At 32.2% G+C, this 258,921-nt stretch overlaps 8 protein-coding genes and 1 long non-coding RNA gene across 20 annotated transcripts; 5 read left to right on the top strand and 4 right to left on the bottom strand.

Annotated features, from left to right (window-relative positions):
- The first annotated feature begins 4,841 nt into the window (after nt 1-4,841).
- Nucleotides 4,842-13,239, top strand: LOC134705951 (uncharacterized). The gene is made up of 6 exons (XM_063564663.1): nt 4,842-5,202; nt 7,751-7,950; nt 9,376-9,708; nt 10,059-10,111; nt 10,787-11,045; nt 12,724-13,239. The coding sequence occupies exons 2-6, from the start codon at nt 7,782-7,784 to the stop codon at nt 13,197-13,199; spliced, it is 1,290 nt and encodes a 429-aa protein (XP_063420733.1). The 5' UTR covers nt 4,842-5,202; nt 7,751-7,781; the 3' UTR covers nt 13,200-13,239.
- A 5,924-nt stretch (nt 13,240-19,163) lies between these two features.
- Nucleotides 19,164-25,578, bottom strand: LOC134707839 (26S proteasome non-ATPase regulatory subunit 9-like). The gene is made up of 6 exons (XM_063567917.1): nt 25,438-25,578; nt 23,937-24,039; nt 22,437-22,639; nt 21,351-21,452; nt 20,589-20,677; nt 19,164-19,273 (listed from the first exon to the last, which is right to left on the bottom strand). Exons 1-6 carry the CDS (start codon nt 25,528-25,530, stop codon nt 19,243-19,245), a joined length of 621 nt encoding a protein of 206 aa, XP_063423987.1. The 5' UTR covers nt 25,531-25,578; the 3' UTR covers nt 19,164-19,242.
- Nucleotides 25,579-53,272: 27,694 nt separating this feature from the next.
- LOC134705341 (uncharacterized) lies at nt 53,273-57,419 on the top strand. The gene is made up of 3 exons (XR_010105536.1): nt 53,273-53,481; nt 54,660-54,763; nt 57,148-57,419. It is a non-coding gene; the product is annotated as an uncharacterized LOC134705341 (long non-coding RNA).
- A 14,110-nt stretch (nt 57,420-71,529) lies between these two features.
- On the bottom strand, nt 71,530-79,910 carry LOC134707841 (transmembrane protein 169-like). Its single transcript, XM_063567928.1, has 2 exons — nt 79,870-79,910; nt 71,530-75,467 (listed from the first exon to the last, which is right to left on the bottom strand). The coding sequence occupies exon 2, from the start codon at nt 75,401-75,403 to the stop codon at nt 74,762-74,764; it is 642 nt and encodes a 213-aa protein (XP_063423998.1). The 5' UTR covers nt 75,404-75,467; nt 79,870-79,910; the 3' UTR covers nt 71,530-74,761.
- Nucleotides 75,461-117,582, top strand: LOC134707840 (TBC1 domain family member 5-like). Of its 9 annotated transcripts, none has more exons than XM_063567923.1 (21): nt 75,461-75,586; nt 85,011-85,153; nt 85,747-85,882; nt 87,292-87,400; nt 87,960-88,049; nt 89,164-89,238; nt 89,897-89,964; nt 93,430-93,532; nt 94,679-94,767; nt 96,319-96,339; nt 97,940-97,990; nt 98,508-98,577; nt 99,704-99,873; nt 100,343-100,485; nt 101,034-101,140; nt 101,830-101,902; nt 102,634-102,825; nt 105,246-105,508; nt 111,556-111,655; nt 112,692-112,771; nt 113,629-117,582. In XM_063567923.1, the coding sequence occupies exons 2-21, from the start codon at nt 85,027-85,029 to the stop codon at nt 114,193-114,195; spliced, it is 2,634 nt and encodes an 877-aa protein (XP_063423993.1). In that variant the 5' UTR covers nt 75,461-75,586; nt 85,011-85,026; the 3' UTR covers nt 114,196-117,582. The 9 variants fall into 9 exon arrangements, with proteins under 9 accessions (XP_063423993.1, XP_063423992.1, XP_063423991.1 ...); XM_063567922.1 differs by lacking the exon at nt 75,461-75,586 and adding an exon at nt 79,980-80,035; XM_063567921.1 differs by lacking the exon at nt 75,461-75,586 and adding an exon at nt 79,998-80,083.
- A 15,350-nt stretch (nt 117,583-132,932) lies between these two features.
- On the top strand, nt 132,933-169,901 carry LOC134707837 (fibril-forming collagen alpha chain-like). Of its 2 annotated transcripts, none has more exons than XM_063567915.1 (48): nt 132,933-133,286; nt 137,536-137,763; nt 138,478-138,524; nt 139,131-139,211; nt 139,521-139,565; nt 140,097-140,150; nt 140,466-140,519; nt 140,977-141,030; nt 141,651-141,704; nt 142,494-142,547; nt 143,514-143,612; nt 143,856-143,954; nt 144,230-144,373; nt 144,953-145,051; nt 145,827-145,934; nt 146,253-146,306; nt 146,644-146,751; nt 147,589-147,633; nt 147,874-147,927; nt 148,374-148,472; nt 150,166-150,273; nt 150,651-150,704; nt 151,084-151,182; nt 151,806-151,904; nt 152,489-152,542; nt 152,966-153,019; nt 153,381-153,599; nt 153,821-153,874; nt 154,644-154,697; nt 155,120-155,281; nt 155,709-155,816; nt 156,107-156,214; nt 156,838-156,945; nt 157,401-157,508; nt 158,136-158,189; nt 158,521-158,574; nt 159,409-159,462; nt 159,905-159,958; nt 160,216-160,269; nt 162,913-162,984; nt 163,474-163,509; nt 164,025-164,069; nt 164,909-164,977; nt 165,762-165,915; nt 166,949-167,055; nt 167,465-167,536; nt 167,977-168,180; nt 168,895-169,901. In XM_063567915.1, the coding sequence occupies exons 1-48, from the start codon at nt 133,211-133,213 to the stop codon at nt 169,039-169,041; spliced, it is 4,221 nt and encodes a 1,406-aa protein (XP_063423985.1). In that variant the 5' UTR covers nt 132,933-133,210; the 3' UTR covers nt 169,042-169,901. The 2 variants fall into 2 exon arrangements, with proteins under 2 accessions (XP_063423985.1, XP_063423986.1); XM_063567916.1 differs by lacking the exon at nt 132,933-133,286 and adding an exon at nt 135,856-135,875.
- Nucleotides 169,902-172,358: 2,457 nt separating this feature from the next.
- LOC134707836 (cysteine sulfinic acid decarboxylase-like) lies at nt 172,359-186,524 on the bottom strand. 3 transcript variants are annotated; one of them, XM_063567912.1, is made up of 15 exons: nt 186,462-186,524; nt 182,635-182,774; nt 181,892-182,025; nt 180,429-180,522; nt 179,927-180,017; nt 179,503-179,609; nt 178,790-179,040; nt 178,181-178,297; nt 177,604-177,668; nt 176,631-176,709; nt 176,189-176,270; nt 175,581-175,698; nt 174,870-174,924; nt 174,044-174,133; nt 172,359-173,112 (listed from the first exon to the last, which is right to left on the bottom strand). In XM_063567912.1, exons 2-15 carry the CDS (start codon nt 182,744-182,746, stop codon nt 172,933-172,935), a joined length of 1,575 nt encoding a protein of 524 aa, XP_063423982.1. In that variant the 5' UTR covers nt 182,747-182,774; nt 186,462-186,524; the 3' UTR covers nt 172,359-172,932. The 3 variants fall into 3 exon arrangements, with proteins under 3 accessions (XP_063423982.1, XP_063423983.1, XP_063423984.1); XM_063567913.1 differs by lacking the exon at nt 186,462-186,524 and adding an exon at nt 183,402-183,455; XM_063567914.1 differs by lacking the exons at nt 182,635-182,774; nt 186,462-186,524 and adding an exon at nt 182,475-182,497.
- A 37-nt stretch (nt 186,525-186,561) lies between these two features.
- LOC134707835 (protein adenylyltransferase SelO, mitochondrial-like) lies at nt 186,562-214,847 on the top strand. The gene is made up of 13 exons (XM_063567911.1): nt 186,562-187,139; nt 191,151-191,289; nt 196,408-196,553; nt 197,070-197,193; nt 203,477-203,592; nt 204,217-204,320; nt 205,381-205,550; nt 206,144-206,178; nt 207,102-207,302; nt 208,038-208,158; nt 210,659-210,816; nt 211,805-211,983; nt 214,317-214,847. The coding sequence occupies exons 1-13, from the start codon at nt 186,655-186,657 to the stop codon at nt 214,433-214,435; spliced, it is 2,097 nt and encodes a 698-aa protein (XP_063423981.1). The 5' UTR covers nt 186,562-186,654; the 3' UTR covers nt 214,436-214,847.
- Nucleotides 214,848-219,117: 4,270 nt separating this feature from the next.
- Nucleotides 219,118-253,451, bottom strand: LOC134707834 (fibril-forming collagen alpha chain-like). Its single transcript, XM_063567910.1, has 49 exons — nt 253,097-253,451; nt 246,487-246,621; nt 246,043-246,062; nt 245,563-245,622; nt 245,008-245,061; nt 244,619-244,687; nt 244,165-244,266; nt 243,772-243,816; nt 243,221-243,274; nt 242,867-242,920; nt 242,103-242,156; nt 241,787-241,840; nt 241,324-241,377; nt 240,905-241,003; nt 240,465-240,563; nt 240,045-240,188; nt 239,704-239,802; nt 239,101-239,262; nt 238,638-238,745; nt 237,867-237,911; nt 237,402-237,455; nt 236,739-236,837; nt 236,394-236,501; nt 235,970-236,023; nt 235,718-235,816; nt 234,677-234,775; nt 234,152-234,205; nt 233,232-233,285; nt 232,821-233,036; nt 232,311-232,418; nt 231,810-231,971; nt 231,421-231,528; nt 228,888-228,995; nt 228,009-228,116; nt 227,629-227,736; nt 227,107-227,160; nt 226,805-226,858; nt 225,958-226,011; nt 225,562-225,615; nt 224,975-225,028; nt 224,551-224,622; nt 224,087-224,122; nt 223,600-223,635; nt 223,093-223,200; nt 222,693-222,828; nt 221,995-222,104; nt 221,608-221,673; nt 220,797-221,015; nt 219,118-219,905 (listed from the first exon to the last, which is right to left on the bottom strand). The coding sequence occupies exons 1-49, from the start codon at nt 253,173-253,175 to the stop codon at nt 219,756-219,758; spliced, it is 4,332 nt and encodes a 1,443-aa protein (XP_063423980.1). The 5' UTR covers nt 253,176-253,451; the 3' UTR covers nt 219,118-219,755.
- Between the last annotated feature and the right edge of the window lie 5,470 nt (nt 253,452-258,921).

Genomic DNA, 258,921 nt, shown 5'->3' with positions numbered 1-258,921 from the left:
AATGTTGTCCGTGCATTTACGCATGAACCGTTCAACCAAAGCTTTTCAAATTTTAATATGTTGTTACAGACAACAAAATGAAGGTCAAGTTCAATAATGACTATTTGTACTTTTACTGTTCAGGAGTTATGGTTCTTGAAATATTGAAAAATGGCATTTCCAGTCGTGTCCATGCATTTACGCATGAACTGTTCAATCAAAGCTTCCAAAATTTTAATATGTTGTTACTGATGACAAAATGGAGGTCAAGTTCAATAATGATGATTTTGACTTTTACCGTTCAGGAGTTATGGTTCTTGAAAGATTGAAAAATGGCTTTTCCAGTCGTGTCCGTGCATTTACTCATGAACCATTCAACCTAAGCTTTTCAAATTTTAATATGTTGATACTGCTGACAAAAAGGAGTTCAAATTTGATATTGACGATTTTCACTTTCCCTGTTCATCAGTTATGGTTCTTGTGATATTGACAGGATACAAATAAATGTTTATAAATGATTAAATCTGGTTTGCTGTCGTTGTGACAGCCTCTTGTTCTAATATGATGTGCTTCTTTCACTTTATGAATAAACCCATGCTCTAAATCCAATAATATTTTTTTGCACATGTGTATATTCGTTGACTACTGCGGAATAATGAATTTTATCAAATTGGCAAGAATTTAATATATTTCATTAACTTAAAACACTTCCAAACTCTTAAATAATGCACATGTTGTTACTTATTCCTTTATTCTGACTGCAGTAATGTGTTGCATTCCGTAATTGACATATTTGACCTAGATACGACAACCTTTCATGCTGGCTGTTCAAAAACTCCTCCATCTGAAAAATCACAGTGCCAGCTGTTTGCTTCTTTACAAACAAAAAAGGGATGCTCATGGAATAGCCCAAACAATCGCTTTACCCTTATACTCATTGGACATAGAAATGACCTTAATTGTCATAATGGGAATAGTAATAATTGATGCAAGCTATACTTTATTGTAGTTTTTACATGGTTAGGCATTATATTCGTGTTAGTTTAGCCCTAACTATTGCTCGGGGAAAAATAATCATGAATATAATGCCTACCCATGTAAAAACTACAATAAAGTATAGCTTGAATCAATTATTTCTTAAACATTCACACATGATAAAATTAAGAATGGAAAAGGGGAATATGTCAAGAAGACAACAACCTCACCAAGGAGCAGTCAACATCCAAAGGTAACCAATGGGTCTTCAACACAGCAAAAAAGTCCTGCACCGAAGGTGGGCATCAGCTGGCCCCTAAATAAAGATTGTTACCAACAGTTGTATGAATTATTTTTTCTATGAAGGCACTACTAAGAGATGACAGACATGAACAAATCAGACAGATTCATTTCGGTGTCTTTTATAGCTGACTATGCGGTATGGCCTTTGCTCATTGTGAAAGGCTGTACGGTGACCCATAGATATTAATTTCTGTGTCATTTGGTCTCTTGTGAAAAGTCGTCACATTTGCAATCATACAACATCGTCTTTTTATACGACCGCAAAATTTTTGTCATATATTGGTATGAGGTTGGCATAGTCATCGTCGTCGTCCAAAGACATTTGGTTTTCGCACTATAACTTTAGTATAAGTTAATAGAAATCTATGAAATTTAAACACAAGGTTAATGACAACACAAGGAAGGTTGGGAATGATTGGGAAGTTTTGGTCCCAACAGTTTAAGAATAAGGGGCCAAAAAAGGGGCCAATAAGCGTTTTTCTTGGTTTTCGCACAATCACTCTAGTATAAGTAAATAGAAAACTATGAAATTTTAACACAAGGTTTATGTTTAAAAAAGGAAGGTTGGGATGATTTTGGGAGTAATAGTTTAGGAATTAGGGACTAAAAAAGGGCCCAAATAAGCATTTTTTTTTATTTCGCACAATTACTAGTATAAGTATAAGTAAATAGAAATCTATGAAATTTAAGCACAAGGTTTATTTATGACCACAAAGGGAAGGTGGGATTGATTTTGGGAGTTTTGGTTCCAATAGTTAAGAATAAGGGGCCAAAAAGGGCCCAAGTAAGCAACAAACAAATCAAATAAAGTGGGAGGCCCTTTGGGTCAGCACCACCCCTCATGTTTGAGAACTTGGAAATGGTCGAGATCCCCACCCCTTAACCATATATATTCTTGTACTGGACAATAAAACAAATCAAATGCAAAAGAAGGCGAGTACCCAGGGGTCACTCCCACCCCTTGTTCTTTGAGAACTTGTAAACGGTTGAGATCCCCACCCACAAACTATATATATTTTTGTATGGGACCATCAAATAAATCAAACGAAATATAGAAAAAGTCCATGGGTGACCCCACCCCCTTCTTTTTTGAAAACTTGTAAACGGTTGAGATCCCCACCCCTAAACCATATATGTATATTCTTTTATGGGGCAACAAAACAAAACAAACGAAATATAGTGGGAGTCCCTATGGGTCATCTACAACCCAATGTTTGAGAACTTATAAACGGTTGAGATCCCCAACCCTTAACCATAAATATTCTTGTATTGGACAATAAAACCAATAAAATTAGAGTCCCTCGGTGTAACCTTGTAAACAGTCAAGATCCACCCCCTTCTTTTCGAAAACTTGAAAACTGTTGAAATCCCCGCACTGAAACAACATATATTCTTGTACGGAATAATAAAACAAATCAGATGAAATAAAAGGCTAGTCCCCTAGGGTCACTCTTACCCTACCTGATACCTGTTTGAGAACTTGTAAAATGTCCAGATCCCCACCCCTAAATCATGAATATTACTGTACATGATTTCAATAAGATTTGAATGACATACAGGTGTAATACCTAGACGTCACTTGGTGTATATCACTTTACTAGACCAGACCAATTTGTTTTGGACTTTGCTTGATGTCAGGCAACCGTGAGAATGACGAATTTTGAGAGGTTTGTTTGAAGCATCCTGTAACAATTATTTCTTGATAAAGCTTTTTTTTTAAGTAGGAAAAAGCAGAGACATACATGTGTATATATGTCTCTGGAAAAAGGTTAACCATGCAATCTACACATTTACACTCTATTTGAAATATTACAATCTACCGTTGCAAGATCTTGCAAACTTTCCCCAGGTGCTATCCAGCACTTTGATTTTCTTTTTACTTTTATACTCAGGATCAGGTCCTTTTTAGGTAGAAAAAGTTGTAAAGTTTGTGATGTAAAAAAATTTAAACTCAGTTAAAGTTTTCAATCATTTTTTTACGAATAATAATTGTCTTTTATAAAAGATAAATGTACATATTATTTCGTGAATCCGAGTGTAACTTGTATTTAAAAAAAAAATCAAGATAAATGCAGCCGTTCATGTTCTGCAGCTGTGTATTTGAGGGGGAAATTTTGAGACAATATTCCAATATTTCTTTTTAGCTTTCCCGGCCAAAATAATATTGGTGAGACCATGTTCCAATATTTCTTTTAAGCTCGCCGGACCCAATGGCGCGTCACTTTGCGTCTAGTGTCCGATATCGTCTGTCAACTTTTACAAAAATCTTCTCTGAAATTTTTGGGCCAAATTTATCAAACCTTTGCCACAATCATCATTTGAGTATCTAGTTTAAAAATGTGTTCAATTACCTCGCCTAACCACCAAGATGGCCAAAGAAGGCTTAACAGAGAACACAGGTGACTGAAACACAATTTGTATATGACCGCAAACAAATTTTGGGATCGTATTATGCTATGATGCCTGTGTTCATGTTGGCAGCATCCGAAGATGCATACAACGTGAAACTGGTTTCTAGACATTAACTTTAGTATAAGTGAATGGATCCTTATCAAATTTTACCAGAAGGTTCAATACACCAAAAGGTATGTTGTAATTGATGTACGGGGTTATAGTACCAACAGTTAAGGAAGAAAGGGCCAACAACAGAATTTTTTGTAGTTTCTGGACAAAACTTTTGTGTAATAGTATGTATCTCCACAAAATTTGATATCAGAAAAGGATGGCTGGGATTGATGTTGGAGGATATTGCCGAATAGGTTAAGTAATGCGATACCAAACTTGAAGTGCTAAAACCGCAAATGGAAGGCTGAAATTGAGTTTAGGGGAGAACTCCATGGGTGTTCAAAAAGTGCGTGTGTGGGAGGGGGGTGAAATTTCATTTTTTTGAAAAGTTTCAAGAAGAAATCTTCAATTGCACAGTATCGTGCAACAACACAGTATTGTAAAATAACACAGTATTGGGGGTAAAAGTAAGAAATCTCCAATTGCACAGTAATGCGCAACAACACAGTATGGTAAAATAGTACAGAAAGGTAAAAATAAGAAATCTTCTGTTGCACAGTATTGCCCAATCACAAGAAATCTTCAATTGCACAGGATTGTACGATAGCTCAGTTTTGGGCAAAAGCAAGAAATCTTCTATTGCACAGTATTGGGCTATAGCACAGTATTGTCCAATCACAAGAAATCTCCAATTGCAAAGTATTACACAATAGCACAGGATTGTACAATAGCACAGTTTTGAGCCAAAACAAGAAATCTTCTATTGCACACATATGTATTGCGCTATAGCACATGAGTAGGCAAAAGTAATAAATCTTCTATTGCATAGTATTGCACTATAGCACACCAAAGGTCCATTGGCTTATCACAAGAAATCTTCAATTGCAAAGTATTACACAATAGCACAGGATTGTACAATAGCACAGTTTTTGGCCAAAATAAGAAATCTGCAATTGCACTGTATTTGACATAGCACATGCTTAGGCAAAAGTAATAAATCTTCTATTGCACTATAGCATAGTATTGCCAATCACAAGAAATTTTCCGTTGCACAGTATTGGGCAAAAAGCAAGAAATCTCCATTTTCACAGTTTTGCACAATAGCAAAAAAAAACTTCAATTGCACAATATTGCGCTATAAAAAAATACCTGAATCTAGATTTTCCCTATACTTTATAGTGTTAAATTTTTGAGCAAATAAATTGATTGATAGCGTTAAAAAAATAAATGAAATTTTCTAACTCAAACAAAAAGCAATACCCCCACCCCTTTTAAAGTATATTGGTTGCTCCCTATACCATTCATCGACGTCATAAACATCTCTTTTGGCAACGTTATCTTCGATGTATCGTCGATAAATTGCACAAGGATATTTTTTAGACGTATAAAGAATTGATTGTGCAGCTTTCTGAAGAAAGTAGAAATCGTGAGCGAAGTGTGGTAAGTTACTTTAAGGTATTTTTCTCAAGTTCTTTTTCTTTATGTTCTGTTTCCCATTTTTAACCTACTGATACAATGAAAATTATACCACATTTAAGGTACGTTCAACATCTACAAGTTATTGTAAGTCTTGTGTTTCATTGTCTTGAACTGAGGTTGTTGCATGATTTCCTATCATAAGGTAGCAATAAACAGTTAGGAAAAAATACTAAAATTTGCCCTTATGAATTTTACCATTCCCTTTTCATTGCTTTCTTGCAATTTGAAGCTTACTGTTTGTGTCATATATGGGCATATGTATGTAATCAGAATCTTCCATAGATTTTATTTCCAGTATATAAAATGGTAAAATATAATTTCTTTTTGGTGTATCCATGGCAACAATCTGCATTTATTTGTTATAAAAAAATGCAAAAAGGGGGGGAAAGATGTCACATATTTCCCCAAAATTGGACTAAAAGTAGAATTTCAATTGCTAGAAGTGTTATATTTTTAGATTTAAAGAAAGCTTTTGATCTGGTTAATCATATAATTTTATTGAAAAAACTTGAATATTATAATGTTTCAAATAGTACACTAGACTGGTTTAAGTCATACTTGTCTGACCGAAGCCAACAAGTTAAGGTCAATAACGTCATGTCTAATACTAAATGCATAAAAACTGGTGTACCACAAGGTTCTATCCTGGGCCCTCTGTTATTTATTTTATATATCAATGATTTACCACTTAATATAGAACATTCATTAATAGATTTATATGCAGATGATTCTACATTACATTGTAGAGGTAATGATGTAATTCAGATAGCTTCTAACCTTCAAAATGATATTCATGTTATTGAAAACTGGTGTTTGCAAAATTGTATGAAATTAAATGCCAAAAAGTGTAAATCAATGATTATTGGTTCAAAACAAAGGCTTTGTTTAACTGGAAACAGTTTAGATATAAATATTTCAAATGAACAAATAGAAAATGTAGATTGTGAAAAACTACTTGGTTTATATATTGACAAAAACTTAAATTGGAATCAGCAAATAGATAAAATGTCAATTACTATATCAAATAGAATCAACTTATTACAAAAGATAAGAAAATATTTACCTATGCATATACGTATTATCTATTTTAATGCTTATATTCTGCCATTATTTGATTATTGTTGCAATATATGGGGAAGTTGTTGTGAAAGTAAAATAAATAAACTTAATAAATTATTAAAGAAATCTGCTAGGGTTATAGTAGAAGCTGACATAATGACATCATCCAGTTTATTGTTTAAAAGTTTACACTAGTTAAATGTGGAAAAACGAATTCAATACCAAAAGGCAATACTTGTATTTAAATCAGTTAATGGCATGGTTCCTAACTATTTAGAAGAAAATTTTCATTTTACCAATAATCAAAACTATAACTTACGTTCAGCTGATGAAAAACTATTAAATCTTCCAAAACCAAAAACAAATTTTTTAAAGAAAACATTTACATATTCAGGTTCTCAAATATGGAACAGTTTACCAAATGAAATCAAAATGAGTGATACACTTGTATCTTTTAAAACAAAATGTTACAAATTTTTCATCAATTGTGCAAATTAATATGCATTTTCATTATTATTTCAATACAATTGTATATTGTGTATAATATAACTTTATTATACTGTTTGTATTTATAACTATGTTATTATTATTTTGAGGACTCTCAGGAAGATTAGTTTTAACTAATGGGATCATCCTCTTAAAATAAAGATTATTTATTTATTTTATTTATTTATTTATACCTTTTCTGAAACTGTGTACATATATCATTCAGCAAATCCAATGAAAATCATATGTCTTTCATCTCATTTTTTTGTAAAATTGCGTCAAAAACTTCGTGTAGAAAAAGAGTGTTTGTAAACAGTACATTAATTTCTGGACCGATGGCCGGTCTAGCTATGAAAATACGGACTGTCAAACAGAAAACAGCCCATAAAACATGTAAAAAATAATCTTGATGCTCTTATAAACCACCTTTGAAGGCTAAATTAGCACTCATCTGTCTAAAAATGAATTTTATTTCACAATAACTTTCCTATTTGAAAAATCCACAGGGGCCATAATGCGAAACTAAACTCCTAACTGTGTATTGCTACCTAATACATAGGCGGATCCGGCAGGGTCCCGGACTCCCCCCCCCCTTTTTCGTGGGAAAAATTTGGTTGATTATATAGGGAATCATTGAAGTGTGACTGGAGCGGGCCCCCTCTTAGGTCAGTCAGAGCCCCCCCTCCCCCTTAGGAAAAGTTCTGGATCCGCCACTGCTTAGTAATTAAATGTATCTTAAACTAGATAATCCTCTAGACTTCCATAGATTTTGTATAATTTTAGTTTGCCTAATCAGGTATTAATAACATTTGTATTTTGACCGAAGTACTTTTGATAAAATTTTATATAAATATGAAAAAATATATAAAAAGGTATAATATATTGTTGTTCAAATTTTTTAAGGGGTACTTCTAGTATAGGGAAGGGGTTTAAACGGATTTCATAAAGTTTTTTTAATTTGCAGTTGACTCAACAATCAACAGGACAACTCCAGTATGGAGTGGACAGCAGAAAAAGAAGAAAAAGTACATAAAGTAGCAGCTGGGTTGAGCGAAGCAATCATTTGTGTGGCGACATTTGAATTCACTTACGAACAGTGGGCAAATGTAGAAGGAGACATAAGAGCAGCTGAGGATAGGGAATCTGACCTGATAAAGGAGTTAGGTATGTCAGTAATCTCCCCCCCCCTTGAGGATAGAGAATCTGCCCTGATAAAGGAGTTAGGTATGTCAGTAATCTCCCTCCCCTGTCATTGCTGAGGATAGGGAATCTGCCCTGATAAAGGAGTTCGGTATGTCAGTAATTCCCCCCCTCCCCTGTCATAGCTGAGTATAGGGAATCTGCCCTGATAAAGGAGTTAGGTATGTCAGTAATCTCCCCCCCCCCCCCTTGTCATAGCTGAGGATAGGGAATCTGCCCTGATAAAGAAGTTAGGTATGTCAGTAATCTCCCTCCCCTGTCATAACTGAGGATAGGGAATCTGCCCTGATAAAGGAGTTAGGCATGTCAGTAATCTCCCTCCCCTGTCATAGCTTATGATAGGGAATCTGCCCTGATAAAGGAGTTAGGTATGTCAGTAATCTCCCTCTCCTGTCATAGCTGAAGATAGGGAATCTGCCCTGATAAAGGAGTTAGGCATGTCAGTAATCTCCCTCCCCTGTCATAGCTTATGATAGAGAATCTGCCCTGATAAAGGAGTTAGGCATGTCAGTAATCTCCCTCCCCTGTCATAGCTGAGGATAGGGAATCTGCCCTGATAAAGGAGTTAGGCATGTCAGTAATCTCCCTCCCCTGTCATAGCTTATGATAGGGAATCTGCCCTGATAAAGGAGTTAGGCATGTCAGTAATCTCCCTCCCCTGTCATAGCTTATGATAGGGAATCTGCCCTGATAAAGGAGTTAGGCATGTCAGTAATCTCCCTCCCCTGTCATAGCTTATGATAGGGAATCTGCCCTGATAAAGGAATTAGGCATGTCAGTAATCTCCCTCCCCTGTCATAGCTGAAGATAGGGAATCTGCCCTGATAAAGGAGTTAGGCATGTCAGTAATCTCCCTCCCCTGTCATAGCTGAGGATAGGGAATCTGCCCTGATAAAGGAGTTAGGTATGTCAGTAATCTCCCTCCCCTGTCATAGCTGGGGATAGGGAATCTGCCCTGATAAAGGAGTTAGGCATGTCAGTAATCTCCCTCCCCTGTCATAGCTGAGGATAGGGAATCTGCCCTGATAAAGGAGTTAGGTATGTCAGTAATCTCCCTCCCCTGTCATAGCTGGGGATAGGAAATCTGCCCTGATAAAGGAGTTAGGCATGTCAGTAATCTCCCTCTCCTGTCATTGCTTACACTCCTGAGCGTAATACAAAATCAAGATTGTCAATTTTAATCATTTCGAACTACTTACATTTCTCGTAACCGTAGACCAAATCCTGTCAAAATCGTATTTATACGAGTTGTTAATTTTCCAGAAACTTTTCTCGAGTTGTTAGTTTGTTGTCTAATTGAAATGTACCTGATATCGCCTTAATATATGTCTCTGGCAGCACTAAATGTGCAAGAAAATTAAAATTATACTCTCGTGTTGCTCTATTTAGATAAATTAAAAGAACATGGCACAACAGAAAAAGAAGATTTAGAAAGGGAAGAATATGGGTTTAATGTTCAAGACGACACCGGTAATATATCTGACGAATTGAAAGACTTGGACGAAGCATTAGACGTGGCAGAACAGCAGATGGCATCTATAAGATCAAAACGCCAAGGTGCACCTATGAGTGAAGCAGAGCAACAAGAGGCATTAGTTAGAGCAGAACATCAAGAGGAATCTGTGAGTGCGCCAGAACAACAAGAGGCATCTGCGAGTGCAACAGAACAAGAGGAATCTATGAGTGTAGAAGAACAAAAAGAGGCATACATGAAATTAGCAGGTAATGACATAATTTCTTAATTCCCTTGCCACTTGTTTTATTTTAATAGTTTTAATTTTGATTTGTTTTATGTACTCTTTTTAAACTTCATAAACAGTTCTACCTTAATATGTCCGTGTTTTTAGGATTTTTTACTCTTTATACCTGAAAAGTAGCATTTTTTCTGTTAGTATATTTAAAAAAATTGTTAAGCCGTCTTGTTATAGAGTGAAAATCCTTATCATCATTGGCTGGATCTGTAAATCTTATGTTATCTTGTCCGGTTTTTTTTTTTGTAGTTTTTTTTTATATGAAAATGACAATTCTGATCACTTCATATTGTTAACTTTATGAGGGTATTTTATTTTAAGATGGTTTAGGACCAACAGAAAAATCGCCAAAGAATGTCGGAAATCTTTTCCAGGTACAATATAATATTTAAGAAATTAGTCATGGGGGTTTGAAGTTCAGAACTATTCTGATCTGTCCACGGGTTTTCACTTTATGGTTAACATTTTACCACGAGCGAGTGATGTTCTCTATTGGTTGTATTGATTTGTGTCTTTCCCTTCTTCGGGCCACAAGGTTTACTGGGGAATAGAAATATGGCCGCTTATTGTTCTCAATCCGACCAGCAGTAAAAACGCTTGCCAAAGTGCGGCTTCTGTTTGGCTGTGCGTGATGTATCAAGTACATAGCCACATCCGATCAGAATGGGGACGCTTAATCCAAATACCCTCTATTCCAGAGGCAATCCAAATTTCCACGACCATCATTCCGGATGGTCTCTTTTACAAGACCTACCTAGTATTGTACTTATTGTCAACTCGTTCTCGTCCAGAACATGCATGACATATTTGTCACTGGACGTTAAACTACCATCAATCAATCATTTTTTTTTCTTCGGCGTAGTCAGAATGCATAGTTGGTGGGATCTTGTTTACTGTCCAATATGTTTGGTATAATTCATGTTTTGCTTTTAATGTTTGATGAGGTATGGTTAATAGATTTTTCTCCAAATCACAACGCATGTGCAAGTGTAATGTGTTGTACAACTATATTATAACAACTATATATACATGTTGTGATATTTTCATAGAATATTGTCCAGAATGGAGCTGTTAGCAAACAATCAAAAAAGGAAAAAAAGAGGATAAAAAGAAATATTAAGAAAGACGAGAAATTAAGAGAAAAAATTGCTAAAAAAGAGGAAAGAGTTGTACAGTTGCACTTCAAGTTGGTAGATCAAATTATGAAACGGTACAACAAGGACGTCAAAGTACAACGAAAAATAGAAGAACAGAGGAAAAAGAAGATTGACAAGATTGGGATAAAAGCTCAAAAGAAACTGGATAAAGGTATTCATTTTATTGAAATGTACACTTCCATGTTATTTTTCCTTAAACGATTCTATATGGACGACTTTGACAAGACGAGTAGTATTTTCTAATGTCAGGACATGTTTAGTTTTCTACATTGGCTAGAGGTATAGGGGGAGGGTTGAGATCTCACAAACATGTTTAACCCCGCCGCATTTTTGCGCCTATCCCAAGTCAGGAGACTCTGGCCTTTGTTAGTCTTGTATCATTTTAATTTTAGTTTCTTGTGTACAATTTGGAAATAAGTATGGCGTTCATTATCACTGAACAGGTATATATTTGTTTAGGGGGCCAACTGAAGGACGCCTCCTGGTGCGGGAATTTCTCGCTACATTGAAGACCTGTTGGTGACCTTCTGCTGTTGTTTTTTTCTATGGTCGAGTTGTTGTCTCTTTGACACATTCCCCATTTCCATTCTCAATTTTAATGATATTTGAAGAAAAAAAACATAATACAAGCTAGAATTTTTTCTTATTATTTTTAATTCACCCAACATGTTTTACGTGTGAAAATACGAAATATATCATATATAATCACATCTTTGCTAGTTTCAATCTTATTAAAATAAGTTCACATTGCTTGCTCCTCGATTTTTTATCAGTCTCCGTGTGTATAAAAAAAACCAAGGAGCAAGTGAGGAGAAATTATTTAAATAAGCGTGTGCAAGTTTTTAAAGTGGCTATTGAATTAAAAATTGCTATGCTGTATTTTTTTTTTCTATTGCACACTAATAGATTTTGAAAAGTACAACAAAAGCTAATTAAATTATTAAAAGTGCAGTTCTTTGTCCAGTTCCATTTTTAGTGCAATATACATTGTACTGTTTCATGTTCTTTGAATAACAGCTTTTTTCGTTATCAAACATGCCTTTTATATAGTAAAACAGGATTAAATAGATGATACCAAGTTAATACTGAACTAAATTTTGAATGCCAAAATAAAAAAACAACATTTTTGTTTATTGGTTTTTAATTAATAAGTTGTCTCATTTAAGGTAGATCACAAGTATATATTTTTTGAGACAGAATTTTTTTATAATTTGCCAAAATGAAGATTTTACTATGCTCTTTTCAAAAATTTAATAACAAATGTGGGTCACCGTGCTATTTTTCAAGCTATGAGTCGTTGAAAATTGCCAAAAATTGGTTAGTTTGTTCATGAAAATACACATTAGTGTGCATAAAAAAAATTCTATGAGATAGAATTTTGAAATAAATTGTAAGAAGAAAGGTTTCATAATATGTTTTAAGAAAATAAAAAGTAAACATGGTGTCACCGAACCTGTTTTCTTGCTAAAAGTGAAAATAAAAAATTTCTCTATTAGCCCAGTATAAATTTTGTACTAAAAGAGTTATCTCCCCTTAAATGGCTCATTTGATAAAAATGATTGTAAAACCCCAAAAAAATGATATTTTGATAAAATATTTGGTATAATACGATTAATTAACAATTTTTCTTTAAATGGAAAAAATCTGACCATTGAATTGCAAATCTGTTTCCAAATATGCAGGCTTAGGCAAATAACTAGACCGATTTTGTACTGGGATTGTACAATCCAAGATGGCGGTATACCATGAATCTACCTTAATACTTTCCCTAGTTAAATATTATGATTTTATAAATGCATGGTATTATATACTAACACTTGTGTTTACAGAAATGAAGAGAATAAAAAAAGTAGATGCAAAAGATGAAAAGAAGAAAAAGACCCCAATAAAGGTTGAAAAAGACAAAAAGAAGGTGAAAGAGGCACGCAAAAAAGATGGTGCAAAGGCTATGAAGAAAAACAAAACAAGGAAAGAGGCAGAGAAAAACAAAGAGGAAAAGAAGATAGAGGCACCAACTAAAGATGGTGTACGGGCTATGAAGAAAAACAAACAAAAGAAAGAGGCAGAGAAAAACAAAGAGGAAACGAAGATAGAGGCACAAACTAAAGATGGTGTACAGGCTATGAAGAAAAACAAAACGAAAATAGAGACAAAGAAAAACCAAGATGAAAAGAAGAAAGGGTCCAAAACCATGGAAAACATTGATAATGGCGGAAAGAAAAAATCAATTTCAGCAAATATTCAGGCATTTTTTTCGAATCTTTTCTTGAGAAAACGTCAGGAAAAGGATAAAGCTGCAGTTTGATACATTGTGTTTTTTTGTATTATACCAAAATTTTTATATTTTTCACTTGTCTTTTTTTTGTATTATATTAAATTTTCTATATTGTTTTTCATATGTTACTTTCTGATTGAGACGTCAAAATAGAATTATACAATAGGGTCGACACGAACGGACCTTCCTGAAGAAAGATGTAATGACATATACGTTTTATCTCTTAGTCCCAAACGGTGAAAGTGCGCTCGATTCCCCTCTTTTATAACTAGTATTTCCAGTTTACTACTGAAGGTCGACGGTTCTCTGGCTTCCTCCGCCATTTCCCGCCTTTAAATAACACAATAGTACTAAAAGTGGCGTTAAACACAAATCATCAATCAATCAATCTTAGTTTCGGTGTTGACATGAATATCAATTATATGGTCGATTTATTTCCTGTTACAAGACATTGAATTTTTTTTAAAAACTAAGGATTTTCTTATCCCAGGAATAGAAATCCTTAGCCGTATTTGGCACAACTTTTTGGAATGTTGGGTCCTCAATGTTGTTCAACTTCATGAACTTTGTACAAGTTTGTTTGGCTTAAGAAAGATTTTTGATCTGAGCGTCACTAGTGAGTCTTATGTAAATGAAACGCGCGTCTGTCGGATTAATCCCGGTACCTTTGATAACAATTTACTACAAATGTATAGAAAAAAGTCATGTTACTAGCAAACCGAAAAGAGGGCCCTAACAAGTACTATTTTCATGTAATTTTTATAAACTCGAAACCGAAAAGAGGGCCCTAACAAGTACTATTTTCATGTAATTTTTATAAACTCGAGAGTTGTAATTTGGTGAAAAGTATAGGACCCGAAACACGAACTTGACTAGTCCCTCAACTTCTCGCACATTCCCCAAAAATATAGAAATAAGAAGTTGTGGTATATTTTCTAATAAAACATGGATGTATGCAACAGGGGCTATACGAGCTTCAACAATAATCAAACCTAAACTGTATTGTAGATCTAGAGGTTCTGACATGACATATTAAATCGTGGAAAACCATAGGTCTAATGTATGCTAAAATGGGAGAAACAATATTAGTAGGACATGCAGCATCCGACGACTACCACTTAATCATAGGCTCCGGCTCCTGAATTTAGAAAGGCACGCAAACATATGATATTTGAGAGTGTGTGGCTATTTGGAAGGGAGGGTTGCGGGGTTTTACATTGTTTGCGAATTCTTAAAACACTTCACGCATACCTTTATCGACCGATGCATCAAAAAGGGATCTGTGGGGTATTTTAGACAAATACTGATTAGCAACTTTCCAGCATACTTGAAATAATTGGGTCGTAAGGAAGTATAGCCACCGTAAGGCCTTCAACAATAAGCTAAAAAACCACACTGTATAGACAGTTATAAAAGACTCTAACAAAATGTGAATCAATTGAAATGAAAAAACAATACCCGATTTATGACAAAATATAAGCGCAAAAAAATGTTACATTCTGATTTTCTAAAAGATGATGCCAGAAAGAATGAATTAACTTAAAGTCTTTAAATATATAGCAATAAATAATGCAAAACGATGAAGGTTTTAAAAATATAAAGTTAGATAACATCAAATAATCTTGTTTTCAGATTTTTTTCCAATCTAAAATGTCATGCGTTTTGTGTACTATTGTTTGTCTGTTTGTCTTTTCTTTTTAGCCATGGTGTTGTCAGTATATTTTCGACTTCTCGTGAATTTGAATGTCCCTTTGGTATCATTCGCCTCTCTTTTATGGTAAGAGACAACAAGAATGTGTCCTAAGTACACGGATGCCCCACCCCCATTAGCATTTTCCATGTTCAATGGACCGTGAAATTGGGGTCAAAGGTCTAATTTGCCTTAAAAATTAGAAAGATCATATCATAAGCAACAAGTGTACTAAGTTTCAAGTTGGTTGGACTTCAGCTCCATCTAAAACTACCTTGACCAAAAACTTTCACCTGAAGTGGGGCGATCAGACACACGACACGAACGGACGGACGCACAGACCAGAAAACATCCTGCCCATAAATAGGGCATATTTAGATTGTCTAAGTTTAAAGTAACGAAACATAAAATTGAGAATGGAAATGGGGTTCAATGTAGCGAGAAATTCCCACACCCGAAGGCGTCCTTCAGCTGGTCCTTAAACAAATAAATATTAATACAGTGATAATAAACGCCATCCTAATTTCCAAATTGTACACAAGAAACTGAAATTAAAATAATACAAGACTAACAAATGCCAGAGGCTCCTGACTTGGGACAGGTGCAAAAATGTGGCGGTGTTAAACATGTTTATGAGATCTCAACCCTCCCCCTTTGCCTCTAGCCAATGTAGAAAAGTAAACGCATAACAATATGCACATTAAAATTCAGTTCAAGAGAAGCTGGAGTCTGATGTCAGAAGATGAAATGCCAGCTTCAGTCTTCAATTAAACTGATTGAAAGTTTCATCATATGAATATCAGGCACAGTCCTTCCCGTTAGGGATTTAGTATCATACCATCATTACATATATGAGAAGAACATAACCCCTGACATGCCAACAACCGTTTTTTTTTAATAAATGTGTTAAGTTCCGATGCAGAGACCTGAATTTTTGGCCAAATAAAGATAACGGTTCAAGAAGGGATCGGTTCTCAACACACATTTACAGGTACAGATAATTTCTATTGCAAGAATTACCTTTATCAAAATCCCTATTATACCAAGCAAACTTGCAAAAGTACAAAGCCCTGCGTTTTTATACGACCGCAAAAGTATATTGGTATCACGTTGCAGTCGTCGTCAGCGTCGTCCGAAGATGGATGGTTTCTGGATAATAACTTTGGTATAAGTAAATAGAAATCAATAAAATTTTATTAAAATGTTTATAACCACAAAAAATAGCTTGGGATTGATTTTTGGGGAAATGGTCCCTAAGATTTAGGAATTAGACATTAAACAAGCATTAATCTAGTGTCAGGACAATAAGTTGTGTATAAGTATTTCAATTGTTCTGAAATTGTACCACAATGTTTAATACTAGAAGTAGAAGGTTGTGATATATTGTTAGGGTTATGGGACAAACAGTCTAGGAATAAAGAACAAAAGGGGACCAAAAACAAGCATTTTTTTTAGTTTCAAGACAATAAAATGGAGTTATCTTTCTTTGTCCAGAATGGTTGTTGAATCACCTAAAACCAATACTTTATGATATCTTCTTTGAAAATTTGAGTTATCTTTCTTTGTCCAGAATAGTAGTTGAATCAGCTTACGTCAATGCTATATACAATATACAATGCGATATTCACCTTACTACCAACTGAAAAATTAAAGCAATCTTTACCACTAAGTGAATACAAGCACTTTGATTACCATTTTAGAGTTATGTCCCTTTACAAATGGAAAAATTTAAACTTAAATTTGTCTGAACTAAATTTAATGAAATGTGTCTATAATGCTTATTACCTATAAACTAAGTTCAATTTTTGGCAGCTTTAATTTTAATTTACAGTTCTAAAGTTAAGTCCCTTTATAACATTGTATGCTAGCAGGGGCATCATCTGTGTGCCTTTGGACACATTCCCCATTCATTCTTTTAGAAGTTACTATTAATTAATATTAATTTCAACCATGACTGTATGAAATTTTATATTCTAATATTGTATGATGTTTTTAAATGAGTATATTCACATTTTCTTTGAATTTTGAAATGAAAGTCCAAACTATGTATTGGCTTCCGAGGCTACACAAAACACCTTACAAATAAAGATCTATTTCATCTTCAAGTCATTGTTCCACTACTAAATTGTCTATTCTTCTTACCAGCACACTTGGTACAATCAAAAACCTGATCATAAATTGTTCAAATAAGGCCTTCAAAAATAGTGGAATTAATTACTTTTGGAGTGACAATAACTCGTTGGAAGTACTTGATAAATTGCATGCTTATATTGGTGATTTTGAATCTGTTCAAAGTTTTGATTTTTCTACCCTGTATACCACATTGCCATTAAGAAAAAAATCACACCTAATTAAATGGGCATTTAAAAAGTCAGAATGTGAATATATATGTTCACTCTCTTAGGTCATTTTTTAGAAGCAATACACAAAAAAACTGTCAATTGGACATGCTTTGATACTATATATGCACTTGAATTTTTACTAGATAACATTTTTGTTCACTTTGGGGATTCCGTATATCGTCAGATTATCCGACTCCAATGCGGACTAACCGTGCACCACTTATTGCGGACCTGTTTTTGGTATTGCTATGAGTTACAATTTATGACAAAAATAAGCCAAGACCCATCGAAACAACATTTGATAAACAAATTTAACAATACTTTTAGATATTTGGATGATATTTTGGCTTTCAATAATGACGACTTCAGTATATATGTAAATTTATCCTATTGAACTTACCTTAAATAAAGCTAATACTAACAATGACCACTGCCCTTTCCTTGATTTTGATATCAATATCACTAACAGAAAGCTGAATACTAAAATTTATGATAAAAGGGATGATTTTTTAATTTCCTATCATTAATTATCCATTTTTAGATAGTGATGTTCCCTTGTCACCATCTTTCGGTGTTTATATATCTCAACTTGTCAATTCGCTCGTGTATGTAACAATGTTTTAGATTTTAACAATAGAAATTTATGTATTACTGAAAAATTACTTCACCAGAGTTATCTATTTAACAAACTAGTCAAAACAATTACTAAATTTTATCATCGGTATAAGGACATCATTCGTAAATATAGCTCAACATGCAGACTTCTTATACGTTCAGATATTTCATATCCAATTTTTTATGGAAATATTCTTTATAAAGCACAAAGGTGTCATTATTCACCTCAGAAAATAACAAAACCTTTGAATAGACTTATTAAGAAGGGATATAGTTACAATACTGTTGTCAGGTCATTAAAGATTGCATATTTTGGCGTTAATATTGATTCACTTATAGGGTCTTTGCATCGGCACTAAACACATTTATTAAAAAACCAATTGTTGGCATGACACAGGTTATGTTCTTCTCATATATGTTATGATGGTATGATACTAACCCCCCAACTGAAAGGATTGTGCCTGATGTTCATATGATGAAATCATAATCTTTCAGTCAGTTTAATTGAAGTCTGGAGCTGGCATGTCAGTTAACTGCAAGTAGTCTGTTGTTATTTATGTATTATTGTCATTTTGTTTATTTTCTTTGGTTACTTTTTCTGACTTCAGACTCCAACTTCTTTTGAATTGAATTTAATGTGCGTATTGTTATGCGTTTACTTTTCTACATTGGCTAGAGGTATAGGGGAGGGTTGAGATCTGACAAACATGTTTAACCCCTCCGCATTTTTGCGCCTGTCCCAAGTCAGGAGCCTCTGGCCTTTGTTAGTCTAGTATTATTTTAATTTCAGTTTCTTGTGTACAATTTGGAAATTAGTATGGCGTTCATTATCACTGAACTAGTATATATTTGTTTAGGCGCCAGCTGAAGGACTCCTCCGGGTGTGGGAATTTCTCGCTACATTGAAAACCTGTTAGTGACCTTCTGCTGTTGTTTTTTCTATGGTTGGGTTTGTTGTCTCTTTGACACAGTCCCCATTTCCATTCTCAATTCTAATTATTGTTGCAAACTCCATTAGTAATTGAAATCATTTTTGGAATAAGGGAAACAGAGAGGTGAAAAAAAATTTATTAGACCACATTCATTCTGTGTCAGAAACCTGTGTCAACTGTTTAATCACAATAAAAATTTAGAGCTGTATCCAACTTGAATGTTGTGGCCATACTTGCCCCAACCGATCAGGGTTCGACCTCTGCAGTTGTATAAAGCTGCGCCCGGCGGACCATCTGGTTTATAATTCAAGACAAATTCTTTTTCTCTCATAACCTTTTAACAGTTGGTTATGAGAAGATAAGGAGGATATGTGTTCTGATGACCTCCTTAACATTTTTTACTACAAAATGTTGGTGACTTGAAATACATTTATTATAATCAAAATCGTTTACATAACAAATAATAAATAAATCCAATTTTCTTTCTAATAATGTCATGACTTCTTTAGTGGAACAATATTGCATCTGAAAGTAAAAAATAAAATTCAATTATTATAATACAAATTGAAATTAAAAAAAAAGTCTTTGAACAATTTTCATGATCATGATTTCTTTGATAGAGGGTTGCTGCTCACTAGGAAGCTATTAAACCAAGAGTTCCAAATGGTGAAGTTAAAACCTCCCTTTGTAAATTTTACAAACACCATCACAAGTTCGTTGACCATTATGGATTAACCGTTTAATAGATGATATTGGATATGTTCCTTATATCGTAACTACAATCCCATTCCCTTTTCACTACCGAGTTAGACTATTTATTAGGTTTGTCATAAAATGAGCAGCATGACTGGTGCCACATGTGGAGCAGGATCTGCTTACATTTTCAGAGCACCTGACATCACCTCAAGTTTTTATGGGGTTTGTGTTGCATAGTCTTTAGTTTTCTATGTTGTGTCTAATGTACGATTATTTGTCTGTTTGTTTTTTTACTTTTTTAGCCATGGTGTTATCAGTTTATTTTCGATTTATGACTTTAACTGTTCCTTTGGTCTCTTTTGACCCTCTTTCAGGAACATTTTATCAAAGTTCATAAAGTGTTGTTAAATCAAACCATGCAAATGAACATTCACACCCTTTCACTGATGTTATACATGTGATATTAAACTTTAAATATCTAAATAATCATGCAAAATATAAATTCTGTAAGCATGAAAAAATAATTATTTGTTTTTTCATATTCAGTAAAATGATTTAAATTGTGTTAACCCTCAACATCACCATAGCACTGCACTTTTCATTTGGATATGAAATGTAATACATGTAATGAAATTCAGAAGTCTATAATTTGTTATCTCCTCTTCACATAAAACTCTGAATTCTTCTTTCTCTTTTAATTGTATTTGAAAATTGATCAAGAAAGAAGCAAAGGCTTGATAGTGCAATATATTTTTTTACTTAATTACCTATGATCAAGTACTGTAAATTCATAAATTATTGTGTGCATTTATTATTGCGATTTGTCATTTTACACTTGAATGCAATTTTAATTTTTACGATTATGAGAAGTCATGCCTAATTCAGTTAAAATATTACGAAATGGGAGTTTTAATTATTGTGTTTACAACTCAGTCGCATCATTCGCAATAATAAAAACCTAGCAATAATTTCTGAATTTACAGTATATTTATAACTTCTGTGAAAGACTTGAGACTGACTGACTATAAATGTCAACTGATTGTTACCAAATACATAGTTACAGTTCTTATACAGGAATATAAAGTGACATTAGTTTTAGTGAAGACATAAAGTTGCTGCACAATTTTGTAGACATGTATGTTACCCTAATAAGCCTTTTCCACTCCATGTGTTAGGTGTTAAAGACAATCGAAGATCAGTGTTGCTCCTAGATACTGTTAATGTTAATGGTTTCTGAAATAAATATAAAAAAAAAATATTTACATTTTGTAAAAAATAAATAGTTTCATACTGTATGTATGTGTCTCTACCAAGTCATGACCTGTAATTCGGTGGCTGTCGTTTGTTTATGTGTTACATATTTAATTTTCATTCATTATAGTTTCATTCTGTATGTATGTGCCTGTCCCAAGTCAGGAGCCTGTAATTCAGTGGTTGTCGTTTGTTTATGTGTTACATATTTGTTTTTCTTTCATTTTTTGTACATAAATGAGGCTGTTAGTTTTCTCATTTCGTTCGAACCCCCTGGCTACGGGTATGCTATTGGCATGTTTCCATTTTCTTCATAAGAACTTAAATTAGTTACCCTGCTTGCCATAATGAATATATCACATAAGTATATTGGCTACTGATATAACCATATGTTGATGTCAGGAGTTTTATGTCAATGTGTTGCATTAGACTTTTTATTTAACATTTAAGATTATTTCTTTGTTGTTTTTTCTATCTATTGTTATATAAAAAGGAAAACATTGTTTAAATATGATCGTAAAAGCTCTTTTCATTCCTTACTAACTTTTCTTATTTTTACATTAAATTAATATTCATATTCCAATTTGGTTTTTATAAAATGTATAATAAAACTCATTTCCCCCTTGCAACCACTCTTAGACAACATCATTCTTACCCCTTTACTGTGCTGTACAACTGATGCTATGTCTTGTAAACTCTTAAAATTCTCTGCAGTAATAGATCCAAATTGTAGAATTTTATCTCCTTCTTGTAATTGCTAAAAAAGAAATACCAACTTTCAATACAAAAATAAGATCATTTGAATGTTAAAACAGCAGTTACAGTGACTATCAGTACGATGTGCCTATGAAATGGTTGAACTATTTCTCAAGCACTGTCTGTACATGTTTAATTCATCGAAACCTAACTTGGCAGAAATATTCCTTTCAAGATTTGTAATAATTGTTCTTTTTAGGTGTTGATCAGATATTCATATTGCTTCTAGGCAATATAGGAAAGCTGTTAATTATGTGTATTGGTATATACTATATTTTTATTCATATTGCTTCTAGTTGAGGTCAAATTTGACAATAACAATGCAACTAATTCAGGAAATTGGTTTATAAACTGAAAATCTAGTCAATTGTTTCATATTTTAACCATCCAAGTATTGAAAGACTGGCAATTCAAACCAGCAAAAGGAAAAGGAAGTCATGTGTGTTGACTTTTGAAAATAAAATATCAATATATGGTAAGGATCTTGACATCAATTTTTCTGTCAAATTTTGTTTCATTTTGTTCAGATCTCAAGAACAATATAGGGTTATTGCATGAATATTGGGGAATATTGTCCCGTGTGGAATTTTATATTCTATGAGGCACAATATTCCCCAATATTCATGCAATAACCCTTTTATTGTATAGCAATATAATATTTGAAAGTAAAAATTGGTTTACACTAAGATTTTGTCGTTGATGACGTCATAAATTTTGAAGATTTATTGCATTAGTGCAATATTAGAATTGATTGCAGGATAACTTTTGGTTACTTTCTGTGGGAAATATTATATTGCTATACACAATAATATGAAATATTAACAGAAAGGAAGAACAAAAAGCCAAGTGACAATTAAACATTTCACTAAGCTTATGAATAAAACCTTTATGCAGATAGTTTAAAATTTAGGTTGCAAAAACATTGAAAAATGAAAAAAAATTTAGGTTGCAAGAAACATTGAAAAATGAAAAAAGTATCAATTACTGCAGTAGAGGCTGGTGATCCATCATCCACTTTATTGACTTCCAGGAAGGGAGATAACCTCTCCTTCATTTCAACTGACATTTGTGAAGTATCAGATGTATCCATGGTTTCCCTTTGAGGGTTGTTTGCTCTTGCTACTTCATGGATTTTATACAGTTCCTCTTCAATTTCAGTCATTATTGCTAGATGGTCATTCTGTAAACCTATAAATATCAAAAGCTGAGTATTAGTTTTGCTCATTGTTTAAGGCATAAAGGTGTAATAACACTATTGATTTTCCCTTATTGTCTTTGTTTAATTTGCACTTTTCAAAAAAATGTGCAGAATTTATCTTTGTTTCAAATAAAGAAATACTTGGCATGAGTAAAATTTTACCCTGTCCAGTACTATAGAAAAAAATTCACATAACATTTCATTGCATATATTAGAAAATAACCATCACTGGAAGTTAAGCAATCAAATGTCTGCCCTTATTTAACCTGTGTACAAGATTTAGTAACCAGGTCATGTAATCTCAAGTTTACAAAATATTCTATAGAAACCCCAAATAACAAAATAATGGTGCTTTGAAAAACACAATACATATGTTTATGACACAGAAATGTTCTACTGCAATAAAATGTAAGCTTAATTACCTACAACTGTCAAATTCAAGGGAATATTTTTTCCCCCCGACTTATTTTTGTATACAACATGATGTGACGTACCATAATTTTGACCATTTTGGTGGTATTACATATACAGTTTCATGTTGTTGTTTATTGCCTAGTCCTAAAGTCTTTTGTTGGATAGATGTCTGATTGGTAGTCATAAAAAATGTGAAAACTTTTATGATAATTAGTCAATTCGCATTAGAAATACGTATTTGTTAATACGAATTAAATGCTAACATCGTTTGGACAGTAAAGCCAATTTGATGCGCATTGCAATTCAAATTAGAATTGACGTTAGGACGTAAAACGTTTCGAATGCCAATTAAACTAATTGGAATTAGTTAACGTGTATTGAATGCGAATTACGTGTGAACTCAGCATTAAATTAACAGTCATGACAGTCTAAATCTGCAGATTCCTTTTGCATTTTAAAAAGTTAGCTGCTCAATTTTCAGGAACTATCGTTTTTACACTTAATAACAATAGGTTAGCTTGAAAAATAAAAGCACAAGATTAATAATGACCCTAAAATAAACTGGTTCAGTTGGTGGTTTATTTGTTTTAAATATAAACTTCCTAAACTATAAAACATCTTTGTAAAGTTTTCAGACTTTAAATCTATCATCAACTTTTAGTTGAACATGACTATGATGCCAAGGGTATTACTATTAGAGCAGTTCACCTCAAATTTACTGAACAAAAATAATTATGCAAAAGAGAATTTAGTTCACCTGATTTTAAATCATAAAAATATAATATATTGTATATGTAATACAAAATTGTTTTTCTTCTGTGCTAATTTACATTTTTATGGTAACTTAGTTATACTCAGATTGTAAATACCTACAATTAATATCATGTCTGGCAGTTCTTACTGTATGAATATCAATGTCATTACGAGGAAATCCATCTTTATCCACCAGTGGTTCTTTCATACCAACTCCTTTTTGCTATATAAAAAACCATGAAAATTAATTATTTGCCATCTTAACCATCATTTAGATAAATAATTATATATATATGTAAATGTATATCTCTTACTTTATTAAACTGTTTCATAAAGAATCATTTAAACTTCAGGTATGTGTAATAATGATAATACACAAAAACATGTACTGTGGATTATTTATTTTCATTGAACCAATTTTCATGGATTTAATAAGGAAAACTTAAGATTATTTTAGACATTTAATTTTGTGGTTTTTCCAAAGTCTGCATAAAAGCCTACAGAAAATTTGTCTTTCGTTGAACATCTACTTTCAGCTCACCTGTACCCATGAAAGTAGGTAAATGTATCCAACAAATGATAATGAATCCACAGTATCTTTAAATGGAAAAGAAGAATTACAATGTATTAAATGATAGCACAAAGTCCCTACACACCCCTTACAACTGTTTATAAACCCTGTGCATAGTAAGTGCCTTATTGCTATTCTTCATCTTAATCATGTTTCAAAGTAACAGCAAGGTTTTCAACAATTCTATTCTTCATAATTAGCCAATCAAGTTGTTTTTAAAAGAGATAAAACATCATGCTTTGCATACGAAACAATTCTGGGGCAGATCCAGACATTTTCTTAAGGGGGCCACTGACTGAATAAGAAAGGGTCAGCTCCAGTCTTGCTTTATTGATTCCCTATGTATAATCAACCAAATTTTCACACTTAAATCTGCATCTGCAATATATAGTGAACTTCTTTTTTTAAAGAATGTATAACTTTTCAAACTGGATATTCATTCTCATTTTTGGCAATTCACATGTACAGTGAAGAGTCAGCTTCTTGGGTGGATGGTATCATGGTATGGTAGACCGAATAATCTGTCTCTTGTGTGGGTACATTTGTCATTTCATATTTTTCTCTTCATCATTTGATTTGGCTTGTCAGGCTTGTGTGGACACAAAACAATAATTTTTAAATAGCCAAATGATGAAAAGAAAATATGAAATGACAAATGTAACCACACAGGAGACAGATTATTTGGTCTAGTATGAGTGCTACAAGTCCAGAATATTTAGTTCTGAAATCCTCTTTTCATCCCTACCCTGACCCCCCCCCCCCCCCCCCTTTTTTTTGGTCGGACATATTACATGGTCGTCCTCTGACAGTATAATTTAACCGTCGTGCATTTAAGATTTAGAGCAGTCTTCTGATTATAAATAAGAACAGTATCATATATAATAACCACCAATTCAGACTTGAGAAGTGAGATAGCAAGAACTACACAATCGAATGATTCTGCAAAAAATATTTTTAGATCATAACCCTTGTTTTACATTTAAACAAAGATCAATATTCAATTCATTTCAATACTATACAGTGGAAATTGATTTCGTAAAAAATATTTACTGATTTTAGAACTTCAAATAACGCTTGTATGTCTGCTTCAATCTCTTCTTTCTTTTTGACCAGACGATTCATGTTTTCCATGGGGGCTGCCATATTTGTTTTTCTACCACTTTGTCTAAACACCGTACAACGCAATTCAGATCACATCGCACAAGAACGTTCAAAAATAAACCTTTTGTTGGTTATTATTCGTTTGCTACTCTGTCCTTAGCACCTATATTTTATTCTAGTATAAAAAGTACCTGACTTTCTCCCATTTATTTGTATTGTAGTCCTGTCATGTATAAATGTTGTCATTTTAATGTTATAATAGACAATAAACCATATTGTTATTGGCACAAACATTTACAATCAACCGCACAACATTAAAATGCAACACACACAGAAAATATCTATAATAGCCGAAAACAGACAATCCTAGTCAATGAAGATTGGAGTCGAGTACACCCGCAAGAGATGGGTTCAAACTCACCGGGAAACATCAGTGTTTATAATATACCGGGTCTTACTCTAGTGATTACACTGCGCATAGTAACTAAACCACTCGGCCACGAGGTCCCTCCAATACTTTTAATTATAACCAGAACCTTCTCCAAATGTTGTTTCCATTATGTAGCACATGGACTAAATTTGAGATAAGTCTAATTTGGTGGTATCACAACATATGAAAGTGGATGGAAAATTCAAATGTGACTAACAGCAGACCTAGATGGTAACTTTTGCAGGTGCATAGGTTTGTCTGTACTCAAAGAAAAATTTGTGATGTAAACACGGCCATATTTTTCAATTCCTTATGATGAACTGGGTTGGGTGTGGTTAAATTGCATCAAATTTTGTTGACATCGATTTTACGTGAGTTAGATTTTTTTTATCCTACATTGAACTTTTGTCGTAACTTAGAGATATCCAATACATTGTACCGACCAACCAAATCATCATGGCGTTCATTCAATTTTCAAAGTATGATGATTTCTTTTTCACCACTAAATGAACCATTGATCCAATAGCCTTCTAAAATAAGGTCACAAAAGGAAAGCTTTTTGTAGCAATTTTTAGTTCTTAACCGGTCAATTATACTAGACTCAAGATATAACACAGACTAAAAACTGATCTAACTGTATCTATGTTACATAATCTATTCCAACACTCGGTGAAATTATGATATCAGGCCAACTGAGACCAAGGCTCTTTTATAAACAAAAAAGGTTTTCTGAAAGAGAGGCAATGAAGATAAACCCGAAGATAACTGAGTTCTTATGCAGAGTGTTACAGGGAGTGTTTACCGCACAGGTGTATCTAATGTGTGTTTAGCATTCAGTGACAACATTTACATGTCTTAGCTAGGATGATGTGATTTAGAAAGTTCACATTGTGGGACTACAAGGATAAGGATTTCAGAGAATATTATTTTATATAAAAATTGAGAATGGAAATGGGGAATGTGTCAAAGAGACAGAAACCCGACCATAGAACAGACAATCGCAGAAGATCACCAACCGAGGTCTTCAATGCAGCGAAAAATTCCCGCACCCGGGGGCGTCCTTCAGCTAAAAAAGTATATACTAGTTCAGTGATAATGAACGCCATACTAAACTTCAAATTGTACACAAGAAACTAAAATTAAAAACAAGAATGTGTCACAAGTACACGGATGCCCCACTCGCACTATCAATTTCTATGTTCAGTGGACCGTAAATTGGAGTAAAAACTCTAAATTGACATTATAATTAGAAAGATCTTATCATAGGAATGTGTACTAAGTTTCAAGTTGATTGAACTTTAAACTTCATCAAAAATTATCTCGACTAAGAAGTTTAACCGGAAGCGGGACGAACGAACGGACGGACGAACGGACGGACGAACGGACCCACATACCAGAAAATATAATGCCCCTGTACTATCGTAGGTGGGGCATAATAATACAAGACTAACAAAGGCCAGAGGCTTCCTGACTTGAGAAAGGCGCAAGAATGCGGCGGGGTTAAACATGTTTATGATCCTGTATTTCAGTGGTTGTCGTTTGTTTTTGTGTTACATATTTGTTTTTCGTTCATTTTATTAAATTTGTAACATAAATTGGATTTTTTCCTTTGATGTTTTTATGAAATAATTTTCTTTAAAAGGGTGGTGAGGGAAAACCATGGTATATTATATGCAAATTAATATTGTACCATACTTTGCTAATTAAATATGCAACTCAACTAGAATTCAAAGGGGAAAAGGCGGAGCTTCAGCCACGGTATAACATATTCATTTTCATGTTATTCCATGGCTGAAGCTCCGCCTTTTTTTTTTTTAAATGTATCCGCCTCTTAAATATTTAGGAAACTGTTCCACGTACTAAAAGGTCAAGATCTTCATTTTTTTTCATTTTATAACAAAAAGCAATAAATTATGTGTACCCACATCGAAACCTTTTCAAACTATAAAGGATTGTTACGAATTCCCTTAATTTTAGAAACAATTACTAAATGTTTCTTCTTTAATTGTGAAAAAAATGAAATGTGAAACTATCATTTCCTTTGCGAAAATCCAATTTGATATCGATTTAAAAAAGAAAAAAGGGGGTACCTATAGAAAAAGGAATAAATATCGGCTACAAATATCTGTGAAAAAAACATATTCTTATTTTGGCGATCAATTAGGGTAACGTACACTATCTACTCTCCCTTGATCCGCTACTGTTTAAATACAGTGTTTTATCATTAAACTTGTGTTTTATCATTAAACATGTGGTCCGAGACCACAATTGTCGTCCCTTGATTTTCGTTGTTCACGAATATAGTCCCTAGTGTTAACAGTGGGTTACTTTCCAATAATTTTTATACCCCTTCCAAATTTATTTCTCCATGTTTAATGCCTCAAATTGTAAGTAGGGGGGTGAAATTACACAGTAAAAAAATTTGGGTCCAGAATTTTACAGGAAAGTAGTGATTCGGTCCAGCTGAAAAAGGTTAACAATTAGCACTTCGGAAGCTGTCAAAAGATTTCAAAACACCCTAAACACAAAATTGTCCATATTTTGAGTTTGAGGCGATGAAGTTTTCTATAATTTTGATATAATTTGTCCTAGAAGTAGTACAACACACTGTAAAAATTTCATTGAGAAAGCGCAGGTGGGATTTTTTTAATTTTCATTTATGTTCTAAAAGAAATGCACTACGAATTAATTGTGTTCTCGGACCATGTGTTTTATCATTAAAATTGTGTTTTAATAAATAATCTAATAATCGAATTAATAAAATAACGGAAGAAAAGCAGTTTGTACGAAAAGGCTAGAAATGTATAAATATGTATTTTTCAATGAGATAAAAATTCTGTATAATATGATTAATTTGTATGATACCTTGAAAAAAAACCACAAAAAAAACACTTCTTACCGTCATTAGAATAATTATTTAATCCTTGTCGCTAGAATCTACTACGGTACAAAACTACATAAAAATCGGGGAAATCCGACATTTTCTTTCCTTTTTGCAAATTCAGGGCTTCTATTTCATGAAATACACAGAAAACACATTCTGTTTCAACTTGTCAATATTCTGATTTGTCAAATATGGAGAGTATGCAAGAATCTGCTTAATAACACCTCCTTAAAATTTAGATAACTGATCATTCTCCCCACATCTTAGAAGAATTTGACACCTGTTGATGCAAATCGTGTCTTTACGTATTTTAAGCTATTTTGATAGAAGTACACGAATCTGAAGCTGAATATACTATTTTTTTCAAATAGGACCAGTAACATATGCAAGAAGCCAGAGTAAACAGTTCAACAATATTTTAGCATGTTCAAAAACAAAATTAATGAGAATTTACGTTTTATTCAAACTGTTAAATAGTGACTAATTTTTGATGAAAATCTGTTTGTCCTAGTTATCTGTATGAATAAAAACTGCACATGTGACACCAAAGTCATGACTGAATTCAGTCATCTTGCACTACAACTTTCATCTTAATTTATTAATTGAATATTCAATTGATAATACATTAAACATTAGAGATTGGTAGCAGTTGGGTGTGTGCAATATCCTACACAACAAGTAAATGCTCTGAGGGGTATATACAGTTTTTACAGAAGTGCATTAGAAAACTGTTGACTGAATTCAGTCAATTTACAAACATCAAGAATCATCTTCCTTTTTCAAAACTAGATTATAGTATTATAGAAAAATTATTCAAGTTGATTCTAAATATTAATGTTAACAATAACGAAAATCTTGACTGAATTCAGTCACTGGCACCATTATTCATTGACATTATAAAGTACATCGGTTAGTACAGTAGAAATATCTATACAATATAAACAAAGAAATTTAAATCTAAGTCTATGACTGAATTCAGTCACATACTATTATCGTTCTGTCTTATATATTATGGTGTTTTCCCTGTTTTTATCCACATCATAGATGTTTAAAAAGTGATCTTGTAGTTTTCAGACATCAAAACAGATGGTCTATAGAGAATAATACATGGCAAAATCCGTATCATATGCCGTATCATCCCCAGACATCAATATCAGCCCGAGGGCTTTAGGCCCGAGGGATGATATTGGTCGAGGGTGATACGGCATGTGATACGGATTTTGCCATGTATTATACGCTTTATCATATATTTCAACAGAAGAGTATTATAGTATATGAACTGTTTTCTGATCCATAGCACTGGGTTACCTTCAGTTCTGCGTTTGTCTTGTTTCAAAGCTTTAAAATAACTGATCAATTATTTATACGAAGCACCTAGGTTACCTTACAATCTGTTGTTTTGAAAATATTTTGTTTATTATTGTATATATCTAAGTGTTTTGTATTTTTTATAGTTGCATTGAGTGTGCCAAAAAATATGTTGTAAAAACTTGATGTTCGTGACGTCACATACAATATGAAAACTTGATGTACGTGACGATACATACCAAACAATGACGTCATTCCAAAAAAATACCTATTTTTAGAAAAAAAATTCTTAAGCAAAAAAAACCCTAAAAAACTGACTTTAGTTAAAAAAAAAAAAAAAAAAAAAAAAAAGGTATGCGATACGGGTTTTACCATGCGATACGGGGTATGCGATACGGGTTTAGCCATGCGATACGGGGTATGCGATACAGGGTAGGTGATACAGACTGGAAAAAAGAACCTATATTAGATATACAAAATAGCTGTATTTTGTACTAAATATATGATAAATATTTCTATTGACTGTATTATTTATTCCTTGAAACTTCTGTAAGCGTAGTAAGGTAATCATCTGCTGTTACTACTAATCGGAGGCGTACTTCTATCAGCAAAATATTCATTTTAGAAACAGTGTCGTATAGACAATCCCAATATCAGTAGCGTTGATAGCAAAACAGATATATGTAGCCATGACTGGGTCACAATCGGTTGGTAGCAATGCTTGTGATAAACTGTCTTTTCCATTATGAATAGTGAGGCTGCTTTTTACATATAATAAAAAAGCAAACTGTAACTATGAAAAAATAGTTTCCTCTCTTATTTATATCTTGATCTCTATATCATTTTTATTCTCAATTGCCAATCTTAACTTCTATGTTGCCTTGGCCGTATTTAGCACAACTTTTTGGAATTTCGGATCCTCAATGTTCATCAACTTTGTGCTTGTTTTGGCTTTATGCATGTTTTCGTATGAGATTGACTGATGAGTCTTATGTAGACGAAACGAGCGTCTGGCGTACTAAATTATAATCCTGATACCTTTGATGACTCTAAGTTGTCTATTGCTGATAAAGCTTCTTCTACCTACAAATGAATTTTATCTTTAAAATTGATGTTATATGTGAATATATTTTACAATCAACAACTATAAAGACACTAGTTATCTTTACATATGATTATCTAGACCTTTATCATGATCATTTATTGAATTAAAGTAAAATAAAACTTTAAAAATAAATATTATAATTTGGATAGGTTGTCTTAAGGTAACACGCCATGTTTACATCAAATACAATTGACATCTGGCTTAGAGTAAAGAGATGAACCACAATATTCTGCTTTTATATTCACTGAAGAAGGGACACATACTAACATAAAAATTTGCACCTGAATATGACAAATCAAAGAACTCCATATGTTTAGTTTTTTTTTAATTTGAGAAATTCCAGTGAAATAATTGATAACTTTTCGGAAAATAACCTTCCATTACACACGTATATAAATCTCCAATACAATTGGAGATGACAGACATAAAAATCTTCCATGAGATACGAAATGGTTTTATTATGTTTCAAGGTTTCTAGATGAACATGTACTCTTGTCTATCTTCCCTTTGATTAGATGAAAATTAATTATATTATAATTATGCTGCTACATAAAGTACATCATGATGAAAATGTTGTGTACAAAATAAGTAAATATATGTTTGTGGAACTGAATAAGGCATGTAACGATCATTGTCTTCTTGTATAAATGGTACCAATATATTTTGACGGGACGTATTATGGTATACAAATGTCCGGCGTACGTCCGTCCGTCCGTCTTGAGAACACTTTATCCAAATTTCATGAAACTGTATATAGTTGTTTCTTATGATGGTCAAACGATCTGTATACTTTTTGGTAAAAATTAATAGATTAACAATTTTTGAGTTATGGGACTAAGTAACTAAAACAAGAGTGTTTTTTCCTGTGTCGCGCTGCATCTCAAAAACGATTTATGATAATTGATTAAAACTTTATACACTCCTCAGTTATATTTATCTTAAGATTTGTATACATTGTAATGATGATTAAAAATTTTGTATTTGAATTATTAAGTATTTTGTAAAAAAAAAAAGGTGAAGGTTTTTTTACATGTGTGTCGCGCCGTATCTCAAAAACAATTTACGATTATTGCCCAAAACTTAACACACTTCTAAGTTATATTAATCTAAAGATCTGTATACTTTTTGGATTTGATTCAGAATTTCAATTAAGAGTTATTGAGTTTTTTGTTAAAAAAAAAAGGGGGGGATCACATGTAGCGCCGTATCTCATAAACACTTTATTATTATTATTGCTTAAAACTTTACACACTTCTTAGTTATATTAATCTTAAGTTCTGTATTCTTTTTGGTGATGCTTCAAAAACTTAATTAAGAGTTATTGAGTGTTTTGTTAAAAAAAAAAAAGGTGTGTTTTCACATGTCACGCTGTATCTTAGAAACTATTTATGAGTATTGCATAAAACGACGGGCGTATCATGAGCTCATGGCGCAGCTGTTTATCTAGTAATGCATAAAGTACCAAGCAAACTTTAAGATCGGTGACTTGGAAGGAAGAAAAAATACACAGATCATTCAGGCATATTTTAGATAAATAAAAGAAAGAGATTTGGTATGATTAAATAAGTTTTTATTGATTCGATGTACTGCATATTTTTAAAATTAGAAACAGGTAAAATTATAAATTATCCCCCCCACCCAAAAAAAAGAAAAACATAAAAAAAGTACCCCCTCCCCTTTATGCTTTAATGGACTCGAGATGTAGACCGTAGAAGTAGACTCCTTGTTTACAAATTATCAAAACATGTATCACAAGTTCACAACTGGTTCATGTTTAGACAGTAGGGTGCATGTACCAGATTTTTTTGTTAACATCAATCAAAGGCATTTGGTTAAAGTCCGGTTAACATAAAACATAAGGACATCTTTCGATATATTTATAATATTTCATATAAAGGAATCGAAAATTCCGGAAATTATATATTTGTATAAAAATCTGAAATCACGAACTTTTAGTGATGGGGAATATTCAGACTACTTTCCATGTGATGTAGGTGCATGTAAGACAGAGAGAACATTTATCTCCCATACTTTTTTCTATTTATTTAAATGATTTAGAAAGCTTTTTTTCAGAACAAAAATATAAATGGTTTGAAATCTTTATCAGATCAAATAGAGAACGAGCTTAGTATGTATTTAAAACTGTTTGTTGTATTGTACGCAGACGACACTGTACTTTTGTCAGAAACACAAGCGGATCCACAAAAACAATTAGACGCTTTAAAGGAATTTTGTGAAACATGGAAATTAAAAGTAAATGTCCCTTAAAGCAAAATAGTATTTTTTTCTAAAGGTAGACCACTACAAAATTTTAGTTTTAAATATGCTGATATTGAGTTAGATATCTTTGAAGAATTTACATATCTTGGTGTTTCATTTTCTAGAACAGGAAGTTTCACAAAAGCCAAAAAAAGGCACAGGCTGATAAAGCAACAAGGGCTATGTACGATATTCTAAAAAAAGGGGAGAATACATAATTTGAATATTAAATGTCAACTAGAATTATTTGACAAAGTAGTTAAGCCTATATTATTATACGGTTGTGAAGTCTGGGGAATGTGTAACACCTCTGTTATATAACGTGTTCTTCTAAAATTTTGTAAATTACTGCTTAATCTTAAAAAATCCACGACTGATTATATGATATACGGGGAACTTGGCCGATTCCCACTGGATATCTTTATTAAATTACGTACTATTAATAATTGAAAATAAGACATTTCCTGTTATTCTAAACAATCTTGCTACTGGTAGTTATAATGGAAATATAGATTGGTGTAAGAATGTAAAATCTGTGCTTGATAATTGTGGACTATCAAATATATGGAACTCTAAATATTTTATAAGTAAAAACTGGCTGTATGATACTGTTTAATTAAGATTAACTGACCAGTCCAGACAAAAATGGTATGCTACTGTACAGAATTCTCTAAAAGCTCTAAATTATAAATCATTCAAAAATAATATAAATTTCGAAACCTACTTATCAAAGTAGATGACAAAAATATTGCTTCTTTTTGTAGATTTAGAACGTTGAACACAAAAATTCCTATCGAAATGGGTAGATGGCAAAACATTCAGACAGAAAATCGTATTTGTACTTTGTGCAATTCCGGTGACATTGGCGACGAGTTCCATTATATTTTAAAATGCTCGGCAATAACCGATAGTAGACAACTGCTAGTAAAGCATCATTTTATAAACATTTCAAGGTCTAATGAATAGTAGCAACCCGTCTGAACTAAACAATCTGTGCAAGTTAATAAGAATTGTTATTAAATGCCTAGAATCTCCTGGGTAATCACTTTATGTCTCTATTTTACATTTGTATTTAAAATTTATACTAGAATCATATTCAAAACAGTGTGGTCCTGGCCATTGATTGACGACCTAAATTATCCCATTGACTGGGACAGATTAGGTGAACGTTTGTATGTAACGACCATTGCTCACTTCTTACTTATTATAGAATTCAAACTGTGGGGTCACCAAAGGTTCTTAACGCCTTTAATAATAAAATTATTCGAAAAATTATTCAGGAATAACCTTTATGTTTTGATTTATATTATTAATATAAATCAACACATCGTATTATTCCGGATTCGTTTTTCGAATTGCTTTGTTAAGGTGTTGAGAACCTTTGGTGACCCCACAGATTCAGTGTCTTTAACAAGTACATAGTGAGCAGTGATTGTTACCGACAAACGTTCACTCTATGTTGATTTATTTGTAAATGTCTCTGTACCATTGTACTTTGGTTTATGAGAATAAAGATATATATAGAAGGTGCGGAAATTTAAACCTCGACAAGCGGTAAACCTCGGCAGAACTCTCTACCCTAAGGCTATTAGATTGTACGAATTGTCGTAGTCTCGGGTCCTGGCTCACTGTGATCCTGGACCACTGTTTAATCATCGATCGAGTATAAGCTAACGCTTACAAAATAGAAGGCTGGATAAGAATGTCAGTGTTGCCGGAAGAAATCTCGGTACGACATAATATAATTGATTAATGATTTTTACCTAAGGAAAAGGGTCAATATAGGGCAAAATACTTTATATCGATCGAAAAAAACAAGGAGATCGAGCATTGATAAACATTCCTTAATTTTTATTTGATAATTTGAATAACAGTTAACAGCACACATATTTTCAAAATACCCGTTAACTAAAGTATGAAAGTACATATAAATCAACCTTAGCAAAAAAGACCACCCCCCCCCCCTTTTTTTAATAAAGAATTATCCATATTTTTACATATGATAGCTTGACAAGTCCTTTCTGTAATTTTGATATTTGGGTCCAGCCATATTTAAAAGGGGTTCAAACCAAGGATAAAGGGTGGGTTCCAACCTTATATTGACATAACTAACTAATTGTATTCAGTATATAAAATCCAGTCACCTATTCAGACGCATTCATCGTCAAAAAGGGGGTTCCACCACCGTGCGCTGTAAAAACTTTTTTTGAGCCAGAAAAGGACTAGTGTGATTTTTTAATTAGAATTTATTGTCTGAAACTCAAAGAAATGCAGAGACAAAATGTTACCCAGAATTTATAATATATTAATAAGTTCACTGACTTGGACTTTCCCGTACTATTTATATAATAGGATATCTTATGAGAAGTTGTTTTTATTATTAATCACATATTCTTGCTGATTTGGGACTGTGAAAAAGAAAAGAATTAATTTTCTTCGGTCCGATAAAGGTCTTTCTCAATTTTGGGAAAGCGTCCTAGATTTTATCCTTTCTTCGTCAAAGTTATCTTTGATTATATCATCAAAAATCTGTCTGCGCATATCATTACAGTAGAACCACAATATCCGTGAAAGGCTTATAATTTACTGTATGCGATACATACGTACAAATCATTTTCAAAAGTTCAGATTTCATTCCCTAAATTTGGCCGTCGAGTATTGATTTGATATTCAAAATTCCTTTTCAGGTTTTGAGAGAGTTCTTTAATTTTCTTGCCTTGTATTTTGAAAGCTTAATACTGGTTGGAGTGTATCATCTGGTTTATAAATAAAGCGCGCTTTTCAAACAGCGTAAACACATGGCAACACTGAGATTTTTAGAACTGAAATATCCTAAACTTTTTTTTGGGTACATATAAACAGTTCAATTACATTTTGTAACCTGAAGAAATACAGGGGCCCTGAAATATAATATGTAACCAATGGTCTTTATAGGTTATTTAAAGAACCTCTTTGATCTCCAACACGTCGGTTGTCTCGTAATTCTTTTCGTGTTCGTGCTACATCACGCCTTGTAAAGTCTACATGTGTTTTATAAATCTAACGTCTCAGAAATTAAAGAAACTCAGTGTCCTTAAAAAAAGTTTTATGATATAAAAGAAGGTTTGTTGAATTCTTACCTATTTCAGAGAACTAGCGCAAGGACAGGTGTGGTATGTCCCCAACGACGAATACACATCTAACTTTGCTAATTTTATGAAGAGAAGGAAACTGCCAAATGAAGATCAATGTTTAATTTTTAACTGAACGCTTCCAGTCAAAATTTTAAGCGCGGAATCTTGTTTACAAATAGGTTACATTAACCTTAACCTATGATTTATTACAGTTGCGAACATTGGGATGGGTGTTACGGAATTTCAATGAATGACTAAACCTTAATGAGGTCAAGAGCAACTCTACATGATCCAAGTAAAGATAATAACAAGGTCACTTAAAAATTTCTGATTCAGCTTTAAACTTGCTGATATTGTAAAATAAAAATGAACGGAGATTCAGACAGAGTAGTCCGAGATTACTCTGACGTCCGACGGCTGTTTTGCCAGACAAGCTGGGGCCGTGGGACGTCAGAGCTTGTCCCATATCAAAAAGTGGAAGACTGATGCCCGATTTATAAAATTCCAAGGCCCCCAGTCGGCTCCAGAAGCGACAAAGTAGCGCATCTATTTTGGGTGGGCAAATATCCACTTTTTGATATGGGACAAGCTCTGACGTCCCACGGCCCCAGCTTGTCTGGCAAAACAGCCGTCGGACGTCAGAGTAATCTCGGACTACAGACAGAGTTATTACTAAACTAAGTTATTTATGATGTTAATTTATCTTTAGCAATATTAACAAAACTATGTCTTATGATTAGTTATATCAAATAATTATGTGATAAATATCATTGGTTTTAATGTTAACTAAGGCAACAACCATTTTCTTATGGGGGGTTGGGGGGGGGGGGGAGGGGGTGTTGCTGGGATTTTTATTGTGTTCGTAATCCGATAGAATTTTTTTTCCTGTAATGTTGAACAGAAACACATTTTTTTTCTTCACCAAACCATAAAATTAACATAAAATTCATTTTTATTTTCTTGTTGATGTAAAATGTAAAGTGCATGGCTCTGTCTATATTCTGGCGTTGGCTGTTGTCTATGTTTGCTTTTTTTTAACCCAGTCACTCCCTACATTTATATGATATTCTCAGAGTCCATCATAAAGGTACCACAGTCCTTGAATTTTAATATTGGAATTGAAGTGGCCACCATTGTCATATGTAATGGCAAAGAGTTAGTAGCTCCTAGTTATAAACATCCACTGTTTCCAACTATGATAATTGACATTCAATTGAAAAGAGGTATACAGAATGATACAAACAAAAAATCCTACCGGTATACAAGTCTGTGTCATACACAGGGCTACTTTATACGACTGCTTTAAAAGATACCATATATATTCCTGTTATTAAATGACCCTTTCATGTTTATAATAGTTGCAGTTTTGAGTATATATGGTCTTAATGTAGTAACATATATGCGGGATATATTTTTCCGGATCAAACACTATTTCAGGAACACACAAAAAGTGATAAGGTGTTAATAGAAATCTTAGCTTAATCTGTACAGTAATCTGGAAAGATGTTTATAATTTGCTGTTTCACTGTCTGAAATTCAGCAGCGCAAAACTTTTTTTCAAGCAGGTGACAGCATAATTTGTTTTTCATTTACAGTGCAAAATATATATTTTTTTCGATGAGCTAGGTCATCAAAATATATTTTTCACCCCCCCCCCCTCCCCGATAAGAAAATGGTTGTTGTCTAAATACAAGTTTTCCCATTTATACTTTTTGAAACTCTTGAGATTTGTAGACCGAACGTTAACTCATAATTTATATAGCCGCCCGGCGATTTTGAAGAGGATTCCAGTTTCTAAGCTGGCTTATTCTGCAGTTTGTGAAGTAAAAATTCACAGCATTTCAATACCACCCATCTATCTCCCCCCCCCCCCAAAAAAAAATCAATAAAAAAATCAAAGCATCACAGGTCGTTTTCTTGGATAGAGCAAACACATAAATGTCGCTTCAGAAATTGTTCAGAAAATGTCAAATTTAGGACATTTACATATATAACGAAATTGATCTATCATCTGCGAAAAAACTGCATGAATGACAGATACAATAAAAATATTCACAACTTTCTTTTCACTTTTAGTGAATTAAACTCGCGCTTGTGTATTGTCATTATTGGGACTCTGTTCCTTGTGTTGTTTGTTGGAAAATCGTATCCATATCAACATCGCTTACGATGACTTTTTGGTTTTGTACTGTTGGGTTTCTGGCTGAATTACTTTCACTCTCATATACTTTGATTCACAACAACAATTCTTCTGAAGATCTGCGTTAACCTCAAAATTTACGTTGGACCCGTGTTTGTGTTACTCTTTTTTGTCTTTTCCTGAATATTTCAATTGACGGTTGGACTATATTTTGTCTACATGACCTAAACATTTATCTTCTACATTAAGAAAAACTGTTTAAATTTCTATGTAAACCGATACAAATTTACAACTTAAAATGTTGCGTACAAAATAAGTAAATACATGTTTGTGGAACTGAATCAGGGAAAACAGTTCATTGTCTTCTTGTATACAAAATGATTAAAGTTTATTTAGATCAAATTGTACCCATGATTTTTTAAAGTAATGCATGAAGTACCAAGCAAACTTTAAGATCGGTGACTTGAAAGGAAGAAAAAATACTCAGATCAATTAGGCAAATTTTAGATAAAAAAAAAAAAGAGATGTGGTATGATTTGATAATTTTTTTATTGATTCGATGTACTGCATATAAATTATAAATACCCCCTTTTACGACTTTTTAAGGCGTGATATAGCACGCATACGAAAAGAATTACGAGACAACCGACGTGTTGGAGATCAAAGAGGTTCCTTAAAAAAATATTATTTGTTTTAAAGTAGAGTCTATACATAAATACCTACCTTTTGTCTTTTCATCTTCTAGGTTTTACAGCTGTCTGACTTTGTAGTCTGTATACAAACATTCTTCTTGAAATCATGCAAATCTTTCAGTTTTCGGACGAGCTCCCGTGAATCCAGAAAATTACGATCAGCTATCTATTCGTTTTTTAAATATATTGAAAATTTATGTATTTAAAGATCAAGAATAAAGACTTTATGTTGATTTTAACTGTAATCATGAATTGTTTTATTGATAAAGGGGCAATATTGATAGAAACAAGTGCGTACTATACTCACTTCAACGAGAGTATATTTTAGCTATGTGTACAACCGAATGTAGGTTATACCCTAACACGGTACAATAGCCGGGTATATATTGGTTGAATTATTTTACATTTGTGATTTCTAGCTGACTATGTGGTATGGGCGTTGTTCATTGTTGAATGAAGGCCGTGCGGTGACCTATACTTGTTTTATTTTCTGTGTCATTGGGTCTCTCGTGAAGAGTTGTCTCAATAACTATTGCACTACATCTTCTTTTTTTATATGTATACACATTACTTAAACGGCATCTAAACAAAAGTCATCCGACCTCAACACAGATTTTATGGCCAGATCCACGAGACAATTCATGGTGACCATATTTCTATAAGCAAGTTGGGTTCGGTCTTTATAGGGATTATTTTACATAGGATGAAAAAAATCATGATATTCATGATCATGATAGAATAATACATTTTTTGCAGTCGTATAGAGAGGTAAGTTAACAAAAATGAAGATTTCAGTCATTTATATAAATTGCAACTATTGATCTATAATAATTTCCCCTTCGTTCTATATTTAATCTCTTGTCAAATTAAACGTGTTAATGGTATTTATCCATAATAATGGAATTAGATCCACACATTTTGATTTAACAAAGCTCGTAGCCAGGTATTTCCATGGGGGTTACATCTAGTCGTTGAAGTCGTTGTTCAAAAAAAAATTCAAAGTTAACAGTCACAGTTCAAACAGAACGTCGACTTGAAATGAGCTTATTCGTTTTCAAAGCCTGGGATTTGTACGAATCCCTGGACCCCTCTTTTTTGGCTACTGGTCTGTTAAATATATACTATAGCATATATGTATCTGTCGGTTCAAGATTTAACCGTCTTAGATTTTGAGTTAAGACAGGTTCTTAATATCAAAATACATTATGAAATTATGATCACTTAAAGAAGTTATTTTATTCGGATTATGTGACATTCAAGTTATAAATTAGCTAAATAAGTTATTTTGCTTTAAGCGTTTGGGGAGGGGAGAGTTTATTTTACGGTACTTTGGCATACTTAAGAATACAAGAATATGTGAGTTCGATGTCGATGACAAATAAACCGAGAAGAAAAAAAATAGCAATACATGTAACAACCAGAGGATAACCGAATAAAGTAATACTGTGGTATCTGATATAAATTAAGAAGACAAGGAGCACAGTGAATACAATACAGACAGTAATACCTGTCCTTTTCTAGATTTGAATAACCGACATTTTTTCATAACAAATTGTCATGTCTCCCTTTGGTTTTCCTTAATCCCCTTTCTCCTATGTACATGCATATTTCACAACTTGATAGCCATGATCGTTACTGTAGTCCCGTTAAAGTTTCGATGAATTGTTATTTATGCATTACTGTCCGATAAATTTTTAAGTCCGTTGGGTGTGTATTTTTTTTCTATCTCGCACATCCGTAATGTGCATTTCCTATAAATCAGGTTTATGTCTGTCATATTTTGTTACAAATGAGGCCGTTAATGTTTTCTTTTGAATTGTTTTACATCTTTCATGTTGGGGACTAATATAACCGACCATATGGTATAATACACGTGACTGTCCTTTTGGCTTTACCTTGATACAGAAATAATTAGCCTTAGGTAGTGATATGCGCAGCTGTTTCACTTGAATATATTTATTTATTTCGAGAATCCTGATGTCGGGGTAAACGGGTTTTGATGCGACCTTAGTGGAAAAAGGGGGATACTGTAAAGCTATACAGCAATGACGCATTTTAATATTAATGCAAATTGAACAAGTTTGTTTGGAATTGAAACAACTGAACGTGAAAATGTATGGACAGCAAAGCTTCAATTGTCTGCCTGTTTATAAAGCTTTATTAATGTACAACAGTTCATATGATGAAATCATAATCTTTTCTTTCAGTCAGTTTAATTGAAGTCTGGAGCTGGCATGTCAGTTAACTGCTAGTAGTCTGTTGTTATTTATGTATTATTGTCATTTTGTTTATTTTCTTTGGTTACATCTTCTGACATCGGACTCGCACTTCTCTTGAACTGAATTTTAATGTGCGTATTGTTATGCGTTTACTTTTCTACATTGGTTAGATGTATAGGGGGAGGGTTGATATCTCACAAACATGTTTAACCCCGTCGCATTTTTGCGCCTGTTCCATAGTCAGCAGCCTCTGGCCTTTGTTAGTCTTGTATTATTTTAATTTTAGTTTCTTGTGTACAATTTGGAAATTAGTATGGCGTTCATCATCACTGAACTAATATATATTTGTTTAGGGGCCAGCTGAAGGACGCCTCCGGGTGCGGGAATTTCTCGCTACATTGAATACCTGTTGTCGACTTTCTGCTGGTTTTTTTTTATTTGGTCGGGTTGTTGTCTCTTTGACACATTTCCCATTTCCATTCTCAATTTTACAAATACACCATAAGTTTTAACAACAATAAACCAATCCAATCGGTGAATTGACCAGTGGATTCATCATTTAAACGACGATATAAAATCATGAAGTATGAATGCCGATATGACACCCCTCCTCAAATGGCGTATAGCAGTAAGCAACTTTCATGATATCAACGGCCTTCAAAAAAGAGCAAAGCTATACTGCACACCTAGCTACATTAAAGGCCTGATATGACAAATATAAAACAATGCAAACAAATGAAACTTCTAATCTAATTATTTGTTCTCTCGCAGTTTTCGAGATATAGGAATTGGTATTCGGCGGTGGTGGTGGGAGTGGGTTAAATTATTTTTATGAAACATATATGATTTACAAGGAAGAAGACATGGATGCTTTATACCTAGTAAACAGATACATTATGTTACGAAGTCATCTGTCATGTGTCCATACATTGTCCTAGACATACCTTTTCATGGTTCAGCGACTACTTAAAAAAGTTGTCATGTAAATTTTTCATTTACGGTATCATGAGAAAAAGAAGAATTATAATTGGTGTATGGTTTCCTAACCATGTCTATATGTCCGGCGGTCGGGTGTGGGCGCAGGACATTTTAGCGAGAAAAAAAATGAAATACAAGGAAAACGATCTTGTCTATATAAAAAAAACGAGAAAAGAGAAACACTTATGAACCACATAAATAGACGACAACAATTTTATTCTTTACAGTACGGTTTCGGTTTTCTTCGTTGTTGAAGGTTCTTTACATAATGAACTTCAATAGCTGACTTTCTTATAGACAATCACATCACATATTTATTTTTTATATTAATGTTGAAAAAAAATATTATTTTAAAATCTACAAAACATGACAAATACATATAGTATGGTGCACTGTACTCAGAATATTCATCATACAGATATAGTAAAAGTATCTTTTCGGAAATGTTTCTATTTTAAAACAGTTAAAATGAGGAATCTCTGTAAGATTTGGTTATCGATACATCTGATCTCTGGTATTGTTGTAATTTGTGTGGTCGTAAACTAGTTCAGATTAAAATTGCAGTGACTTGATTCATCGAAAGTTCAGCCTTGAGTAATTAACCCAGCCTGTTCCACTTGATAAAAATCATAAATAATGAAAACAAATGTGTTTTATCTTAAGCGGTGCTTTACTTTTGCGCCAATTCGCATTTTATTTGCCCCAAAATAATCTTTCATTTGCGACACAATCGAAATTTCATTTGCGCCAAATAAAATGCTTTTATTCAAGAGAGACTTTAAATAGTAACTTTAAAACAAAGTTTTTGATTGTATATCAAAATCAAATAATTTAATTGTCATAATAAATCAAAAACATGGTCTGTGACAAACGCCAAAACACATTCCTCCGAAATCTGACATCTTAACCATATTCACCCCGTATTTTAAAATAATCCCGAAACACATAAATTCGGACGTTAACGCGTTCGAATCAAACACTGCGTACCAATGAGTTCAAATAGTGAAGAGTGCATATTATAACTTTAAAAAAAAATCTAATATCTATTTTTCGAATATTTTGCTCCGCAATACATTCTTTGTCATAATACTCAATTCTTACTACAACTAGTACTAACAACGGTTTTCAAATATGTGACATTTTATAGGCATTTTATATGTGACTTTTTGGGGTTGTCGTTTGTTTATGTGTTACATATTTGTTTTTCGTTAATTTTTTTACATAAATAAGGCCTTTAGTTTTCTCGTTTGAATTGTTTACATTGTCTTATTGGGGTCTTTTATCGCTGACTATGCGGTATGAGTTTTGCTCATTGTTGAAGGCCGTACGGTGACCTATAGTTGTTAATTTTTGTGTCATTTTGGTCTTTTGTGGATAGTTGTCACATTGCCAATCATACCACATCTTCTTTTTTATATAAACATTAAAAAAACAATGCCACTGATTAAATGATTAAAGCAGGCTGGGTATTTTTATGATAATTAAAAACCTACTGTTTATCGTGTCTCATAGTTTTTAAAACACACATTTTTGAAAATTTCATTGTTCAAAAGTACCATACTTATAAAGATCGTGGGTTAAAATGGTTTATAAAAACCAAAGAAAATACACGTTTTAAGGTGTCTTTATTTTCATGCTGTGTACGGTTCTTTAGTTTTCAATGAATTTTGCATGTGTTAAAGTATTCTTTGAACGTTGGTTTCCCCGTTTGAATTGTTTTACACTAGTAATTTTTGGGCCTTTCATAGCTTGTTGTTCGGTGTGAACCAAGGCTCCGTTTTGAAGGTCGTACATTGACCTATAATGGTTTACTTTTCTTAGATTTTTATTTGGATGGAGAGTTGTCTCATTGGCACTCACAGCACATTTTCCTATGTCTTTTTGATATGATTTTAACTAATATTCAGGTTTAAAAAAAAATTAACAACCATTACATGCATACAGCAACCTATAATATCCGTTGTATTGTTGAAACACTCTTGGGGGTATTTTGTATTTAGTTTTTTTTTTTAAAACGTCCACTTTATGACAAATAGTCACACTCAATGTACTGTTGCACCACTGTCACAGGTTAGGGGAGGGTTGGATGCTCGTTAACATGTTCAACATTGCCAAATTCTGTATGAGCCTGCATGTGTCCGAAGTCAGGAGCGTGTAATTCAGTGGTTATACATATTTGTTTTTTGTTCGTTTTTTTTTTGCATTACTTAGGACGTTAGCTTTCTGTTTTGAATTGACTTACAGTTGTCATTTCGGGGACTTGAATAGCTGACTTTGTGGACTGAGTTTTTCTCATTGTTGAAGGCAGTACGATGACCTATAGTTGTTCATTTCATTGTTCGTTTTTTTTTATCTTCAAGGTATAAAGGTTATGTTTAATTTCCTTGAACATTACAGTTTTTTTACTGTGTGCCGAAATCCAACGGATTTGTCGTTCTGTATATTATAAGCATCTTTTAAAAAGTCTATACCCATCGATATGAATTTCATTGGTTTAACACGGTCTTATCTTCATGAAAAAAACACACATAACAATAATCTGAAGAACCAACGATCTGGAATTGTTCTCTAGGAGATGGAATTCGAAAATCCCGACAAACTCAGTGTTCTTGATTTTTCTATCCCCGGAATGGTTTAGTCCGATTGAACTATCATTCGAAAAAAAGTGTGGAACATGTAGTATTTCTGGTGAAATCCAAAATTCTATGTTATACCAATATCAGTATCTATCAGCATTTAGAAACACAAAAACTTTGTAATTTTCTTAACATTTGCCATTTTAAAATTGTCAGCATAAATATAAAAATATAATAGCATTAAAATATGAAGCCCATGCATGTTCCTACATATTTAGGGGGATTGACTGGTCCTTCAAAATGCCACTTATTGGCTCCACAAAGAGTTATTGTAGTGGTTCGAATTCTTTTAACGTGCAAATGACAGGGCACTCTCAATGCGGATCATCGGAGTGAATGTCACAAATCTAAACGAACGTGTTTGCTAATTTAGACATTCATCATAGCCAAACGAACTCCGAATTTAATTACAGGTTGTACTGTCGGTCGGAAGAAGATCAAGGGGACCAAATTTTTATACCCCAGTTACCCTTGGCGTCGTCGGTATACATGATACAGTTGTGCAAAGCATCAATCACTTACATAACCTTATATATTTGCTGTGTTGCGTCTTTCATGCATGCCTTTATAGTTATCAATTTAAACAATTAAACGTTTCAAAGTTGGTAATGGTGAAACTGCCCTGAAAAATTTCTGGAGCCCCATGTGTTTATGACACTCGTATTGATAAAACATGATTGTTGTTTGCTTAACGTTCACTTGCAAATAGTTCATGAATGTCCAGGATGAACCGGAGTACCATTAATACAGGTTGGTTTAGGAAGGGTGCCGTCCGGAGTAATGTCGCGGAAGTTTGGACTGGCACTGGATAAAATAAAGTATATTGGATAAGGAAAAAAATGTTGCCTTGCAACAGGCGATTTACGGACCCCTCGTAGAGTTTTTGCAAGGGTTCGTAAAGTGTAGGGAGAGTGCATGGTGCTCTCTGTACATGAGACATTTCATCTTATATTCCCATTCTAACTGGACGTGGTAGCGTTTACATCCAACACAGCTCAACACACTTCGGAGAGGGTTTTACCTCCGGTCAGAAAAATACCAAAGTGACCTTAACTCTTCCCCAGTCAGCCTTTGGGGTCACAAGTACATACTAGTAATGCGCTTGGATAAATCATGTTTGCAAGTCTGTCATCTACTTAAACTATGACAATGGTGCCAAACACCAGATGAACCTCGTCATGAAAACCTGAAAATGCATGAAATACTTGTCACTGGATGAAATACATATAACAATCAAGCAATCTGTACTACATCCGCTCAATCTGTACATACGGGTTTTTTGTTTAGGGGGTTTCTCTATGCACGTATCTATTTACTTTGACAGTTTTAAAGCGGTTTTAATAGAGTGTTCCGCGTATACCCGAATCACAAACGATAATCACAAGTTATAATTTTTTGCATAATATTCTTTCTGCTCTTGGTCTACATGTATAGCTCTAAGTTTATGACGCCTATAAGGGTAACGAGAGGAAAACGACTTGCGGTATCTTTTTTTCTTAAAATAAACAAAAATCCTGGGTGAAATCTAATTCAACACTTCGCTAACTGAAGGCAATAAATTAGGATGGCGTGCATCATCCCGGTGTCGTCCTATAAAAACTACTGCGGGTGAGTTTAACGATTTCTATTGTACACAAAAACCTGCGTATAGAATACCGGTGTGTGGAGTAAAATTATGCCCAAGGCTCCGAGTATGGTATGCAAATGACATGAAGATTGCTGTCGATTGCCGCTATCGCTGTAAGCATTTTATGCCACCCCCCTCGTAGTTGTCACCAATATTCTATTGTCAAATAAAAAGTATTTAGTGCATAGATTTCACAAAGAATCGATAGGATAAGCATATATTTGTGCACTCGCAGCATGTGCAGAAAGTGCAAATACAAATGTGCAGGAATATGTATTTCGAATATAAAACCGGAGAAAAAAGAGTCACATGTTACATATATACCCGTACATTAGAGGGAGTACTTTTCTGACTATTTGAAAGGCTAAACGGTCAAGGGAGTAAGACAATTTCATACCCCAGGAATTGCAATGCGATTTTTTTTTTTTGTAACTTTACATGACTATGTATAGCTTGACCTACACGTTTGTGTACCTTCTATTATTCAGTTATACGTAGATTTCTCGGAAACGACATAGTAATGCCACTATAATCTACCAGGACTCATGGGCGTGGTAGTAGGGGTAGAAGTAGAGGCAGATGATGACCTCTGGTCAATTCCTGCATGATCCAGTAGACAGGCCGACTGACAAATCCAAGCTGAATCAACCTATATTAATTGCTGGTCCGTTAGAATTAAATGACGATGTTTTAGTAGACGACAGTGGGTCGTAATATGAATGTAGTCAGTTCGTAATAAGAGCGTGATGAGGATGGCATGAGCGTACTTTAATCGTACTATAAGCTCGAGACTATAAGCTTGAACAGCGTGGTATAAACGTGGAACAGTCGAAGTAGAAGCGTGGTTGGGTCGCAATGAGAACATGATGATCGTAGTAAGGTCGTAACATAGTCGCAGTGAAATCGTAGCGCAGTCTCTTCGACAATAATCGTGCTTTTGCTACGCTCTTGCTACGTTAGTACAGTTATTTTATGGTCTTACCACGACCTAACTGCACGCTCTCTATCATTTCTACCGCGACCTGGTTTCGCCACGACCGCATCACGATTGTTTGGAACATGTTCAAAGTTTGTCCTCGCTCAGCACGATCAAAAAGACTTCTTTGATCATTCATGATCACCAAAAACATATACCACGACTTTACTTTGATCTACACGATTGCACTACGATCGTCAAAATTTGCATTTGAGATCATAGTGCGACCGTGAACAAGTGTGACAGGGGTATATACCACACACCCTCCTCTCATGCATTATACATTTAACAATTCTATACGTACAAATGTATATGTAAAACTTTTATGCGGTTTTGTCACGATTTCAGTTCAAACTATCACAGGCACTTGTCTCAGAGTGAATATATAGAAGATATATTAATTGATTTTTTTCCAGACACCAATGAAAACCACCAAATCCCACTTTACTTTCATTCTTCGGAAAAGGGGGGGGGTCACTTACTATGTAATGAGTGGTAGGGATGATCCCCTGGAATAGGTCACTTTTTCATGCTCAACATGATCAGCAGGATATATGAAAATTAAAGGGTGAGAAATTAAATTCAGATTAAATTTATCAATAGGTATGGAACGCCGTGACTGCCTTATGGTACTTCATTCTTTATCATGATGAGGTTTTTCTCTATTATGATGAGCTTTTTCTCTATTATGATGAGCTTTTTCTTTATTATGATGAGCTTTTTCTTTATTATGATGAGCTTTTTCATTATTATGATGAGCTTTTTCATTATTATGATGAGCTTTTTCTTTATTATGATGAGCTTTTTCTTTATTATGATGAGCTTTTTCTTTATTATGATGAGCTTTTTCTTTATAATGATGAGCTTTTTCTCTATTATGATGAGCTTTTTCTTTATTATTATGAGCTTTTTCTTTATTATGATGAGCTTTTTCTCTATTATGATGAAGTTTTTCATTATGATAGTTTTTCTCTATTATGATAAGCTATTATAAGGGAATCATGGGAAATTAAGAGAATCATGGGAAATTTAGAGATTTAAGATCAAACTCCCCAAAAAATGGCAGAAACAAAAATGTTGAAAGTTCTTCGGAATGTTGGCTTGCTCTGTGTGCGGGAAATGTGTGATAAAGAAAAAATTAACACCAAATTTTGTCAGTATGCTTTCAATACATGAACTTTAATATCTATGAGTTACCATTCTAGCGCATATGATGACACTGCCATGGTTACATCAAGTATTTAAACATGAAACCTGTGAAAACTGATAGTTTGGATGGCCATTAAAATACCATGTCGACAAAAATTCAAAAGAATCGTTGTTGGATTGTGACTTAAAGATATCGGACATTGGAAATCTCTTACAACTCTCAGGGAGAACAATATATTGACGGATGGCTCATTTTGAACTACAGAAAAGAGATTTTTCTCATAGGCGGATCCAGGGGGGCCTGGGGAACCGCCCCCCCCCCCCCCACCCCCCAATTCGTTTGAAAAATTTGGTTGATCATATAGGGAATAAGTAACTGGAGCATGACTGGAGAGGGCCCCCCCTTTAGGTCAGTCAGCGCCCCCCTTAGGAAAAGTTCTGGATCCGCCACTGTACCCAAGCGATAAAGACCGTTCGACTGCACAGACGTGTATACAACGTTACGGCACCGAATCACTTATCACACATAGACACTAACCATAAATTAATAAGATGGAGATTCATTATACTGGGTGGAGTTGATGGGTTCAGTAGGCTTATTATATTTCTACATTGTTGTGACAACACGTACTGAGTAGCTTCCTCTCTGTAGTAGATTCAGATTCAGATTCAATAATTTATTAAAGTCTCACTACTTGCACTACATAAATATACAGTACATACAGAGTATATACACAATATAAAACAGACAATACACAAATATAAAATACAAGTACCATTCTTTGAAGAATTATGAGAGTCTGTAAAACAATAGAGTTTTTGTATAGGTCCTGTCAGCAGTGGTGAATCCAGAAATCTTCATATTAAAGTGGGTCCCACTGACTGCCTAAGAGGGGTCCAGCTCCGGTCATGCCTCAGTGATTATCTATATAATCAACCAAATGTTTCTAAGAAAAAGGGGGCGGGTCCCCCTCTAAATCCGCCTCTTGTCAGATAAGGGACTACAAAATGTATCTGTACCGGATTTTATATTGACGAAACATGGTGACGGCAGTATGATTTCAGACCCAAGCACGCACAATCAGAGAATAGAGAGATTGTAGAGGGACGTTAACGAAGGTGTTTTCTGCTATTTCTACAACTTATTCTATCCTTAAGGAGACCAGGGAATTCCCGATCCACTTAATGAACTGCATCTGATAGCCCTGCACTACATTTTCAGGGACGAAATTAACAGAAGACTTGATATTTGAACTCAAGCCTGGGCAAGCCATAGACTGAGAACAACAAAGCATCTCCTGTCAATATTTGGATCGCCGGTCAAATACAGAATCCTGTTGGTACACAACTCAGTGAACGATATTTAGTTTATTATGGATTAGAGTGAAACATTGATGCGGCTAACCTTAAGGACGATGACAGGCCAATTGATGAGCCCATGAACATTTCAATTAATGACAAACGAATAATGAAAGCAGATTTCAATAGGACAGGTACCAACTTCGGCATTGATGACTTTGTGAATGGTGACGAAAAATCTTTTCTGCACAAGCCCTATTTCAGTATTTTTTGGCGCACAATAATAATGTTATAAATGATCATTATCTATTTCTTGGCCTATTCCCCCCCCCCCCCCCCCCAAGTTTTAGTCTTGTCTTTGTTATATTCATCATCATGTTGTATGATTACCAATTGGACAACTCTCCACAAGAGACCAAATGATACATAAAATTAACAAGTATAGGTCACCTTACGGTCTTCAACAATAAGCAAATATAATACCGCATAGTCCGCTATAAAAGGCCCCGAAATGACAATGTAAAACAACTCAGACGAGAAAACTAACGGCCTAATTTATGTACAAAAAATGAAAAGAAAAAAAAATATGTAACACTTAAACAAAGTTAACGACAACTGAATTACTGGCTCCTGATTTGGGACAGACACATACATACAGAATGTGGCGCTGTTAAACATTTTAGCGGGATCCCAAACCTCCCCTAACATGGAACACTCACGGGTACAACATAAGAACGAACTATAAAAAAGCAGATGAAAAGGCTGAACTCATCAGATGGTTAAAAATACAAATAGTACAAATATACAAGCGGACATGGTCGGATACTTGTACATCCTAACAACAAAAAGAAGAAAAAACGAATAAATAAAGTCATGCATTTAAGACTAAATAATCAATCAGTACACATCAAACATCCAATGGATTTAGTGCAAAGACGTCAATAAAAAGTCGGAGAAAAACCTGACCTTCTGCTTTGCTAGGATACAGGATTCGACATATTGCAGATCGATGAATGTGTATATGTATGTAAAAGAAAATAACCCTTTACCACCCTCATAAAACTAGTATTTAGTTTGCTTTAAATTTGACTGATAACAAAATCAATATCAGTATCAATAAAACAATATTCAAAGATCTAATTACAGTGCTGAATTGGTAACCTTTTAGTATGAGTTTATCTAAATGATTAATAAGTTTACCAGGATCGTTTGAAAATTTCCTTGCGATAAACAACATTTCTGTAAAAAAAAAGTATGTGCTACATGTATCCCATTTGAAATAAGTTTTAAGGTACAATCTAACTTTAAAACCTAATCTTTATATCTATATATGGAAGAATTAGGCAAAGGTTTTAAGTATTTGTGGTAACGAAATCCATAACTAATGCATACTAGTCGTAAGAAGCATAGCTGGTGGCAGACGTGAGGAGCAGTGTCATCATATGCGCTAGAATGGTAACTCCTAGATATTCCAGTTCATGTTTGAAAGCGTGCTGACAATATTTGGTGTTATTTTTTTCTTTATCAACCATTTCCCGCACACAGAGCAAGCCAACATTCCCAAGAACTTACAACGTTTCTGATTCTGTCAATTTTCTCTTAGTTTGATCTCTTAATTTCCCATGATTCCCTTATAACAGCTCATCATAATAGAGAAAAACTATCATAATGAAAAACCTCATCATAATAGAGAAAAAGCTCATCATAATAAAGAAAAAGCTCATAATAATAAAGAAAAAGCTCATCATAATAGAGAAAAAGCTCATCATAATAAAGAAAAAGCTCATCATAATAGAGAAAAAGCTCATCATAATAATGAAAAAGCTCATCATAATAATGAAAAAGCTCATACTAATAAAGAAAAAGCTCATCATAATAGAGAAAAACCTCATCATAATAAAGAAAAAGCTCACCTTGATAAAGAATGAAGTACCATAAGGCAGTTACGGCGTTCCATAAATAGGTTTATAATTTTACTTGCTTGATTATATCATAAGTATCTGAAACTTATCAGATGTCCTTTTTTTGTGATGCGGTAAAACCACAGTCGTAAATGCATCAACTATTTGTCAAACTATTTAAACTCTATTTAGACCTATGTAGTATTTCCGCTAATGCTAGATACAGATGCTATAAATCTCATCATTTTGACATTTGCACCTAATTAACATTCAAAGGTTGTTTACTTGAAACATGATAACAATTATTTAAAGAAATTCCATAGTGTCAGCTATGAGATTGAACGGCAATGTAACTTTTGATCAGTTTTTCATTAATATCAAACTTAGTGAAAAATTTCTCTCTGCAGTGTTACTATACTTATCTGACCAAACATCTTTTATTGTCTTTTGAAATTAAAATTTCTTTTTTAATGAAAGATATATAACGGGCAAATAGAGGAAAGTGTTTTTAAAGATGACATTGTGACGAATTTGTTAAATTAATTGTGATTATTGCAACTGCGTTGCTTCTAAACAAGAACGTGAGGATAAGCGGGACCCAAAACAAATTATAAAAAACTAATGTACATGATGAAAAATATCCAAATATCTTAATAGGTTTTTTTTTGTTCGTTGATATATGACAAGGTATATATTTTAAATAAACAAAATATATGAAAAGGGTGGGGTACTTGCTGTATCAGCTGCTCACCCCTACCCAAAAAAAGAAGCTTGAACCCCCACCCCCTCCTGAGCTTTCAATAAAGACTGTTTTTAAGTAAAAAAAAATCCCATTCTGTTGATGTTATTAAACCACTCCCAAAGTTGAGGTTACGTTACATAATACACATGCTGGTTCTTTTCTTTTTCTTATCATATTTTATTGCTAGAGATGCTAAATTGTTGTTATATCCTTCTAATGTTACCTCTCTGATTGACCCTAGACTCGGAAGGAAGTATTATATTGAATACACAGTATGGTTATCATGTTTATTCAGTGTAGTAGAACTTTCGCGGTACAATAATAATTTGGGAATCATTGTGTTGCCAGTGATGGATTATGTCGCGTGTTTTGTAATACACGCAGTACTGTAAAGTGAAACGAGGTCATTCTGTTGTGTACTTTGGACAAAGGAAGAGAAAGATGAAGTCCCTTAGAAAAGGAAAATGAGACTGATGGGATTTCGTTTTAAAGGAAGAAGAGTCTGAAGCTAACGTGTATACCTACGAGAGTTCTGGTAAGATATACTTTTTAAATCCATAGAAAATATGAGGAGAAAGAGAAAAACAAATTGTGTTGATATTTAAACTATGATTTAATATGATAATGAAAAACCGAGGTTTGCCCAAGTTCAATTAGAATATGAAAATGTTTTATGACATTTTGCTATACAGCCGTATATAGACATAATTTTAAGAAGATAGAAATTAACATGCATAATGAATTACGTACTTCTTACGGGTAGTAATATGCAACTGATAGGACCATTTAAAAATTAAACACATATACAAAAACAGTACTTGAGAACTTGACCACGAATAAAGTGTCTGAAGCCTATTTGACATTCAAAAAGGATATGTCTTTAATATTAAACTTTACATTTACTTAGCATGATAACTTAGTATAATAAGTGCCATTTTTTTTTTATTAATTTCTAGCAGTTATTAAAACAGTTTGGGATGTTATATATAAGTGTATCTATCTGCGGAAACATGTTATTTGCATTTGTATTAAGAATTCAGTCAAAACTATAAGAAAATATGTGTTAACATGATTAAGGAATTTATGTACCAAAAAAAGGCTAAAGCTAACTGCCATTTATGTGCCAGTTTTTTTGTGCATTTTATATCTCTCTGGTGCTCAATGAGAAGTGGTCAATATGATGAGTACAGATATAATAAGCATAATTGTGGGTGAATAAATACTTATAACTTTATATATATCCACTGCCTATCCTTATTGGTTATGTGTACTTCAAAGCAACTTAAAGTACATAATTTTTCCATGTTACGATATTTTGCTAGCTCTTTATATTTTGAATTGTATATGTGTTGTTATGAAATTCTTTCTCCTATAGAGTCGATTCGTTTTTGGAAAGCTTATTGAAAAATGCTTCATATTAATATACTCTCATTTGTTACGAAGTAATCATGTGATGAAGTCTTACGAATTTTTTTTCTTTAATTTTCATTTAAAAACATATAAACGGTAAAAATAGACAATAACTGCTTTATATGCTTAGTTATGGTCAAAATATACAATTAGAAGATGTGGTATGATTGCATATAGGCAAAGACAGTCCTGTTTTTTTCATTACATTTTTAAAGAAAAAAATATATACAATTACTTGTTGTATGCTCTGTTCTAACTTATTTAGAAACACTGTTTAAAACTGTGTTATTTGTATTAAAACAGACGAATCACCAAAGAAAAAAATTAACTCAAAGTTCTGGTGGCCTGGGTGCAGTGAATTCGAAATATCAACAGCGATCCTCAAATACAGAATTTGAAAGAAAAAGGTGAGGTTACAAAATTTTATTTGCAAACTTTACTTTATAACATCTAGGTTTCACTGCTAACAGTCAGGGGAATTACTTAAATGATCAAATTTTATTGTAGCTTAAAATATATCATACCAGGCGGAAACCCAGTTGAAATCGAAGCTAAAAAAACCAAACCTTGCGCGTTAGGTTTAGTATTTTAAAAGTTTGATCAAATTCCTAAACTATCAAATTTATAAACGATATTTGGAATTTTAATATTTTAATAATTTGGTTAAAATTTCAAAATTTCAAAACTTTAACACAATTTGAAATTTTGATATTTTAAAACTTTGATCAAAATTCTAAAAATCTAAAATTTCAAAACTTTTTAAAACTTTGAATTGATAAGTGTTACACGGACCTTTGTAACGTAAAAATAAAATCACAGTACGAAAAGATGAAATATATGGGTCAAGTGAAATACCTATCTAATGAATCGCAAAAACAGAGTAGGTGTTTTCGAATAGCTATTTTTTTTACTAAAAGTACTTGACAGCAGTCTTTTAAGTTGGAAAAAGAAAATGCATATCTTTGATGAAAAAAAAATTGTGTGTGTGATAACTAGGGTTTAAATTCTACAATCACTGAACATTTTTAGTCTGCCCTTCCACGAAATATTTAATTAGATATTTTTAAAGTTTCAGAATTTTTGAAAATTCCACCTGACAACCGATCAGACAATAGTTTAAAGTTGAATCAATGCCGAAAAGATCACTAACTTATGCTCATTAGCTAATAGATATATTTGTCTTTTAAAATACAACTGACATAAAGATCGTAATGGTGCTATGTGGATAAATTTATCGGTTTTCAAGAGCAAAATTTGTCAGCGCGTCATCCCTACAATAGCTTCCTTTTCTACGATTGTGAAAATGAAATGCCGTAATAGGGCGATAATTTTGACGAAGTCGAATCCTGACTGATACTAATGATCGAAGGAATATTATATAACGTTGCCAAGAACGAACACATGTGTTTAAAAGATGACCGGTCATGTCGGGTGATAAAATTAACCTTGTACTAAATCTGGGATAATGACATGAAAATCACTTGTTTAAGTATCATAAATCTATTTCATTGTAAATAATCATTTCAGAGAATCAAATTAAAGGTTTCTTTTTTTTAATTTTACTCAAAATTAGGATTAAAAAAACTGTATGATGAACAACTGAGTAAAACTACAAAATACAAATTTTATTAAGGCTCAAGCTTAATACTGCAAATATGTTGTTATTTTACTTTTTTCTCATTAAACTCATCAAATTGTGACTTGGATGGAGAGGTGTCTGAGTGGCACTTATACCACATCAGAGACATATAATACAATATATGTCTCTGACCACATCATCTAATATCTATGCCAGTAACTGCTAGTAGTCATTTTTAAATTAATGTATCATTGTCATTTTGTTTAGTTTCTTCTGTTACCTTTTCTAATATCAAACTTGGAGATCTTTTTAACACTTATTTTTAAAATGCGTATTTCTGAACTTCATTATCAATTATGTATCAAGGGTTTCCAGCATTTAAAATTAAATTTTAAAATGCAATGGCGTAGCTTTAGATAAAGCGATAATTAAAGATATATCTATAGCTAGCCGTCTTGATATTTATTTATATTTTTAGATATCTCATATATATAATTTATTTTTATATTATATGAGTGATCATACAATTACTGTCTTTTGGTGAGGTAAATATGCGGTTTTATTGACTTTTGAAAAAATGATATTCACTGAGGCCGACGGCCGAAGTGAATATCTGTTTTTCAAAAGTCAATTAAACCCCATATTTACCGAAACAAAAGACAGTAATTGTTTTATTCCATATTCCGAGAAAAGAACATGTATTTAATAAATAACATATACCAAAACAAATTTTAAATGAAACATTTAACCATAACTTTGCATGTACTAAAAGCATGTGACGTTTAGCGCGGTGAATAACACTTTATCGGGTGAATATGCTTCTTTTATTCAAAATCCAATTCCTATAGAGAAACCTACTAATATAACACCAATATGGAATAAATTATATTATTGCATAGCAAGCTCGTGCAATATAAAAATCTACTCGGAACAGTATCCCCCAATATTCATGCAATAACCCTATATTATATGAGATATCTCATATAGAGATCTCATAAAGTATACGAGATATCTTATAAATGTTTTTTAATATAAGAATATCTGTGGACGGCGACGACTGAATGTATGATCGCTATGATAATGTCTCGCTTTTTCGACAAAAGTCGAAGGCTCGACAAACATGCATTTACAAAGAACGGTATTATGCTCACTAATTAAATGATCTTTTCTTTTCTGAAATAGGTCTTTAGCATAATTTATTTTCTTTTTTAGACTTTATTATCTATGAGTACCCAAATAATCTTTAAGCAATCCATGGATATTGAATGCAGACCAGACAGTCAGGAGAATTTACCGTAAATAGAAAATTAGCAAAAGTGAAAGCAACAAACGTTTGTTTCGATTGGTGTGATATATTTTGGACAGGAGTAGCAGACTGTGGTGCGTTGATTCCAAAATGACACATATTAGTACAAAGATTCATTGCAATTAAGAAAATTTCTGATTTTGTGTATTTTCAACTTTTTATTTCTTTATAAACTTTAAATAATTTGACGACCTTCAAGTATTATTTAAATATGAACACGTAAGTCGTTAGTGTAGTTCATACAGTTTTTAACCGCTTTTCGTTTAAAACATTGTAAAAAGGGGTTTCCCTCTAAAGATAATTTAATCAAGACATCAAAATAAAATATTGAACTTGATTTTAAATTCATTTTATTTTCCTGTTTTTGCCATGTTTTTATCAAATGTCAGCATATTTATAAGTCAGAAAAGAAGACTTCTTGATGTTTCTAGTGTTCCACACTCAATTTTAAACATTGTTACATTTCATATGTTATATTCTGACTTTCAATGTTTTTTTGTGCTTTTAGTTTGTTGGTGAACGTGCAAATTGTGTTCTGACCAATGAAAGTTATTAAGCAGTTTATTGAGCTTGATTTTGTTGTTCGTTAAACAATGAAAAAACATTTTTATTAATTTAAAAACTAGGAAAAAATCATCATCTGTTCATCTCTAAGGTTGCTTCTACTCAATGAGATATTACCATTTTTACAGATCAATAATACTAGATATATCAGTATGTCACGTGCAGGTGAAGTCATTTCTTCGAAATGAAACATCATTACTTTCCTCATTTTCCTCAATTTATAAGTACTTTAAAAAAAAAAAAAGTTTTTGGAAAGTTTGGATTTATTTAGTATGATAACCAATGAGACAGTTATCCACGAAAGTTCAGATGAGGTGAATGCGGGCAATTAAAGGCAACCATACGACCTTCAACATTATAAGAAACAGCCATTACGTATATTCATCTATAAAAAGGCCCCGACATAAAACAAATATGAAACAACTCAATTGAAAAAGATAACGGTCTAATGTATTACAATTTACGAAGAACAATATGGCAGAAATGAACCAACAACAACCACTGAACGACAGGCTCCTAACTTTGGACAGGCACATTGAGAATGTGGAGGTGACAAGTTTGTGAGCGCTCAATCCTCTCCTAGCCTGGGACAGTGGTGTAATAGCACACCATACGAATAAGCATTAGATAGTCCCGTATCATTTAAATACAATAGCTTTCAAAATTTTACTAAATCTTGAAATCAAGAATTAGTATGGAAAATTTTATACAGATTGAATCCCCTGGGTGCAATGTTGATAGATATGTATAAAACAAATGTTGAAATTTGAATTACAATACTTTAATAAATAACTAATTACCCATTTTTATCAGTGTTCTGATATATACATTATATATAAGTATAGAAATCGACCCTTTGCAAAGGTTTTAAAGTCAATGAATCATGAATGGGGGAGGAAAAATAATCATCATGCAAAAGGTAGTACATCATCGTTAGTGTTAAGCCTTAAACTGACCAAATCACAAACATCGACCTGTAAACTAAATATGTGCATTTATTGCTCTATTGAATATATCTGTGTTAACCTAATTTTGTGACTGAAATCAGTCATTCTATTTTTTACTTTTGAAGAATTGGTCTTTTCAACAAATATTTACTGAACTTGTGTTGACTGAATTCAGTCATCTGTTTTATAGATGTAAATACTATGTAATCTCACTTGGTGTAATTTAAGTCTTATGAAACACTCTTATTTAGTTCAATTTCTTGTAGCTTCTTTAAAATATTGTGTGACTGAATTCAGTCAACATTTTGTGAAAATAATGAACAGGATACAGAGTTAATTTCATTTAGCTGTTATTCTGTTATATGATGTTTTTATTTAATCTGTAATCCGAATTCTGTTTTATCTGAATGTACAGTTTGTGTTTTATTTAAGAAGCAACAGGTACAAATAAGAGTTATGTTACTTTCTAATATACTGATTGAATTCTCTGATATAAAGATGAAATCGAGTGACTGAATTCAGTCACTCAAATAATAATAACTATACAATGGGTTTTTAATATTTTGTAAGTTGATAATACTAATAAAGTATTTATGAAAATATTTCTTTGCCACGGTTGACGTTTTAATCCGTTTTTAAAATAAAATGGAAATGAAATGATGCACATTGCATACAATGTTGAATGTTAAATGGTATAATATAATGAATAATATATCTACTCAGTTCAACCCTTGAGATTTGACAAATCAGAAAATTGACAAGTTGAAACAGACAGTGTTAGAAGATCATACATGATGCGCAAAAGTGACTTGCGCGAGCTTCCATTTCATTGGATAAAACTGTAACGTGATAAATTTCCAATACAAGTTGAAGGTCTTGAAGCTGTTTAAAAAATCATTTCATTTATATTACAAATTTTATATAGCCTGAACCACTTTTATTAATTAATCTTAGATTATCTCAGATAAACTTAGATTATCTCAGCTTAATTCAAATTCAAAAAAATCCTAGTTTATCTCAGATAATACAGAAAATTCATTATCTGGAGAAAATCCCGGTTTATTTGAAAATATTAAGAAAAGCTAGGTTTATCTGAACGATTTTCAGATAATCCTAATTTATCTCCAGATAATTGATTATTTGAATTTCAGATAATTCATTATCTGAATTCCAGATAATTCATTATCTCATTTTCCAGATAATTTAGTTTTAAATATACCAAAGAACAATGTAACGAGTGTTCTGATTGGACGACAATCGTTTGCCAGATTTATTATATTTAAAAAAAATACCGTCAGATAATTCATTATCTCATTTTCCAGATAATTAAGGTTTATTACGGATTCTAAATATACCAAAGAACAATGTAACGAGTGTTATAATTGGACTACAATTGTTTGCAAGATTTTATATGAAAAATAGTTTTTATACCGTCTTTTTTTAAAAGAGGGGCGACGTTCTGCACACGACACGCAATTAACAAACTACTTATGGTGTGGACATCATCGTTATTGACACCTGGACAAGCGAAATTTGTTGAATAAATTAAAAAAAAAAACCAGTGAAATACAGAAGGGCTGATTAGATACAATATATACATCATATACTTTAAACATACTTAATAAACACATTTGTTAGCTGTTTTGACGCTAACTGACTGTTTATTACTGACGGCCTGAGACTACTGTTATAGTAGTCTCAGCTGACGGCTAATTTCGACATCGCCGATAATAATTGAACTCTCATATTCATTTAATCAGTCGATTTTAATCTTTTGATAATGACAACGGTTTTGTAAAATATTTAAATTTAACTATTTCGTCATGTGTCAGTAAACAAATAGAGATGAAAATCAAGTAATCCAATACACAAATAATGCACGATTCAATAATGGAAAAACAATTATTTCAATTTAAGACATACTTTTCATTTTGCTTTCAAAATAATTAAATACATAAGTCAGAGTTTAAACCTTAAAGCCAGATTTAAATTGTAGGATATAAACAATACATGTACATTGTCGGAAATACTAAATGTTTGCTTACTCGCTAAGAAACAGGAGAAACCCTCTTCATCCTGTTTTTAAATCTGGATCCAAATAGGGAAATGTTTACATGTAAATGTAATTACGGGTGACATGCATGATTGTCAAACCTCTGTCTGTTATATGGGTAATAAATATACAACCTCCCCCAATAAATGTTGACATAACAGGAAAAAAGTAATAAAAGTTTCTTTTAAGACTGCTCAAAACAAAACAAAAAATAACTCATGCACGAAAAAGATATTTTGAAAGATTAACATTCCTAAGGTTTCTGTTTTATATTTTTCTCTTATCTTTTATTCTAAATTAAATTATCACTTCTGACTGAAACTAGAAAAGAGTTATAAACGAGTAATGGATAAGAGCATTCGTAAACATAGAAAGAAAATTAGACACAAGATAGAAAACTTAAAATCGATTAACCCGAAAGAATACTGGAAGATTTTGAACGGTGGTAAAAGGGTAAACAATCCATGTGTACATATTTATATTTTGTTTGATTATTTTAAGAATTTAAATTTAGGATACTGAAGATGAAGAGATTGTTTTAGAAAATCAGAACAATGTAAAAGATTTAAATGTTATATTAAATTCACCTATTACAGAAGAGGAAATTGAAAAATCTTTGAGAAAGTAAAAAAACCAATAAATCCTCTGGTGATGATATGATTGTAAATGAATATTTAAAACACTCTTTTAGTGTTATGTCACAGGTGTTTGTGAAACTTTTTAATATTATATTTGACAGTGGAACTATCCCTGAAAATTGGCTTTCTGGAAATATAATACCTTTATTTAAGAATAAAGGTAACAAACATGATCCTAGCAATTTTAGACCTATAACAGTTATGATCAGTTATTAGCTGCTTTGGTAAAAACCATGGTATACATAGTACTTAGAATAAAGCCGTTTGTTTTCTCGTTTGAATTGCTTTTATATCTGACTATGCGGTATGGGCTGTGCTCATTGATGAAGGCCGTACGGTGACCTATAGTTGTTATTGTCTGTGTCATTTTGGTCTCTTGTGAACAGTTTTCTCATTGGCAATCATACCACATTTTCTTTTTTATATTATGAGATCTCAACCCTTCCCTTATACATCTAGCCAATGTAAGAAAGTAAACGCATTACAATACGCACATTAAAATTCAGTTCAAGAGAAGTCCGAGTCTGATATAACCAAAGAAAATAAACAAACTGATGACAATAATTACATAAATAACAACAAACTACTAGCAGTAACTGACAAGACCGCTCCATACTTCAATTAAACTGATTGAAAGATTATTTTATCATCATATGAATATCAGGAAAAATCCTTCCTGTTAAGGGTTTAGTATCATACCATCATAACATATATGAAAAGAACATAACACGTGTCATGCCAACGACTGGTTTTTAAATAAATGTTCCAATGGAAAGACTTTTTAAGTGAGTCAATATTTACGCCAAATCTGCAATCTTTAACGACCTGACAATAGTATTGTAACTATATCCCTTCTAATTAAGTGTATTTAAAGGTTTTGTTAGCTTCTGAGGTGAATACTGACATTTTTGTGCTTTATACAGAATATTTCCATAAAAAAATGGATGTGAATTACCTGAACGTATAAGAAGTCTGCATGGTGAGCTATATTTACGATTAATGACCTTATACCGATGATAAGATTTAGTAAATATTTGACGATAGTATGCATGAATTTTAGTTTTATAGGATGTTATTTCATATGCCTCTGCACCATTTCATATTCATTTTTTCAGCATTAAGAGGATCGACATGCTTGGGTTTCTCTTCCGTGAAAACACTTTCACACTTTTAAAAACAAACACTCTTTAATATGACAAATTAAACATACTTATCTAAACGTCAATGGAAATCTAAAGATATATTGTAACCGAAGTTCCCAAATTATGCCAAATGTAACTTAAATAATAAGACTTATTTATAAAAGTTGTCCATGAGATTATTTTATTTGGCATATGTGAAAAAAACACCTTAAAGTCCTATTGACCAGCCGTTGGTTAGCAATATTTTTGTGAAAGTCTGAGTTAAGCAGAGTAAGTATAAGTCATTCCTGTCCTGTCAGTACATAACCTCTGCATTATCAAGACTTCAGCAGTAGCCTATCCGCGGTAGCACACAGAAACTGATTGCTCTAATTGTAACACAACACATGGTTATTTGGAATAGTAGTTTATTCAGCCCGTCTGGACCAGTGTTCATAACGGACGGTCTTCCTTTTACAGTAAAATACACAAGTATATATACAGAATATAAACAGTGTCAATGTTTCTATTAATTTGACCATTATATTTTAAATCAAAAGATGCAGGGATGAATATCTATTAAGTTGTCTCTAATTGACATGTTTTGACCAACCTGGAAATTGATGGTCAAAGAATACACGTATGTTCAGTGTTTTAACTAATTGTTACTGCCGCATGTCTCCACATGGTCTGCAATATACGTATGTCCAGTGTTATAATTAATTGTAATGGCTATATATCAACACCTGGTTTGCATGTAAACATGTTATATGCAACCCAGAGGTCAATTGAACAACCTTTTTTAAGGTCATGATTTTCTCAATAGATATTCCCCTGTATTTATTTTATTCAATTTGATAAACATTTTAAGAATATAATTCATAAATCCAAATATAAATATATTTTGTATATATTTATATAAACTTTTTTTAAGCCTATCATATTGTCACATAATGAGATGAATCTGTTGGAGACATCAAGAAAAACTGGTCAGAAGGTACCTTCATAAGGCTGGTTAAGAAAGGCGACCTCACAAACTGCAATAAATGTAGAAGAATCGCCTAATTACCCATCCAAAGTAAATTCAGCAAAACAACTAATAGACAAAATTGACACAGCAATTGACAACAAACTCAGATAAAGTTTAAGAAAAGGAAAGAAGTGTAGCGACCACAAAGGAGTAGGTCCGGTAAGGACCGATTTTGGCCTCACATTTCAGGTTCATCTGACGAAAATTTTTGACCAGTTTTTAAACACTTATTAATAAGTATTGTAATAGAAAAATGTAGTTTATTTTATTTCATATGGTTTATTAGTTAATGTATGCGGGTTCTACTTTGTAAACTATTTTACATAGAATTATTGTTTAAATGTTCTATACATTTTTCAAGCGTTGAATATTTCAAATATGTCAAACAAGCATTTTTATAAACTATTCAATTTGTCTGGACAATGAGACTGCAGCAGTTACCAAATTATATAAATGTCTAGTAAAGTTATAAAGAGCATCTTAAAAGTTCGGACAACGGTCAAGCGACGTCTGCAACTTTATTTGTGTATTATACATGTTATCGATAACTCATAAATCATACATTCTTTTGTTTGTTACTTGCTAGGACATTCAGAACTTAGTATATAAACGTATCAAGCCGCTATGAAATCAATAGCGAGTTTCTTGATATTCTAGTTTGGTTTTCTTTCTCGTTGCTGATTCCGGCCTCCTACCGTGAGCCTCCCCCTAGATTGTGCCATAGCGCTTTACAATTGTTGGGACACCAAAACACCACAAAACATCAACACAATATAAGTGTCTATTTTATTTTATTCCATTAGCTTATGTGAAAGATTTTAACTGATTGTGTCATTAAAAACGATCCGATTCAAGCTCAAATATGAAAAATTTGTAAGGGTTCCGCGGAACCCAGTGTCTCGCCTACTTTTACTGTAAATCGAAGGCTCAACAAAAATGAGGAAAAAAATGAATAAAAATATTCCTCTTGATACTATCTTCTGATTGTAAGAAGCTTCTGTCCAAGTTTGGTAAAAATCTAGGATAGTTAATAAATCTAGTAAATGTTTTGAAAACTTAACTGCAGACTGTATGTAATGTTAACTGGAAGAAAATCTAAGTCCATTTAAAAGTAAAATACAGAAAAAATGGAGTTATCTTTTTACAAAATTTACTTCTGGATACTATCTTATGATCATAAATAAGGTTCTGTCCAAGGTTGGTACAAACCCAGGATAGATTAAAAAAGTTTTTAAAATTTCAAAAACTTTAACCACAGAGTGAATGTAATGTTTCCCCGCAGAAAAAACTAAGTCCATTTATAAGTAAAATACGGTAAAAATGGAATTTTATTTTTACAAAATTTACTTCTGGATACTATCTTATGATCATAAACAAGCTTCTGTCCAAATTTGGTAGAAATCTAGTATAGTTTAAGAAAGTTATTAAACTTTCAAAAACATTAACCACAGAGTGAATATTTGTGGACACCGCCGACGACGACGACGACGGAATGTAGGATCGCTTAGTCTCGCTTTTTCGACTAAAGTCGAAGGCTCGACAAAAATCTACCAAATATGCCAAAAAATTTAACTTTTCAGATTGATTTTGTCAAAAATGAAACTGGCCGCATCCGTGTTCATCATCAACCTTTATATATGTTATGTATTATCATAAGATACAATTTACATTTTAATATTAAGGATGAACACGAATGCGGCCACTTTCATTTTACACCAAAACCGTCTGAAATTTAACTGAAATGCTAAGATTTCAGTGATTTAGCATGACTTAATGGTGCTAGTACCCGATATATGTGCTATGTATTGTCAAAACAGCCCATATTTATCTAAAAGAAGCATTCTACTGTTCAATCAATGAATAAAAGTTTTCATTTTAACAGTTTTATAAAAGTGCTATATTTTGGGGCCAAAAAGGGGTCTTACCGGACCTACTCCTTTGTGCTACGAAACATTATTGAGCAGTGCACAGCATGACAGAGACAACTGGTAATAAACTTTATAGACTTTGAAAAAGCCGTTGACAGCAAACACAGAGAAAGTTCATGAAGGTCTTACGAAGCTATGAAATGCCATTAAAAATAGTACAACTTATAAAATATTTTATACAGAATTCAGATGCACTGTAGATACTTCATCGGACATCAGTTTTCTACTTCCTTTCTATTCATAATATATAGTTGTCGATTGGGTAATGAAATCAACCATAAAGCGTTACAACACAGGCATCATGTACTCTCTTTCACTACCTTGAAGATCTAGATAATACTTATGATCTGGCGTTACTGTCACATCTAGAAACACACATGCAAGACAAAACCATTAAGAATGCAGGTATGATTGGATTGAATATCAATAACAAGAAATCAGAAGTCATGCCTCGTAAAATCTCAGAGCCTCCTGTAATAGATTTAAATGCGACACACTTTGATTTCACTTCATCGTTCACTTACTTGGGCAGCACAGTAACATCTGAAAGTGGACTGCAGACAAAGACATCAGAGCCAAAAAAGGAAAGTCAAGAACTGCATTTTAAAAATAAAGTCACATCTAGAAGTTAAGCAACATCAGTAAGAGCACCAAAACTATACTATATAACAGTTGTGTACTATTAGTGCAGATATATGGGGCAGAATGCTGAAGAATGGAATAAAAAGACATCAACAAGCTATCTAGTTTTAACAACGTTTTCCTTAGAAAGATCTTAAGAATATTCTAGCTGCGTAAGATCGCCAACATCATGTAGACTCCATTGAAGCAAAACAGATGGTGATGGATTTGTCATCTTCTAAGGAGACTAGCAGAGAACTCGACATCACCAGAGTCGCCCTTAGATGGACACCTAAGGGGAATAGAAAGAAGGGACGCCCAAAACCAACTTGGAGAATAACAGTGAGTTGAAGCTGAAATGAAAGAAAATGGAATCAGCTGGTGTGAAATAGAAAAGAAACCACAGCACAGAGATGAGTGGAAAGACCTAGTCCTTGCCATATGTGCATCCAGGCTTTATAATGACTAGGTAGGTAGGTATATAGGTAGGTATACATATAGGTAGTACGTTAAGCAATCAATCAATTGATTTAAACCTTATACAGGAAATCACATTTTCACCATTTTCTCCGAAACTATAGCTATTAATTATAGCTAGTTTTATTCATGCCAGAAAAGATGATGATTCTAAACAAAACACCCTTCAATTGATTAAAACAAAGACATATGATATATGTGTCTGGTTCTGATCAGTCCAAAATATGACTACCAGAGGGTTTTTTTTTGTCATGGCATTGTCGGTTTGTTTAGAATTATGAGTCTGAACATTCCTTTGGTATCTTGCGTCTCCCTTTCAGATTGGCCAATTAAAAACATCTATGAAAAAAGGACTAACTAATATGATCTAATAAACGTCACTTCAAGGTGAAATTATTATGAATTTTGACAGGAAATTTCCGAATGATAGGAAGAACATGTGCAAACGATCCTCATTGAAACTCTGTGAAAAATTGTATTTCAGCAGTAAAATGGGTAATAAAATTTCTGTGTCATTTTGGTCTCTTGTGGAGAGTTGTCTCATTGGCAATCATATCACATCTTTTTTTATAATGAGTAAGAATAATGAATAAAAGGACCTCAAAATATCCTTATTTGGTTCTGAATGGACAAAATCTTGGCAGCCAGAGGGATGCAATCCTTAATGTTTTCATTTTCAAAAATGTTTTCCTATAAAACTGGAAGGAGATTTTTTTTATAACTTGGCCAGAATGTTTGTAAGATTCTTTACTAACAGCCCTCAGTTTATATTGATCAGGTGAAAATGTTTCCATTAAACCCGTTCAAATTAAATGTAATAGTCATCTTTTTTACTTCCAGGTCAATTTCAACAATGCTGGCAGGAATGGTTTTGATGACCCTTTTTATAAAAAGATCCCCATTTTATAACAATCGAATGAACAACATGGTTGAAAAAGGCAATCTCTGAATATGATTGGCCAATTATCAATTAATCTCATATCTCTCTGAGTGTGGATAGTAAACCCCCTATTGACAGAAAGGAGTGCCTGTGATGAATATTCTCAGATTTTTGTTCTATATGAGGTACAAAAAAAAAATTGTTTCAAATGGGGAGCTCATATGTTTGGGTTTTTTTAAAGTTTAAGGTGGCTAGCGGGTATAAATCAATATTTTTCTTTAATATAGGATTACCCTATATTTTTCTATAAATGAACTTTATCATAAATACTTTTAAGATAGAAAATGAAATAAAAAATGGGGTCACAAGTTGCCTCACGAAAGAAGCATACATTTTCTGTTGACCTTTTATAAGAAATAGAGGTAATAAAGAAATAAAAAAAGAACTAATTTATAGAAATTGATTAATTTTACAATTATTTAGTTTAAGTACCGGTACACCTTATTTGAAAACCATAATAAAAAAATATAGGATACCGATGAGTTAAAAAAGATATTTTAATTTAAATGCCAAAAAATGGCATTTTTGCACCAAAGGGAGATAATTTGGAGCTTTTTCAATGATATAAACATTTTAAAAGTCATCTGGGGCCAAACTGAAATGATTTTTATTGTTAATTTTTGTACCATATCTAAAAGTAATAACTAATAATATAATAAAAAAAAAATTGTAATGAACAAATAAATGTTTAATTTTTGCTGAAATTTTTGTTCACGCAAGCCTCCTTAAGGTCAAGTTACAGTAAATGGGCTATGTCACAGATTTCTGTAAAATTTGGCATACATCTCTGGCTTATTTACTTCAACTGAAAATCGAAAAAATAATGTATTTATCTCAATTATCATTTGAAATATTACTGTTTGAATTCTTACAAAAGGGGTGAACATTTGTATAGAAAGCACATAAAATCGGCGAAAAACCTTCTTAAATTTGTCTTAAAATCGCCAAATCTCTAATTCTACTCCATAGATTTTTCTTAAAAAACTATATGTTGTTGATACATAAATTTCCCTTATAATGATGCAAAATAAAGATAGGGACACCGACTTCGTTTTTACGGTATACATCATTCAAAGTTGCGTTCTTTGTGATAAAATCCAACAAAACGTCGAAATAATCGTAACGTTATCGCATTGCAGGCCGTAAAACGTTGGTTTTTGACGTTTTTCACCACCAACAAGGTATCAAATTGATTATTAGACAAAAAACGGAGTCGGTGACCCTATGATTATTTTATATCATTAAAACAGAAATGTATGTGTCAACAATATATAGTTTTTTAAGAAAAATCTATGGAGTAGAATTAGAGATTTGGCGATTTTAAGACAAATTTTAGAAGGTTTTTCGCCGATTTTATGTGCTTTCTATACAAATGTTCACCCCTTTTGTAAGAATTCAAACAGTAATATTTCACCCATATTAAAAGAAATCAATCTGCAATTTTTCAGATAATAAAATAGATAAATGTATTATTTTTTCGATTTTCAGTTGTAGTTCAACGAGCCAAAGATGTATGCAAATTTTTAGCAAAATCTGCGACATAGCCCATTTACTGTTCCTTGACCGTAAGTTAATAAAACATATAAAAAGCTTGGTTACCTTCGATTTAAATGGAAATTCAAAGAGAGTGTTCTTCATATTTAAGCCACTTCCAGATGCAAGGCATCATGCACCTTTAAGCATTTTTTTCAAGATCATAAGTCAACTATTTGTTGATAAAATTTGAATTAAAACAGCTTCCTGATACCTGTAGTTTGTTTAACCTGCCTAGTCAATATAATATGAAAAAGACTTTTTCTGATTTTGTCTTCTGATGACCTCACTAAATACAATATAACGCATTTGGGTACTGTAAATTCTGAAATTATTGCTTTTGATAGAAAACAAAATAAGATGTATGACTTCTATTTATTTATATTGCAGTATATAATGAAAAGCAAACAGATGAATATTGCACATATGCATGAGTATGTAAAAAGCAAAGAATTTAGATCTAATAAAATGTACTAAAATATATTTGTAAACACTAAAAAATATAAAGAAATATAAAAAAAGAGTATAAAACTAAATCATTTGTGACTCTAAAAACATCATCCTTAACTACAGTTTTATTGATTAGCATAGCTAGAAGAAAGGTTGGACTAATATCTTGAACAAGATTGAACTCATATTCTAAGGGAGCTACCATTTGATTTTTATGGGGGGGGGGGGGCTAGGATGAAAAATTTTGTCGTGCATTTTTTTTAGCTGTAATCTCTGTCCTGCCTTTTTATTTTTCACTCTGTTCTGTCTTTTTTTTACCTAAATTGTCGTCCTGACTTTTTTTTTTGCAAGTGCCTAATCCTGCATTTTTTTTTACTCAAAACTCCTGTCCTGCCTTTAATTTTTAAATTTCATCCTACCCCCCCATAAAAATCAAATGGTAGCTCCCTAATAACATGCCAGAGGAAATATAAATTAGGCAGGCTTTAGTTCAATCTTCATACTTTACTTGCATCTATTCATGTTAAATTTAAAATAAGCATTTTTACTGAATACATGTATTCATTTAATTTTGTGAGTACCAATTTTTGTGGATTGAGGGAAACTTGCAGATTCATGGATATTCAACTTTATGGTTTGGCAAAGTCTACATACATTTCTTTAGAAAATTTGACATTTGTTGAACATTCTAATTCATGGATAACTAAATCCAATAACATTGGTATCCAATACATATAAATGAATCTTGTAAATAAAATACAGTTTTGACAACATGAATTTACTTGACCTGTTAAAGCTATACATTACAGAGAAAATTTCTTTGAAACATGACATGAATCTGATATTGATGCAAACGCCAATATCATATGGTCCATCAAACAAATAGCAAGTAATCAGATATATCAACACTGAAATGACAACATTAAATAAAACTCTTAGCTTTATAATGGATGCAGAAAAAGCTTTTTATTTAAGTACATGATAAAAGGTTCTTCCATCTTAGATCAAAGATATCTTTCACCAGAAAGTCAGAACAAAAACATGTTTTCCGTTTAGTTGACAATCAGAAGGTAATATAAAACTTGGATGTTTAACCATTAGTTTGTTTATCTTCAGTTATCTAAAAATGTTTAACTGTATTTTAATACTGAAATGCTGTACTAAAAAAAAGTGATGAGACTTTAGGAACATGTCAAAATTTTGTGAACGAAATGACAAATTTATATTCCTTCCTCTTGTATGACAAGTTATAAAAGCTCTAATCTTATTTAAACAACAGTGGTATAAATGAAATAATGTTCAATGAACCGATTTTTTTAGCACTTAAATATGGACTTATATAAGTATACAATCTATTGTCTATAATCTAACTATCTGGTTAAATCTGATAATGAAGTCATACTGTAAATTCAGTATAAATGAGTGCATTTATTATTGCGAATCCTCCTCAAAGATGTAAAATCTATTAAAGTAATTGGAATGAAAAATGTTTTAAGAAGGCAAATAGCCAATCATGTTATAAATGCTATAGTAGTTTTTTTATCATTGCAAATCCAACACTGTGTTATTAATTTTACATTTATAAAAACATCACAATAATTTTGAATTTATTGTACAAAAAATGTATAATGAAGGTTTTGTACAAATAGTGATTCTGTGTTACAATGTATATGATTTTAAAGACACATGGTTCTGGTATCTGAGTATTTATATATGTATAAGACTATAAGTGAAATAGGACTCACCTACTCTTGTAATCTTTGTACAGTTTAAAGGCAAATGCATGTATAAAAAGATTGATAGCCATGGACTAGATCCAAACGCTGAAAGTTGTGTATAACTTTGTATAACTGTCTGGAGGTTTATGACAAATTGAAAATTCTTTCTTAAAGAAATAGGCAAACGAAACAATAATTCAAACTCATTCTGATGGTATATTTAAATGTTCTTTGCTCCGAACATATATTTATAAAGTATGCAACAAACTCATTTGGGTCATTTTAAATCCATCATCTTAAATTTTAAACATTAATTCAGGCCTCTTTCTTTTTGAATTATTCTAAAACATAAGAATCTAGTGACACAAATACTAGTATGTCGGATAGATATGTAATGCTTAAAACAGTGGACAAAGTTGTAAAAATTCAGATCTAATTCAAAAGTCATAAAAAATAAATAAATAGAGAATGTGTCCATGAGACACAGATGATGCCCTGGCTTGCATATAATGTTAAAATGGCACAGACCGCAAGAACTGTTAAAGTGACACTACCCCAAGTTGTACTCAGTTGTGAATAGGATTCATAACTTTTAGTAGAGGCAAACTTAAGTGAGAGAAAGGAAATGAAAAATTCAGCATTTTTTCCATTTGTAAAGGGACATAACTCTTGCCAGTAAAAGTGATGCCACCAAAATTCACACTTTATCTGTGTTTTGTGGTAATAATCAAATACATTAAACTAATTTAAGAGTCCGCAGTAATTTTGGACTAACAAAAAATAAATTAAGACAAACTTTATAAATTTTGCTTAAAATGTACCTCGACAATGCATGTAAATATTTTAAATGCAAAAATTCAGTTGTAAAACTTAAAACTCATCTAGATCTATATAATTTAAAGCAGTCATTATATATGTTTCAGTATCATAGTGTATACCTTAACCAAGTTTATTATTACATGTACATGTACTATTATATCATATGAGGAAATGAATGCAAAACAAAAATTGTTAGGTTTCATCATGGATTTGTACCTTACTATACAAATCCTTAGTCTTATAATAAATAATTTAGACAGAATGATCCTGAATGCTACATTTACCCTGAGATATAATATCAGGCACTTAAATACATGTATTTACATATACACTGACTCTGTGTACTGTATGAATAGAGATCAATGAGAAAAAAAAACCACAACAGAAGTATACAAAATTGCAACGGTTTAGCTTACACAGCTACACTTGCTGACAATTAATAAACATTACAACTAAAAACATCAAATAGACATGCATACAACAGGAAGAGTATCTTGTCAATATTGATTCAATTGAAAAATTGTATTTACTCATTTTAGGGATCAATAAATACTCCATTACATATTTTGTTAATATAACCTTAGAGGGGCACTAGCTACGAGATATATAAAATATCCAACATATATTTTTTTTTGCTCAATCATTAATGAAATGGAAATAGTGAAATAATAATTCGCTTTTAGTAGCCAGAACGGTTCCATTTTGTCAAAATAAGCAAAATAACATTGATTAAGAATTATTCACTTGCAAGTGAATAATTCGACCTCATTTATATTCGTATTCATGTAAACTTCAATTTAACCCCTTAACTTTAGATTGATATCATAACACGTAAATTGTATGTGTATAGTTATTTAAAGGAAAAGAATGTCAATATTGAAAGTGAAACAAAGGTATATCATTTGATTGACTGATGATTTGATCCACAAAAAATCATTCTTATTCAGGTAAAAACGATTATAAACACTTATTTTTCATCTATAATATGAAATTAAATAGACCTAGAATAATCTAACAGCACGAGTTTGCTTAATCTTTTGATATCTATATTTATGTTTACATCGCTTTTATGGTCATCGGATGACTTTAGAGGTCAACTCGATAATTAATTAGATGGCATTTAGACTAAAATACACAAAACAAAACTATGTAGTTTCATGCCAGTGCCCTGTAAATTGTTTATTTTAGACTTTTAATAATTTGTATAAATGTTTTGCATTGTTATAAATCAAATATGTGAATTTGATTAAAATCGGTGAATATGAATTTGACAGCTAGTGCCCTTTTAAATTCAGCCTATTTTTTTGTTTTAAAACTTTCAAATCTTATTTATGAGACAACTTTGCAACTAGCAGAGCTAAAGGACTAATCCAAGTTAGTATGATTAATTGCATATGTCTCTATTGAATGATATGTATGTGTAGTTTTGATGTACCTTTGTTGTTTTGTTTTAAAAAAACCTACATTTTTCATACATTAAACAGACAACTCAACAAATGCACCAATGGAACAATAGTACAAATATACATGTATTCATCTTAAACAAATAACTGACATCAAATGAAGATTACTTAGACTGTCTAAATGGTCGATGGTTTTTAACATATCTTTCCAGAAATAAACAATACATTGCATAAATAAGGTCTTCATATAAGGGTCACTTGTACTATTGTATATTGAATTTGGATTAAAAAGGCACTCTTTTGAAAAATACTGATGATGTTTACTGGTAATGTATTTTGTTTTCTGTTGAAATTTTTTTTTATGATATTCCATAGAGGTAAAATTAAGTTGGCAAAAAAAAAACCAAGATAAAAAAAATAATAACAAACACAAAACACAAGTTTTGTGATTTGCTTGAAATTTCTAATTTTCAAGTTTTAGTGTGCATATAAAAATGAGAATGGAAATGGGGAATGTGTCAAAGAGACAACAACCCTACCATAGAGCAGACAACAGCTGAAGGCCACCAATGGGGGTTCAATGCAACGAGAATACATTTGTAGACTATGTTTTCAAAAATAAAACAAGCCCATTGCTACAGTACAGTATCAAATTCATTAACATGAATACACAAAATCATAATTTCAAAGAAATATCACAACACATTGAATCTTAAAAAAAAGAAGCTTAATTTAGGTTAGAGTCTGCATGGAAGACATTTGTCTGCAGATTTTATATTTAAATGGCACATACATGTAATGGTAGGAAAAATAGCAAAGTTTATGTTATCAATTTATGCAGTGTTATGCACGCAAACTTCAGTGATTGAACAGTTAAAAAAAACCAAGTTGCATACAAATTATCAATAAACAAAATTGATGTTGTAATAACATAAAAATGTATTTATCCTATTAAAGATACTATGACCCAAGTCTAAGCTAAGTCAAACTGGTTTCTTGAGAGTGGTTTCAAAATAAAGTCTTATTATAAAAATCTATACCCATTAAGAATCTGACATGTAAAAGCTACTTTACGTTTATAGATTCAATGCCTCAATGGCATCAAGAAATTTACGTTGCTAGCATGACTAATGCATTACACCTCATCCTATAAATAAAGATTATCATTATTTTAAATTGTATTTTCCAACTTTAAGTTATTTTTTTCAAATATTGTTGGATTAATCTGATCTGCAGTGGATTTACATTTATATGTATAACAACCATTAACAATAACAGCTAAGTTCTAATTGGAAGATTTTCTAATTCAGCATCATCGTTCAATGATATCATCTCATATGGCGAACACTGAGAGAGACCCATCTTGTCACAAAGCCAGCCATAAAATCCTTTATCAAAATCTACAATTTCAGTCCTCCAAGATCTATAGTACCATGAAATTTGTTTGAAGGCCGCAAAAATGGCAATAGCAAGTGATGTAAATCCAACGGTGAAAGGAAACGTCAATATAAGAAGTGGACAAATTGTCACTTTATGCCAAACTGTTTTTTCTTCACTGAAATATAGGTATAAATTGTACCATGTCCATGCACCATAATAGAAAGATACACAAAGTGATGAAATCAAGGCACAGGGCAAATACAATACTGACAAAAATATGATGTGTGGTCCCTTTCTTAATCCACAACACCCTTCTTTTTCATCTTCTCTCATGGTGTCATGAACTTCTGATTCTTCTATTTGTATTTCGTCCTCTTCAGAAATTTTCTCCTCAGTTCTTGTAAATTTAATGATGTGATCTTTTTTCCTCCTTGGTACTTTATCTGATTTATCTATTACAATTACAGTGTTTTCTGCATCTTCTACTTCTGAAATTTCAGGATCTGCAGGAGTTATCTGCTCCTCCTTTTTATCTTCCATACCAAAACTACCATTATATAATCTTTGGTTAGTCTGTACTGTACTCTTCCACTTTTTCAGTGATCTGAAATTAAAAAAACCAGGATTTGTTGTTATTGGAAGAAGCTGAAGTACTCGAGGGAAGTACCGGACTCCTTGGTGGCAACAGAAAATCCAGAGAGATATCTGCAGTTTGATCTCCAGGTGAATGATAACAATAATCAACATACAATGTACTGACAGATTGGACAATCTCTTTTAAATTGCCTTAATGATGTCTGATGTAACATTTCATGTTTAAATAGTAACTCATAAAAAGATGTTGCAATAAATATTCAACAATATCAGTTTATAAAATTTTTGAGGTGAAATACATTGTATCTCAGGGTGAACAGGTTTTTGAACAATGTGAATAATTACTACAGGGTGCAAACAAGATTCAGGGGTATCAGCTGGTTCATTCAATACCAAAACACATTTGCACCCTATAGGTTTGCCTCCTGGGTTGGTAGAATTATAGGAATTTCTTTTTTACATGTATATATAATATGTATAATATTAATTTTTTTATTTCATGAATTACATGTTAAAAATCAGAATTTTTTAAATAAAATATTTTTCTGAATACATGATTAGAAATAATTATTAATTTCTTTAAGATTACATTGTACTTTTAACTGGTGTTTGCAAAGTAATTTGGTATTATTGTTATTTTTTGATGTAAAGTAAAAAATGTAATAGGTAAGATTTAGAAGCTTGCTGGGTACCACAATGAAGATTTAAAAAAATTATAAAGATAATTATTTTACAGCATATGACATGCAGTGGCGGATCCAGAACTTGACCTAAGTTGGGGGGGGGGGGGGGGGGGGGGGGGGGGGGGGGGGGGGGGGGGGGTGCTCCAGTCATGCTTCAGTGATTCCCTATATAATCAACTTTTCTACGAAGGGGGGCCCAGCACCCCAGGGCCCCCCATCGATCCACCTATGACATGTACATGTATGACGAGTTTGAAAGCCATTTGGATTCTTCTGTCTCTCTTTTACAAGTCTTTGAGATGAATGACAGTTTTAGATCATCATGACATTATTCCTTTTTTTATATATAAGTTCACTTACATGTACTTAAGCATCATATTAACCAGCTGCTCCACAGGGCACAGCTTTATACGACTGCAGAGGTTGAACCCTGAACTGTTGGGGTAAGTATGGACACAACATTGATACAGCTCTAAATTTGGATTGTGATTAAAAAGTTGACACTGGTCTAATGAACTTAAAAAATGTTGTTTTTTTCCTTTTGAGCAATAGGTCTAAGGACACAGTTATCGTCCTTTGGTTTCCATTGTCTACCAATATAGTCCCTAGTGTAAACAGTGTATAACTTGCATGTTTTATTTGATAGTCACTTTCCCAATTTATTTCTTGATATTAAATGCATGAAATATTAAGAAGAGGGATGTATTTGTTAAAAAAAAATGGGTGCTGAATCTTTATGTTAAGTAGTGATTTGGTCCAGTTCAAAAAGGTCAAATTTTATCACGTCTGAAGCCGTCAAACTGAATTTTACACCCCCTTAACACAGAATTGTCAATATTTTGTGTTAGAGCTGGTAGAAGTTTCTATAATTTTAATATTATTTGTATCACTGGTAGTACACTACACTGTAAAAATCTTTTTGAGAAAGAACAGGTGCGATTTTTTAAATTTGAATTTATTGTCTAAAAGAAATGCACTTAAAAAAAACTGTGTTCTCGGGCCAATACACTATGCTGTTGAATATAAATCCATCAAAAAAATGTTTGAAGAAAAGTTCTTCTTCATTTCTAAAATTGGAAAATATTCATAGTTAGAATTAATATTAACTAACAGTAACTTGTAACAATATATTTACTACTGCAAGACAATCATTTCTTAATACATATAATTTTCAAGCAGTGTAAGGGAGGTAATCAAGTTATCAAACATACATGTGTATATATATAACACTGAGTGTTCTTTAAATTTCAATTGGAATACCTCCCTTTGACTGCCTTTAAATTGTCTGAATTGTCCCAAAAAAAATCTGGAAATGGGTTCATTCTTTTTTAAATAACCGTGAAGCAGTAATCAACATCAACAACACAAAAGGAGAACTATTTAAAACACATACAGGATTACCACAAGGTTCAGTCTTATCCCCTATTTTGTTCAACATCTTTATAGGAGATATTTTTCAAACCGTTCTGGCACAGAAATGTAAATTTGCAGATGATGCAACCATATGGCACACAGGTGAGGACATCAATATTCTACAACAAGATCTTCAAACAGATATTGACAAGGTGAATGAATGGAGCAACAAATGGAGGATGAAATTGAGTGTAGAAAAAACAGAATATTGTATTTTCAGTAAAAGTATACAAAATACTACATCCGTTCTACTTAAGCTTGGTAATGGAACTTTAAAACACAACAACAATCCTAAAATTCTTGGAGTTACACTTGACCAAAAACTGACTTTCAATACTCATATAGATAATGTACTGAAAACAGCAAAAAGATCATTAGGTATAATTAGAGAAATTAAGGGTATTGCTAATATTCCAACAAAAAGACTAATAGAAATTTACCAAAGTCTTGTTTGTTCAACCATCACATATGCAAGCTGTGTTTGGCAGATTGGAAATTCAACAAACCTACACAAGTTGGATGAGGTTCAAAGACATGGCCTTGCCTTATGCCTTAATATGCCTTCAACTTCCAGCCTTGAAGTTCTTCAGATAATTGGTGGAGTCTTACCTTCAGAACTGAGAAGAGAAGAAATAGCAATTAGAGAATTGGCAAAAATTACCTCATCTTTTACAACAGTCCCAATTAAGAAAAAGCTAGAAAACTGGAAAACAGAATCTAATCGGGAAACTTACATCTCTCCAATTGGAAAAATGATACTACAGGCAGATGATATGAAGAAGGAAACATCAATTGAAGTAAATAATATTGAACAGCAACATGAATGTTGTGGCATGTGTGCAATTAGAAGGGCACGGGAGTACTGGACCACATTGGGAAGTTCCAAAACAAGAACCAGTGAACCAACCATTGAAGGACAAAGACTTATAAAACAACAATTAGAAGAACTTCCTCCAAATACAACAGTGGCATTCACAGATGGCTCATGCATGGGAAATCCTGGGCCTTGTGGTGCAGGAGCCATTATATACAATAATGCAGAGGAGGAAACAATACAGTACCCTGTATCAAACAGAGGATCAATACTACTAGCAGAGCTAGTAGCCATTAAACTTGTGCTGGAAAAAATAGACAATTATAATTACCGCAATGTTAAACAACTTAACATATACTCTGATAGCCAATCCGCAATAGGCATTATAACCTTAAATTGGAAATCAGAAAACTATCACAAAACCATACAAGAAATCAAAAACAGGAAAATAAAATTGGAACAAAAGGGTTTTAGTATCAACATCATTTGGACACCGGGGCACTCTGATATAGAGGGAAATGAACAGGCTGACCGTCTGGCAAAAGCAGCGGCAAAAGAGGCAGATAATAGGGAGGAAATGTCTTCAATCACGACAAAACAAGACATCAAACAAGCGGCGAGAACATCAGTCATTAAAAAATGGAAGACACAATGGGAATCTAGTGAGGTTGGGAGAAGATTTTTTAATCATCACCCAGATGCATCAAAAAGAATCGAACTCGACTTCCCATCAAAAAAACACTTCAATATACTAAACAGTCTCAGATCAGGATACTCCAAACTAAAGGGGTATCAACATTTCATTAACAGACATGTAGAAGACAACAAATGTACTAGCGGAGAAATAGAATCTGTAGAACATTTTTTATTATCTTGTGACAATTTCAGTTTGGATAGAGAAAAACTCTGTCAGTCAATATATTTCAAAACAGGAACACTTAATCTAGATCTAGAAGAATTACTTAACACCGAAGCCAGTGCAGACATACAATATGCAGTTTCCGAGTTTATAGACGATACTCGAAGATTTGATCATTTGTTTTTATAAATCAGTATCAACAGCACCTACCTAAATTAAAGTGAAAGTACAAAGAGAAAATACAAACGTGATTAATGTATTCAAACGCGCAAGTGACCAAAGTACATATGAGAAAATCAGTGTCAAGATGACGCATACTAAAGACTAAAGACTGTCCCCAAAAAAACCTTGTTTTGTTTTTTCCCTTTTTTGCTCCTAATTGCTTAATGATTTCAGCTACCCCCCCCCCCCCCGACGGGTCTTCCGAAAATGACCCGATTGCACTAAATCATCGACATTTCTCCATTTGGACTTTTTCTTTGAAGGTATCTGAGAGTGGGATCTGCACGTCTGCAGAGACTGAGAGAGTTTTTCAGAAAATCGACCTATTTCTGGATTTTTGGGTATCAGGGCAACCCAAGAAGCTCGTGTGTAAAATTTTAAAAAACATAGCTATGTTTTACTTTCTACCATATAGTCATACTTCACAAAGGAGTGTAGTTTTTGATTTCGCTGCCGGTAAATCTAAAAATAAATCAATGTCAAATTTTATCTTACCTTAATCTGTCGAATCTGCTGCGTTTCAAGCGTTCAAGTGGCTTAGTGTGTGCACGTTGTAATTTCCGGTGTAAACATTGAGAAGAAAAAAAGTAATGTAATATTTTTTTTTGTAGAAAAAAATGCCTCTTGTAGTTCGTGTAAGATTCAACTTCTATTTTTATATGATTTAATTATATAAGAAGACACTTAAACGCTTACTGTTGTCAAAATATTTTCTTGCAGACGCCCCAATTTCGGAAAATGTCCACATGACAAATCATGTGATCTTCAAAATATCAATCTTTTCCATAATTTTATTTCAATAAATGTCACCGGCTGGATGAGTCAGTTATTATCATAAGAGGAAGATAAAATAAGTATTATCATTAAGTTCGGGGAGATCTGAAAACTGCATTTGAGGCGAAAATTCAGGTACGGTACATCTAAAAATTTAATGCTTATCATCAAAGTCAAAAATAATTAAAACATAGGTAAATGTATTCAAAATCAGTTTTAGGGCTCAGAATTGACACAAAATATGTTAAAGAATTACTGTCATACTGAATCAAAATAAGCTGTTCAATTTCCCCCAGATTTTTATATAAAACGTGCATGCCACCTAATCTTATGCATCTCATTTGCAATCTTTTTATCTATATATATTTGAAATTTATAAGCTACATATAAAAAGATAGATAACTTGCTTAATATCTATTTTTTTTTTTAAATATCTCATGTGAATGATCCAATCTAGGTGTTATGCAAATGTTATAGGGGGCATTTAAAACAAAAGCAATATTTATTATAAAATACATACAAAATCATAGTATAAACAACAATCATGATACTTTATAATATACAGTATAATATAATCTCAGTGACAGACATTGCAATAGATATAAATTAAAACAATAGAATTCATGAAGACCTTAAGGTGTTGTATAGCTGTTAATTTTCATGCCATTTGAAGGGTATCTTGCAGATAGTTGAATTCTCATTGGCAAGCATACCACATTTTCTTTATTGTACATGTATACCAATTTATGTGTAAGTACAGTCCAGCGATGCAGCTCTGGTTCACATCATCATTATCATTGAAGATTTATAAAAATTGAACTCATGATAAGATGTCCAACGTGACCCGTCGTCAAATGACAACTAGTATCACACAGAACAATGCATTAATAAAACCTGTATAATAATATATAAAATTTAGAATGGAAATGAGGAACTTGTCAAAGAGCTGCCAAAGATCGATCAAAGAGCAAAAAAAAGCCAAAGGCCATCAAATGATTTCCATGCAGCAAGAAAATCTCGCACCGGTTCACAGCATAAAGGTCACTTTATGTGTATTGTGCACATGTAATAAAAGTGATGCCAATTATTTACCCAAGATTGAATTCGCAAGTGATCAACAGATTTACTATCAGTGAAGGTTGAGACCTAAACATGTACAAAAATTGTAACTCCAAGAGAATAGTTACATAAAAAAATGCAAAAGAATTACTTAAAATTCAAAATTCAAGCCCATTATGATTTTATTTTTGGGATGAGAAATATGAGGACATAAAATGAACTCTTTGTTAACCCATATCATCACTAGAAGTCTTGGTTAATTGATTAAAACTAATTTAGAGAATTTTAAGGTAAAATTTGTACAGTTTAGGTTTTTAAAGATTAAGCACACAAAATCCTGTCTGCAGTTGTACATGTATATAGTGTGTTTGCTGATATTTGATGTATTTTCTAGATTAAATGTCCGTATCCATGTTGTCAAACCTACGTGTACATGTAAGTACAAAAAAATGAACATGGGGATCATTCTTTATTAGGATATTTATTAATTGTTTAGTTTTTTACGTTGTACACTGAATTCAATCCTCAAAAATCTAACTAATTGATACCCCACTATAGATAGTAAAAGTACTTTTACAACAAACATTGATATACCACATCTTCTGATTTCTTTATCACAAATTTGAAAATATTGCGCAGATGTAGAAATACATAAAACAAAATGATGCATAGAAGCAACATATTTGAATTTTTTAAGATCTTATTTAAATTGAATCAGAAAGTCTGAAACAAATTGTATAAGTACCAATTTAAATTGAATAATAAAAATCTTGTATCAAACAGACATTGATCATGTGAGACAGTTTCTGTGAAAATTGCATTAAAACCCAGCTGTTAACAATAGTTACATTACATGTATTTGTATTGTGATCATATCTGTGACAATGTTTCTTTGCAGAATTTATTAACACTTAGTGTTCCCTTAACTTTCAGTAAATTAAATATGTTCTGCTCAATTTGATTTTGCACAATTTTGTGATGTCATCCATACATTTTTAAAGACTGTCTTTTAAGGAAATTGCTTTTATGTCTGATGTGTCTGGATTTATGAATAATGCGATAATAGGAGGACCCTTTTAACTATATTTTTTAATTTATTTTAATGCAAATCAAAATCCAAGATGACACAGTCTGCCACTGTGTTAGCCTAGATAGACTAAATTAAAGCTAACAGACAGAAAATAGTGGGTTGAACATATTTTTACATATACATATACTAAGCTGGGAGTATATATAAGAAATGGACACACACAAATATTAACTTATTTATAATATTATGGTCCATTCTAAAACTTGGCACACCTGTAGCCAGGGGGGTTCATGTTCCAATGAACCCCCTTGAAAACAAATAAGCACTGTTAAAGTCAACGTTCTGTTCAAAATGTGACTGTTATAGTCGAGTTTGTGAGTCCAAATACCCCACCCCCCCCTTGGAAATTCCCGGCTACGGGCCTGCTTGTGATTAAGCATGTGTTTATATCTTTATAGAGTAGGGGACCATAGTGTAGCCCTTGGCTAGCAAAGATACATGTGTTTAGTGCTGACAAATTTTGTTGAATATCTTAAATTAACATCACTGCTACCACAAACTTCACAGAACACATCATCTTTAAAATAGCACCATTCATTTTGTGGGAAATTAAAATATTAGACAGTAATTCATATTTAAATTTGAAGAATGTTGTCATTATAAGTAATGTCACCAAAGAAAAATTGCCATAATAGGAATTTAAATACTTGTACACAAGAGCTTCTGTACAGCTTCTTTTAAAAAACATTGATATTTCTTCATCCATACATACATGGATTATTGTGCTCTTTTGAAAGGCTTTGCTGAATAAAAAATGAATAAAATGTGAATCTATGTCATGGCAATATGTAAATGCTGTCAACATACTTGCCAACTTTTCAAAATGCCCATGGGGGTTTTGCATGCAATATGGCTATCATAGTCCTAAAAAATCTTTAAGGGGGCCTGAAAATACATTTTAATGTTGTTTTTTTTGGCTTCTTTATACTTTACGAAGCCTAAAATCATTGTAAAGTAATTGTTTTGTTTAAATTGTGGACCAAATTGCTCTTTCAAAATTTCAATTTGGGAGCCTCCATGGGGGAAATCCCCTGCAAATAGTGACAGTTGGCAAGAATTTGTCAACTTGATCACAAGTGCCAGATGAACATGCCAGGCTTATTGGGACTATGTTTTCTATAATCTCATTGGAATCGGAATTTTAAATGTCAACTACATGTTCTGCATATTTAGAAAAAAATGTGTATTTTAACCTAATTCAATACCAGAAAGGGCCATAAACGTATCTAGTTGGTGGAGTTTTATTTTCGCTTTCTTTTTTACACCTTCTATCAGTTAAACAGAAAGATAAATAAAAAGGAACATTTAAGACCTTTATTTTTACAGATATAAAAGTACTTTCCAATGTAACTGAATGGTGCTGGATATCTCTAATCCATTAATTTCTATGGTAATTGACATATAATTTGATGAAAGAGATTATGATATGTTTCATTTTAATTCCCAGGTGTAGATTCATGGTCGACATGATGATAGAATTGATTTCACATATAAATTTAATCATTGCTACAAATCATTGCATTTGTGGTTGATTACCTGTTGTTTTCCCAGAGTATTAAATGTACCCAGTTTTTTTGTTCCTATGTCATTTTGTTCTTTTGTTTCTCTTCATGTTTAGTATGTCCAAATAAATCTTAGGGCTTGGGATTGAATTAATAAAGTATTAAATTAAATAAAAAAGACAGGTATGAATATTGATGATGATATTTTAATTCAACATTGTAATGACATATTTAAATTAACAAGTTTAGCAAAATACTGTAAGATTAACATTATTATTATAATAGTAATGTTTTTTAAGAGATTCAATGTAGGTATCAACCATAGTTTTATTGAGAAGTATTTTGCAATATATACATATAGCTGTGTTTTGAATGGTAGAATTTTCTACAACAGACATATTGAACTACTTAATTATAAGAAAAGAAGATGTGGTATGATTGCCAATGAGACAACTCTCCACAAGAGACCAAAATGACACAGAAATTAACAACTATAGGTCACCATAGGCATACGACCTTCTACAATAAGCAAAGCCCATATGGCACAGTCAACTATAAAAGGCCGGAAATGACAATGAAAAACAATTCAAACAAGAAAACTTAAATGGCCTATAATTTATGTACAAAAATGAAAAAAAGTTAATATTTATCTATTACTCCTTAGTTTATTTACCCAGATAGGATTTTTCATACAAAACTTCTTCAAACTTTTCATTTGAGGAGATTGAATATATTGTTCACAATTAAAATTTCATTAATGTTTATTTGAAAATCAATAAATTAGTATTGAGATCCTGACCATCAGCAATCATTAGCATCATTAGTATGGATACAGTCCCATTTATAGAAAGATAACAGTCGAATCAATATAGTTAAGTTCTTGTCATCAAGTTTATAGCAATCATGTGCAAGTTATAAAAATTGATTAGTCAAGGTGAGCTTTAACATATTAGTGTGAATTGGAAATAGAATGCAGTGGTTTTTTTAATTTGTTTTCTCCCTTTTCAAAAGTTAATGTTATTTTAATTAAAGTTTTCTGAACCTAGAAAAAGAACATAAGTCTATCATATTGGAGAGTGAATTTTTAACACTTTCATATTGTTACATGTATTATTATCTGTTGTATTTTTATTTTAGACAATGACTTACAACAATGATTAGCAGGATACGTTCAGCTAGTTTGAAATCCAAACTGGAGAATTCTACCTTGTCTAAACCAAGACCATCTAAGGAGGACATTATAAGTACCATTGATGGATTTAGTGGCAATGCTGAGAACGGTAATTATAAAAAAGAAGAAGTGATATGATTGCCAGTGAGACAACTCTCCACAAGAGACCAAATGACACAGAAATTCACATCTATAGGTTACCGTATGGCCTTCAACAATAACGCAAAACCCTCAATGGTAATTCATTTTTATGTCTTGCTGTGGATTCATGATTATTCATTAGATACCAATTTCGTTGGTAAATGTTAATTCTATACAGTTTAAACCATTATCACTACTGGAACCTAGATCAAGTCTTATGAAAATATTTTATTTTTTTTTAAATCTCTATGACATGAGTTTCATAATCAGTTGCTCTCAACTCCTATTATTCTTATAATATGTGGTTTAAATATTGACACTATTTTACATAAATAGTATAAATTTTAGATCCAAAAAATAACCTAAAACTTTCATACATACCATACTTGAAAACTGATTAAATATTATTAGAATACTAAAAGGTACCCAGTATATTAATAAAAGGGAGATAATCAATTAAACTTAATTAATTCATTGAACTAACTTACAATTCAATGAAAGCTTGTGAAGCAATTTCTACTGACTAAAATTACAGTTGCAAGTGTATGATTTTTTTTACAGGAGAATCATCAGCTCCTGAGATGACAGAGGACAATAACAACTTGACAAGACACAGCAGTAAAGACAGCGTCAACTCTGACTCATGGGAAATACCTGACATGAAACCAATTGGTGCTAGCTATACAAATGCTTACAGGTACTTATTTTTACCTGATATTTAACCTATTGGTGCTAGTATTAAAGTTATACAAATGCTTACAGGTTGTTATTAACTGATATGAAACCAATTGGTGCTAGTTATACAAATGCATTTAAGAAGTTATTATTCAAGAATTGAATGCTCTTTTTTGTAAATTTATTGGGGTGTAAAAGCGTTGATCGAAGTACATTTTGTATGAAGCGCTTCATACTTAAAATGTGTGCACAGTCAACACTTTTACCACCCTATAAAGTTACAAAACAAAGCATTCAATACTTATAATTACATTTTCACCTGTAGGATCATGAAAACACGCCTTTTATCAAGTTTTTATTTCATTTACCTGTGCACTTTATTGTGGGACCTCGTGTCATCATGAATAAAAAGTTGCATTGTGTAACACAATTGATTAAGGAATATCACGAGATTGCTAGTTAGCCAATCAGAATAACGTATTATAATGAAATATACATCTAATGTAATTATTACCTGATATTTAACAAATTGGTGCTAGTTATACAAATACATACAGGTAGTTAAAATTTTCTGATATTAAACTGATTGGTGCTAGTTTTATAAATGCATATAAGAAGTTATTATTACTTGATATTTAACAAATTGGTGCTAGATATACAAATACATACAGGTAATTATAATTATCTGATATTAAACCGATTGGTGCTTGTTGTACAAAGGCATACAGGTAATTAGTTAATCCTTATGATATTTTATTAAATTTTCAGTTTCATTGGTAATGAAAGATTTTGAATATTCATCAAGGATTGGCATTATTCTATTGCACTATGTTTTATTGCTAGGCAGAGCAAAATTATAGCAATATTTGAGATAAGCACTCATTTAGTGAATAGTTTCGATGTATGAGATACACTAATGAGGGGGTTAGACTGATTTGAGATTTCTAATTTACACCAAGATATTCTGATGTATGCAAAGGGAGAGGTTTGAATAATTTTGGAGTGGGGTCTTTCAGCAATTTGATTTTGGTTTTTAGTAAATCTTGATAATTAAAGATTATCATTGATTATCTCAACAAGATTGATTTTCTCACTTGAGCTTGTACAGCGAAAGTGAGAAAAGCAATCGAGTTGAGATGACCAATGATAATCTGTTTATTGCTATTTTACCTATGACGACGTTGTCAATTTCAATATCAATTTCGTTAGCATTGCCATGTGGCCTTCTTAGTTTCAAGTGATAATTTTTCCATCTCAAGCGCGAAGCATGATATGAAAATTATCACAAAAAAAGATCAAAGGAAAAATGCACAAAATAGCAATAAATGCAGGATAAACAACTACATTTTTGAATATATCTGTATGTAAATGAAGGAATATAATTTTCATGCATTAATTACACTGATAAATCAATATTATGTAATTTTTTAGCACAGAATGGGAGAAGTTATACGCAAAACCAAATTACAGAAGGTTGTTAAAACATTATGCAATGCATGGGTATTTGAGAAGCAGCAGATTTCGCAGTGTCAGCTGGAAGGTAGGTCATTTTGAAGACACAAAAACTGTTTGGTTGTCTATATTTTTATAATATATTATATTTTTGTTTCAGCTTTTATTTGTTAAACATTTTGATAAACACTTTAAAGTATTTTTTATATTTAAAAACAAAAAAGATTGTTTCTATTTTCTTTTTCACAAAGTTAATATATCAGCTCTTGGTAATGAAATGAAATGAAAAATATCCTGCTGTTTAGAATATTGGTTTCCTGATAAAACACTAACTTAATTCAATTGACCAAATAGGGTATGATGGACTTTATTTCTTTTTAAATTTAGGATTGAGTCATTTAATAAGCAGGAATTTGAAAATAGCCAGTTAAACTGACTAGAAATCAGGATTATTTTTTTTGGTGATTGGCGAGTGGACACATTAAAATTTATTGGAATTCTGGTTTTGCTATTAACTTTCTCTGGATGTAGGGATGAGACCATATATATATTTAACAAAACTCATGACAAAAAGATGAAAAAAGTATATAAAAATATCAAATACATGTATTTATATATTAAAAAAATAATTTGATATTTGCTTTCAGGTTTTCCTAGAAGTTTTGCCTGATGATGTTAACTTGTGGGTATCTAAGACTAGGGAATGGAGGAATAAGTTTGATGATCTCAAAAACAGTGTAAGGATCTTTAATTGTAATGTAGTTTTGGGATGCAAGTTTTTATTATTTGTTTGACAGGATTGCTTCACTTGAGGAACAGATTCTGATTCAGCTGTAAGCAGTTGAGCTAGGGAATTACTTCATAAGCTTAGTTAATTAGATCTCTGACTTGTAATGTAGAGGGACTAGAGAAAAACAGTGTGATTTATGAATTTAAAAACATGCTCTCCAGTCACAGTTTATGCAAAAGTCTTGATTGTTAGTTTTCTTAATTTCTGATTAATTTGATATAGTGCTCAAATACATGAAAAAAAAAATAGATAACTTACGAAAAATCATGTACAGAGGGGGAATAGGACCTATATTGGGACTCTTGGATCATGTGTTTTTAAGCTCAGGATTTCGAGATTGACCCTTCGGGATCTGGGAATTCTTGTTTTTGAATTTCGAGACCTTGGGATTTCGTGTTTTAAGCTGGAGATTTCAGGATTTCATGTTTTTAAGCCCAGGAATTCCGGATCAGGACCCCTCCTACCCTCCCTCTGTACATGTACAAATATGGTTAATTATTCTGATGGGTTGCATTTGATACAAAAATGTATTGACAGGAGAAGATCTAGGAGCAGATCTTAACATGAAAACAAATGTAAAAGTAATTTAAAATGAGAGTACACCTCAAGCATGGAGAAACTTTATACAATCATCACACAGATACAAACACAGTCATGTCACCTATTTAAACAAAAAGCTTACAGATAAATTATTCAAAAAGATGTCCTGTAACCATATAAAGTTAGGCTCTAATTTTCATTTTAGTCAGAAATGCAGAGTTTTTGTGTAATGAGCTCAAGCAGTGACAATATTCTGTGGTTTCCTTATTATTCATTTGATTTCAATTTTTCGTGGTTACAGGTACAGAATTCAAACTTTCAACAAATTACAAATTTTCATACAGTTGTATAAAGGCTTCCAAAACAACAAAAAAATATCCATAAAAAAAAACAATTCCACATTCCATGAAAACTGGTTCCCCCAAAAAAATGAATCCCCAAGTGATTATTTTAGAATAGTTGATTAGATAAGATGATTAATAGTACTTTTCATTTGATTTATTTTCCATAATATATTTTAGTTAATAGTGAATCCTAGGAAGGCTGTAGACCATATAGATCTATGTGTCAACAATCCACTATCACAGGCAGATGAGGTAAGACAGGTTCAAGCACTAAATAGATATTAGAAGATGTGGTATGAGTGCCAATGAGACAACTCTCCATCCAAGTCACAATTGTACAAGAAAAACCATTATAGGTCAAAGTAAAGTCTTTAACATGGAACATGAACAGCAAGCTATAGAGGGCCCCAAAAATGACTAGTGTAAAACCATTCCAACAGGAAAACAACGGTCTAATCTATATAATAAATGAGAAATGAGAAACACTTTTGAACCATATCACTAAAGTATCTTGTCATTTTTACCATATCAACATCAGATGGACAAAATCTAATGAGAATCTGCAACTTAATGAGGCGAGTTGTAGCCAAGAAAGGTCCTTGAGTTTAAAAGACCATTGATAATCTGTTAATTATTTTCTCAACACTCTACTTTCTCCTTCCTTATGGCATTAGCAGTCGAATATGAATGTTCATATTTTGAAAAGAACATGACGCATAATTGCTTAATATCCAGTAGAAAAAAATCGTTTCATAGGAGGTATACAGTGTTATTTTAAATGTTTCATAGATATCTTCCCCTGGTACATGTTTGTAGGTACATGTACATGTATTAACTTTTTCACCCTTACACACTGTGTATATTTTAATCCAATGTTAACAGAGATGATATTTTAATAAATGTTTTACAGAGTCCATGGAATAGATTTTTCCAGGATAATGAACTGAGGCTGACCATTAAACAGGATGTAATAAGGACGTAAGTAGTTAATAAAAGTGATATTTTCAATGAAATGAAAATTGTGCTGTTTCAGACATCGATGATAGTATTGATATCAGTTATGGTTGCAAAGGCTATATCAAACCACTTATCTGTATGATGTCATGTCATCAATGGTTGCAAAGTCTTTTCAAAACCCTTATCTGTTTTATATCTTCTCACAAAAACATCTACTTGAGGTACCCTGTTGTAGAAATTTGATGTATAAAATTATTTTTCAAAACATTTTTTAAAATTAGTATATTCAGATCATACATAAAGTATATGTTCCTTTCACTATGGGTAAAAAATTTAGACAACAATCTTTAGCAACGTTAGCATTATTTTTATCCATTTATGCTATATATATAACGAACAATTTTTTTTAAGAACTTTTTTTATATTTTAATGCATAACATTTCAGTTATCCTAGAATAGAATTTTTCCAGTCAAATGCACTGAGAAATTTGATGGTGGATGTATTGTTTATCTTTGCAAAGATAAACCCTGAAATTTCATACCGACAGGTTTGACCATTATTTTCAACAGTGATATTTTTAAGTCTCTCTTTTTTTTCAGAGTCATTTTCTTAATTGCTTTTCTTTCCTTTCTAAGATATGTTTAATAAGATAAAAACTTTTTCTTCAAATGTTTCTTTTTATGAATAATTTAAGTCTAAAAAGAATCAACTGAATCAGAAATTCTTAATCTTTTTACAAGGTTATAAATCACATTAATGTCTGAAACAATTCTACACTGATTGAGATACATTTGTGCAAATATCACTTTCAGTATTGTATATATTTACAGCAAAAAGTCTCACATATAACATACATCCCATCTTCGCTAGCCAAGGGTTACAATCCACTCCCGCTCTCTTCACCCTTGGCGGATTGAGATAAAATTTCGGAGACACAAGGTAAGGAGTTTTATTGGTTGCAGTCAAAACTCACTGCATCCAATCAAAAAGCGCCTATAACATGATCACGTGTAAATGTAAAAAGTGTTTGTAAACAATTGCCACGTGTTTATTGTGCAAGAAAAATGGGCATGACTTTAATTTTCTGATAGATGGCGCAACATTGTTATCACAAATGTTTGCTCAATCTGCCAAGGGTGAAGAGAGAGGGAGTGGATCGTAACCCTTGGCTAGCGAAAATGCATACATCCTGAAAGGAGGATAAAAGTATCTAGGTTAAATTATGTAACAAGTTTGCATATATAGTGAATATTCCTATAAACTGAGGCAAATCAATAACATATGCAAATGAAAGGAAAGCAATGTTTTGTTTCAATTATTTTTTCTTTTCTTACTATCAGTATGTCATATAGCTTGTTTTATTACATAACATAAAGGTTTATGTTGTTTTCCACTAGGTGATGATACACTAAAAATAGATTGTCTATAAAAGCTAATAGATTTCCATAAACAATTTTAAAATTCTTAAAAAGATAAGTTTCTAAAGAATTTTGTATTGTTTATTGCTTTCTGTAATATTTCTTTGTTATTTTGACATGAAACTATGGAAAACAATTTGGAATCATATGAATGTATTTAGTTATGTACATGTATTGCAACATGATATATTTTTTTTAAATGTTTTTCAGTGTTTTGTCTTTATCTTTCCTCAAATGAAGTGTATTCTGAATACTTTCACTTTCCTTTCTTTTTTACATTATATACAGGTCATTCTAACCATGAGATGGAATTTGAACTTTCAGCAAATGTAGCCAAACATCATATTGTTTTATTGTTCTTTTTAAGGGCATTAACATTTAACATTTTTATACACTGTTATATTAGTATTCATGGTTCTGTGAAGCTAGAAGAGTATAAGACTTAGCTCCCTTTTTATGCCCCACCTACGATAATAGAGGGGCATTATGTTTTCTGGTCTGTGCGTCCGTTCGTCCATCTGTCCTTATGCTTCAGGTTAAAGTTTTTGGTCAAGGTAGTTTTTGATGAAGTTGAAGTCCAATCAACTTGAAACTTAGTACACATGTTCCTTATGATATGATCTTTCTATTTTTTAAACCAAATTAAACTTTTGATCCCAATTTCACGGTCCACTGAACATAGAAAATGAAAGTGCATGTTTCAGGTTAAGGTTTTTGGTCAAGGTAGTTTTTGATGAAGTTGAAGTCCAATCAACTTGAAACTTAGTACACATGTTCCTTATGATATGATCTTTTTAATTTTTTAACCAAATTAAACTTTTGACCCCAGTTTCACGGTCCACTGAACATAGAAAATGAAAGTGCATGTTTCAGGTTAAAGTTTTTGGTCAAGGTAGTTTTTGATGAAGTTGAAGTCCAATCAACTTGAAACTTAGTACACATGTTCCTTATGATATTATCTTTCTAATTTTAATGCCTTATTATATTTTTTATCCAATTTCATGGTCCATTGAACATGGAAAATGATAGTGCGAGTGGGGCATTCGTGTACTTTGGACACATTCTTGTTCAATCCTCAGTCAATATATGAAACTTTCGCTCAGTAATTGTCTGTATATTGCTTTCAAATTATTTAAAGACTTACTTAGAGCAATAGTAACTTGCAAGGCCCTTCATATTTTGACATTATTTTTTAATCAATTTTTGAATAGCACAATAGAAGACCTATATGATCATTAAAAATATTTTTTACAGTTTCTAAATGTGGTGGAGGTCATATCTATAGTTTTGCCAAGACAGAAATTCTTAAACTTTTTTTTTTGTCATGTTTGTCTGAATCTTATACTGTAAATTCAGAAACTAGTGTGATTTTTTTTTATTGTTGAGAAAAATGTGACGGGTTTGTAAATGCATTTTTGATTTTTTTTTAGATGAATTAAAACAGATTTTTCTCAAAATTGTAAAAATTAAAATCTCATTGAAGTCTAAAATGACAAAATCACAATAATAAATGCACACAATCATCTCTGAATTTACAGTATGCAAACATTTTATATCTGTTGCCATTATAATTATAAAGACAGCTAAATAAAACTTGGCAAAACTTCTGCTATTTTAAATGTACTTTTCATTGAGCAAGTGATGAAAATATAAGTTAAGAGAAGTAACTACTATAAACCAACTTATTTTCTCGAGCGATTTATTTTCCCGAGCGATTTATTTTTCGCGAGGAGAAAAATAATGTGAATATAAAACGTCCCCAATAAATAAATATTTGTTAATCTACATCAAATAAATAAAAAAAATCGTGAATTTTAAAAGCCGTGAAATGGACTAGAATTGATATCTGCGAAAATAAGTTGGTTTACAGTATGTTCAGACTTTGGGATTTGATTATAAAATTTGAAATTTTCATATTTGTGAGAAGTGCAGTTATAATAATTCACTATCTATCTGCTTGATGTGATGTGTATTGTGTGTTTTTCTGTTAGATAACTATGGGTATTTTTTATTTGTTTATGTGTTCTGCATGTTGTCACTGTAATCTGTATATGTGTTTATTTCTAGTTTTCCTGAGGTGCAGTTTTTTCAGTCTGAAGAAATACAAGAACGAATGATAGACCTTCTTTTTATCCTCTGTAAAACTAGGTCAACTATTTCTTATAAACAGGTACTTTGTGTGGTGAAACAGTGTATGTATCTATAATAAAATCCCAGCTTGCTATAACATTGCATGTGGCAAAAAAATACTGTAAAAGTTTATGTAATACTTACTTAGTTTTTAACTACAGATATATGCAATAATAAATGCAAAATATAGAATTAATAATCATAACTAACATTAGGAGAATAATATTTAACTTAAATTTAAAAATGCCACTTTTAAACTGTTTTTAATACAGTGTACACATAGAAAAGTTATGTTAAGGTCATGATTCAAGATCAAGGAAAGAATATTTTTTTTTTTTTGGATGACATGTTCTAATAAGTTACAGGGACTTTTTGCGTGTCACTTCAAGTCTTCCAATGTTTGAAACTGTCACATTATCTAAGAGAAACTCAAGTAGTATGAAAGAAAACAAAGTAATGCAAAAATACTATTGGCACAGCATATCTTAAAATTCAAGCAAAAAATATCTTTGTTTTGGTCAAATAAGGGAATAATTGTAGGATGTACAGATTACAATTGAGAATGGAAATGGGGAATGTGTCAAAGAGACAACAACCTGTCCATAGAATAGACAACAGCAGAAGGTCACCAACAGGTCTACAATGCAGTGATGAAATTCCCGCACCCAGAGGCGTCCTTCAGCTGGCCCCTAAACAAATATATATACTAGATGTATTTATGAGATAAAGAAAGAATGATTCTATATATAATGTGCATACTAATATTACCTGTTTTATAGATAGATTTAGTATGCAAGCATCTTATGGTCATAATATTTCTAATAATTATTTTGAAACATTTTACTTATCCTTTTATTATGTTGATAATTGATGAAACATTATGCCTGGCTATGTCCTTTCTATAAAACAAAAATGCATTCATTAGGACTTAATAGAAGGAATTATTTTTCTAAGACTACTCCTCCTTTAGAAATGTTATAAAAACAAGGTCCTTTCTGTAGAAATTAACTAAAATTTTCCTTAGTTGATCTGCTTTAAGAAATAATTCAAACTGTAATTGGTAAAAGTGTCTCATTTCATTGGCATTCTAAATGGTTAAGCTTTTTTGATAAGCACATAATGTTTATTAAAAATAAAAATTTATAGACGTATAGATTTTGGTATCATAATTTTCAATGTATTGTAGGGCATGCATGAACTTCTTGCTCCTCTCGTGTTTGTTCTACACTGTGACCACCAAGCTTTCCTACATGCTTCAGAAGTAGAATCTTTGGGGTAGGTATATAGCTATACATAGTTTGTAAGCCTGCAGTGTTTGGTATCTGAAATAGAAGTGAAATTAATTTTATTTTAAATTTAAAATAAAAAGCTAGGATGTTGCTGTGGAATACAGTTTAATATAGGGCCATATGAGGTAAACATAGAAATAGATCAGAGAACATCTGGTGGGACTCCACCAAAACATAAACTTGGGAGAAAATACTCAAACATACCAACATTTAGAAAACAATTACTATCCACACTGATCCGTGTCCACACTTGTTTAAATGAAAAAAATATCAAAATCTTGAAAAAAAATTGATGTGAAAATTCAATTATGATAATACCAAAAAAGTCAAAAGAATTTCACAATGAAATCTTTTTCATACTTAAGAGATTATGTACTTCTACACTGAAACAATAAGAGATCTGTAATTATATCACAGTGGTGTCAAATCATGTTATAGTTTGACATAATTTTATTTTACAAAAGCAATTAAGATCAGTTTTCATTTACGGGAAAGGTTCTCAAGTGAAACTTCTTGAGGATCTTGTAGAGAGTTTTAAATTTTGTTGAATTTTAGATGTAACAGAAATTAGGTCACACAAACATATTTAAGTGAAACTAGTGTTCTGCATACTTAAAAATTTAATACTATACGATGCCTTGAAATGCATACAAAATAATAAAATGAATTGAAATTTCAAGTTATTTTTGTGTTGATTTTTTTTAAAATTATGATGAAGTAAATTTTTGATAATTTTTTTAAATATCTTACAGAAATGGAGAACTACCAGTTTTCTGGTATATTATTATTTTTTCTCAATTTTACCTTTATCTAGGACTTTTATTTATATATAGAATTACACCTTTCCAAATGATATATATCAATTCCTTTATAGCTGTTTGTCTTATTGCTTTTGTCCAAAAACATATATACCAAGCACTTATTTGAATACAGCTTTCTATATTATGGTCACCGAACAGTAACTTGGTAATGTCATATTGTTTTGGGTAAAATTTTAAATAAAGCTATTATATGTGGAACTTTAAGAATAAAGTTACCCAAAAAAAATTATTAAACAGTTAATAAATTTCTCTTATATTTATTTGAAATAATCATTGCATCATAAAATTATTTTTGAGATATTCATCATTATAGGTGTGAAAGTTTTGTAAATATCCTACAATTGCAAAATCACACTTAAGGCATAAAAGCTGTATTTGAAAATGTATTGTTTATACTTCTAACATAGAAGTAGATAATTTACTACATAGAAACTATGTCATCCCCTAACTTTTGAATACATAGACTTTGCCAATGAATGTGTTTTTTAATCTTGAAATTGTACTTGCCACTTGGAAAGCCAATATTTGTTTTGAAAATATTTGAAAACTTCAACTACAGTTATCTTATATTTGATATTATGAAAAATAAAAACAGCACTTTACAAATTTGTTGTATCTGAAACATAATGAGAAGTCAAGTATGACATGCAGTGGAATATAGATAAATCGCATAAATGTATTTGTTAGGAGAATTTTAACATAATTTACCTTTTCAGTTTGATACCTACCTACCACAGGTGATAGTTTATATTGCTTGTTTTAATCATGCCTCTGTTTCTTCTGGTGAAGGTTTTTCTTCTTCTAATTTAATTCAAATTTCTCTGCTTTCTGATCATTTGTGACCTATTATTAAAAATTAAACATAGGATAGATAGTTTTGTTTACAAGACCGAAATTTAAATAACTTTATGTAATCGCTATTTTTTGAAAATTTTATTTTGATCTTACTGGCTGATCATTTCCCTTCGCAGCCTAGTAGAGTATTATATACACAAAAAAATATCACTAGAAAATATGTCCATGAAATTAAAATGTCAAGATTTATATTTTCATACAGTGATGTTTTATTTAAAAAAAAATCTTAATAGAATTAAAGAATAACAAGAACATTCGCTACACACACATCTAATTAACTATATAAAACTCTAGGTATACATGAAACTGCATGCTAATATAATCATTTAATGATCAAACTCATTTAGCTTTTGAAAGAGAACTATTTAATTAAAAAAAATTGTTGCTTGTTCTAAATCTTTCCAAGAAGTACAAAATAGTCGAAAGGATTCCAATTTGGTGAAAAACCTGTCATCAAAAACACTTCATGTAGACTGTGTAATAGTTATTTTGTAGCAAAAAAAGTCAATGCAAAATAACAGCAAAGAGGTGTAGGAGATTGGGGGTAAAAAAGCAACATAACCTATTTAATTTTAGATCCCATAAACAGTAATATTTTAGAGATAGAAAAAAAAGTGTTGAAGACAAATTGAATAGTCCTATTATTATTCTGACAATCTAAATGTGGAAACTTAAAAAAAAAGAAAAAAATCAAAGAAATAGGAGCATCATGGTCCATTTTTGTTGTTGATGATAACCAAATTTTTAGAACTATAATTTCTAAACCCCTTTGATTTCTTCTGGCAATTTGAAGATCAGATATATATGGTTACTGTTAGATCTGTACAAATATTTGGACAAACTCAAAGCCTTAATTCCTAATCTCCTTTACTAATGATGTATTGAGGATAATTAAAGGATGTGGCTAAAAAGGACATGGCTACATGGAGAATTTGAGGCAATTTACAAGTTAAACTTGCTTAAAAAATATTGCTATGTTAACACTCTCTAGTATCTTGTTCTTCAATTGCCTGCCAAAATCAATTTGACAATATGATGACTTGTATATTCATATCTGTCTGAAAACTTAAACATAATGCATAAATAGTATTCATTGCATGAATAGATTAATATTCTAGTGACTCTTGCTATATAATTGAGTGTATGTTAACGAAAGATAAGCACTGCAAAAGTTCCCTGCTTAATTAAATACCAGTATTAAAAAAATATTTACATTTTGTGAAAGGGTTTCTTTTATTTTGACAGCTGTGTGTCTATCAGGATTGGATGTTTTTTCAACCAGACTGTCAGTTAAAATGACCAAATATAAGCTTACCAAAGAAATAAGTTATTTTCAAAATAGTATTTAAGATAGAACATATTGGATAAAACATTAATTCTAAACTTTTTATGACTTAACAAGAATTTTCCTATTTGAATAACATAAATATAAAAGTTTCAAAAGTATGAAACAATATTGATAATGCTTTATTTTGTTTTCAGGGATATCATAAAGGAAGTTATGAATCCATCCTATCTGGAACATGATGCATAGTAAGTGAAAAAGGGGAAAAAGTGCCAATGGGAAAGAAGGGAGGAATGCAAAAACTGTTATGATCTCGCTATGGTTAAAAAAATGACAAATAGACAAGTTACAGAAAAAAAAGCGAATGAATTTGTAACATGAATCCCATCATAAATTGAAGACAAACTCAGTTTCTGGTAAACATAAAACAACTGTTATGGCAGATGTGTTTAACTCCTATATTAATTGACTAGGATTGTAAATGTTCCTGCTAAGGTTGTTATTCACTGTTGGCACTCAGGATTCCACCATAAATAAAAACTGACCCCAGGATATAGCTTTAATATAGTGCTGGGAGTGGTGTTGAACACCAGCAATCAATCAATCAGAAAATTATTTGGCTCATTGATTTCAACCTTTTTCACTATCTAGAGTTGTAAAGATTTATTTTCTTTATTCTTCAATGAACTAATGTCGTTTTAAATTGTTTGGGAAACAATGTACATAAAATACATTATAAATTGATTTTGATGGATTTTTTTCCAGTGCTATGTTGTCACAAATAATGGAAACTGTTGAACCTTGGTATGTGTCTAAAGATCCACCACAGTGTAGGGTAAGTTAACAGAGTTATGTCTATTAAGTTCTTAAAGAGAAGCAAATGATACTTTATGGAACATCAAACTCAGAAGTCTAAACTGAACTGACAATGCCATGTAAAAAAAACAAACAAAAGACAAACAGCAGTATCCGAAACATGACATAGAAAAACTTAAGACTGAGCAACAACAAAAACCAGAAGTGATCTTTGGTGCTCTTGAAAGATAAGAAGATCCTGCTCCACATGTGGCACATGTCCTAAGTTATTGTTTGGTTAGTTGTAGGTTTGGTATGATTTCACAGCTTCTCCATACTAAATTTTTCAAAAAATGTTAGTGTCACAAGATCACTAATTATAGCTATGTGGATTAAAAAGAAATAATATTTATTTCAGCCAATATTTCCATTTTAGGTTACCTTAGCCTTAGATTTTGATCTGTTTAGAATAAATTCTCTGTATCACAGTACCTAATTGATACTCTATGTATCAGACATTTCAAATAGATGTAATAATGAGACATCACATAGATTTTGAAGTTACAGTAGAGAATGATGTCTTGTTAGAAGGTCTTGACACAGAGTTGACAGAAATGCTTTCTGTTGAACTTGCTGTAAAAATTTATGTCTTAACCTTTAAAACAAATTTATTATTCATACGTGTACATGCTGTAAGGAAAGGTTATAGATGTCATGTTCATTAGATGTGTCTACATTTTCACTATGTCTCAAGTTTAAAATTTGAATCCTTTAAAGATTCAATGTGTTTTGTAGATTTTTTTAATTGACTTTACTGAAAAATTACCATTTATTCTAGCACTATTGCTATTCTTTATCAAGCTATATATAGACAATGTATGGAATGTATTCACAGTCACTTTATTTCAATAATATCTCAGTCTTTGCTGTTAGTAATCTATACAATTTATTGAAGTTATTCAGAGTCACTTTATTTTGTCAATTTCCCATTCTGTATGATAATATTACAATATATATATGTACAAAATATAGTATTTATAGACTTGAAGTATACTTAATATTGATATTTATATATATAATAAAAACTATAACACAAATTCCAATACGTTTCGGCCATTACAGCCTTCTTCATTGGAATAAATTACAACATTTATATATTTATACAGGGTAAGGAGAGAATGACAACTACACCATTTGCCAGACCCCAGGATTTAAACCCATCTAATGCAATAGTTAGTAAACTAACCAGGATACAGGACTATATCCTGAAGAAGTTTGATGTAGAATTACACATGCATCTTGACAGACTAGAAATACCTCCACAGATATATGGCATGTTAGTAAACTTGTTCCAATTGTATTGATTTATAAACAAGAAGATGTGGTATGATTACTAATGAGGCAACTCTCTGCTAGAGTGACAAAGATGTTAACAACTATAGGTCACCATTCTCAATGATACTACCTTCAACAATGATCAAAACCTATACTGTATAGTAACCTTTAAAAGATCCCTAAATGACAAAATGTAAAACAATTCACAAAAGATTAAAAAAAAATGGCCTGATTTATGTTCAGGACAATACTAAAAGGAAAAACAAACATGATAATCACTAGATACCATACTACGACAACCCTCGAAATTACAGGCACCTGACTTGGGATAAAGACATAGAAAGTAGTGGGGTAAAATTTGAAAACTTATTTAAACACATATTTTTCAAGTATTTTCCCTACAATAATTTAAACAAGGCCTGATTATTCACTGTTATTCATTTTATGTTTTTGTTTTCCCTGTTTATTAGTCGCTGGATTCGGTTGTTATTTGGAAGAGAGTTCCCAATGCAGGACTTGTTGGTATTATGGGATGCCTTGTTTGCTGATGGTATTGGGTTTGATCTGGTTGACTTCATCTTTGTTGCCATGTTACTGTACATAAGAGATTTGTGTAAGATTATACAGATGTTATGAGTAGCAATGATATTAATTTATTAATGAGGGTCTGGATAGGGTTGACATACAGAACAGTATATAGAATAATTGACCAAAAACATAAAGAAAAGAGTTCTTCTAAAAAATAAAATTCAGTGCAAAAATTTTAATTTGAGAAATTTATTTTTAGTTTAACACATTGGAAACTAGAAAATTATATATGAATCATAGTCAAGATACACCATATGTGAACTTAGAAAGCGTATTATAAAAAAATAATAAGATGAAAATTAATTTTTGTGGCAAGAATCACTTTATTTATTGCCATCTGTGATTACCGAGAATGCTGATTTTCTTTACAACAATCTTCTTATGTTTCAGTGCTTGCCAGTGATTACCCACAATGCCTTATTTTCTTGACAACAATCTTCTTATGTTTCAGTGCTTACCAGTGATTACCCACAATGCCTAATTTTCTTGACAACAATCTTTCTATGTTTCAGTGCTTGCCAGTGATTACCCACAATGCCTTATTTTCTTGACAACAATCTTTCTATGTTTCAGTGCTTGCCAGTGATTACCCTCAATGCCTCAATTGTCTAATGAGGTATCCTCCTGTTGGTGATGTCCACTACTTGATAGAAAAAGCTAGATATCTGAGAGACCCAAATGTATGAAAGTACTGTAATATAGAAATAGTCAGTTTGCTAATTAACAATTTGATTCCCTAATTACACACTTTTAACACTGATTGTTTCCCTTTGCCCAACATAGACTGGTTCTCTACCTAACAAAATGGAGGGATGCCCATGCATAGCATTTATAAGTTTAAAGTGATATATAGGTGTTTTAACCAAATCCTAATTAAGATAGATATCGATATCAAAAGTTATTTGCTTATCAAAGAATTAAATGGAATGAAAATATTTGAAATTTTTTTATAGATTAAAAATTATACGAACAGATAAGTTTTATATTTCTGCTTCTCTCATTGTCAATGAAAATCTATTTCCATCCTTATTTTGCTTGCTGTAGATTGACTTTTCACCAATATATTTATTAACCGGTAAGAACACAACAACATATTTCTCATAAATAGGCAATGTTTTAACTCTCAACTAATGTCAATCTTGATTTCACAAATAAAGTATGGGGTAACTAACTGAAATCAAGTTTTAATTATATAACTTAAGCATACTGGAAATAAAATGATTATTAGCTTTGTTATTTTGGATTAATTTTGTTGAAGATAGGTGGGACTAGCATTTTTAAATGTTTATTAATCAGCTGCTTCAATAAATAGCTCAGAATATGTATTTACATTTCTTGTATAATAAGTAGGTACATATTTTATTTTTAGAGTCATCCAAGACCACCAAACTATACATACCAAAATGTGAATATAGTAAAGTCTCCATCAGTCAGGAACAAACGTATGTAACACTTGATTATATTGTATAGACCTTACCAATTTATATATCAGCTTATAGAAATACACCGCAGATATATCAGATATCACTTGCATATGGCTCTGTAAAAAACTGGGAACCAGATTGAATGAAAGAATCAGTAAATACAGGGGATTTTTTTAAGGAATGTGTGGGTGGAATTTTTTTTTATGTAATCAGCTCTTCACACATTTACTAACATAATTTTTAAAAAATCACAGAAAATTTGCAAATGTTTTTCATATATTTGTTTGTATTATTACTCTATTTGCCAAAAAAAGAAGAAAAGGTACTGTAAACCAACTTATTTTCATTAGCAATTTATTTTCGTGAATTTCGCAGATAGAAAAATAACGTGAATATAAATCGTTGCGAACTTGTAAAACTTGGATCTTATCTAATTAATAAAAACCAGGTAAATTGAAAAATACAAAATTAAACAGCCTTGAAGTGGTCTAAAGGGACAAAACGTGAAATAAAGTATCATAGAAAACAAGTTGGTTCACAGTTATTAATAGTTCTGATCAATGCTCACAGTGTAGAACCCCTCCACTTTTTATGGTGTCAGGATAACAGTACTAAGAAGTAGAAAGTAGATCAAATTGATTTTATTATATAAGTAAGAGAGGTTCAGCAACCATTTAGACTTTACTTTATATATATATAGAGCTAGTTGTAGATAATGCCACGCTATGCTAATGCTAATTATATTCTAGCTATACCTGCTTCTAATTCTTCCATTGTCACCACTAATACCACTAACAAACCTTCCATGACAACTAGCTGGTCCAGTTTCAGTAGAAGAATGTCTGGTTCCAGGCCAAAGACATTAATTGTATCATCTGACAAACAGAAAATGTACAAGTCCACTAGTGTTCCAATGAACCTTCAGACTGATATTTCTCCAGGTAAAAAAAGGGTTTTCTTTATTTCAGTTTTAAATTTTTGGGGTTTTTAGCTCATCACTTGGCGTCCATCGTTGTCTGTTGTCGTTCGTCTGGTGTAAACTATTTAAAACATCTTCTCCTCTGAAACTACTGAACCAATTCCAACCAAACTTTAGCCGAATGATCCTTAGGGTATCTGGAATAAAGTTTGTGTTTTATTTTCTGTTTCGTCAAAAAACATAGCCGCCATGGCTAAAAATAGAACATTGGGGTAAAATGCAGATTTTGGCTTATATCTCAAAAACCAAGCAGTTAGAGCAAATCTGACGGGGTTAAGGTGTCTATAAGGTAATTTTATATCGGCTCTGAAATTTTCAGATGAATCTAATACCTTATTGTTGGGTTGCTGCCACTAAATTGGTTATTTTAAGGAAATTTTGCAGTTTTTGGTTATTATCTTGAATGGTATTAATGCTAAAGGTAAACTGAAAACAGCAAATATGTTCAGCAAGATCTACAAATAAGTTTTTTTATGACCAAAATTGTCAATTGACCCCTTAAAGAGTTATTGCCCTTAAAGGAAAATTTGACACAATTTGTTTATCATGTTTTCTAACTTTAAAAAATCTTCTCCTCTGAAACCACTGAACCAATTCCAACCAAACTTAAGCTGAATGATCCTTAGGGTGTCTAGAATAAAGTTTAAATTTTATTTTTCGTCAAAAAACATGGCCGCCATGGTTAAAAATAGAACATAGGGGTAAAATGCAGTTTTTGGCTGATATTTCAAAAATCAAAGTAGTTAGAGCAAATCTGACATAGGTAAAAGTGTTCTTAAGTTAAAGTTCTATCAGCCCTGAAATTTCAGATGAACCTAATAACCCATTGTTGGGTTTTTGCCACTAAATTGATAATTTTAAGAATATTTTGCAGTTTTTGTTTATTATCTTGAAAAGTATTAATGATAAAGATAAGCTGTAAACTATAAATATGTTCAACAAAGTAAGATCTACAAATAAGTTTATATAACCAAAATTGTCAATTGACCCCTTAAAGAGTTATTGCCCTTTAAGGACAATTTTACACCATTTGTTTATTATGTTTTCTAACTTTAAAAATCTTCTCCTCTAAAACTACTGAACCAATTTCAACCAAATTTAAGCTGAATGATCCTTATGGTATCTAGAAAAAAATTGTATTTTATTTTAAGTTTCTTAAAAAACATGGCCGCCATGGCTAAAAATAGAACATAGGGTTAAAATGCAGTTTTTGGCTTATATATATCTCAAAAACCAAATCATTTAGAGCAAATCTGACATGGGATAAAAGTGTTCATTAGGTCAAGTTCTATCAGCCCTGAAATTTTTAGATCAATCTAACAACCCATTGTTGGGTAGCTGCCACTAAATCGGTAATTTTAAGGAAATTTTGCAGTACATGTATTTGGTAATCATCTTAAATATTATAAATGTTAAAGATAAGCTGTAAACACGATGAAATTGAACACTTAACTCTTAAACGAAAGATAAATGCCAAAAAATCAAAGTGAGCGATTCAGGCTCTTGAGAGCCTCTTGTTTTTTGTCCAAAGCACTAATATTTTAAATTGTATATATATTTATATTTGTTAACAGATAATTTATGATAAATTATAAAGAAAAAGATGTAGCAGAGGCTAAGTGTAGTAAGACAAAGATGCAATAACAAACATTAGCCAAAAAAACATATGTAGATTGTTTTACCATACAATGAACTATAAATGATACTCAGAAATTACACAGGTATAACATTTGTACCGGTATACTAACACAACTTACTGCATGTTTATAGAATAACCTTCTGCTGGAACAGTCTAGAACAAGTTAATTGTTTGATGTCTAACAGCAAGATGCATTGAGTGTGTAGGTAAAGGTAATATCTTTGACTAGCTTGCTTGCTAGCTGAACCGTGAAGTCATTATTAGGTAAGGTAAACTACCCTCTGTTTGGAGTAATTTAGTCTTACAGATGGATGGATTGGTTATCTGTCAGACTAGTCTACTCTTAAAGGAGGGTAGTATACCTAAAAAAAAATTGTGGTCCAATGCAGATTTGAATCGGAGAATAACAGATAAATTGAATATTTATCTGCATTTCAACCAGTTTGAGGACTGATACCTTTTTACAAGAAGCTCCTATAATTCCTTCTGTTTGAATGAGTTCAGATTATAAATGTAATTTTAAGAAATATCTTTAAGTTTTTTATATATTCACCATAGCATGATTTTCCACGGTTTAAATTATATCCAATAATGGAATCTGGAATGATATCAAACAAGGCCACAACCAGGAAAAGAATTTATGCAACTTTTCATATATATGCCCCATTTTAAATAATATTTTAATGAATATTAATTAAAGTTAAATTATCTGAGTAAATAAAAGATTTTGTGCATTTCTCCAGGAACTCCACAGTATCCAAAACAGAAGAGAGGATCTTCTGCAAGTTTGTCACAGGTGGAAGATGGTTATTTCAAATCTGGAAATTCAACACCGTCTGCAACTAGGATAGAAACATCTGGAAATGCAGCATCTTCTATGGCAAGAATTGAATCTTCTGGCAGACGATCATCTGGGCTCAGTCCAAATTCTGATGATGGGGCTGGCAGCATGTCAAAGTTTGCCACCTTGCCAAGTCCAAAAGGGAAAGGAAAGAAGGTTAATAAGGTATGGATAATTTACAAAACACTGCCAAAATATTCAAATTTTAAAGTAAATTTGGATTTTATTAGATAAATACTTACCATCATAAATTCTGAGTGTAACCCCAATTGCGTCATAGGTCAGATGGAAAATCCCAACTAAAAATAAACGTATTCTCACTGGTCCGGACATATACCCCTGTTTGCCCATATTCTTCCATTCAATTTCCTCAAGACAGAAAACATAAGGAAAGGGGATGAAGGGGTGGGACCTATAATTTATGATGGTAAGTATTTATCTAATAAAATCCAAATTTACTTTAAAATTTGAATATTTTATAGCTATAAATACGTTACCATCATAAATTCTGAGTAACAGAATCTAACGTAAAGCTGAATCCCCTGTAACAGAAGAAACAGGAGGAAAGTTCAATCTTTGTGCTGAAACTATAGGTCCAAGAGAGTATAAACTCTCGGCAAAAGTAGCCATAGATTGGAGGTAGTGAGATATAAAAGAGTTCTCATTTCTCCAGAAACCTGCAGACAGTACCTCTTCCAAAGATGCACTGTTAAACAGAGCCCAGGATGTAGAGATACCCCTAACATCATGAGCTTTAACATTAAAACTATTTAAAAGTTCTGCCTTAGAAGAACCATAAGCTAAAGATATGCATTTGCATATCCAAGTAGAAATAGTTTTAACAGAAAGATCTGAGATTCCTTTTTTAATAGGAATAAAGAGTCTTGAGTTAGAAACAGAACGTAAACTACACGTTCTTTCCAGATAAATAGAAAGGATTCTTACTGGACATAAAAGTACAGAAATAGAATCGCTAGGGAGTGCAGGAATCACAACTGGTTCTGCACCCTTATCTGGAATCTGATTCTTTGCCAAAAAAGCAGGATCCGTTAAAAGAGTAACAGAAGATTTATCCCTGTTAAATCGAAGGCAAGCATCAGAAATAGAGAAGGCATGGATTTCACTCCTTCTCCGTCCAGAAGCCAAAGCTAAAAGAAAACAGCATTTATAGGAAAGAAACCTTAAATCTATTGTTTCTGCTGGTTCAAAAGGAGGAAGTTTTAAAAAGGATAAAACTAGTCCAAGGTCCCACTTAGGAACTAAAGTTTTTTGTCTTGGTCTTTCAAGACTAAAACTACGAATCAAAAGAGAAATATGTTCATTGATTCCAAAATCTGGGCCACCAGAAATATGAATAGTTCTTGAGATAGCTGATCTATATCCCTTAATAGTAGAGGGACATAATCCTTTGGATTCAAAAAGAAAAACTAGAAAGTCTGCTAATTGTTGTACAGTGACTTGGAAAGGATCAATTTCCCGCTCACTACACCAATCTGAGAAGATTGACCATTTTGCATCATAGACAATGCTAGTGGAGTCTCTGACAGACTTTGTGAGATGCTTGGTTGCTCCTCCAGAAAAACCTCTCTTTCTGAGGCTAACCCTGAGAGAAGCCAGGCGTGTAGATGAAGTTTTTCTGGATTTTGATAAAGAACCTTGCCCTTGATTTGAGACAGAAGGTCTGGTCTCAGAGGTAGAACTAGAGGACAAGCACATGATAGGCGCAGAAGGTCTGGAAACCAAGACTGTTTTGGCCATGCTGGAGCAATAACTATGATCTTGCAATTTTCCCCTGCTATTTTCTGAAGTACTGGGGAGAGAAACCTGAAAGGAGGGAAGGCGTACCCGAACATTCCTTTCCAAGATAGGCTCATTGCGTCTACTGCAAAAGATTTTGGATCTGGAACCGGAGACACAAATGTTAGAAGTTTGTGATTGAGACTGGTCGCAAACAGATCTATCTGAGGTGACCCCCAATGAAGAGTCACAGCTTTGAAAACTACTTGAAGTAGTTCCCACTCCGTGTTTACTGGAGCAAGAGATCTGGATAGAGTGTCGGCTAGAATATTGAGGTGCCCCGCAATATGTCTCACCACTAGATGAACCTGGAGTTGAAAACACAGAAGGAGAATGTCTCTGGCTATCTGATAGAGAAAAGGTGAATGAGTTCCTCCCTGATTCTTGAGATAAGCTACAACTGTTGTGTTGTCCGTGGCCAGAATGACAGACTGATTCTTTAGAGACATTTGGAAATGATTCAGTGCAAACAGAACTGCTTTCATTTCCAATACATTGATATGCTCTTCCAAAAGATCTGGACTCCAGACTCCCGAGATTGTAAGCCCCTCCAGATATGCTCCCCAACCGAGGGTGGAGGCATCTGTGAATAATGTTAGACTGGGAACTTGAGGGGACAGACATAGGCCCCTCATTACATTTTCCCGTACTAACCACCATTGAAGGTGTGGAAATAAAGGCTGAGTGATTGGAATCAATGCTTCCCATTCTTGTGAAGCTGCAATCCATAACTTGTGTAGATAAAACTGAAGCGGACGAATGTGAAGTCGTCCCAATGGAATTACATCTGCCAGAGAGTTCAATAGACCCAGAAGTTGCAAGAATTGACGTGCTGTGACTGATTGAACCGTCAGGAATAAATGTATTTTCTGACATAGTTTTGTAAATTTCTCCTCTGGTGGGAGGACTAGGCCTACACTGGTTAGGAAATGTTCTCCCAGGAAAACAAAGTCTTGAGACGGAATTATCTCTGACTTTTTCCAAGAGATAAGGAAGCCTAGGGACAGAAAACAATTGATGACCAAATCTGTCTGAACCCTCAATTTGATTGGGCAAAATTCCTTGAGAAGGGAATCGTCCAGATAGGAATGAATCTGAATAGACAGGGAATGTAGGTGAGCTATAGCAGCCTGCATGATCTTTGTAAAAGCCAAAGGGGCTGTAGACAGGCCAAAAGGGAGAGCCTTGAACTGGAAAACTTTGTTGTTCCAAACGAAGCGAAGGTATTTCCTGTAAGTTTTGGAAATGGGAATGTGGAAATACGCGTCTGAAAGATCCAGAGAAGTAGTCCACATTCCCGGAAGGATTGAAGCCCTGATGGATCTGTTTGTTTCCATTTTGAAGTGGGGAACAATAAGAAATTTGTTCAGAATAGATAGGTCTATGACTGGCCTCATTCCTCCAGTCTTCTTTGGAACCAGAAAAAGACGGGAATAAAATCCCGGAGACAGAGTTAAGATCGACACCTCCTCTATTGCAGCTTTTTGAAACATAGTGTCCACTTCTACTGACAGAAGTTGACACTTGACTGGGTCTTGTGTATGAGACAAACTTATTGGAACTGCAGATAGAGGAGGTGGGTTCTTGAACTGAAGTGTTAATCCCCCTCGAATTATTGACAGCACATAACAGTCTGAGGTAATTTTCTTCCACTGATTTAGGAAAAAACTTAACCTCCCCCCTACTGGTATTGATTTTTGAGGAACTTGTTGTAAATTTTCCCCTGGGGAAGCTGTCAATAACGTACGAGGGGGCAAGAACCTAGGTACTAGACCCAGGTTTCTTTGAACCCTTAAAACCACCAGAAGGCTTACCTGAGCTTTTTCCTGAGTTATTGGGTTTGTTCTGCGGTTTGCCGTAGTTATTCTTCCTTTTCTTAGCAGAAGAAGGAGGACCACCTGAAGCAGAAGTACTATTAGAACTAGATGTTGCATTAACCGACCTCTTGCCATTAGTAACTTGTACACTAACTTTGACTGGAGGAGGATTTTTGCTGAGTTCCTCTTGAACCCGCTGTAAGGGTAAACCAAACATCTTGTCAGAGAGTGGAGATTTCAGTAAAGAATCTTTCAAAGGCTCAGCTATAGAAATGTTTTCAAGAAACTCTGCTCTTTTTGATAGGGTGCAATTAGCAATAGAACCCATTAAAAGCAACTGAGATGAACCTAAAGCTTTATCCAGTTGAAGTAAGAAGGATCGTACTTCTGCTGGAACAACCGAATCTTCGCTGTTAAGCAAATGTCCGGTTGCAGCTAGAAAATGTTCGGCTGTGCCAAGAACTTGAGAAGCACTACGAAGGAGATTCTCAGTCTTTGACCAAACAGGTTGAGTGAGACGAAGACCATCTACTGGCTTTTTTCCCAATAAAGATGACACAGATTTGTCACAACTGGGAACAAGTCTACCCAGTGAAGAATCAAAGATATCAAAATCCTTGTACTTAACCTGATCAGTAAAGGATGACATTCCAAATCCTGAGATATTGTTATTAGAAACCTTTTCACTAGCAGAATTAGCGATACCTTCATTAATAAATTGTAAAGCAAAAGCCATATGGCCAGATTCAGGAAAAGAATTGTGAGAAGTCACAGTATCCTGAGAAATACCACAGGAAGCCTCAAAAGTTGAAGAAGGTTTCTTCGGCTTGGAAGGAGAGAGAAAAGGGATATGTGCTTCATCCCTCATCAAGGTATACACCTTATCCCTAAGATCCTTCAAGGAAGGAGGATCCTCAGTCTCCTTGGTGGGAGGTTGTTGAGCTGACTTAGAAGAAGGCTCAGGGGCCGTTTTCGATACCTTGGGAGAAGAAGAACTTTCAACATCCTCATCAGTGAGGAAAGCCCTTTCATGACTCCCAGGGGAAACAGAAAGCTCGTCATCCTCCCTCTCATCACATTCTACAGACTTAGCTGGAGAAGGTTGATGAGAAGAAACTCTATTTTCCAGTAGAGTCATACGACTGGATAGAGTATGGAATTCTGCCTTGAAAGACTCACCAAAGTCTAAAAGTAACTTCTGTAAACCATCCAAAGGTGATGCATGATCAGAAACCTGAGTACCATGTGAAGAACTAGAAGCTTGAGAGTCAGGTACGGTGGTAGAAGGAGCTACTGCAGAAGTCAAAGATACTGCTACGGGTAGAGCAGGAGCTAAAGGTGGTGCAGTAGCTACCCCAGAAGGGGGACCATAGAAATTGTCCCTATAAGGCCAAAAACCAGGTTGGTTTGGCATAAACCCACCATAAGGGTAAGACTGTGGCCAAGGTGGCTGAGACCATGAGGGTAAAGGTTGTGTGCCCGTGTTGGGAAGCATATACCCACAATAGGATAATGGGGGTCTAGAACCTGGCAAGTTCAAGCCCATAGCTGTACCTGGGACAGAACTAATAGTACCCGCTGAATTAACAGACCTAGATAAAGTATGAGTCACCGAAGTTGACGTAGGTACCCCCCCAAAATGCATGGCCGAACCTTGTGAAAGGGTCGGATAGGTAGCATTACCAGACACCGTTGTCGAAACTCCGGTCAATGTACTGGTAGTTTGGGGGGGACTTAAAGGTAGTGACCCATCTAAGAGATAGTCCGAACCAGGAATACTTACATACGGACTATTCAAATTAAAGTCCATAATAAATTTTACTTTAGTCAAAAAAACACAAATAATTTGTTTAGAAATTTAAACAAAACAAGGGAATATATTTCCAAAAAAAAAATACACAATATATATGAAAAGCAATTAAGCTATTCAAAAAACTAAACACTTCTCTGTTGAATCTGTTTGATGTGCACGTGTGACCGATGTCGCAGATGGAAATTGAATGGAAGAATATGGGCAAACAGGGGTATATGTCCGGACCAGTGAGAATACGTTTATTTTTAGTTGGGATTTTCCATCTGACCTATGACGCAATTGGGGTTACACTCAGAATTTATGATGGTAACGTATTTATAGCTATAAAAATCATTCTATGTTCTGCAATTTAAAAGAATGTAAGCAGAAATGGAACTAAGGCTAAACATTATATTCTGGAATACTAAAATAAAACCTGCTCTCTGATATTGATCGATAGAATAGTTGAGATAACCATTTATTAGCATGAAAAAAATTGAGAGGGAAACAAATAATCTTGTATGTTGCGATTTCTGCTAATCAGCAAAGCTAAAAAAAAAAATAGTGTTCTCAGAATTTTTTTTCAGAAAAGACAAAATTGCTTAGTTTTCAAATATTAAAGTGCAATATGATAATACATTTTTTTAAAGAAATTAGTTGTATACCCCCTTTCTATAAATGGCAATAGCTTGAATAATAATTTTTGCTATGGCAACCTAGCCATTCTTTACTTTTTTTTTATTATATTAAAATTTATAATTTAAGTACACTTTTAAAATGAATAGAATATCTCTATTTACTTTTAGGAAAAAGAATATGAATTTCAAATTGGTATTCTGCAAAACCAGGTGTCAGAAAAAGAATCTTTGTGTGATTATGCATCACAAAAGTTAGATATCCATATAGGTAAAGAGTTTTTATCATCACGAAAATTAGATATCCATATAGGTAAAGAGTTGTTTTTATCATCACAAAAAAAATTAGATATCCATATAGGTAAAGAGTTGTTTTTATCATCAAAAAAAAAAATTAGATATCCATATAGGTAAAGACCATTAAATCATCAAAAAGGCCTAAAAGGGGCCAAAAAAACAAGCATTTTCCTAGTTTCAAGACAATTACTTGAGGTCAAGTTTATGGATCTCTCTAAAATTATACAGCAATGTCAATACTTCAAAGGGAAAGCTGGGAATGAGTTAGTGGGTAATTACTGAAAGAGGGGTTAAAAAATGGTAGTTTGGGGGGGGGGGGATTTTTTTTCATAAATTTTCCATTTTTGCATTGATTTATGTTTCTTATTTGTATATTAAATAAAAAAAATACTGATAAGGCAAAAGATACACCTTATTTGATGTGTAAATTATTATATAAAGTATTGTGTTATACCAGAAAATATTAAATTGCGTAGTATTGCGCTATAGCACAGTATCATTGGCGGATCCAGAGGGGGGAACCCCCGTTTTTTTTGGACGATCAATGCATTTGAATGGGGACATATAGTTGGAACCCCCCTTTATCATGGGTTGGGAACCACCCTCCCCCCTTTTTAAAATGGCTTGATCCGCCCCTGAATATTGTGCATTAGCAAGAAATCTTCAATTGCACACTCTTGTTATATAGCACAATATTGTACCAAAGCAAGAAATCTTCAATTGGACAATATTGCACAATAGCAAGAAATCTTCAATTGAAAATTAATATGAATATTTCAACCCATTTAAAATTTTTAAGATTTTTCACAACATTTATTTTGTGTCAGAAACCTATATTATGTCAATAATTTGATCACAATCCAAATTAAGACTATATCAAGACAAGCTTGAATATTGTGTCCAAACTTGCACCAACTGTTCAGGGTTCAACCTCTGCAGTTGCATCAGGCTGTGCACACTAAGCATTTTATTTTACATTTATTCAAGTTTTGTCTGACATATAATTACAGATCGTCTGCAGTCAGAACTATTACAGCAAAACTTGCAAAATGAGGATGAAATTCTTGTTGCTATAGCTGGTATTAAACAGGTACTTTTTTATGTTAAATATATTTTTTCATATACATTCTAAAAATGAACAATAATACTTATTGATGTAGTAAAAAAAGATTGACATTGTTTACTGTGGATTCATTATTATTCGTTGGATACTAATTTTTGTGGGTTTCGTGGGTTCAGGTGAACCACAAATTCTAATGTTCAACGAATAACATATTTTCAGTAGGCTTTGTTACATACAGAGATTTACAAAACCTCAAAATCAAATATCCTGAAAAATGCAAGTTTTCAGCAATCCACTAAAATTGACACCCACGAAAATAAATGAATCCAGTTTGTGACTTATGCAAATGTCGCATGTAAGATTTAAAATGAAGCTTTTAATGATGTGATAAGCTACATAAGCTAAGTTATCTATGAATTATACAGGAATGTTTCAACATAAGCTAGGCACTGCGGCTTCCTTAAACAATAAAAACTGACTGTCACGAAATAGCCCAAAAGTGGGGCTTAACAGAATTTCTGTAAGACCAATTGTCCAACCAATAAATTTTTGTTATACTGTTTTCAGGAATTACAAATCAAAAGTTCCTCAAATTTGGTATCACCTTCATGTTTACATGCTTTACAATGATGTGCTTTTTCAGATTTATCACTCAAAAATGAATGTTCTTTTTTCTTTTGAAAAATTTGTTAATTTTTCATGCAAGAGTTATAGAACTTTAACTGTATAAAGATTTAATTTTCCTCAATCCACACACAATTAATGAATACCAAGTATGTCTTTAAAATTTGAAATTTTTATAATTGTTATAACTTTCAAATCTATAAAGCTGTCTAAATAAATCAAAACACCAGGGTGGAATCGCAATTATCTATATTTTTCAGGTCAGAGATTTACTTAAAGGAACTCTTAAGTTTTCACAGAATCTAGTTGATGACGATATAGTTTTAAAAACTTCACAGAATTCTTCACAAGATTCATCTTCACCAGAAACTGATTCTCCAGTGGTGGATCAACCCATTAACCAAAAGGAAAGTGAAGAAAAAAGACCTAAAATAAAAAAAGGTGGCAAAATGTTTTACATGAGTAGTGAAGAAAATTCAGAAGCAGCAGATTCACCAACCACTGACAATCTAGCAAATTCTAGAATACCAGAAACAAATTATGAACTGAATGACTACACAGAGACACACAAGTATAGGGCTGAACCAAAAATAAACAAAGCTCTTCAATATGAAGGAACAAAAGGCAATAAAAATAACATTAACAGAGGGGAAAAGGTTCAAAATATGACACATCCACCTGTACAGTCTAGTAAAACAGAAAAAGATAGTCTTAATCCTTTTGACAGCTCAGATTCAGAGGAAGATGAAAATTTTTCTCATCCGCTTGTTGATACAAATGAACAAAATATGAACCCTTTTTATTCTGATTCAGGAGATAGTGCTTAGAATATAACAGTAATTTCTTTTTAACTATGTCAAAAAGTTCTTTATCTGTAACTGTTTGTACTGTACTAAATGTTTATGATTAATACCTGGATCGTTAAACAACCAACAATCAATCTTATATCAGGAAATTTATGAATAATTAAAAACTTATTATAGTAATCCTTATGTCATCAACCATCTGCGTATTTCCCCACTTACTAGCAGTTTTATTTTATGCCAGGAGTGTTTCTTCTTTTACATAAAAAAAAACCCACAACCTTAAAATACTGATATGGTGTAAATAAGCTAAATGACAAAAATATTAGATTGTGATAAAAAAAATCTTTGACATCCCATCTTACTTCAAATGGACATATTGCGTTCATTAAAAACATGTTTGCATTTATTTGGTTTATTTTATCAATATTAGAGACATTTCCTATGAATTATACAGACAAAATACATAATGAGTTATCTCCCATGTGGAGTTTCTCCAATGAGTTATCTCCCATGTGAAGTTTCTCCAATGAATTATCTCCCATGTGAAGTTTCTCCATAATGTCTAAGCATCTTTTAAAATTACAAATTTTCATAGATATGATTGAGTTATGAATTCACACTTGATTAATTGCTTGTCAACTTTACACTTTTTTAATGAAATTCCACTAGGATATTTTCAGTAAAGCAGGTTAGTTTTCTTGTAAAAAGGAATTGTTCTTTTTTTTTAGCAGAAAAAGATAATTGTCAAATTGATATAAAATCAGTCAAATAGAAAATAAAACATTAATAAATCATTATGCATAGGAATAGATTTAAGGAATAACAGTAATATATTTCAAGAGTTACCACTGTAAATTCACCAACTGACAATGGGAAAACAAATACAGTACAATTTTCTAATAATGTTCAAAATTAAACATTTCAAATATCCCATAAATGTCAACTGTAACTGTATCAGAATTACTTATTGAAAGGTGCAAGACTACGAATGTATGCGAGTGCTTAATATTCTAGATTCACATACATACTCAATTCCATCGTATAGCAAGTAAATCTCTCAACTCTATTCCATGGAAAGCAATTTAATTTAAAATTTATTAGAATAGGGCTTTTATTTTATTCAGAGGTACCCTACCGCATAATCACCACTCAGGTGTTGGTTAATTTAAACAATTACATTGTGTAGAGATAGTTCAATTTAAGAATTCATATGATATGTAAAAGGTTCCCTTTTGAATTTTGTTTCTGAGAAATTTTTTATGAAGGCATGGTTAATTCATGGTAATAAGAGTCGAATCAAATTGAAGGAATTCATTCCTGTAATTCAAATACCACTAGACAACAACACTTAAGTAATCTACAAATTTATTAAGTCTTTATTAATTCTTGTATTTTGTAAAAGTCGTTAACATTAAGCTCTTCTCTCAAACTCATCTTTGTAGTTGATTTATCCTAGAAATTTTAAATCAGCTAATTCTGTTCACCATGTGACATCAGTGCATAGTATATATGTATTTTGTGTGATTTATGGGTAAAAATCTTGTTTATGCTGTTATTTGTAGATAATTGTTAACCCAATAATAATGTATTGATTTGTTAGATATTTTATTAAATAGTCTATTTGCTGAATATTGTTTATATAGAATGTGTATAGTCATGTAAATTTTGTGAATTAATAATTTTGTGATATTGTTTCCGTGTCCATCAGATAATTGCTCATTTATAGTAAAAGGTAGAAAGTTTTTAAAATACTTGTCATTTTTCAATCCATTAATTTTTTTTTTTTAACATACAAAACACAGTATATTCATGTTGAACAGGATATTCATGATTAAAAAAGGTATCACCCTTGTGTATATTACATTTATTCAATGTTGGATATGGAATGATTTTAATAGTTATTTTTTTTTTTATTTCAAATTTATATCTTTCAAAATAATCATTAGAAAAGATTTTTAAATAGAGGGTGACCTTAGCCAAAGTTTTATTTTAGTTAAGATATTTTGAGAAATGTTTGTTGCATGTACTTCACTTTTTTTTCTTTAAACAATGACTGTTTTTTTATTTTTCTCTTTAATCACACTTTAAGGATGTACTTAGGTGAGGTTAGGTGAAGTTAAAATTGATACTATAAGCTGGTAGAGCATCAACTAAGGATAAAAATAAGTAAAAATATTGGTAGGTAATGGACCTCCTTTTCGAGATATTTGAGATTTATAAAATATGGCAGGACAAGGCTGACTCTGACTTTTACCTTATATTTGCATTGGTATTATTAGGTCTCAAAACAAAAGAAAGAAAATTAAGAATCTTTTAAAATTTTGGTAAATGACCTTTCATGAGCTATTAAGTCTTATATGAATAAATAAATGGGCGTTATGGGGCAAATTATTTTACATTGTATTGTATGGAAAAACAACAAGGAGTCCCAACATTTGACACAAATTCTTAAACCTCACCTAAGTACATCTTTAATATCTTTATGAGTAGACAATTCTTGCAGGAGTTATGCATTTTTGGCCATACTATGCTGTCTATTGTAAATCATGACACCTTGTGAATGCAACTCCTCTGCAGAGAGTTTTATACTTTGTAGAATTTTTGCCATCATGTAGTTAGCCATGTTTTAGAGGTATTTTGAGTTGACCATGCATTCTTGCAAAAAAGGGGTTTGAACCAAGGAAAAAACCCTCTCCTTTGCCTTTGGATCTGCCTCTGAACAGATCTACTCTGATATATTTTGCCTGAAAGCTTTCATACTTGGTAGGATTGTTTGTCATCATACTGTACACTCATTTTGATTTGATCATTTCTGCTTAAGATATCACTTTTACCATTTTTGGTCTATAACAACATGCTCAAGCTATGTGACTGTGTTTCACAATAACACAGCTGCATGTGACATTGACCCATATAGTCCAAACGTTGCTCCTTTTCTATCGTTCTCACATTTCATGTCGTTTCCTTTTTTATTTCTTTTTGAACTACTGTAAATTCAGAAATTAATGCGAGGTTTTTATTATTGCGAAAAATGCGACAGAGTTGTGAACCCAATAATCTAAAGTTGCATTTTGAAATACTTTATATGAATTTAACAGGATTTTTCTCAAAATCGGAAAAATTAGAATTGCATTTAAGTCTAAGATTACAAAATCACAACAATAAATGCATGCAATAATTTCTGAATTTACTGTAATAATCCCAAATTGCAGTGGTTTTGCACAAGGATAGTAATTTTGAAAGGAATACATTTTGCTCTATGTCCTTACATAAAATCTGTAAACCATAATATAAAAAAAACTGTGCAATACAAGAAAGGTGCTGTAAATTCCTGAATCTATGCTGATCTGTGTCACTTTATACTTTACTTATTATTAATTTGTGAAAAATAAACATTCATCAGTCATATTAATGTTTTCTGTTTTAAGAAGTGTATAGAAATCCAATGTGTACCACAATAATTGACAAAATTTTTATTTTTTAAACCAGCTATGTCAAAGGAGATATAGGAGTCAGAATGACAAGGATAATACACACAATAGATAAATCAAAAGCAAGCAACTGAATAAAAAGATCATAAAAAGCAGTGAGTGGTTATATGACACAATTTACTGATGCTGCAATAAATTGAAAAGTAAATACCTCATTATCATGATTCATTGATCGATGAAATTTTATGCCCCATTTATAGGCATTATGTTTTCTGGTCTGTGGGTCTGTCTGTTCATCTGTTAATCCATCTGATTATCCGTCTGTCCCACTTCAGGTTAGAATTTTTGGTTGAGGTAGTTTTTGATGAAGTTGGAGTCCAATCAACTTGAAACTTAGTACACATGTTCCTTATGATATGATTTTACTCCATTTTCACTGCCCTCTGAACATAGAAAATGTTAATGGGGATGGGGCATCCGTGTACTTAAGACACATTCTTGTTTATGATAACTTAAAGGCCTATATCCCAGATTCTATCAGCAGCAGGTTAACAATATTTGGAGTATGGAAGATTTAGAGGTGTTCAAGGTCCCATTAAATAGGTGCATGTGACCTTGATCTCATTTTCATGGTTTTTCTGTTCAAGCAAGTTTCTCAGATTCTATAATCAGTAATTAAGTTTATTCCGTATTTGGTATAATTGAAAGGCTTGCAAATCCACCTGGCAGGGTTTTCTTCTTTATATCCCTTTGGCTTTAATTTTTATGGAGCTTGATGAAGTTTTGGTATTTAATTTGTTCCTTTGGCAATACTTATTTGGGTTTTTATATGCATTTGATGTCCAAGTAAGACAGAGAAATGTAAAACAACAGATTGTGTAGATAATTTTAAACTTAAAACCTCTTGAAAACTAATTTCAAGTGATGGGGAAGTTGATGATTGGTGCTTTTATATGAGAAATACGTTTTGATGTAACAATAGCTGGAAAAGCATCACTGCTCTTTACTGCTGATGGACAATGTCCTGATGGTCTCATTGTTGCATGAATAATAGATGTAGGGTATACATCAATGGGGCTGCAATCCAATGACATTATTAACCAAGTGGCATCTGGCTGTCAACGTAAGTCTTCAACAACATCAATGGGGCTGCAATCCAATGAAATTATTAACCAAGTGGCATCTGGCTGTCAACGTAAGTCTTCAACAACATCAATGGGGCAGCAATCCAATGACATTATTAACCAAGTGGCATCTGGCTGTCAACGTAAGTCTTAACAACAGAAATGGGATATCAACCCAATGACATTATTAACCAAGTGGCATCTGGCTGTCAACGTAAGTCTTCAACAACATCAATGGGGCAGCAATCCAATGACATTATTAACCAAGTGGCATCTGGCTGTCAACGTAAGTCTTCAACAACATCAATGGGGCAGCAATCCAATGACATTATTAACCAAGTGGCATCTGGCTGTCAACGTAAGTCTTCAACAACAGCAATGGGGCAGAGACCCAATGACATTATTAACCAAGTGGCATCTGGCTGTCAACTTAAGTCTTCAACAACAGCAATGGGGCAGAGACCCAATGACATTATTAACCAAGTGGCATCTGGCTGTCAACGTAAGTCTTCAACAACAGCAATGGGGCAGCGACCCAATGACATTATTAACCAAGTGGCATCTGGCTGTCAACGTAAGTCTTCAACAACAGCAATCTGCAATAAAAACTCAATTGTCCATATAATATGAAATGGTTTTTTTGTGACAGGCACATGAGAATTGTGTCACACAACATCCTGGGGAAACAGTTAGGACTTCTGTTTAGCAAGAATAATACAGATGTTACCTTTTTAGCAAGTACATGAAATATTCCAACTAAACTTCTAAATCTAATTTAAAGCTGGGTCTTATATCAACAAAAAAAGAAGATGTAATATTATTGGTTCACTAAAAACCTATAAGTTGTGTATTTAGTCAAAATCATTGTATTAAAGGAGATTCTGAAATATTTCTGGAGCTCCATAGTTCTATTTCAAGTATCTTGAAATGGAATGGTAGAAATTGTGAAAGTATTAAGGTAGCAATACACAGTTAGGAAAAAAACTTAAAATTGACACCCATAATTTTTAAACACCCTCTTTCCCCTCCTTTCTAACAAATAAGGCTTAATATTTGTGTTATGCATGTATATATTTATAGAAAGAGAATACTCCATAGATTTTATTTCTAATGGTCATAATGGTGAAATATAATCCCTTTTGGGTGTAACCATGGCAACAATCTGCATTTCTTTGATACAAAATATAGCAAAAAAGGGGGATGAATATGTCACAAAAGTCTCCAAAATTTGGTCCAAAGGAAAATTTCAATCAATTACAGTAATACCTTTCCTGAAACCATAGGTGTATGTCTATCAAGTGGTCCTTAAAAAAATCATATGCATTTTGGCTCGTTTTTCCATAAAATTGAAAAGAAAAGAACGAGCGCAAAATCTTTGTTGATAAACACTACAATAATTTGTGGACCTATGGGCGGTACAGATAGGAAAATACAGACTGCCAAACAGATAAATGGCCTATCAAACATGCTAAAAACAATCTCAATGTTTATATAAACCCACTTAGAAGGCTATATTATTAGTCTATTATCTAAAAAAATATTTTATAGTACAAAAACTTTCATATTTAAAAAAATCACCATGGCCCTAATGCAAAACTAAACTTCTAACTGTGTATTGCTACTTAAAGATATCCTGAAATTGTGATTGTGAAATTTTTAAGGATATTCTGAATTTAAATTATGGAAGTCTTGAAATATTCCAGGATATCCTATCATTGTCCTAAAATGTATGAAGTCTTTGCCACTGGATTTTTTTTATGATCATTACTATATTCATTCTTTCGAGTTTTTCTGTCCTAAATTAATGTTTTTGAAGTTACTGGCCTTAAGGGGTGTGCGGTTGTCATACATGATGGATATTGTAACCCTGAATATGCATGAACTATTTGCCACTGGACACTAAACAATTTCTTCATGCAAGGTATGGCACTTAAATTCAAATAATTGAAGTAATAGCTATTTTTGGAGTCAACATTTAACTTCATCTTTAAGAATATTTGATCTTTTCGAAAGAAATCTCTGTATAAGTGAAAAACAATTACATTTAGTGTTTGCGATATCACAAACTATCAACACATTTACCAAATTGTATCATCGGGTACAAGAACATCATTCGTAAATATACGTCAACACACATACATCTCATACGTTCAGGTGTTTCACATCCATTCTTTCGTCGTTATATTCTATACAAAGCTCGAAAAATTCGTCATTCACTTCAAAGGTTAAACAGGTTATCCAGATGGGATGTAGTTACGATACTGTTGTCAGGCCTTAAAGATTGCATATTTTTGAAATAATATTGATTCACTCTAAGGGTCTGCGTCGGAAATATTATCGCACTGTTGAAGACCAACGTTAACTGGTGGTCTTCCGCTGTTTTCTGCTCTTTAGTCGGCTTGTTGTCTCTTTGACACATTCAAATTTCCATTCTTAATTTTAAATGCTATAAACAACGTTATTGTCGCGGGTTTTTTTCCCTTTTTCTTTTTTTTTGCATACAACCTGTTTCCACCTCAGATATCGAGGCAATGCATATTCACAATTTTCTAATGTTGTCGTTCCGTTCCTTTTCCCTTTCGGAACACCTGAGATCACCCCGGTTGCTGAAAGGGTTCGTGTTGCTTGGTTTTCTAGGTTGTGTTTTGTATACTATCGTTTGTTTGTTGATGTTTTTTTTTAGCCATGGCGTTGTCAGTTTATTTTCGACTGAAATATTTGAATGCCCCTTTTTGGTATCTCTCGCCTCTCCTTTCCCTTTAGAGAAGATATAAATTTCACACATTTGCGTCAATTTAACACCCTCAAGAATAAATACTTTGTTTACAGTAAATTTAAGATGTGTTAGCATTAAAGAACACACAACGAGAAGAAAGAAATATTAATGCGTTTCAATGATAATTTTCTTTAATAATTGTTTCATTCGGGATATAATAAACAGAAATTACACAGCACTTTAAAATAAGGATATGCTACTAAGACAACTATCCACCCGAAAGCAGAATGCCGTCGGCAATAAGCAAAGCCCATTTCGCTTGGCAAACTTTAAAGTCCTCGATGATAACCAGATTTAAAGCAATTTAAACGAAGTGGTAGTATAACGAAATCAGAGATCTATATTTTAATTAGATTGAAGAGGATCCCGAAACCAACGCATGGTTTATTTACAAAACAACAAACGAAAAACACATATGATATGCAATAACATACGACAACCCCTGCGTAACAGGTTCCTTATTTGGAACAGGCGCATAAACAATATGGCAGAATTAACAATTTTTGCAGACTCCCAGCCCTATCTTTAACAGTTTTAAAGTTTGGTACCCGTTACAACAAAGGAACAAACTATTAAAATTCGTTGAAAAGGACTTGACTTCTCATATCAATGGCTGGCTAATGGGTTTTTGTTGTCAGACGTTTCGCCACGATATATCACCAGCTCACTGTAATAAAAAAAAAAGCAGACCCGCGTGCCACGTCCGGTCTGTGATTTTTGTCGAGCCTGCAACTTTTGTTGCAGAAAGCTCGACATAGGGATAGTGATCCGGCGGCGGCGGCGGCGGCTTTAGCTAACTTCTTTAAAAGCTTTATATTTTAGAAGGTAGAAGACCTGGATGCTTCATACTTTGTATATAGATGCCTTATTTAACGAACTTTCCATCAGTCAGATGTCCAATGTCCTTGACCTCATTTTCATGGTTCAGTGACTACTTGAAAAAAAAGTTAAGATTTTTTGTAATGTTGAATTATCTCTTGTTATAAGTAATTAGATAACTATATTTAGTATGTGCGTACCCTGCAAGGTCCTCATGCCAGTCAGACAGTTTTCACTAGACCCCGACCTCATTCCATAAATCAGTGAACAAGGTTAAGTTTTGGTGGTCAAGTCCATTTTTCAGATACTACATGTGTATAAGCAATAGGGCTAGTATATTCGGTGTATGGAAGGACTGTGAGGTGTACATGTCCAACTGGCAGATGTCATCTGACCTTAACCACATTTTCATGGTTCAGTGGTTATAGTTAAGTTTTTGTGTTTTGGACTGTTTTTCTCATACTTTATGCAATAGATCTACTATGTTTGTTGTATGAAATGATTGTAAGGTGTACATGTCTAGCGGGCAGATGTCATCTGACCTTGACCTTATTTTCATGGTTGAATGGTCAAAGTTAAGTTTTTGAGTTTTGGTCTTTTTATCAATACTATATGCTATAGGTCAACTATATTTGGTGTATGGAAATATTTTATGATATTTATGTCAGTCGCTCAGGTTTTATTTGACCTCGACCTAATTTTCACAGTTCATTGCTCAGTGTTAAGTTTTTGTGTTTTGGTCTATTTTTCTTAAACTATAAGTGATAGGTCAACAATATTTGTTGTATGGAAGCATTGTTAGCTGTACATGTTTGCTTGGTATGGTTCATCTGACCTTGACCACATTTTCATGGTTCATTGGTCTTTGTTTAGTTATATTGGTTAATGTTAAGTTTATGTGACCGTTTTTAATAAAGCTTTATACTTAGGACTATATCAACATAATATCAATGATAAGTAAAGAAGGCGAGAGATTTCAGTGGTGTGCACTCTTGTGTTACATATTTTCTGCTATTTATCGATCTGATGAGTTAACCCTTTATAAAAGAGGGGCGAAATATACAGGAGGGACAGTTAAACTCATTAATTTGAAATAAACTGAGGGTATGGCTAAAAAAAGACAGATAAACAATTAATAGGTCACAAGACACAACAAAGAAAACTAAAGACTAAGCAACACGAACCCCAATAACAACTGCGGATGATCTCAGGTGCTCCATAAGGGTAAGCCGGTCCTGCTCCACATGTGACACCCGTCGTGTTGCCCTTATTATTACAAACCTGGTCAATAGTCTAATTTAGTAGGTCACATTCGTGAAAAGGGAACGGGATTGTAGTTACGACATAAGGAACATATCTGATATCATCTGTGAAACGGATAATCCATAACGGTCAACCAACTCGTAAAATTTACGAAGGGACGATTTCAACTTCACCATTTGGAACTCTTGGTTTAATAACTGCCTTATGACCCTTTTTCAAGGGAATCATGATAGGAGATGTAAGCCCGGGAATATAGTACTCCGTATTCAGGCGCTGCTGGAATGTTGCTTCATAGAAATGGGAGGTTCACAATTGGGGAGCTAAAATCATCTCTTTTGTCGTAGAGTTTTGTTTTCAACCGACCCCCATTTTGAGTGGATCTGTTGAATTCTTTATTTCTAGTTCGATGGGATAGATGCGTTCAACAAAGTCACCAAATTTGGAATTATTTAGTGAGAGAACATCATCTATATAGCGGAAAGTAAAGCTACAGGATCATATTGCTAACTTCTTAACCTCTATTCATACAAAGTTCCTGTAAAAAGTCAGCCTCATAATAATAATGGAACAAGTCGGTAAGAAGAGGGACACAGTTGGTTACCATGGGAATGTCGATAGTTTTTTTGTCGAGCCTGCAACTTTTGTTGCAGAAAGCTCGACATAGGGCTCGACATAGGAATAGTGATCCGGCGGCGGCGGCGTTAGCTAACTTCTTAAAAGCTTTATATTGTAGAAGGTAGAAGACCTGGATGCTTCATACTTTGTATATAGATGCCTCATTTAAAGAACTTTCCATCAGTCACATGTCAAATGTCCTTGACCTCATTTTCATGGTTCAGTGACTACTTGAAAAAAAAAGTTAAGATTTTTTGTAATGTTAAATTCTCTCTAATTATAAGTAATTAGATAACTATATTTGGTATGTGCGTATGTAAGCGATAAATTTGTCCTTGTAAAATATGTCCGGGTTTTAATATTGTTTTAGAAATGTGTATTGATATTATGAAGAAAAAAAAAATTCCCCAAACAAATATTTCAGGGAAATCATGTCCATGTTCATATTAATCCTAGGTAGAAACGTCAATGTTTGTTATTTTTAAGTGTTGTATTAATATTGTTATAGAGTTATGTATTTAGATTTAAAATAAAATATTTCCGAAGACTAATTTTCCTAGGAAATTTGGTCCACTTTCTTTATGTTAATTGGAAATTATTATCAAAACTTTCAATTCTTAACTAAGATGGGGTTGTTAATTCAATAGTTTTCATCATAATATAAAAAAGAAGATGTGGTAAAATTGTTTCTAGGAGAGATTTTTGTTTTTAAGTTGTATTTATTCATAGTCAATCTATTGCATTGTATTTATCCATTTTTCCGGTAAAAAGTGTTCATTTTCTTTTGCTTCCAGAATGTTATTTGGTAACAGACATTTTTTTCTAGGTAAACAAGTCCATGATCATAATTTTACTAGAAAAACATGTATTAGGACAAATTTTCCTAGGAAAATAAATGCCAGACTTATTTTACTAGCTATGGACTTATTTTCCTAGGAGAATTTGTCCTAGGACTTTTATTCCTAGTAAAATTATGGCCATGGACTTGATTACCTAGGGAAAAATGTCCGGCGGACAAATTTTCCTACCGGACCAAATTTACTGTTACATATACTCTGCAAGGTCCTCATACCAGTCAGACAGTTTTCACTTGACCTCGACCTCATTTCATGGATAAGTGAACAAGGTTAAGTTTTGGTGGTCAAGTCCATATCTCAGATACTATAAGCAATAGGTCTAGTATATTCGGTGTATTGAAGGACTGTAATGTGTACATGTCCAACTAGCAGGTGTCATCTGACCCTGACCTCATTTTCATGGTTCAGTGGTTATAGTTATGTCTATGTGTTATGGTCTGTTTTTCTTATACTATATGCAATAGGTATACTATATTTGGTGTATGGAATGATTGCAAAGTGTACATGTCTAGCTGACAGGTGTCATCTGACCTTGACCTCATTTTCATGGTTCAGTGGTCAAAGTTAAGTTTTTGAGTTTTGGTCTATTTTTCTAATACTTATGCATTAGTCAACTATATTTGGTGTGTGGAAATATTTAATGATCTATATGTATGTTACGCAGGTTTTATTTGACTTTGACCTTATTTCCAGTCTTAGATTGTATGTACTCTTAGAGATCTTTGGATTTTTTTAGTATCCACATCTGATTCACGCCACCTCTATAATAGGCAGTTTCACAATTACTTTAAAGCCCAGCTTTGATTGCTGATAAAATGGATGTTTATCATTTAGAAAAAGGTTTCGTGGAGCACTTGGAAGACCGAGCAATATACCGTTGTTTGTAACCACACTTATTTAGTTTATATATCCAATAGTGATGGAAGATCCAGTTCTTCATCTTTGGTTGAAATTACAAAGGAACATAGAACAGACATCATGATTTCCTCTTTGGTAAGTGTCGTGAGGGTTTATGTTTCGAAGTGAATTGCCATTTTCGCATTTTTCTTATCCTGCGCTAGTTCTTAAAAAACTACGATTCCATGGCAATGCTAACCTTTTGACGTACAAAGAGATTCGAACATCTTTTTGTTTTACTATTTGAAAAGAACTTGTCAATCGTTCTATGAAATGACCTAACCAAATCATGAACAACTGTAGCAAATCATGATAAAACCTGTGAACTAAACGCTCGTCGATGTGACGGTTACCACCGATGAGTTTTATCCATTAAGTTGGCATCTGACTCGGAAAATTAGTTGTCTTCCGTTGACTACTAATCAGTAAGTTGAGTTAGGCCGTTAGTAGTCAGTTATATATATATATGTTCGGCAATATTAATGTTTAACAGTTTTCACAGTTCAATGTTTCTTTGATTAGTTCGTGTCCATGAGAACCAGAACATTGACCCTTCATATATCATTGGTGTTTCTTGGTAACTGAGTGTCTTTGTTATGAAAATGAAATCTATAAAACAAATGTAGGTCAGTGCTCCATGTGAACTGCCAGAAAAAGTTCAATGACCAGCAGTAGACTCCCAACTGATTGATTTTTCTGATATATGTAATAAGTCATATAAAACTAAAATGACATTACTAAAAACAATGAAAGCCTAAAATGTCAAGAGTTTATTAAAAAAAAAAAATTTTAATTTTTGACAGTGTAACAGATTTCTAAGTCTATTCATTTCAATCGCTTAGAAATGTGTTTCAAAACTAGTAAATCGGTTGTATAATAAGTGGCAACAGCAGGTGTTGAAATGAAACATCTGCCACTTCTGATGCTCTTATTGTGCAAGATGCTGTAGATTATCAGAAGGAAAAATCTAATTTTCTCAAAAAGTTAGTCTAATTTTGAAAACTACATATACTATCGCTTCTAATAGTTTTCTGTCCACGTGAACAAATTCAGATTCATTTTGATTAAGTTTGGGATTTTGTTAGGAATAACGAAAATTAGCTGATATATCTCTCTAACCATCAGGAGTAACCATTGAATGTTTCTATATTTCTTTGAATTTAGTAAAAGGGTTGTATCCCATGCATTCTCTTATATATATAGGCAGATGCGGATCCAGGATTTTGAAAAAAAGGCCCACTGTTTAGAGTGACATTTGTAAAAAGGCCAACGTTTAGAGTGACATTTGTCAAAATCCTTATCACATATGAATGAAGTTCCATACGGGGGGATGGGAACCCTGCCATGTAACCGCAGGGGCGGATTTAGGCGGGGGCGTGGCGGGCGTGCGCCCCCCCTAAAATTTGCAAAGTATGGGTTGTCTTCAACGTGTTTAGTCAGTATCAGAAGAGACCATACCTTCTTAACATTCAAAATATATAAAACAGTCAGTTTAACCAGGGTTTTTCTATACTAAGTAACTTAGTAACATAATCAACGTGTTTACTTATCAACTGACCTACGATTTATTCAAGTTCTATAAATAGTATATATACTTCAAAGAAAACGTTTTAGCGTTAAAGTACAAAAAATTGTTACATTATATTTGCCGTTTTTATAATCAATTTCTTTGATATTCGAAGTGCCGAATTATGTATACCGTTTTACATGCATGGCCGATATCCCCACAAAATAAAAATAACTTCGTAAATCACGCGGCATCTCATTCTGAATGATTATAGTTATTTGTGGCGAACACAGTATATATAAAGTCTCGCACGACCTCCGAAAATCCAAAAAGTAAAAACATACATTGTATTATGAAAGGACAATTGAAAATCACGGCGAAAAGTGGAAATTTTCGTTTGCAAAATCTAGTTCTAGTATCTTATATTGGTCATGTGAATTTATGTTATCTGTCTTGTCTCACTTTGCCTCCGTCGATCTGCCCGTCTATCTGTCAACTCTTTACATTTCCATCGTCCTAACCAAGTTTGTCGAGGATGGTGTTATGTAGTGTTAAAGTAATTCTTAAGTGAACCGGTTTCATTTCACATGACTGAAACCATGTTGAATGGCTACGACACATTGACGATCTGAAATAAGGGCTTTTTATTTTTGTGATGTTTCTGTTTTTCTGTTTATCACAACTACCAGCACCAATGTCTTTCAAGGATTGGTTGACAGATATTTATGACCTGATATTGATATATAGATTATTTTAGAAGTGCTGGTGTCTTGAGTGTATATTGGTTTGCATAAAGGAACACAGACACAAAATAAAATGTTCGCATGATCTTCAGTTTCTGTTTTGGGCTGCAGCTTTATAAACTCTATCATAGATGCAGAATGAATTTCTTACATGTAGTGCGTAAGTTATTGGTGTCAGGAGATTTTTTCTAGTTTGTAGGAGACCTTGCCATCATAACTGAGAGGTTTTTCGCGGAAAAGGAACATATTGTTTTATATCTGTCCGTCCATGAAACTAGTGATTGTAGATTGTTGTCAGGTTGGATTTAGGTGGTTTCTACTTGAAACTATAATTTCTTGCTGACTGTACCTCACAATAGTCCGAAATACCTACATTGCGCCCCTGTAGAAGAATATTTCAAAAAAAAAATAACCTCAAATTTTTTTTTAGCCACGCTCCGCTCGGCGATCCAAAATTTGCGCCCCCCTAATCTGAAATCCTGGATCCGCCCCTGGTACCGAACAACTTTTATTCCGCCTCGATCTGAAAGTATAAGTAAGCTTGTGTATAAATTGTATATTTCCGAAAACCAATAGTGTTTTGTAATTATATTTTCAACATTAAACTTTATTAATCTTTATGAGGCAACAATATGCACCAAAGCATAATTGACATATGGATGTATGCAATTATGGGTCAGCGTACCGCCATGACCTTCAATAACGAACAAAACCCATGCCGTAGAATGGGTCTAGTCATGATGACAAAATGTGAAACAATTTAAACGAAAAAAACACGCAGCCCGATTTGTGACAAATAAGCGATACACAAATATACATACATCAATAAACCAAAACCACTGAATTACTGGCTCTAGACTTGGGATAGACACAACACAAGAACCGTCGGAAATAATTTGACTCATCAGACTGGCACTGACCACAAAAACAAATTAATTATATAACGACAGAAAACCACAATGTACTTAACTAAGAGTACTTGCAGTCACTGAAGCTAGTTCAAACCAATAATAACTAATAAATAAAGCATGTTTCCCCAAGACTGATTTTTGTTTCACTGCATCATGGACAATTAAGGAGATTTTTTGATATTTTTAAATCAACAATCCTAGAGCATCGTTTCTTGATGTCTTTGCAGATTATCAAACACATTTTAAAAAAAATATTTTAATATAAATAATTTTAAAAGAACACCCCCCCCCCCCCCCCACCTTTGCTATTTAAAAAAATAATTATGAGAACGTTTCATGGTGTTCGGTTGGAACCTCGGCCCCTATTGGAAATGGATGGATTCGCGATCGGGAAATATAATAAATGTACTTCTGGGACGGTCAAAATTAGTACAGAGCACCGTATATCTATTATGGTGTTACAGTGCTCTCGAGACAGTGATGACTTCTATTTCATTATGCATTCGTCAGAGCTGACTTTTCTGTTTTCTGCTGACATAGAAAACTTGGGCGTGACGCATATTAAGGCATCACGCTATATAACTTTTATGACATCGCTTTTTACTAGAACAGTCAGCATTAAAATATCACGTTTTTCTAATTTGATGCAGAATGCCTTGAATAACACCATAAATTTCATAATATGCAACCACAAAATATCATACATCATGACAACAAAAAGCTGTGTCATGCATGTCTTGAAATCAAACTCCCCGTTGTGCAGTGGCATAATCAATCATAAACTAGACGGTTGTTAAAAAAAGACAATTCTTTCAAAAAGTGCTGATGTGTGCATTTCTGAAATTAAGATTTACCTATAGTATGCATATTTTCTTTCGGTCATCAAAACTGACCGAATTAAAGTTGACAAATGACCAGTAATTAGCAGATACATTGTACTTATACTGCCTATATTCTGATGATAGAAAAGTAAACTAAAATAAAAGCAAATAAGTAGATAAGAATACAATTGAATGCATATTTATATATGTCAATTTGGCATGATTTTTAGTTTGGACACAATTTCTTATTCCTTTTCTGATTTTACACCTTATTGTACTTTAACGTGAAGGTACCCAAATTGCACCTTTTGTGAAATTTCCGTAGATTTTACTTTTCCCAGGGAAAGCTTCGTCTGCTGATATATACTGTGAACAATTTTGAGTACTCGGTGCAATTTGGGTACTGTACATGTGTCAAGTAGTTATCATTACAGTTGTCATGTAGTTGCCATTACAGGTGTAAAAAGCTGTCATTACAGGTGTTATGTAGTTGTCATTACAGGTGTTATGTAGTGTCATTACAGGTGTTTTGTAGTGTTTTTACATGTGTTATGTAGTGTTATTACATGTGTTATGTAGTGTCATTACAGGTGTTATGTAGTGTTATTACAGGTGTTATGTAACTTGTCATTACAGGTGTTATGTAGTTGCCATTACAGGTGTTATGTAGTTGCCATTACAGGTGTTATGTAGTGTCATTACAGGTGTTATGTAGTGTTATTACAAGTGTTATGTAGTTGTCATAACATGTGTTATGTAGTGTCATTACAGGTGTTATGTAGTGTCATTACAGGTGTTATGTAGTGTCATTATAGGTGTTATGTAGTTGTCATTACAGGTGTTATGTAATTGGATTTTCAGGTTTTATGTAGTAGTCATTATTGTTGTTATGAAGTTGTAAATAAGTTAGCATTTCCGGTATTTTGTTGTTGTCCTTACTGTTGTTTGTGTTGTGTTATGAAGTTGTAATTACAGTCGTTATGTAAATACCATAACAGGTGGCCGTGCTATGTAGTAGGCATTGTATGCAGGTATTATGTTGTTGTCATTATTGTTGTTATCTAGTTGTCATTTCATGTGCTATGTAGTTTTCATTACAGGTGTTATGATGTTGTCACACGTTTCATGTACTAGTTCTTAGTAGTTGTCGTTACGGATGCTATGTAGTTGTCATTAAATATGTTGATGGCATATCTACGATATACTCTGCCAACGTTTATTCACTTCTTTTATGACTGAATCGTTGTGTCTGAAAAGAGTTTGAACTTTTATAGTGAAACATAGAGGTAAAAATTCGAAGACAAGTGTCCCTTGTTGAAGACCAAATATATACTAACTAACCGATATGGTGATCTGTGTGTGTCAGTTTTTTTATGTTTTTTTTTTTTTTTTTTTTTTGGGGGGGGGTCAAGGTTTGGTGTTTAATGCGTTGAGACGGAGTTGAGTATGGTCGTTTCGATATTGTTTCTTTGATATATACCAATGTCTCCTTTATTCCAAACAATAAGCATTGGATCTGTCCCAATGATACTCTTTTTTTTCACGTGCTTACTCTTAGTGTCCTCCTTTTGTATTCATAAAATACACTTTTTCACATATGATATTTAGAAAGTCTCTATTAATAAATAAAAGGAGATGTGTCGAATATGTAAATCAGACAGCAACCCAAACGGACGTAAACAAAGCTATAAAACCAATCTACAAACATATAATTAATCTTTTGTTTGTGCATTTATATTAAAATCAAAATGCACCTATATCATTGCATATAAACACCTAATAATGAAATCACGTTTTTTAAGAACATTAATAGATCGCATACATATGTGAATTTAGTACCAAATCTCTTTTATTATCTTCTTAGAAAATTGGATTAACTTACTTTTTATGAGCATATGTTATACATGTTATTATGAAGAAACAGAAATCATAAAAAATATTTGCTTGGCCTTTTACATTCACGCTCGTGCAGCACACGCGATTACACACTGTAGTACAACATACACAAAGTCGCAAGTAAACGATAACATTTTCCCTTTGGATAAAAGGGGATCATATTTGCAGCTACAAATGACAATATTTTTAGTTATTGAACTAAAAAAAGGAACAGGAAGAAATGCGCGGTTAAAAAAATCACAATAATATACAAAATCACCTACAAAACATTTAATGAGCTATCAGCCCCTTTTCGCTTCGTGATATCACAATAATTTTGTTTTGTGTTTCAAATTAGACTAGTGATCCCCCCTCGCACAAACACAAAAGCAAAGGATTTTAAATTATATGGATTTTAGTATGCATTTACGATAACAGGTCCAAAGTATTTTTACAATCATTTAGGCTTAAAATGACCCGAGCTTATGTGCCATTATTGTGGCTCAGAAATTGTTCCTATATAAGGATCCAAACGTCCATACTGACTGTTGTCCATACTGACTGTTTTCCATACTGACTGTTGTTTATATCAACCCCTGAAAAAATCTGATTTTCTTTATATTTAAAAAAAAAAGGAGTTAAGAAACTAAAATATATACTCATTATCTGAAGAAGAAAAATCACTTAATTTGTTGATACTAAAATTCTCTCTGATTAATAAATACAATTACTTTGATTTAAAATTACTTGAAGTGTAATTTTCACCCTTCTGCTACCTCATGGCACAGAAAGTGGAAATATATTTTTTTAATTTACACACATAAGCAGTTTTTAAACAGACACTTGTGTAAGATTGCAATCTGGTAATTGATTTTTTGTAGACAAAGGTTATCTTGTAGGTCGCGTATAAAACTTTTTTTATTATGCTGGTGTATGTTTTATTCATGTCAGCAAGATAGAATTTCGCTCAGCTCATTTCGTAATAAATCATCTTGGTTCCCATCAGTTTGTTACTCTCCGGCGGTATCATGGGTTCCAGATGACGCTTAAATCTTGACTGACAGCCGTTTTACTTTCTCGGGCGTTTACCCCATCTCAGCAATCTAAAAAGTATTCATTTATGATTGGCTCTTGCAGCAACCGATGTTTGTGTACAAATTTTAGATTGCCCTGGATAGAACAGTTGGCGACTGGCCGCTGCCGTTAAGTTTTCAAAATTGAACCTAGGAATCCGCTGTTGCTTTTGCAAAAAGGCAGCACGGCCCTTCCTAGATAAACGGCTTGTCAACTCAGGCCCAATATTTAGTCTTTCCAACAGGACTCTGTTGAAATTTTATTCCATAAACTGTTTTGTTGTTTTTCAATGATCTGATAGACAATAGAACTAAATAACAAAAATGAAGCTTAGCCATGTGCGGTGGGGCCTTTTAGGCCTGTTAGTTGTGATATGGACTGTGGATGCTCAATCTGAAGGTAAGTTACATGGCATTCACTGCTTTTTTAAGCTTTAGTGTCTTCAGACATAATGCAACGTTAATTTTTTCTAAGTCAACTATCAATTTTGTGTTTTTTCATACATATTTTGAATGCACCTTGAATTCTCGCATGCACTTTATTGAAAAATATAAACGATAGAATAATTAAAACACTTATGGAAGTGGTGATGCAAAACATGTTTCTACCATTTTAATTGAAAAGTGTCTTTTGGCTGCCAAAAACGAAGGAGATAAAGACGCAACTGTGCAAACATTTAAATGCATATTGTATTTCAATTTGCGTATTTTGTTCTAAACAGTCAATTAGATTAAAAACGTAACGTAAATTCGTAACAAGTATGGCCTGCAAAAAATGCATGCACATTCAATATTGATTCTAATGGTTAAACACCTTGGTTTAAGGTACCATTATTATTATTACAGTTACTTATTTTCTGGCTCATGTTGAAAAAAACTTACTTTTAAACCTCATTAAAATCATGCAATAGAGATTATTCTTTTCAAGTGTTTTTTGTTGTTGCTTTAAGTATGTTGTCTTTATTCTAAGCATCTGTCCAACATATGAAATTCTGTTAGTATTTGGAAAACGCTTTCGACACTTTTTTTTGCAATTTTATTATACTCTAAGAGTCTCAATATCGAATTATTTTTATTGCGATTTCGGCGCAATACTGTTTTGTTTTCGGTCACTGAAACATAAGGCCTGGTAGGAAATGTCAAAGTAAAGGCTATCGAAGGCGAAATGTTATTAAATTAGTTCTTTGGTATTATAATTATGGATGCATTTCGTCATCAAATTGTCAAAGAAATATGCAAACACGCACAAGTAAAATAATGTTAAAAATTGTCATGAAATAAGTCTTTTGGAGTATCTTAACCGAGATTTTAACTGATGTTGGCAGCTTCATGGGGGGTTAACTTTCGGAAAACACATACCGCCTTTAACCGGATATTTGATTTGGCCGCCATATTACACATTTTTCGATATGCATTATACACCGGCATCATATTTAAAAATACAAGTACGAGTCGACAATAGTTTACTAATATGAAATTTTGTACGTACTCCGGCCATTTTGAAATGATTAAAAAACAACTAATATTTAAGTTGAAATAGTCCCATTGGTATTTAATTTTAAATCAGTTGATTCTTATATGGTCGTGTAATACAGTGACAGTACTCATGCAGATTGGTCAGGTGTAACTGGAGTAGTGCAAGCAGTCTATTAACTTCGGAGCTGCTAGACCACTTGCGTTTGCAGGACCACTTGCGTTTCCGCAAACGCTTCTGCAGAAGTCATGCATGATAAAAGATGATGAATAATTAGCGAAAAAAAAATCATCCATCATGCTGGTCAGATTACTGGCTGCCTAACATAAATTCTGTTCGCGTCGTTCACGCATTTGGTTGCGTATCCACTATTTTACTTTTGCAACGTTGTTTGCGTTTTAGCCGATGATTTCTTTTTGTCATATTCATACCGTGAAAACGTATAAATCAGAAACGTTTCAACTTTATCGTACACATCCGCCATGGTTTTATAGACCTGGATGGTTCCGTTTGTTGACCGTGGCAGAGTTTTATTCAATCATAGAATCTTATAAGATAAGATATATCATTTTACTGTAGTTCTGCCGGTTCAATTTGATGAAACAAAAAAGAGGACCGAAATGCATATGTTAACAGATTGTAAAATACTTATAAAAAAAAAGATAAAGTCTGCCCATGTGCATTTTTTGAAACTTGATATCGTTGTGTTTAAACTGTGCCAGTATCACTGAATTATACAGATACAGATAAAAAATGCCGGCGAGAATAATGGAACTAAATATCAGATGTTGTTTTAGGGAGCAAAAAAAGGGGGGGGGGGGGGCACTCAGGCACCTAATAGACTGCATGAAAAAAAGTCTCACTCCTGTTTTAATTGTTGCCTTTTCAATGGCAGATCCAAAAAGGAACTGATAATGATTGGCCAGACCCACAGGCACTTGCCTCAGAAAAAAATTCCTATATACCTTGATATAAAGGTATGTAGGGGGGGGGGATATTCTGAGACGAGTGCATGTGGCCAGACACCCTCTTGTTTGGATTATCAAATGCTTTTTGAATGGGAACATAAGGTTGAAACCCACTCCACCCCATCATTCTGATTTGGAAACACTTTTTTAGAATGTATCCACGCTCTGCTTTTTGATGGTCTCCGTTCCCGTGTTCTCAAAATCCGGCATCTGAACAGGGACAGTACAAAAACGTTACTTAAACTGAACACGATATGATATCACGATAGTAGATCATTTGTAATTTGTGTTTAAGTCATATAAAAATGATGGAAATGAATAAAATAAAGAGTTAATTTCCTTGCTTGGAGCATGACACTGTAAAAGCGGTATGATCGATAACCAATGGGATATGAAGTGAGAAAATGTAGTTTCTTTCCCCTTTCTATATATTAACTTAAGCGTTTGTTACATGTTTCTTTCCCCTTTCAACATGTTCCTCAGATAATCTAACCACAGACACAGACCCGTTCCCCTGTTTATTAGATCTGTAAATTATAGAATTGAGGTTCACTATTACGTTAAAATACACACCATCATCAACATCTACTCTTGATATGGTTTTCTCTTATAAATAATTAACAAATTCGCGAATTTAAATTACCTTTTGAAAAAAAAAAGTGTATTAAAAGATGGAAAGTCACAAGTCAAGCACAAAGACAAATTCTTGTTGAATTCTTTTACATACCTGCCAACTTTTCAAAATGCCCATGGGGTTTTGTGTGCAAGATGGCTGACATAGTCCTAAAAAAACTTTCAAGGGGGCCTGCAAATACATTTTAATGTTGTTTTTTGGCTTCTTCATACTTTTAGAAGCCTTTGTAAAATCAATTGTTTTGTTAAAATTGTGGGCAAAATTGCTCTTTCAAAATTTCAATTTGGGAGCCTCCATGGGGGAAATCCCCCGAAAATAGTGACAGTTGGCAAGTATGCTTTTATTTTAATACATTTGAGCTATAGACTCTATGACTAGGTGCAGATCAATTATTTTTGAAAGAGTTATGCCCCATGTAAATATTGATTAACAAGGAAATTTGCAGCGAGCTCCCTACTAAGTTCAATACTTGCCAGAAATTTATGAAACCTGTATTATACATTTATATCAGCAATGTCTGACACTTTCAATAATTAGTTCTGATAAAATATTTTTTACAAGTTATGCCTCTTTGAAATATTAATTACAATGGAAATCACAATGCATTTGGTCTGAGGCCTTCACGTCTTGAGAAATTAATAAAAAATCTTTAAAAAAGGGGATAAAAGGTGCCTTTTTTAGTTTATCATGTTTAATAATCCCTTTTACCTTGGATAGATAAAATATGTGCAATTTTTTTTTTTTGGGGGGGGACTTGGAACTCTATTTTATTATAAGAAAAGTGATTAAGCAATTACATTAAATGATGTCTAAATCCATCTGAAACATTCCTGAAACTGATAAAAAAAAAAATATATTCAATATCATTTACACGAAGAATACCTTCATTTTGTAAAAGGATTATTCATCCAAATTGGCCTGTAAGCAAGGTAAGGAAAATATTCCTTGTCTTAAAAAAAATCCATTTTTCTTTGTTTACATTTGCCAAGCACTCAATACATCAGGGTTTATGTGCCTGCATGTTCCAAGTGAGGAACCTGTAGTTCAGTTTTTGTCAGTAGTTTTTAGATAGGGTCTTATCCTATTTTAAGTTGTTTGGTTGTTTTTCACTTTAGGACCTTTTATAATGTATATAGCTGACTATTTGTATTTGTTTTTTTCCTTGTTAAAGGCCTCACAGTCATAAAACTTTCGAGCATGATTTTTGTACTCCGACTCGAAAATCAACCAATCAAATTGCTGGATTTCATGTTTCGAGCATGATTTTTGTGCTCGGAGCACTGAGCTAAGTTTTATAGTGGTAGACTTACTTTTATCCACTTCATTTGTAAATGTATTCTGGTGGATGGTTGTACCATTGGTAACTTTACCACATCTCTGATCTTTGAATAAGCCATATATATATGTACATTTTTACATGTAGCTCCACAAAGGGCCTGACCTTCAATCTGTCTCTGTCATATTCATATATGATGTATGTTTACTAATCAATGTTTTGGTTTATGGTTTTGAAATACTTTTCAAAAGTACTTTATATTGCAAATTACAGAAATTATTATGGTTTTTTTTACAGATAAACCAACAAAATGTAGGTATAGAGGTGAAGAATATGATGTTGGTAAACCATTCAAACCTGATCCTATAAATGTACCTTGTTATACCTGTGAATGTACACCAAATCTAAACTCAAATGGACAACTGGACGTATTCTGTCGCACAGAGACCTGTGTTGCCTTAAACTGTAAAGAAGACACAAAAGAGGTCCGTTTGGATGGAGACTGTTGTCCTACTTCATGTGAACGTAAGTTAAGATATATTGGTCAGACTCAGTAATTAAATACACAATTTTATGAATGAAAAGTTTAAAAGGGTAATAACAACCTCCATTGACATATTTAACCCTTTCCTCTATAATGATGCCTTTTGACACAACCCCCTTTACTCAAAAATGCCGCCTTATGATGCCTTTGTAGTGACTCAGTTGAGAAGTCTTGCAAACGAAAAAATTTTTTTTTTTCAGAGCCCTGTTTCAGATCTTATAAAAGTTGAATCTAATATAAAAAGGATATATAGGAGTTAATAGACATTTCAAAAGCTCCAAGACTTGGGAGTGAGGTGTGTTGTCTAATCTTGTGCCTATTTTAATATATTGTAGGCTGAGGGGGAAATTTTGAACTAGTGTAGCAATCTTGTCATATAATCTTCCTTTGACTCATAGTTGACCGTGAGCAGAGTCCTCAATCAAGATGGTACAAATTTATAACTTGATCTTATTTATGCAAAATATTTCCTTTTTCACAACATTCTACTTATTTGCACTCGATCTAAAAATAAGTAATTAGCCAGATTAGAGCAAGAGTATATAATATATATTTAGAGTTCCAAATATGAACCTAAGAAGGAAAACACATACTTGGAACTCCCTGAAAAAGGGAGATAATCATTATTATGTAAGTTAACTTAAATAAATGAAATGTCATACATGTAGATATGAATACTTTTTTTGTATTTATAGCCATCTTGAAACATCCCAAGTTTCCAGCTGCCATTGAATCTGGAAAGGTAAGTTATAGATATATGTATAGATATGATAAAAATGATCAATGATAAATATGATAAGTATGATAAATATGATAGCATGATACATGTGATAAATGTGAGTATACATCTTAATCATAATGTAGTATAAAAGATTAATTCAAATTTTATCATTTAATGATTTCAAGAGACAATGCATATGAAAGAAATATTGGTCAATGTTTTTGAAAGATTTTTTTATTTGCAAAACAAAAGCACATGGTATTTAAAAATGGTGGGAAAAGGGAAACTGAACACAAATGTTGATTGTGAATATCTTAATATGTCATCTTCTAAATTAACAGTTTCTTCTCCGCCTTCTTCTCTACCTTGTACTACTTCTAATTGGCCTCCTTAAAATAGTGACACCTGAAGACATATAACACAAAAGTTTAAAAAAATATATATATTTTAACTCTGTAAGAAGTTTTAACACCAAATTGATTTTAGTAAGAAGCCATATTACTTTTTTCATTTGACCTTTGTAACCATGAAATTCCTATCATTCCATGGATAATCTTTTGCCTTTCTTCTACTGATATTATAATTGTGTAAATATAATGTAATTTTGGTAATTTTTTTTTTTCAAAGGTTATAATGGGGGATGAAAAATCAGGAGGATACAATGGAGGAGGAAACATCTATCCCGGACCCGTTGGTGGTGCTGTAATGGTAAGTCAACTATATATTGAGGGTGTCATGATTTAAATTGCACATTCCTTTTAACAACACAAAATGAACAAGACTTTTTAAAGAACCAATAACCAAATTTTGAATAATTACACTAAATAATGAATATGAACATTATGGTAAGAGGATTATTTTTTTAAAGAGGCATAGGCAAAAAATATAAATAAAGAAACATTGTTCAATTAATAATGAAAGTGAATAATTTGGGTATGGGTTTTACAGCTAGTTAGGTTCAATTTTGTCAATTTATGCTTAAAGTGAAATACTATGTGTGAACTTTGTATTTTTCAGGGACCCCCTGGACCAAGAGGACCAGCCGGACCTGCAGGACCAGCTGTAAGTTTATACAAATGAGAAGAATTGAAATATAGCAAAACATGTTCAAACAAAACCTCTTCAGGGCTTTTTTTGTCCGTTTTGGCAGATCATATAGTATGATTGCCAATGAGACAACTCACCACAATAGACCAAATGACACAGAAATTAACAACTTAAGATCGCTGTAATTTAACTTTAGTTTGCCTCATACAAGTTTTATGAAACTTATACACAGTGATACGAACCATAACACACAGACAGAGTTACAAGTTTTGATTTTTAGTGATTTATCTTTCTAGAGTTATGCCCTTTTTTAACTTGGAAAATTGTAATGCTTGAGCAGAGTGCATTCATGTTCTCAGACACACTTCTCTTTAATCTCAGACACATTTTTCTTTCATTATGATTTATTTCAATTTTCAGGCATTTTTCAATTTATATATTTATTTGAAGAAGTATATGAAGTGTAAGCTTTTTTTAAAATAAACTGGAGTTGATAGAAGAAACAAAAATAATAGATAATTATATTAATGTTGTATTAATTTCTAGGGACCAGCAGGTTACCAAGGAGCAAGAGGGGAACCAGGAGACCCTGGACAACCTGTAAGTTTGTTTATTTTATTTTTTACATTTTTCAAAAATTTAATGCAAATCAAGCAAGGATAATGAAATATATACACACATACATAGGTCTACTATGTAAAATCCAAAGTTTTGAATGACAGAATTATTTTGAAACTTTAGCTTTACGTTAGCTTAATTTTAACATTTCAAACTTAAGCTTTACGCTTGCTTAATTTAACCATTTTAAACATAAGCTTTACGTTTGTTTGATTTAACCATTTCAAGTAATATGTCAACCTCAAATTTTGCATTGTAATTTGTATTTTGAATTGACAATGCTTTTGTATTATTCAGGGATCACCAGGAGAAAGGGGATTCCCAGGACCTGGAGGACTCCAAGGATCAAATGTAAGTGTTGTTCAAAAATTTTTGCTTATTTTAATCCAGGTTTAGGAAAGAAGTGCTATTTTTGTTTACTCTAACTTGAAAAATAAGAAGATCAGAAAGCTTGTCAAAAGACATTAAAATAAAATAACATTAATAGATTGTTGATTTTTTTCAAGTTATATTTATAATATTGTCCTTATAGTCAAGTTAAAGGTCCTAATGTTAAAAGTTTTACCGTCCTTTTTAAATTTTGACACTCACCATCAAGCATGTGAAAATGTTAAAATGTTAGGTGTATATTTTTTTTTTTAATTTAAGAGGTTTTGTTTCTAAGAGTTATGTTTAATGTCATGGCTTCTTGTTATAGAATTCAAGTATTACACATGTATAAGCAAATAGAATATTTGACATTCATGAATGTAAGTTGAATGCAATAATTGATCCTAAGTAATAAAAAATCCAATATATTTGTTTGCAGGGTGAAGAAGGTTTACCAGGAGAACAGGGACCTACTGGACCAGTTGGATCTTCAGTAAGATGGCATTTTATTATACTCTGAAAATAAAGATAATTTGTTTTGTGTTTTAATGATAGATTGTTTTAAAATCTAAATCCTGCTATAACAATTAATTGTATTAAATATTTGTAATTTCTTAATCAGTCAAATGGATTTCAGACACAGCACATATTTTTTTTTAAAGAATAAAATTGAGAGAATGAAAATGTATGTAAAAATAGTTTTAGTCATAATTATTATAGCATGGTCGACACAGAACATATTACTTTCAAGAAGTGAGAAAAAACATATGAACTTTAACATGATATCACTGCCTCAAAAATGCAAGACAACATATATGTACAAGAGTACATGGCTCATATGCTATACAATTATTTACAGTCCTATGTCTAGCTGTTGCAGTCTGCACCGTTAGCCACTAGTCCGATGCCCCAGACTAGTAAATATTGATTTGGACTAGCAAAAATTTTCAATATTTTATGTAGTCATATAGGGACAATTTTTGTTATTGAGTGTCCGGACTAGTAGATTAAAAAGTTTTTGGCGCAGACTGCTGTTGGCCTAATCCTCTTCCTGTAAGAGGCTGGATAATGAATTATATTACAGAATTTTCTAATGTTATTTATTTATTTTAGGGAAATGCAGGACAACCAGGAATGCCCGGCATGCCAGGACCCAAGGGACACAGGGTAAGTTAGCCCAGGCGTATAGTTAAATGCCTTTCAGTTTAACCCATTCGTAAAGTTAAATGCCTTTTAAGTTTAGCTTAATTGTACGGTTAAATGCCTTTAAGTTTAACCCAGTCGTAAAGTTAAATGCCTTTTAAGTTTAGCTTAGTTGTATAGTTAAATGCCTTTAAGTTTAACCCAGTCGTAAAGTTAAATGCCTTTTAAGTTTAGCTTAGTTGTATAGTTAAATGCCTTTAAGTTTAACCCAGTCGTAAAGTTAAGTTCCTTTAAGTTAAGCCCAGTCATATAGTTGAATGTGTTTAAGTTTAGCCCAGTTGTATGGTTAAATACCTATAAGTTTAGCCTAGTAGTATAGTTAAATGCCTTTAAGTTTAGCCCAGTGGTATACAGCCTTTGAATTACACCAGTCATAAAGTTAAATGAGTTAAAGATTCAAAAGGATATACCATGGATCAATATGTATGTGATCCTGAGTTTGCTATGTTGACTTAACACTGTTATTTTCGCATCAATGAATGTCAACTTACTTTTTAGTTAAAATTTTTTGGGTTTTTTCGTCCTTGTGTATTGGAACTTTTAACAGTCATATTTGAAACAATAGTTAAATGCCTAAGGGTATTCTCATGGTTATTTTTCCACAGAGCCATTACATATCTTTCTTGTTAAATGCCTTCTAAATTTCCCATATCAATTTTGCAACAATTTCCATACATGTGTAAAAAAAAGGGGGGTGGTGTAGTGTTGCACTCTTGACACAGCTGCCTATTATAATATTTATTAACATTTCAGGGAATGTTGGGAATGGCCGGAAAAACTGGTGAAGAAGGACGCTCAGGAGAAAAGGTTAGATTGCTTGTTATTTGAGATTGCATTGAAATCTCATTGAAGATGTAGAAGACTGAGCTATGCTACTTCCAAGATCTTCAAATCATAAAAGAATATATTGTCCATAAAATAGATCAGACTAGAAAAATTTAAAGTACAATTTCAGTTCATGTTAAGAATTTGATACTGCAATATGTCAATTAACTAAAAAGGTCAGAATACTGGTAAAATAAGATTTAATTCTTATCTACAGACATAGGTATTTTGATGGAATTGACCTATAGTATGGTTCAGACATACTTAGGGATCATTATAGTAAATTAACCGTGCAAAGTTAAAAGACATGCACATCTTAAGATTTCATTCCTTGATAAGAAAGATCATAAGATACTGTTTATAAGAGTCTGAAATGTTTTACTTCAATCTCAAGTTTCAAAAAAATATTTGTAAGAAAATTCTGTTAAAAAGTTATCATATTTTTCCTCTCCATATTTTATTTACATTTTTACATTTATCTGATGAACCCCATGTGAAACCTTTTTAAGTCATCTGAAAAAAATACCACACAATATGAATGTATACCAAGAAAGTCTTACAACAAAATTTTATATGGTACCAAGAAAGGCTTTTGAGTTGGAAATCCAAATTCTAGAAATTGCCATGGACTTCAGTGGCTTATAGATTACAAGAATTCTGCAGAAAGGAGATCCCAAGAATTTTGTAAAAAAGGGATCATAAGAAAAGGGAAAGATTTAGAATTCAGTTGAAAAAAAGAAAAGAAATAGAGCCCATAATTAATATGCTATAAAACTGTGGAAAGAAAATGGTTTCTGGTCCATAGTGATTTATTGTTGGTTGCTTAACGTCCAGTTGCAAGATTTACATCCAGTGGCAAATATTTTATGCATGTTCAGGAATATTGGTCTGGTCAATAGTGAAGATTTTTTTTTATCACTACTTAATTTGATCACTAAATTTGTTCAGGGACCACCAGGACCTAATGGACCTCCAGGAAACCCAGGACCATTGGGACCAAGAGGAGCACCAGGAGAAAGAGGAAGAGATGGATCCCCAGGAGCACAGGTAAACTCTTGGACTCTTTAAATTTTATACAACAGTACCAGTCTATCTGTTGTTTGATGATTTGTTTAAATTTGTAAGTTTTTAAAACAAAAAAATAAAAATTCAATATTTATTTATCTTCTAATAAGTTCAAATTTTAGTGACGCTTGAAGCAAAATAAGGCTTTGTCAAGATAATGTATTTAATTGCATTTTTACCAGTTTTGTAGAACTATTTGCATAAGTAATATATTGCTTTATTCAGGGAATGAGAGGACAAGATGGTAATTCTGGAGAATCTGGACCCCCTGGATCAATTGGATCCCCTGGAGCACCAGGTTTCCCTGGTAGTGGAGGACCAAAGGTAGGGTTGGAATTATAAAAAATATACATGAAATAATTGCTTTGATTAAAATAATTGGAGAGATTGAAAAAATTGATTACTATGATCAAATATAAAGCCTTACTAAGACCTAATTTTTAGAATTACTTATGCTTAAAGCATTCTACATCCTTGCCCTATGTTACTTATAAGTAAAGTTTCAATGAGTTCTTATTAAATAATAATTTATATATAGTAAATCACTAATTCCTTTCTCTGTAACTTCATATATATTGAGTGATTTATGTTTTTTAAAGGGAGATTCTGGACAAGCTGGACAAAGAGGAGACCAAGGATTACAAGGACCTCCAGGAGTAGGTGGTTTACCAGGACAACCAGGAGAGTCTGGACGACCAGGATCCCCAGGACGTGATGGAGAACCAGGAGGAAAGGGGGATGTCGTAAGTTTTACCACACCCCATATCACAATCTGAAATACTATTGGAATATATATCAGTAATTCAGAAAGCTGTCAGCTAATTAAAACTTGGTGTACATGGTTAGAAATATTACCCAGAATACATGAGATTCTGTAATGAAAAATTTCCAAATATCCTTTGATAGTTAAATGCTACAGGATATTCTATGAAATAAGAGTAAAACTAGCAAACTCGAAAAACCAAACAAAACAATGATATGTGGAGACATAAAACATAAATTGAATATGTTGCTTATCAAAATAGGATGCATTCAAAGAGATACAGCAGATTGATAAAGTCAGGCAGAGTACAAATAGAACCAATGTTAAAAGACACTAAGCCCATCTGACTTTTTTGCTGCAATTAATGTTAGTCAAACTTATTCTTTAGCATTTTGCATTGAATGAAATCTTAGGACCTGGGTTAAAATATGCAATGAGACATAAAAAAAAATCGATAATTTGGCATAAAACAAGATAAGGATTTATTTATTTTGTTAAACTCACTTCCATTTTATACACACAACAGGTAGTATAACTAGAGTCAAATTGATTTTTGTAGGGTCAAGCCGGAGCCCCTGGAAATTCTGGATTCCCTGGACCACAAGGACCCCCTGGCCAGGCCGGAGAACCAGGTATTCCTGGAGCCGCTGGAGAGCAAGTAAGATCAAAACTTTATTCTCTTCATAATATGATTAGATCATAAGATTAAAAAGGTTTATGAGTGATAAAATCAGAAGAACAGTGTAAGTTTAAGGTAGATCTGTGCACAGGTGTCAAATTTAATTATGCACCAGAAAGCTTTCAAGATGATGAAAAATATGATGTTAAATATTTTTTTTCATTAAATTTATCTTATGTTCATTTTAAGTATTTACTGGAAGCAATTAGGTGCAGAGATATTACTTAAACTCAATGATGCTTGACAAAAATACACAGATTTCAGATTCCCTCTCTCTGTTTTAAAACTTAATTGCTGCCAAGTCAACATCTGGTATTAGAAAACATGTGCTTGAAAAATAAAGCAATTTCTTTTGTGCATTTTAATGTTATGATGAAGAGTAAAAGCATTTTAAAATCCTCTTATGTTCTTCACCTCAAAGGATTCACTGTCAGTTAAAAGAGCTATCAATGTAAGAACTATAATGTCAGTTTGTGGAATTGGTTCAAAAGAAAAAATATAATCTTTTTTGTTCGCTTCACAAATGATTATGTTGATGGCCTAAAATTACAAAATCTTAAGTCAAAGATTGATAATTAGATAAAAAAAAAGAAGAAAGAAATGTGTGGCTCACCCAGGTTCATTTTATTTTGAGATGCGCTGGTTAAAAATAATATATATTTTTTCTTAAATATCTTTTTTCCTCCATATTCATATCATAAATAAAGTGTTGTATTCAATTTTCTGATATGTAAATGTTCAAATTACTTAATAGGGATTAGGCGGACAAGATGGACGTAATGGAGATCCAGGAGAAAGAGGATACCCTGGTGCCCCAGGTGAACCTGGTCTTGCAGGACTAGCTGGAGCAGAGGGAAAGAGGGTAGGTCAATTAATGATTGTTAGTAAAGATCATTTACAATCTTAGAAGAATATCCATTGAACAATTTGACAGAAAATTCATTAGAATCTGCGAAATTTGATTCTCTTTTAAAATTGTATGCAGACCAACTACTAAATCTGCCATACAGTTACAAATTTTGTTGTTTAAAATATATATCCATCTAATTTCCAGTTGTTCCAATTTTAATTGTCTACAAAAAAACTGTAAGAACAAACTACAGTTTTTGTTTTGTTTGAAACAATTTCATCTTTGTTTGAATTTAATCAAAAATTGAAATATATTATTTGATTTATTTAGGGTGCCCCAGGAATCCCCGGACCATCAGGACCTTCAGGTGTATCAGGAGAAAGAGTAAGTATGATACGATAGGCCTTTTAAAAAATACAAAAAAAAAACATTATAATGAACCAGAACTTTTAAAGGATTTTAAACTATTTTGCAATAAAAAAAGGCAGCTTTATTGTGTATTTTAGCATTCTTATTAGTATGTGTTGCAAGCTCATACTGTACTTAGATTCAGTACTACAATGTAGCTTCAATTAGTTTTTCCGAAATATATACATTAATTTGCAGGGACTTGTAACCCATAAAGGTTTGCCAAAAGTTCGGATTAGCAAATAAAACTTGGACCTAAAAATTCTCTGAAAGTTTTTGGAGTTTATACTTATATTTGTTTTTCATTTTGTAGGGATCACCTGGTCAAACTGGTGGCCCAGGACCACAGGGACCCCCAGGCGCCAAAGGACGTGATGGAGAACGTGGACAAGAGGGAGAGAAGGGATCACCAGGAGAAGCTGTAAGATTCTAATCCATTTAGGGATTTTTCAATAAGCTGGGATTTCTTTGGTTTCAACTTTAACAGACCCTCTGTCAATATATTGCTTATTTCATCTTCAATATTGAGCCCTACAAATTGTTAGAACTGCATTTATTGCACTTAAAAGTTCACATACATACCATCTTTAAATTTGAACTTGAGCTGTTGAAAGATCAACCCAAATATCCCATGAACTGTGTCCCAAACCATTTTCTGTGCACTTGCAGTCTGGATTAACAGACATACAAAAGTTATTAACAAGGAGGGAGGGGGTAGGAGAGGTCCTGATCCCAAAATCCCGGGCTTAAAAACAAAAAATTCTGAGGTTTGGATCCTGACATCACGAAATTCAAAGAAAGAATTCCTGGATCCCGAAAGGGTAAATCTAAAAATTAAAAAAACACCCTATCCTGGAGTCCTGATAAAGGTCCTATCGGCCTCAACAAGGAAATTCTAAAACTTTCAGATTTCAAAAATGACAAAACATAGAATAAAATTTAAAGTAACAAAATATGATCATAAATGTATCAAAAATTATTGAAAAAACTCTTTCTTAATCGACATTCACATTTGTCTAACCTGCTAAACATAGTAAATGTTCATTCAGGCATGGGTGTGGGCAACATTAAGTTATTTTCTGTAAAAGCCCATGGACTGAAAATTTGTATTGAGATAGACAAGGACTGTCATCAGTGTTTTACTGGCTAATTTATCTGTATGAGGACTAATTTAATAGAAGAATATCTATTATGTTGGACAACCACTGAAATGTGAAGACTAAATTGAGTTTAATATTTTCTGTGATATTATTTTTAGGGTACCGTTGGAACACCAGGATCACCTGGACCAGGAGGCCCAAGGGTAAGTCCTCTTATGTCTAATCTTTTCTTCAAACAAAAATTTTTCACTTTCATGCAGAAAGTTTTTAATGTTTTGCAAATGATCTCTGATTTAATGGATAAAGTGATATTTTTTTATTTCAACTTAAACAGCTAAATAACCAAAGCTAAATCAACTTTACTTTTAAAAAATAGATTTATTTATACAAATTATTCAATGTTTTTATATGAAATTTTACACCAGATTATATATTTTTTACAGGGACCAATGGGACAAACTGGTAACGAAGGAAAGCCCGGAGCTCAAGGACCAGCAGTAAGTTCAGCTAAAATCTATAATGGACATAAATAAGGCCTAATAAGGATTTTACTTGAAATTTAATATAAAAAAAACCTGTTTGATATCTAAATTTCAAGCACTTTTTGAAAAAATCAAGATTAAATGTTATCATATACTTAATATTTGATGACAACTTCATTCATTTTGGTTTAAGTTTCTAAATTGTTTGCTTTATATGTGAAGAAAGTGGATCTATTCTACACTTTAATGAAGCTTTGACAATTTGCCAAATTAGAGAACAACTTCTACATAAGAAAATGCTTGTACCAAGTCAGGAATATAACAGTTGGTGTCCATTCATTTGATGTGTTTTATCATTTGATTTTGCCATTGATTAGGGACTTTCCGTTTAGAATTTTCCTCCAAGTTCAATATTCTTGTTACTTTACTTTTTTCTTAGTGATATACTTTTGATATTCTAGGGTCTAAATGGAAAAGATGGACGACCAGGAGAGCAAGGAAACTCAGGACCCCCTGGACCTCCAGGCCTGAACGGACAAACTGGAGTCCCAGGAGAATCGGTAAGACCATTTGTTACAATATACATGTATAAGTGTAAACATTTTAATGTATTACTTTCGCTAAGTTCATGTTTACTTGTAAAACAAAACTATTGTTTCAAATCACATAGTATTCGCTACATAAATGTCATAGAAAAAATCAATAACTTTAATGAAAACTGTTCTCCAATGATCGGTGAAAATCATTAAAAGTGCAAATATATCATTCAATAAAACTATAACATCAGATATTGTTTCACTTAAAAAGTGGTAACATGTTCTTCAATGCTGCAAGCACTGTTGCCACATAAGGACATTTATTTCAATCCATTTTGTAACTTGTTAAATTTGTAACTGTAGACATTTACTGTGGATTCATTTATTTTCGTGGATTGATGAAAACTTTTATATTCTTGGATATTTGATTTCGTGGTTTTCCAATCTCTGTATACAAAGCCTATTGAAAATATGTTATTTGTTGAACAGCTGAATTTGTGGTTCACCTGTATCTGTAAGCCAAAAAAGTTCCCATGAAATTGTGTCCTCTAGAACATTAATTCACAGTTCAACTTTTTCATTTTTTTTCATAGGACAAAATATCACATTTGTAAACCATAAAATAGTGTCTCCCTTAGTGAAAAATTGTCCCTAGTACTTGCACATAATTTCATGGATGATTTATAAAATTGTGTCACAAAGGACAATATTTCATAGTGCAGCTATTTTTTTCTGTCCCTATACAAGGGAAATAATTTAGAAATCATTTAAATGTTTTAATCAATTAGTTAAATCATAATTGAAAATTAAATAAAGACGACACAGATGTGAACAAAAATGGAAAGTGATGAATATAAACAGCTGCTCAGTCCAAATGTAACTCCCCATTGAGCACATCATCATTTGATTTATTTGACGTTTCTCTTAGGGATATGTTTCTACCCGTTGAACAGGACAACAATAACACTATCCCAACTGATGATATAACTGTTATTGAACAGGACATTTTCGTGACGCCTCTAAGACCGAAACGTATGAGCAAGAAGAAACGGCAATCAAGCATTTATGAAAATTATTCCTGATATTATTGATCTTGTTAAAAAGGATAATTCAAAGATGTTAAAATAATTCATAGATTCCTATTAATTATTTAAATACAAATGTCAATTTAGTCTTATTATTTTTTGTTAAATAATTTTTTTGGTATTAGACAAGACTTTTATGCAACAATATGGACATGATTTCACTATGAAAAAATGTCCAACGAAGGTCACAATAGTATTTTTTATCTATGAAATTTGGTCCATGGGACATAATTTCATGGGGGACGCTATTTAATCCTACATATCCACGAAACCCACGAAAATTGGTATCCGACCATTCATAATAAATCCACAGTACTCCTGGAAGGATGACCACAGATGACTCATTGTGAATTGTTGACACTAACTGTTATAACTTTTCATCAGCTGTTACATTAAGAAAATAAAGATAAAATATTAGGTAGAATACTTGAACCAAATTAAATTGACAATTTTAAACATAAGAAATGCCTGTTCCAAGTCAGGAATATGACAGTTGTTATCCGATGTTATTTGATGTGTTAGAGCATTTGATTTTGCCAATTGATTAGGGAGCTTCGGTATTGAATTTTCCTCGGAGTTCAGTATTTTTGTGATTTTACTTTTTAAGCAATATGTCTGATATTCATTTGTAGGGACCCGGTGGTAGAGATGGTGAGACTGGACCCGGAGGTCCAGCTGGACCAAGAGGGGAACGGGGTTCACAAGGAGAAGGAGGACCAGCCGGACCACCTGGAAATTCTGTAAGGAAAAAAAAATGATCAATTCTGATTTTCCTCAAATATCCAAAACAGCATTCATTGCTTGTTTAGACATTCTATTTATTTCAAAGTGATTTGAAAATAGAAAATAACGTTTACTAGTGAATATAATAAAAATATTGTGTAATGATCCTATTTGCTAATATATCCTTAACTTTAAATTCCTACCATTAATTCAATAAAGTTGCTTTCTTAATTGTACAGTATGAAAGATGAAAAATATTTGTAATTTTGATATTATGGAAGAAAGACTCTGTACTAAGCAATTTAAAGAAAAATATATTGGGTTTGTTATTGAATCCATTTGAAGATGTTTATCATCCATAAGATATATTCTTACAGTAAGGTTTTAATTGTAGGGACCACAAGGAGAAAGGGGAGCTCCAGGAACTCAAGGAGAACCCGGTGTTGCCGTAAGTAGATTAATGCAATATTTTTGCAACTGACATTCGTGTCAAAATAAGGATGAAAACTGGATTTTTTTTTTATCTCACCTGGATTGTGTACCCTGTGGTCAATTTCCAATGGTCAGTTGAGAAGCAGAAAACAGATGTATTTTTTTTACTGACAATTTTTTTTATTATTGATTTAATTTATCAGATGCTGTTACCTGCTTTTATAGTATTTTACTTTATGTTACATTTTTATCCAGCTATGATGACCAATTCTATTATGACAGAATTTTCAAATAAAGTTATTACCAATTTTGATTTATAAATTTGCTTCAGAAGAGAAATCTATTATTATGAAAAACAGTGATTTACATTGATATTTATATCTTTTGTTCATTAGGGTTTGGCTGGAATATCTGGTGCCCCAGGAGAGTCTGGAAGAGCCGGAGATCCTGGTACCCCTGGACCCCAAGGAGAGTCTGGAACCCAAGGAGAAAGAGTAAGTTTTATTGAACCTGAACTCTTTGTTCAATATATTATTAAAATGTCTTCAATTTATCATGACTTTTTTTTTACTATTATTTGTAATGGATGCCAAGTTGATAGTTATTGGAACAGTTTCAATTTCACCATTCAATGTTATTGTATTGGATAAATTCGGAGTTAATGGGTACATTTAATATGGTGATACACTAAATACTTATAAAAATGTGGGATCTAATTAAGGTGGTACATAACACTGCAGGGAGATAACTCTTTGAAAATCAGCTGAAGGTTTTAATCACATTTTAATGTTAAGGAAATATATTAAGCTTCTCAATGATCAAATAAATATTTTTTCAATCAGCTATATATCCAATGAATATTGTAATTTTTCTGATAAAGTGTATGGTTTAAGTTTTTGGAAGGGTCCGAGTAAATATTTTGTCAAAATTTTATGAAAATTAAACAAGCCAAATTGATTTTAGTCAAGGTGTTTGGTACCACTTTAATGTAATTGCAAACATTTGGTGAAGGAAAATCACAACTGAAATTATGAATAAACTTTTTATTTCGAACCTATGCCACATTTCTGCATTAATAAAATAATTTCTAAATTTTGCATTTGACAATATATTATAGGGTGAACAAGGATTCCCAGGAAATGCTGGACCATTAGGAAAACGAGGACCATCTGGAGAGAGAGGACCTTCTGGACCCGCTGGAGAACCAGGATCACTTGTAAGTGCCTCCTTCATAACATGGTTGAATGTATTTTTAAAAACTATAGACTGTCCTTAAAAATTAAGTACTGTAGCCTTAATTTTACTTCAAATTGATCAATCTTACAAAGTTAGAACTCTGGCAGGACATAAGATTTCTTCAAAGCAAGCAGAATGAAAAAGATGGAATATGATACAACTCCCATTACAACATAAAAGTGGAATTAAATCTAGTTTCCGGGTTATTGAACAATTTTAATGTTGCTTATTGGGTATAAAATTGAGAAAGGAAATGGTGCTATTATTATTGGATGTTCCTTTGATTCTAATGGTCAACTATAAATTAGATTAATTATTGAGATTTCTGGAAATTTTACATACAGTAAATACTAGACAAATTTATATATAATGCAAATTTTCATTTGAGAAACCTATATTCTTATATGCATGAACAATTTTTTTTAAATTTGTTATTGATGTGGACAAAATGTGAAGTGCATCAATTCAAAGACGTATTGAAATTTTCAAAGATATTGTTGGCTTTTTTTGTTGAAATTTTTAATATATTAGTAATACTAATAACTGAGTTTTTACTACTTTTAGGGACCACCTGGACCAATCGGAGAGCGTGGTAATACTGGATCACCAGGTGTAGTAGTAAGTATTAATACATCTGTTACAATGTTCATATCTTTAAAGGCCAAAAATTGGGACAGTTTTCAAATTACTTTTGAAAGAAATTCACATTTTTTACCTGTCTCACGTTCTTGTTTAACCTGTCTCACGTAAAGGTTTTACATGTTTCAGGTAAGGGTTTTACCTGTTTCAAATAAAGGTTGTTACTTGTCTCACATGATGGTTTCACCTCACTCATTTTATACTTTTATACATGACTTATTTTTTGGATGATTGAACAAGATTAGCATGGATATTAGTGTTTTTAATGGAAATTAAGTGGTATTTTGCTCTCACAAGAGTTAAAATACCAAAAATACCAATTTTGATAGTACATCCCAAAATTAACACTGCACAAATATAAGACATTACGCTAGTGTACTCATATGTTATTCTATTTTGTAGGGTTTGAACGGTGATCGAGGACCAGCAGGACCCCCTGGATCAAGAGGAGGAAGAGTAAGTTCTTAAACATCTAGAATTATTTTAATTATCACACTAGATTTATCTTAATTATCAACAAGTCATTAATAAACTCAAATAGATTCACGGCTTCAAATTTTATATTTGTGCCAAACACAATTCCTCTACAAAAGACTTACCAGTGACGCTCGACACCAAAAACGTTTATATAAAGTCCATATAAAGTACAAAGTTGAAGAGCATTGAGGACAGTTCAGCTTTTATGTTGACCTCTGTTATGTCATTTTTGCAGACATTATGTTTCCATGGATTAATGTGTAATTCCTAATATATTACTTAATTTATATTAATTAGAAAGTATAAAATATTGAGTTTGTTATTATTTATATTTTTTAAGGGAGCACCCGGAGAAAGAGGAAATGATGGACCAGTAGGTCAACCTGGTGAGGTAGGAAACCCAGGAACAACAGGACCACCAGGACCATCTAATAATATGCAACCACCAAAAGGAGAGCCCGGACCACCAGGAGAAAGTGGAGCCGAAGGATTAAATGGTGAAGCAGGTCCTAGAGGATACCCAGGAACCCCAGGACCAGTCGGTCAACAAGGCTCACCGGTAATTTTTGTCATGACAGCAATCAATAGCACATTAATTATATTTCTTGTCTTTTTATGTCAAATATTTTTTGGTATTTGAACCCTTTTTTTTTAGTAAAGGTCAATTATTATTTCAATATTTTAACTCAGTTTTATACAAATTGTAATACCTCAATTTTCAGTCATTGATTAATGCCTTAGTATTTAGGTGTGTTAGATTAATACTTTTTTTTATTACAGGGCCCACCAGGACCAGCTGGAGAAATAGGATCTGAGGGAAGAGCTGGACCACAAGTAAGTATAGAAATGTTTACTCATGTTTTTATACTGTAAAGCAACTTATTTTAGTGGATACTTTATTTCACGTTTTACCCTTACTAATCAACTTCGCTGCTATTTAATTTGGCGATTTTTTTCATTTAAATGCCTTAGCTTAATATTGAAAGCTCCAAGTTTTACATATTTGCGACGATTTATTTTGGCGTTATTTTTCTATTAGTGAAAGTCACGAAAATAAATCGCTCGCGAAAATAAGTTGGTTTACAGTATAGCCTTGAGATTTGTTTCACAATACTTATATTTATGATAGTATATGAAGAGGATTTAAAAAATCAAAATGACAAATATTTCAGCTAAATTTAGATTTTGAATTGTTGTGCAAATCTTAAGACTAAAGCATACCAAAATTTTACAAAACCCAAGGTCCCCAGATGCTATAATCAGATCTACAGCAATCACTAGCTTGTTAACTTGTGAGTTTGAACCCCACACACCGCAGGTGTGTTCCACTTCAATTAGATTGACTAGAAATGCCAATTTTCCCACTGAAGGTCAGTAGTTCTTTCTGACTTCTTCTGCCAATAAAAACTGGACATCACAAAATAGCAAAGATTTCTTAAAGAGGCAGTGAGCAACAAACAATTAATAAATCAATCAAAAACCCTGAGTAAAGAATGATACATATATACAAACTTTATGACTAAATACAATTATCAAACATTTCATGGTTTAAAATAAATATATAATGGTAAGTAAATTAATAAATGTACTTTTATTATTTTAGGGAGATACCGGAGCCCGAGGATACCCAGGAGAGCCAGGAGGATTAGGTGAAGCGGTAAGTTTGAATAAAAATAGTAATGATTTGAAGAAAAAAAACATCTGATGGCAAAAAAATGCCATTTTATAACCTATACATATTCCCAGAATTAGAAAAAAACATCTGATGGCCAAAAAGTGCCATTTTATAACCGATACATATTCCGAGAATTAGAAAAAAACATCTGATGGCCATAAAGTGCCATTTTATAACCGATACTTTTTCCAAGAATTAAACACATAATTGAAACTTTGTGGAATATCATATCTATATTTAAAAAGTTAATGTTATTTCATTCTCTGGATTCATATACTTTTGTGGAAACAACTTTTCATAGATTAAGTGTTCAAATTGTTAATAGCTATTTAATAATAGCTATTAACAATTTGAAGAAAGAGTTTTGTTGTTGAGGAAAGAATGTTATTTATTACGTAATATAGGGACGTGATGGAAGTGATGGTGAGCAAGGAGGTAATGGAGAACCTGGACAGCAAGGACCTGCTGGTGCCCCAGGATCCCCTGGCAGACCTGGTCCACCAGGACCACAAGGCCCACAAGGAAACACTGGATTTATGGGAGCCGCTGGAAAGATGGGATCAAGGGTAAGTATCTGGTTTAGTATCATACATTTTATTAAAAAAAAACAAATATGGATATTTTCTATTCAAGAGAATATATGCTTTGTTTGGGAATTTGTCATACCAAATAACAAAATTTATGGTCAGATCATAAGTTTTCATACTTCATATTTATTCTTACTATGCATGCTCTACCAATGGAAATTGTGACGTAAAAATGCATTCTTAATACATATAGTAAGAAAACCCACGAGACAAGAATAATTTATTTTAGCTATGATCATGTCAAATGAATTATTGCAGTACAAATTTCAGAAATAGGATAGATTAAAATAAGCTATTTATATATCAATTTAAAATATTTTTATTACCTTATTTCAATAACAAATTAGAAAACATTATTTAAAATTAAGAATGGTTAAAATTAGACTGTGAAGTTTTATTGTTTTAGGGAGACCGTGGAGAGACCGGCCCACCTGGACCAGGAGGAAGAGACGGTGAATCTGGACCACCCGGTCAAAATGGACAATCTGGAGATCGAGGAAATCCTGGTCCAATCGTAAGTTTGATATTATATTTAGAAGATTATGACAGAAAAATTAAATGCTTCACAATAAGTAAAGAAATTTATTTGATTTTTTACTCTTTTTAATTATTTTACCAAACCACAACTGTATCACATACAATGTTAAATGTAAAAAAAAAGTAATTGAAAATTTAAATGAACGAAGTTAGTTTATAACATACAGTCCTGTAATGAAATTAAACTGTCCACAAATATATATAGATGAAATTCCCTATCCAAAGGTTTTATAAAAATTGTTAACTAATCTTATATTTGTTATATAGGGACCATCAGGTATTCAAGGACCATCTGGACCACAAGGTGAGAGAGGTCAACCAGGATACCCAGGAGCTCAAGGCGAACCTGGACCCGGTGGTGAACAAGGACCACAGGTAATTTTTATGTTTATACACTGTCCAAATTTCTTGGTTTATCTTTCCCTTTAATGGTTAGAAATTGTTCTCAAGTTCCAGTGGGATGGCAAAGTTTAATTGACCACTTTCCAGTTAAGTCCTTCATTGGAAAAAAAGCATCAATTATGCAAGCTTTTATGATGTCAACTAGATAGAGGGGATTGCCTGTATCCATGCACTATTAATGTTCATCCAGTGTCTTTGCAATATTTGGTGAATTGGTCATCTGACCAAACAACAAAAACACAAAGCAATGTTTCAAGTTGTTAAAACTGTCTTGTTTCAGAAGTGAGAAAATCATGAATGAACACCTAGATACTGCATTTTTTGACTGTTAATGGTGTTGTAAATTTTTGAGTCTTCACATGTCTTTACTTTGAAAAAATCTTTGTTTTAACACTTTTCTGCAAAGAGAAAGCCTTTAATTCCATTTAACTCCTAATATTGGAATCTCTACATCGTTGCTACGTATTCCTTTAAATGTAAAATAATCAGAAGTTGTATTAATAATGAAACAAAACACTGTATTATCTTTCAAACAAGCAGGTGACAGAATATTTAAACATTTTATAGTAAATATGGTTTTTTGATTTATATTTTAGGGTCCACCCGGCCTTTCAGGAGATAATGGAAAAGATGGATACAGTGGACCACCCGGACCCCCAGGACCAATGGGACAAAATGGAATGACCGGACCACCAGGTGAACCTGTAAGTTAGCAGGCTATAGTTGGAATTTCTAAATTTTAATATAAAAAAATAGGTGATTCATTCTTAAATGATATAAAGTGAATAAATGCAAAGTGGATGGCAACATCTCTGGTTGTCAGAAATTTTCAAATTGATTCTGATTTTCTAAACTTTGATGAGTTTCTATATACCTACTGCACAAATGGAGAAGAAAGTATAATTTACTTGTGTCTAATCCATTTTGCTTTAATTCAGCAAATAGATTATGTTTAAACTACTGCACAAACTTTAACTTTGGTATTTCATTTCAAAGCAGAATATTATAGTACAAAGAAATGAAATAAAAGAGTGGAACTTTAACCAATGACCAAGTAGATGAAGAAATAACAATGTTGTTAAACCTTTTAAGTTCAAACAACTATTGTTTGGACTCTTTTAAGTTTGACTTTTATGATGAATTTCATTTTTTCTTATAGGGAACTCCCGGATTAAATGGTATGTCTGGAGCACCAGGTCGCCAAGGAGACAAGGGAGGACGAGGAATCTCAGGATCTCCTGGATTACAGGGACCACCAGGACCTCAGGTAATTTGAAGGGACTAAATGGACCTTAATATTACCAACTCGATTGGCTAAAGAACCATTCAGACACTTGATTTTTCATTTACATATGAAGATTTGCACTTATAAATGTGTGAAGTTTTATTAATATTCTACATATAAAAAAATGTGTTGCTGCAAACCTAGTGTTAAAATAGAATGTTTAATCAGTAGTACATTTAATAAAGTTCATGTAATAAAAGTAATAAAGATTTTTTTATTGAAAATCAAGGGGAGCCTGTTTCTCTAGGCAGTAGCATTTGAAGTTTGAAATAATAATCTAAGAAGCTATTTTTTTTAGCCTTAGAAATGAAGAAGTTTTTTCCTGAATCTGAACTGAATATAAAGTTTTACAAATGATATGCTTTCATGCATAAATACCTTATACAGATTGTGACATTACTATAACACAACTGAAACCTATTGTAGATTAGAAAAGATTTTGTTAAAATTTACATTGAAGTTTGGCTTCATATGTGCAGATTAAAAGCGTATTTGATCAACTATTTACATAACATGTAATTAAATCCATTATACTTGTACTTAGCTTTATGAAATGGGTTGACATATTTACAAAGTTGAACTGTTTTTAATATATGTTGATATTTTTAGGGACCAAATGGACCATTAGGAAATGACGGACCACAGGGAGAACGTGGAGAGAGGGTAAGATGATTATTTGTTTAATGTATCTATAGTTATCACTTGGGACTGTTTATTTCATGATGGTCCCTGAATTTTTATTATGTTCATGGAACCTTTGTGTTTTCAATGTTAATTTCTGTATTTTGTCTGTGACACGATCCAAATACATTTTCAATATCATATTTTTACTTTCACTTTAATTCAAAATGCAAATAAAATAGTATTTTTAAAAAATTTCATAATCTACATTCATGTATTGTGTACTTTTAAAAATTTGTTCAATTATATTAAGATGTTGTTCATTTGTTTATTAGTCTCATTTTCAGTTAAAAATATAATTATATTTTTTTAGGGTCAAAATGGTGAATCTGGAGTCCCTGGAGCCCCAGGACAACAAGGATCAACCGTAAGTTCTTTAAAAAGATTATAAATAGTGTCCCATGATAACACGGTTCAACAATAGGTTCTCTTGAAAAGATTATTATAACCAATGGAGGAATAAATGTCAAATTCAAAACCATTATACAAAATAATAGCCTCAGAGATCTGATCAAAATGATTTAAGCGCTAAACTTGCCAAAAGAATATATAAGGGACATTTGACCAGTACCCTGATAATGGTAACCTATAACATGTGACTTATTGCATCACTAATCTACATCAATATGTTACATGTATTAGTATATATATATATTTTCATTAACTCAAAAGCAAGAGTTAGGGTATATATAAATAACTGAGCAGTAACTATGAATACATCCTATTTCATATGAGTACCACATGAGAAATCAGCCTTTGCTATTTAAAAATAATTTTATTTTGTAAAAGTTCAGATCCTAATTTATTTTTCTTTAAGGATTAAATACAATGTATTATCTTTTCTCTTAAAGGATAAATATCATCTTTTCTCTTTAAGGATAAAATATTATCTTTTCTCTTTAAGCATAAAATATTATCTTTTCTCTTTAAGCATAAAATATTATCTTTTCTCACTAAGGATAAAATATTATCTTTTCTCTTTAAGGATAAAATATGATCTTTTCTCTTTAAGCATAAAATATTATATAAGGATAAAATATTTTCTCACTAAGGATAAAATATTATCTTTTCTCTTTAAGCATAAAATATTATCTTTTCTCTTTAAGCATAAAATATTATCTTTTCTCTGTAAGGATAAAATATTATCTTTTCCAATATCTTATTCATTAAAACAATTGCCATTATTATATTTGTTGTGTAGGGACCCTCAGGAGCAGCTGGTGCCACTGGAGAATCTGGAAGACAAGGATCTAAGGTAAATGTGGTATTTTTATCTTATAATCCTGGTACTTTTGATAACTATTTATCTGACTAGTTTATACTCACTAATTGTTTAATGCTAATGTACAGTCAGACCACCTTGTTTCCTAAAATTAGATAACTTTAGGTAGTTTGTCAGACTTGTTCAAATTTCTGAATGATGAAAAGCTAATGGAAATTAACCCTTATATCTGGAAGTTTAAATATCTAACCTATTAATTTTTATCAAAGTTAAAAAAAAAAAAAGAACTAATCGAATCATTTTGTCATTAAAAAAAAATATCAAGTCTTTTCATCTTGTCTTAAAAAAAAATGAAAATGTTCATTTTGTCATAAAAGACAAAAAATAAATAAATTGTGTTTTTGTTGATGTTGAAAATAGGATGCATAGATTTTAATTTAAAACACTTGTGTAACTATGATTATGTTTATTTTAGGGAGACAAAGGATGGCCGGGTATGCCAGGAGGACAAGGGCTCCCAGGACCTCAGGTGAGTTGATGCTGAGGGTCTTTATGATAAAACATTTGGTACAAAAATTATAGTATATAGGCCATGGGGAAATTTCATTAAAGAAAACCTTGAACATTCAAGTTACTAAATTTGAAAGAATAACAATTCAAAGAATTATTTGTTAAGTTCATTTAAGTAGACTGTTCACTAACCAACAGACTGATGTTTTATTAGATTTTTAGATTATTGTTTGTTGATGAAAAATATTTTAACAATTATTTTTTTCGTATATATAGGGACCTGGAGGAGAAATTGGTACAAGTGGACCACCTGGACCCCCAGGACCATCAGTAAGTATTGTTTAAACATGGTTAAAGCATTCAAAGATGAATATTTTAACTTTCTTATATGAAGTAATTTTTGGTGTTTGAGAAAGTGTACATTTGATATTTCCTTATATAAACTCAAGTTATTTAATTTCAAGATACAATGTAATAACTAATGACTAATTCATAGAAACTTGTTACTAAAAAAACTTAATTTTGTGATATTTAATCAGCATACCTGCCAACTTTTGAAAATGCCCATGGGGGTTTTAGCGTGCGACAACAATTTCAAAGTTTACAATTCTTTGCGACGACTATTTTGTGCGTGCTGTTTTGTAGTCTAGAAAAGTGTCATATTTGTAAGATGAGCTTACATGCCTTTTTCTTAAGTTTATTTGCATGATTCTAGTTATTGTATCAGCATATGAACATGTAGCTGTAAGACCAGGAATTATTTTCATGTGTAAGGATACTAAATAGTTGTTGACTTTTCCAATTTAAAATTATACACAAAGAAGGACCTTTATCAGGTTAGGAACAACACCTAGGGACACCCCCCTCAATGTTAGAATGTTAGGACATTAAAACCCACTTTCTAAGTACAAATGAGCACACCTTCATATTATTTGAAGAAACTTTTCCAAAGAACTATACATCTTATGATCTATCTGTTATTATATGGTCAACACATGTCCAAGAATTTTGATATGCTCTTGGCCTTATATCTTCTTTATTATTCAAAATAATAGGACTCTTGATTTAGAAAAGCTGTTCCAAATATAATGTCAGAATTTCCCATTTTAAGTTAATAAGTCAGGGGTAGTCCCTCATTTAAGGGATTCCTCTTGTTAATGTGGGGGGGGGGGGGGGTCCATGTGAAAAATAATAAATAGTACATTATACTTTAAATGATTGAATACATAAATAAAATTATGTTACAGCAAGTGTACATGTAATGTCAATAAATTGGTGAATAAACTACTATTTATTATCTTCATGGTAGTACTGCATCATTGAAGTTTGTCAATCAGCCATGCTTTTATTCTTATTCTGTGTAAGAACCTCCTTGCAGTTGAAAAATCATTTGCCATGTTCACGTTTTTACAATTCTGACCAACAAACAGAGGAATACAACACAAGTTCAATATCTAGCATGAACAGAACAGAACAGAACAGAACATATTTTATTTCCAATTAAGGGCCCACAAGGGGCATACAGAGCATACATGAATAAGGAAAAAGAATATTAATTTGATAGATACATAGAGACAAACATTATTTTACATACAGTAACAATACAATTACTAACTCATATTCACTTTAATAAATTTACCAACAGCATTAAGGACCTGATTGTCTTCACAGTTTAATAAATAAATAAATTTATGCTGATTATCCAGTATAGAAAAATTTGGAATTCTTTGGCAAACAAAGTCAAAGAGAGCATCTCTATCTGATTTAAAATTTTCACAGTTAGTTAAAAAATGGATTTCATCTTCAATACAGCCAGAGGAGCATTTTTTGCAAATTCTTTCATTTCGTGGAATATTTGAAAAACGTCCAACTTCAATTTGAAGCTTATGAGCAGAAATACGTAATTTGCATATAGATCTTCTTAAATCAAAGTCCTTAATTAAAGAAAGATAATTTTCATAACCAAAATTCTGCTTAAATTTTACATAATTAAACAGTTTTCCATCAGAAGCTTTATTTTGGCTAGCATACCAATTGCTAATATATTTGGTGTGAATTAATTTGCTAGATATGTTCAAAAATTTATATTGTCTGAAATGTTTTACTTCTTGTTTAATTTCAAAAACTTCTAATACTTTCTTAGCAAATGAGTACCAAGAAGTTATGTTAGATTTGTGAAGCTCTTGGCTGCATTTATAAGCATCTTTCAATAGACTGAATTCAGTTGTAAGATTTTCAAATCTATACCAGTATTTTACAATTGACTTTACAATATCATAATGTAAGGGGAAACGCCCCAGTTCTGATAATACAGCAAAATTGACACTCCTTTTGTGTACACCAAGTATAAACTTAGAAAATTTAAGATGGAGATTCTCACACTTAAGATTTTTAAAAATACTTTCAAGATTAAATAAGGAAGACTGTAATTTATTACAAGAAACATTATAACCTCCCCATACCTCTGAATTATATAACAGAATGGGTTTAAGGGTATGATCAAAAATATGAACACAAGATTTAAACATGTTAAAATAATGTTAAAATAATCACATGTTAAAATAATCTTGAGAGAAAACGTTTTTCATTGGCTGATTAATTTGATCATGAGAAACACGCAATTTGATTGGCTGAACACGATTTTCCTCCATTGGACACAGTTCAAAATCGGGAACAACAATATTTTTCGTGTAGATTTTCACCAAATCGTGTGTTATAGGATTTTTCAGGAACACGATCGTGCAATCGTGACAAAGGGTAAAAATCGTGTAGTACACGCCTAAATCGTGAAAGTTGGCAGGTATGAATCAGTCTGATATACATGTGAGCCAAAGCTTTGTGTTGAAGACCGTACTTTGACCTATAATAGTTTACTTTACAAATAGTTACTCAGATGGAGAGTTTTCTCATTGGCACATACCACATCATCTTATATGTATATTTATATAATATAGATACCATTTGTTTTTTTAGGGAAGCCCAGGATCTCGTGGTAACTCAGGAAGAGATGGAGAACCTGGACCACCTGGCCAACCCGGAGCACCTGTAAGTTCTAATGGATTTAAATATGACTACCATATTAGGTTGTGTATAATCTGCACCTTTACCCAAAGTATGTAGTTGGTACAGGGGATGTGTTTTATACACAACTCATTTCTGTTGATGGTTTTCTCTTATTTTGTTTTTTAAATATTGTGTTTTTCTTCATTATTATATATTCTAGATATTTTTTAATTTTCTTAAATTTTCTTTTTATGTTTTTTAATGTATCAATTACTTTAAGAATCAAACTTAACTAGACCAATAATTGCTTACATGTTTATAACTTAAAAATGTTATCATCTTTGTATATTTAAAAAGTAAAAAAAAAAAAATGGAATAATTTCCTTCAGATTTTTAAGGTTTTAGAGATACTAGATATTTATTATTCAGTTGAGAATACAATTGTTGAAACAATTTTTATTATGTTAAGTACATGTAGTTAAGTATTGTATTGGAGATTTAATTATCAAAATCAAATCTCAAATTTTTCAGGGAGGCAGAGGACCACAAGGAGATGATGGATCTACTGTGAGTAAAATGTTAATAGAATAATTGAATTTCTGGAACTTGTGAATGCATTCATTTATTGTCATTGCTACAAAACTATCAGTTATTGATGTTTAAAATAGATATGACATATAGAAAAACTTGAGAATGTCAATGAGACAACAATTCGACCAAACAGCTAAAAATCCTGCACTGGAGAGAAACAATACACCACAGATAAAATGACATACATTGAAGCATCTATATATCACTGTAAAGCCTTCAACAATGAAAGTCATATTTTTTTTTATTAAAGACAGAATAACTTAATTTCATGCTCACATCTATATATTACTGTAAAGCCTTCAACAATGAAAGTCATATTTTTTTTATTAAAGACAGAATAACTTAATTTCATGCTCACAATTTTCTAACAAAGAATATTATCAACTTAAAAAAAAGGTTGCTGTAACCTTTATTTGCATAAGTTAAATTGAGTTACTGTTCAGATGGTAGTATTGTTATTTTCTTTTGAAATTGTCCTTTTTATGATTTAGGGACCACAAGGACCTCAAGGACCAGCAGGACCTCCCGGACCACCTGTAAGTTTATTTATTATTATAATATTATAACGAGGCCGTAACATTTTCGAACATTTTCAAACATAAGTTTACAATACCGAATACCAGTATGGCAAATACAATCATATAATAATATAATATTGAAATAAAAGAAGTCATCAAAGATGTTCAGACTCTACCCCTAAATCGAGTGTAATATTATTGCATTTTCTAATTTGAAATGCGAAGCTTAATGAGTGTAACTAAATTCTTCAGTATGGAAATTACAATCATTATATATTGGGAAAAGACAACTCATCAAAAATCTATAGATACTTTCCTGCATCCGATTGATATGATTGAATTTTTAGATTTAAAATCCAACGCTTGGCAAGTGTGAATATTTTGAACCTAATTCTCTATCCCAGATAATCATTGTTTTGCACAATATTTATTGATAGATTGTTTCTCTAACAATTTTAGGCAAAATGCAGACAAACTTAATAAAAAAAAAAATTCAAATGATCTGCACAAAGATATGTTCCTTTGAAATATGTCATGTCATCGGACATGTTGATGCGTTTTCATGATGTCACAACAGGAAACTCAGAGGAAAACAAGACAATTTTACATCATAAAGAATTTTGACCAATTAAGAACTGAGATCAAAGAAATCACAAGTGGATTAAATATTATTAATGAACCGTTCAGGTTAAGGATAAGCCTGGCTAAGAATTAGACAAGAAATCAGGCTTTTTGAAGACTCATCAGTGACGCATGAAAAAAAAAATGTAAAAAAGTATGGCAAAATAAAGAGCAAGTTTGAAGCTAACTTAAAGAGGATTAAGTTATTTATTTTTTACAATCTTTTATATTTGCAGGGTTATGCACCAGCATGGCCTCAACAACCAACTTATGGAGGAAACCAAAACAAGGGACCAGATCCATATGTAAGTAAACATATTCTACAAAAGTTAAGGTGGTACATAACACTAAAGGGAGATAACTGTGAAAAAATCAACTGAACATTTTAATCTGAAATATCAAGCTTCTCAATGATCAAAATTAGTGTTTGTCAAACTGCTAATTATCCAAAGAAATTTTTCTAATAAAGCAGTGTAGTTCAAGTTGTTTGAAATTATATACTTTTGTCAAAGAGTGAAAGTAAATAGTTTGTCAAAATTTTATGAAAAAGTAAATGAACCAAATTAATTTTAGTCAAGGTGCTTAACTACTCATTTGTATTTTGGCGCTATTTTTTGTATTGTTTTTATCCTTGGTTTGTTGGCCAAAACAGCAAAACATGTCAATTTTGTTAGATTAAGCATTAATCTCCAAAGTGTTGTTATTTCAACAGTGTTCTATCTTATTAAAAGAATGATAGAAATTAGTTGAATTTTCTGGTTATATAAATATGATAGTTAGTAACATTTTATTCATTCATTTAAAACATAATTTAAGAAAACATTATTGCATGTTAACAGTAAATATCAGTGGTAAAATAAAAGTAACAGTGATTTTGTTTTTTGCATTAAGAGAAAGGAAATATATTGATGTTTGTTCATTTTAAAGGTCTTTTATATTTGCAAAAAATTTACAAAACACCTACTAGTTGGTTTTTAAGACATTGAATTTCTTATGAGAGTCTTGCACAGTAGGTTAAATTACAGTGAAAAAGACTGACAGTTATGAAGTTGTATAAAAATTGTTGCTATTTTTGTTTTTTCATTGTAGTATGGTGACGATCCAAAGGCTACTCCACAAGTCAACGACGATTTGTCTAGAATTCAAGAAGCCCTCCTACGTACCAAAAAACCAAATGGCAAGAAACATAATCCAGGTGTCACCTGCAAAGATATTCTCCTCCAGAACCCAGACTCTGAAGATGGTAAGCTATGTAAATTCAGAAATTTCTAACATGTAAATTCAAAAATTATTACAATATTTTTATTATTATTTTGTAAAATATGGCAGGCTGATAGTCGCAATAATTCAAACTCCTATTTTGGAATATTCTATATGAATTAAACAAGATTTTTCTCAATACACATGTATAGCAAAATATTAAAATCTCATTTTAGTCTGAAATGACAAAATCGCAATAATAAATGCTCAGACACAATAATTTCTGAATTTACAGTACAATTGTCAGATCGTCAAGTCAAAAATAGAGATTTGAAAATTTTCAACTATATTATGGGCATCATAACTAGAGAATTTTACTTCTGCTGGAAAAATTACATGTATGAAATTGTCTGATCAGCAAAGCATCACATTATATTTTATTTGACTTCCTTATGACAAAAACATTTTATGGTTCCTAATTCAAATCTGAATTCATGAGAATATATTTGATATAGCTAATTTTTATGAAAACATGTACAGAAATTACATGTCTTTTGACATGATATTTTGCAAATAACTAAATTATAATTGAACATTACATAAAAAGCATAAATTACATAAAAAGCATAAACTTGTAGTGCTTCATAAGAAAAATTGTCTGTGTTGTGGAATATTTTCTGCCTTTATCTGCCACATTTATATGTGGGCTGATGTATATATACTGTGGATTCATTGACTTTCGTGGGTACCAATTTTCGTGGATTGAGGAAAACTTGCTTGTTCGTGGATATTAAATTTCATGGTTTTGCCAAAATATGCTCTCAAACCAATGGAAAAATTTGGTATTTGTTGAACATTTAATTTCGTGGTTCGACTGTTCCCACGAAATCCACGAAAATTGGTAATCCAACGAATTATAATCAATCCACAGTATGTGGAATTTTAAAATAACAAAAATAAAGATGAAGGAGGAATATATTTACAACTATTTTCATACTTTTTATTTTATTAAATCAAGTTGTAAATTGTAAAGAAGGAATATTTTTTAAGATTTTCATTCTTTTTATTTTGTTAAGGATGGTATTATATTGATCCCAATGGTGGAACCTTCATTGATGCTGTTGAAGTTTACTGTAGAATGAAATTAGATGGAGAAACATGTATTCCAGCTTCACCTAAAACAGTGAGTTCTTTTTCAACCCTCACAATAGTGGTTATATGGAAAAGAATTTTATAGATACAAAATTACTTGAATGATAAAAAACAGTGGGATGGGGTCAGGAAGAGTCCATATATAACATCTCAGAATAACACATAAAATTGAGAATGGAAATGGGGAATGTGTAAAAGAGACAACAACCTGACCAAAGAGCAGATATATGATACATGTATTAGAGTGGAGACTATTTTTCCTAGTTATTTTGACGAATGTAATACATGATGTATCTTAACCTAAATCTGTAGGAATATTTTTAATGCCTTACAAATGTTTGAAACAGACAAATATTTGATATACATTTGTAGTACATGTACAGTCTTTTCATTTCATATTTTCCCTAGTAATTTTAAAATAATGCTTTTTTTACTTTTAGTTTGAAGAACAAAGATGGACCAAAGACACAAGAGCTCAATGGTTTGGAAGTGATATTCTAGGAAGTTCAGAGGTCAGATATTATATTCAATTAACATATTTCTTATATATAATACCAAAATAGGACCTTTGTTGTGTATTATAAGTTAACGAATTATGCATGCTTTATAAATTAAATTTTAAAACCTTTTTTAAAAGCAATCCTTTGACTTATAGTCATAATAATTATGCTAATATAGAAAAGAACATGTGGTGTGAGTGCCATTGAGACAACACACCATCCATGTGTATAATCCATAGTTTCCCCATACCTTAAAGTGTTAAATTAAAAAAAAAAAAAATGATTGATTGCGTTGAATACTTTTTCTAACTCAGACAAAAGAACATAACAGCCCCCCCCCCCCTTTTCCCCTTGAAGTTAAATGGTTACTTCCTCATGCTATTGATATTTGTTTTTGTATATTGAAAAAATTATAAACATGATAAACATGATATCCTTTTTATATTTGACAGTTTTCTTATAAAATAGAAGCTATCCAGATGAAAATGCTTCAAATGCACAGCTCAACTGCAACACAAAGAATAACATACAAATGTTTGAACTCAGATCCTAAAGGTGCTGTCCTTTTATCCAGTGATTTTGATAAATTAGAAACAGCAGATAAAAAGCAGGATAGAAGCTCATCAGCAAGAGTAGAAACCTTTGGTGATTGCAAGGTAAGTTTGCTAAATAATTTGGTTGTCTCTTAGTAGTGCATTCACCTCAAGTGCAGGAGGGTGTTGGATAAAACCCTGGCAGGGTCAAACCGAAGACCTTAAAATTGGTATTGGCAGTTTCTTGGCTAAACATGCATCATTAATAAATAAGAGCAAAGGCTGGTAATCTAGGAGTCAGAATAATATGTCTGGTAAGAGTGACATGCCTGTTTGGGAACTTTCACCTAATGCATTAAGTGTTACCCTTGTCCGTCTGTATGTCCTATCATAGGTCTGCACATATGTCCTAAAACTGGTCTCAGTTCTCTTATTTATATTCCACTATTAAATTTTATACTATTTTCCAAATCTCTGCATTCCGTTATTAGAACAACCAGATGTGTAATTTCTCTGAAGTACAAAACTATATACATGTACTTTTTTATTTACATTTAATTTTTTAACTGAAATTCAGTCATCAGATATAAGAAGATGTGGTATGAGTGCCAATGAGACAACTCTCCATCCAAGTCACAATTTGTAAATTTAAACCATTATGGGTCAAAGTGCGGTCTTCAACACAGAGCCTTGGCTCACGCCAAACAGCAAGCTATAAAGGGACCCGAAATTGACTAGTGTAAAACCATTAAAATGTGAAAACTAGCGGTCTAATCTATATAGAAAAAACAATCATAACAAAGACATAGATAATATCATTTCTCTTTATTATTTCAGAAAAATAACCAATGGGGAGAGATGGTCTTCGATATAAAATCAGAAAGATCAGAAGTACTACCTATTTTGGACATAAAACTCAAAGATGTTGGACTTGAAAATCAAGAATTTTCTATAAGCATAGGAGAAGTGTGTTTTAAAACATAAATAAATGACATAATACATTTTTATAGTTTAATAATAAATTAGCTTGAAGTCATGGCAGTAATATTTATATGGCAACTTGGAATCATGGCAATGTATAAAGCAAAAGAAAGAAAATCATGGCAGAAATAAAATGTGTACTGGTCCCTTGATCTTGGTTTAGGTCAGGAGACCAGTAAGATTATACATTAAGATCATCTATGAACGGGACCATAACATAATCATTTAAGTGTTTTTCTGAAGCTCTTCTATTACTTGTATAAATCATGGCACAGATAATAAAAAAGTAATTGAAGATTTTCTGACACTATTAATGTATAAATTTGAAAAAATCATGGCAAGTATTTATTTTGTTTAAAATTCCATCATGGCAACTTGATAATGTGGATTACATTGCAGATATTGTGATGTGATGATTGTATGTAGGTTTCCCTTTCAATTCCGTCCAAATGTGTAAGTGAGGGAGAGAGAAATAGTAAATGTGTGCAATATTTTATTTTATAAAATTGAATTGTATTTTTAATTGTTTATATGTTTAAGTCTTTCTCAATATGTAATATTTTTTTTACATATAGGAAATTATACTACATGAAAGCTCATTTTTTATAACGAAAAATCAGTCGTGCATAAAATCAGTCGTGCATAAAATCAGTCATGCATTAAATCAGTCATGTGTAAGAACTTAATTCATGAAACATCAAAGACTTGTATGTTAAATGTGTATTTTTTTTAATATGATTACATGTTGTATTTTTATATTAACAGGAACGTTCTCTCAAGGAACTCATTTTTTATATGTTTTACAGCATCATTTTATTGCTTTATTGATAATACAGTCTATGGAATAAAATTTCATAAAACTATTTGTACATTTCTTTTACATGTTACAGGATTGCTTTCTTTAGTAAATGTTGTAGAAAATTAGCCAGTCATAAGAGGTTTAGCTAAGGAAGTACTTTTTTATTTATCTCAGTCGGTCACGGGCTGCCATGTTATACAAAGGTCCTGGGTTTCGAGCAGTTTTGTAATGAAATTCATACTCTCCAGCTGCATTATAACAGAAATGAAATTTACTGCAATTATAAAAATAAGTTGTAGTATAATTGCTTATGAGACAACTCTCCACCAGAGTACAAATGACCTGAAAATTAACAACTTTAGTTTAGGTGACTGTACAGCCTTCAACAATGAGCAAAACTGCATAACAAAATTTAAAAGTCCTTGAAATGACAAGTGCAAAACAAATAAAAAATGAAGACTAAAGGACTGATTTATATTCTTATCCCAGGAATAGATTACCTTAGCCGTATTTGGCACAAATTTTTGGAATTTTGGATCCTCAATGCTCTTCAACTTCATACTTGTTTGGCTTTATAAATATTTTGATATGAGCGTCACTGATGAGTCATGTAGAAGAAACGCATCTGGCATACTAAATTATAATCCTGGTACCTTTGATAACTATTTATATTCTAAATATAAACAAAAAGTTTATTACAGCAATAGAAAATTTAAAACAAGCCAATTTTCTGTAAGGATTACATTTACCCACCATTATAGATATAATCACTACCATTTACAGATTGATACCACTGCTACTTGACTTTTCTTTTAGGAAGTTGTCATCTAGCCAACAGTAGTTGCAATTATAACTACCAGATTACAATAAGGTTTCATCGGAATTCACTAATAACAAGAGTCCACCTCCCTGTGTCCTATTGGCTATTTTTGTATATTCCTCTCTTAGACAAAAAGTTTCCTTATTTCAAGGTTCTTATGCTTGTCTTTGATAATTGCAGTGAATATGTTGTTGAGTTTGTTCATCCATTAGTCGGTGTATCTGCCTATGCTGTATGACATCACATTATCAGGTTGAAAAGAAGAGAAAGTTTTTGTGTGTGGTGTATTGTTTGTCTGTTGTTTTTTTCTTCATTTGTAGCCATGCCATTGTCAGTTTGTTTTCAACTTCAAGTTTGAATGTCCCCTTGATATCTGTGGCCTCTCTTGTAGAATAAGGTATTCCAATCAAGTTGAAACATAGTGCACATGTTCATTATAACGTAAGCTTTTATAAACACATGCCAGATAAAGGTTTTGACCTAGATTCACTGATCACGAAAGTGCAAATGTCTTTAAGACACATTTTATGTCTCTCAATCAGTAACAGAGAAACTAGTTTGCTCACTTTTTCTTCTTTCTGTTTAATTTCAAATACCTGAATTATGTGCAAATCAAAGTACAGTATTTCTTTCACAAGGAATATGTGTGCGGGATTTCCTCGCTGTATTGAAGACCGTTTGGCTGTGTTCTGCTCTTTTGTCGGGTTCAAGTTGTCTCTTTGACTATCTTTGACACATTCCCCATTTACATTCTCAATTAAAATAGAGTTTAAAATGTTGCAGGTTTAACTGGGATTGGGATGACAACATGACCAACACTAGTTTGAGCATGTCTTGTTTAAAGGTTCATATAGATGTACGAAAATGTGGTATGAGTGCCAATAAGACAACTCTCAATCCAAGTCGCAATTTATACATGTTAGTTATTATAGGTCAAAGTGAAATCTTCAACACGAGCCTGGGCTCACCCGTAACAGCAAGCTATAAAAGGCCCCCACAATGGCTAGTGTAAAACCATTCCTATGTACATTTTTCTCGAATTTCTTCATGGACTTTTGAAGCAATAATTCACAGATTCGTTCATTGGATTTTGTTCTCAGTCAGCCTTGTACGTAATTGCGATGTTATTGTGTAATGAGTGATAGCAGCTGTCGGAATGTCATCCAATAAGTTTTTCTCATTGAAACACTTGTACCTTTATATGAAGAGATGCATTATACTTATACAATTTCATTAACTTTCCAATCGAATGACTTAGCTTAGTTTTTCTGATGAGTACCTGCAGAACAGACATAGAGTTCGCATCACTAAGTGGAGGCACATGTATGTCAATGGGAACAAAGCTTGTACAATGTGGTATGCTTACCAATGAGACAACTATCCAACAAAGTTCAAATAGAGCGTCTCAACTGATTGATATCAAAGATTTTAAAAAGATTTCTCTATCGATTTAGAAGACGCTAAATGATAAATCTAAGGTCAAGTCACTGCCTCAATTGATGGACTGGTCAATCTATTTGTTTCCAAATAATATGTTTTCAATTAAAGATTGAAAAATTAAACACAAATCCCAGCGAAAATTTACTATTCTGAGATGCAACACATCCAACACAGTATCTCAATTCTTAAGGAACATGTACCCTTTTGTTGTTTAAATGCTAAACATGGAAGATTTATATAAAATACATAGCCGTTAGTCCTAGTAGTGTATTACACGCACGTTTTCATGAGTTCAATGAAAATAACACTTTGCAATCATTGTCTACTTTACCTTCCAGTAGACTCAAAGCCTGGCTCAGAATAATTCAAGCAGACTTGACGAGGAACCTTCAATTGTAGTTAACACAATTTAACCCTGATAGTTGTGCTGTTACGATAATTCAACATTATCATATCTCAACTTCATCTGGCCCTAGAAAGAAGCAACAGCTCGAACTATCAGCTATATACTGTAGAAAATGAACATACACTACCAGTTATCTTGGAACAAGCATAGAGACCTAATAAAAAAAAGCTAATTTTTTTTGGTTTGACTATATTGCAATTTTTCTCTCAAAAAAGCAAAATACTGAAGATTAAACTAATATTTTGGATAGCTGACAGCTGTATCGAATTGACCAAATTCGGATTAAAATTTCATATCATAACCATTTCATTCAAATATAGTTTTATAATATGAATAATACAGAGAAGTTTACATTTTGAAAAACACTGAATTAACATCTGTATCTGCCTATAACTTTTGAACGAATAGATTTCTTGTAAATTGAAAACCTCATACAGTGTCTCCAAGTCTCACGATTTCTTCTACAATAAAATCCATGTCTGATTTTTCACAGATAGGATTTCCCACAATAACTCTGAAGAAATTGACCAATCCTTTTGTGGACATCGGCTGATAACCAATCATCATTGATCCTTTAAGCATCATTCGAGCTTTTATATTTGGTGCTATCTGTGAATAAAACATAAACATAAAACGCTTAATTGAAAATATTGAAAATATTTCAACATGAAAACGATAATTGTTTCAATTATCCGAATAAAAAACATCGAGTTTCCTTTTATGTCTTTTAACAAAAACGATACTTCTGATTGGTTTACTGATAGAAGATGCTGGTCCCAAACTACCAAGCAAATGTAAACTAATATTTTATTTGTTTACTTCAAAGATGCCAGTCGAGTAGCGCTGAAAATTCTGTTGAAGACCTTTATGGTAAATACATATTCAACAAAAAGTCGACAAAAACTTCCTCCTAAATTCTTTCATTTACAAGTAGAACAAAGTAAAAAGCAGTTTATGGTCCACTCTGCTCATCTTAATACGAAAAGATATTTATTGCGGCTATGTGTTGACTACAGATCATTAAATGAAAATACCATAAAAGATGCGTATCCGATACCGAGAACTGACGATAACTTTGAGTTTGTGTGGACCTCATCAAAAGACCTCGATATGGCTTATCATCAAATACTAGCAGTACGATATGGCTTATCATCAAATACTAGCAGTACGATATGGCTTATCATCAAATACTAGCAGTACGATATGGCTTATCATCAAATACTAGCAGTACGATATGGCTTATCATCAAATACTAGCAGTACGATATGGCTTATCATCAAATACTAGCAGTACGATATGGCTTATCATCAAATACTAGCAGTACGATATGGCTTATCATCAAATACTAGCAGTAAGGGGACTTCAATTGCATATTACAGTATTATATCTTGATTACAAAATTAACATTATTTTCAATGGAAACCCTTGATCATCGTTTGAACTTTAGATTTCCGCCTGTTAATCGATAATTGCATCGATAAACGAATAGCAAAAACAAATTGTGAATTCAAAATTACTAAAAAGGAGTCACACAGTTTACCTTTGCCACTTCTTGCCACCACTCTGGTGTTTCTTCTTTTCCACGTAGCCGTGGTGGAATGTACCAAAATGAAATGTTTGTGCACTGATACTGAAATATTCATATTTAATTCAAACTATTAAAAACAAGTCTATTAAAAAATGAACGTAAAGTGTTAACGTTAAGAGCCAATGTCTCTCTTTAAAAAAAAGTAGAAGCTCACATGCAGTTTCAATACACTAGAAAAAGTGTTTAAATCCTTTTTTGTTTCCAAACGTTGCAGATTAATTATATCGGACGTCCAATCATTGATTTAAAAATATATATAATCATTAAAAACAGTATAAAAATTAAATCAATTTTTAAATCGATGAAATCAATAACTCTTTCTTTTATTTCATGCCAAACTTTATAATTAGAAGATATATGTTTGGGGATGTCATGCGATCTGCATTTTAAAGAACTTTTGCATCATCTCTCAAGTAATCCATTTGTGTAGCCTGTTGCAAGGCAGCATTTCTCTCCTGTTCATTGTTTCCCAGAGGCAGTCAAAATTTTTGACTTACATACTGGTCGTCCTGCCTTACAGAACTTATTTATTGTGTAAATTATTAATTTGACCTCATCCTAAGATACTTGGATACACTTGAGGTTAAGCTATCAACAATCTATTAATCAATTATTATTGGTAGAATGTATTCGGTCAAAGTTATATCCATATCAATACTTTTGAGTTGTAGTTTGAAGTTACTAGTAATGAAATTGCGATAAACCTCATCCTCCAATTATTTTATTATTTTCCGATTAACAAATCATTATAAACTTAACTTCAATCTAATTGATATACCTCAGGCAAAACTAAACGAAATCCTTCTGTTGATCTAACTTTTTCTGTCAAATATCTATAAGTAAATACGGTTTTCTATGTTTAATTTGATATTATCGCAAGCTTTTAGTGCAATTAGTTGTCGTATAGTGAGCTATAAATGCCAAAACGTGCCAAATGTTAAACAATATTCAAACTAACGGACATATTCATAATTACAACAAATAACAACAACAAAAATATAACAGACATCAACCAATAACAACCAATGGATAACATATTCCTGACTTGGGAAAGGCGGGTGAAGAATTGACAAGTTAAAATGTTTGTGAACCGTCAACCACCGCTTTTCATGGGACAGTGGTGAAACAGCACAACATAAGAAAAATCAGTTAACATCAATTGGAACTGGCTTGATTCATCAGATTGACACGAAGTACAAAAAAAACCTAACAAATTACACAAATAAACGAATGTAAAATACTCGAAGTTTATAAAACTTTAGGGTCTGGAATGCTGTTGATTGGTTCTGATGGACCTCTGCGATAGCATGACCCTAGGAGACATATTGGATTTCCATGATTCATAGTCATATGTTGAACAAAAACTATTTTCTATTCAGACTAACGTGAAAGGAAAAGTAAAAGGACCAGTGTTCGTGTAATTGAAATATTTATATGGCCCTTACCAAGCCTACTCTTTTACACATAGAGGTTGTAAATTACAACTTACTTAGCATTCTCAAATGCCTTTTCAACTCTGGCAGCCATTGCTTTGTCACCACGACCCTTCCACATTAACCATACTTTTAAGACATCATTTTTACGACCACATTGGACAGTCCTGTCCCCTGAAAAATACCTGCTATGGAATACCGGTTGTCCGAATTGAAGTATCAAATAAAGATACATCTTTTCAGTACAATTTTTAATGATATTGTCAATTGGACAAGGGGAAATATTATTCGCCGGTATTTCAAAATTAAACTCAGCCGACATACAAAGTACTAATCAACTAGTTGTCCAATCATGGGACAATTTTTTGTGTGTTTTAGATTTACAAAAAAATGGTCTGGAAAGACAAAGGTGACGTTTGGACGCATGCAGGGCCACTTTTTTTATGGTGTTCTGTAACCTGAAAAAAGAGTATTGTTAGCGTGGATGATTTACTTTATCAAAAGTTTTAGTTACATATGTATTATCATATTGGTATTTTTTTAACGAAACGAAATTAAATATGCTATTGCCTGAATTTCTTATTCTGATATTTTTTTAACAAGCATGAACTAGTTTAGCACTGTTTTAGTCACTATTACGATATTTATGATGTATACTATTTACCTATATCATATTCTGTGTCGTAGAGTTTATCTGGTTGAAACAGATACTCTGCTCTATATGCATTGCATTTTTCTAGAAAACCCTATTCAAAAGACAAAGTATTATCAATTATATTATTGTCAATCTGGTATTTCTTGAATAAACAAAATTATTACACAAACCAGTTACACAGCTTTGAACTTCTTTCCTCCCTTATTTAGAAAATTGACAAAAGAGGTTGAAGGTCTAAGACGAAAATGCAAGATAAATTTTAAAAATACAAATATTTTAGATACTGAAATAGGACAGACTTCAAGTTAAAACACAAATAATGGAAACATTTGGAAAGTGTCATTTTAATCAATAATATATTCATCTTTGATTTTCAAATTCCATGAACGAAAAATGTGTTCAAATTATCCATCCTATCTCCTTTTAAAAATTATGTTATTTGTTAAAATACCTTTTCTTTCACAACTAAAGCAGAACACTGAATGCCAGCCCCGGACATTTTGTGAATATTCCAGGCTACAGAATCTGATCTATAAACGAAAAGAATGAACATTTGTATTTTTGCATTTGAAGTAATAAATCGAACAGAAAAGATGACGCTATGTAAGCACATATATACTGATTTTAGTATTTGTAAAACGACCATTATGGTTCACTCTGGTCATCTTAGTACAAAAAGAGATTTATTGCGACTATGAGTTGACTACAGGAAATTAAATGAAAATATCATAAAAGGTGCGCATCCGATACCGAAAACTGAATATAACTTGGAAGTTGTGTGGATCTCAGTAGACCTCCTCAAAGGTTTTGGCTTATCATAAATATTAATATTCGTGTAAAAAGAAGTTCACTTAAAATATATTATTCTTATATTCTAATAGATTGAGCGTACACTACAGGAAATCCAATGGCAAGACAGCTCTAATTTGACGAACGTCACGAATTATGTAAATGTCATACATGTACTTTTAATGCCCCACCTACGATAGAAGAGGGGTATTATGTTTTCTTGACTGTGCGACCGTCCAAATGTTCGTCCGTCCGTTCGTTCGTCTGTTCGTTCGTCTGTTCGACTGTTCGTCTCGCTTCAGGTTAAAGTTTTGGTCAACGTTGTTTTTGATGAAGCTGAAGTAGAATCAACTTGAAACTTAATACACATGTGCCCTATGATATCATCTTTCTAATTTTAATGCCAAATTAGAGTTTTGACTCTAATATCATGGTCCACTAAACAAAGTAAATGATAAGGCGAATGTGGCATCCGTGTACTATGAACACATTCGTGTTAGAATATTAATTTAAACTGATGAGTTAAGTTGAATGTGTGGAACTTCGTCATATGACTGAATATCCTTACTTACATTAGATGGAAAGATTTTCATATTAGTTTTGTTTAATTATACAGTTTTTAAAGTACATATTACCTCTCGACCCCTTTCGTTAGATGTTTTAATTTATCTGACAGCATAACACCGCCTCCCCAAGCAGCCTACAGAAATAAGATTTAACAAATTAGAATCATCTTGCAGAATGAATGGTATAACTGTCGATAACATTCAAACCGAGTGCCTGTTGCAAAAGTAACATACAAGAAAGCTGACAGTCATATAAACACCCAATTTCAGCAGCTATATAAGGGACACTTATTAAATTTAATCGAAATAGGAAAAAACATTATATATAACCTTGAGTTATAATATAGAGTTCACCTTCTGCAACCGTGCTTAGCTTTTGGCGTACTAAATTATAATCCTGGTACCTTTGATAACTATTATTTATTATCATTCTTTGAATCGTATTTTGTCAGTTAACTTTTACCTGGGAACAGTATATCTAGTATATATGTTCCTGATTTTACGTAAAATAATATATATGATTAGAAAAGTGATACAAACAACGAATATGAAAGTTACAGTTAAATATTATATGTTTTTTATAACAACTTTTTTCTTTGTCTAAATTTGTCGTAAGACAAATTAAAGTAAAACAAAATGTACTTACATCTACATGCATCCATACATTATGACGCTGACAAACATCGGCTACACCCTCCAAATCGTCATAAGCACCAAGCACTGTAGTTCCACAGGTCGCCATAAACATGACGGGTGTAGTTTTCTTAGTAATGAGAAAGGTTTTTTGTAATTTTATTTGTATGAGATTACACACGAGCTTTCATATGAATTGCACTTCGTACTTGATCGTCATCAGTATGTATCAAAGGCTATCTTCGAAATTGGAATGGTAAGGTATAACAACGTTAACTTTTCAATTTGGGTTTACCAAAAGTAATTTCGGTGGGTTTTTGATATAAAAAAAAGAAGATGTGGAATGATTACCAATGAGACAACTATCCACAAAAGATAACTATATATGGAAAAGCTTCACATACCCAATGCTTTCAACATAATTTGTAATACCGAATACAAGTAACGCTTGCATGACTTATATACCGGTTCCTGTTTCACTTTGAATTCTCCTGATTAAATCTGGTAATAATCATAAAATTATGATAAATTCAAATAATTTTTAGAAAAAGAAAAATGGATAAAAGTTATAGAAACTCTTTGTTATTTTTGTAAGTACATGGTATACTTCATATAAACTTACATTTTGTTTACATTGTTGTATTTTGTTTTCTAAGTCATCTGGTTTAACTCTGCCTTTATCGTCAGTTTTCACTTTTATTATACTATCTGTCCCGAATCCGAGAAAGTTCGCACCTTTTGCTATAGAGTAGTGTGCATCCTCAGATGTCAGTAGGACCATTGGTTGAATACCAAATACTCCTTTCTGTTTAAGTGTTGGATCGTATTTGAGTTTAGCTAAATGTATAGCCATTATATTGCAGAAGGAACCTCCTGAAACACGAATTCACAGGTATGATTAAGTAGGTTATTAATTTAGAGCCATAAATATAGGAAGATGTGGTGTGAGTGCCAATGAGACAACTCTCCATGCAAATAACAATTTAAAAAAGTAAACCATTATCCTATACATCAAAACAAAAATGAAAATTGATAGGGTTCCGGATTGGAAATTGCGCAAGACGATTGTACTAGTACTCGCTTATAAGATTTATAACATATCAACACACCTGCATAAGTGAACTGTTAGATCCCTTCAATTAAATAACGTAAACGTTGTTACATATATGTACATTCTTAAAATTGGTACAATTATTTTGTTTATAATTCTGATTTCAATTCAAAATTCAAAATTTAAATAAATTGTGTCTTAGCCTTTCAACATACCTATAAAAAGTCTAAGCCCACCAAGATGTAGTAAGTTGAATTACAATACAGAAATAAATAAAGTAATACCTGGACAAAAGACACCTTCGCCATCTTGGAACCCAATAATTGATGATAACTTTTTAAAAATATAGTTTTCTAACACTACCATTACCGGTGCAACTTCATAAGTGTGTCTGAAATAGAAATTGGGATTGAGAAGAAATAAGGAGTCAACTATGATTAATAAAAAAAATATTGCCAAAAGAAAAAGACTAAAAATGAAAGAAATATGAAAGACAAATCAGTACTTTGAACAGATCACTGAAACTAGAAAATCAAAACAAAGTACTGTAATTCAGAGCTATTCGGTTGAACATGATCTTGGTTTCTGAGAAAATATTATATAGGCCTACTAGTAGTTTTTTTTTATTATTCATAATCTTCTTTTTTAAAGATAAGGAAATGCGTTTTTAATATCTATAACCAAGCCAACCACATTTCGAACACTCACACATTACAATTGAGAACCTCAGCTAGCCATGCTCCAAATAGACTGTATGGATCAATTCCACTGTACAACTGGTTAAAGAAACGAGGATGACCTATAAAATACACATTATTATAATCATTAGTACATAATTTATATACTGTATAAATGTATTATCGTACCAGAAATTCACAGATCAGTGAAAAAAGAAAAAAAAATCAAAACAATAAGCGTTATTTTGCGAATCAAAATAAAACGTTAAATATACATGACATACATGTACATGTAATTTGATTTAGTAAGCCATCCTCCAGAGGCAAACAACAATTAGAAACAATTCTTGGTAAAACAGAACAAAAAATGAGGTCTTCAACCATTCTCCTCGGCATGAGCAAAATTAAGCTGAAAGGCGAACAGGTTAAAAGATATAAAAAATACACACTTAAGTCGTTTATTATCTCAAATAATACAGTAAATTGCATTTTTTTAAATGGTATTTGGTATGTAAATTTTAATGGTACGGTACCTGAAACAACACTACCATCTATCACTCTCCTTCCTAATTCCAATAACTTCTCACGTGACACAGGTTCTTCATCAATTTCTACGTCTAAAAATTTCTTTAAAGAAAAAGCGTAGAAAACAAAAAATCAACAAACAAAAACGGAAGCCTTTTACACAAAAACTCTTCCAGACTATTTATATAGATCTAATATATATTTTTAGTATAATTAAATTACATTACAGTCCAAATAACTAATACTGCGCAATAGCGCTATTGTACCTAATCAAATGGAACAGACTGATAAATATAGGAAGATGTGGTGTGAGTGCCAATGAGACAACTCTCCATACAAATAACAATTTAAAAAGTAAACCATTATAGGTTAAAGTACGGCCTTCAACACGGAGCCTTGGCTCACACCGAGCAACAAGCTATAAAGGGCCCCAAAATTACTATTGTAAAACCATTCAAAATGTATATATTAATCAATTTGAAACACAAGATACAAAAAAAAATGAATTTGCAATCAATATCATTATGATAAAATTGGATCAAATATGACATTGGCGTGTATCACGAAAAAGAAAATCTACGGCTGGTCTAGTTGTTCCTTCTTAGTTAAAGGATGTTTAAGGGAGCTATTAAACCAAGAGTTCTATCTAATGAAGTTGAAATCATCCCTTTGTAAATTTTACGGACACCATCACGAGTTGGTGGACAGTTATGGAATATCCGTTTCACAGATGATATCGGATATGTCGTAACTTCAATCCTGTTCCCTTTTCACGAATGTGACCTTCCGAATTAGACTATTTACCAGGTTTGTAATATCACGAGCAACACCATGGGTGCTACATGTGGAGCCGAACCTGCTTACTCATCCGGAGCACCTGATATCACCCCCAGTTTTTTGGTTGGGTTCGTGTTGCTTAGTCTTTACTGTTGTTTGTTTTCTTTTCTTTTTTGGACATTGCGTTGTCACAGTTTATTTTCGATCTATGAGTTTGAATGTCCCTCTGGTATCTTTTGCCCCTCTTTTAAAGTTTACAGTAGCATTCAGTTATGTGTAGCTTGCAATTGAAATGCCAATAGTTTAACTTTATGTTTCCAGTTTGAGAAAAATATCCTTTATATATCTTATGCGAATTTAAATCTGGAGAAATGGTGGCAAATTTGCTTTGTGTTAATTTAGTACTCTTCACTGTCATGTCGTCTTTTAAAATTGACCTTAGCTGATTTTAAATGAATGTTCATTTATATCATATAATAGTTCTTATCTTTTTTACGTAATTATACATCAATGACTATATATATCATAATCAAATTCTATAAGACGTTATCCCGATTTCGATTGTAATATACAAAGCAAGCAAGCAAGCTATCCAAAGTTTTGCGCTACATGAATTACAATATTAGCTCTATAAAACCATCAAAAATGTTATCAACAAAGTTTATGTTTTATAATAGCCAAATATTTCACTTACTTGCAAGTCTAAAGGTTGTCTAAAGTTGATTACTTTGGTGTTTGGATCTGTTTGTGGTGTGAGAGCTTCATCTTGAATCAGTTTACTAAAATCCTTTACAAATTGTTGAATTTCTGGTTCTGCATAACTATAATCTATAATGCGTAAACTGCCATGTAATATGATAAACGCATAGGCTTTATCATTTAAAAAAAAATCTATATAGAATTACTCCGCTGAATGTAAAGTGACTTTTTCAAGTAGGTAAAATCAATGTACGTAAAAGCTTCGAAAAGTGAATTAAAAGCAGTGACTTCAATGGAGAGTTGTCTCATTGGCACTCATGCCACATCTTATAGTTGTTCCATTGGCACTCATACCACATCTTATAGTTGTCTCATTGGCACTCATACCACATCTTCTTATATCTATAAACCTCCGTAAAATATTCGGGGCTCCAGTATAGAAATGATTCTTTGTTGAAACTGTTTAGGAATGCAATTTATTCAGACAAAAGTAATCAATACCATGACATTCCATATACCATTAACGTAAACTAATCAAATTTTCTCTCGTGTAATTGTACTGCTTTTTATATACTCACCTCTTTCATCCATTATTGTTTGAGAAACCAAATTAGATCGACATATCATTTTTTTTTTTAATTTTCAGCAGAATAAGGCAGCTGCCTTTAGATCAGTCTGGATAGCGTAATTCATGGACCTATTATTTTATTGATCTTTAGTCCATGCAATAAATAATACCTTGTGCTATAGACTTGGAAGGGGTCTGGCTCGCCATGTTTCTGTATCTGAACAAACAAGACGAGTGCTTGCTATACAACTGTCTGGTTAGATTTGGTATAAGCTTATGCATAACCCATCTGACTATAAACAAATGTTATCTGTAATTCAAACAAATATAATGAAACATTGTACTCGACGACATTCAATTAGAAAAAAAAGTTGCTTCTAACACAATGAACAGGATATACAGAATGTGTGCATGTAGCTTTGATAAAAACATTATCTTTAACTGTTTAGCTGTTCATATAAAGCTATGTTTAGCTGTTCATACAAAGCTAAACAGTTTTGAATATAAACCACTGCCAAATTCATTCCTGATCTTGCAATTATTTTGCCATTTGGTTGAGATCATGTCATTCATTTTCATTAAAATATCTTTCGATTTGGATTTAGTGTTATAAACTTGAGCGTTTACCGAGAGAATTCAAATAAAATGGTATCTTCCTCTTATTATAAGTGTAGCATCTAAGCAAGGTTGCAGTAGATTTTTGTAAAATCAACAAGTTACATAATTAAGTTTCTTGTCAACTGAAGGAGAGCTGGACTCACTGACAGCAAAAAAAAAGTGCAGCTCAAAATAAGCCACTGAGGCCAGTGATAGACAAGTCCGACACCTAGCACTGGTATCATCACATTAGTTTAAAAGACTTCATGTCGAAAATGCTTGACATAAAGTACCAAGCATAATAGATTTGAAAACTTCGTTCACAATTTAGGACACCTACCTTTAAGTTTCTTTCAATTCAGGTCAAACATTTTATCTTCGTTATTGACTTAGGTAAAGACTGAACTAGATTAAGCGGGTAATTTGAACGATACACTGTCATAAAAGTCCATTTATAAATAAATAAGTAAAACTCCATTTTCCTCTTTTATTATTTCACGGCAGTGCTTTTAAAAACTTTCTTTAAAAATCTTTACTTTAATTCATCATACAAGTAACATAGCCAGGCATATATACTTCCAATTGCGTACTCTGGCGTTTTAGCATGATCATATTATTTATGAATTAAACAGATCACCAGATTTTGAAACGAATGAAACAGTTTAAAGCCGAAGTTTTGAATGATTTTGGAAGACCGAATCGAGTGTTTGTCCAAAAAATATATATGAAGAAAAATATGTTCCCTATTGGAATTTTTGAAACTAACATTTACAAAATAACGTCAGCCAATCAAAAGACGCGTTACATCCAAAATTAAATTATATAGGTTTGACATATTTTGCCGAGACGCTTTATCCAATCAAAAATATTTATAAAACATCAAGACTGAACGAATTTATATTATATTCTTTCTATTTTGAGCCTTCAACACCAAGGACTTGTATAGTAAGTCTAGCTATACTGTTACAAATCCTTGGAGCCACATATTAAATTTATATAAAGTTGATTAATTTCGTATCAGATCCATTTAGTATTTGCTCTTGCTCATATGATAATAGAGTCAACTTATACATTCAATCATTTATTGTACTGAAATTTTGTTGAACTTTTGTGCATATCATATCTGTCTATATACACCAGGGTCACATGCAATCTTCGGAGGTTATTTTACTGATAACTTAAAGTGAGTTCATATCAAAATACGCACGAAATAACGTATTCTTGATGATCGTACTTTGACCTATAATGGTTTACCTTTACAAATTTATACTTGGATGAAGAGTTGTCTCATCGGAAATAATACCACATCTTCTTATATCTCATTACTAATCTTTATTGCAAAATTATTGCTGTGCTGTACTAGTCCACTTGTTTGTATAGGGACCAGCTGAAGCCGTTTCTGTGCATGTGCGGGAATTTATCGCTGTGTTGAAGACCAATTGGTTGTGCTGGTCTGTTTTCTGGTCAGGTTGCCGTTTCTCTTTGAAACATGTACATTCTCAATTTTCATTCTCAATTTTATTGTTCTTAATTTGAACATACGTGTAGAAATTGTATTAATCAAATTTGTAGATCGAGTTTGATTAAAATACGAAGATGTGGTCTACTACATGGTGAGGATTTAAGCAACTCCATCATGACAAAATAAGAAATATTTCAAGCTAAAAACAACAACGGATTGATGTATGACAGCACAACAGTTCAACAAACGTATAACAGACATGCAACACCCAACGACAACCACTGAAATACAGGCTTTTGATTTGATACAGGCACATTAAAGATTGCATATTTTGGCGTTAATATTGATTCACTTATAGGGTCTTTACACCGGAAATAAACACATTTATTCAAACACCAGTTGTTGGCATGACACGGGTTATGTTCTTTTCATATATGTAATATGATGGTATGATACTAAACCCCTAACGGGAAGGATTATGCCTGATGTTCATATGATGAAATCATAATCTTTCAGTCAGTTTAACTGAAGTCTGGAGCTGGCATGTCAGTTAACTGCTAGTAGTCTGTTGTTATTTATGTATTATTGTCATTTTATTTATTTTCTTTGGTTACATCTTCTGACATCAGACTCGGACTTCTCTTGAACTGAATTTTAATGTTTCAACAACTGAAACAAAAACAAATTGTAAAAAACAGTCAGAAATTGCTTGACTCGTCAATAACAAGTAGTCAACATGGTCAATAGATTGTGTTCTCCCAGACTATAAATTTAGCTATCAAATAAAGTCAATACACATCCAACGAACGTATGATACATACATCATATAAAGCATGTATGAGAAAATAATTACATTGTGCAATTTCATGTTATATAGGTACATAGTAATATGTTCGAGGGCCAATTGATTGAAATTTTTAACTCAAATGTCCATCTAAATATTGAATACAAACTAAACGATCGTGGCAATAACAAATTGTTAAATTTATTAAATCGATAAATTCCTAAAACTCGACGCGATCATATTCCATCATACCGAAAAAATACTATTATGTGTCTTGTAACCTTTTCAATGGTGTAATCATCGCTTGAATCTATCATATCGATTTATTAGATATTATTGATGCTAACGTATGTCTTAAAAGATAGAAAGCCGGTTGATTGATTGGATTAATCAATCATTAAACGTTCTAAACGATTAAAATAAATCGATACAACCGTGACCAAGACTGTAGAGGCTGTCATTAAGCCATACAACCTGGGATCCTGTCATCGACGAAGTCATGCCTAGCTGTGACTAAGTATTAGTTGGACTAACAAGCCGTAGTAGATAGATCGTGACCATTAAAAACTAGAAGAGCTAGTTTATTGAAATGATCTACTCTTATTCGATCCGATAACGATTGATTACAGTCAGTAGTCTGAGTCTAGACAACACTGAAGTCAACTTGTTAAATTGTTCAACTCTAATTCGATAGTATCGATTGAACAGGCTTACTCATCGATACGTAAAATTGATCGTTTCGTAACAGTCATCGATACAATCGAGATGATTGAACTGAGTGATCGATAAGTAAAAAGAGATCGACTGATTCGTAAAAGGGATCCATGTAATCGAAATTCTTACTAATAAGAAGACGGTCGGTTGATTTGATCGATCCAACATCGGCGTTTAGTTTGATAAATATTGACTAATCAATTATACATTTGTAGATAATGTGGACAAGTACTGTTCTTTTGTTTACGTGCAAACTGCATAAATTGATAAAATTAAACCAAGGATTTGTATAGTGAGATCTCACTACAAATCCTTGATTAAACGAAATATTTCACAGAGATTTTCAAAGTCTGAATATCTTCATTAGTTCCTAATCAGAGTGCACAGGATTTTTCTTCAACACTTATTGTCAGGAATACATGAATGTAGTACTAACTTACCTGCTGTATTGTTATAGTTTAGTTCCAAAATGAAAAACTTTCCTCCGGATATTTACTGGATCAATTCCGATTTCAAACGGGAGTTTAGAATTTCTTAATTTTATTTTATGATTATCTCCCATGAAAGAAGGAGAAGAGAAAGTTGCATAAGTTGATACTGCTTTGATTCTGAGGGTTATGCTGTTCGTTTTTAATGTTTAGACGTATATTTTCTAATTCTATCATCACAAGAAACGGTGATTCATTTTCATTGCAAACTTCTTCAGTAAATACACGACCAAGTAACTTTTTGAAATGTGGTTGTCTTGTCATTTGGAGATGTGCTGCATTCCTGCATAGGAAAACTACAGGCATGACAACTCTAGAAACGTTGAACTTTGATAACTTAGCCTTAAGATCCCTCCCTATCGATACAGTAACTGACAATTATGTTAGATCTGTAGCTGGGGCTTGCTTTTCAAAAGTAAAGCCAACTCCAGTAGACAAGCCATCACTAGTTGCAGTTTCCCAGCCAGCATTAGACTTGTTAGGTATCCCACCATCAGAAACAAACAGGGATGATTTTGTACAATATTTCAGTGGAAATAAACTGTTACCTGGAAGTGATCCAGCTGCACACTGCTATTGTGGGCACCAGTTTGGTTATTTTTCAGGGCAATTGGGAGATGGGGCTACAATGTAAGCAATTTATTATGAACATCTTACTTTCTCTATTAAAAAGTATTAAGGACCTGTTTTATACATTAATAGTAAGGCTGGCATGCATGATAGAACAATACACATAATGTATTTGCATGTTATTAAAACAATTGCAATAAAATATAATATGGTCATACATACCTGTGCTAATCAGCCCCTCAAGCACAGGTACATGTATGTACATGTATGACCTTATCATGAGAAATTAGTGGATCAGCTACATGTATATTACAATCTAGATACTGATAGAGGCAGCTACATTGTACATGGTAAATCTAAATTGACCAGATAATTTACTCTTAAATAACAAAATTAAACAAACATTTTATTACACAACTTAATACATGATTCTCATTCTCAATAGTACATGTGAAGGTGTGGTATATTTATTGTATATCTTAAGGAGGTTTATAGATGGTTAACAAATGGTTAATTTCAATGTACTATCATATTATATCATGGCATTTTTCATATTGCATGTATTACATGTATCAGCCCTAGGTTCAATATCAGCCCAAGAGCCACATGCATATGGCTCAAGGACTGATATATATTGACCGAGGGCTGATAATACATGGGATATGAAAAATGACATGTTATAATCTTTTTTGATATGCTTCCATATTGGAGAAAAATAACAGATTCATATATTGATACTTTTACGTGGTTCCCAAATAAAAGTTCAAAGATTGAAATGCTCACAGACGTCGGACCCTAAATTTAGTACATTGGATTTGAAATCTTTCTATCATATGACTCAGCAAAGAAAAATATTTTAAAATGGATGAAAAGACAAAAATATATGAAACTTATAAAAACAATGAAAAATACATTTATACAAAAATTTGTTATTTTTTTAGTGGAAGAAGACGTCAAGTCTTCTGAAGACTTAAGGGGCTGACCCTTGGCATTGAGTCTCTGTATTCCGCATTCATTTCGTGTATTACAATTTCAAAACAACTTAGATTCCTCACACCGATTTTTACACAGGATTAGGCATCTGAATCATTTAATTTGTAAATCATGATTGTAAAACAATCACTATCGTAAATATGAATCTTTTATTTATGTAAATTATTAGATTTCATCTCATCCACATGAACGTTATTTGTTTACTTGTAACAGGATGTTTTAACTGTAGATATTTGTATTACGCATGCATGAATTTGGTATTGGGACAACTCGCCCTGTTTACAAGTTCGCCCTTGAAGTTACGAATTTGCAATCCTGCAGACAAGAAGATTTTGTTTTGATTTAAATAAAAAGGATATATAAAGTGTTGTCTTTATTCATGGTTTTCCTTTGTCATGTGAATTAGATGCCCTTCGTAACAAACATCCCGTTTCAGGGGTCTCCTCCCGTCCTCCCGTTTAGGAGAAAAAACTCCCGTGTATGAAATATTTCATGAATGAAAATTTTCAGACGCCATATTTGATCATTTCTTACTACTGTACGGGTGTAATTGACACCTGTGTTAAATTTTACCTGAACATCAAAGAAGATGTATAATTATATGGCTTCACTTGACAGCTTGGGTGTCAAACATACTGGTAATCAACGATGTTTACCTCCGGCTAACTGCCGTTGTGTTAATCAAAACGATGTGTATTGGGAATATTGAAATACTTTTTTGTTACTTCCCTTTGTTTTAGCCTGTTTTCAGTTATTTTGCTTTTAAAAGTGTAAATTTTAAGAAGACTATAAATGATTAATATTTTAATCAAATAATCATAGAATGATGTTGATTAAACGAATTTAAATGATTTTGGACAAATAAAAAAATTAAAATTTATAAATTATTTTAGCAATCTAGACCTCCTTTCAAGGATTACATTGAAGTTTATATGGTAAATTTGTTTCTTATTGATTAGAAGTTAACATGCAATATGTACAACTAGACTAATAAAAGGTCTAGTAGTCAGATTTATAGATTAATTCCTTAGTAAAATCTTAAAATTTACTTATGTAAATGATAGTATATATTAGATTTTATTGTGTAAGCTAAGAAATAGCAAGATATTTTACATTGTATTTAAGTCTTTTTAAGCTTTCTACAAATATGACTTTCATAATGCTTAAAATCCATGCAATACTAGTGTTAGTGTGTGTTATTTTTTTAATTAATTTACGATGTTGCAAATATACATGTGGAGCTTATTTCTTTCTTATTTGTCTAAACATTTACAAATGATAAGGAGATGGAGACATGAACAAAAATATATACAGATATATAAATATAATGATTTATTTGCAAGCAGTGAACAATCATTTGTCAAAAACAAAACAAAACAAGAAACAGATTCTTCTTCTTATTTTATTTTATTCAAATAGAGAGTCAATAAGGGAACTATAAACATTACAACTTGATGGAAATTTGAAGAAAAAACACAATTTCTACATCATTTGGTCACATTTACGACAAAATTTATGTCGATAAAAAACATGATGTTTTGACCATTCAGTACTTAATAGATGCATAGTTCTTGGGGAAAAGTTTCATCAAATAATATGAATATAAATGCCTTTTTTTGTGCTCATTTTTTACAGTGGGTTGTGATGATCTTCCAGTTAGGTTACCCTCATTTGGAGTGTTGTTCCCAACCTGTTAAAGGTCCATCTTTGTGCATTATTCAAAATTGGAAATTTCAACAAGCATCTAATATTCTTAATCTGGAAAATAAACCCTGGTCTCCTAGCTTCATGTATATTTTTTCTACCGATTTAATATATAAGTAGAATCATGCAAACAGACTTAAGGAAAAGGCGTGTAAGTTCATCATACAAATATGACACTTTTTCTAGACAATCCAGATCTTGCAAAATACGTCGCTAAAAATGGTAACCTTTAAAAACCAATATGGGAACTTTCAAAAGTTGGCGGGTATGTAACAAGTCTTACTATTTTTATGCTCCATTTATGGGCAATATGTTTTCTAGTCTGTCCGTCTGTCCTGCTTCTGGTTATAAAGATTATGGTCGAGGTAGTTTTAGATGAAGTTGAAATCCAAACAACTTGAAACTTGTTACACATGTGTTCCTCTTGATATGATCTTCTTAATTTTACTAACAAATTAAAGATTTTACCTAATTTTCATAGTCAACTGAACATAGAAAATGATCGTACGGATGGGAAATCCATGTACTTATGACCTTTTCTTGTTTGAAGAAAAAAATACATTTTAACAATAATGGAACAAAGCAGCCTGGGTAAGTGGGCCTGCTTTTATGGTAATTCAAGTTACTTTTTATTCACCTTCTTCCACTTCAGAGCTATCAGCTCTTTGATTTATTAATATTATTTTACACACTACACTTTCCAGGTTCCAAATAATTGTTTTGTACACTTCTTTGTATATTTTTCATTGAAAAAGTAGCATTGAGGTGTATTTTCGGGAATTTGCCGAGTATCACCGGAATGCCATGCAATAACATTATGGAAAGGCATGTGATAACAGTCGAAGCATGTGATAAACTTTTCATATCAGCCCGCTAAGCACCAATTAGAAAAATATGGAATTTATGTCCATTTAATGCTATTATCATACAGTAAAAATCATATGTTATTTAGTCTAAGTATATGATAAAATATAATATAGAAAATGATAGATTCAACATGTTCAATTATTGACCTGTAGTAAATTCAATCAGCACTACATGTATAATAATGGTTCTATAAACTATGTACCTAAGATGAATGACTTAGGATTTAAAATATAATAAAGATGTACATGTGTTTTCCTAGAGAAAACTTTAAAATAGAATTGTTATGAAATTATGTGCCATGTGGGTTTAAGTTACTAGTGATTCAGTGTCATCATGTTCTGTTATCAGTCAATATAAACTGATGTTGATTAAGTTACAATTATCAGGGATTTGCTTGCAAGAATAAACATTGAAAACTTGCACAGCTTTATCCAGAGTGCAATGCAATAAAATGTAATGTTAATTCCCCATTATTTTGTGTGACTCATTATATTCAATATGTTACAGGTATTTAGGAGAAGTAATTAACAAAAGTGGTGAAAGATGGGAGATCCAGTTCAAAGGAGCAGGGAAGACTCCCTATTCCAGAACGGCAGATGGTAGAAAAGTTTTAAGGAGTACAATTAGAGAATTTTTATGCAGTGAAGTAATTAATAAACTTGAATCTTAATTCAGTAGGAGAGAAATATCATATAATTTTTAGGGTGAATAAGATTTGCATATTCGATTAGTTTGATGAGTATGTAAATTTTATTAAATATTATATTAATGAAAGAAGGTTTTATGACAAAATAGGACAAATATTTTTAAAGGCATGCATTAGTTTCAGTTTGTTGTTTTATATACAGCTACTTATTTAGGAATGTACCATTTTTGTCAAGCCTGCAACTTTTGTTGCAGAAAGTTTGACATAGGGACAGTGATCCGGCGGTGGTGGCTACAGCTGCGGCGGTGATGGTTAAATTCTTTAAAGCTTTGTATTTTAGAAGGTGGAAGACCTGGATGCTTCATACTTTGTATAAAACAGATGCTTCATGCTACAAAGTTTCCGTCAGTCACATGTCCAATGTCCTTGACCTAATTTTCATGGTTCAGTGACCACTTGAAAAAAAAGTTCAAATTTTTTGTAATGTTAAATTTTCTCTTATTATAAGTAATAGGATAACTATATTTGGTATGTGCGTACCTTGCAAGGTCCTCATGTCCATCATACAGTTTTCACTTGACCTCGACCTCATTTCATGGACCAGTGAACAAGGTTAAAGTCATAAGAAACCTCAAATTATAAAAAATAATGCATATGTTTTTTATAACTCAATGGACAGCTTTCATTATAAAACTTATGTACATATACTTTTTTCTGAAGAAAATTCTTTAATTTATCCATATTTAGAAGAAGTTTGCTTAATAATTTTAATTGGTTCCTTCCAGGAAGCAATTCCCCCGACATATTTTCCGTATTCAAAGTGACCTCAGTGTGACCCATCTAGTAAAAATCTGGTGATTGCAATACGCATGGATGTCCTTAAAATAAACTATTATCTGAATTTACATGTTAAACACGTGCTCAATTTGCATGCTTTTTTGTTTATTTTTTGTTGATTGTTGACAAACAGGTTAAACCTCCGCTTCAAAACACTAACTTTAATTACCTGCCATATTTTCACAACAACACTGACCAATTGAAAAAAAAAAATTGACGATTATACGAAATTTATGCGAAAAAATGATAAATTCTTGCACAGAAGACTAAGTTTATGAAATTATGATGTTTGTATGCATTGGTTCAAGAATTAGAAGAGCATTTTTTTTTACCGGTGACTTGTTTCTTATGACTTTAAGTTTTGGTGGTCAAGTCCATATCTGAGATACTATAAGCAATAGGTCTGGTATATTCGTTGTATGGAAGCACTGCAAGGTGTACATATCCAACTGGCAGGTGTCATCTGACCTTGACCTCATTTTCATGGTTGAGTGGTTATAGTTAGATTTTTGTGTTTTGGTCTGTTTTTCTCCTAATTTATGCAATAGGTCTACTATAATTGTTGTATGGAATGATTGTAAGGTGTACATGTCTAGCGGGCAGATGTCATCTGACCTTGACCTCATTTTCATGGTTCAGTGGTCAAAGTAAAGTTTTTGAGATTTGGTGTTTTATCTAATACTATATGCCATAAATCAACTATATTTGGTGTATGGAAATATTTTATAATCTATATGTCAGTAGCGCAGGTTTTATTTGACTTTGACCTCATTTTCACGGTTCATTGCTCAGTGTTGACTTTTTGTGTTTTGGTTTGTTTTTCTTCAACTATAAGCAATAGGTCAACTATATTTGTTGTATGGTTCATCTGACCTTGACCTCATTTTCATGTGACAGTTTAAATAAAACTTTATATTTAGGACTATCAACATAATATCAATGATTAATACAGAAGGCGAGACATTTCAGTGTGTGCACTCTTGTGTTATTATGAATATGTATAATGACTACAAAACAAATAATACAATGATATATACCAAAACAACAGAACAGTATAGAAATATATATTTTTTTCATTCATTGAAACATATTTTATTTGCTATTACATAAAACAAAAAACAGACACAAGTTATCACATCTAAGGCCGTGTTCACACCAAAGGCCGTGTAGAGTAAACATGATTACAATTAGTTTAGTGTAGTGTACACTGGTTTCACATTACATTTGTTCACATCTATTCATCTTGTTTAGCTACCTGTACATAAGATTTGTTCTCACTTGTAAACTATATGTCATTTAAATGTTCATTACGTAGAACTGAATTTAAAATTTTTGGAAAATTTTACTAGCGGTAAGGGAACAACCATTTGACTTCAAAAAGGGGGGGGGGGGGGGGATGGTGGTGATGGAAATATTCCGATCCCCAATTTGATAAAAAAAATTGGTCATACAGATGATAAAAAAGAATATTCTGAATCAAGAGTTTCCCCATACATTATAGTGTTAAATATTGAAAAAAAAAGTACTTGATCACCAGCATCGAAAAAAAAGGAATAAAAACGTACGTGCTAAAAAAAAATCTGACTCAGATAAAAAAAAAACCTCCCCCTTTTTTTTGAGTTAAGTGGTTGCTACTTTATGAAAGCCATTTTTATAATTTGCAGTAGTTTGAATATACTAGAGATGTCTCGATAATGCATTAGAAAAAGTTAGCTGCAACAGCGTGCTTACAGCCGAAAAAAAGGATTGAGATATTAGGGATCACTCCATTTTTGTCGAGCCTGCAACTTTTGTTGCAGAAAGCTCGACATAGGGATAGTGTTCCGGCGGCGGCTACAGCGGCGGCTAGGGCGGCGGCGGTGTTAGCTCACTTCTTAAAAGGTTTATATTTTAGAAGGTGAAAGACCTGGATGCTTCATAATTTGTATATAGATGCCTCATGTTACGAAGTTTCCATCAGTCACATGTCCAATGTCCTTGACCTCATTTTCATGGTTCAGTGACCACTTGAAAAAAAAGTTCAGAATTTTTGTAATGTTGAATTCTCTCTTATTATAAGTAGTAGGATAACTATATTTGGTATGTGCGTACCTTGCAAGGTCCCCATGCCCGTCAGACAGTTTTCACTTGACCTCGACCTCATTTCATGGATCAGTGAACAAGGTTAAGTTTTGGTGGTCAAGTCCATATCTCAGATACTATAAGCAATAGGGCTAGGATATTTGGTGTATGGAAGGACTGTAAGGTGTACATGTCCAACTGGCAGGTGTCACCTGACCTTGACCTCATTTTCATGGTTCAGTGGTTATAGTTAAGTTTTTGTGTTTTGGTCTGTTTTTCTCATTCTTTATGCAATAGGTCTACTATATTTGTTGTATGGAATGATTGTAAGGTGTACATGACTAGTGGGTAGATGTCATCTGACCTTGACCTCATTTTCATGGTTCAGTGGTCAAAAGTAATTTTTTTAAGTTTTGGTCTTTTTATCTATTCTAAACCTATATGCCAAAGGTCAACTATATTTGGTATACTGAAATATATTATGATCTTAATGTCAATCCTGCCGGTTTTATTTGACCATGACCTCAATTTCACAGTTTATCACACAGTGTTAAGTTTTTGTGTTTTGGTCTATTTTTCTTAAACTTTAAGTAATAGGTCAACTATATTTGTTGTATGGAAGCATTGATAGCTGTTCATGTCTGCCTGGCATGGTTCATCTGACCTTGACCTCATTTGCATGGTTCATTGGTCTTTGTTTAGCTATCTTGGTTAATGTTAAGTTTATGTGACAGTTGTAATAAAGTTTTATTTTTAGGACTATCAACATAATATCAATGATTAGTAAAGAAGGCGAGACATTTCAGTGTGTGCACTCTTGTTATCTTTTCTGTTCGTTTCAAATGGTATTTCTTCTCCAAGGAGTATTTGGTAAATGAATAGGGTAATGTTTTTTTATTTATTTTACGTGTTATTTAACGATCTGAGATACTAGACAAACATATCAATTACCTAACACTTTTTTAAGTCATGCATTTATGTGTGAATCGTTTTTTGAATAAAGACCAGTGGCGAATATTTCTGTGTATGTCAAGTTGATTCGGGAAGACCTTTTCAAATGAATTAGGCAGCAACTATTTACTTCATTTTTAGTAGAGGGGGAGGGGGGCGTGAGCTTTTGATTTTTTTCAGGACAAATTTTGGTGACAAGTCGGAAATCAATTTAAGCATTATATATAGTGGCAGCTGAGGGTGAAACAGACAAATTTTTTTCAGGGTTTCCAAAACAAAATCCATAGCTCACCCCTTGCCTTTATGTTTTATACTCAACTATAATAGCCCCCCCCCCCCCCCCCCCCTAAAAAAAAAAATCAATTGGTTGCTGCCTTATGGGTTCGGCAATGATGCTGCTTTGAGTCTTGATGAGGGGTTAATAAAGTCCCCCCCCCCCCGAAAATCAATTGGTTGCTGCCTTATGGGTTTGGCAATGATGCTGCTTTGAGTCTTGATAAGGGGTTAATAAAGTACGTTAATTTTTTTTAACAAACAAAAATCTGTAAAATTTAGACAACTAATAATTATCAAAAAGATAAATTTTACTCAAAAATAGTTTCCTCCTTAAATATATACACGATAAAACTAATGTCCTAAATGCCTAGTTTTGTGTACACTTGACCTACACAAGGCCTACATTGAATATCGACTGTGTGTAGGTAAAACATGATTTAAACTACATGTAAACATTGAGTTTTATCAATGGGAACGCAATTGTGTTTAGTTTACGTGTGAGTTACACTAACACAACACCGAATTTAGGTCAATGTGAACATGGCCTTAGACAGTATATTATTTTGTAAAAATATGCAACAACATATAATAATTATTAATTTGAAAAAAAGTTATTGAGGGATTTAAATAAGAAAAAAACAGTGAATGGTAGTCTTTCTGAAGTGTAATACCACAAGAAGTGCTTGTAGAATAAATAAGAATGCAGGTGACTCAGTCAGACTGGATATTGATTTGAAATCACAGACCATCACAGAAAAGGTTCCTCACTTCACTGGATGAATATGCATACAATAAAACCCTTATATGTCCATGTGTTGATTATTGAGAAACTAACATAAGTCTTTAACTCTTAACACTGCTAAATGAGCTTTGGCTTTATTCAAGGTCACAATAATCCTCTTTCATCCTTGAATACTACTTTTTTTTACCCTCGAATGTATCAGTTGACTTTTTGCATAGGATATTTTTATTTTATAAGTTCTACATTTGCAGGCCATTCACCATCTTGGAATTTCTACAACTCGAGCAGGAACATGTGTCACCTCAGAAAGTACAGTAGTCAGAGATATATTTTATTCTGGTGATCCAATAGATGAAAAATGTACTGTTGTATTAAGAATTGCTCCAACATTTCTCAGGTAATTACAATTAGTCATATTGCAATTTTGAAATTGAAGTTACAGTAAAACCTGACTAAACCAAACCCTTTTGGGACTTGAGATTTTGTTCGGTTTTGGCAGGTATTCGGTTTCATCAGGTTCACAATGCATAAAATGTGATATGATTTGTCTTTAGAACAAGTTTGGATCAGACAGGTTACTGTTTTTTTCAGGGTTCGGTTTAATCAGGTTTCACTGTTTAATGTAACTAGTAATTTGAACCCTCTGCTTGCACCTATCCTAAATTTGGAACCTTTGTGTTTGTTGTTTGTTGATGTGGTTCATGAGCGTTTCTCATTTCTAGTTTTTTTATATAGATTAGACCGTTGGTTTTCCTGTTTGAATGGTTTTACCCTAGTTATTTTGGGGCCTCTTATAGCTTGCTGTACAATGTGAGCCAAAGCTCTGTGTTGCAAGCCTTATTTTGATCTATAATGGTCTACAAAAGGTCATAATAAATATATTACTATAAATTATTGTTCGCTTATATTTTAGGTTTGGATCTTTTGAGATTTTTAAGACTCTGGACCCACAGACAGGAAGGGCTGGACCCAGTGTTGGCAGAAATGATATTCTGATACAGATGCTAGATTATACAGTCCAAACATTTTATCCTGAGGTGTGAATGAGAAATTATAAATGACATAAGTTTATATTCTATGGCAAAAAAATCTAAAAAAGCATTAAATCCAAACCATAAATTTAATTGAATACATAGTCACTTAAAAAAAAAAGGCTTTTAATACAAACTTTTGTAAGATGACTTTGATAAACTTTTGCGTTCCTGTAAAAATGACATAAAATGAGAAAAAAGAAAGCAAGAAAATCAAGTCTGAATTTTACTTGAAAAAACCCCACCTCAAAAACCATAAAACCAGGACAATAAATGAATTGTAAGCTACTGTCATGGAATTGGAAATATATCAGTGGCAAAATTTTACATTTGTATACAGGTCATAACTTTTAAACTTTTTGGAGATTTAAAATTTGCAATATCATCTAAACTAAATTTTGTCCTTAGTGTTTCCGAAAAGATTTAGATCAAAGCTTGTCACAATCTTTCTTAGTGTGTGAAAGATAGCTACTAGGGTTACTTATTGATTTTAGTTAGAAGATTTATATACAAGACATTGTTTATTCTTAAAATCTGTCTTTTTCATTATCATAACTTAGAGAGCATAATTTTTTGCACATCATTTGGATAACAAATAATTATTCTGTTAATAATATTGTCGATTGTAACATACCATTAAGAAAAAAATTAACAACTGGACAAAAATATGATAATAAAAAGATGGGGTATAATTTCAAATGAGACAACACTCATCCAGAGACCAAATGATGTAAAAGTTGACAACTATAGGTCACTGCACAACCTTCAACAATGAGCAAAATCCACACTGCATAATCAGCTATATAAGGTCCTATTAAAAGTTTACAACATTATATTTGTCCCTATGGAGTGCTGTAAATTCAGAAATTATTGCGTGCATTTATTATTGCGATTTTGTCACTTTAAACTTTAACTAGAACACACCTGCGGGCATTCAGAGGGTAGTTTAAAGTATGTAAAGTGTTGTTGGAAGAATTTTGTAAAATATTGAATGACTGGAGAATTTCAGCAAAAGTACATGTATCATTTGGGACAGGAAAATTCTTTTTTTTTATCCCACCTCTATTTCCAATATCCTCATTTTTATACAACCGCAAATTTTGAAAAAAATTTCGTCGTATATTGCTATCACGTTGGCGTCGTCGTCTGCGTCGTCGTCTGCGTCGTCGTTGTGGTCGTCGTCGTCAGCGGCGTCCGAATACTTTTAGATTTCGCACTCTAACTTTAGTAAAAGTGAATAGAAATATATGAAATTTTAACACAAGGTTTATGACCATAAAAGGAAGGTTGGTATTGATTTTGGGAATTTTGGTCCCAATATTTTAGGAATTAGGGGCTAAAAAGGGCCCAAATAAGCATTTTCTTGGTTTTCGCACTATAACTTTAGTTTAAGTGAATAGAAATCTATGATATTTTGACACAAGGTTTTTGACCACAAAAGAAAGGTTGGGATTGATTTTGGGAGTTTTGGTTTCAACAGTTTAGGAATTAGGGGCCAAAAAAGGGCCCAAATAAGCATTATTCTTGGTTTTCGCACAATAACTTTAGTTTAAGTAAATAGAAATCAATGAAATTTAACCACAATGTTTATGACCACAAAAGGAAGATTGGTATTGATTTTGGGAGTTTAGGTCCCAACTGTTTAGGAATTAGGGGCCAAAAAGGGACCCAAATAAGCATTTTCCTTGGTTTTTGCACTATAACGTTAGTATAAGTAAATAGAAATCTATGAAATTTAAACACAAGGTTTATGACCATAAAAGGAAGGTTGGTATTGATTTTGGGAGTTTTGGTCCCAACAGTTTTGGAAAAAGGGGCCCAAAGGGTCCAAAATTAAACTTTGTTTGATTTCATCAAAATTGAATAATTGGGGTTCTTTGATATGCCGAATCTAACTGTGTATGTAGATTCTTAACTTTTGGTCATGTTTTCAAATTGGTCTACATTTAGGTCCAAAGGGTCCAAAATGAAATTAAGTTTGATTTTTACAAAAATTAAATTCTTGGGCCTCTTTGATATGTTGAATCTAAAAATGTACTTAGATTCTTGATTATTGGCCCAGTTTTCAAGTTGGTCCAAATCTGGGTCCAAAATTAAACTTTATTTGATTTCATCAAAAATTGAATAAATGGGGTTCTTTGATATGCCAAATCTAACTGTGTATGTAGATTCTTCATTTTTGGTCCCGTTTTCAAATTGGCCTACATTAAGGTCCAAAGGGTCCAAAATAAAATTAAGTTTGATTTTTACAAAAATTAAATTCTTGGGCCTCTTTGATATGCTGAATCTAAACATGTACTTAGATTTTTGATTATGGGCCCAGTTTTCAAGTTGGTCCAAATCAGGATCTAAAATTATTATATTAAGTATTGTGCAATAGCAAGTCTTTTCAATTGCACAGTATTGTGCAATGGCAAGAAATATCTAATTTCACAAAATTGTGAAATAGCTAATTTTTTTTTCAATTAGAGTTATCTTTCTTTGTCCAGAATAGTAAGCAAGAAATATCTTATTGCAAGAATTTTTTTTAATTGGAGCTATCTTTCTTTGTCCAGAATCAACTTAAATCTTTGTTATATACAATATACAATGTATATTCACTTTTTACTACCAACTGATGAATTTAAATATTCTTTACCATTCAGTGATAACAAGCAGTTTTTTTTTACATCTTAATATTTTATGATGTATTTAAATGAGTAGTTATTGTTGCAAACTCCATTAGAATATTTTAATTGAGATTAGTTTTGGAATAAGGGAAAGGGGGATGTGATTAAAAAATTGGGTTCAATTTTTCTCATTTGAAATTTCATAAATAAAAAGAAAATTTCTTCAAACATTTTTTTGAGAGGAAAAATATTCAACAGCATAGTGAATTGCTCTAAGAGAAAACAAAAATTTTAAGTTCATTAGAACACATTCATTCTGTGTCAGAAACCTATGCTGTGTCAACTATTTAATCACAATCCAAATTTAGAGCTGAATCCAGCTTGAATGTTGTGTCCATACTTGCCCCAACCGTTCAGGGTTCAACCTCTGCGGCCGTATAAAGCTACGCCCTGCGGAGCATCTGGTTTGGTTTTCTATCAATTTTAGTATGAACATACATTTAGTATGTTATGAACACTCAAGTAAGGAGCCTGTAATTCAGTGATTGTTGTTTGTTTATGTGTTACATATTTGTTTTTCATTCATTTTTTTGTACTTAAATAAGGCCGCTAGTTTTCTGGTTTTAATTGTTTTACATTGTCAGTTCGGGCATTTTAAAGCTGAGTATGCAGTATGGGCTTTGTTCCTTGTTGAAGGTCATGTATGGCAAGCCGTTTTACTATTTATTCGAATTTCAAGATATCTCCTTTAATATATAAGGCCAAATTGAGAGGAAAAATATTCAACAGCATAGTGAATTGCTCTAAGAGAAAACAAAAATTTTAAGTTCATTAGAACACATTCATTCTGTGTCAGAAACCTATGCTGTGTCAACTATTTAATCACAATCCAAATTTAGAGCTGAATCCAGCTTGAATGTTGTGTCCATACTTGCCCCAACCGTTCAGGGTTCAACCTCTGCGGCCGTATAAAGCTACGCCCTGCGGAGCATCTGGTTTGGTTTTCTATCAATTTTAGTATGAACATACATTTAGTATGTTATGAACACTCAAGTAAGGAGCCTGTAATTCAGTGATTGTTGTTTGTTTATGTGTTACATATTTGTTTTTCATTCATTTTTTTGTACTTAAATAAGGCCGCTAGTTTTCTGGTTTTAATTGTTTTACATTGTCAGTTCGGGCATTTTAAAGCTGAGTATGCAGTATGGGCTTTGTTCCTTGTTGAAGGTCGTGTATGGCAAGCCGTTTTACTATTTATTCGAATTTCAAGATATCTCCTTTAATATATAAGGCCACGGTTTTTTAATTTGTTGGTTTACGGATTTGCGCATAAAAAAGTTGGGTCGGTCGGTCAGAAAAAAAAAAGAAAAAAAATATCTTTCAAAACAGAAAAAATATGCAAGATAAATATATATTTCACCTTACTAACAGAATGTTTATCTTATATGCTGTTTTGTCATCATTTCTTAACATTAAGTTCAATGAAATATTATTGATCAGTGATCATGAACATCCCATGACATCGTTTAATAATTTGCTGTAAAAAAGGGGGGTTGCATGGACAAAGACGAAATTAAATCGTCATTCCACAAACAAGAAAAACAGATTCGCGTAGCTCTCAGAAAACTTGGTGAATTATGATTTTCAAGCAGAAAAACTGATACAGAAAAAAAATATAAAAACGTCGTACAAAAATAAGTTTCAAGACACGTGTCGAAAAACGTAATAGACTCGTCCACTGGAAAAACAACAATATCGGGTTAATCAGTTGTCATGCAATCTGGTTTTTATCCCAATGATCGATATTTTTTGTTATCTATTTCAAATGATTTGTTAATATTCAGTACTTTAATTGATGTATTCCACCTGTCCACATTTGGACAAGTCTATTTCTCTGAGATGATGCATCTTATGGACTGATGACGAATAAGGGAAACGAACTTATTTTGTAATTGGTTTTAAACACAGGTTTAGTTCTGCAAAATTATTTGTGCAAAAGACATTTCAAGGTCAGTTATAATTGATTTGTCTATTTTTAAAAACGTAAATTGGAAGTTTTATTTTTCACAACAGAAAGTGTTATCAACTTTCTTAATGATTAATGCATTTCATAATAAAAGAAAATTTTAATTATTTTTCAGGGTTAATGCATTTATAAGGGTCAGCGGGAATAAAAAAAGCATGAAAAGTCAATTTTATTTTATTCTGAAAATCGGCAAAATCAGGTCGGCAGATCCATAAACCAACAAATAAAAAAAATGTGGCCTAAGATATCTTATATAATTTTATTTTTATAAGATATCTCATATTTTATATAAGATATCTCCTAAAGTTAATAAGATATCTCCTAAAGTTTAAAAGATATCTCCTAAAGTTTATGAGATATCTTATATACTTCATAAGATATCTTCTAAAGTTTATAAACTATATAAGATATCTCATAAACTTTAGGAGATATCTTTTAAACTAAATAAGATGTCTCCTATAATATATAAGATATCTCGTATAATATATAAGATATCTCATATAAATTCATTTTTGTGAGATATCTTATATATTATATAAGATATCTTATATATTATATAAGATATCTTATATATTATATAAGATATCTCCTAAAATTTATAAGATATCTTATATACTTTATGAGATATCTTCTAAAGTTTATAAGATATCTTCTTAAGTTTATAAGATATCTTATAAAGACAATTATATAAGATATCTGATAAACTATATGAGATATCTTATAAACTATATTAGATATCTTATAAACTATATAAGATATCTTATTAACTATATAAGATATCTTATAAAGTTTATGAGATATCTTGAAGTAAGAATAAATAGCAAAATGGCTTGCCATAGTCGTGCGGTAACCTATAGTTGTTAATATCTGTGTCATATTGGTCTCTTGTGGAGAGTTGTCTCAACATGGCAATCATACCATATCTTCTTTTTTTTTGTAATCAATGAATTTTGTAAAAGATTTAATGACTTGATAATTTTAGAAAAGGTGTCAAAAGTTCACCTGAATATTTTTAGCGCTTATCTGTATGTATGAACATTCATTACTATATAAATATAGTGTATTTACTTTCAATTCGAAGTTGACTAATTGATCCATAGTGGTCATTAATATAGTATACAGACCATCTCTATTTAATAAACTCTGTGACTGACGTGGATAGTAAACTTGAAAATGATAGCAGATAGAATTCTGAAAATACACTTTATTCTTTGTATATGTATGTTCAAAGTATACAGAAAAACGCAAACAGGAAGTCTTATCTGACTTAAAATTTCGTCCAATGACGGGACAATATCCGGATGGCTTTTTTCTCGTTTTTCTCCAAAAATAACTCAATCTGAATAATCATATGAATGGATGACAAATGGCACTATGCACTGTACCTATAGGACACAGAGGCATGTTGATTAATTTATTGTGGAAAGAAGAGAAGCGACACCCAAAACGAGGTCTTCTCGTTTAATAGTATAGATGCAGATTTAATTTTTACGATTTTGAGAAAAGTCATGCTTAACTAAGTTAAAATATTACTAAATGCGAGTTTAAATTATTGAGTTTACAGCTCTGTCGCATCATTCGCAATAATAAAAACCTCGCAATAATTTCTGAATTTACAGTATGTTGATATTGTGAAATTGTATTTTTTGTGTAGATCTGGGATAAGCACAAATCTGATAAACACACCATGTATATAGAGATGTATAAAGAAGTGATCAGAAGGACAGCCAGGCTGGTAGCAGAATGGCAATGTGTTGGATGGTGCCACGGGTAATTGTTATACTTTCTTTTAGATTCAAATTTGTAGAAAAACTTTTTTAACTAGGGGTAAAAAAAACAGTCTGATATATCTGAAAGCTTAAGTAAAATAGAGAACAGAAATAGGGAATGTGTCAAAGAGACAACAATCTGGGAATGTGTCAAAGAAACAACAACCCGACCATAGAAAGACAACAGCAGAAGGTCACCAATAGGTCTTTAATGCAGTGAGAAACTCCAGCACCCAGAGGCGTCCTTTAGCTGGCCCCTAATCAAATATCTATACTAGTTCAGTGATGGACGTCATACTTAAGTCTTTTAAAATTCAAACTTAAGATCATGGATAGAAACAAATTTAGTGCAAACTAAAAGTTATGATGTCAGTTCAAAACTTGGTTTTCTTGTTAATTTATTTAAGGAAAATAATATAGTATTACTAGTGAATATATTATATCTTAGTCATATGTTATTTGTACTCTGTTGCTAAAGGCTTCTTGTAGGGTCGCTTTGACACGCATGATATTTATACTGAAATTATTAAATAGAATTAAGCTGTCATTTTTTTGAGATTTTTTTTTTAAATCTTTAAATCTATATGAGTAATTGTACATTTAAAGAATTAATTTAAAATTTCAGTGTCTTGAACACAGACAACATGAGTATAGTAGGATTAACTATAGACTATGGACCTTTTGGTTTTATGGATAAATTTGACCCAAACTACATCTGTAATGGTTCAGGTAAGTTTTCAGTTTTCCCTAAATAGATATAAGAGGATGTGGTATGAGTGCCAATGAGACAACTCAAGTCACAATTTGTAAAAGTAAACCATGATAGTTCAAAGTATGGTATTCAACACAGAGTCTTGGCTCACACTGAACAGCAAGCTATAAAGAGCCCCCAAAAATGACTAGTGTTAAACCATTTAAACGGGAAAACCAATAGTCTAATCTATATAAAAAACAAGAAACACTGATTTGGGGAATCATAAATTTAAGTTTTAATACAGGTAAATACTGTGAATTTATTTGTTTTAAAGATCACCAATTTTCAAGGATTGAGGAAAATTGTATTTCCTGGATATTTTTATGGTTTTGCCAAAGTTTGCATACAAGCCTGTCGAAAAATTGTTTTATGTTGAACATTTAGATTTGATTCACCTTGAACCACAAAATCCACCTTATTGGTATCTCACAATTATTAGGAATCCACAGTGTTTGAATAGGAGTTCAGAGATAGTGGCTACTTCAACAAGGAGGGTGAAAAAGTTGTGTCGCATGAAATTTATTTCACAGACGAATTGAACAAATAATGCTAACAGATTTCCATTTAAAAAAATAACCATTTTTTTACTTTTAACTCAATCGTTCTGTTGAAAACCTATGAACTAGTGACATGACCTGTAAGTCAATATTTTATGCATGTAATGCGTTATTGATCCAAAACATACCTTCTTTCTATTGTAATCAAGTGAGTGCAAAATAAGAGTTAAATTTAAAACTGGATTCATTTATTTTCGTGGGTACCAATTTTCGTGGTTTGAGAAAAATTGACATATTCATGGATGTTTAATTTCGTGGTTTTGGCAAAGTCACTCATTCCTGTAGAAAATTTGTTTTTCGTTGAACATTTGAATTAGTCGTTCTCCTGTACCCACGAAATCCATGAAAATTGGTATCCAACGAATATTTATGAATCCACAGTATTGATCTGCAGCTTTACAATGTTGAGTTGTAGCAAGTAAGCAGTTCTTACATCTGCTATGTATTTTATTTCTATTTGAGAGCATTCTTTTTACAGATGATAGTGGAAGATATTCATACAAAAACCAGCCAGATATTTGTAAATGGAATTGCATGAAATTAGGAGAGGCGATTCAAGGAGCAGTACCTCTGACAGAAACAAAACCCCATTTAGATATTTTTGATGAGGTTTACAGTGACTATATGAAGCAAAAAATCAGGAAAAAGGTACAAAAAGGACATTATTCATAATGTGGAGCTAAAAATTTACTTTTCAATTAATATCCTTCTCATATCTAAGTATGGAATTACTATTACAGCATGGAAATTCTAACAATGTCAACTTTAAGAAGCTGATTTATTTGAGTGCAATAACATTTGCTGAATTTTCATCATATGATTTCACGATGTTTAGCTATTAGTAGATGAACCAAAAGATAATTTTGGGAGGTTTCCAATTATTAAAAAGGCATCCTTTAAGTTCATTCTCCAATTTCTTGTGAAAGATTCTCTTTTGCTAAGTGGTGAAATGATTTTTCATCTGACCTAGACCTCATTTGTATGGTTCATTGGCCAATGATAATTTTAGAGTGCTTATGTCTGCTTCTATTAAATTTAGGTTAACTATTTTCTGTGAATGGAATGATAATAAGGTGAACATATCTAGCTGGCAGGGTTCAAGCGTGAACTTGACCTTATTCGCATGAATTGTTTGATAATGTTAAGTTTATAAAATAATTGTAGTTAAACTTTTATCATAAAGACTTTCAGCTTAAAATAAAACATAATCAGTGTTGAACACTATTTTTTTTATTTTTCAGTTTGGTTTATTAAATAAAGAATTAGAAACAGACAAGTAAGTATGAATTAATTAGTTTTATTTTTATAGCAGTTAGTTTTAAAGTTGCAGTTAAGTTAAGATAGTTTTAAAGTTTTATACTAGTAAAAATGTAAAACTAATACTATTGCTCAAATAAAACTGCACAGATATTAAATTTAATTTAGAGTTGTCTCCCATTTGACCAGATTTCCTTAAAAAGGTTTTAAAGCAAATTTTCATGATATTATTCTTAAAACTCTTTCATGAATAAGATTCTAACAGAAAAATGAATTGTTATACAGTCAAACTTTGAAAATCAAAGTCACAAGAACACAACATTACTATATAATTTAATTTTGGATGTAACACGATTTCTGATTGGCTGACGTATTTTGTTATGAGCCCATAGACATAATTTAGTCATGTGATCGTGACGTCATCTACGTTTTTTCATGGTTTTCTATGGTTTAAAATGGAATTTAGAATTAAATAATAAGAAATGACTGTAATATTTTTTCTGTCTATTCGAAATAACATAAAACATGTGGTGCACACTGTTAAATAACCTGCTACGCACATTATTCAGTTTGCACCAAATTTTTTATGTTATTTCTTCATAGACAGAAAAAATATTACAGTGATTCCTTAAATGCATTATTGCAGGTTGGTAGATTCATCATACCAATTCTATTTCTACATTGTAAATTGCTTTTTAACTTTGTATGTAAATATTGAAATTGTGTTTGACCCTTGGTCAGGGATTAAACTTTACATCTCCATCTATCATGCTACAACAAGACCACAGGTGGTTATCTCACTGGGAAGGAAAAGAAAACAATCCTAAGCTAGCAAATTTAGTATGGCTAACCTTAAATAACTACCAATTATGTATATTTTGAAGATTTAAAAGAACACATTTATTATGCTACTTTATGATAAAAACTCATTTTTTTTGGCAGGGATATTTATGATTCTTTCTTAGAAACAATGCAAAAAACTGGAGCAGACTTCACAAATTGTTTTAGATGTCTGAGTATGCTCCCTTTACCAGGCTCTCCTGACTTTCAAGCCAAATTAAAGGATGTGAAAGAATATATCCTCACACAGTGTTCTACATTAGAAGAATTGAAATCAATGCATAAACCTGAGATGGATCAAAGGTAAAGGTTCATGTAAAGAGATATTAATTTAATTGTATTATCACAATCCCCAGAAAGACATTTGTCTTTTTGTTCATCTATCCTGATATCCCTCTTTTTATATGTGTTTTAGGTTAATATGAGGATTAACGATTTGTTTTGAAATATAAAAAAGATGATGTGGTATGTTTGCCAATGAGACAACTCTCCACAAGAGACCAAATGACAACAGAAATTTTAACAATTCTAGGTCAGCGTACGGCCTTCAATAATAGCAAAGCTGCAATACTGCATAGTCAGCTATAAAAGGCCCTGAAATAATTATCTTGTTGGGATACACATGTTCATTTTGACACAAATTTAAATTAATATATGCCAAATTTTGCTTTTGACCCAAATTTCACAGTTCACTAAACATGGAAATATAATAGTTTGATCAGAGCATGGTTTCAAATGGACTCATTACCTTGTTTTCTGTTTATGGATTATATCCCACTCCAAAGAAGTTTTTCAATTTCCTCTAATAGATGATATTGCTATTTCCAAAATCTTTGACTCTTGAATATACAATAATCACTTTTGTTATTTCCTGGAAATAGAAGAAATTTCAAAGATGCAAGAATTGTGATATAGGCTACTATGGTGCCTCTCAGTCAATATGTTCTCAGGGAAACTTGAGTCATCAAGTACACCCCATACTAAAGTAGAAACATTTTTAAAAATGTACTTTTAATACATTCATATTTATGATTATAGGCAATTACAAGCCTTCCTTGCCATGGTACAGTCAAATCCAGGATTAGTGAATGCCTTAGGCAGGAATTTTGCTTCCATTACTAGAGATTTGGAAAAATTGGAAAAAATTAAAGAAATGGAGGTAATAAAAGATATAACAACATAATAAAAATGAAAGCAAGAATAGAAAAAAGGACATATCAGAATTGTATAGAAAGCTAGTTATCTGAAGTTAATATATACTGCTACTTTGCATTCTGTAGTTAACAATAAACCATTAGATTTAATGGGTGCAGCTATTTTATGAGCATAACATGGTATTCAGAATTAAGAGTATGGCAAATCCTGATTTGTCGATATGTGAACACCTTATTTTTAGCTCACCTGGCCCAAAGGGCCAAGTGAGCTTTTCTCATCACTTGGCGTCCGTCGTTCGTCGTCGTTAACTTTTACAAAAATCTTCTCCTCTGAAACTACTGAGCCAAATTAAACCAAACTTGGCCACAATTATCATTGGGGTATCTAGTTTTAAAATTGTGTCATGTGACCCGTCAAACTAACCAAGATGGCCGCCATGGCTTAAAATAGAACATAGGGGGTGAAATGTATATTTTGGCTTATAACTCTTAAACCAAAGCATGTATAGCAAATCTGAAATGATATAAAATTGCTTGTTAAGTCAAGATCTATCTGCCCTGAAATTTTCAGATGAGTCGGACAATGGTTTGTTGGGTTGCTGCCCCTGAATTGGCAATTTTAAGGAAATTTTGTCCGTTTTCAGAAATAATCTTGGAAATTATTATAGATAGATGTAAACTGTAAACAGCAATAATGTTCAGCTAAGTAAGATCTACGAATAAGTCAACATCACAAAATGTTCAGTTGACCCCTTAAGAAGTTATTGCCCTTAATAGTAATTTTTAACCAATTTTTCGTAACTTTTTGTAATCTTTTACAAAAATCTTCTCCTCTGAAACTACTGGACCAAATTTAACCAAACTTAGCCACAATCATTATTAGGGTATTCTGTTTAAAAATTGTGTCTAGTGACCCTCAAAAACCATCCAAGATGGCCGCCATGGCTTAAAATAGAACATAGGGGTAAAATGTATATTTTGGCTTTTTACTCTGAAACCAAAGCATTTCAAGCAAATCTGACTGGGTTAAATTGTTTATTAAGTCAAGATCTATCTGCCTTGAAATTTTCAGATGAATTGGACAACTGATTGTTGGGTTGCTGCTCCCAATTGGTAATTCCGTTTTTGGTTATTATCTTGAATACTATTATAGATAGAGATAAACTGTAAACAGCAATAATGTTCAGCAAATTAAGATCTACAAATAAATCAACATGACCAAAATGGTCGGTTGACCCATTAAGGAGCTATTGCCCTTTATAGACGATTTTTAACAACTTTCATTAATTTGGTAAATTTTTATAAGTTTTTACAAAATGTTTCCTCTGTAACTAAAAGGGCCAAGTTCATTACAGATAGAGAAAATTGTAAGTAGCAAGAATTATCAGTAAAGTATATGATCTGCAAACACATCACCATCACCAAAACACAATTTTGTCATGAATCCATCTGTTTCCTTTGTTCAATATGCACATAGACCTAGATGAGTGACACAGGCTCTTAAGAGCTCCTAGTTTATTATTAGAGACTTCTTGAACTCTGCTTTATACAAAATGCAAAATAAATTATTTTCCTTAGCCCTCACGGAACTGAGATGTCTTTTTAACGCTAGGATAAGACATATGTTTTTAAGTGCAAAATTGATAGGCATGGGAGATAAGTACAATTTAGGCTAAGAAAAGCAATGTTAACCTATATTTTTTGGACCAAAAAACACTGTCCTAATAACTTTTCTTTCATTCCGGCAAGGTTTCGTCAAAATAAATCAACCTTCTAAAATCTGTACATTGTAAAAGGCTACCATTGTCGCCTATGGGAAAATTAATTGTTTATTTCAATCTGTATGTGTATGTTGAAGATTTTAACATTTTGTGGTTCATTTTGATTTATTTTTTCACTGTGGAATGCTAACTATGATTCTTATAATACAGGAAATGGGTTTGATTTTACGTGTTCAAATGAAGTATCATAAATACGAAAATGTATATACATTGAAAACATACAATTATAGCTTTGATTATAAGGATCTGTGGCTGCCTTATGTTGAAAACAATATATGAACCTGTAGATAGTTAGATATTGACCTTCCAGTCTGCTTGGAGTTTTGGGGCTTGTTGCTTCAATGACCGTTGAAATCATATACTGTGAATTCATTTATTTTCATGGGTATTTGCCACACTCTAAATTCTGAATACCATGTTATGCTCATAAACAATTTTCATGGATTGAACAAAACTTTTTTTTTATATTTAATTTTATGATTTAGCTTGTAACCTTAATGAGAATTTGTATTTGTTGTTAATTTCTTGATTCATCTATACCCATGAAATCCACAGAAATTGGTATCCAATGTATAATAATGATTCCACAGTATTCTCCTAATTTTAATATTAATAACCCACAAAAATTTGAGTTCTTGGATGAAAAATCAATTTTAAGTTATGAAGACAAAGATGTTCATGTTTGATCCTCATAGTAATTATGTTGATTTTTTTTTAATCTAAGGACAAGACTGATGAAGATCAAAGAAAAACAAACGAGGAAGCTTGGGATTCATGGTTAAAGAAATATGTAGAAAGATTGAATAAAGAGGTGGAAGGAAAGACAGATTTAATTCAAGCCAATGCAGAGAGAGTCAGAGTCATGAATTCTAATAACCCAAGGTACAATTATATTGTGGATTCATTTATTTTCATGGGTACAATTTTCATGGTCCAAGCAAAACTTGTATGTACATGGGTATTTAATTTATTGGTTTTGCAGATATCTGAATGCAAGCCTTTAGAAATTTTGTCATAAGTTAAACGTTGAGTTTCATGGTTCACTTTTAGCCACGAAATCCTTGGAAATTGGTATCCTTTGAATAATAATAAATCTACAGTTTAAAAGTAAATTATTACCATCTTCAATTTTCAAGTTCTCTATAACTGGCATTGTGGTCAACCAAAATTTGGGAGGACAATTGTCCTACTCAGGTTCATTATTCAACCAATCAAAATGCTGGTTCATTATTCAACCAATCAAAATGCTGATTCATTATTCAACCAATCAAAATACTGGATTTAGTGTTAAGAGCACAAATCTTGCACTCTGAGTACTGAGTTAAGTGTTAAGGCTGAGAGCTTCTTGATTTCACAATTTGTATTCACTTTAAAGAGTTAAAATATTGATATGCGATTAAATAATTCTTGTAGAATTGGTAATAAATTTTCAAATTTCAATATGTTTATAAAAAAATCTTGAAGATTGGGTTATAATTCTCAAATATTAATATGTGAAAAAATAATTGTATCCCACTTTTGAAAGTAGGAGTATACTGTTTTACATTTGTCTGTCCATCCATTCAATGAAAAAAAATTATCGCATCTTTCTCAGGAACTACATAATAAGGATGTCTGAAATTTGGTTTCAAGTTTTATATTAGTCACCTATTCTGTGTGATGCATTTACAGATTCATAACTCAACAACTTCCTGATTACTGAACACTTGCATATTTTCACACTATTAAAATTATCCAGTTGTGGTGGCAGTATCATCAGTGGGCAGTAGCTCGTTGTTTCACTTATTCTTGAAGTTTTGGTAATAAATTCTGAAATATTAGAATTTAGTAAACAGAAGAACTAGTATAACCTGAATAAGTATTATTTCAGATTCATCTTGAGGAACTACATTGCTCAGAATGCCATCAAGGCAGCAGAAAAGGGAGATTACTCTGAAGTTAGAAGAGTTGTGAAGTTACTGGAAAATCCTTACAATGATGAAGTTGACCTGGGTGACCTTGCTTTGCCACAGCAAGTTGGAAATGCATCAAAGTCAAAAGATGATAAATGTAAGTGAAAAATGTTTACATAATGCATATATATTGTTACATTGTCATATGAAATTTAAACAAGGCAAGAAAAATGAAAGTGAACACATTATTTTTGAATATGATTAGAAAAGAAAGCAAAACGAAATAAATGTTTTAGATTGAACTCTACTTACACTCAATTGTAATTTGTTAATATAAATGTCAATTTCATTGTTCTTACACAAAAATACTAAAAACAATACACTTCATTTAGAAGACTAGATAAGTACAATTAACTTGTGTCTAGTCCATTTTGATAATATTTAACAAAAATATGTTTTAAGAAAAAGCAACAGAAAAAACAACATTTTTAGGATGATTTTATCTCATCAATGATTAGGTGTAGATATTCTATTAAAGATATTACCCATGATGAATGAGGGTAGGAATAGGGGTATGCCTTATGATGTATGAGGGTAGGAATAGGGTATCCCTTATGATGTATGAGGGTAGGAATAGGGGTATCCCTTATGATGTATGAGGGTAGGAATTGGGGTATCCCTTATGATGGATGAGGGTAGGAATTGGGGTATCCCTTATGATGGATGAGGGGAATTGGGTATCCCTTATGATGTATGAGGGTAGGAATTGGGGTATCCCTTATGATGGATGAGGGTAGGAATTAGGGTATCCCTTATGATGGATGAGGGTAGGAATTGGGGTATCCCTTATGATGGATGAGGGGAATTGGGTATCCCTTATGATGTATGAGGGTAGGAATTGGGGTATCCCTTATGATGGATGAGGGTAGGAATTGGGGTATCCCTTATGATGGATGAGGGTAGGAATAGGGGTATCCCTTATGATGTATGAGGGTAGGAATTGGGGTATCCCTTATGATGGATGAGGGTAGGAATTGGGGTATCCCTTATGATGGATGAGGGTAGGAATAGGGGTATCCCTTATGATGTATGAGGGTAGGAATTGGGGTATCCCTTATGATGTATGAGGGTAGGAATAGGGGTATCCCTTATGATGTATGAGGGTAGGAATTGGGGTGTTATCCATGATGGATGAGGGTAGGAATTGGGGTATCCCTTATGATGGATGAGGGGAATTGGGTATCCCTTATGATGTATGAGGGTAGGAATTGGGGTATCCCTTATGATGGATGAGGGGAATTGGGTATCCCTTATGATGTATGAGGGTAGGAATTGGGGTATCCCTTATGATGTATAAGGGTAGGAATTGTGGTATTCCTTATGATGTATGAGGGTAGGAATAGGGTATCCCTTATGATGTATGAGGGTAGGAATAGGGGTGTTATCCATGGTGGATGAGAGTAGGAATTGGGGTATTATCCATGATGGATGAGGGTAGCAAATGGGGTATCCCTTATGATGGATGAGGGGAATTGGGTATCCCTTATGATGTATGAGGGTAGGAATTGGGGTATCCCTTATGATGTATAAGGGTAGGACTTGGGGTATTCCTTATGATGAATGAGGGTAGGAATTGGGGTATCCCTTATGATGTATAAGGGTAGGAATTGGGGTATCCCTTATGATGGATGAGGTTAGGAATTGGGGTATCCCTTATGATGGATGAGGGTAGGAATTGGGGTATCCCTTATGATGTATGAGGGGAATTGGGTATCCCTTATGATGTATGAGGGTAGGAATTGGGGTATCCCTTATGATGTATAAGGGTAGGAATTGGGGTATCCCTTATGATGTATGAGGGTAGGAATTGGGGTATCCCTTATGATGTATAAGGGTAGGAATTGGGGTATCCCTTATGATGTATGAGGGTAGGAATTGGGGTATCCCTTATGATGTATGAGGGTAGGAATTGGGGTATCCCTTATGATGTATAAGGGTAGGAATTGTGGTATTCCTTATGATGTATGAGGGTAGGAATTGGGGTATCCCTTATGATGTATGACAGGAAAAGGTTTATTTAGAAGATAACATTAACAATAAATATTTGACTCCATTGGACTCTTACAGGAGCTACAAAATGAGATTTGATGAAAGATGATAAAAGATTAACGATCATTGACACTAACAGTGGCTGGCTAATAAACGTATTTACACTTTTGGTATTTAGCTGTATTTTGCCTCCCAATGACCTTATATCACCTCCAAATAACCTTTTGACGTCAAGCAACAATCACTTTTAAGTTGTGACGTCATATGTTTTGAATTATGAAGTCAAAGTTTACAGGAACCTGTGTGATGTTATGTAATGGGGGACAAATTTGCATACAAGTGTAAATATGTCTATAATGGATGTTGGACGATACAGGGTATTCTTATCCTCATTAATCAGATTCTAAAAATTGGGAATTCACTTTTAATATATATTTACAGTTTCTGATGGAGGAGCAACTAGTTCAAAGTCAAAAGGAACTGGTGAATTGAGAAGTTACACTGGAATGTTGTATGAAAGCAAGCCTCCTGATTGGTCATTAGATCTAAAGGTCACATGATCATCGTAAAGACCACTGTTACTATTCCATAGACAGGCAAAATAAATCAACCAACTTATGTTAAGCTTGGAACATTAATTTAATGCTGTATATTATAAGTTATATCAAGAACTGTTTGTCTGTGGTGTGAGCAGTGGTCATATTTTGTATGCAGGATAACAATTCAGATGTTTCTGATAAAATGACGATACCTGTCAAAATTTGAATATTCAAATGGCAGGTATCTGATAGTGATCCCTGTGTACTGATCATATATTTTATTTTTATGAATAACTGTAAAATTCTTAAAAAAACTGTGTACTGTTCATATAGATATATTAGATTTTTTTTATGAACAACAGAATCACTCTTACAAATTGATGTAATAACAGCAGACCCTTACTTGTGATATGTAATAAATTTTGTAAAATTATGTTTGAAAAATTATATAATTGAGGTTATTAGAAATGATATTTATCTGTTCAAATTAAAAAAAAAGAAGATGTGGCATAAAACTTTTATTTATATAGATATGTTTTATGTGTAAATCAAATTTATTTATACCTGCATATATACAAGTTCGAGGATGGAAACTCCCTCTTTTTCATTAAAACATTTTATACAACCCACACTTTTGATGTCTTCTGCCTGCTTAGGAGGTCAAGGTCTTTTCTTTGATCGTTGACAAAAAAACCCAGCCCTCCCATCATTTGGGTTGTTTAATGGTATTTTTTACTATTTATTTTTTAATGAATTGCAAATATGGTTTTGAACAAATAGATATTGGAAGATGTGGTATGAGTTCAAATGAGACAACTCTCCATTGCAGTAACAATTTTGAAAAGTAAACCATTATTGGTCAAGGTATGGCCTTCAACACAGAGCATTGGCTCACAAGGAACAGCAAGCTATAAAGGGCCCCAAAAGTTAGTGTAAAACCATTCAAACAGGTCTAATCTATATAAGAAGGAGAGCATGTTTATATAATGTATAAAAAAGATTTATTACATTTGTTTAACTCCATGTATAGTTATATTTGATTGTATACTTAATATGTTCTTAATTTGAATAAAGAATATATGTTTGTACAAAATTTGAATGACAATAGGTTGTGTTGTAGAATTCCCCCTTTTAAGGATAGGTAGAAAAGGGGGGACATCTCTCACTTTATAACTCCAAAAGGTTGACGGGTATAAATATTCATGATTTTTTTCAGATCACTATGATTGAATGAATTGTAAATTTTATATTATGATTTATATCTCAAAATGAAATAAAAAAATAAATGTTAAAACCGATTTGATTGTATGTATTTTTTAAATTTATTGTATTTGTTAATAGTGTAATTTATCTATGATGCATTGATTTCAGTTTGATTATTTTTTATCATAAGTATTTGAAAAAAATAAAATAAGATCATGTTTTTAATATTTTTGAGTTTATATCTTGTCTACAGTGTTAAATTCAATGTAGTTTGTGAAAGTGTGGAACCATTTTGCAATCATTGCAAACTAATACAAATTTGGAGTTGTGGTATGATTGCGTATGAGAAAACTATCCACCAAACTGTTGCAAACTATCACAGAAAACTATAATCCAGTGTGAGTGCTTTATCTCTATTTGCAAGCACCAAAGATAACATATTTTATTTGTAAATACCAATGGATACAAATCATTTATTTTTTTGTCTTTTGAGACAATGGAATTCTCACCTAGGGAATTTAACTATTTAAAAGGTAGAGAATCTGGGTACCTCAGAATTTGTAAGCATATGCCTTATGTTGTGCAGTTCCATTTGCTATGTGTCATTTGTTTTTGGCGTTATTCTCACAGGCACTTGTCTCAGAAAAAAAATTTCCTATACCTTATTATAACACAAGGTACTTAACTTGCATTTTAGAAAAATGTTAGGTGGTGACAAAGTTCCGTTTTATGCCGCTTTATAGGCTGACAACCCCACTAAAGCATGTTATATCGTAAATCTAAATTGATTTATCTATACAATGGTGTATAACATGCCTACATTTGTTCTCGGAATCATCCGTAGCAATCCTACCAAAGTATGTCAATCGTAATAATTTTGCAAACCGCTGAAGAATTGGCAATAAACGGCCGCAGTAAATGATTTATTATAAAAATCGTTTTAAAAAAACCTGTTAGTTTTCGTATGAATAGAACTTATCATACAGTTAGTAAAATTGTATGATATAACGTGAAAAAAATCTAACAAGTGTTGTTTAATAAGTTACAAATTTTCCCATGACGTCAATGTCTTTCAGACTCTCTCTTGACTTTACGTATGAAATGAAACAAGATCAGATAACTCCGAGAATCATTTAGACTTTCCCATAGAATTGACCAATTGGAAACCGATATATACAAGGAGAATGACGCGTTTATTGCCAATTCTTCAGCGGATGCAAAATTAAAACGATTGACATACTTTGGTAAGATTGCTACAGATGATTCCGACAATAAATGTAGGCATGTTATACACCATTGTAAAGATAAATCAATTTAGATTTACGATAAAAACAAGCTTTAGTGGGATAAACAGCCTATAAAGCGGCATATAACGGAACTTCGTCAATACCCAACATTTTTCTAAAATGCAAGTTAAGTACCTTGTGTTATAATAAGGTATATAGGAAATTTTTTTCTGAGACAAGTGCCTGTGGTTATTCTCATGGTTCAGCTAATGCTTAAAAAACATAATTTTCTTTGGACCTTTTATAGTTTACTATACAGTACAGGATTTGCTCATTGTTGAAGGCAGTACAGTGACCTATAGTTGTTAACTGCTTCATTTTGTCTCTGTTGGAAGGTTGCCTCATTGGCAATAGTACCACTTTTGATCTTCGTATTTTCATATTTTCATAACTTTTGTCATTTTCTTACTTAATAGAGTGATAGGACAAGTTTATTTTGTATACACAATCATTCCAAGGTCTACTTGGCAGTAAGGCAGAGATGAAATGACCATGACCTCATTTTATAGATCAGTGCTCAAGGTTAACCTTTTGTGGTCAAGTTCTAAACCATTTCCAATTGATGTTTGGGTAAATATCTAGCTGTCATAAGTAGTTTATTGTATTATTTTTTTGATTTATGTGACCTGTTTATGACCTTAGTACTAGTTGGGTTTTACCATATCTGATGAAGATTTTACACCAAATATTGTCAACACAACAATAGATTACCATGCAGCTTTCAACAATGATCAATATCCAACCGTATAGTAAGCTTTAATAGGCCAACTTCTGAAATGATTCAAACGATAAAAAACAACTCTGCACAAAATCATCAGCCCAAAACAAAATTCAAATTGATCTGTAACTGGTCATGATAAAACTATATACCAAGCATCAAATCAATATCTCCAAGCACAAATAAGATGTTGAAAACTTATTTGCCAGACTGATTAATGGGTAGACAAGAGTGCAAACCTAAAGTCTCATTCCACTTCCTCAGTACGGAGATGTGTTTTGATTGTCAAGTGACCAGTTCTATCCAGGGCATGTGAGATGTGGTTTGATTGTCAAGTGACCAGTTCTATCCAGGGCATGTGAGATGTGGTTTGGTTGTCAAGTGACCAGTTCTATCCAGGGCATGTGAGATGTGGTTTGGTTGTCAAGTGACCAGTTCTATCCAGGGCATGGGAGATGTGGTTTGATTGTCAAGTGACCAGTTCTATCCAGGGCATGTGAGATGTGGTTTGATTGTCAAGTGACCAGTTCTATCCAGGGCATGGGAGATGTGGTTTGATTGTCAAGTGACCAGTTCTATCCAGGGCATGGGAGATGTGGTTTGATTGTCAGGTGACCAGTTCTATCCAGGGCATGAATGTGATCAACAACACATCACGATAAAATCTTCAATTATGAGCAAAATATGTACTGTCTAGTAAGCTGTACAAGGCCCTGAATAACAAAATGTGGAACAATACAACAGAGAAAACTAAGTGTGTGATTTTATCTAAATTTTTTGAAAATATCAAACTGACAAAACGACAAAGGAACAAGGATTTAAACATATGGTTTCTGTATGGACAATGACCAATACCTATATACAAAATTTGTGTTCTGTTTACTGTTGTTTGTCTTTTGTTTTTTTTCATTTTGTTGTCAGTTTATTTTCAACTTATGAGTTTGTAAATGCCTGTACCAAGTTAAGAGTATGATAGTTGTTATCTGTTCATTTGATGTGTTTCAGCTTTTGATTTTGCCATTTGATCAGGGACTTTACTTTTTGAATTTTCCTTGGAAATCAGTATTTTTGTGATTTTACTTTTGGTATTTTATGCTACTCTTTTTTAAAGGTCCTAGATGACAAAATCGTAAAACAATTCAACAGAGAAAATAAATGGCCTGATTTAGTCTATATTTATTAAATAAAGACAATTATGATGGCAGCAACAAACAACAAATACTTGGACTATAAACTCCTGACTCCATACAGGGACAAAAAGAATATGGTGGGACTGACATGCGGTTTGACCTTTGCACATTGTTGAAGGCCATCAATGACTATTAGTTGTTAATTTCTGTGTCATTTGGTCTTTTGTGGAGAGTTGTCTCATTGGCAATCATATCACATCTTACTTATTATATATATATGCACTCAGCCCTACACTAACCTAGTTAGTAGTGTAACAACCATCTTTGCTAAGTATTGTTTGAAGTAAAGAAAAATCAAAAACGTGCTAACTTTTAGTTTTATTTTATTTCTCTGAAAGCTGAAATTACAATAAACCTTCTGAACAAGATCTGTATATAAAATGCTATTGCTGAGAAAAGCAGATATCAAATCATATTGCATAGAAAATTCAATGTTATACAAATAAAACAAAAAAATGTTAACAGTCTTGAAATCATGGCAGTGTCTGACAAATGATATCACAGATAAGGTGTATTATACCAGAAATTTGTTGTCGTTAGTAAAGTGGTATCATGGCAGACCACAGATGTTACGATCTTCTAACGGCAATAAATTTCACAGCTAAAATTTATAAAACTAACACAAATATATACATGGCAACTCTCATAGGATAGAAAAATCTATCTTCATACAAACATTACATTCTCCCTGATGTGTAAATTATAAAAGGAATGGTCCCTTCCATAGGACGAATATCAAAAAACAATTCATTATACAAAATATATTGCACATATAAAAATCATTGTTAATTGATAAAAATATCCACACTATTCCGTCCTAAATGTGTTTAAATAGTCTCTAAAATATTTATAGTTTTACAGCACCATAAAATTGCACAACATGATAAATTCTATTATATAAAAAAAATGCTTATGAAAATATGAAGCTTAAATGTAAAATGATTTTAGTTAAAGAAACAAACTTCTCCAAGTTTAATTTTAAAGTCTTGGTCAGGTGCTCCTACATCATACACTCCTACATCCATAACAGGTAGGGATTTTGTTCTCTTTGTATTAATCTCTAGAACTGTTCTTCCCCATTGACCATTCTTAGTCTGTAGGTAAAAATAAAACACAATTTATAATACATTTATATTGACCTTATATCAGTTTTACATTTTATCAACTCCAATAATTAATTTTCATTGAATCTTTTACTAATGTAGAATGCTAGGTGCTAGTTTTTATTACACAAATCATTTTTTTTTTATTAAATGCTGCACCCTTTATTTTGTAAGTTTTTTTTGTTAACTGATCTGATAAGCAAGAAGAAAATCTTTTGAGACATGCTGTATCCCTTTTTTTGTTTGTGACTGAAGAAATTTGAGCACAATGGTAATACATGTAGAATCAAAATTAATTTGTGTATTTTCCTTGATGTCTTTTTTCTTATATTTGTTGGGTTACAGTCTCAATTGAGTATAAAACAGATGAAGGACAGCAATAACAGTATTGTTCTTTTCCTTTGTTTTTTTTTCTTCCTTTTTTGATGTGCATGTACTAATTGTGTGTCATGGATATCTTTTTCTATTTTATAACATCACACTTCCGTGTTTCTGTTGCTTCGTTGTTTTCCACTTATAGTTAAAGTGTTTCCCTCAGTTTTAGTTTGTAACCTGTATTTGTCTTCCTCAATTGATTTATACATTTTGAACAGTGATATACTACTTTTGCCTTTATTACTGTGGATTCATTTATTTTCGTTGGAACCAATTTTCGTGGATTAATGGAAAGTAAAAGGTTCCTGGATACTTGATTTAGTGGTATTGCGAAAGTTTACATACAAGCCTATAGTAAATTTGTCATTTGTTGAACATTTAATTTTGTGGTTCACCTTTACCCACGAAATCCACGAAAATTGGTATCCAACGAATAATAATGATTCCACAGTCATTGATAATCAAATTTGAAATATCTGGTAAACAAAAATCAAATATTTTTTTTACCTTGCAAGAATCTTCTTCAACCTTGTATCTGATGCTCCTCTTGCCCTTGACGGACATTGTAGTATCATCAAATCCAGAGAGTTGGATAGATTTCTCATCATCACTTCCAATGGCAATAGAGTTTTTACATTCATATGTAATTTTCTGGTTAACCTTTTGATGAAGATACTGGAGGAATTTGATCTGTGGTTTGATGAAGGCACTTGGATCGTAGTTGAACTGTAAAGGAAATCATGAATTAATTATACTGTAAATAGTTTCCACACTTAAATAAAAGGTGGTAAAAAAATCCATAGTATGGTGTTATACCAATAATCATACCTTTTTACACCTTGTGAATTGGATGAAGAGTTGCCTCATTGGCACTCATACCACATCTTATTTCTATTATATACTATTTCAGAAACATGATTGAAAGTAAGTAAATATCACTTTCTGTTTAAACATGTTATCATACACTCAACCACCTTCAAGAGAATAGGCAAACATATTCAAATAAGCAAATGAAAAAAGCTTCATATTTGATATTCGGATGGGATTTAATAATCATTCTTTAGACTCCAATGGACATTATTAAAATGATATGATAAAATAGTTTTGAGAATATAAAGTTGCATATAGGTAAGACCATCACTTTCTAGGGCAAATGATCTTTTGTAAAGTAACAAGGTTCTGGATGTTGTGTCTCTGATTTCTGTGTTTGTGATTTTTTTCTCTCTCTCCTTTTTCTTTATTTGCCTTTATTTTGCATTTCTGTAAGTCCCATTCAGACCCTCAATAGCTAGTTACTGCAGAATAAGTGTTAATTTACCTTGGATCCAAGTACATCAGAAAGCCAGGTGTGGGATGTTTTTGATTCTACTTTAACATTCTCAATCTGAAAAAAAGTCAAATGACGAATTTTAGAACAAGGTCAAACATACTAACACTAATCAATCAAGTCATATCCACACTGATCTCTGTCCACACTGATCTGTGTCCACACTTGTAAATTTAAGAATAAATGTGTCAAATTAACATTAGATATAATAACTTGATAAAATAGGTCACTTTTATCAATTTTTTGGTTAAATTTGATGTGTGAATATACACACTTATTTCTTTTTTCACAGTTTTCTAAACTTCTGTTAATGTGCACTTTTTGTTCTTAGTAGAAGAAACAATGTTTAAATTTGTTATTCTATAAGTGAATACTAACCACTTTAACTTCTGGTTGTACACAAGTAAATGTTCTCTTCCTCTTGAAGTCACATCTTACTTTTATAACATCATATATTGGTCCAAGGTTAGGGTTTATCCAATATTCACCTGTAAAAACAAAGCAGTCACATTAAACAAAGAGTTCAGATATAGCCTTTTAGTCCAATTTTCATATCTGATTTCATTTAAACACAAGTTCATGTGATAATGTATTAAAGAAATCTGTGCAATATAAGATAAAATATGACCTTGCCCATACTATAAAGGTCATGAAGAACAGAAGGCTTAGATATGATACGATATTCAATTTTTCAGACTCTAAAGAGGGGGGATAGGAGGGGTCCTAATCCTAAAATCCCATGTTTAAAAACATGTTATCCTGAGGTCCCAAATTAAAAAAAAAATGAATCCGACATCAGGAAATTCGGAAAAAGAATACCCTGATCTGACAGGTTCTATGCCAAGCTTAAAAACACCCGATCCCGACTTCCCGAAAAAGGTCCTGCCACACACTCCCTCTCAAGGACTATGGTTAATCTCATTGTTCGTATACCAAAATGAAAATAACATAATATCATTGGTTGAATTTCCATTATTTAGGATGTTTCAAACCAATCACAACGTTTTGGTGTAAAGTTTTGAAAATGTTACCCAGAATGCATTTGATTCTGAAACGATGAACTAGCTACCACTTACCATCTTCAATATCTGGATTATGGTGTTTGAGATCTTCACAGGTACGTGCTGGAGAATCGTGTGCACCAGTTGGATTCCTGATCTTCTCTATTTGAAGAGTTACTTCTTCCAATGCTTTGAAAACATCAGCATCAATCTGCAAATAAAATTGTTTTCCAAAATTATTTTTTTAGCCTTTATCACAAATGATGATTTTTTGATAAAGTTGTTTGGCATTATATTATGTACACATAAAATAATTTTAATATGATAATTAACGAATAAAGATATTTTATGAATGCCAGTTACATATGGAGTGAAAAATGTTCATTTAAAAGCATAGCACATTAACAATCATACAAATAGGCCACACCTCCAAAGTAACAGATCAATTACATATCTTTTTTTAATATCTATGTACCTCTTCTGCTGGAATTGGATCATCTCCTTGCCATCCCTTGTTTCCTTGTGCTGGGTTTCTGAACCACTGGGTCATAGCACCACCGTAAATATTTCGTCCTGGTTGACCCTAAAAGAAATAAATATAATATGCACATTAATAATTCTAAACATCAAATAAGTTACACAACTAGATTTTAAACTTTGCATTTGATTTGTTTATAGAACAGCTCTATTAAAATAATATTTCTCATTTTTTATTTCCTTTTTTTTTAATAAAACTAGACATAATATGGAACATATTGGTGCATTATTTTAGGCAGTAATTTTTTCCAATAATAATTCAGAAATTTTGGAATATTTCGCTGAATTTTTAAAACATAATGCTAATTTTTATACATTTGAATGATCAAGTAAAAGGGAGATAACTCATACTTTTTATACATTTAAATGATCAAGTAAAAGGGAGATAACTCATACTTTTTATACATTTGAATGATCAAGTAAAAGGGAGATAACTCATACTTACAGGTGGTCCTGGATTTCCGGCTTCTCCCATTGATCCCTGAAAAAATATAATAAACGATTAAAGAATTGTTATTTCAATGAAGAATGCATCTATAACGAACAACTTTTAAAATACATGTATATGCAAATATAAATGTTAACAGTAAAAAAGGAGAAAACAATCTTTAAAGAAAAACATAATAATAGGTGGCCCACAACTTCAATTCTTGTTGAAACTTTCTTTGTAGTGTCAACAGTCTGCAACTGGATGAAAGAGGAGTTGATTTAACAGTGTTGGTATTGTCTTTCAAAAATTTTACTAAAAAATTACTTTATTTCAAAGTGAGGAAAAAAACTCCAGAAATGAGTTTTTTTAATTTGTGTTTAATGCAAACTTATCAAAGTAAACATTCTAACTGATTGAAAAATCAATTTGGATTTTGCATATACTTTATTTAAATTGAGCCATTCTTGTTAAATATTAGAAGAAGAAAAAAATAATGCCATACCCTGCGTCCGTCTTCTCCTGATGGTCCTCGTCTACCCTAAATTAAAAAACAATGTGTTAATTACATAATATATGATGCAACATACAAAATAACATTTTAAAATAAACTTTATCTGAAAAAAGAAGCCTTCTTAAAAACATGAGAGGATATTTCGTAGGTCACCAAAGCAATGAACTTAAAAAAAAGGCAGTTTTTACAACAGTTCTTAAAACTATTTTTGTTTACCTTCATCTATTGTTATATATACTGAGTTTGATTTATATGTTTACAATTTCTTTGCAAAATCTTACAAAATTAATATTAATTTCCTTTGACTATCTCTGCTCAGCTAAAAGTTAAGTCTAATTACACTTCAGAAAAATCTTCTTATTTCCTTTAAGGTTCTGCTAAAAATATCAGTGAATGCTATGAGTAGATTTTTGTGTATGTAAATTTTTATCAAAATAAACAAATATTTAACATACTGTTGGTCCGGGTGGTCCAGAAGGTCCTGGGCTTCCATCGGTTCCAGGGTCTCCACGTCTTCCATCAGGACCCTGTAAAAAGTAAGGTATAAAATAAATTAAAACTCAAATTAATAAATTATAAGACTGTGAAACAATAATTATCACAATTTCCATTTCAAATTTACAACATACTTACATATTTACCATATAAATTTGTAGAAAAAAAACAGATATGGAAACCTCATGTCATTATCAAAGAAAATTGTATAAAATTTTACATATTTTTTTGTATTTAAGGGACTTAACATTCCTAGCACCTTTTCTGTTGAATCTATTTTTTATCCATTGACTGAGTAGCAATTTAAGGCAGTTTTCCATAAGTATCAAAGAACTAAGTAAGACATTTACAGTAAATAAAAAAAAAAATGGTCAAGCTACTTACTCTTTGGCCTGGTGGTCCTTGTGCTCCGCCAGATCCTGGTTCACCTGGTGGTCCCTATTAAAGCAGAAACACCACTTATTAGTGCTTTTAATGTAAAACAATCCATTTTTTGCATTGGAAAAAATTTATTGGAAGTGATGTAATATTTTTAATTCTTTTGTTAACTGGTCCTTTTCAACAAGGACTTATATACGTCCCTGTTTTCAATAAAAAATATTTATGCAGTGAAACAATGAATGAGTGTGATGATGGTGTACCATATTTTGAGCCTTTGGCAATACATTTTACTACTGGTCAAAAACAAGGTACCTTCAGTGCAAAACCAGTAACTGTCACTTGAAATTTAAAGTGATATGACAATAATTAATAGTGAATTTTGGTTGGTCAAGGTAATAAAGAAATATATATGTTAATGAAATCATAAAATTTTTACTTGAAGCAGGAAAACTCAAAAATGACAATAAATAATCCTGAATTTTAGTAGGTCAAGGCAAAAAGAAATGTTAATGCAATTTTTTACTTGTAGCAAGAATACAAGTTGGTGACATTATTTTTTCTTTCTATCTGACTGGAAATAGAAAACCAACCTCTGGTCCTGGTAATCCATTCATGCCTTGAAGTCCAGGGTCTCCCTTGTCTCCCTAGATAATACAAAATGGCAGAATGTACAAAACAATTAAAATAAATACATAAGTTTAATCATGACATATCCCTCATGGACAATACAAAATGGCAGAATTAAAGTCTTCAATTATATAGTTTGTATTGTTTATGAATCTAATACAAGTTAGAGACAAATTAACATAAGCACATGTTGTTTGTTTCTAAATCCTGCTTGGCGCAAATGTGGATTATATTGTATAAGATGCTTTTCTCTTCATAATGAAATATTGTTTTCACTAAAGTTTCATAAGAACATTTGATATGTTTCAATAGAAAAATCAAAAAAATCAAAAAAATCTAGAAACTAGATAAAAACTTACATTTTCTCCATTTCCACCTCTTTCTCCTGTGACTCCTTGTGGTCCTTGTGGGCCCTAAAATTAAAACCATGTTTAAATAATAAGCTCATTTTCTTGTGGACCTTGTTGGCCCTAAAAATTAAAACAACGTTGAAATGACAAAAAATAAGTTCATTGACATTTTACATTTCCAAGCTTTTTTTTTTAACCTTTGTGGTGAATAACGAAACTTGATAGAAAGTGTAAATAAATTGTCTGAGGTTACTTTTTTTTGGTGTATCATTAAAATAATGTATGAAAACCACCTCACTTTTTCTTCTGTTATAGTATGCAAAGATATTAATAAAAGTTATTTGTCTACTGGCAAAAGTCCTAAAAAATTGCTCTCGAAAATTAGTTGGTTTACAGTATTGTGTATTACTCAATAGATGTATCAGAATTCATTTCAATAGAGAACTTTCGAGTTCGATGCATTTCCGTCAAAAACTCTGGTTTTAGTGAACGTCATTTGTGCGTTTAGGGGCATCGTCACTTCCGTTTCAATGTTGGGCGAGTGGTTGGAAAACTATAATTCTATATTGTACAAATTATTCGGCAAATTGAATTTTCAAAATTGAAAACCAGCACTGCCGTCAATAGGGAATTGTAATTAAGTACCTACAGAACAACCATTATTTCTAGTTTATCCTGCACAATGACGATCACTAAGACGCTTGATGAACGTAAATAGTGCAGGGATATGGGCGATCCCCTTTATCTGGTAAATGACGTCATAAAGGCACGTATAATTGACGAGTTTTTTCGGGTGACAGATGAACTCGAAAGTGGTCTATTGATTTTCAAACAACAATTTTTTTAAATAACTTACAGGAGGCCCTCTGGTGCCTGATTGACCTGGTGCTCCATTAGGTCCGGGTTCACCCTAAAAAACATTAAAAATATTACAGAAATGTCCAATATGTTTAAAAATATAAATAAATAAAAACTGACAGCAATATTACGATAACATTTTACTGGATATAACATCAGAAACATGAAAAATGAAAACTGAACCTTAAACAAGCCAATTATAGGCTCTTTTATTATCATACATGTACTGAAATTAAATATTTTGAGTTGATATCAAGCAATACTTTTTTCTCTCTTGTGATTAAAAATGAAATAACATACTCTTTCTCCACGTTGTCCTGCAGGTCCAGCGGGTCCTGGGCCTCCTGGAGGTCCCTACAAACAAAATCATAAAAGTATAAAATTAACTATATATATACATGTACCATAAAATAAATTAGAATAACAGTTTCAAATCATCTTATTTGCTAGCCCTTTCACAAATATTCTGGTACAATGTAAATTATATTATTAATTTATCAGTTTAAACAATGAAAAATATATTATTATGGATTCAAAATGATTTATGGGCCATTAATTTTTGTGGGTACGGGTGAAAGATGAGTTCAACAACACTTAACAAAATTCTCTTATGCTTTCATACAGAATTTGACACAACTGAATCAAGTGAAAAAAAACAGTGTTTATTTTTTTGGTTAATCGACACAAATAATAATAAAATAAAAATAATAAACATATCCTTATTTACTTGCATATACTTTATGACATGCTATACAAAGGCTTTTTCAGTATATTGTCCTCTAAATATTATTTAATAAATATATATAAAATAAGAATACTTACATTGAATCCCATTAGTCCAACAGCTCCTGGTGGTCCAATATCTCCATCAACTCCCTTTTCACCCGATTGTCCTTGGAGTCCTGGTGCGCCATCTGGTCCAGGTGGTCCCTTGAAAGAAAAAAATATCAATGTCAAATTTATTCAGAAATGAAAATAGCATACCTAAATATGAACCATGATATAATAATAATTTGAACTGCACAAATAGCTAATCTTCTAAAACAAAGCTACATGTATACCCCTTTTCTGCCTAGCAATAACAGCGAAGACTACGGTATAATATAGAAATTATAAACTGAAAATTCTATATACATGTACAAGTAAATAAGTTAATTCTTTTGACTTTCTTCCATAGTCTATCTAGAAACCAGTCTACTTACTGGATGTCCAACATCTCCTATTGGTCCAGGGCTACCAGTAACACCTTGTGGTCCTGCTTTACCAGGGGAACCATCTTGTCCAGGTCTTCCGGCTTCTCCTTGCATACCCTATAAAGACAAAATTAAATTCAGGATAATACAACATATTTCTTGACATGGAAGCATATACATACCTATTTGATAGTTTATACAATATATATATAAATACAATTAATCATCATGAATCCCAATTTTACCCTGTATTAGAAAACTTCCATACAGTTACAGGGGAGGTAATAACTTCCCTTAATAGAAGGAAATAGACACGCTAAATTCCCCTGTATTAGAAAACTTCCATACAGTTACAGGGGAGGTAATAACTTCCCTTAATAGAAGGAAATAGACACGCTAAATTCCCCTGTATTAGAAAACTTCCATACAGTTACAGGGGAGGTAATAACTTCCCTTAATAGAAGGAAATAGACCCTCGTATAGTCTCTAAATTTGCTTAGAGTCAAATCATCAGAATCCTGGAAAATGTCACCCTTGCCTTTGATTACAGTAACATTAAAAAAGTCAATACCCACATGTTCAAATTTCCCCCCTCACAAGTAAGAGGGTTGGAATGCCCTTTATTGTCAAACTTCAAACATCTTTTTTTGGCTTCCGTTAGCACCAACTGGGCCTTAACTTTTTATCATATAATCCTCAAACTTCATTGTAGCAATGTTAGTGTTAAATTGAGTAAATTTTTTATCTTTAATGCTACTTCAACAAATATTTTACCGTCATTAGTCATATGGGATCCCCCTTCCTACCTTCAAGTAAATGTATTGTTTTCTTTAAAGACTACAAGCATCTTCAATAATTCAGAATGTATCACTACAAGTGACTACTCACAGCTGGTCCTGGTGGACCGGCAGGTCCTCTTTCTCCTGGTTGTCCTCCATCTCCTGGTAGTCCACTTTCACCGTGTGGTCCAGCTGCTCCAACAGGTCCAGTTTGCCCCTAGAAAATGCAATAGAAATATTTTACCTGACATTCTGATCTTAAAGCCTAATATGTCAAATTGATATTATAATGCCACACCCTCAAAATTGTCTGTCCATGCAGATTTCATTTTTAATTCATCTCTTAAGAGATGAGTTTGCAATGATTTATATGATAAAGCAAAATCTTTGTTATGTTTATGTCATGCCTACATACCAAAAACCAGATGCTCCGCAGGGCGTAGCTTTATACGACCGCAGAGGTTGAACCCTGAACGGTTGGGGCAAGTATGGACACAACATTCAAGCTGGATTCCGCTCTAAATTTGGATTGTGATTAAATAGTTGACACAGCATAGGTTTCTGACACAGAATGAATGTATTCAAATGAACTTAAAATTTTTGTTTTCTCTTAGAGCAATTCACTATGCTGTTGAATATTAATCCTCTCAAAAAAATGTTTGAAGAAATTTTCTTTTTATTTATGAAATTTCAAATGAGAAAAATTGAACCCAATTTTTTATTCACATCCCCCTTTCCCTTATTCCAAAACTAATTTCAATTAAAATATTGTAATGGAGTTTGCAACAATTACTACTCATTTAAATACATCATAAAATATTAAGATGTAAAAAAACTGCTTGTTATCACTGAATGGTAAAGATTATTTAAATTTATCAGTTGGTAGTAAAAAGTGAATATACATTGTATATTGTATATAACAAAGATTTAAGTTGATTCTGGACAAAGAAAGATAACTCCAATTAAAAAAAATTCTTGCAGATATTTCTTGCTTACTATACTGGACAAAGAAAGATAACTCTTAATTAAAAAAAAATTTGCTATTTCACAATATTGTGAAATTAGATATTTCTTGCCATTGCATAATACTGTGCAATTGAAAAGACTTGCTATTGCACATTACTTAATATAATAATTTTAGATCCTGATTTGGACCAACTTGAAAACTGGGCCCATAATCAAAAATCTAAGTACATGTTTAGATTCAGCATATCAAAGAGGCCCAATAATTTAATTTTTGTTAAAATCAAACTTAGTTTAATTTTGGACCCTTTGCACTTTAATTTAGACCAATTTTAAAACTAGACCAAAAATTAAGAATCTACATACACAGTTAGATTTGGCATATCAAAGAACCCCAATTATTCAATTTTTGATGAAATCAAACAATGTTTAATTTTGGACCTCAATTTGGGCCAACTTGAAAACTGGGCCAATAATCAAAAATCTAAATACATTTTTAGATTCAGCATATCAAAGAACCCCAAGGTTTCAATTTTTGTTAAAATCAAACTAAGTTTAATTTTGGACCCTTTGGACCTCAATGTAGACCAATTTGAAAACGGGACCAAAAATTAAGAATCTACATACACAGTTAGATTCGGCATATTAAAGAACCCCAATTATTCAATTTTGATGAAATCAAACAAAGTTAAATTTTGGACCCTTTGGGCCCCTTTTTCCTTAACTGTTGGGACTAAAACTCCCAAAATCAATACCAACCTTCCTTTTATAGTCATAAACCTTGTGTTTAAATTTCATAGATTTCTATTTACTTATACTAACGCTATGGTGCGAAAACCAAGAAAAATGCTTATTTGGGTCCCTTTTTGGCCCCTAATTCCTAAACTGTTGGGACCGACACTCCCAAAATCAATACCAACCTTCCTTTTGTGGTCATAAACATTGTGTTTAAATTTCATTGATTTCTATTTACTTTAACTAAAGTTATTGTGCGAAAACCAAGAATAATGCTTATTTGGGCCCTTTTTTGGCCCCTAATTCCTAAACTGTTGAAACCAAAACTCCCAAAATCAATCCCAACCTTTCTTTTGTGGTCATAAACCTTGTGTCAAAATTTCATAGATTTCTATTAACTTAAACTAAAGTTATAGTGCGAAAACCAAGAAAATGCTTATTTGGGCCCTTTTTGGCCCCTAATTCCTAAAATGTTGGGACCAAAACTCCCAAAATCAATACCAGCCTTCCTTTTATGGTCATAAACCTTGTGTTAAAATTTCATAGATTTCTATTCACTTTTACTAAAGTTAGAGTGCGAAAACTAAAAGTATTCGGACAACGACGACGACGACGACGACGACGACGACGCCAACGTGATAGCAATATACGACGAAAATTTTTTCAAAATTTGCGGTCGTATAAAAAATTAATTGAGTGATAATAGCAGTGTTTATAGAAGGCTCTGTATTATAATTATTATTTCTTAAGAATATTATTGAGCTTTAATTTCAAACCTTTTTTAATTAGGATACAAAGAATTCAGATTCAAAATTCATATCAGAGTTGTTGAATAATACCAAGCAAAGAGTTCATATCAATACTTTAATGAATTTAAAATATCTCCAGCCAAATCCCATTTTTCAAAATGAGATCAGTTGAACTTTAAATAGAATGTGACTTACTTGTTCACCGTCTTCTCCCCTAGATCCCTTTAATCCAGGTTCTCCTGCAAAGCCAGGTGATCCAGATTCTCCTGGACGACCCATGTGACCGACCTCTCCACGTGATCCCTGAAGGCAGAAAATTATTACACTACATTTTGTTTAATATGTCACAAATGTAATTATTAGGATGGTATCTTTTAATGTGTGTTTGTTTAAAAAGACACATATTAGTCAAAAAACCTTGCATTGATTTTTGTAATTTATCAATATAATATATCAAATATATTTTCTAAAAAATTGTATACCTTTCATTACAAAAATTGTGAAAACAATTCATAGATTTGGAATTCATTATTTCATTATTGTATCATATAAATTTCAAATATGAAATATTAAAAATGTCTTACTTTTATGCCATCAGATCCGGATGGACCAGGAGGTCCATCTTCACCAGATGGTCCAGATTGTCCTTGTGGTCCAAGACCTCCTGGTCCTCCAGGTTGTCCAGGAAGACCTTGTGCTCCTCTGTCTCCACGAACTCCTTTCCTTCCATTGAGACCATTACGTCCCTATAAATACAGATTGATCTTATATTTAACTCATAAAATAAAAATATCAAAGTCAGAAAAAGCACCACAAAAACTGCTATTATGGGTCAAAATTATATTTTAAAATCAATTTGAGCCAGGCAATCTGACTTTAACAATCTTGAATGGGTCCATGGGATTAATTATCTTTGTAAACTGTGTTGAAGTGTAAGTTTTTTAAAAAGTTCAGATAGGGATAAAAACAAAAAGACCTTATGTATCATATGGTCCTGGTTTAGTTAAAACATATTTCATTGTTCAAAAATGACAACTGACAAATGGATAAGACACAAGTTTTTCAACTTAGTAAGGTCTTCTTACCCCTGGTCCTGGTGGTCCACCTAGTCCTGCAGTTCCAGTGGCTCCTTGTTCTCCTTTAGGTCCAGCGAACCCTCTTCCTCCTTTAGCCCCTGGTAAACCAGGTATACCCTAAAATATAAAATAATTTGAAATCATACTGAGTTTGGTGACATTTTGGTCAATAAAATTAACCTTGCTATCTTTTTTTCTTCTTCTGACCATATAACCTAGTTATTAAAGGTACTAAAAAATACAGTTTTAACCAAATATAAAAATTGCAAAACTGTATACAACAAGAACAAAATCAACTTTATGAATAAAACAAAATAAGAAATAACCATACTCATTTTTATACAAATTCAAGAAAATAGAATAATATATGACCAACTTTAATTAAATGAAAATATTTATTGAAATTTTTTTTGTTAAACTTTTTTAACACAAATGAAAAATGGATCGAACAGACGACATCTATGATTAATTTTGACATCAACTCTGCTGTCCTTACAAGTCATACAAGTAAATCCTTACCCCTGGTCCTGCCAAGCCTACTTCTCCCACTACTCCTGGTTGTCCTCTGTCTCCTGGGGAACCACGAGCACCATTCTCTCCGGGTGCACCAGCATCTCCAGGTTGTCCTTTTGGAGCAGGCTCTCCCATTATACCAAGGGGACCTGGGGAACCAGGTGGTCCACGAGATCCTGCTTTACCCTCATTACCATCTGCTCCTGGGGTTCCAGATTCTCCCTTAAAAGTTTCATTAGACAAAAATCATATACCGTAATAAAAAAAACTGCAAAAATATTTTTATGTAAATTTAAGATGAAAATATTTTTTATCTGAAGAAAATTTAAAAGGTCGGAACAAGACATGTTCTAAATTTATTTCAACGATTTTCATATCAAATTTATCAAATTAATTGTACTTTTTAAGAATACTTACGCTTTCTCCTTTAGGTCCGGGTTCTCCTCTTGGTCCTCTCATTCCTTGGGGACCCTATTGAAGCATACATCATAACATTAAAAATATTGAAAATACCACATATATATGATAAAATACTTGCAGTATGGGCTTTGCTCATTGTTGAACTGAAGGCTGTATGGCGACTGTTAGCTATGACTTTATTTGTCATTTGGTCTCTTGAGGAGAGTTGGCATGACATTCCACATCTTCCATTTTATATTGACATTGAAAAACATAAAAGTGAAAAGAACAATCAGGATCATGGGTGTCTATTGGATCACGTTCTATTTAAAAAACTGGAAAAAATGTGTCAACTTTTTCTAATTTGTTACTGAAATATGGAGAAATTTTCATAGCTCTTTATTTAAAGTTGCTTATCATAGCTTTTTTCAGACTACAACATACACTTGAATAACTTGTTTAAAGATCATCAAAGCATTTTCACTTCTGCTTACATTTGGAAAAAGATCAAGCTTACACTAAGTCTAAAGTTCAAACAAACAGAGATATATACTCAAATTTCCAAAATGTTTAAGATTTATCGCTTTTTGACTATATACTGTAGTTAGAAAACAATTAAATTAAAACAATGCAGATTTTTTTAACTTTCCATATATTTTTATTTGATGATAAAGACAAGCTAGCGGTAGGTTCTTGCTGACATCAGCCACAATTGTCTGAGAACCAGAAAGATATTTCTACATGGCGTTAATAATGTTATATTTTTTTCAAATACATTATTCACACAAGGCTCAGTGTTGAAGACCTATAAAGGTTTACTTTTACATATTATGACTTGGATAGAGAGTTGTCTCATTGACACTCATACCACATCTTCCTATATATAAATCAGTCTGTTTACAAGAACATTCTCTATGGTTCCCATTACAACAACTTACCACTGGCCCCTCAGGTCCTTCATCTCCCTTCTCTCCTCGGTCACCTGGTTGTCCCTAAAGAGATATTAAAATACAGTTTTAAAGGTAGTCAACTAAAATCATGAGCTTTCTAATAATGAATTTTCATCCCTCAAACAAGAATGTTTACCAGTAACAAATGACTAATATAATTATTTAAAACTGAAGAGGCTCAGACAAATATGTTATATAATGACAATTCAGTCTGTAAAGAAAAGAGAGGATAATATAGTGCTAGCAATGATTTGCCTCAAACAAGTTTATACTGATTAAAAGAAAGAAACTGTAAACCAAACTCAATAAGACTTTATTTATTTGACCTTCTTTACACTTGATTACATAGACTTTATTTTATTTTCTGATTTTATTTCCCTTGAATTTTTATTATTTATGAAACCATAAATACCTGCTCAAATCATTAACAAACATCCAACACTATCATCAAACAAACAAAAACCCAGAAGATTTTAAAACACCACCAAATTATGAATCACAATTACAACTTACTCGTTCTCCATCCCTGCCAGCTCCACCAGTTGGTCCAGCTGCTCCTGGTTCTCCTGGGGTACCAGGCTCACCAGTCACACCAGGAACTCCACGCTCTCCCTAAATTACAAAATTAAAATTATTCCCTTGAAAAAATTTAACAAACACTTTCTGCAAAAATCTTTTTACCATTGAGAGCATATACATTGATACATTGATAAACATACATTATTTTTGTCCATCTGATGAGTTAAGCCTTTTTCAACTGATTTTTATAGTTCATTCTTATGTTGTACTGTTATACCACTGTCCCAGGTTAGGGGAAGGGTTGGGATCCGCTAACATGTTTAACCCCGCCACATTATTTATTTATGTGCCTGTCCCAAGTCAGGAGCCTGTAAATTCAGTGGTTGTCGTTTGTTAATGTGTTACATATTTGTTTTTCGTTCATTTTTTTTACATAAATAAGCCATTATTTTTCTCGTTAGAATTGTTTAACATTGTCTTATCGGGGCCTTTTATAGCTGACTATGCAGTATTGGCTTTGCTCATTGTTGGAGGCCGTACAATGACCTATAATTGTTAATGTCTGTGTCATTTTGGTCTTTTGTGGATAGTTGTCTCATTGGCAATCATACCACATCTTCTTTTTTTATATTAAGGAATCAGTGTAGCCGGTCATTCTTATAAATAAAGTTCATATAAGAAATTACAATTTAACTGATTCATTATAAATTCCACATTTTTACAAACCCAGTCCAGCAAAAATTATTCATGAATTTCGTTTCAAAGCTTTTAAAAAGTTTATGGTCAGCAAGTTTTTTTTAAAGATTATTTTCTGAACATTCCACTTCACTACTAATACATAGCTTAGAAAATTCATTTTTAAAATCAGAGCGAAAAACAAAAACATTTGCATTATAAATTGGGAATGGTAATGGGGAATGTGTTTAAGAGTGTCAACAACCCAACCAAAAAGTAGAAAACAGCCAACCCACCAATGGGTCTTCAATACAGGGAGAAAATAGGTATTTATAATACAAACATATAAGTTATACTTACATTAGCTCCTGTGCGTCCAGTTTTGCCTGCTTCTCCAGGGGGTCCAGGCTCTCCTGGTTTACCGGGCTCCCCTCTACCTCCTGGGATACCTGGAGCTCCCTATAGTATATTAAAGAAAGCATGTAATTTTTTTACCTCAATCAAAAGAAGATACAAAAAGAAAAACTAAAATTCATTTTCAAGCAAATATAAACTTAACAGTATCTCAGCACTCAAGTATTATAAATTGACTCTAATAAATAAAGGACTCACAACAAATCCTGCAGAACCTGGATTTCCATCAGGTCCTCTGCCTCCTGATTCTCCCTGAAAAAAATCACAGCAAATGAAACAAAAAATCTTCTTGATGTATTTGCAATTCATTATTACATCTGTCAAAACCAAATTTAAAAGAAGAAAATACTCAATAACTAGAAGTTGATGTGATAGAACAAAGTTACAGAATTACAAAAAATGTAGTCTATTTCCACTGCACAGGGTAAAAGTCAATGTTAATATTTTAAACAAAAACATGCTTATACTGGGTATGTCAATCACTTTCTTTTTTTGCTTAAGGATCATTTCATTTAAAGTTATAATATTTTGTTAACAAAAAAAAGGGGTTACAATATTAAGCGTTTTGAAAATCAACTGAATTATAATAAATATTAGAAAGATTTGAAAATATGTAACATACAGTTGGTCCTGGTGGTCCAGTATTTCCTCTTTCTCCAGAGGGTCCACTGTCTCCATTTGGTCCACGTGGACCCATGCCTCCTGGGTTTCCATCTTGACCTGGTGGTCCCTAGATAATGAAATATATATCTATACCAAAGCCTGACAAACATGAAAATCTTTTTGAGATGTAATGGACCTTGTTCCAAAAATTTAAGATATTTAATTAAGTATATTTACCAAAAAAATTAAATGAACTGATTTGAAAATTTGGAGAAATCTGAAATCCACTTTCTTTTTGAAGTTGAGTAAAAAAAGGCAAAGATAGTTCATTTATTTATTGAAAATCTTTGGTAAATGTACATACCCTTGATCCTGGGTTTCCTTGTGGTCCTTGTGTTCCAGCAGGTCCGGAGATGCCAGGGGCTCCCATCTCTCCTGGTCTTCCATCATTGCCAGTGACTCCCTAAAATAGATTTACTAACGTTTGAAATAGTCATTCTATGAAATTTTTTTGTATTAATTACTTCATTTATTTCACTTGACTGGGCAGGATTTTTTCGGTTCGCTTATTGAAGACCAGTCCATCTATAGACAGGTGTTTCAGGATAAACTCAACAATGAAGTTTCCAGTTATTCGCCCCATATCATACACTCAATTCATTAGTATATTTATCAGTTTGATGACGCTGATAGGTGATTAGAAATCAGTTATAATTGTAACGGCCATCATCCTTATCACACACATCTTTAAATAAACTATCCTTATGCGATTTGAAACTTAAGCTTCACCTGATCAGTTGAAATAACATTGGTAATGCAACATGAACATACTAACACACACTAAAACCATCAGTTTTCATTAAATCATATGAATTAGACCTTATCAATTATAACATTAAATTATCAAAATTTATTGCCTTTTGCTCATCTTTAATCCACTTTTTCTTGTTTTTTTTTAAATAGTGAAAGTATCAAGTTATTTTCATTTTCCAGTACAAAGTATATGTATAAATAAAATGAAACTCACTGCAGGTCCAGGTCGGCCAGCCATACCATCTAAACCGGGTCCTCCGCTGCCTCCCTACACAAATAAATTAATATTATTGTCACTCTAAATTAATAAATCTATATATAGTCAATTGAATATATTATTACAATAAAAAGGTTTTTTTTCCATTTTTTTTCAATTTCCTTATGCCTACTGATAACTCGTATATAAATATTTTCATGATTAAAACAAACAAGTTATACTATAAAATATCTCATTCTTTATAGTACCTATTCTTGCAAGTTTATAATTAAAAAAAAAGTATCTGTACACGATTAATAACGGTACAAGACCTAGTGTCCAAAATTATCAAAAATATCAAAATAGCAAACTCACTTTTATATGTTAACATTACTTTCTGCGTTAATTCAAATTAAATAATAATAAGGAATCAAATAATTCTTAGTGTGAGTAAAATTATTTGAAATGAAATCTTGAGCTTACTCTTGCTCCTCTAGCTCCTGGACTTCCCTGTCTACCTGCTTCTCCCTGAAATTGAAAAGAAACTTGTAATCATTTGCATATAAAATAATTTCTTATATTCTGTAAAATCACTCCAATATTCAACCAGGAACTAATATATGATTGTCTAATGGTCCAATGTTTATCTTTTACACATGTCACAAAAAGATGAAAAATAAAATAAAGTTATTCTTATTAAGTTGATATTAATTGTCATATGCAAAGTTCAACAGAGTATATCACAGTTCATTACACGATGACCTTATCACTTTTATGGTTAATTGTTCACTTGGATATATTGATTGTTGGTTGCTTTACTCCGCATTAGCACAAAAAGGCTTTATCACGGCGATCACTTGGATCTACTCTAGATGTATCTATTAGCATCCCTCTGTCTTACAGGTCGTGAAATAGGATGAAAAATTAACGCTTTTTGCACCAGATAACCTCCTATTGCTGGTTTTATTAAGTCTCCTTAACTCAACATTTTCCTGGTCTCTTCAATATCTCATGTTTTGATGTTGTCTTACTTCTAATATCTGTCACTGTACCTCTCTGCCTTCTGCTTTATATTTTTACTTACCAATGGTCTCTTCAATAATTCATAATATAAAGTTGCCTTACTTCTAATATCGGTCATTGTTTCTCTGCCTAATATTTTAACTTACTAATGGTATCCTCAATAATAAACAATCTGGAGTTGCCTTACTTCTAATATGGTCCACTGTCTCTCTGCCTAATGTGTTTACTTACCAATGGTCCAGATTCTCCACGTCTTCCTCTAGGTCCAGTTTCTCCCTCTTCTCCTGTGGTACCAGGTTCTCCAATAGAACCAGGATATCCTCTCTGTCCAGTTTGTCCCTATACACAAATTTTGATCACGTCAGTTATATATATAAAAGTTAAAAGAAGTTTTCAATAATACTTTATTTATTGTTCACTTTCTTTAAAATCTTCATTAAACCTTGAGAAACAGCTGTAGGTCAACTCTTAAAGTAATATTTTTACAAGGGACAAACAAATAATGAAATAAAATCATATGAAATATTTGTTTAATCATTTGGTAGAATTTCAAAGTAAAAACTCATATGTTTGCATGAAATGTTTGCTCATCAATTGATGTTTTTTTACTTCTACAGCTATACAGTGTTAAAATGACAATTCCTTAATAAACAATGTTATATAAAAATCAAAAGTAGGCAAAACATATACCAACCCTTTCTCCAGGAGGCCCTAATGGTCCGGGCTCTCCTAGTGTTCCTCTTTGTCCTCGCTTTCCTTCATTTCCAGCAGGTCCAGGTGGTCCACGGTTTCCTGATGATCCATGAAGACCCTTTGGTCCACGTTCTCCTTTGAATCCAGACTCTCCTGGTTGACCCTATTTTGATAAAAAAAAATCTCATTTTTTATCACATTCTTGAAGCTAACTAGATATTCCAAGTTATATCAAGTACATTTGTATTTAATATTGACTCAATCAGTCCAATAGTTGTGATCAAATGTTTCCTGGAAGGTCATTTAGAAGATTTTTATAACTGAAGGACAGAAACATCAACCATAAAATTCTTGGGGGGAGTTAAAGATTAATTATTTGTTAATTTAAGAAAAAAATTGTAAATAAAAAATGGCAGCCATATTGGATAACAAATTAGTTATGCATCAATAAATCTTTAAGATAATTGACAATTTTTTTTTTATTTTATAATTTCCATTTTTTAAAATACTCAGTACTGTAGCTAGGCTTGAAATATAATTGAACAATTCAAGACAGCCACACTTCCACACCATACATTTTTCTTGTTTCTACTTTTCTACTTACAGGTGCACCCTTAGCTCCTAGTGAACCGGGACTGCCGTTTAAGCCAGATGGTCCTCTTGGTCCTGGATATCCAGGGGCTCCTGCTGGTCCTGGGTCTCCCTAAACATAAAACTCAAAAAATTAATTTTAAATTCTCTATATGTGATATTAAACTGTTTTTCAATTAAATAATGTTGCATTTGAATTTACTGGTTTTAAAGAATTTTTAGCATAACCTATACATCAAGATATCTTCTGGTGAATATCTTTTCAAAAATTAATTCAACAGAAAATTGTATTAGTTCTGACTTGTATCTACGCAATGGTCAAGTTAGTTCATTCTAACCTAAGTAGTTACTTACAGAAGAACCTTTCTCTCCATTCATTCCAAGTAAACCATCAGTGCCAGCTAATCCCTCTGCACCTGGAGGTCCAGATATACCAGAGTCTCCCCTAGCACCTTGAAGTCCTTGTGTTCCTTTTGGTCCTCCTGAGCCAGCATCACCCTAAATCATAATCATTTCTATTTAAAGTGAACTTTTTTAACTGAAATCTTGTAAGAAATTATCTCCCTTTATCTGAAAAGTTGTGGGAAATTATCTCCCCTTTTATTTGAAATTTTAAGATTTAAAATTTGTAGGACATTTTTTCAGATGTATTCCATGGAGAAAACGTTCTGTATGCTACAGTATATCTTTTTTCCTTAAGTCAAATTCATCTGTAAAATTCAATCACTTTCGAGTCGATCAGGTTTTCCTGCTGGTTTCTTGATGTTTTTTTACCTTAGACCCTGGCATGCCAGGCATACCGGGTGGTCCAGATCGTCCAACTGGTCCAGACTCTCCTGGGGCACCAGCAAGGCCATCAACACCTGGTAATCCCTAAAATTGAAAAGAATATAATCATTAACGTTTATACTGAATTAATATCATAAGAATGTATTTATTTGTGTTTTAATTCTTTTTTATTTTCTTGTTTTCTCTCTATTGTGACCATGTTTTGATCTACTTGATTAATAATTGAGATTCCAATTTTGATTTTATGAATGAAATGCACTGTTTGACCAAGGTACATTTGTAGGAAATTTGTAAAGCATTGTGATGTAAGGTAATCAACTTGGTGATGTCAAAATTTTCTGGAAAAAAGCAGCAACTTGAAGATATTAAAAAGGCTAAATACAATCTAACTTGAATGAGAGAATAAAAATGATAAAAATACTTACTGGTGATCCAGAACCTCCATCAGTTCCACGTTCACCTTGTAATCCACGTGGTCCTTGGGGGCCATTAGGTCCATGAGCTCCTGGGGATCCAAGACCTCCCTAAAGCAGAACAAGATAAAAAGTTACCATACTATTCTCAACTGAGCATTTATTCTTTTATTTATCATGCAAACAGTCTTTAAAATCCGAAATGATATTTGGGTCATATTATTTCAAGTAGTTTTGATAAACTGATAATTTACCATCTTAATATTTTGAGAAGTCTATTTTTAGGTAATTTTTCTCTACTATTAATATTTTTTTGCTCATTTTTTTGGGGCCTATTTTCATCTATTCTTTATCTTTTAAGGCTTTTTAATCTGCACATTTTGCCTATTCTGTAAACCCCATTTTGACCCTCTGTTCTATTTATATATTACCTTGTCACCAGGACGTCCTTGTTCACCAGTGGGACCTTGTGGACCATTGAAACCCTTTAAATAAAAATAAATACCAATATTAAACACAAAATAAAAGAAATAAAAAAGATACAATCATACAAATGTACACAAATTAGTTGAATCAATATTCATTTTAACAGTACATATGTCATCATCACTGTAATTTAATCATAACATTTAAAAATTCAAACGGTCCTAAACCTTCACTTTCTAAAGTTTATTTAACCCCTCAATATTCCTTCTTTCCAGATTACAAATTATCAAATACTGAAAATTCACAAATTAATGCGATGTTTTAATTATTGTGAAAACTGCCTCAGGGTTATAATCATAAAAATTTAAACACGCATTTTGAAAAATTGTAAACAAAATAAACAAAAAAAACAATATCGCAAAAATCTTAAAATGACTATAGTAATATAATGAAATATTCTCCACTTACTCGATGTCCCTTCATTCCGGGCATACCTGGCATACCACTTATTCCTGATGGTCCCTGCAAATAATACAATCAACATTTAATGCATGTTTCTATTAATCTAAAAATAACAGCACTTAAATATTGTTAAATACAGTTTTTTTAGCTAAATTCTCTTCAATAATAAAAATGTAATAATACAACAATGCTAAGCATTACAAATTTAACACAAGGTCTATAAAGTTGTTCATTTATTTATTTGTTCTGTGCTAAGATTGAACTGAGAAAACAAAAATATAACATCCCTATAATCAGATTTTATAGATGAGATATAACAAACCTTTGGTCCAGGCAATCCCCGTGGTCCAGTCTCGCCATTTCTTCCTGAATCTCCCTAAAATAATTATACATAAACATGAAAAAAACACGAAATTCAGTATAACATTACAGAAATATTGCAGAGTTACTTCCCATGGTCAGTGAAACATTACAGAAACATTGCAGAGTTACTTCCCATGGTCAGTGAAACATTATGTTACTTCCCATGGTAATTAACTTCTATGTTGTTTATTTCATATTTTTTGGGACTTTGTAATGTTATTGGTCTAAACTCTTATTAAGCAACTATCTTAAAATGTAACAGTCTCTTGAATTTTCTAATCATCATTCCAAAAAATCCATCAGACAGCATAAAAATCTACAAGGATTTGTCATTTTTTTTAAATTTTTATTATCATAATTGGTTATTTGAGAACAGCACCTATAGATTGGGTTCACACTGAAGATGTAAAAGAAAAACATCATACTGGAAATTGAATGAATGAATAAAACATTGCTTAGATTAACCGATATCTTCATCACATGTGAATTGCACAAACGACTGACTACCAAGTTTATGCACAAACGAATAATAGATTTTTTTACAGAAAGTAGAAAAGAAAAAAAAACATTGACCTATAATGGTTTATTTTTTTTAAATTGTTATTTGGATGGAGAGTTGTCTCATTGGCACTCACACCACATCTTCCTATATCTGATTACAAAAAAATTATTCAATTTGCAAATTGAATTTTAGAATACAATATTGTTATATACTGAACAAACCTCTGGGCCTGGAATTCCATTTGGTCCTGGAGCTCCTCTTTGTCCTGCAGATCCCTAAGCAAAGAAAAGGTCACATTCATGAATAACAATGTTCTGAAGATATAAACTTAACGAATTAATGATTTTCTCAATTTCCCTGATTTCATGTGTATCTAAGTAAAATGCTAAAGAAAAGTTTGGAAAAGTTGTTTTTTTCACAAAAAAAGATTGAAAGATATTTTTTTCTTTCTCTCCCCAACTTCAGATATTTTATTGCAAAATTAATTGTTAACACTATGCTTTTGTTGTAAAACAATGACAAAAAGTTTGAAAGAAAGTTTTTTATGAGAACACTTTTTTCTTTTATGTACTTACAGGTGGTCCAGAATCTCCAGGCTCTCCTCTCATACCCTGCATACCCTGTGGTCCCTTGATGAATAAAAAAAGACAGAATTAACTCCCCTTACAAGGAAAAGGGAAATAATTGCACATTTTTTTTTCCAAACTGACTTTAAAAATATTTGACCATTTAAAATGCTATTGTAGTTAACAAAATTCATCCCTATATGAAAACAGATAATAATTAACTCGCTTTACATGAAAAAGGGAAATAATTTCACAATAAATTTTAACGGATAAAATTATGTCCATTTAGTTTGCTATTACAGCTTACAAAATTCATTCTCACAAAAAAGTGAATGCAAATAAAATGCAATTAATTTTGTAATCCTTTTTTAAATAATTGTAATTGTAAGGCAAAATAGTGTCCTGGGAAATTGTGTCCACATGGACACTATTTCCTAGAATTTAGGTATTCAATAATGTCCATTGCCATGGATTATTGTCCCCTAAATGGACAGATTATCATAGCAATATCTGTGATATGTCTTTAAATTAATGACAAAGTGAAAATTATTTTTACTTACTGGTGTTCCAGGGGGTCCTGGGGATCCTCTGGGGCCACTTGGTCCCTGAAATAATATACAAAAACAGGCACTATAAGTCATGTAAAAAGTACTAAAATTTAAACTTCTTATAATAAATAAAATATATTTATATTATAAATAAAATAGTTAATTAACTCTTACATAAATGTAGATCAAAATACCGTTTCTTTTTAAAAGAGTCATAAGCCTAATTTAGTTGTCAAGGAACAAATTTTCATTAAGAAAAAAAAATCAATTAAAAAAATTATTTTTTTTATTTTTTTTGATTTCGGTCAACCCAGAAAATGGTGTATTATATCACAAATCACCTGGTTGACTTATAAATAACCAGTTGAAGGGAAACCATTTCTCTCGAACCTTAACAATACTCACAACATGTGCCTGCAGATATGGTGCATTTTGAGCTCTTCCTCCTGCCTTAAAAGCCTGATTATAAGTCTGTTGGAAATACCTAGCATAGGCCTGGTCTGCTGACTACAATGTCAAATAATCATTTTATTAGAACAATATATTTTCTGCTATGTATCAAATTCTATGTATTTTTTGAAAGCATCAACTTTAAGCAGATATAAAAATACTGCTGTGCATGGAAATGGAGGTGAAAATATATACCTGGTGATTGCTTGAAGTTTGAAAATCTTAATTTAAATCACTTGAAGTTTGAAAATCTTAATTTAAATCGCTTTAAGATTAAAAATCTTAATTTAAATCGCTTGAAGTTTGAAAATCTTAATCTAAATCGCTTGAAGTTTGAAAATCTTAATTTAAATCATCATTCATTTTTTCATTTTAGTATATGTATTTGACGCAGTATACTGGTACTTACCATTGGTGGGATTCCTGGTGGACCTGGAGGGCCGGGAATACCATGGTTACCATCTGGTCCAGGGTCTCCCTAGATAATTCAAATATTGATACATGTATTACATTGTAATAATAAGAGTATACACAGATTTATAATTCCCCCCCCCCCCCCCCCCATAAAAAGACCATTTTGTCTTCACTTGAGTTCTTTTTTTAGTATACACTGCAAATTATTTTTGATTCAAATCTTTCAAATTTATATCATGGATTTGTCTAAAAAATTATCATTAGATATCATAATATAATACAAGTAATAGTAAGGCAAAGGTTTACAATTTACACCATATTATTAAAATTACCAAAGTATGTAAATTCTAACCCTTCTGTAAAAAGAATACTAATTCTACTTACAATCGGTCCAGCTTGTCCATCCAGTCCAGTACGGCCAGCCATACCAGAGGAACCCTGAAATCAATAAATTACATTTTTTTCATACTTACTTCTAATATCGAATTAAAATCCCAAGCAGTCTGCACCAATTTTTTTTCCAACTAATAGTCCGAAGACCAATAATCTTAAATTTGTCTTATATAAAAGTCTAAACAACATTTTGCAAATACTTACTAGTCGCAATAAAGTACTCTGACACAAGTGTTGACATTATAACAGTTGTTTTCAAAACATTTCTATATTTTCAAACTTTTAAATCTAATTGAATAACCATAAACACCAGATCTATCACTGAAAAAACAACTTATTTTCGCGGATACTTTATTTTGAGTTTAGCCATTGCTAGTTTTTTATGACGATTAAATTTCACGATTTTGATAAATGTAGTTAAATGAAAAAAGATCAATATACAGGAGGATTTATATTGGAGTTATTTATCTACTGGCAAAGATGCGATTATCGTTATTTAGTTGGTTTACAATATTTTTCAAAATGTTAAAGAAAGAATGAACTTACCTCAGCTTCCCGTTCTATTGCTTCATGGGATTGAATTGGTTTTACCTCTTTTTCTAAACTCTATAAAGTAAAACATTTCGTAAATCAATATTGATGCTAAGCACTAAGAAATATTTTTTTTTAAATGAAAGTGATATTTGATTGATTTTTGGTGTTTTAACTGCTTTTGGACTATTTCATGGTGGCCAGTTTTTATTGGTGGAGGAAGCTGAACAAAATGGAAGTGTAAATCATACTTATTCACCTGATAAAATCATGATTAACCACCTGATACAATCATGATTAACCACTGGATACAATCATGATTAACCATACAATGCATTGCAAAATTCATTTATTAGCAAATTGTTGAAGGTAAAATTTAAATAACCAATTGATCCAAATTTCAAGAACATTATTAATAAATAATAAGGATGCATGCAGAAACTTATAAATTAAATCAAATTTGGAATTGTAATTTACAAATTATACAATACTCACATCTCCAGCATTTGTTAATCCTACAAAAAAAATGTAGATTTACTCATACAATCTTAGAAATTCATGGCTTACAGTGGTTTCATTTATTCTTGTATTAGGTATCAATTTTCACGAATGAGTAAAATATTCAAAATTTGTGGTTCCAACTTTTAAAATTACTTTGCACAATTCATGCAATCAAATTGTTTTCAATTATATACCATGAAAAAGTAAAGAACTTTAAAAAAGAAAAGAAAAAAAAAAAAAAAAGTATTTTAATTTAGTCTTTTTTAAAAGTTTTTGAATTATTGAACTATTTTGTAAAAAGCAAGACAATATCTTCCAGTTTTATAATAATCAACAGAATTTGCACGTTCATTTATACATTATGATTATTTTACGCATACATGTACCTAAAAATTAAAAAAAACAACATCAAGTTCTTTAAAATTATAAATTTTTTACCTTCATATTGATCACAATCAAGTAATTCAGAACAATCAATTTTGCCGTCCTTACACGAACACCATTTGCATGGTTGCTGTATCCATTCATCTCCGGACTGATAGGTCTGTCCATCTTTTGATACACATGGTTTTTCTTAAAAAAAAATAGACATAAGTGGATTGAAATCAAATGCATGGTTATCCACTTTATATATGTTCTTTGGTTAAGGATTTTGTAAGGTATTTGAATTGATCACAATTGTAAAAAAAGCTAGGATTTTACATGTAAATTTATCATTCAAAGTGCTTTTAAGCACTGGGGGGAAGGGGGTAAAGATTGTTTTACTTTATCAATGGGAAGTAAAATTAAACATTGCTTTGTGTAAAGTATTGGTTGTTGTTGATTAAGGGGGCTCGCGGGTCTAAATAAACTTCTTTTTCTTATATAGGATTTTTCTATTTTTTTCTATGATTAAACTTTATCTTATACCTAATAGAAATATAAAATAAAAATATGGGGTCACCTTCCATTTAAGCTCACAATCTGCCTCCGAAAGAAGCATACATTTTTGTTAATGTCCTTTTTTTTCTGTTGAACTAATAGGGAAAATATTGGTAATATTGAAATAAAAAAAACATAAATTACAGAAATCGCTTAAATTTTACAATTATTTATTTTATGTACAACTTGTTTGAAAACAATAAAAAAAAAATATAGGTCACCGATGAGTTAAAAAAGATATTTCAATTTAAACATAAAAAAAAATGACATTTTTGCAGCAAAGGGAGATAATTTGAAGCTTTTCAATGATTTAAACAAACATTTTTAAAGTCATCTGTATCCAACCCAAACCGATTTGACTGTATGATTTTTGCACCATATTATAAAGTTATAACTAATAGTGTAATAATTAAATTTGTAAGGAAAAAATAAATGTTTATTTTTTTGCTGAATTTTTTATACCCGCGAGCCTCCTTAAACCATAGATGTAATACCCAAACTTTTACTATCTCCTACAAATGTTTTGCTTTGTATATATGGCAGCTGTTTTAACAATTTCACTTCTTAAATCTAATCATATAATTGTCTACTAGACAAGTTTATATCCAATTTGTTTCCCCACCATAATCAAGGATATCATCTTCATATTATGCTTTGATGAAGGTTTTCACAATCAAATGTTTTTTAATGCTCATGCTAATTTTTAATGTATTTCCTGGCTGGTTTTATATTCGGTGAAGAGTTCAGAGGTGATGTTAATATTTTGTCAAATAAAGTTTTACTGACTCACAGCTTTAAAATTATACAATGTTTATAATTCCCTTAAACCTTAACTTTCCAGTAGCTTATGCTCTCTAATTAGTATATTCTTTAATTATAATTAATCAAAATGCATACATTAAAATAGAAGCTAGCTGCTGCCTAACCGATTTATTTAATCATTTGATGCTTGACTAAAAGATATTTTTCTTTTCTAAGATTGAGATCAAGGTACAGTAAATAAGCTATATCAATCATAGTATTTTTTTTTATCTTTAAGAATAACCATAAGGGATCATTTTTACTTCAGGGGGTATGGTTTTTTGTCTGTTGGATATATCAGAATAATTTTCGGGAAAAAAACAGTGGTAAACAGATATTACAAATGTTATATATGTAAATATATATTACACAGAAAACGTGATTTTTTAATGTGTTTTGAAAAAAGAAAACAAAAATATACACGGATTCGGTATAAAAAGGGGGGAATAATTTACCTATACCCCAAATACCTATGCATTTTACTGTTCTCATTAATTTTTAGGGCCATTATTCATATAACAGTATATCTATGTTCCTAGTCCGAGATTACTCTGACGTCCGACGGCTTCTGGCAAAAAAGCCGTCGGACGTCAGAGGGGCCCCAGCTTGTCTGGCAAAAAGCCGTCGGACGTCAGAGTAATCTCGGACTACTATGTTCTTATGAAGGACGTATAACTTACATTTACGTCGTTGGTCTAACTTTTAAAATATTTGTTGTATCTCCCTATTAAAATATTTTTGTGGTTCCTAAATAAAATATCTGTGTAGGTCATTTTAAAAAAAAATTGAGACTCACTTTAAAAATATTTTGTAGCTCCCAATCAAAATATATTTGTAGCTCACTTTTAAAATATTTTTGTAGCTCCCAATCAAAATATCTTTGTAGCTCACTTTTAAAATATTTTTGTTGCTCTCTTTAAAAATATTTTTGTATCTCCCTTTTTAAATATCTTTGTAGCTCCCTATTTAAATATGTTTATATCCATATTTAAATATCTTTGTAGCTCCCTGTTCAAATTTCTTTGTGACTTACTTTTAAAATATTTTGTAGCTCACGGTAAAATTATTTTTGTAGCTCACTATTTTATACGGTACTTCAGTATAGATCCATTATTTTAATTTTTTTATTTTAGTAATAATGATGAGTAATAAATCTTTATTTAGAAATTAGAAATTACAAAATCAGATTTCCACGATTTTCATTTTAGTTTCACTGAGATGACCTCATATATCATTAAAAAAGTTAAGAAATGCATAAACTTCATAGACAAATATGTAACAATTTAATAAAACAAAGGATTTTTTTTTTTGTATGAAAGAACAGAGTTCCAATGTCCTCCGTGATGCACAAATGTTATATACCCAAGGTACAAGGACAATAACAAGCTTTTAAACTTTGTAAATAATGTCTTAAAAGAAATGAAGGATGTAATATAATTTCCATTATTATTATTATTTCCAAGGGGCATAACTCGTTATAGGTTTCATAAAAGTATGACTAGAATTACGCAAATGAGAGCACCAAACAGGTATTTTGCATATAATTAATATTTCTAAGTGGCATAACTCTTTTAAAAAAAAAAGATCAGTAGCGGTTTTCGACCTTGTTTAAAACATTGCAAATATAAACCTTTGATATAAGTTTCTAAAAAATTTAGCAAGAATTTTAAAAGTGAAAGCGCTAACAACACTGGACGGTCAACCGGAGCACGTAAAGCATGTATGATTGTGTCTGATGAACCTTAAAACCATTGGTTTCAGAAAATGGGTGAGTTTAGGTGGGTATCAGGGCATAAAAACGTCAAAAGAAGGAAAAATAACGATTTTTGGCCAGTTTCTTAACATTTTAAGCGTGCGCCTACGAGACCCGGAAAAATTATGGCGCGATTTACACAGCAAAAACAGTTCTCATGACATTGGAATACAAAAATTCCTGGGTCACGTTGGCATAGGCACTAAAAAAATAAATATTTGTTTTAAAATCACCTGCAAAATGAATAATAATTACAATATTTGAGGGGGGGCAAGGGGTTTAGCTGTTATGCTGTTACGGGCCATTTTAATTCTTTGTTATCTGCTATTCTGAAAATACATTTGCTGTTAGCTGTTATTGTCTAATTCTTTGTTAGCTGTTATTGGGCTTTTAATTTTTTCGTTATCTGTTATTGTGATAATGTATTTGCTGTCAACTGTTACTGAAAATTGGAATGTTAGCATTATTTTGACAGCCAAAATCGGTAGACATTGAAGATCATTGGTCATTGGAGTCTACCACTTCTTATATATTGGTCCTGTATTCGGAGAAGGATTCCATGAACATATATCCATCAAAGAAGTGAGGTCCAAGATAATTCCAGTATATCTTATGATTATCTTTTGTAATACATTCCATTTTTTTTTTGAACATTTATTTAGAATTATCTTTTTTTTGTATGAGGATAATGTTCCTTGTTTCCCGGACGAACATATTAAATTAAAACAATTCTCAATATGACAAAAAGGAAAACATATGGCCAGGAATATCTGATAAGGATCTCAATTAAGGACTAGGTCCTTACAACCAGTTAAAATTTTATACTATATTGTTCATAGACTCAGCTCTTTTCAAAGCAAAACCAAATAAATTGTACAATGAAAGTGTCCGCCATGTACTGGGTTCAGAAGCTGCACATAACTCATTACAAACAAAGATTTATTTCGCCTTCAAGCCATTGTTCCCTACTAAACTATGTATTCTACTTACTAGTAGACTTGGTACAATCAAAGCCCTGATAAAAATTGTTCAAATAAGGCCTTTGAAAAAAAATGGAATAAATTACTTTTGGAGTGATAAAATTGGTTCAAAGTATTTGATAAATTGCATGCTTATTATTGGTGCTTTTGATTTTTCTGCCCTATATACAACTTTGCCTCGTAGTCTTATTAAAAAAAATTCACACACCTCATTAAATGGGCATTTAAAAAAGTCAGAATGCGAATATATATATTTAAACTCTTTTATGTCATTTTTTAGTAGCAACAAACACAAGATTATGTCAATTGGACCTATACTTTGAAACCATAACTGCCCTTGATTTTTTACTAGATATTACTTTTTTGTCTCTTTGACATATTCCTCATATTCTCAATTTTATTACACGCTATTTAAATTACAAGCATGTGTGAGTTTATATAACTGTACAAAAATAAATGCTGAAAAAGGTGTTTTATAACAAATAAACAGCGTCGCAATGAGCGCATGATACGCCCGTCGCCTTTTTGAAATATTCGATAACTTCTCAATGTCATATCAGATATTTATAAAAAAATCATTCAATATATATCGTGTATATAAACAATACATCAAAGTTTCATGAGAACTGCTGAAAACATTTTTGAGTTTGTGTCGGAAAACTGGAAAATACCATCTTTTTTAATGAATAAACCCCTTAACTGAATAACATAAAATTGAAAATTAATAAAAATCGAATGGGCGCTTACAACTATAGATATAAACAATTCACCAAAATATCTTGCAAATTTGTGAAAGGATTTTTCAGATATTATCAGAAAACTGAAAAAAAACACCATTTTTATTGAATAAAACCCCATTTAATACTCAGAAACTTAAAATTTAACATTTATATATATAAAAAACGATAGGGAGCTCACGTCAATAGATTTAAACAATCTCCCAAAGTTTTATGTAAATTCGTTAAAGAGAGTTTTAGGTAATGTCTGACATGTTGACAACAGACGGACAAGAATACACCAAGTATACACATCTAGATACATAACTAAAAACATGTTCATAGAAAATGGAATTCATTACAAAGGATTATACCCGTAATAAGAAATACTAGATTTTTCAAGGACCCGACTTATTTTAATATTTCATTTACTGTTATCTGTTATTGTCCATTTTAATTCCTTGCTATCTGTTATAAGCCAAATAATCAATTTCCTGTTTTGCTGTTATTGGGACCCCCTTGCCCCCCCCCCCCCTCATATTTGAATAATAGCAGAAAGTAAACCCCCCTCACCTCACCCAGTTGCGAAAATTAGTGGTTTTGAAGTTCATCCGAACAAACTTCAAACCTCAGGGAATGTTTTAACATAATAAGTAGCTTTCCGAAACAAAATTTGAAAAATGAAAAAATAGGGGGGCCAAAATAGGCTCTATCGTATCTTGTCTTTTCTATTTCAGATTTTCAAATACAAATAGTGTCACTTTATTGCCAAAATCTGCAGTGATATTTTTGTGAACAAATATTTTATATGAATCATTTATTTCAATTTGGCAGATTTAAGATCGCAATCTTGCTCTTCCTTGCATAGCTTTGATATAAAAGGTGTTTTTTTGTAGAAAAGGTTCAAATCTTACACACGAAAAACGATCATCAGTTTGTGTTAAAATGACAATCGGAAACGCAGACAATAATCTGCTGTGCACGATTGCCAAAACAATGATTTAATATCATCCGGGAACACAAATTGTATCTACCATATACCGATAGCAAAATCGATTGTTTTAATAACGCGCACAGATCCTTTTGTATCTATCGTATCGATACCGAAAGCAATTGTTTTAATAGCAATCAGGAACACAGCTCATATTTTTGTCGTACCGTAGCAAAATCGATTTCCAATAGCAATCGGGAACACATCATGATTACTCTACTGTATCTGCCATACCGATAACCGATAATAACGTGTGCTGATTCTTGCGGCCGAACGCGTCTTGTAGGCTGCCACATCGACATGTTTACGTGGCAAATCTCGCACACTAGACATTAAAACTTTGGAAAGAGGATCCAAAAAAGTTTAAAGTCGCATTAAACATCACTTTAGATGCATTTAAACTTACAATGTATAATGCCCGGATCAAAGGGCGTTGACATTTCTACTTTTACTTTTGTTTCTTACAAATCTTGGGAAGCAAAATACTATTTGTTTGAATAAATGACCTTCAATTATTTTGTATGTAAATTTGTCAACAAATTATTTTACTAGTACATTGAATGATAAACATTTTTAGGGATTATAGGTTGAACAGTGGCGGACCCATACAAAATGTAGAACAATATTGAAGCTTCGGCCGTTTAACATGCAATTTTAACTGGAAGGAAACACAACCCTATTAATGCACTTTTGGTATCTTGGCATTCATTTAAAGTATTCAAGCAAAATTTTGAAAATACAAACAATTACTTAATCAAATCATGGGCTAAATTACAAGTATACAGTCTTCAATCGAAAACAAGTTTCTGTCATGCACGGAAAATAGAATTCAATACATAGTAAACATGTAAAGTATATAAAATATAAGTATAAAAATGCACTATACCTTCCTGAGATTGTACTAGCACTACAAATAACAATATTGGTGCTAGACTGTTCTTCCATCGAACTGATCCAAACTTCATTTTAACGTCTATAGCCTCTATTCTACCTCATTCAGGTTGAAATAGGAAAAATTGAGATCTATAGGAATGTCTGAGCCAGGAACCCCGGCTCCAATTTAACTAGGAAGAGCCGTGCTCCAATAAAGGATATTGGAACACAGGATTCCTAGGCCGCTGTAAAATGGTAGCCGAGTTGAGCAGCCTCTTAGCCGCGTTTACTACTGTGGTATCATTCTAAACTTTAATTATGCTGCTGCTCCAGAAACAACCAATCAATGAGGTTGTTGGCAGTGAAGTTGCTGACCTCAGATGTTGAATTTTTCATAGAAGCAGACGATTTATTCTTGCACAAAAAAAAGTAAAGGCGTAATTTGATATACAAATTTATCAGACATACTCTTACAACTTTAATGCCTGCTTATTGACCCAAAAATACAAGGGTCGCTGAATTTTGAAGACGTGTGTGAAAGTAAAATTGCAACAACATAGAAAAGAAGAATGCTGTCAAACACAATGATCTATTATAAAGATAATTGATAACTTAATTAATACAACATACTTTTTCTGGCATTTTGGCGCAAATTCAGTTAAGAATATAAATTTTTAAAAAAAGGACGAAGACGACACGTTGACATGACAGCAACCCAACTCAACAAACAAAAGACTATTATACAATTTAATATACCAAAGACGTATTGATTTTGAAATTTGATTTTCAGTGCTTTTGATTTTTTTATTTATTTACAATCAGATTAAGAATTTGATATTTGTTTTTAAATATTTTGTATGGCCAAATAAACAAAACTATTCCCCGAGTTCTTCTTAAATTTACTGAAATAAAAATATTATGCATTGAAGATCGTTTACCATCGAGCGTTTACTAAAAATAATCAAGAGAGAGAGAATGAGAGAAAACATAGTAAAAAATCAGCAAAACTACAGAACTATTAGTTTCTTGCTATGAGAATTAACACGTTTTACTTGATTTACAATCCAAGAAAAGGAAAGCGTTTATTAAAAAATGAGTGTTATCATTTACTTTTCTCTTCTCGCACGCGTAACGTGCAAATAATACCTGCATTGAACCCCTCTGATAAATTTAGACTATACACAGCACTATTTTACGAGCAGAGTGTTTGTACATAAAATGTAGTGATTGCCTCTTAAAAAATAGTAAGAAATTAATTTATGTCTCTTTGTGAAGCTGACATCATGTAGCTTTTTTGAATGATTACTCCCACATGTGTAACGCCTTTTGTCTGTGAGAAAATTCACTTAGGCCAAGCAAAGTGATGTGTGTTTTAAAACAGCACCGAATATTTTTTTACTTGATTTTTTTTTTGCCGTGACTTTGAACGTTTTAACCTATTCTTTTTACATATTTTGTATGCCTATACTGTATTAAAACCTTCTCCTACTACATTTCTTACCGGGTAGTGTTGAGCTCGAGCTTTTATATATAGTGTTGACTTTGTGTCATCTCTTAATAAAGGTTGTATCCCATTTACAAGATGGCTTACTCATGCTTAATTGCTTTTTGTTTTACAAAATCGAACCAAAGTAATTTGAATTTAAAAAAAAAAAACATATGCATTGTTTACTTCATCTCCTAATGAGAAATTACAAGTTAAATATTACAATGTAACATAAAGTTCAAATATGGGATTCGGAAACAAGTTTGGAAAAACTTATATAAAACCGTCTGTCTATGCTAGTATTTGAATTGCGCATATGGATATGTTAGTCCAACATTACTGAATTACATATCGTCGTAAAGGGTACTACATGCACCTGTGAACCCTGTGTACTTGTTTGTTTACAAAGTCTACCTTTGGAATATCGGGTACCATTATAAGACCCTCATATAAGTGTACCCAGCATCCTCTGGGCACCTTAAATTTAAGATCCTGCAAAATTCATCATGTGAAAGAACGTCTTATTTAACATACTTAGCTCACTTTCGCATCAAATACGGCTAAAGCATTTTTTTTTTAGAACTTATGCAATTAGCCTGGGTTTATTGTTTTTAATCAAGATATCCCTTTCAAAGAGTTTGAATCCTTTTAGCAAAGTTTCAGACATGTAATAACTATCTAAATCGATCTCCAAACCATATATAGCAACTGTACTGTTGAAGTGTAGGGAATGTGGCCATCTGAGCGTAAGAAGTGTTCATCTATGATTAAAATTAAGCATCAGGGTAAAGGCAGACCAATGAATTTGACACACTTTATAGTCTAAAGCTTGTTCATCTTTCAGGTCATAATTAGACTATAATCAAAACATGGTCTTTTCAAATCGATTGCATTACATGTCTTTTTCGAAATTGGTTATTTTTGCTATATTTCAGTATACAGACAATTAGTCAATATTTCAATTGCACAAAAGCAATTTTAAAGTAAGTAATTATGACCGAATGGACAAACATGGTAGTCAAATGCAAATAATTATGCGAATACACATAAAATATAAAATACATTTGCTCTTATAAAAATTCTATCATAAAATTCTATTAAAATTTTGATATTTGACGTATTTTTTCTCATATGACATGTTACTGGTTAAATATGCTGATCCAGCAGGTTCTAGTTAAAACAGCTGATAGAGATTGCACACACGTTTTAGTCTAGACTACTCACGTTTTATTTTATTTTATATTTTGCAAAAACTGCATTTTATATGATATCTAGATGCTGTAAGATTCAGAATTATTTGCCGTCTCAGACATAAACAATTCGAACATGCTTGCTAAAGAAATGTAGGTAACCTTGGTTCTTTATATTATTTGTAACATTTCACACAGGTCTCTCCTGCTCTAGAGAATTACACTTATCAATCATGTTCTTTAATATTACCTCAAGCTTATCAGTGTTTTACAAATGCATGAATATAGAAATCTATCTTGACAATATTTCTATAATCTTACCAGACATAGATGCCAAGTTCTATTACACGTTTTCGTGTAAAAAAAAAAAAGAAGAAAAAAGACTCGTAGATGGTCGCGTTTTAAAACAGGCAAGCTTCAATTAAGATGTATATTTTATGAGAAAAAAAAATGTTGAAAAAGGTTAAATTTCTCTTCCGGCTTTCGCAGCTATCATCGGCATGATTTTGACTGAAACAAATTTTAGTGTTTAGTTCTTATAAAAGTTACACTAAACAAAGGTCGAAGAGGGGGGATCAATATTAAGACAGAAAATGTAAATAATAAAGAAAATGCATTTGAGGATTTCTCTCTGTTTTACACATTCAACTTGACTATTATCGACAATAAATCTTTAAAAATTTTAGTTGATGATATCTTTGTAGTCCTCACTCTGCCAAATACTATTTCGTTGTCTCTTCATTTCTACAAATTAACAGACCATTTAATATTCGTGCAAAGATTAAATGCAAACTTAGAAATTTTACACAAGACAATTTCAAAATTGAGTGTTATTACACTGTATAGGAATTCTATAAGCAATTTGCATTAAGTTTTAAAGGTTAAACCACTGATAAACTGGTTCCATCATCAGGTTGGTCCCCTCTCCTCGACTGTTTCGGCGCTGTCAACGATACTTTAGGGGTGCGCAGACTGAGTTGTATGAAGCTCAGCCAGGAAAAAAAGCTAGCTCTTCTCTCCTCCTACATACCAAACAAGAAGCTTCCTCTGCCTGTCTCACAACTTTTCCAACCAAGCTTCTTCTTCCTAGTTCAGTTAGTCATAGGGACCACAAGGAACTCCAAAATGATTGCAATACAAAGCCTCTACAGCCTACCTCTAATGGAAAATACCACGTCCTCCAACTCTTTTATTGGATGTCTGTTACCAATGCCTGGTACTTCACAAACTTCCTCTCTTTTTTTATGAGACTGTCAACAAAGTGAGAGGATATTAAGCGCTATAAAACCAGGTTTAATCCACCATTTTCTACATTTGAAAATGCCTGTACAAAAAGTCAGGAATATGACAGTTCTTTTCCATTCGTTTTTGATGTGTTTTGTTATTTGATTTAACCATGTGATTATGGACTTACCAAATTGATTTTCCTTTGAGTTCAGTATTTTTGTGATTTAACAGTCGTGTTACCCATGGCATTGTTAGCTCTAAAAGAATGACATGTCTGGTTATTCTGGACCACATCGCAATGTCTGGTCAGAGGGTTGTTATTAAGACCTCTCTTGGGAATGTGGTCTTTTCCCTAACGTCGGCTTGCATCTCCGAGTGATTTGCTTTGCTAGGATACCACTGGCTTTACTATTTGTGTTTCCGGATGACTATCCACCTCCTTTGATAAAGTTGATTAAATTTGGCCCATTCTATATCTTAGTCTTCTTCCTCTTCTGTGTTTCCAAGTCTGATGCTTATTCTCTATAGACTTGGTCATGTCGCCATGTATATCTTAAATTCTTTAGAGCTATTCTGCATGACGACTAAACATGTTCTAAATTTGCTGGCTTGTCGTACAACATACAGCTATTAGAACTTCAATCAGTTTCCACATTGTAAGGTTTGTGCGTTTAGGTAGTACGTCGTATACTGATCGAAGTTGGAAATAAAGGTAACAGTAGTATACCGTTGTTCGAAATTCATAAATCGATAGAGAAAAAACAAATCCGGGTTACAAACTGAAAATGAGGGAAACGCATCAAATATAAGAGAACTATGACACAACAGAAACACAACATTTAAATGTAACACACACAGAAACGAACTATAATATATCAATGGCCATTTTCCTGACTTGCTACAGGACATTTCAAGAAAAAAAATGGTTGGCTGAACCTGGTTTTGTGGCATGCCAAACCTCCCGCTTTAATGGCAATGTTAATTATAAAACTAAAATGACAAAATTTCATGACAGGACTACAATACAAATAAATGAGAGAAAATATAGGACAGAGAAACAAACGAAGAATAGTCAACAAAAGGTACCAGGTTAAAAAAAATCCAATACGTCAGACGTACGTTACCATCTTCCATTTCATATACAATGTGAATTTGCCCTTGTTGTTTCATACTGACGATTTGGCGATTTTCTTTTTACTCACGACTAACTTCTTGCTGAACAAGTTCCCTTCTATGTCTTGTATCTGCTGACTGCCATAATGGTTTCTGAATGTTACCAAAACTAATAAAATTGAGAATGTAGTCTACCTGATGTTACCACACCCACCTTATCTCTATGTCTTAATCGAGTCTCTGCATCTTCAACAGCACTCTATGCCTACCAGTTCCTTCCTGTCCTGTCATTACATCAACATTTGCTTCTTTCACCTTGTCATCGTTACTGTCTCATAACATCATAACTTCTCTGTAATAGAAGACAGTGGAAATAAAAATTTTGAACTGGTACTGTACAAACCAATGCTGCTCAAACTTTTTGGAACCTTAAGCCATTTGGGTAAGTGTCTGATGAACATACTCTCTAAAATTTTAACTTTGGTAAGAGGTACTTCGTACATCAACAGAGGCCATGTGATTCTTGGTAATATTTCATACTGATAGCACCATGTCTTGTACTTCCCATGTAAACCAGACTTGTCAATAATGTCTATCCACTTTCCTGCCTGTGTTACCATCACATCTATACTTTCTCTGTCGTTCAAGTTCTGTCCTGCAATTTCCCTTTCTTTAATATCAGACTCCTACTTTGAAGGCTTGAACTTCATGCGTGCCCCGGCTATAAGCTCACACAGATCTTGTTGCATCCACTTGCCTTCCAGGACTGACATTGCCGTTATTGTCATGTCATCCATGAATCCTCTTGTTGGTGGCTGACTG

The sequence above is a fragment of the Mytilus trossulus genome, chromosome 2 (assembly GCF_036588685.1).
Source record: "Mytilus trossulus isolate FHL-02 chromosome 2, PNRI_Mtr1.1.1.hap1, whole genome shotgun sequence".
Taxonomy (NCBI): Eukaryota; Metazoa; Mollusca; class Bivalvia; order Mytilida; family Mytilidae; genus Mytilus; species Mytilus trossulus.
The sequence above is the reverse complement of the archived record's forward strand: the minus strand, read 5'-3'. Positions and strand labels throughout refer to the sequence as shown.

What these genes read in the sequence shown, in the direction of transcription:
- LOC134707839 (XM_063567917.1), bottom strand. Translation starts at nt 25,530, where the DNA reads ATGGCAGCCCCCATGGAAAACATGAATCGTCTGGTCAAAAAGAAAGAA. An exon ending in TATTTGAAGTTCTAAAATCA is followed by an intron (nt 24,040 to 25,437) that starts GTAAATATTTTT and finishes TTTTTTATATAG; the next exon opens with CAAAAAGGAGTTGGTATGAA. An exon ending in TTGTACAGCACAGTAAAGGG is followed by an intron (nt 20,678 to 21,350) that starts GTAAGAATGATG and finishes TATTTATTTCAG; the next exon opens with AAACCATTAACATTAACAGT.
- LOC134707840 (XM_063567923.1), top strand. Translation starts at nt 85,027, where the DNA reads ATGATTAGCAGGATACGTTCAGCTAGTTTGAAATCCAAACTGGAGAAT. An exon ending in TTCGCAGTGTCAGCTGGAAG is followed by an intron (nt 87,401 to 87,959) that starts GTAGGTCATTTT and finishes ATTTGCTTTCAG; the next exon opens with GTTTTCCTAGAAGTTTTGCC. An exon ending in CAACTATTTCTTATAAACAG is followed by an intron (nt 93,533 to 94,678) that starts GTACTTTGTGTG and finishes AATGTATTGTAG; the next exon opens with GGCATGCATGAACTTCTTGC.
- LOC134707835 (XM_063567911.1), top strand. Translation starts at nt 186,655, where the DNA reads ATGTTTAGACGTATATTTTCTAATTCTATCATCACAAGAAACGGTGAT. An exon ending in AAAAAATTAAAGAAATGGAG is followed by an intron (nt 208,159 to 210,658) that starts GTAATAAAAGAT and finishes TTTTAATCTAAG; the next exon opens with GACAAGACTGATGAAGATCA. An exon ending in ATGAATTCTAATAACCCAAG is followed by an intron (nt 210,817 to 211,804) that starts GTACAATTATAT and finishes GTATTATTTCAG; the next exon opens with ATTCATCTTGAGGAACTACA.
- LOC134707837 (XM_063567915.1), top strand. Translation starts at nt 133,211, where the DNA reads ATGAAGCTTAGCCATGTGCGGTGGGGCCTTTTAGGCCTGTTAGTTGTG. An exon ending in CCGGAGCTCAAGGACCAGCA is followed by an intron (nt 147,928 to 148,373) that starts GTAAGTTCAGCT and finishes TTGATATTCTAG; the next exon opens with GGTCTAAATGGAAAAGATGG. An exon ending in ACAAGGGACCAGATCCATAT is followed by an intron (nt 164,978 to 165,761) that starts GTAAGTAAACAT and finishes TTTTCATTGTAG; the next exon opens with TATGGTGACGATCCAAAGGC.
- LOC134707834 (XM_063567910.1), bottom strand. Translation starts at nt 253,175, where the DNA reads ATGAAGTTTGGATCAGTTCGATGGAAGAACAGTCTAGCACCAATATTG. An exon ending in AAGGACGTCCTGGTGACAAG is followed by an intron (nt 241,004 to 241,323) that starts GTAATATATAAA and finishes GTTCTGCTTTAG; the next exon opens with GGAGGTCTTGGATCCCCAGG. An exon ending in CCGGACCTAAAGGAGAAAGC is followed by an intron (nt 233,037 to 233,231) that starts GTAAGTATTCTT and finishes GAAACTTTTAAG; the next exon opens with GGAGAATCTGGAACCCCAGG.
- LOC134707836 (XM_063567912.1), bottom strand. Translation starts at nt 182,746, where the DNA reads ATGCATAAGCTTATACCAAATCTAACCAGACAGTTGTATAGCAAGCAC. An exon ending in AGATGGTAGTGTTGTTTCAG is followed by an intron (nt 180,018 to 180,428) that starts GTACCGTACCAT and finishes TGTATTTTATAG; the next exon opens with GTCATCCTCGTTTCTTTAAC. An exon ending in CTAACGAAAGGGGTCGAGAG is followed by an intron (nt 176,710 to 177,603) that starts GTAATATGTACT and finishes TTTCGTTTATAG; the next exon opens with ATCAGATTCTGTAGCCTGGA.
- LOC134705951 (XM_063564663.1), top strand. Translation starts at nt 7,782, where the DNA reads ATGGAGTGGACAGCAGAAAAAGAAGAAAAAGTACATAAAGTAGCAGCT. An exon ending in GGCATACATGAAATTAGCAG is followed by an intron (nt 9,709 to 10,058) that starts GTAATGACATAA and finishes TTTTATTTTAAG; the next exon opens with ATGGTTTAGGACCAACAGAA. An exon ending in TCAAAAGAAACTGGATAAAG is followed by an intron (nt 11,046 to 12,723) that starts GTATTCATTTTA and finishes TTGTGTTTACAG; the next exon opens with AAATGAAGAGAATAAAAAAA.
- LOC134707841 (XM_063567928.1), bottom strand. Translation starts at nt 75,403, where the DNA reads ATGGAAGATAAAAAGGAGGAGCAGATAACTCCTGCAGATCCTGAAATT.